We start from the raw sequence: 288,358 nt of genomic DNA on the forward strand, positions 1-288,358 counted from the left end.
GGTCAAGTTTTCTACTTGCGGGTGTTCCTGGTCCCTATGCCTTCTAGGATGTGTCACCTGCTTATGGGTCTCAAGACCCTGCACTGCTTGTCCAGACGTCTGGGGAGAGCGTACTCTGGATGTTGTGCAGGGGGGGCGCTTGCTGGCTGTTCTGGGCTGGGTTCTCAGAAGGCAGTATGTCTCGACTCACCTGTTGCTGAAGTTACGGGGCACGTGGCGTCTTGCATGTTTTCCAGTTCCTTGAGCCTGTCTTCGGTTACGTCTCCTGGTGTCTTATACTCTCTCCCACTGGCTCCCGACATCTCGGCTTTCGTAGTTTTGTTTTCAGTGTCCCCAGCGCTGCGAGTGTCCCTGCTATGGTGGCGGGGGGTTTCAGGTCTACAGGCTGAGGTGTGCATGGTCCTTCCTCCTGTGACCTCTCCTACTACCAACACCAGCAGAAAGGGTATACATTGGGGGTCCTCTCAGCTCAAGGGTTGTGAGATCTGGGGAGAGCCGGTGATCATCCAATTGGCAAGAGGTGTGCCATTGTGCAAGCTCTGGTGTACTTCGAGGAGTTGCTGGACGGTCGGCGGTTTTTGGTCCGATCGGACAATACGACGGCCTTGGCATATGTGAACTGCAAAAGGGGTTCCGGCTGTTCCTTGAATGCTCTGGCAGCGCTGATAGGCACCTGGGAGGAATCTCATCTGGTGTATCTGCTGGCCTCACGTATCAGAAGGGTGGACAATGTTCAAGCGGATCTTCTCAGACGCCGGTTGTCACTCCTCTGCAGAACTGGTCCTGTTGGCCCAGGTCTTTGCGGTGACCTGTGTCAGATTAGGGTCCTTGGTTCTAGACCTGTTTGCATCCCCGGCCTCAGCAGAAGTTCCCCTCTTCTGCTCTCGGTCTCAGGTTGAGGGGATTGGGGGATGGACGCCCTCTCTGTACAGTGGCCTTGGGGTTTTCCTTTATGCCTTTCCGCCTATTCCCCTTCTGCCCCGGGTGGTTTGGCGCATCTGAGTGTCCAGGGTGACTGTGTTGTTGTTAGCTCTTTTCTGGTGCCGCCGGGGTTGGCTCCCCTCTCTGTTGGAGCTTCGTTCCTAGGAACCTTGGCTGGTTCCGAGGTGGCCGTGTCCCCTTCAAGGGGATCTGCGGTTAGAATTCCACCGGATGCAATGGGCGGTGTGGCTATTGCTCAGTCTAGGTTGATATCTCAGGGGTTCTCAGATCCTGTAGTTGAGTCCAAATGGATGCTCTTAGACCCTCCACTCTGAAGGTGTTAGGCAGACATTGGGGCCATTTCCGAGGCTGGTATGGGCAGTCTGGGATCCCTCCCCTGCGTTCTGGCCTCTGCTATCCTTCGGTTCCTCCAGGAGGGGTTTTGACAGGGGCCTGGCAGTTTTTCCAGGCTTCGCTCTCAGCGGGCCTCCATGAAATTCCTTTTGGGGGACTCTGACGGTCACTTGGATGGGGAGGTGTTGGTGGGGAAGTTGATCCAGGGTTTTTCTTCTTCCCTTCCTTGTGCTGATAAAGGGTTTTCCTTTTGGGATCTCCCTCTTGTATTACGGTTCCTTCACGGGCCTCCTTTTGAGCCCGTTTCCGAGATTGATATCAAACATCTTACACTGAAATCTGCTTTTCTTATTGCCCTCACTTCTGCCCGTAGGCTTGGGGAGATTGGGGCTCTCTTATGTCACGCTCCTTTCCTGAGGGTGCTGCCAGACTCGGTGGTGCCGGGGTGTGGTCCGAAGTTTCTCCCTTCAGTTGTCTCTCGGGTTTCACACCTCTCAAGGTCTGGTTCTCCCTGACTTCTTTCATGATCCAAGAACGCCTGAGGAGGTGGCTCGGCTTAACATTGATGTCCGGCGGGACGCGTTGGAGTATTTGGCTTGGTTTGTCTTTTCCACCAATCTGATAGTCTTCTGATTGCTTGTGGTCTGGCTGGGGCTGGGCATAACGCATCTGTGGTTTCCATTTTCCGGTGGTTCCGGGTTGTGATCTCTAGGGCCTATGTGGCTTCTGGCCTGCCTGTGCCTGCGCACAATCAGGGGCGGTCTACCAGGGGTTTCGCGGCTTCCTGGCCCGATGTAAGGAGGGTTTTTCTCTGCAAGAGATTTGTATGGCTGCCGCCTTGGCTGGTCTAGACATTTTCATCAACCGCTATGGGTTGAGTTTCTCCCACTCGGGGGTTGGTTCCTTCGTGGTTGGAGTTTTTGTCTGTGGGGATGTGATTTAAGAGTTATTGTGGGTGTGTTTTGCTGCACTGTTTTTGGCTCTGTCTCATTGGGACCTTTTCCCCTTTGATGCTTTGGTATACCTCATGAAGTAAGTACTGGGACGAGGAAGAGTGGACGTGGAGGTAATGCTCTGATTACTAACCGGTAATCTTCATTACTCCTAGTCCTCCTCTTCCTCGTCACAGTACTGACGACCCTCCTCACCCTCCCTGCGGGGAAGGTGCCATGCTCCGGCTTGGTAATATGAAACTGAGTGACATGGATGTGGGGGAGGAGTTATAGGGATTTAAAGAAATAGAAGAAGGTCCTGTGTCGGAGGCGGGTGCCTCATGAAGTAAGTACTGTGACGAGGAAGAGTAGGACTAGGAGTAATGAAGATTACCAGTAAGTAATCAGAGCATTTCTGAGGTCGCAGTAACGGAAACATTTTAAAAGCATGATCTGAAAAGCATGACTGTGTTATCATGTTATGGCTTCAAACCTTAGCGTTGCTTCTAATTCAGATTTTCAACACATTCGTTACTGAAAGTCATAATTCTATTAAATACACGGAGGCGAAGGATTATTCTTTCTCCACATCTTTACTGTTCAGCAGCAAAGAAAACAAATACCAATGAGTATACATACAAAACTAGTAAAAAAAACTACAATAACCATGGTTTTTCGAGTTTTGTAGTCCATTTCTATTGGTCTTCGAACTGACCATGTGATGCTCTTATAACCAATAAAACAAGTCCTCAATGGATAAAACCTTCTGTCCTCTTTCCATTCCTCCTCTTTCTTTGTCCTTGCGAGGTTGCGTCCAGTATGTCTTTGAAATTCCATCCATTCCATCCGCATCCTAAATCAGATCCCCGATTGCTTGCTGTCTGTCGCCATCCCTATAGAAACATAAAATTAGAGAGGTGACTATAGACCGAACAAAGGGTGGGACAATGTAGTCTCAAATACACAGTAATTAATATCTCCAATAAACAATTACAAAATATTGCATAATATACATCATATATGTCTCATTAAACATAATAAATTATCAACTTTACATAATTTATAATATTTTACATTCATACGATTGATTGGGTGGGATAATCCTTCGCCTCCGTGTCTTTAATAGAATTATGAATTTCATTAACGAATGTGTTGAAAATCTGAATTCTATGTCAAAACCGGAGGCTCGGATTATGCTTGTTCAAAGCTTACTCACCACTAACGATGTCGCACTTTTCATAGGTTTTAAATAAAACATTTTAAAAGTCGATTCATTCGACCGATCTGCAGCCCTCATAATGTCTTCTACTCTGGCTCCTATGTTATACGCTTTAGTGGCCATCGCTCCTCTAGTGGAGTGGGCGCCATATCTGTCAATATCTATGCCCGCTTGTACCATCACCCATCTAAGCCATCTAGCTGTGGTGGCCGGTGTGACCCCTTTAAATGGTTTACAAATCGCTATTAATATTTGTGACACTCCCGGGGGCCTTACTTCCCTCCTCATCTCTTCATATGCTGCCAAGCATCTGACTGGACACAATTTAGGTTGAGTTGGGAAAGCCTCATAGGAAATAGATCTCAAACCTGTTTTGGTCCTCCTTGCTATGAGGAAAGTCACTCCGTTCGGAGATATACTTGTCCTGTTAATCTCCAGTGCTCTAACATCAGAGGATCTTTTACATGCTAAGAGACATAAGAGCATAGATAACTTGCCTGAAATCGTTTTCCGTGTCAACTCTAGATTATCCGGCCATGATAAAAATAATCTCAAAACTTTATCTACATCCCATAATTGATTATACTTTTCACTAGAAGGTCTGAGCATCTTTACTCCCCTCAGCAGTCTACAGATTAAAGGATGTCCACCAATCGCTAAGCCCTCTACACTAGGGCGCCCCAAAGATTTCACAGACCTGGCTGTGTTGATAGTCCTGTAAGCCTTCCCCTGAGCTGCCATCTGAGCTAAAAAATTGGCCACATGAACTACATCCGTTCCATCGGGATGAATATTCCTTTCCAAACACCAGCTACTCCATCTATCCCATGCTGATCTATAAACCTTGTGTGTCCCTGGGGCCCAGGATTCGTTAATGATGTTCTCAGCCTCATTCGATAATCCTGGCCTAGCCCAAGATCTCCTGAAATCGCCCATGCTATAAGATTGAGTCCTCCTGACCTCACTAGTGGATGACTGCGATCTCTGGGGTCTCGAATGATGAATTCTGTATTGGGTAGAGCCACTGCTTTATGATGCGTCAATTCCAGCAGACTGCAAAACCATGCCTGCCCCTTCCAGTCCGGCGTAATTAGAATTATGGCTGCTCTTTGGCGTCTTACCTGAGCTAGCATCCTCGCTATCATGGAGAAAGAAGGGAACGCGTAGTTCATCTGGTGACCCCATGATTGCAGGAAGGCATCTGTCGCCTCTGCTTCCGGGTCCGGTCTCCAGCTGAAGAACCGGGGTAGTTGTTTGTTTAGTCTCGATGCAAATAGGTCGATCTGGCAAGGACCCCATCGTGACATCAGTTCCCGGAACACTACCTCGTCCACTTTCCAATCGCTGGCGTCTCTGAGGTATCTGGAGTTCCAATCGGCCACTTCGTTCTGCAGGCCCGGCAGATATTTCGCCATCACTGAGACCCTTCTCTCCAGACAAAGTTCCCAGAAATCCTTTGCCAGTTCTGCTAATAATCTGGATCTTGTCCCTCCCAGTCTGTTGATACACCTGCCTGAAGAGACATTGTCCATCTTTAGCAGAACGCAGCATTGCGCTCTATCCTGGGTCCAGCATCTCACTGCAAAAGACTCTGCTAACAACTCCAGGCAGTTGATGTGGAGACTCGTCTCTTGGTCCGACCACTTGCCCCCTGTCGACAGGTTCCCGCATCGGGCTCCCCAGCCCCATCTGCTGGCGTCGGATTCCATGATTAGGTCCGGGGATTAACCAAATATCGCTCTCCCGTTCCATGCATCCATATGAATGAGCCACCATTCAAACTCTTCTCTCACCTCTTGTGAAATATTCACCTTTGATTCGTACGAAGCGCCCCTCCTGAGGTGATAGATCTTCAGCCTCTGGAGTGCCCTGTAATGAAGAGGTCCTGGGAATATTGCTTGAATTGATGCCACTAGGTGGCCCACTAATCTCGCGATGTCCGTCAAAGACAGTTCTCCTTTCGCTAGTGTATGTCTCAGCTGTTTTTTGATATCGTTCACCTTGTGAATGGGTAAACTGAGTGTTCCCTGCGTCGAGTCCACTATGAAACCCAGGAATTCCATTGATTGAACTGGTACTATACTGGATTTCTCCCAATTTATTAGGAACCACAGACTCTCTAACAAATCTATTGTTATCTGTACCTGCTCTATCAACATCTCCTTCTCTTGACACATCAGACATATGTCGTCTAGATAAATTATAAGTCTTATCCCTTGAGCTCTGAGATGTGATACCACTGGTTTCATCATCTTGGTGAAACACCATGGTGCCAATGCCAGGCCGAAGGGCAGACAACGAAATTCCCATGTTGTTTCCTCCCAGATGAATCTCAGAAATCTGCAGTGTTCTTCTTCTATGGGGATAGTCAGGTAGGCATCTTTCAAATCTATCCTGGCTAGCCAGTCTCCCTGAATTAGGGTATCTCTTAACAGATGTATACCCTCCATCTTGAAGTGTCTGTACACCACGTATCTGTTTAGGCCTCTCAGATTTATGATTGGTCTTGTCTTGTGCCTCCCTTTTACTAGGAACATATTGCTTATGTAACCTCCTACCTGACTTGATGCGGGTCGTATAGCTCTTTTGCTTTCCAGACCTCGCAATTCTCTTTCCAGTAAGACTTTGTCTTCCCTGTTAATTTCTAAACTTTTTGGCGGTTTTCCCTGGTGTGGTGTTTCTAGAAAATCTATATAAAAACCTTGAGCGGTCTGTATTACCCAGGGATCCCCTGATATGTTCAACCAATTTTGCAAAAATTGAGCAGTCCTCCCCCCTACTTCTGGGGTATTTAAAAGTGGGTATGTTATTCTCACCTGGGTTGTTCTGCTGACGTTCCCCTCGCCAGATTCTGCCTCTTCCTCTACTCCTCGATGGGAAGAAAGGCGTTTGTCTACGCTCCTCTTGCTCTCTCCATTGTGCTCTGTCCTGATAGGATCGATTGTAATGGAACCGGCCAGCCGAGCGACCCCTGCGTCTGCTGGGCCATTAAAAAATTTGCCTCCCGAACACTCTCTTAAGAGAGGCTTGAGCCTTATCCAAGGCTGCATATGAGTTGACAAATTTGGTTAGCTCCTTGATAAAGGAGACCCCAAATAATTTTCCTTTCGCCGATGTGGCTGATTCTGAGGAGGCCAACTCGCCCAATTTAGGCTCGATCTTCACTAACAAAGATCTCCTCCTTTCCGTGCTTATGGCATGATTTGCGTTCCCCAACATGCATATCGCCCTTTGGGCCCACCCGATTAGAATTGACGGTTCTATCGGCTCTCCTTTGACTTTGGCTTCTTCTCCCATCTGGAGAATCTTTGTGAGGGGTCCCGTCATATCTAGCATCTTATCCTGGCATGAGCGCCAGGATCTATCCAGACCCTTCCTCACATCTTTTGTGAATTTGCTCATGAAGGTTATCATTTTCTCATCTATAATGGGTGTATCGGCAGCACCCTCTGGAGGTGTGGTCTGGGGCATTCCGCCCTCATCTTTCTCCTAGCTTCTATGGCTAGTTGCGCTCTCAGGCGTTTCTTTAAATATGCCGCTATTCTTTTGGGCGGCTCCCATTCAGATGATCTGGGATGAATTAGTCCTTCCGGATCGAAATCATCGTCCTCTGCATCATCCTCTGTTTCCTCACTCTTCCTTTTCTTCGGTGCCTCGTGGCCTTCTCCCTCTGAGGAGGATATAGATAGGACTTCCTCTTCCTCAAAGTATTCCTCCTCCCAGTCATCCTCCCCCTCATCTGAGGTATTAGAGTATCCTTCCTGTCCCCTCCTAGGCCCCGCTTTTCCTTTCCTCTTCCTTTTACCACCCTTCTTCTTCGGTGGTGTGCCTGGGGGGGGTGTGGGCTTCTTCCGCCCTGAGGGCTGTTTTTCTGCCCCCTTTAGATTTTTTCTGTGCCTTAAGGCCCTTGATTTCCTCCAGGCCCTGCGAGAATCGGAGCCAGTCCTCCATCAGCGCTATTTGCTGAGGATTATGTTCCAGCAAAGCCCCCAGGGCTTTATGGAGGACATCAGTCATTTCCGAGTGGCTCCTCTTTTGGCTAACACTAGCCATCCCCTCATCACTGCAGGAGCTCATGACTCGCAGACCCTGGGGAATGCAAGTGTCTGTATAATATATATATACCAGGGATTTGGCTCTTTATACTCTCTCTGTAAAGAGAGCTAATTTATCTGTATAAATATTTATATATTGTAATATATCACCTGGTTCGTTATTATATATAAATATATAATGCCAATTGACAGGTTTTACATGGGACTGTGCCTGTATATCGTGCGGTACCTTGTGGTGGCCTGCAGGGGCGCTGCTGGGTTCCTGACAGGACGCTACGCTCGATAGAACTATGCATGCTGAATCGGAACGAAAAATAAATAAAGGATCTTTCGATCGAAATAAGGATCAGCCTCTCAAAGAGCGTATCACTCGTTCTCCATGAAATTCAAATGCAGCTATGGGAGATAGAGCGCCGGAACTACGCGGTCCCGTCGTGCTCTCTCTTCCGTGTCGTAGTGCCCTCTGTGTTGGGTCTGTCGAGCTGCGGCCGCCGGTGCACCAGCCCCGTCGCGGCCGCAACTCCTGAGAGCCGACTAATCCGGTGCTGATATGCTCCGCCTGCTACAGTGTGCTTCCGCGTGTTACAAAGGAAAAATATTAAGCCTGTTAAACACTAGCGCGAACATTCACACAATAAAGAAGGAAAAAAGTACTTAACTTGCTGCCGAGCAGCAAAGAAAGAGGAGGAATGGAAAGAGGACAGGAGGTTTTATCCATTGAGGACTTGTTTTATTGGTTATAAGAGCATCACATGGTCAGTTCGAAGACCAATGGAAATGGACTACAAAACTTGAAAAACCATGGTTATTGTAGTTTTTTTTACTAGTTTTGTATGTATACTCATTGGTATTTCTTTTCTTTTCTGCTGAACAGTAAAGATGTGGAGAAAGCATAATCCGAGCCTCCGGTCTTGACATAGAATATGTGCTATTAGTGGCATACTAGCTACATTCCATTCGGGACCCAACTCATCTTTTCATGGAAAGCTGTACATGCATTCGTAATATGGCTTTCACCACCACAGCGAGGGCTGGGGACCATTACGGGCCATGTCCACCCCACGTCGCAGGGGTGAAAGCCATTGACACCCAGGGATTTATCTGGGGAGCGAATGGTTTCTTTTCTTCACTCTGAGTGAAAAAAAGATGGCCGCCACCATAGGGAAAAGGGACCAAGTCCCTTTTCCATTTCTGTGACAGTGGCCGGGAGCAGGAGTTGCACTGGGACCAGAGCACAAAGCTCCAGTCCAGCAAGTAAGAGGGAAGGGAGGGGTAGGCAAGCGGCTTGAATTGGTGTCCTCCCCTCATTTAAAAAAGTGTCTGTTTTCTTCACGTGCACATTTTATATCAAGATAAGTGTCAAGTGTATACATTGTTGATGGGACAATGCTCTGTTTGTTTATCTTCAACCAACTTTCTAATGAAAAACCACCAGATTCCCAGGTGTATGTTTTACTGAGAGAGAACTTAAAAAGGACATTTTTCATGATATTATCAAACGGGTTGATTATTTCATCTGCTCCTAAACTGCATACCTAAATATGTGAAGTCCTTTTCTTCTTGTATACACGATGGAGGAAAGTGCAAAGTGCTGAGCTGTTAATACTTTTTAAAGTTACAACTCGAGATCTTTGTCTTCTCAAAATCTGATCTTGAGATGATTGTGAGGAGAAAAGGCTGCCGAAGCCTAAAGTGATGATATAACCAAATCTCCTGTGATGAAACCTCTTTATCCAAAAATTCAAGTTGGTATACTCCAATTCATACTTTTGTGCCACCGCAAATGACCTTGCACACCATCAAAGGCTGCCCTGTAATCAATAAACACAGCAGGAAGTGGAGGATTTTCCTCCAGGAAATTCCGGGAGGTAAATCCTGCAACTGACTGGCGAGGAATCGGCAGAATCGCTGGAATTACCGCAGTGAAAATTCTGCTGTGGTAATTCCGTCAAAAAAGCCCCATTGAGTCCAATGGACTCATATTAAATGGGGGTTTACACCACCACCACCACTTGTAATCCAGCAGAAATTCCACTGGACCAAGTGGCGTTAATGGTAATTCGTTTGGGCAGTAGTCCAGTGGATTTACCGCCGGAATACCACCAAACTCGTAACTCACACAGATGCTTCTGTTTTGTTGATCTTGCAGGTGCGTGCATTCAGAGCAGCAGAAGTTTCACAAAAAAGCTTTTGGTGTGCTCCTATAGGGTGCAAATCACAAAGATTTGCACTGGGGCAAATCAGGTGATGCTCTGAGCATCTGAGGTATTCTCCTGCCAAATCGTTGCTGATTCACACAGCGTGAAGAAATGCCCGACAACCTGGAGCGTCTTTGAGATGCTCTTGTGCACATTTGAGGAAGTGCCTTTTAGTAAGTGCTGAAAGTGCTGATCGCTGACTGAAGCCTGGAGCCTGGAGTGCCTTTGCCTGCTGAGTCCACAGGTTCTTTAAATTGTGGCCCGCCTTTTTTCCCCCGTCAACAGCACCTTCAAAAACAGCGTGCGTGCGCATTCTTGAGCGCCTTGGAGGAAGTGCCTTCCAGTAAGTGCTGATCGCATGGCACCTCAGCATTCAGGGTCCAGTCCGACTCTACTTGACCCTCAACAACCTCTACAACACCATCCAAGCCTGGATGGCAGACAATGGAATAGGCCATAGCCTCACTGATTGTTTTGACGCTCTCGCATGCAACCTGGTCTACGCGAAGATAAGTGAAATGAAGTCTATGGGTCTCATTACACGGTAGGCGGTGAGCCATGGCGCTATTAGCGCCATGGCTCATGCCGGTAAAATACCGGCACCGCCTTGGTGGAAAGGGGATTTACCGCCCCATTCCAAGGTTGGAGGGGCGGTAGATCCCCCTTCCACCATTGCCCTTCCCCATTCCCATTTCTGCCCCATAGGGCTCTATGGGAATGGGGAAGGCGCTAATTACGGCACCGCAATTTAGCGGTGCCGTAATTAGTTCCGAGGTCCCTTTGCGGGTTGGATTTTAATGCCTGCAAAAAGCAGGCTTTAAATCCCCCAACCCGCAAAGGGACCTCGTAGTAAGGCGGTAAGGATTTACCGGTACCGGTATTTTACTGGTACCGGTAAATCCTTACCGCCATCCGTGTAATGAGGCCCTATGTGTTAGCGGTTTAACATTTATGCATTTCAGTGTGTTGTAGCTCTGAGCTCTACTGGGCACGGATCACTGTATGCGCAAGCGGCATATAAAAATGTGCTGATTACTATTCATGCCGTGGGCCGTTATCCTGCTGCGGCCTGTCACGCTGTGCTTTACAGACGTTTATTTTCCTTGTTGACCGACTTGCTTTGAATGATTGCTTTTAATATCTTTAAACAACCGCGTAGTTACTTTTTGCCTAAATGGTGAATAACCAACGCGGTCTAGTAGCGTTGTGTTCAAATGAATTCAAACGTTTTTATGTTCATATCATTAGAGCACTAGAGCATGATTTGAAAGAAGTGTAATGTTGATATAATCTTCTGGGTGGGATAAAACACCAGTAAGACAGTTTTATGAGTTGAACGTATTTTTTTATTTGAAACTCTTAAAAAAAGTCCAAACTTAGTAAACAGTTTCCTTTAGTCAGATGGCGATGGAAAAAGACATTTGGGGATTTGGAGTCTCTTCACGTTCTGGCTCTGTTTAATAGTAGAGACTTTCTCGAAATCCCCTCTTCTTTTCTCAAGAACTACCTTTCTCTCCTCTCAACAGGTTCACTCTGTTTACTCTAGAGATTATGTTTTCCCAGTCTTAGAATAGTCCGGCTTCTTTTCCTTGTTTCACAGAACTTTAAGGCTTGACTTAACGGTATGATAAGAAAGTTAACAAAAATAAAGGATGCTCCTCTCTTTCTTTATCTTTTTAACGCCTTTTAAATTCATACTCTTGGGCGGGATATTTCAATTATGAGAGCTGGATCCCTCTGAAGTAGAATCGTATTTATAGTCTCTCCCCAACTATAGGCTAGCGTGGTTTCACCCCTTCGATATGTTGATCACTCACTTGCACTCCGATGTAGTAGGTTCGCTAGAAGCACGGAGTCAGCTGGACGATTCTTTCTTTGATCCTCCTCTCCCTCGATCGCAGCGTCCTTCGGTGGGCTGGTCCTTCAGCCCCACCTGCTAAGCCAATCACGTCCCTGTTAACTTCTCCCAGCTGTCTCATGACGCGTAACGACGCGTATGACAGTCTCCTTTCACCAAGACTTTTCGTCTAACTCCCGATGGAGAACTCCACCCACAGGTCGGTGGGAGCCAGAAAGAGGAGCGGCTGCTCGCTTTCTTCTCCCGACACAGTACCAGCTGTTTACTCGGCCGCTCGTACCTTATCGGGTGCGTAACAGACTTTTCTTCACTGTTCAGGCTTCCCGTTCTCAGCCGTGTGGCTTCTCATTCCACTCAGCACAACAGGTGCACACAAAACGTACAGGCACAACAGGTGCAACGACTTCGTCGTAAGCCTCATAAGATAGTTTTCCTTTCAATAGGCCCATTTGTATGTTGGTCCATCTTCCGCCGTCTGCTCCTGAAAACGAAAAAAACAAACATCCACATTCCAACGGTCAGTCTTAGAGAAACTGACCCTTCATTTCCATCTGCCATTCCATTGGCTCAACCTTGCTATCACTCAAGGGCCCACCCCCTTTATGACATCAACCTAATGCTCTAGGATTGCTGTGATGCTGGGTCAGCCCGGAGTTCCCTAGTGTCAGATCTCCCTACTGTCTTTTCACTTCATCACAGACCTCTCCTTCTGGGCTCTTACGTTCGGGAAGAGCTGGAATTCTGGATAAAAAATCCGCTTGTGCCATCTTCCGTCCAGGGAGATGAATAGTGTTAAACGAGTATGGCTGTAGGGACAAGAACCACCTTAACACTCTAGAATTAGTATCCTTATTCCTGGAGAGCCAGACCAGGGGTGCATGATCTGTAACTAAAGTAAAAGGTCTTCCTAGCAAATAGTATCTCAAAGCTTCTACTGCCCATTTCACCGCCAAACACTCCTTCTCAATAGTAGCATATCCCAATTCATGAGGCAACAGCTTACGACTTATGAATAAAATGGGTCTTTCCTTTTCACCCTTATTTTGGAAAAGTACAGCTCCTAATCCAAATCCCGAGGCATCGGTGTGTAAAAAAAAGGCATCTCGAAATCAGGACATTGTAAGACTGCCTCGCTCGAGAGAGCACTTTTAAGCCCATCAAATGCCTTCTCCGTCTCCTCAGTTCTCCAATTTTTTCCGTGGATATTAGATTTCTTCAGTAGATCAGTCAAGGGAGCAGCAATCGATGAGAAGTGCGGAATGAAACGTCTGTAGTAACCCACAAAACCCTGAAAAGCTCTCACTTGTCTAGGATTGGCAGGGAATTGTAAACGTTGTATCGCTTCGATTTTCTCCTGCTGTGGTTTAATTAGACCCTGTCCGACCACATAACCAAGATATTTAGTATGAAAATTTGCTATATGGGATTTCTTCGGATTAATGTGTAGTCCTGCTTTCTGTAGAGTATTCAGAACGGCCTCCAGATGACTAAGATGGCTCTGCCAATTTGGACTGTACACAATGATGTCATCCAAATATGCCCCTACGTAACCTTCATGTCCCTTGATTAGAAAGTTCATCAATCGCTGGAAAGTCGCAGGTGCTCCATGGAGGCCAAATGGTAATACTGTAAACTGGTATAGGCCGGTAGGCGCGGCAAAGGCTGTCTTCTCCTTATCTGCCGGATTCAGTGGGATTTGCCAATATCCTTTGGTTAAATCTATCGTCGTTAAAAATTTGGCTTTTCCTAACCTCTCTAATAGTTCCTCTATTCGCGGCATGGGGTACGCGTCAAATTCTGATATCTCATTCAACTTTCTAAAGTCCATACAAAATCTTGATGTTCCATCCGGCTTTGGTACAAGTACTAGAGGAGAGCACCATTCACTGTACGACGGTTCAATCACCCCCAACTTAAGCATTTCCTGAACTTCTTGATTTACAGCTTGTACTTTAGCTTCTGGAATTCTGTATGGCCGAAGACGTACCTTCTCTCCTGGGACTGTTTGTATATGATGACAGGTTAACTTTGTCCTCCCGGGCATGGATGAAAAAATCTCGCCATACTTTCCTATTAAGGCTGAAAGTTCATTCTTCTGACCTACACTCAATTCTGAATTGATATTCAATGCTTCTTTCCCAATCTTCTCTCCGGTGGGGGGGGACACTCTTCCGTCGTTCCCTCAACATTTATCATGGCAATCATTGGTATAGGTTCTATCCACTTCTTTAGCATGTTGATATGGTATGTCTGTAACGGAATCTTCCTTTCGGGCTGGCGTACCCTATATGTCACTGGGCCCAGGACCTCCTCAATGGTATATGGCCCTCTCCAGGCAGCGAGCATCTTGTTTTCCGAAGTAGGTAGAAGAACAAGAACCCGGTCTCCAACTTGAAAACTTCTCATACGGGTTTTCTGGTTGTAATAGTATTCTTGGTTAATCTGAGCTTGTTGGAGATGACTTTGGGCCACTGCTTGAAGCTTCTCAACTTTTTCCTTCAACTTCACGGCATACTCGGTAAGAGTGATTTCTGGGTGCGGTTGCTCCTCCCAACCTTCTCTCAAGATATCTAAAAGCGTTCTGACTGGTCTGCCAAACAAAGGTTCGAACGGGGCAAACCCGGTGGAAGACTGTGGGGTATTTCTCAAGGTCATCAGGATCCATGGAATTAGTCTATCCCAATTACGCTCTCCCGGTACCATGGTCTTTCTTAGTATTTGTTTTATGGTCTGGTTGTACCTTTCTACCAGCCCATCTGTTTGAGGATGATATACTGCTGTTTTAATCTGTTTTATGTGTAGAGTCTCACATACCTGTTTTAACACCATGGACATAAAATTGGTACCCCTGTCTGTTATGATTTCTTTGGGTATACCGACCCTTGCCATAAAGGGAACTAAAACGTCACATATTTGTTGTGCATTAGTAGTGCGTAGAGGAAAAGCCTCTGGATATCGGGTAGCATAGTCCACGATCACTAGTAAATATTTATGACCCCTGCTTGTGGGATCTAGTGGACCGACTATATCCATCCCAATCCGGTGAAAAGGCTCCAATATCAGCGGCATAGTCTGCAGCGGCACTTTCTTGATATTAACTTTGTTTTTCTTTTGACATTCGGGACACTGTTGACAGAAACGTGCTATTTGGCCGTACACTCCTGGCCAAAAGAACCTAGCAAGGATCTTCTGCGTAGTCTTTTCCACTCCTAGATGACCCTCCCCTATCTGTAGATGGGCAACTTCCAACACTGACCTAGTATACTTGCTGGGTACTAGGAGTTGTGGTACAAGTTCCTCATCTTGCCCGGTGACTACACGATAATATAGACCCTGATTTTTAATGAAGTATGGGCCTTTCCCACCTTGATTTTTTCCCACAGACGTTCTAGCATTTCTTAATAAGGGGTCCAGTTCTTGGGCTATTCGGAAGCTGTCACCTTGCTCCTCAATTTTCCAGTCTACCACAGTGGGACACATATTTCTGGCCAACCACTCATGTTTCTCCTTCTTTCTTTCTAAGCGGCTCTTCCGACTTCTAGTGGAGGTCGGTTCGAGATTTTGGTCGTAGAAGGGCGCCTCTTCTAACCACTGCTGTTCAAGCTTCTTTATGATGCGTGATAAGTTAGGAACATCAGATCCCACGAGTAGGGGCTCCGGGAGCACCGGCATCACAGCTGCGCGTATCCCAATCTCTTCCCCTGCAATCTTTAACTGGATATTTTTGACTGGGTACGTCTTAACATCACCATGCACACAGCAAATAGGTATGGTATCATTCGTTTCAGCCACACCACCTACCAGTTCCAGGTTGACGGCGGTCTGCAGGCTGCCGGAATCAATCAGAGCCCTGGTATGACGACCTTCTACTTCAGCGTCGCACACATATGGGTAAGTTGGCTTTGCTTCGGCGACCGCCTTGTAACGCTCACCTGATTCTCGCAGAGGCGCCGGTCTTGACTGGGCGACTACCGTATCTTCAAAGGTGATGTGTAGCACCCGGTTGGCTCTTTGGGCTGGGCCTCTGTGCACTGTATGCCTGACGTGTAGAGTAAGATGTCTGCAGATAGAAAATATGGGGTTAATGAACTGGGGTTATTGGGGTGTCCCTATCTCTTTCCTCTTCTCCTCTCCTGTAGACCCCCAAAGGTTAACGCTCTCACCTTAGGTAAGTGAATGCCGAGCTCTCCATCTGCCTCGGGGCAGGGTGCTGTAACCAGTTTCTTCACTGGATAGGTAGCGCAGGCCTCTTGACTTCAGAGGACTGCTGTCCGTCGTTTACTGCACGAACGGTAAGTTTCGAGTCATTCAAATGTCTTTAAAGTCTTTAGTAATGATGTCTCTTGTTTTGCAGGGTTCCGGCGATGGCGGATGACGGGCTGAAGTGATTTGAAGATGGAGCCCGTGTGATGAATAGAAGCGCCTGGAGCACGTAAGTAAGCGCTTGTTGCCTGCTTCACGATGCGCTCTAACTGTCTTTTTATTTTGCAGGTACGAGTTCGGAGCGGCTGCAGGGTGCCGGAATACCCACTGGATTAGATGTGGAAAGGAGTAATGGCACGTGAGTATTAAAGTTCCCCAATGTCTTTAAACGCACCTTGTTTTGTCTTTCAGATGCGGGATGCAGCGCCGAAGGCCTCCGGAGCGTGCGAAGAGATGGTAAGCTTTTGTCTTTCAGATGCCGGAATGCAGTGTGAAGACCTCCGGAGCGCACGAAGAGTAGGTAAGCCTTTGCCTTTCAGATGCCGGAATGCTAACCTGTTCTTTCTTGTCTTTGTAGGTGTTGCTGAAGACTGGATTCAGGATGGTAAGCCTTTTTCCTTAGGCCCAGGACCGGATGCAGAAGACACGATGAGCGTTCTGCTGCAGAGGTTGCAGAATAACGCAAAGCAAGATTCATCCACCGGGTGTGGTTTAAATAGCCTCCTGTAGTGCTTAGGTGTCTCCTTCCACAGCCACGCCTAAGTAAGAAAAGAGTTCCTGGTAAGAAAAGAGTTCCTGCCTTCCAGAAGAGTTCCAGTGTTCTGAATCTAGGGAGTGGCTCCAGCCCCACCCAACAGGAAAAGTAGCTCCAAACAGAAGAGGATCAGAGGCTCAACTGGCAGGCAAGTAAGCAGCATGGTCTGCTGCAGGTAAGTCCACCCAAGCATTATGAGCCCGGCGCTTCCAGCGCTGGGACTGGGCATATTTATGAGCCTGGTGCCACTGGCGCCAGGACTGAGACCAAAAGGTCCCAATTGGGACTGGTTGGCACTCGGAACCTGGGTTATGGATCTGCTTCCAAGGGAGTTGGGAAAACCCTGACCTTTTGGAAGCAGAGATCATGACACGCCTCAAGTTGATTGTTTTCCTTGGTTATCTCCAACAACCCCACATCCATTGGCTCGGTCTTGCCCCTCTTTGGACATAAGCGAGCCAGATGTCCCCATTCCGCACACTCAAAGCATTGTGGACCTCTGGAGCTAAGACTAGGGGGTCTGGAGACTGAAGTTGAAGGGAAGCTTTCGCTGGGAGGACGTAGCTTTTGACCCTCCCAGTCTGGTTTCCGGATCATTGAGTTTGGCCATCTTGAGTTATTAGGGGGTCTAGGGCCACTTGCTGGGACCCCGGATACACCCTTCTGGTTTACTGGATAACTTAACAGCTTCCCCTGGCCAGCCTTTTGATACGCGGAGGCGATATTCACTGCCTCTACCAGGGTGGGCCGATGATGTTGCCGGACCCATCGCTGTATTGGAAGGGGAAGTGCTTCGAGGAATTGCTCCAATACAATTTTCTCTGACATCTCATGAACTGTAGAAGTTGTCGTCTGCAACCATTTGTCCCCTATTTCTTTCACCCTATAATATAGTTGTCTGGGTGTCTCCTCAGGTAGAAGCCGGATCTCTCGGAACTTGATTCGGTAGGCCTCTTCGTCATGCCCAAGCCTTTCCAGGACAGCACGCTTCATATCTCCATACGGAGTATCCCCAGCTGGATTTGCTGCCTGGTAGGCGCTTTGCATCTCCGCCGTCATTAGAGGGGCAATGAAATGGCACCACCTTTCTGCCGGCCATTGGGCATTCCGAGCCACCCTCTCAAAGTTTACGAAGAAGTGTGCTGGATCTTCTCCTGGCGTGTACTTCTGTAGCACTGAAGTTGGTACCTGAGGATGACTTCTCATACTGGCAGTTTCCAACAATTGGGCCTGATGTAGTTGCATGGCTTGCTGGAGAGCTTGTCGATCCGCCTGAGCCTGTTGTGCCTGTAATTGGAGTGCCTGTTGGAGTAACTGTTGGCCTTCGGCAAGAGACTTTATTAGCTCCTCCATGGTGTTCTAGATTATCCCATCGCTGCCACCAAATGATATAATCTTCTGGGTGGGATAAAACACCAGTAAGACAGTTTTATGAGTTGAACGTATTTTTTTATTTGAAACTCTTAAAAAAAGTCCAAACTTAGTAAGCAGTTTCCTTTAGTCAGATGGCGATGGAAAAAGACATTTGGGGATTTGGAGTCTCTTCACGTTCTGGCTCTGTTTAATAGTAGAGACTTTCTCGAAATCCCCTCTTCTTTTCTCAAGAACTACCTTTCTCTCCTCTCAACAGGTTCACTCTGTTTACTCTAGAGATTATGTTTTCCCAGTCTTAGAATAGTCCGGCTTCTTTTCCTTGTTTCACAGAACTTTATGGCTAGACTTAACGGTATGATAAGAAAGTTAACAAAAATAAAGGATGCTCCTCTCTTTCTTTATCTTTTTAACGCCTTTTAAATTCATACTCTTGGGCGGGATATTTCAATTATGAGAGCTGGATCCCTCTGAAGTAGAATCGTATTTATAGTCTCTCCCCAACTATAGGCTAGCGTGGTTTCACCCCTTCGATATGTTGATCACTCACTTGCACTCCGATGTAGCAGGTTCGCTAGAAGCACGGAGTCAGCTGGACGATTCTTTCTTTGATCCTCCTCTCCCTCGATCGCAGCGTCCTTCGGTGGGCTGGTCCTTCAGCCCCACCTGCACAGCCAATCACGTCCCTGTTAACTTCTCCCAGCTGTCTCATGACGCGTAACGACGCGTATGACAGTCTCCTTTCACCAAGACTTTTCGTCTAACTCCCGATGGAGAACTCCACCCACAGGTCGGTGGGGGCCAGAAAGAGGAGCGGCTGCTCGCTTTCTTCTCCCGACACAGTACCAGCTGTTTACTCGGCCGCTCGTACCTTATCGGGTGCGTAACAGACTTTTCTTCACTGTTCAGGCTTCCCGTTCTCAGCCGTGCGGCTTCTCATTCCACTCAGCACAACAGGTGCAAACAAAACGTACAGGCACAACAGGTGCAACGACTTCGTCGTAAGCCTCATAAGATAGTTTTCCTTTCAATAGGCCCACTCGTATGTTGGTCCATCTTCCGCCGTCTGCTCCTGAAAACGAAAAAAACAAACATCCACATTCCAACGGTCAGTCTTAGAGAAACTGACCCTTCATTTCCATCTCCCATTCCATTGGCTCAACCTTGCTGTCACTCAAGGGCCCACCCCCTTTATGACATCAACCTAATGCTCTAGGATTGCTGTGATGCTGGGTCAGCCCGGAGTTCCCTAGTGTCAGATCTCCCTCCTGTCTTTTCACTTCATCACAAATGTGTTTTTGCTTTTCTGTGCATCTCGAGGGAACAATAAGAGATTACTGTTCACCTCTCGCGATTACGCTAAACACATCAGTCCTCTGTGCCTGATGTTGATATTTTTATTGTATGTTTTAAGTAATTTTCTTTAATTGAATCTATTTTATATATTGTGTATTATATGAACGGATGGTATATATGGGGCAGTTTTAATATATCTAAAATGTAATTACTAATTGATATTACGAGGGACCGAAAACAGTGCATGTCAAAATAATATAAGTAAAGATGCAATCGCTTGATATTGATATGAATAATGTACCTATAGGGGCGCGAACGGAAACCCTGTGTATAAAAAACATTATGCCCTCTGACGCTGATTGGACAGGTTCTACGAGGCACGCACGCCGAGTTTGTCCACCTAAAGTCATCTCTGGAGCAAAACAGACAGCACAGTTAAAAAAAGATGACAGCCTTCTTCCCAAAAAGAGATAGATTGAGTGTTATTGATGAAGAAATTGCTGCACAAGGGATGGAAAATGAGCTCAATCTCTCTCTAAATTGTTTGGGAACAAAATTGATTGGCGAGATAATTCAGAAGCAGCAAGTGGTTTAACTCCAACTATGCACCACGCCTCAGGAAGTAGTATTAAACTTGATATTGACTCTCCGATAATAGACCTACCTGGGAAAAAACCACATCATAACATGGCTATACCTACAGTACCCACAAATGAGTGTGTTAAAGCTATGATACATAACGCAGCAACTTCTACTTTATTTGTCCTTCAAGACAATATCGATCTACCGTCTTGGAACGATGACATTGAATACATGGGCGATATATCTGACCTTGGGCCTCATTATGAGTCAGGCGTTAAGGGGTTAACGGTGCCGTAAACGGCGCCGACCCTTAACGCCTGATTCCGTGGTCCCTTTGCGCCATGGTGAGTTTAACGCCTGCTTTTTGCAGGCGTTAAAATCCATGGCGCTAAGGGACCATGGTGCTAATTACGCCACCATAATTTACGGTGGCGTAATTAGCGCCTTCCCCACTCCCATTATGCACCTTGGAATGGGGCGGTAAATCCGCCATCCACCATGGTGTAAACATAGTTTACACCATGGTGGTAAGGGTACGACCCAGGCGGTAACTTACCGCCTGGGTCGTAATGAGGCCCCTTGCTCCGAGCACTACGATGTTCGATCCTAGCACTCTCTTTGATATCCCTAAAATGGATGTTCCTACAAATGAACATTCGAATGATGTAAGTCATTGTGCTATTAATACTAGCGCTAACTCACATACACAAGATGGAATACCTGTTATTTTTGCAGCTAACTCTTGTGTTGCCTCAACTAACTCGACAGCCCTTGATTCTAGCCAAGCAAGTATGTCCTCAGATGAAATGGTTCAGGCGTTGAGTGCTTGCTAACCACATTAGTAAGTATGTGTGGAAAATTCGAAAATAAACTTGACAGTCAGTCCCTGTTACTTCATAAATGCATAAATAAAAACAGGAAAATAACACACGATCAGGGTACTAATACTAATATTATAGGGAACGAGACAAATAACCTCTTTACATTTCAGGCTAAACCATCTGCTCTTGGTGCTCCAAATAATGTTTCTGCTAATTTGTGATGTATAAAATTACCAACTATATAAAAAAAAATACCAAAAAAGAAAAAGAACTGTGGTAAACCGGTGTCGCAGGCATTTATGTATGCAAGATGTATAACTCTTGCTGTGTACCTATGAAAAATGTTCCTGGCATTGAAATAAAATCTTTAAGTTTAAATCCATTGATTAGTGAAAAAAGAGTTACCTAAACCTGTAGTTCGTCCTAGCAAACAATGTTCAGCTGTACCCTCCCGGAAAGAGGTTTCTGCCCAAATGATCCCAATTAGTATTCCCTCCTTACTGAATGCACCATTGACTGATTCAAGCTTATTAAACGCCAGAATGATCGTCCCCTCCCTGTCTAATCCGAAGGGAAGTACCACATCATCAAATAAAATGTGGGAGATCAAAAAGGGCAAAGGTGCCTCTCTGATATATGGTCTGCAAAACGGCTGGAATCTGTGGAGGCCACAAAACCTGAGGCTGTATATAAATCTCGTCAGCTGACAACTCTTTAGTCTGATATAAATTATCCACCACTTAATAGGGCTGCCGTACTCCAAATCTTCCATTCTATTGCTGGATTTACGTGTTATATCTTCGGCTGATATTCGAATAGTGGACCAAGTCCATCACAGTAAAACAAGTATAGCAAACATTTGGTTTGTCTCTAATTCCATTCTGGAATACATTCTAAAGTATGAAACAGAAATATTCAGAATGGGTTTTTCTTGTGGTATAGTTGATATACACCCTGTGAAACTAAGATTACCCTACTTGAGTGTTTTGAATGGTAATACCCCAAACAATTGGTAAGCAATCAGGGAAGTCCTCTTCTGGTATTGATGTAGGAAACATTAGTAAGGGATCTCAACTACCCCCACCCCCTCCACACCCCGGTCAACCGACACAATGTACTAATGGTGATTTAAATGGTAGTACCACTGATGGTCTGAATAATGTAATTATTAATGTTAATAAAAAATGATGATCTATGTTATTGGCAGTGGTTACCTATCGCCTTTAAGTCCCACTTGTCGTAGCTGAGCCGATGACACTGATATATTAAATACATGGAATACTAGAGGTTTTAACCACTTATTTGGTAACAATGGGTTATGAAGTAACATGAACCTCTTTAAGATCATTGTGCTACAAGAAACTTGGTTGGCTGAGAATGTATTGTTTGATGGAAGGGTGATGATACAAAACCTGCTTCGAAAGGCTGCTTAGGCAGGCCTAAAGGTGGTTTGCTGATTACAGTTAGCCCACCTTGGTCTGTTGTTGAGATCCCGTGTGATTCTACATCTGTATTAGTAGGAAAACTTTCTAAACCTGGTATTACTATAGTTATTATTGATATATATGATCCACCATCTTGGGTTATGATGAAAGCTATTCTAAAGGCAATAAAAACTATGGTGATGAAGTTTGTATATAGGTTTCCCTTATATATGAAGGGGTACTTTAATGCAAACATCATTTTGCCAGACAAGGAATCAGAAGTAAGTTGGAGAGTAAACATAAGCCTTCCCATAGTGTTGGGAAGAAGCCTAGAACTTTCCTACATTTCCAAACTGTCTCAAGCGCTTTACAATTAGTCAAGACTTCCAAGCACCATAGTACTGGGAAAGCTTCTTTCATGCAAAAATAATCACACAGAGGCGTGGCCAGTCACTAAATAAAGATAGTTATTTGCATTTTATATTTCAATCCCAAGTATTAGTTGAATTAATTTGTAAAACTGTTTTACATTGTAAAATAGGTTTGTTCAAAACACATTGGCCCTCATTACGACCCTGGCGGAAAGGGGTTTACGCCAGCGTAATGCATGGCGTACCTTTCCGCCAGACTACGAGTTCCCGTAGCGCCATGGTGATTTTTACGCCTGCTTTTTGCAGGTGGAAAAATCCATGGCGCTACGGGACTTGTTGTTAATTACGCCACCGTAATTTACGGTGGCGTAATTAACGCCTTCCCCACTCCCATTATACCCTATGGGGCAAAAATGGGAATGGGGAAGGGTAAATGGGGATTGGGGACTTACCGCCCCGCCAAGGTCGGAATGGGGCGGTAAGTCCGCCAACCACCATGGCGGAGTTGGCAGCTTAGCGCCATGGACCATGGTGCAAATTGCACCATGGACCTCCGCCAGGGTCGTAATGAGGGCCATTGTAAAAAGCAGGTTCTCTGCCAAAGAGGAATGTGCTTGCACTAAGAATAGATCGCAGAGCTCGTGTGCGGTGTTGCATCACTGAGTCTAAAGGCTTGAACAGAGAACGTGGTTGACCAACTGGTCCTGTCAAGCACAGGCCAATGTGGACTAAAAAAGGATTCAGCCCGGCATAGTATTGGAAAAGTGTTTTTCTGTAGGAAATATTGGACCACATCAAATATAAGTTTATTGAGTTAAGTGCTGAGAGAATGGCATGAATATGTGTTTATGTATGAATGTTTATAACTTAGTAAATTATGCTAAACAAGAGTAACAAAGTATTCATGTTAATACAGCATTAATGTTAAGTAGGGAACATGACCATGCAACACAGGAGCCTCTGCAACATCCCTTGTATGGCAAGAGGGATACGTTTGGACGAGCTCTGCAGGTATCCAGTGACTAACTGAAGAGTATTTAAGCTGCCGGCCCAGGAGGAGTCTTCAGGAATTGCGAGCCAGCGATGACGACGACAGAATGCGGGCCTGAAATGGCAGAGACATCTGTCATTTCCCCAATCCTCATGATCTGTAAAGATTAAAGTCTTGTCATCATCTGCAAGGCAGCCTCATGACTTTTGATTCCCTAGAGGGGTGCATTTACTCTGGTGTATGGTGATTATGGGTCCACTGTATTTTAGGGGTGCGCCCCTGTAAAATGGGGCTCCCTTTCAATAGTCCTTGGACCAACATGCTGATTGAATATCAATTGAGGAGTCTGAATGGGTTGTGCCCTTGAGATATACAACACGGCTTCACACGTGTAAGTGGAAGAAGTGCCTCTACACTTGATTATGTGTTCACAAATGCTAGTGGGTTGGATAGGGTACTAGATATGGGGATCGTCTCACATGATGAAAGCGATCATCTGTCTCTATGTGTGTTGTTTAAAACGCATGATGTAATTTCAGGTGCGATGAATTATGATAGAAATGGCAATATTTTTGTTAACAACAGTGGTAATCGTATTTAATGGCATCCTACTAACCTAGCCAAAGACAAGATTGCTTGTGAGCAAGCAGAATATATGTGAGATATTTACACAAACTATTGACATATTAAGAATCAAGTGGCTTCCACTCGTGAGTATAAATCGGCCCAGGAACGTACAAACATGGAATTGATGAAAAAACGTAGCAATTTTGACACAAAAATGAATTATGAAAAGAAAAGGCTACGCTCCACTATTTCCTCATTGCTTCTGTCTTCATCTTGGCAAACTGATGCAGTAGCTATAAACATCAAAATTAAAAAAGCCAAAACTGAATATAGAAGATGGCTTAAACAATATAAGCGAATTTGTGAAAACGAACAATGGCTTACTATTGCACTTGTGTCCACTACTGATAACACAGATGCAAATTGGAGAGAACTGAGAGTAAAGAAAAAATGTGATTTACCTATTCCTGAAGTGGTATGGGCCACTAACATTGCAAAAACTTTGGGAGCAGTCGATGAAAAAAACACTAAGATTCAGATCCCTGATGTACCGTGGATATGCCAAGTCACTTGCTCAGATATACAGAGTATTATTGAACATCTAAATGCTTCTCAAGCATGTGGCCCTGATGGGATTAATAATGGTTTGAGGAAAATGAATCCCTGTTTATGGGCTGAAGCATTGTGGCACTTATTTTCAGATATCGGGAAGTCTGGAGTTTTGCCTATGTCCTGTATAGAGAGTCACATCCTCCCCATCTATAAGAAGGGGCAGCATTGTCACCCCCCACAATTATCGACTTCTAGCCATGATGGATATTCCTTTAAAGGTGTTTGCAAGGATTTTACTTGCTGACCTAAACACATGGATAAACAACCATGATATCTTAAGTAAATACTAGACTGGTTTTAGAGTTAAGTCCAGGACTAGTCACAATATACTTACCCTAATATCATCAATTGAATACTTCTGGACCTGTAGAAAAACTAAAGTATATGCCGCTTACATAGATTTTAGCACCGCCTTTGATACGGTGGTCAGGAACATCTTGTGGTATAACCTTAAGGCCTGGAATATTCCTATTGGCTTACTAAGGATGCTGACTCTTCTACACTCTGATACTAGTGTCAAGGATGTGTTTGGATGGTAAGGGACTGCTCTGAGCGTCCATTCCAACTGGAACTGGGGTTATACAAGGATGGATAGTTGCAGCCACTCTATTCAATTTATACTTGGCCGATTTAGCTGTGTATTTTAATCATCAGCTGCTAAATTCCATTAAGGTAGGCACTCAGTGCATCAGTTGGCTAAAATATACTGATGACGTCCTGTTACTTGACCACACACCAAAAGAACTACAATCCCGGCTTCATGGTCGAGGCTGTTTTGCTAATATAAATGGGCTACAGATAAACACAGAAAAAAAGTAAGATAATGAGATTTGCAGGTGATCGAAAAAAACAGGTCTCCTTGTGTTGGACTCTGGACTCTAAGAAACTAGAACATGTTCCCACCTATACTTATCTGGGTCTGTTCATAGATGATAAACTGAATTGGAAGACTCACTGGGAAAATACTAAAATGAAATGCTGGAAATTGGTTGGTATTGTGAGTGCTTTCATTGGCAGAAATGGTGTTACTCTGTCAAAACCGTTATGCTATTATATACAATGAAAATTCTACCGGTGTTATCATATGGAGATTTTTGGTCAATCGTTTAGTAAAGAGTTGAAAATATTTGAGGCAAGGATGCTAAGGAAATTGTTCCATATGCCACAAGCTCTTTCAGTAGAATTTTTCTATCTCGAATTTGAGCTCATAAGCATCGAGTCTATAATGATCAATAGATCTTTTATGTGTGCGGTTGACCTGATGACCCTATGATGACCCTATGTAACAATACTATCACTTGTGACTATGCAGTGACACTTCTTAGCCTTGATATTTTTTGTTCAATAGGAACTTTGGGGAAAATATTCATCATTTTTAATAAATGGAAAAATGGATGTGAACTCAATCTTCTCCCCAATATTATCCAGCGAATCAAATACTGGGTAAAAAAGAAGATTAAACGGTACGATTATGAAAATAATATGGTCACACTTGCCTGCAAGTCACATAGTGGTCCTTTTATTGAGTATATAACTGAGAGAACTTGTTCTCCTAAGTACATTGTGGCATTTCCTGAAGCATTGGTCATCCGTCAATACTTACTTTTCAAATTTAATAAAGCATCACTTGTGCTAGGATGTGTTGGAGCAATGAAGGGTCTACCTCTGAATATGAGTAATTGCAGGATATGTGGAGAAAATATGCTTGAATCACTTGAACACATAATGACAGTCTGTACAAGTCTAAATGGAATCATAAATCAATATATGAAAGCATATTGTAACAGTTTTTATTATGACGATTCAAAGGTATTGTGGCAAATGTTCATGGATGGGAATTATGCAAATTTTATTTTCCACATGGTTATATTTTATAGGAAACACATTGAAATATTTGCCATATTCGAAAACTGAGTTCCCAGTGTTTTACTCTTGGTATATTATGTCGTATGTTTACAAATTTGGAGTATGTAGTGTCTCCTCATTTTTAAAATGTAGATTTATGGTTTTAATCAATGAGTTATGTTTTATGTATGTGTTTTATTTTGTATATACAAAGCAAAAATGCTGTATGTATATTAACAAAATAAATAAATAAAATCTGTGGGAAGAGTGTTTTCACATGAGCATCTCAAAGAGGCTCCAGGCAGTTCCAAATGGTTCCATGTAATAATGTCAGCTGGAAAAAGTCTGGCCCCTAAAATACTTTCCCTAAATGAGTGGTATCATTATATATTATAAACTGCCATCGTAGAATATTTGGGGAAAGTGTTTGATTTTAATGAGGGTGTATTTCCCAGCCGATTTTATCATTGGACACCCTCCAGATTTGATCCAGTTTTGTGCTTTGCGAATAGGGTATATTTTAGCGGAGCAAATGCACATGTTCAGGAGATCCTGCGATTTGCCCCGATGCAACCCAAAAGAGGAGCATTGCATCAGAGGAGGTGCACATTTATTTCATCAGAGTGGAATTCGAAGTGGAGACCGATTATAAGTATATCAGGCGATACCTAACTAGGCGAGACTGTACCAATTGAACTTGTTTCTGATATAGGTTCAGAGTGCATGTGTAAATATCCCAGCTGTGTAACTGGTCTAATTAAGCCAGAGGCATTTTAGAGTTGTCTCAGTCTGTACGGAAAGATGCATGTCAGCGTTTTGGCTCGGGCTGTAATGGTGACAGGTGATGGTGAGAACCTGGTCTAATGGAGCAGGGAACATTAACCTTTTCACCGTTTCACACTTCATCAGTGACATGTGCGTTTCTGAACTGAGTGGTCAGGGACCTCAGAGTGACTGAGAGTGCATTAGACATCTCGATTTCAGAGCATGTTTCACACCATGCGTTATTTAATTTTTTTCCAGTTGAAGTTATATTTTTCACCAGGGAAAGGTTTGCCAAAGTGCCAATACACAATCATGTTACCACTAGAGCAAACTTACCCAGGTGCTGATTTTACCAGGCGTCCTTAGCGGGTCCCGCGAGCAGGCCAGGATGTTAACAACGGGCCCGTCATTAACGGGCCCATTGTTAGCATGCTCCCCATTCCCATTGAGGGTATTTCGCAGGTCCGAGTTCCCAGAATGGGGAAATGCCAGGCCCTCCAAGGTCGGAATGGCCCGGTATTTCCCCATTCAAGGAACCCGGACCTGGACCCGAGTTTGGGGGTAGCCATGCCCTTATTAAGGGCATGGCTATCTCCAAACTCGTGATGAGGCCCATTTTCATTTAAAAGGGACAATACAAGCCAGTGATAAAATCCAACTCATTTGAAAACATTTAATAAGCAAAAATGTACGTTTATTCTGAAGACTTCATCCTTTTAACCCATATATAGGGCCTGATTCTTGGAATTATTTGCGTTGGAAATAGGGACCTTGCGCGCCAAATAATACACAAACCCACATTCATCGATTCATGGGACCGACTGCACAGCTCTTTCTAGGAACTTGCGTGAAGCTTGCACAGACTCGGAACGCCTGTGCGAGCCATCGAACACATTGCCCCAGACACCATGCAGACCTTGGGTGTGGCTTGCGCAGAGGGCTGGGAAAGGTGCAGCAATCAGAAAATGGGGAAGAACATGCGAAAAAGTGTGCGTTACAAGGGACGGCCCGCAGGCAGTCCCTTGCATTCCCACATCTGCACCAAATGACACCTATTCAATTAAACACATGCGCAGCATCTTGGCATAGGAATGGCCAGGCAAATCCCTCGATCACTAATCCACCTGAAGGCAGGCGTAAGTATACTTGCACATAAGATTTGCAGCATGGAGGTGGGTTTGCATCAGATTTAGGGTGTGTGTACGTAACCGGAATTCTGATCTAACTTAGAGGTGCGCGTATGCATCAAAGCAGGGTGCAAGAACAGTTTACGGGGGTTCGCACACAGATTTTCCGAGTTTAGACCGAGTTACGATTTTCCATACACATGTTGTCGGGTGCCGGCAACAGTTACGGGTCCCTGGGCATAGTGGAGTAACTTTACTGAAATGTTGCGGGGGACATGACAACTGAAGGAAAGGGGCAGGGTGGAGGAAGGGTGGATGGTGGCTCTAAACTACGACACCACAAGAGTCCCTTAACGATCCTCCCTCATAACTTGCGTAAGACTGGTGGCGATCTTTAAAGACACACCAGTCTTCTGAAAGTTATAACACCACAGTACCTCTACCTCTCTCAAAGAATCTCAAGAGCACACACTGCCGAACCCACCAGAACCCCTTACACAAACCGAATCACAGTACCTAAAGTCTTGAGAACACGCGCCGGAGGCTCCAGCTTCCCCTTCATTGCTGCGCTATCATCTCACCTCAAAGGAATAACCTCCCACCTATCCTTCCGCAAAGCGATCAAGACCATGCTTTTCATATGAACCTGCCATCACCCTCTACGACCGGGTGCTCACTGTCTGTTCACAGTATCCATAAATAACTCATGTAACCAAATGAAAGTAGTGTACCTTCTGCTCTTAACTGCTACGCTTATTGTAACCATTAGCAATCTTCGTACCATGTAACTAAGACATTTCCTTGGACCAGCGCCTCAATGCCTCTGGGCTGCTAGTGCGCTTTACAAATTTAAAAAATAAACAAAATAAAATAAATAAATACAGTAGGATCATTACAACCCTGCCGGTCCGGTAACAACTGTACGGTAGGCTTACCGGCACCGTTGATACCAGACCAGCAGAGTACAAGTTTGAAGGCAGGATGCCCTCCTGTCCGCCAGCTCTGACCTGGTGGGCGGAACAGCATCCGCCCACAGACTTTGACGGTAGACCCGGCACCACTACAAGTGGTGCCGGTGCTACCATCCTCCCCATTCCCATTGAGTCCAATGCTACTCGATGGGAATGGGGATTTTCTTTTTTCCGGCACAGGTACCGCCTGACTAATAATGAAGCCCAGTGTGTCTTTAGAATTCACTGCATTGACAACAGTAAAAAATGCCAGTCTAGCCAATTAATAACACATACCATTCTTGCTTTATCAAGTTGCCCAGAATAAAGTCATGTCACAGTAAGAAAGGGCTAGACTGGCTGCCCCAAAATGCCAGTCTGAGTGTAGCCATGTAACATTTCATATTTGCCTTCTCGATACCCATAAACAAATGCTGCACCTGCCAAGTGCCTCTCGTGCACACATATACATACATATATACATACATAAACACACAATAAAAATTCATACCCATTCACCACGGACAGCATCAGGGCCTTTTAACCTTTTCAAATAAAAGAGGCCTCGAGCCTCAAGGATGGCCCCCAGCACCTGCCCCCATTTTTCCAGTCAGCACTCATCAGTCTTGTAACACAGCAATATATTAATTTCTCTCTATTTTCGTTCTGGGGCTAAAAATGTGCACTTTGCAGCGCTCGCATTACAAACTGCATTTTCTCTTCTCACGGGATACACTGAAGTGTTATCACCTCATTGCCTTCTAACACTGGTTCCTCCACATCAGCCACTTGCTGACAAAGAAGAGTTTAGAGCTCTTCGGTGGGCATTTAGTGTTTAGACTCTGTGCTGGCTGGCTGCCTCGAGACAATTGGCGGCTATTAACCCTATCTTGGTCAACATTGTAATATATGCACCCCACGGGTGCCTCAGACTGTTTTTGCTCTAAGCAGGGGACCCTCCATCCATCATGCTGAAAATGGGCACGCCCACATCTTCATTCCTGCCTGCCACCCACCCAGTGACACAACAACATAACATTCACAAACTTCATTCCACCCAGAACATACAAACAATGCATTACTTATCATTCATTCAGACACAAAAGTCAACACACATGCTTGCACACACTCACACACGCATGCACCCAGCACCTCCATTGCAATGCACTACATACACACAACATTCATATGTATATTACATACACAACATAAGAAAACAGTGGTGCAACAGCCATTAAGCAGACCATGCTTTATCCTCCCTGGCCCTGACACCCGAAATGTTGGGCTACGTTGACGAGACCTTGCTGAAGTACATTGCCATGGCAGGACTGGACCTGACAAACAGTGCTTGGGGAGGGTGAACTTTTAACAAAGGCCTGGCAATTAGTAATAATTTAACGCATTTAATTGTTAGCACTTGAGTTTGTATGCATACATTTTTAGGCAAATTAAATCATGATGGGTGACTTGGTACTTGCATGTCAGGGGAGTGAGCAGGGCATGCGTGACAGAAGGCAGCTCATTCTCACAGTTCTTAAGTGTGTGTTTCTGACACACAGGGTCAACAGCTTTTAACATTTGAGCTGACAAGAATAGTCTCATTAGAATATGCAGATGCACCCACAAAGATTGCCCCTCTCATGGCAACTCCTGAAGTCTTTAAAAGTTAGCCCCTCACTACAGTGTTAGCCCACAGTCAGGGCCGGTCCTAGGATTTGCGGGGACCTGGGCGGCAAAAGATGTGTGGGGTCCCTTGCAGAAAATGATGTAAACAAATGAGTCATTAATATCCTTAGGGATCAAATAAACTGACGTTCAATATCTGAATTTTAACTGTTAAAATTACGTTCGGAGCAATATCAGGAGTGAGACTTATTTTGGAGCAGCCGACCGAGTGAGCTGAATCACTTGTAGAGATGGGGGCTTCAAAAGATAATACTGTGGTGAGGAAGAGCAGGGCAAAGAGAAATGAAGATTGCCGGTAAGTAATCCAAACATACCTAATGTTCCAAAGATGTATGTAAGGGCAGGGATTGGCTGTGGGCCAGACAGGGCAAAGTGCTTTTGCTGCAGGATAGTGCAATCATAACAAAGCCTGTTTACCGGATAGGTACTGAGGCAGTCGGAGCAAGCAATTCTGCAGGTCTTCAAATGTCATCAAAAGAGGAAAAGTGTGGGTATAATTAAGATACGCACAGGGACTGAAGTGAAATACAAAATGTAATTCAACTGGCCTTTCCTAATAGAAGAAAACTCAGAATAGAAATGAGCATTGCCGTTCACAAACTGAATCAATAACCGAAAAGAGGAGATTTTCCTAGAACACTGCTGCAAAGTATAAAATGTGCACCCTTTTAACCCAAAAATCTATATTGAAATATTGTATGGAAAGCAAAATACCAATTCAAGACATGTGCTTTGAAGAGACTTTCATGTGGTTTTTGGTGGTTCAAATCCTGGTGGGCGAAAACTTGAGCAAACAAGCTTTTTTTTCATGCTGGCCTCAAAAACACCCAAGGGGGATAAAGTCGGCACTGCACTTGAGCGGACGCTGTCAACCCACATGTAATTCTAACTTGTACCCTGAAAATCAACACAGGACCAGGGAGAACATCTTCAGGTCAGCAACCTCTCTTCCCACATCCATTGACCTGGTAAATTATCACAACAAATGTGCCCGCTGATCCTTTCCCTTTCTCACCATGACGTTTGGCTTTCAACAATACTTTGTTTTTTAAATCGGACCTGAAAAGTACACACATCAGAATTAAAGTACTCCAGCAATATAGGAATCCTTATTGAAATATGTCAAACAATAAGAGTACAAATGCTGTGTTATTTTCACTGCATCTTGAAGACTACAAATAACACAATGCAATTCCACACAATTATAAAGAATGTCTTGTAGACTGTCTTTGAAGACTTAATCATAACAAAAAATAAGTCGATATGATAACCTTTTTTCCATCTTTTGACAAAGGCATGCTTTATATGATGCGAGTAAAAATTGACATCTCCTCCCACATTTCATTTTTCATTTAACACACTAAATGTGAATATATGAATACTATTGATGAATACTATGAATACCACCCAGTCCAGCGCCCTGACAGTGGCTGCTGACTTCGAGTCAGGCCACCAGCCAGAGTGAGGGACTGAGCCACGCAGGGTATCCCTACTGCCTGCTTTTTGTAATGGACAGCGCGAGACTGGCTGGGCACCCCAGCCAGGCTCAAACTGTTCAATTACATAATTGATGCAGCAGCTGCAGTGGCCCCCCCTACGTATGCCAAAAGATGGGGGGGACAATTTGGCATGCAACAAAAGTGGGGTCCCTGAGATGCATGCCTGCTCGTGGGGGACCCCACACATTGTTTGAATGGTGTGTGTATTCATGCCTGGGGAGCGTGCAAAGGTAGCTGTTCTGGTTGTTTATGCTTTGGCTGTGGGTGTGTCGGGGGCGATCCGGGCGCGACTTGCGAATATGGATACTTTGGGCCTGATTCACGGAAGCATTTTATAATGCCATAATTGCATTGAAAACGCTCTGTGAATCGGGCGCTTTGTGTAGTAAATTCCACGAATACGCGGGGCGCACATTTATTATTCTGCACAGGCTCACGCAGCGTCCCTTTCAGCGAGCAACCCATGCAGGATTTCTGTACACATTTCCACGTATCGGGCCCATAGTGTTCAAAATTAATTCTGATTCTAATATAGGTTTGACAAATTAGACCTGATTTACAAAAGCGTTTTACAATGTGTAAAGACTGGAGGGGGGTTATTTATACTCCTGCTCTCTATATGGCAGAGTAGAGGCATAGAGCAGCCCAGCTAATATTCTCTATTTGGTAAACGTGGATGATTTGAACAATCAAAGCTTAAGCTCTCAGGAAGTGATGCAGGCTGGTTCCTAGTACAGTGTAGTCCCCAAGCACCCACAAAGGAATGTCCACACACTATGTTAGTGAAAACACAGTTATGTACACAATCACAATAACACACTTTGTGCTCAAGTTAATCTAAAATGAAATATATATACAGTTTCTATGTGGTACCACACTAGGGCCCCATCAGCCCTACACCCAAACACCCTGGCGCAATTAACGCCGGATCACGTGTTTGGCGGAATGGTTATTGCCCATTCCCCATTGTGCCCATTTGAGAATTCCTCATTCTCCATTGGGCCCAATGGGGAAAGTGTGCGCCGAAAATCGGCAAATTTGCCGCGGATTTCCCCCAGCTCAGAACTGGGGGGAAATCTGCCAAGGTCATGATCTGGCGGACCCTTAAATGCGGCGGTAATAGCGCTACCGCCGCATTTAAGGGTTACCGCCAAACTCATGATGAGGCTTGATTCCATTAAAATGCATCAACTGTACTCAGTTCAAATGTCATACAAATCCGTTAATAGAGTGAACCAACAATAGACAAAGGAGGAAAGCAGGTTGGTTAAAACAATATGCAGGATACTGGGCCTCTACCACTAGGCACAGTTCTGTATGAGGATCCCCCACCTGGGTAACCTGAAAATAAAGATATAATACAAGGCCAGTCCATATACTGTTCAATATGAGTCTTATTTCCTTCTCAATAGTTCTATCACACCAATGTACCTGGAATAGCAGAGTTCGATATCGGGTCATCGACAGATCCTTCTTGAGCGGCTCCTTTTAAGACAAGAGCCACGGATCGTTGAGATACCTCGAAGAAATGGTGAACAACGGCGTTGAGGCAGCAGCTTCGGTCCTGGCGGTGCTCGCCGACGATCGGTCGTGGACGTCCTGTGAAGATGAGGCCTGCGGTGCACCTCGACAACGGTAGTTCGTTCCCGCAAATAGTCACTGAAGAACTTTGGCCCAGCAAGGACGTCGAGTCATCAGCATCTCTGCGGTCATCGGCTGGCGGGAAACCCACTGGCGGATATTCCTCGGCGCGCCAGCGGCCTCGACTTTCTCCGGCGGGACAAATCGGTCGGCAGTGCTGGCGAGAGCGTCCTTGAATTCAAAGTGTCTTTATCAATGGAGCATTGCGGCTCCGGTCGTCAGCGGCTCGGTGTCAAGCGGTTCCCGCTTCTTTGCAACACAGCTTCGATGGGCGTCCAGTGGTTATAGCAAACCTGTGAACCCTGGTCGATGACAGTGGACGGTTGTCCGGTGCTTCTCTTCGTTCTCCTCGGCGGTCCCCGTCTCCAGCTGACAGTCTTTCGAAGGCTGAGTTCCAGGGTGCTTCGGCAAAGGTTAGTGGTGCACGATGGTCCCTCGTAGCTCAGGAAGAGGTCTCCTAGTCAGGTCCTCTCTTGGATCAGTGTCGATGTCACAGCGGCTTTCAGATTGCCGTGAAGGTAACAGGGGTCAACCTTCTTCTTCGAGCTTGGCAGTCGAGATCAAGCATCAGTTTTGACTTCAGCTTCTGAACGATTTCTAGCAGTGAGAGGCCCCCAGATATACTGTTGATCTTCCATTCACTCTTCTGGGTCACACTCAGGCAACCAACCACTCAGAAGGGCATTCAGGCAGTCAGGCAGCCAATCAGGCTCACAGTGCAATCAGGCCATTCTTCTCCATCCAGACACTCACAACACGGAATCTGGATTCGGACAAGCACTCTGCCATTCAGCACTCCACACTGCATTCATCCCAGTTTCAGGCAGGGCGGTCTCAGTCATTGTGTCAAACACCAGATACTACACACCCATAACACGGAATACGTATTCGTCACACACACCATTCACCCAGGTCCCACCCCACAGGCGTACCTACAACATTGAGTCATTGGGAAGACTCCAGCTGGTCTGGCCTGGTCTTCCCCACAACACCATATATGGAACTCCCACCCAACAGGCTGCTATAGTCAGCAGTGTTTCTTCCCTGCTAGTCAACCTCCAGAATAGTTTGACACTGTTGACGAAATCTAAATTCTAAAGAATTCTTTTAACTCAGTTCCTCCTCTGTGCCTGTAGCCCCTCACAACCTACCAAAATGAGCTCTCGGGTCTGCAAAATATTTGAAGTCTTACACATTGAACAGTTTCCCAAACCCTCCACCTCACTGTCTTCCCCACCAGACCTAACCCGCGTACTCTCCCCAGTTGGCAGTAAATTAATTTGTAGTCTAAGGAATTCTTCCTGTAAAAATCTGCATCCTCACAATCACCATCTGCTGCTTCCGGGCAGTCTGCAACCAGATTCGCCCTCCAACCAGATGATATTTGGCGGGGGCGCTGTCACTCCACTTCCTGTTCCTTTGCTGGTGCCTGGGCAGGCACAGTGACCACCTCATGTGGGGTTCTTGGGACTTCCACCTGGCGCAGAGACTAAGGCACAACCAGACTGGGCGATGGTGGTGGGTCTGGTGCACATGGGGCCGTGGTGGTAAGTGGCACAGAAGGATTACTGGAGGGCGGCTGGGCAACAGAGGAGGGAGTAGAGGAGGGGGCAATAGCCTGGGCCAGCGCACAGAGACCACCCAAGAGCAGTGCATTTGCCAGCTGGACCATGAAATGTCTCATCTGCTCGTGACACTGAACAAGATCCTCACAACAAACTCTAACAGTATCACAAATAGATGAGGTCGGCCTCGCGATACCAGCCAGCAGGGGCTGCATCACATCTCGGATGGCCACCTCAGCTTCAATCAGGGCCTCTGTCTGGGTGGAGGCATCTAGGAAGGCGGTCACTGGCGCAGCAGATGGACAATGCACAGGAGGTTGTGCAGACCCCTCCATGCTAGACGGCACAGTTTCTTGTCTCTTGGCCAGGGGTATAGCCTGAACACCATTCTCGATGCCCTCAGCTGACCCCTGAGCTGGACTCCATCAACCCAGATGTATCCAGATAATCCTCCATCCTTGATGGCCCTGTGTGGCAGCACCCTGTCCCACAGCTGCTGAGGGTTTCCTCACCACAATCCCCTCCAGGGACTTACCCTCAGCACCCTTGCCTGATGGTACTGGCACTCCCCCAGCTACTCCACTCTCATAAGAGGAGGTGTCAACAGTAATTTGCTGGGGTCTGCGCTGGGCTCTGGATGTCCTGGCCCTTCTTTTCCGCTCCACAGCACCGCTTCCTCCCTCTTTGCCAACTGCTGCAACTGTGGAAAAGTGGACAAAGAACATTGGCATCAGTCAACAGTGACATTGCATGTGACACATAAACAAAATAAACAGTACCATTAAGTCAGCATGGCTCAACATGCAACTGCCACACACACAGGCCCATGCAATCAGCATAAAAACTGACGCACAAGTGTTGGGACAACGATGAGTTGCAATCATGACACTGGCAAACCAGCAAATTGACGTGTGGCCACAAACACATTGCAAGAAATCATGACATTGCACAATACCATTGCCAAAGTGACCCAAGTCCTGCCCACAGCCAGGGCCATTGGAAGTGCACCTGGGCACATGTCTCACCAACACCATTGCATGTCTTGCATAATCAGCTTTTCTGCTCGCATAGACATGTAGCGTGGGAAAACCTACAAACACGATGGCTATGAGGAGTGACACATGGGACAGGGAAAGTTGACAGCCATGGCCTACACAGTGGCACACAAGTGTGTGGCCACAATGTACACAACTGGGTCCATGCCTTTGATGCACTACAACCCCAAATCCCTTGTGGAGCCTCACTAGTAGTTCCCTAAGACACCTACTGGGGCCCGTGTCCAGCCTGGACATTCAGCTGCTGGCCTTGCTCAGCCACTCCCACAGCATCCAGGCCTGACGTCACACACCAGCACTGAAGAGCCCTTCAAGCTCCCATGCCACATGTCCATCACACAGGGAGACACCAACCACAGAATACAATGCATTTGCAAAGTGGGGTCCATGGAGCATGGCTGCAGACAAATGTTGGACACAGCTGGGCCAGCTGCGACTCAAGCCATCTGGAGGGCCTGGGCCGTCCACATTGGCAGTTGGGCCTGGCCGAAGGTAATGGCTAAAAGAACAGATGGACGTGTGGCCATGAGGCAGCGCTAGATGTAAGGCCACTATCTGGGGTGTGCCCTTCAGCCACCAACACTGTGCTATGGTCTGCTAGTGATATACCCCATTTGTGGGTTGAGCCCCATCAAAATGGCTTGTGACCCCTGAGCAGTGCTGGTATGATGGTCACTTAATGTCACATGCCCCATGTCTGCTGTCGGATGATGAAAAGGCACTGTGGACTTCCCACATCACTAGACTGAGGGAATTCTGGACGTGTAACGAAGATCCACACAAGTAACATACCCTAATGTAGCAATCGGTCACGCTGATATGAGTACATAGCCAGGTGACAGGAGCCTAGGTGGCTGGAATGAGCATCACACCCTCTGACCTGTCTGTGTGACCTCAGTGTCAATGGATGGCCCATGTTGCAGGGTGGTGGGCCCTGTTGGTCAGCCATGCATCAATGGATGGCTGGGAGGAATAGCCTGGGCCAAGGCACAAATCATTTGAGAAGGGTGCGTCTGCTACCCATGCACGCACCACTGGTGTGGGGAAGGGTGGGCTAGCACCATTGGAACTGTTGTCAACCTGGACTGCAGTTGGAAACCAAGCTCCATAGAGAAGTGCATTGGCATGGCTCACGTGGGCCCACACCCACTGTGTGTTGAACAGGCCCTGGGGTCAGCCCACCATCCCTCTACTCTCACATGAACACTGGGAAACAGCTGGCCTGCTCTGCCTCTGCACTCCTTGGAGGGAGAGACATCCATGTAAGGGCGCACTCCCAGAGCGGGCATGTCCTTGAGTCAACACTGTCCCTATGTAGGTGGTATGTAAATACCTGTCTCAATGGCCATGGTCGGACAAGCAGTCCAGACTGAGATGAACCAAGTGCACAAGATTAACCTGTGGAATGCAGGGAGCGAGATGGACAGGCTGCCCTGCTGTTCCGATGCAAGTCATCAAAAGTCATTTAACGACCAGGCACCCGTCTGGGCCGCAAACGTACTCGTCCATTCATAAGAGCATCCCCAGCAGGCAAAGCTCTGTGAGAACATTGTGCGGTGCATTGCCCTTGCCCGTCCTGGGGATGTGCAGGGCATGGGTGTGTCAACGAGTTTGCTTACACAAGGTCAACACAGGGTCAGAGGAAGGCTACTATGCTTATTTGTAAACTGTCTACCCTAGTTGACAGAGAAGAAGGAGTGTCCAAAAGTGGCATTCCTCCTCATGGACACAAAAGGAGTAATTCCAGATTGTGACCCATCCGGACCTCCAGAGCCAACCAGCCTTATGGAAGTAACATGCATTCCCAAGGTCCACCATCAGAGGACCGGCCATTCCAAAGTATCACGATGGGCACATGTGGCACATGGATGTGGCCTCCTGGCAAAGACCACATCTGAACGCTGCATGGCCCTGGGAGGCACAACACAGCGGTAGAGGGGTGGTCAGTGGGTCCTTTGGTAGGGTGAACCAACACTGAATGCATAGGGGCATAGCTGGTCTGCAGGACTCCCCGGGCATGCATGGTGCACTGTTGGGAACACCATAGCTCTCAAGTCACTCTGCTCTATGCAGGACCACACAAGCCTGTCAAGATTTGATTACACACAATATGGCCATGAGAGTGGGTGGAGAGGTCTCACAACACCTGCTTGTGCCTGTGCACACAATAACATGTACCAACATGCGCCACTGACAGTTTGACCTGTAAGCATGCAACACGTAAAGGCACACAGTACTGAGATACACCCATGCTGTTGCTCCCAGCCCAAACAAATGGAATGATCACACATCATCTTTGGCTCCCCATATAGTGGGTGACAGATCACACTCCCGTCCCTGAGAGGTCAATGCACCAACATGACATTTCCAGACATCCATACACATGTGTCAGTCTCAGCTGCTGAGTGTGTATGATGCAATCTTCATTTGCAAATGTGCACCTCATAGAGGTGTAATTCATGCAAGTCCCTCACATGCCCCAACATCGTAATCTGTCATCTGTACATGTCAGAGCACTTGTTGTCACCAACTCAGATTGCACATGTACGAGTGCACCAACTCACCAAGAAGTGACAGTGCACATACCTACTTTTGTTCACTTCACAGATGCCTGCCATCACATTTGCCGAGCATCGGCAGGAGTCTGCATGCTGGTGTAGATCAGTGCCATAAACATGCTGTGTAGAAGGGAAAGCCTGCAATTGTGCATATCCATACACGACACACATACACTGTACAGCAGCGCACTACATAGTGTAAGGGAGGCATGGTACCACAGGTATGACACTGACACAATAGATTAAATTTCAAAACCTTTATTTAGTTTTCGGGCTTTGGAAAAACTATGCTTTGGCCTATAGCGAGGATGGGAGTAGCCTCTACCATCAAATAATAAAGAAATACAGTCCTAGTCAGTCTCTGTCAAAACAAGAATGGTCTATACTAAAAAAAAGCGAATACCTGCCCTATCTCTATTACGAAAAAGTGTGTAAAGAGGAATATGTATGTAAAAAAAAGTCAGTGTCAAAACATAACAAAACAATGTGGCTGAGTCACCTCTCCTTCCCATGTTAGACAGCAAGGAGTAAGGCAGTTCCCGTGAACAGGACGACACACTCTGGCTCAGGTGCTTAAACAAAGGCAGTTCATAAAAGTGGATCGAGGCCTGCTTAGCCTGCCATGTTAAATTCACATGTTCTAGCTTTCACCAGCCCTTTCACAGTTCAACAAAAAGTTCACAGTTCAACAAAAAGTTCACATAGGTCTCCCTCGGTGGAGCTCAGACATTTCAAAGCAAATAGTTCACAGCACGTGTAGGGGTTACCTTCCCCAAGCTTAATTCTCATTCTTTAGGGGTTTCCTCCCCTAATTTATCACACTTTCTCCCGCAGTCAGGCTCATACCTTTTTTGATGTCAAAGACTTTCGAATGTGCAAGGTTTTTATTATGAACCTCCGCAGTACCACTTCAACTTTCCCTTAAGCTCAGACTCTTGTATTATTTGCCACAGTGTCTCTTGGTCTGGGTAGTTCAGCATCACAAGCACAAAGGTTCAACATTCACCTTTTCACTTCCCTTTCTGTCGGGGTTACTCTTGGTCATTACGCATTTTAGAGTTCATTCACCTTGTCGTTTTATACAAGCTCTTTCACCTTTTGCAGAGATTTTTGAGTGGGCTACTTCCTTTTGCCGGACCAATCCACTACTCTGTATCACAGACTTTTACAGTTATCGGTAATTAAAAGTTCCACACAGATCTGCCATCCTTTGCATCTCATCCAAACGCGTGCAGCCTTCAATTGTGAGATACACCATTGCAACTTCAATCCTTAACACACATTGGCCTTTAATGTCGCTCGCCCACTGACCTGCTGTGTGCATTCCTTTTTGCTTTTTTCTGGTTTAATTCACAAGTCAAGGTTAATACCACAGGCTTGGCCTTACCTCCCCAACTCTGTCATTCACCCAAGAGGGTTGCTGCTTCCTTGAAACACAATGCAGTCTTCTTGTCTGGATTTGGCCTTTTCTGCATATCTTTCACAGCTCTTTGGAGGCAATAACCTCCTGCAGAGATCTCTTGGGTTTCTCCACCCTTTACTCTAATTTCTCTCTCGGTCGCTCTGCTCCAGTAGGTTCGCCTTTGCCCCAGAAGTTCTGCTCCTTCTCGTGTTCCACCTTGCTCAGAGTGTGTCTCTATGTGCTGCCTTTTATCTGTGTGGGGAGAGTTAATGGGTATCAGATGTATGTAATTAAAGTCGAGTGCCTGATTTTGCCTGATTTTGCCTGACCCAATTAGCGGGACATGCCCAATGAGATATGTAAGGGTTAGCCTCTTTACTCTCAGTCACCCTCTTCCTCTGTCCAGTGTTTGTGTGGAAAGGAGGGGGAGTTGGGATGTTGAAGGATCCTAAAAAATAGGATGGGTCATGGGTAGGGGAAAGGGAGGAATACTGTGTCTCACCATAGGTTGTCTCACCCCCACTCCCCAAAGACCCCTGACCCAGGTGATCCTCCCACACTGGTCCACCCCCAGGGTCTGGATCTAAAGGTTTTGCCCATGCCCTCGCCACCTGAGAGAGAGATCCCAGGTGACTATTAGGTGAGATACCCTTTGGTTTCTCACATACCCTTCCCCTTTGCAATGTAGCCACATCTGTTTCACAGCGAAAACTGGAAATGAAATCAACATTACCCTGTTCCTTACCTTTTTGGTGTTCCACAGTGAAATAGTAGGGTTGCAGGTCTAAGAACCATCGCATGACTCGAGGGTTAGAGTCCTTTAGTTGACTTATCCAATACAAAGGTGAGTGGTCAGTAATGAGTGTGATTTTTCTTCATAGAAGGTAGTACCTAGATGGACTACTGCCCATTTGATGGCAAGGGCTTCCAATTCTAACACAGAGTAGTTCTTCTCATGGGGAAAGAGTTTATGACTAGTGAATAGGAATGGGTGTTCTAATCCATCGTATATTTGTGATAATACTGCTCCTAACCATGGGAGAGAGGCATCAGTCTGTAGTACAAATTCCTTCGAATTGTGCAAGGTTTTTATTATGGACCTCCATAGGACCATTTCGAATTTCCCTTGAGCTTAGACTCTTGTATTATTTACCACAGTGTCTCTTGGTCTGGGTAGTTCAGCATCACAAGCACAAAAGTTCAACATTCACCTTTTCACTTCCCTTTCTGTCGGGGTTACTCTTGGTCATTACGCATTTTAGAGTTAATTCACTTTGTCGCTTTATAACAAGCCCTTTCACCTTTCGCAGAGACTTTTGAGGGGGCTACTTCCTTTCGCCAGACCAATCCGCTACTCTGTATCACATGCTTTCACAGTTATCAGTAATTAAATGTTCCTCACAGATCTGCCTTCCTTCGCGTCTCATCCACACGCATGCAGCCATCAATTGTGAGATATACCATTGCAACTTCAATATTTCCTTAACACACATCTGCCTTTCATGTAGCTCGCCCACTGACCGGCTGTTTGCATTCCTTTTTGTTTTGTTCTGATTTAATTCATGAGTCAAGGTTAATACCACATGCTTGGCCTTACCTCCCCAACTCTGTCATTCACCCGTGAGGGTTGCTGCATCCTTGAAACATAATGCAGTCTTCTTGTCTGGATTTGGCAGTGTCTGCATATCTTTCACAGCTCTTTGGAGGCAACAACCTCCTGCGGGGATCTCTTGGGTTTCCCGACCCTGTTAAGGATCACCTGTACTTGTAATAGGTGACTTGCTTCCGATCTTGAACAAGTCGTGTAGTTGACGAGTTCTTTCTGTCAATGTACCTCTCAGGAGTACAAAAGGACTGCCTGAGAAGTCTATTAAGCAAAAGATGGGTGGAAGCCACAGGATTCAGCTGGCTGCAAAAAGAAACACACAATCAACAACCACAAAGATAATAATCAATAACAATGTAAGACAGTAGACTGTGAATGCTACCTTCTTGGTTTGGCAAAGAAGTCTGGTAACCAAAAGATTTAGTTTGTCGACCAAGATAGAAAATCAACCTGCAATAGGGAAAACAAAATCTATCTATGCACTCTGGTAATCCAAGAGAATGCAAATGAATAAGTTGGAAGCACAAAATAGTCAATAAAAAGAAAGATGAGATGTTCTTACCAATAGAAAGTCATGGAATGTGATGAAAATGATGCAAGAAAAGTTCCTTTGTTCAGGGACAGTATCTTAAGTCCACCTAACCCCTCTGGCATGAGGACGCCTAGCCACAATCCAGGTGAGTACAATGAAATCCACCTAACCCCACCAGCAGGCGGTCGCCTAAGTGCTCAAAGGCAGTCTCAAGTCCGAGCACAGTGGGAAGGTGATCGTGGCGTAGAAAACACTTGGATGATGGATGAGTTTCCGGAGGAGTGCAGAGTGTTGGCAAGAAGGAACACTACACAAATCAAGTACATTCCATAGGAAGGAACACGTAAATTGAAAGAACGCAGATCGAAGGAGCAATCAATGGAAGTCAAGGACGGTCCGTGGTTCAGTAGAGGGAGCCGGCAGAACGTAGACAAATGGAGCAAAAAGAGCAGGTCAAGAATGGTCCGTGGTTCAGTGGCGGAGCAGGCAAGAAGGTAGATCAAAGGAGCATGCAAAGCAAGTCAGGGACATTCCGTAGGTCGGTAGCCAGAAAGGAAACAGAAATCAGGGCAAGACGAGAACACAATCCGTAGTCAAGGCGTAGCACTGGTCACAATAAGGCACAGGAATCCAAAATCGAAAGGCAAAGAAACGAAATTCAGAAGCACTGAGCCCCGAATGGGAGGGGCTAAAGTACCTGAATGCAAACCACATGATCGGCAGAAGCATCGCTGAACGTGCATGGATACGTGACGAACGCGAAAAAGGAACCCAATGTCGCCATGACAACCCCAATGCCTGCGGAATGAAACAACACGCGATGAGTTCCTGCCACATCTGTGCAATGCGGGATGTGGAGAATTCCGTCTCCTAACATGAGAGTAATAACAACGGGATGGGGTTAATGGTTGTAGTATTAGGCGTATGGTTTGTGGTCTGACCCCTGTGATATTGTGGTTTCTTGACATACCATTTACTCTAATCCCTCTCTCGGTCGCTCTGCTCCAGTAGGTTCACCTTCACCCCAGAAATTCTGCTCCTTTTCGTGTTCCACCTTGCTCAGAGTGTGTCTCTATGTTCCGCCTTTGATCCATGTGGGGAGATGTAATGGGTACCAGGTTTATGTAATTAAAGTCAAGTGCCTAACTTTGACTGACCCGATTAGTGGGACATGTCCAATGAGATATGTTAGGGTTATCCTCTTTACTCTCAGTCTCCCTCTTCCTCGCCGCAGTGTTTGTGTAGAAAGGGGGGATTGGGATGTTGGAGGAGCCTAAAAAATAGGATGGGTCATGGGTACGGAAAAAGGAGGAATACCGTGTCTCACCATTGGCTGTCTCACCCCCAGACCCCGAAGACCCCTCACCCAGGTGATCCTCATGCAGTAGTCAACCCCCAGCATCTGGATCCAAAGCCGATGGCCATGCCCTGGACACCAGAGAGAGAGATCTCCGGGGACTAGTAGGTGAGACACCCTTTGGTTTCTCACAATAGGTCCTCACCAGCAGTTTCCAAATGTGCTTGCCAGTCAAAGATCTGGGTGTGGAGCTCTGGGTAGAACCTCTCAAGGACCCGGAGCTGAAGGGATGAGATCTGATAGCAGCCTGCACAGTACAGCTCCATGGTAGCACCTGCCTCGAGGGCTGCCCTCGCCTTATTATGGCTCCAGTGCTGAAGGTCCTCCCAGCACTTCCTCACAGTCCTCATGGAACGGACTGCAACCCCCTCCAGGTTGTTGACAGCCGTGATGTTTTCCCAGATCCAAAGACATCCAACTGTCCCGAGCTCTGTTGCTAGATTGAACAGAGAATCATAATTTGTCAGGACCCGATCTACCAGGATGCAACTTCGGTGCAGGTGAATTTGGCAGACCTCTGCCTCGCTGCCATTGGGATGCCGCTCGACTGAGAGGATGAGGATGGAGCCAACATGGCAACCCCCCAGGTAGGTGTGGTCTAGCTGAGTCCTGCACATTTGCTGTGGAGCTGTGGTGGTGGAACAGAGAGGTGGAAGTCCAAAGATGGCAGATGAGGTGCTCACCATCTTTCCACTAATGGGAATCATTCTGATTCATGTACGTGCATATGCCTGTACTCTTGATTCCACAAACCATGCCATGTTGCACAGCCTGATATGCCCTGCTATGATTGCACAGGTCACTAAATGTCATTCATCTGCGCCGTACAGGTCACAGTGTGCTCAATTACAATATGTAATGTATGTGTGTCTGGCCATTTTGTTTCTGTATGCAATGTAATGCATATATGCATGTTCTGCCAGGCACTCATTCGTCAGAATGTTGTTATCTGTCCCATGTTCTTTATTGAGTTGGATTTTGTGGGAGTGGGGTCTGGGGAGCAGAGCCAAAGGTGGGTTGGTGGAAAAGTGCTGTATTACCACAAATCAGGATTCCAGCTCCACCAGGTTTTAGGAGGAGGTGGTTTGCTGTCAGGCAGTGCTTGGAAATCTGTGTAGACCAAGGAGAGGTCAGGATGGGGCATAGCTGGGACTTGTGGATCTTGGAATGGATCTGGATATCATCTGTGTAGTTGTAGCAGGACAGGTCATGTGAGCGGATACGAGAGAGTAGCGGCTCAAGCACATGTCAAGTATTAGGGTGGATAAAGAGTCCCCCTGTAGGATCCCGTTAGAGACAGGGCAGGGGTCGAGGAGAAGGGTGGTAGGAAGAAGATTTGTAAATGGTCAGTGAGGTAAGAGGTGAACCATCTCAATGCAGAGTCCATGATGACTAGAGAGTGGAGTCTGTTGATGAGGATACTGTTGTTGGTAGTGTCTAACGCTGCTGATGGGTCAGGGAGGATAAGTGCAGCACAGCCTTCTTAGTCTGCTATCCGCTGTGAAAGAGCAATCAGAAACCCAAAGCACATGCATGGATGATGAAGGGGAAATGCACACACACAGACATGTGGCCAAACGCACATCTTTAGTGACAGTTATGTTATGTTATTTGGCATTTATATAGCGGTCTATATATCATTGGTATGACCTCAAAGCGCTGGTAGGTTGAACTCCCTCGGGAACCGTAGTTCTGGTCAGTAGAGAGAGGTAGAGTCGCAGGGTGCGTGGGAGCACCAGGTATGTGTGCAGCTATTGTAAATGCAGGATAGTAGCTGCATCCTAGCGTTAGGTGTGGTGCTGAAGATATCAGTTGGATGTGTGCAGTTTGCTGGGTGGACACCCAGACTGGGCTCTGGCTGCGTTAGGCCTGGAGGACGCATATGTGAGCAACAAGACCCGAATGTGCTTGGCTAGCTGCATTTTATTAGAGTGATGAGGTGTTCATGGGGTCGTATTCGTATGTGAACAGCTAGGCCGAATTAATCAGGGGTATAGCTGCGTTCTAGTTGTATGATGGTGTATAGTAGAGAGTAATCGTAGTGGTGTGATATGATGGTTAACTTTAAAGCGCCCGAGACCAGGTACCTGAACAGGATGGCAGGGAATGTAGCGACACACAGACACAGAGACAGGGGGCGGGGCTTACAGAGACAGGAAGGGGGATGCGGGTATATAGCAACAGCCTGGGGAATAGGAAAGCAGGGTACACAGTGATACACGTGTGGGGCATTTTAACATTTACATTTCTATCTAGATGCAGTTCAGGATAATGTTTGCAACTCCACCCATGTGTGGGACACGCTAACATTTGCAATTCCATCTAGAATCGATTTAGGCTAATGTTCGCGATTTCATCCATGTGAAGCACCTGCTTCAATCCACAAGTCCATCAGGTGTGGGACATGTTAACTTTTGCAATTCTGTCTAGAAACGACTCAGGCTAATGTTTGCGATTTTCTCTAGGTGTGACGCATGCTGTCATTCAGAATTCCATCCAAGTGTGGGACATGCCGACATTCACAGTTCAGTCTAGGTGTGGGACATGCTGGGGCATGTTTATGTTCACATTTCTATCTAGATGCGACTCAGGCAAATGCTCATGATTTCATCTAAGTGTGAATGAAGTGCAATGGGTCGAGCACCTGGAGGGAAGATATTAGCTCAGATGTGGACTATGTCCCACATGAGTCAGGAGGCTAATCTCGGTATTGATCTTGATGACATAATATTTAATGAATGTTTATCCTGTCTGGGACTGTGGCAGGCTAATGTCTACAATTCTAACCGAGTGCAGAATTGCCAACATTCACAATCCTCTCAGGGTGTGGCGCAGTTTAATATTCATAATTCTATCCAAGGGTGGCATTGCTAACATTCAAAATCCTGTCTGGTCCTGCGCAGGCTACTGTTTACAATTCTAACCAAGTGTGGCATTGCTAACATTCACAATCCTGTCAGGGTCTGACACAGGTTGATGTTCACAATTCTAAGCAAGTGTGGCATTGCTAACATTCACAATCGTGTCAGGGTCTGGCGCAGGCTAATGTTCACAATTCTAACTAAGTGTGGCATTGCTAACATTCACAATCCTGTCATGTCTGGCGCAGTTTAATGTTCATAATTCCAACTGAGTGCGGCATTGCTAACATTAATAAAGATATAAAATCCTTAGTTACAAAAATGTTTCATCCACGAGAGTACATGATGATCAAGAAAATCTGCTGGTCCAACATAACTCTGCACCAAACTACTTAGGTGGAGATGAAATCAGAATTATGGACTAAACCCCTCACCCCCATCCCCAAGAATTCTAGATGCAGGCTTTTAGCGCACTATCTAGATGCTACACAGTGTTTACGGGTAGAGTATAACACAATAATCAAGAAGTGACACAGTCTTAAGAGGCATTTTCTATCATTGATGAATCTGTCCGGGTACGGCGCAGGCCAAACTTCACATTTCTATCTAAATGTGGCTGAGAAGCAGACTAATGTTCTCGATTACATCCAGGTGTGGTGCATGCTAACATTTATAGTTCTGTCTAAGTATGGCATAAGCAAGCATTCACAGTTCAGAGGTAGGTTTATGTAGAGTGGCATCTTAGACCTGGTCAAGGAGTGGGAAGATTACCGCACATCACCCACCCGGTGTTCCCAAGTACTGAGCCCCTTGCAAGAGGTGCTCAGTGTACTGCATTTTTTGGGCACTGGGTCATTTCAGCGGACCAAGTTTTAGGGCGAATTCTCAAGAATGTGCTCATTTCCCTTACCTTTTCAGACCCCCAGCAACTTTGCTGTATTTCTAGGATATTAATTTTTACCTCAAAAGTGTGTGAGCCTTTTTTCCCACTCTTTCATGTATTTTGTTGTGTGTTTTACTTTTGTGTTCTCAGGCTATAGAGTTTTAAAACAACTCCATAGGCATCATCTTTTTCTTTTGTGTCACACAGCACTTTCAGTGCAGTGGCACAGGGGTGTCTTTCAGACTCCCCAAGGTTTAAATACCTTCTCTGGGACTGACTACTGTCTCTCAGAGCATGTGAAGTTAAATTGACTTTGCTAGTCTTTTTAAATTCATAGACCCAGCACACACTATCTTCCTATAGCATGCTGGAGGGGTTGCCTAGCATCCCTTGTGTTTAAACACTCATGTAACAGTCAAGTGTTACCCTTTCCTCTTGAAATGGCTGGTGGCAGTGGTTTTAGAATGAACTACCATGATTTTTCCTGACCCCGAACAATGGTAGCTAAAAATCGGGTCAGCCATGTTTTTCAATATGGCGCCCAAGACCTATCTGTAGAAATAGGCTCCTGTCAACTTTTTTCACCGTTTCTTTTAGGAATGGTCCTTCTTGTGTTTGTCTCTATGCGCCAAACCAGGTTTGGTCCCTTTGTTCGTTGGCCTTTGGCGGGCTTCAGTGCTGAAGCCCTCCTCTGGCGCCTGAGTGTCTGGGGTGGACAGGATGTAAGGGAGTTGCCCAAAACTCCCTGTGCCTAGTCTCATAGGAGACATGAATGCACTCTGGTGTGATTGGCTGGCTGACTGTCTAGCAAGGACAGCCACCCTGCTGGGTGAGTGACAGCTAGGTTGTAATGAATGGGGGAAAACTGTTTAAAAGCAGGTCTCTGGGACTTGGAAAGCAGAGTCGACCACTGGAACGAAAGAACCGAAGATGAGCTGAAGGAAGACGACTGCTGCAACTCCTGGTCCACTAGTGAAGCCCTGCTGCAGGTCAGAATTGCCTGAAACTCCATCGACAGAGAAGCACTTCAAGGCTAACTTCTTCCCTTGAGTTTGGTGGGAACAACCATCTCCCAAGCCACCTGGACACTGTCTCCATACTGGTCGAATTTACTTCAGAGTGCTGTTAAAAACTGTATAGCCAGTGAAAAGGAAACCAATTAGTGGACTTTAAGGCACTCGCACCTTAAACCGACGTTTTGCCAAGCTTGGGGCCTCTTCCCTGGGCAGTGCAGGAACCTCCTGACATCCTCCTTCTTGTCCCGACGACTGAAGCTCAGAAACTGCGAGATCTGCAAGAACTGCCAGGAACAACTGCCTCAGCTACAGTTTATCTTCACTTAAAAGGTACTGTGAAAGTGTGGTCAGGAAATCCTTTCTGCCGCAGTGAAAGTTTGTGAAACTTTCCCAACTTTGAAGGCTTGTCCTTACCTAAACCGATGTATAACTTTTCTTCTGGTAAACTACTTCTAAGAACAGTGGCAAAGACCGTTTATTATCAGAACTGTGCTATCCTATCCAGGACACTGAACCATTGACTTTGGCCCAGGCCTATTGAATTGAATTACCTGTTGTAGTGAACTCTATCTATTTGCCCTGCCTATGAAAGTAACTGTGTGTTGATTCTTATAACGTTTGTCTTTCTATCCCTTTTGAAAGTAACTGAAGTGCCATTTTGCTCCCACTTCAGGGGAGCTTAACTTGTTCAGAAACATATTGGTTTAGTATTGCAGTATATTATAGTATGATATTGAGCTGCTCTTGCTAGTGGAATGTTTTCTAACCAAATGTGTCAATAAATGTCCTTTGTGTAAAATCTTGTACTGCTCACTTCCCTCTTGAGATAAGTGTGGCTGCTCAGCCACTGCTACCACATAACTGTGTAGTACAGATACAAAGGTAAAATTGTACTTAAACATGTAGTCTAAATTGTATGTAGTGTTCCCAAACGGTACTGCATGTGATTCTGCCTAACACTACCGCCATAGTTGTTGGCATTTCACAGGCCATGCCGTCATGCTGCCTACACCAGGTGTTGGCAATAATGACTGCACACCCCTAAGTCCACTGGCACATTTATATGCCTAGAACATCTGCATAAAGGCAGGCCGTGACCAAGGATGTGTATGGGGTGGTGCACTTCCCAAGATTGCTTGGTGCCATTGATGCACCCATGTTGCTCTATGTCCAGCTAGAGCAACATAGCATATATATCGCAATCTGAAGCCATCACCAAATCACAGGATCCATGGCAACTGTACGTGTTCAACTGTATGCCACTATTGGGGAACAAACGTCACCTCACATGAACATGATTGACAGTGCACAACCTTACCTACTGGCTGAACTGTTCTGCTATGATTCCCTAACCACCTCCACCTAGCACTGTGCCTCTGCATTGGGGCATGCAGGACCAGTGTCCGGCAGAGTGTAAGGGGACTAGGGTGGAGTAAGGGTGCTGGGTGGTCCTCTCAGGGAGTGCAGGTACTGGATGAGGCAAGATACCTGTAGCAACATACAACGTTGGATTGGACCAGCATTCATGCAGACTGCACATGTGTAAATCAATGTAGATTGTAATCTGCACCTGTATGTGTGAGGTTGCTGCAGTCTACTTAACCATGGCAGTTGACTCCACTGCACATAGTTGTATGTCTAGTTCTCTACTCAGGAAGGGCAATGGCACATCACTCAAGGTGACAAAGAGATACATTAAAAAGTGTTCATCTTGGAAGGGTAAAAAATAAGATGTTCACTCCGTCCAGGTTCCAAAACCTCCTCCCATTCAGCATCTGCCAAATGGAGGACCACCTTTCCTTCCAGAAGGCACTCAATACCTGGTCCTTTCCTTCACGAAGCCAGACAAAGGCCACACCTCATGAAATGTTCCAGCAAAGATTGCCCTGCTGTACTGCATGTCATGCCTGTGTTGGTTTTCAGGACTCCAGCTTTTTTCAGCCAGCAGGGTGCCTGGCTAAAAGGAGTGCATCAGCTGTCTTGCTCATAGTTGGAAGGGCAGTCTGCTCATATACCTCCCTGCACTCCACAGGACTGTTTTAGCACACTTGGAGCATCTAGATTTGGACTGCTTGGTAAATGTGGACCCCGGACAGCCTTTACCTGTGGTCCACATACACATCACTTGTTATTTACTGTTGTTTTTTTGTATTGTATGTTTTCTCATCTTCAAAGTATTGTATGACTTTTCCTTTCAAAATTGCTGATCAAATCTTGCACTGTAAGTGACTGCACTGTATGTGACTGTATATTATGTGTGCATGTCTGTGAAACGTCATCCCCTCCCCACAGTATCTGTTCATCTGTTATCCCTGCAAGTGTTTCCACTTCAACCTATGATCCACACCTCCTTCCTGGAAACAGTTGATCCTGAGGGTGGGCTCTGATAGGATAGGTGGGTAGGTTGAGTTTGGAGTCAGGGGTGCCACAGCCTTATATGTGTGGGGGTTGAGGACCTAGTTCTCTTGCTGGGTTGCCTGCTGTGATGTGTTGACCATGTGGGTTGGGGGCTGAGAAGCTGAGAGTCCCATTTAGCAGGGACCCTTTTTCCCTGTCTGCCCTTCACTTTCTCCCCTATTGTCCTCCTTCAACCCCAACCTGTTCTATTTTTCCATCAGTGTGCATCCCAGCCTCCCTGCCCCTGCTTCCTTCTTTTCTTCTCCTTCTCTCTCTGTCTTCCCCCTTCTCTCAGCCCTCACCCACTCTAGCAGCCCCCTTCTACCTCTTTATCTCTCCACTGGCAAATCTCCTCCTTGTTCCCCACTTCCTCTCTGAGCTCCCCAGCTGCCCATTCTTCCCTCTGTCTCCTCTATTCCAAGTCCCTCTTCTCCTTATTCCCCCTCCTCACCAGCTCGCCACTTGAACTTTCTTTCTCCAGCCCTTCCCCATCTCCCTTGGTGTCCGTTTCCCTCCCCTGCATCCGAGGGTAGCCCACAGGACGCTGGGCAACCTGACAGTGGGTGTGCCAGACGTGTATGCCTCCCATCAATGCCCTGCCTTGTGCCCACATCCCAGGGCAGACTAACCCCTGTGCCCAGAGTGCCTAGCATACTCTGCTATCAATGTTTTTACTTCATTGCCAGGGATTACTCTGTTATTGAGTACCGATTTTGTTGTATTATTGGGTGCTAGCCTGCCTGTTGTTGCCAGAGGGGGATCCATTCCATCTGTGCATACAACACACCCTCTTTGGATTGGTTGATCCCTCGTCCTGAACTGTGGCTCTGCCTTGCATCCCCCACACAGCCTCCCCTATTCTGGTGTGCCTCCCACATTCATGGCTGCAGTGTTAGAAAATGGATTCCACCCACCTTTGGACTGTTTCAAGGGTATTCCCCCTTTGGTGGTTCCCTATACATGGGTATCTTCCCCCCTACAGGCAGAGAAGAGCCTGAGCATCTGCATCTTGGAAGCTCACTGGTGGCCAGTTCAGAGTGTACCAGGTTGGGTGATGTTTGCCCCAGTGTGATATGATGTAATATGATAGGTTATTTATAACGTGCTTAATACCCAGAGGTTTCTAAGCGCAGACCCGGGGATTGTACCTGTGGTGCATCGTGTCGTCTTGCTTCCAAGGAGCGCATGCTGCCCCTGAGCTATCCTCCCGGGCCATCTCTGTTCACCTTTTGCCACTGAGCATGTATGTGTAGCACATTAGAACTACTGTTCTGTGGGGTGCAAACCCCCTTGTCCCCATACTGGTGGTAGCGCATGACATGACCCCTCCCACTTTCAGTTGTGCCTGAGGCCAGTCTCTCCCCTTCCACCACCATCCCTGGTATAGGATTTCCTGCCAGTACCTATGTGGTTGACCTGTCCACCCCCCCCCAAGTTTTAGGGGCTTGCATGCTCTGTTGATTCTGTCCCACAACATTCCCTGAGGGTGTGAAGACCAGCCTGAGGCACATGCAAGGTACCCCATTGCTATGCTCAAGCAGGTGCAGCTACTGTGAGGATCCACCAGGTGGCATATGCTTGTCTCAATGATATTGCAAATGGATCTTTGGATTAGTGACGTACCCTTTGATGGCTGTCTCTGTTACGTTTATTTTTATGGTGGATGTACATCTAATGCATGCCAGCAAACGCTGACCTCCTGGGATGCATGCATTAATTATACCTAGACCAATAGGGAATATCATGGCCGCTTCAATGACTGTTGCTAAACCTGGACAGTTCGCACCATCTCATGATGGCAAAAATGTATAGTGATGTCTGGCCTGTCAACTTCCTATGCCTACCATGGTTTTCACAGGTAAGTGTGAATCATGTTTCAATTCCAGTGAGTGAGACTAACAAAAAGCCACCATATCCCAGGAAGGCAGGAGCCATGCTAATTGGCCACTCCCAATTTGGGAAGGAAGTGGCTTGAATCAATGTCGCAGGATTCTTTTGAGTCCTGTGGGTTCAGGTCAACTCGGTTAGTAGTTATCCTCTGAGACACAGTTTCATCAATGACGCTGCTGTAGTGCTGGTGCCTCAAAGATCTGTATCCTTACTCCTCCGGCACCCTGGATGCACCTGTAGGGATGTGGGATGAGCGTTGATTACTGTACTCCCTTTCTGGTAAGCCCAGCAGATCAGATGTGCTTGACTCAGCCAGCGGCGGAGTGGAAGGAACCAACTCATGGGAATTAGGCAAGAGAGGGTGGGTCTTGGTTGTAAATGGCAGCTTCAGCTGCAGACCCTGGATGGTGTCCTTAAGGCAGGCACAAGCTCATGGCCACACAGCCATGTGGTAGTGGATGACTGTCCCAGGCCATCCGGTCCTAAGACTGGGCCTAATTTGCCAGATGGCCACAGCGGTCAGACCAGATAGCCTGAGTTACGCGTGGCACAGCGGTGTCCTACATTTGTCTGCATCCGGGCTCTATGATAGTAGGTGTGAATGTCTCCCCGTGGAACAGACATGTGTCATTGGGGCTGCACAGTGCAGGTGGGGACAAACAGCCATGGCCACAGAAGGAAAGGCTAAGTGGGCACAGCAGCTGGAGGCCCAGATGGGAGCCACGCTCCAGAAGGTGTACCAGGGGAATTACTACTAGGGCTCGGCCAGGTGGCCTGGGGCATCAGTAGGGCTCGCATAATCTCTGTGTCCACTCACATAGACATGCAGTGTGGGGAATCAAAAAAAAGCAGGACTGCTGTCCGGGGTCCGGTCCTCAACAACTTGGAGCTTGACCCTCCCAAGTGGACTGGGTCCCCCAGCTGGCTTCTCTGGGATCATTTGCATTACCGCACTGTACGGTACAGGGGCACCCATCCATGCCAGTCCTAGTCCAGGTATCCAAACCAAACACCCTTTCAATCGGCTGAGGGTGACAGAGGCCTTCGGCCTGTCCCTTTCGAACAGTGCTCAACCACCACTTGGGACCACTTTCCAATATTCAACTGCTACTCACATCGAACCCTTTCACCACTTCAGCCTTCAAAGTTCTCTTTTTGAATGTTACTACTCCCATCAAGATCTGCACCGATGGTGTCTCCACCCAGGCCTTTGCCCCAGGTATCTGTGTGCACCATAGTGGCCATTGGGGCATGCAGGACCAGTGTCTGGCAGAGTGTAAGGGGACTAGGGTGGAGTAAGGGTGCTGGGTGGTCCTCTCAGGGAGTGCAGGTACTGGATGAGGCAAGATACCTGTAGCAACATACAACGTTGGATTGGACCAGCATTCATGCAGACTGCACATGTGTAAATCAATGTAGATTGTAATCTGCACCTGTATGTGTGAGGTTGCTGCAGTCTACTTAACCATGGCAGTTGACTCCACTGCACATAGTTGTATGTCTAGTTCTCTACTCAGGAAGGGCAATGGCACATCACTCAAGGTGACAAAGAGATACATTAAAAAGTGTTCATCTTGGAAGGGTAAAAAATAAGATGTTCACTCCGTCCAGGTTCCAAAACCTCCTCCCATTCAGCATCTGCCAAATGGAGGACCACCTTTCCTTCCAGAAGGCACTCAATACCTGGTCCTTTCCTTCACGAAGCCAGACAAAGGCCACACCTCATGAAATGTTCCAGCAAAGATTGCCCTGCTGTACTGCATGTCATGCCTGTGTTGGTTTTCAGGACTCCAGCTTTTTTCAGCCAGCAGGGTGCCTGGCTAAAAGGAGTGCATCAGTTCCCAGTTTACATCCTTTAACTGGGAACCATTGGTGGGCAAGTCTGGTGGCACTAGCCATGTCGAGTCTGGATCCACATGTGCATCTCTAGTTGTTGCACTTGTAACTGTGCTAGTTGAATTTTGTGATCAGGCTGGTGGTCTTGCATGAGCCACACTTATGCCTGTCCCAGCCCTGGCCACCGTCACCATGTGAAGGGTTGTCATACTGCCACAGAGGAAAGCAGGAAGATTTAGAGGCCTGCGCTCCGGGAACATATTTGTTATGTTCCCCGTTGGTCTTGCCAGAGGACTACAAAGTGGGGATGCTGAAAAGGGCATGGGTCAGTCTCGCCATGAGGGCAGGATAGCTGGCACTGCCTCCCCACAGCCTCTCCTACACCAGCAGGTTCTGGCCGCCATTTCGATAGATGAAAGTTGTCTTTTATTCTTGTTGGTGGATCACTCAGCTCATGTATCATTGAAGAATGCGGCCAGCTGCAATTTGAATGTGTGATTTCTAGAACACATTGATCATCCTCACTTCAATCAAACCTTGCATCTCCAGGCTCATCCTGAGGCTATGCCTGTCTAAGGGACACTTTAACGTCAAATTGCGCCAGGACCATGACGGCTGTCACAGGTTCCCTGTTACTTTTGTCCCCCTGAGCTCAGACCGCAATCAGTACCGTCACTGGATCCATGGACCAGGTGCAGTTACGTTTTTGTTGGGCATCCTGTCTTCCCAGTTTCACACCTTGTGGGGTTGGGTGAGGCATGCCCACAGCATTCACCTGTAGTAGGCTGAACCCCCAACACACATTCCCCTACCCAAAGGCAGCTAGATATGCCACTGTCTGTGGTGTTCTACAGTTGCAAGCATGAGACAGGTCTGGGGCACAGGCCTCGCAACCACATCCATCATGCAGGCACTCCCCAGGTGGTATTTGTTGCAGAACAGTACACACTTGACAAAGCAAGAGGTACCATGCTGGATCAACACCCAAGCCCAGCCACCTGAGTTTCTGCTCACCCAGTATGGCCTCAGAACTGATGCAGAGAGACGCTTAATGTGACCTTCTAACTAAGCAGGGACTACATAACTGACCAGGATTCCCTCAGTAACAGGATGTGGAGAGGGAAGAGCCCAGCACTGTATACACATCCAGCGGTGGGTGCAGGAAATGTGGCGTACAGAAGACTGACTCCCCAGCATTACTCAGGGGGCCCATGTCCTACTGTTCAGAGAACACCACATGGATGGTGTTAGGCTGGTAGCATCCACCAGTCCTGTGGGTTCAGGTCAACTCTGAATCGGGTACTTGGAAATGCAACACCAAGTCCAAAGACGAGAATGGGTAGACTTTTCAGAGTGGAGTCTGGCGATGAGGATACTGTTGTTGACAGTGCACATGCATGGATGATGTGGCCAAACGCACATCTTTAGTGACAGTTACCACCACCAAATCATTGACCATCCTCACAGGGGGACTGTTTAGGGGTAAGACTGCAAATATATTTGAAAATGCATTTCATTTTTTTTTTTAAAGTGTTTCGCTACTCCCCCAGTGTGCCTGACTGCCCTTGTCGGTATGAAAAGCAAATTGTGCCCATTGGAAGAGGAGCTTGACATATAACCAGCGTTGTATTAGTTCAGAATATGAGGGAACCCTGCATTTGGTACATTTTGAGATGCTCTTATGCAGGTAATGCATTTGGAAGGTGGGAGGTCTCTCCCGTGGCTTGTTCATGTTAAGAACTCCTTGACAGCTCTAGATCTCTCATGTTATTGGCTGACCCCAAGTTTGATTACCAAATCTACGAAACTAGAGATGAAAGAGGCCTGGATAACTTTGAGGGTCCATATCATGGAAGGAGCATGTTTGACTTTGTCTCAGGGCATGGATTAGCTGTTCTTTAAACATACTCCTGGGTATGAACCCTATCTGGCTATGATTCCTCCGAATTATGCCTGTGCCCTGTATATAGAATTTAGAACTGGACATTTGAGGGTACGGAATACATGAATACGTGGAACAACTCATCAGGTGGTAACTGTCTAAGGACCTAAATACCTAAGGATTAAATACCTTAAACAGCTGCTTCTACTGCACAATGTTCACACTTTAAGAGAGGCCAACCAATATGTTTGAAAATCGTATGATTTGGTAGAAGTCCATTATATGTCAAAGTAGATCCATCAAGCTTGGTTAAGAAAACGTTTATTGTTGGCACTTTATATCCAACTATGCTACACTCAATGTCGACCAATATTATGTTTGACAGCCAAAAGAAGCTTCAAGTTGATTATGTTTTATGTCGCTCTATGTAAAGCACCTGAGGATTTATGTTTTCCCGTGTATATGATATGGCATTTGTAACGCGCCTAAACACAAGTGTTTCAAGGCACGTGTATAGCTAGGAAAGCTTCCAGTTATGTGGAAATGGAAAGATGCTTCTTAACTTTTGTACTTTATTGGATTAATGGAACCAAGAATGATATGAATGTATATGTGTATAGCTAGGAAAATTGTCAGTCATGCAGAATTGGAAAGGTGATTCTTAATTTTTGTATTTTATTGGATTAATGGAGCGATGAATTATATGTATTTCAGTATCTTTTAGGTAACTCTCCTGATGACTTTACAGTAGAATAAAGGATTAAAAAGAAAAAGAATATGCAACAAGTACCGTGAGTGACAGATGAAGTGTACTTTGAACAGTGTGTTGAAGAGGGCATGATTCCATCTAGAGATCAGCATGTGGGGAGTTGACACTTTGGGTAGTCTGGTCACCCGACACAGTGAATTCCCTTGCAGGACCACCACCCAGGGTACATCCAGCCAACACAGGGCCCATTTCTTCTGTTGTGATGCACCACAACTGGCTCAAGTTTGGTTGAGAAAGCCCTGGGGGGAAGGTGGCTATCCACTCTGATGTAGATTGTTACTGACCCCTGGCTGCAGTATGTTTCATCATGTCCACGTGTCCAAGGGTGACTGACCACCAGCACGCACTCCCCTGGCATCTTTCAGTGGTCATGAGGGCAGAGACAAGGGAAAGAGGCCCCGGCTCCCAGTGCGACTGTCAACTGGGGTAGACTATCCTCAGTGTAACCATGTAGCACCGCCAGCCGGGGAGGCCCACAAAGGGTGGCAGGGGTCTGCAGTGATGTTGGTTACTTACCCTACTCATCTTGTGACACAGTCAACATGTGCAATTTTGTAAGAAAAACCAAAGCCTGTGGCTCTATGAAGGTGAGGACCGGCGTACACGAGCTGAAGTGTGATTTCATTTCACTGTTCATGCCACCAGCATCTCTCGTCTACTCTTCTGTGGAGGTGTTGCATGTGCCTGTGCAACTTGACCTGAAGCAAGGTGCATATGGTGCTCTGATGCAGAGGGTACTGTGGTGGAGGTCCATAGCGGTCCTGACATGCTAATCATTTGTGTCACATGGGTATAGGGCCAGATGAACATTCAGACCATCCAGTGTCTGGTTCCCCCTGACGTTTCACTCAGGTTAGCTGGCATCCTGATACCCCTGTTTAAACTGGTGAGGCAAATGATTACAGTTTTTGGAGGCCAAACAACCTCATCCTATTATCATACACAATATGGCTGAGGGGGCAATGGGCAAAGCTGCCATCTGTGTGATTATGACTCAATGTCTCTAAGTCAGTGTCCTTTCGAAACAGTGATGGTAACCAGGCACTGTGGAGCCTCAGGTGGGCTGAGATAGGTAACCTGTGTGGCGGTGGTTACAGCCGCTTGCCTCTTTGTGGGGAATGGGGTCCATGATCATTTGTAGACAACCTGACTCTGGGTCGGGTGTTTGTGAGTAGCAGAGCAGCTACCTCTCTGCAATCGGTTAGTAGTTATCCTCTGAGACACAGTTTCATCAATGACGCTGCTGTAGTGCTGGTGCCTCAAAGATCTGTATCCTTACTCCTCCGGCACCCTGGATGCACCTGTAGGGATGTGGGATGAGCGTTGATTACTGTACTACCTTTCTGGTAAGCCCAGCAGATCAGATGTGCTTGACTCAGCCAGCGGCGGAGTGGAAGGAACTAACTCATGGGAATTAGGCAAGAGAGGGTGGGTCTTGGTTGTAAATGGCAGCTTCAGCTGCAGACCCTGGATGGTGTCCTTAAGGCAGGCACAAGCTCATGGCCACACAGCCATGTGGTAGTGGGTGACTGTCCTAGGCCATCCGGTCCTAAGACTGGGCCTAACTTGCCAGATAGCCACAGTGGTCAGACCAGATAGCCTGAGTTACGCCTGGCACAGCGGTGTCCTACATTTGTCTGCATCTGGGCTCTATGATAGTAGGTGTGAATGTCTCCCCGTGGAACAGACATGTGTCATTGGGGCTGCACAGTGCAGGTGGGGACAAACAGCCATGGCCACAGAAGGAAAGGCTAAGTGGGCACAGCAGCTGGAGGCCCAGATGGGAGCCACGCTCCAGAAGGTGTACCAGGGGAATTACTACTAGGGCTTGGCCAGGTGGCCTGGGGCATCAGTAGGGCTCGCATAATCTCTGTGTCCGCTCACATAGACATGCAGCGTGGGGAATCAAAAAAAAGCAGGACTGCTGTCCGGGGTCCGGTCCTCAACAACTTGGAGCTTGACCCTCCCAAGTGGACTGGGTCCCCCAGCTGGCTTCTCTGGGATCATTTGCATTACCGCACTGTACGGTACAGGGGCACCCATCCATGCCAGTCCTAGTCCAGGTATCCAAACCAAACACCCTTTCAATCGGCTGAGGGTGACAGAGGCCTTCGGCCTGTCCCTTTCGAACAGTGCTCAACCACCACTTGGGACCGACTTTCCAATATTCAACTGCTACTCACATCAAAACCTTTCACCACTTCAGCTTTCAAAGTTCTCTTTTTGAATGTTACTACTCCCATCAAGATCTGCACCGGTGGTGTCTCCACCCAGGCCTTTGCCCCAGGTATCTGTGTGCACCATAGTGGCCCTCCTACTCATCATGGCTTAGCCCCTGTGGCTCTCAGCACCGACCATGGCCTAGTATAGGCCCGACACTCCAGCTCTATCCATTTCATGGCCAGTATATTGAACCTGTGAGCTGTTATTCACTCCTTTGCGGATTCCAACTTCCCTGGCCACCGTCGTGCTGTCTGTATCAACAAACACCTTTTCTGGAGTCTGATGGGCGTTGGCATGGTTTGCCTTAACCCAGGGTAAGGTGCATCCTGCACTGCCAGTTCTGCTTCCCAAAAGTGGCCCACTGTGTCATTGCATTCAACGCCTGGCTCCACACCAGCAACCTGGGCGTCTTGCCCATTTTAAGTTTGACAATAGGTTCGGATACTATCACCTCCAAGACCGCTGATCATTTTCTTTACTAGGTGAAAGTAATGATAATGATGTGTTTAGTTATATAGCGCCTTAATCCAAAGTGCTTTACAGTGCACATATTTAAATACAATATCACCCAACCGAAAATGGTACTCATTTATCGACCTCGGTAGGATGAAAGGCTGAGTTGGCCTTGCCGGGATCCAAACCTACCATCTGCAGATCACGCTCAGATCCCAGCAGCAAGCGATAAACCCACTGAGCTATCTTACCAGAGTTGGGTTTAGGGTAAAGTAGGGTTTACGAGTGTCACTTCTTCTGAGGTTGACTTCAGAGGGAACCAGCTACTGGATGGTTTGATTAGTCCCTTTCCCTATATCCAGGTCAGACAACCAATTTGCATGTCAGGAACACTACAGACCTTCACCTGTGTTTCCTTTGTCTTTACCCTCAACAAGCATTGTTCACCATCTTTTGGGTCCTATCACACGTGCTCATGCTCCACTTCCCCAACAGTGCAGCGTAGAGGGGCTGCCACCACAACCCCACAATGGGATCCCACCACAGCTGGTGCATGCCAGCCATCAATTGTATTGCACCAACTGTTTGGTACAGGCCTGTGACTCGGACACATGTTTGACTCCTTGATCTGTTTTTAAAGACAGGTCGGGTGGGTAACTGACATCACTGCAGACCACTGGCACCCTTCGTGGTCCTCCCTGCCCAGCTGCACAATGTGGTTGTGGTGCACTGAAGACAGTCCAGCCCAGTCGACAGTCTCACTTTGACCATGGTACCCCATCCCCCATCACTAACCCAGTGACCCGCCCTGACAGGGGCGGGATGGCGGAGGAGGGCACAGCAGCCATCATTCACCCTCGGCCCCGTGGACAAGACAACACTGCTGCCAGGGGGCTGTGTCACTCTCCGTTAGAGCAGAGAGCCACCTGCACCCCAGGGCCTTACCAGCTGACCCAGAGCCAGTCGCAGTAAACCACCATAGAGGGAATGCAACCTGCAGGAGCTATGTAGTCCCAGGTGGCAGTCCCACGAGGGGATCCACCATTCTGGCCAACCGACCTGACCACTGTGTAGAATCTTCCAGCAGGCTGCACGGACCACACCCATTTACCTCTCAACGGTTTCAATCCCTCCTCTAATCTGTCTTCAGAGCTCTCTTCAACTTTCACTTATGGTACTTGTTGGCTATCGGTCTTGTGTCCATATTTTGCCATACGTAGAGTTCTCCACATGCTTTGGCCTTCATTCCCAAGCAACCCAACTCCAAGATGGCCCAATCCCAGCATGCCAGGGGCACTACCAGCCTCACCCTACCGCCGGACATGGAATCTGCACTGGGCTCTTCCCTTTTCACTTCCCATTTGTGATGGAAGCCTGGTTAGTCTCCATTCCTCAGTTAAGCACTATGCTTCAATTCAGTGTGTTGTCACATCTGATCTGAGGTCATGGTTGGGGAGCCAAAGCTAAGGCAGCCGACAGGAGGGCTGGGGCAGTTTTCCCCAGCCCCGTTCCTCACGCAAAGCTGTATGTGCACTGTCCTGATCAGCACCAATGAATGCCTGGACAGGGGTTGGCTATCGGACACAGTCGCAGGGCCTGCACTCAATGTATGTCCCACGCAGGCAGATGTGGGACACCACAGACAGCGACACATGGCATGTTCAGCTGCCCCATTGTAGGGAAGCTGCGTCAGATTTCATGCTGCCACCACACCACCCCCACCCCACCAGGGCATACTGGGCACCTAGCCCTCCCAACCCCATGGGGTGAGGAAATGGTGAGGGCAAGAAGCTCCTGCATCAAGCTTCTGTGCCGGGTCCAGGTATCCAGCGACAGTGCTTATCAGGGTCTGACTTTTGGGGGACTAAGGGAACGGGGTCCCTGCAACAACTCCAGCCACACAACCATGGATTGTCCCGTGGCTATTGATATTCAAGTGACCCTCGGACAAGCAGAACCCCAGGGGGATACAGGAACGCAAGGTGCATAAAGGGTGTTGATCAATGTGTCCTGCAATTAACACTGATTCTGACAGCTATCTGAGTTCTTCATTGACTTGTGAGTCAAGTGATTCACCACTAGGAGTCACAGGTAACTTTTTTGTCCAGACATCAGCCCAAACCTGTAAGGGCAGGAAGGCTGGGGGACACAGCGCCACATGTAGTGCCCGCCCGCACAGCGAGACAGCCTGGTGCCCTGTCTAGCTTCTCCACTTGGGAGTTGGCCATGACCATTGCGGTTTTCAAAAGAACAGATACCGGGTGCTCATACCGGGAAGCCCACCCACCATCTTCTGCTGCAGCACAACAGGGGCTTTCCACAGTAAAGGATGAAAGCAACTACACCGCCAGCCAAATAGACCAATCTACTCATTTTCCCACACACATGTCCTCCTGCTCTCATTTTACGGAGGAGGAGAAGAGGGCCAGACGCAGTCAGCATGGTGGTTGGGTGAGACCGCTGGGGTCATCGAACCCCAGCGCAGCCACACAGGGCCAAGCTCCAGGTAACTGGTCAGAAGGGTATGTCTCCCGCTGCACTGGCAAGTATGGCCATCGCTCACCCATGGTGGTGGGCAGCCAGAACCTCAATGCCCACTCATGGAGGAGGCCTGGCTGCGCCATGGCTCTGAGCTCGGGCGGCATGGCAGGCCCATGTCCAAGTGGGGAGAACAGCCAGGTTTCCCTCAGCACCCAGATGCCCACATTGGGGACTTCCCTTCTGACTGTGGTGCCCCCACCAATACCTGCCCTCTAGCTGGTCAGAGAGAGGAGTGCTCCCAGCAAGCATGGCAGCTCTAGTGCCACCTCAGAGAGGAGGGGGTCCACTCAGGGATCCATTGCTAGTGCGTGAATGGTGTACTTTTAATCAATATTCATTATTGACAATGAATGTTTGTCGGTCATTATTACAACATTTGTAAGCAAATGATAATTCCATATTCATTTAATCCATGCTGTCCTTAAAAATGTGTTTATGTACAAAATCACATTCTACGTGTAACAAAGAGGCATAGCCAAGGGGGCCAGGTTTGCCTACAAGCTGCAAACAGTGTGTTGCGGGGTCATTAAGAAATAATATTATCCTATGTAAGCGTTCATAAATGTACCAGAAACATCTGACTATAGCAATAATATATAGACACTTTTAAAGAAATTGAGATACTGTTTTAATATTCCATGTGAGCCGAATGATCTATGGGATCACTGCGAAAAAACACTGCGAATGACGAAAATGATGATTTTTCTTTCTTGGTTTTGTATACTTTTTTGCAAATAAATGCTGGTGAGTGCCCCTGCAGCCCCTCCCAACCCCTATTTCTAATTAATATCCCTACCCCACAACACATCTATATTTGCGACTAAAAGTGTATAAATCGGTTTTAAAAACAGTCAACATTTTTGACCTCGCAGTGATGGTGATTCGACATTTTGCTATGATACCCAATAGGGATCTATGACAGCATTATTTTCCTTTGTTTCAGATTAGTAATAAAGGGTAATATAGTCGAGACAAAGACAAATGCATTACTCTATCCTTACTCTATGTGCTTTCCCAAAATGAATAGTTGAAAACATACCACTTGGTGAGATTCTACAAGCCAAAGTAAACTCTTCAAAAACAATCACCTACGTGCCTTCAAATGAGAGGCATCCCACATGAATGATACTTTCAGAGCAAGAGTGTACAATGCCAGGTCAGATATTTAGGCCAAACCTGCAAGTAGTAAGTTTTCCAAACTAGATCTTCTTACAAACAAAAATATAGCAAGCACAGGGCCGAGTAAAAGGCCATTGACATTCTTTAAGATTTACAAAAAACAAACGCTTCTCAGGATTGCATTGTGTTGAAGGTGTCACAGAAACACTGACACTTAGTTCGACTTTACAGTGATCTCCAATCGTCAAAGAATCCACCGTCCACTTTTCAGAGCCCTCTCCATCCAACTCTGGCACTGATACTATAAATCCAACATCCCTACCGGATCATTGCTGTTGAAGTTGTGAAAGTGGTCTTTTTCTAGATATCAGAATGGCTGGTCTGACTTAGCTCCTGTTTATAAGTAAGTAGTAGACATTCATTATTATTATTTTTTTTTTTTTGAATTAGTTGATAAATCAAGTTTTCAATATAAATTTACATTTATAAATCAGCATTAGTAAAAAGAAAATAAAAGAAAGTAGAGAAAAGTACATTTGAAAGAAGAAAAAGAAGCAAGGAGAAACAAAAAAAAAAAAAAAATCAACAAATTTTCATAAAATACTAAAAGTTAGTTCATCATTCAAAAAAAGAAAAAAAAAATCGAAAAAATACTTATCATACACACGCAATTGTCCATTAGGGTGTAGCGTAAAATAAAATTACATTTTCTTTTCACCGTCTTCCAAGACATAAAATCCGTAGTGTAAATATAAAAACATATAAAAACAGATAGAACAAGACAGAACAAAGGTAGCTGCACATATTCAATCACTGATTTGTTACGTTGTTGAAAAATATTCCCTTAATTTTAGTGCTTTTAGAAAATTCACAACAGCCAATCTTATCGTAGTTATCTGTGTGTTGTAGATACGATACCAAAAATGTTCAATTGTAAGTGGTGTGTATGTTTCGAAATGCTTTTTAAAGTAATCAATTCTCATGGGTAATAGCACCTGGCATTCTGCCATCAGATGAAATATAGTTTCTGCTTTGTATGATTTTTTACAAAATCTGCAGAAATTCTCCTTTTTACTAATGACATTCCACTTGGCTAGATTATTTCTGGTGTACCACCAGTTCATTCTGAACCTCAGAAATGCATTTTTTGGTTCCGCACCTGGAAATTTTAGTAAGTAGCTTTCAGTAGTTCACACTTTTTTCATGGTGATTTTATGGAGGGTGGCATGCGCAGTCTTTTGACAATCCTCGTATGTCTTTACCCAATCCCATATAATACTTTTTTCTTTCGCTCTTTCAGGATTCATAACTAATAGCTCTTCTGAAACCTCTGTTTTCACCATAATGACTGCGGAGGGCGGATGACTGCGGAGGGCGGATGACTGCGGAGGGCGGACGACTGCGGAGGGCGGACGACTGCGGAGGGCGGACGACTGCGGAAGGCGGATGACTGCGGAGGGCGGATGACTGCGGAGGGCGGATGACTGCAGAGGGCGGATGACTGTGGAGGGCGGATGCCTTTGGAAGATGAGTGTGGATGGCGGATGACCGTGGAAGGCGGATGACTGTGGAGGGCGGATGACTGTGGAGGGCGGTGAGCGTACAAAGCGAATGAATATGAAGAGCCAATAAATGTGGTGGACAGACAAATGTGGAGAACACATGAATGTAGAATGCGGCTGAATGAATATGGAGAACACATGAATGTAGAAAACGGTTGAGTGTAATGAATTTAGAAGTATTCCCAATAGCCTCGCTGGAAAATTGATTTTATAGTGCGCCCAGTAGCCTCTCTGTAGAAAATTGAATTTAGATACGAGTCCAATATCTTCTGTGAAAGCTGCATTTAGAAGTGCTGATGAAATGAATTTAGAAGTGTTCCCAATAGACTCTGTATGGAAAATTGTACTTAGAAGTTCGCCCAGTTCCCTCTCTGGGAAAGTTGCATTTAGAAGTTTGCACACTGAAAGAGCATATAACCCATCACACCACACCCCACGCTTACTCTCTCCTTACATCACCACTCAACTAGAACACAGAGATACTATGACACCATTCGGTATAACTGTTCTCATACGAACATCCACCGCTTACTCCACATCATTCTATGTAAACACTGCTGGTCCCACACCCCCAGCCAGGCGTTTTCCTCAGGCCTAACGCAGCCACATCCGTTCCGGATAAATCCTGCCAGAACGAACACATTCTCCTGATCTCTCAACCACCACACCTACCGATAAGAAGCAGCTATTACACGTGTACCGCACAAGCTGCACACATATCCGGTGCTCACACGCACCTTTTGACTCTCCCTACTCTCTCTACTGATCTGAACTTCGGTTCCCAAGGGCGTTCAACCTACCAGCGCCTTCAGACCATACCAATGGTATATAAGGCGCTATATAAGTGCAAAATAACAATAACAATAACAATAAAGTTTTTGATCTGTTGTCGCCACACGCTCACTGCTTTATGCTCACTCGTTCTTGTATAACTAGACAAGATTTGCAGTAAAGAATCATCCTGTTTTGCCATAATGCATTTCCTGTACAGGCTACATAATCTCCACATATACATACAGTTTAGAGAAGAGATACCCAATTCATATCTCAATAAACACATCTGAGCAGCTTTTGGTATATGTAGGACCTTTTTCCAGAATTGGCCTTTTAATCTTTGCCAGACCATCTGGTCTCTCCAAGCCTTGGTTTCTGCACCATAAAGAACAATTGGGCAACCCTTTGACAATAAAAGGTGATTATAGGTTTCAAAGAAAAAGTGCAAAATCTATGATTAATAATAGAAGCCTGAGAAATAGAGGTTCCAATTTTTATTTTTAGTTTGTCAATATACGGTGTATCAGCTCTAGAGGTGTTTACATTTATTCCTAGATACTTATAGTGGGTAACATTTTCCAATATTTTCGTTCCTAGAGATAACGAGAGACGAGATGCCCTGGCTTTTTTATTGGGTACAATCTTAAGAATTTTTGTTTTCGAGATGTTTATTACTAGCTCATTATCTTGTACATATTTCTCTAGTTGATCCAGTAGGTTTTGAAGCCCTTTAATAGTTTTCGCTAGTAGGACTAAGTCATCCACATAAAACATCCATGGTATAAGATATTTACCTAGGCGCGGGGCATCTGCCAGAATTGAGCTAAATTTCTTTACCACATCAGAGATGAAATAATTAAAAAGAGTCGATGCCAGCAGTCACCCCTGCTTCAGACCCCTGTATGTTTTGATTGATTTGGAAAGTGTACCGTCCATTGACAGACGTACTTGAATAGATGTACCCGTGTGAAATTGCATTATCCAATGTATCAGGTACTTTGGGCATGCATTTTTCTTTAATTTATCACACAAAAGGGTTCTCGACACAGAATCAAATGCGGTCTCAAAGTCCACAAAGGCCATGTAGAGAGGCTGGTTTACTTGTAATTCATGTTGTTTTATGACTTCCAGAGTACGCAAGTTTACCGAGGTTCCTACACCCACAATAAAGCCTGTTTGGTAAGGATCATTCAAATTCGCTTCTCTGGTCCATTTATTAAAGTCTCTCAATACTAGACGGGCAAAGATTTTCCCAGGCGCATCAAGAAGTGCAATCGGTCTGTAATTTTTGGGATTCAATCTGTCGCCTTTTTTATAAATGGGGACAATAATAGATTTTTGCCACGATGCAGGAATTCTTTTGCTCGTTATAACTTGATTGAATATCACTCCCAAAATGACAGCCCATGTCTCGGGATTAGCCCTCAGCATTGCATTAGACAGACCATCAGGGCCGGGGGCTTTTGACTTGCTCAGTTTTTTTATATACATTTCGATGTCCAGATTGTCAAAGCTGATGTCTTGTAGCCTATCATGCCTCTGCTCATATGGCTTGTCAGCATAATGGGTTTCGGCATATGGAGAGTTATAATATTGGATCCATATTTCTTCTGATACTGCATTTATTTGTCTTATAGATTGTTTGGGGCTATACACAGTTTTAATTAAGCCCCATACTAAAGCAGAGTTCTTAGAGGAGATAGAATGGAGCATGGACTGAGCATCTTTTAGCATCATTTTAGCTTTCCTCTGTTTCATCCAGTTTCTATAACGATTTTTACACTTGGATATCATAGAGATCCTATCACTAGGGTTCTGTTGAGTGATTTGTCGAATTTCCCTCCTAAGCTCAGTTTTCCTACTGCTGATTTCTTCATCATAGGAATGAGAATGGTATTTCTGGGGCTTATAACCTGTCCCGTACGATTTCTTAAATAGCTCAAGGGTACTGACATAATCTTCGCATATATATTGTAAGTCTGGCTTTAAAATATCTTTAGGATATGCTATTGCCACAAGCAGTTCATTCAGGTTATTAGACGTCCATTTAAATCTATGACCTTTGGTGGACACTTCTAGATTGGTCATATATTTTGAGCTAGTTTTGGTAGCAATTTCACTCAATCTGGGCCATGTCATATGAAGTATACTATGATCGCTCTTAGTCTGTTTTACTACTTCAAAGGAGGAAATGGTGGAAAATAGTTCAGAGTTGGTGTACACATAGTCAATGGTGGACGTTAATTTGCCCTGCTGCCATGTGGTTTTGGAAGGGATATCACCCTGCACCGCACCATTTACCATAACAAATCCTCTCTCATACATCAAATTTCTCCACTTTTCCTTAGTTTCTTTCTTTTTGCTCCCACTGTCATTCATGCAATCCATGTTTAAGTCTCATGCAATGATTATAGATTTGATCAAGTGATCTTTATCGATTTTATCCAAACACTTAATCAGATCTTTGAAAAATCGTTTTTCAGTGATATCTAAATGGTTCCAATAAATATTGATACATGCAATAGCGTGGCTTTCATGAGAGATGCGAACCAGCTGTATATAGCAATTATAGGACGCCCATGGTTCTACAATTAGTCCACTAGTGGATTTAACAGCAGTGAGAAGTCCAGCTTTCAGGCGACCTCTCGCAGATTTAATAGCTGGTTCAAGGATGATATGTTTTTTTTCCCACACTGGGGGGGAAGTAAGCCATGTCTCTTGTAACACGATTATGTCATATGTGCCTAAAACAGAACTAGAGGAGTTTACAAGATGCAAATGTCCTCTTGTATTCCAGGATGCCAGCTGAAAAGATGTTTCATTTCTCTTATTAGATAGCTAACATTTACTATATAATTTGTTCTGTGGATAAGTTGTTATAGTTTTCGTTTGATTATCACCTGCTGTAGAGTATTTAATCGTCATGGGTTCAATAAATGTGCCGGCTAACTGTACCTTGCTCTTCATATTGTTCGTATAAGCGCTATCTTGTAATGAGGGATAGATGTTGGCAACATTTGAAGGAAGGGTACCATTTATGTTATTTTCAGCCGTGGGGTTGTCTAGCAAGAAACCTAGATTATATATTTCATTACGTGCTTGCCAAATCGAATATTTTACAATTGCAGACCTCATCCAAATTTTAACTACAGAATTGTCATGATCTTTGATAAATTCTATTTTTTCAATGTCTTCAGACTTAATTTCCTGCAGTAATTGAACACTCCGCAAGATGTTTAATACGGAGGAACGATTTAGATCATATAGACCAAATTCGCCACCGCGGCATTTCAAAATAAGACTTACATGAGTAGAGTCATTACACTTCTTCTGATTATTTCTGAAAGGTGTTCTATTTTCATGCAGTTTATTCAACGACAATTGTTTTGTCTGCTCAGTCCCTGCTTTAACTCTAAGGCTGACATCGCCTTGGTAAGCCCTTGTCTCATAAATTCTTGGCGTATGGTCTCCCATCGGGTTATTATCATTTTCCTTCCTTCTTAACAACCCATTTTCGGAGTTATGACAGTCTCTCGAGAAGAATATACCCATTGACTTCATGATTTCTTCTCGTCTTTCCTCCAATGTTCTAAATGAAGTGTCTCCATGTCTTATTTCATTTTCATCATTTAGTTCTTTTGCTTGAACTATTTGAGAGGGAGGAAAAGTTTTTAAAGGGTCTTCCATTTGCTCTTGTTTGGAAAACTCATTTACCAATTCATGAAGCGGTTCGTATCTCATGTCATTAACCACTACGTTTTTGACTCCTTTAGGGACCAATCGTATAGGTGGTAAGTTAATTTTGCTTTTGCTAATAGCAATGTATTTTCTTACGATTTCTGCACTTTTATCTTGTATTCTTTTATCAGGTGTAGTTAGTGATTTAATACATTGTTGCGAGTTCCTGTTCTTCTGTGTTTTAGTCAGTTTCTGATTTTTGGTTTTTTTGGACTCAACTTGCGTATCTGACATGAGTTTTTTTCCTTTTTTCATCACACTAAATATGTTATATGTTCCATTATCAGGGAGCAACGCAATAGGGGTTCCCTTAGCTTTCACAGTGGTGTCCGCTCCTATTACATTTACATCATTAACTTTTGTGTCTTGTTGCTCAATTATTTCTATTGAGGTCACATCATGATTGACACATCCAGAGCTAGTCTTTTTTACATTCGTCAACATGGAACTTACATTTGTTTCATGTTGGACTATCTCGCTAGTTGGTGTGTTATCGATCATATCATCACTATCACATCCAGGGCTGATTTTTTCTTTATTCTCGGCCAAAGGCCTTACAATTGTTCTCTGCTGTACTCTCTCACTATCATTCATGTTAATAATCACTTCTTTTACTATCGTGGACAACATGGTATGCATTTTATGTGGATCAGAGCTTTTAAGCAGTACACTTTCTGTATGATGACACTTATCACTTTTCTTTTCCAACATTTCTTTGAGTAAAAAGTTTTGATCCAATAATCTAGCATCCAATGTTTCATATAATTTAGCTGAAGAGAATAAAGCAGCGTTCATGGCTTGCAGAGTTAACTCCGTAGGAGCCAAAGCAGTAGCTGCTTGTGGTTGTTGTGATGCAGATTTACTACGTTCACAACGTTTAGGGGAATGTTGGGTAAAGGAGATGGAAAGGATAGAAGAATCGTTTGTACATTCTGGAAACATTACAGGAGACTGGGACAAGTGATCTTCATTATCATCAGCACCAGAGTGATTCTCTGGGAGCTCAATATTTAAGGGTTCTATCTCAATTTGGGTTGTTTGTAAGGCTCCTTCGTTGTCGTTATTACAGTCAGTGTCCTTATCTTCAGGGATTGTGGCACTACACAATTGCACTAGCTCAGTATGAATCTGAATCTCAGTTACTATTTTATTGGTAGTTGGAAGGGCTAAATCACCTAACAGACTTTGTTCAGAAAAGGCTGCCAGCAATGAATCAGAAGGAGTACACAAATCTATTGCTGCAGGAGTTGCATGAGCTACCGTCTCACCACAAAAGTCTATTGCGGGAGGAGTTACATGAGCTATTGTTATAGGATTCACCCTTTTCTCGGGAAGACCTTCCGTTACATTTGAGCCGCTTATTGCACTTTCTTTAACAATGATATCAGACAACCCTGGTGCGCAATCAGCATAGAATTTCCTTATGTCGCTTGTGTGAGACATGGAGCGACCTCTTATAGACCCACGACTTAACGGTGCGTTTGTGTTCCGCTTTGGGGTGGTATGAAAATCATAGGATTGATCAGTAAGGGGTTCAATGTTCGGCATATTCGTCCGAAGGGAGTATATTTTGACCATTTTCACACGTATTAGTTCTCCCTCTCAATACTCTCTTACCTCTGTCTATGAATCAAGGCGAAAGCAAGGGCCAAACACAGCTCACTGTTCACAGTGAACAGTAAACAGTTTACTTTCGCTTACTTCCGGGTGCGCGCGCGGTGCGCTGTTCACTCGGGTTAAGAAGCAGAGGGAGGGCGGGGACAAGTGGGTGTCACAAACGCTAGCTCCAATCACAGGGGAGCTGCATAAATCAAAAATAGAAAAGAAAAAAAAAAGCAGGGTGTTAGCGGGTCACAGGACACAAACGCTTCTCAGCAAAGCTGATAGGAATAGTATATAAATGTTCACCAAGTTCGTGGAGTATTACTTGCAGGTCAGGCAAGATGTGTGCAGCCTGAAAAGACTTCCTCCTGTCGTCAGGCCGTGATAAAGGATTCAGCAACACACGGGATAATCCTCAGGAAGCGCAGCGAAAAACACTGAAGTCCAAACAGGTCCAAACAGTAAACAGTTTACTTTCGCTTACTTCCGGGTGCGTGCGCGGTGCGCTGTTCACTCGGGTTAAGAAGCAGAGGGAGGGCGGGGACAAGTGGGTGTCACAAACGCTAGCTCCAATCACAGGGGAGTTGCAGGTCAGGCAAGATGTGTGCAGCCTGAAAAGACTTCCTCCTGTCGTCAGGCCGTGATAAAGGATTCAGCAACACACGGGATAATCCTCAGCAAGCGCAGCGAAAAACACCGAAGTTCAAACAGGTCCAAACAGTAAACAGTTTACTTTCGCTTACTTCCGGGTGCTTACTTCATTATTGAGTATTTCATTACACGCTCCTGTGACAATGTCATCTATGTGGCTATGTGGCCATGCAACACACAGTATGTGGATTAAACTATAGTAGCTTGGAAGGCCTGCATCCAACAACAGGTTAGGAAACGGAAATGTAAAAACAGCATATGTAAGAGATGTTCATTTTGCCAAAATGCATGAGAGCTCCAAAGCATTATTCTCTTTTTTGGTATAAACAGACCAGAAGCACACTTGGGGGGTGTCAATGAGCAAGAATATTGATAGAGGAGTAAATGGATTGTGGGAAATTTCAGTAGACATCTGGTTGGCCTGAATATAAATCAATAACAATACAATTATTCGGAAGCCCAGTTTTTACAGACATGAGCATCACAATAGATATACCAGCACTGGTTGACTCTAGACATATGTATGTGTTGGCTGCTGGTGAAATGCCGAAGTATATTTGGAGACACAACTTTGTGTACTTGCATTGGTACTTGCATTTGTAGTTGAAGATAGAGTACACCCACTAGCCACCCACTGGTGTGCCATCTTAGACTCAGCTGCAATTCATGGAATGCATGTTTGCATGTTCAAAATTCTCTGAGCCCTCATTCACTTATGTACACCAACATTCTAACAACATGCATGAACGGCGAGCAGGACCAATGAGGTAAGACAACGATATCATGCACATAAGCCAAAGGTAGGTAGGTTTCAACACACCTCTCTCCTTGTGCAATGCAACGAGGAGTCAGTATCACCCCCCACAGACCTGCACAAGTAAAGCAAACTGAAAAGCAGGAAAATCATTACACAGCAAGAAAGAAAAAAACATTGGGTAGGAGTTGGCAGGTACAAACACACACACACACAAACACACCAGTTACCAAGCAAACCAAATTCCATTGCTCAGCAGGGGATATAAGAATAATTCGGAGATCATGACAACATGGCCTCCAAAATAAGGATGGACCTTCGATCCATCGGACACGGCATGGAACTATGCCCACAACTCACAAACACCAAAAAAGTATAGGCCAGGTAAGTACAGCAGAAGAGATGGAAGGGGTGCAAGAATAATTAAGGAGAGATTGTGCCAATATCCACCTCAAATGCAGTTGGGTCCTTGCCCTGTCTGAAAGGGAAGAAAACTCCCATATACTAAATGAGTGAATGGCAAGTAACCTGAAAAGAATGGGGGGGGGGGGGCGGCACACACCCATATTTACCAGCTGCCAGCAAGAACATACACACACGACGTGCCGGTGGCCTCAGAAAACAAAACTAGAGAAGTTGACTCATACATGTACCATGCAAGGAGTACCAAATGCAAGACAAAAAGAATGTTCACTCTGCACTAGTCTTTGGCTAGTAATAACTAACTTTTAACAAGTAAGGACATCATGTGGTGTACTGTGCAGCCAATTGGCATGTTATGCCTGCAACTTGTAATAGTATCCCTTTACCCATAACTTAACCAGCGCCAACCAGAGGACAAGTGTTGGAGTATCAAGGGACGTGCAGCCACACAATGCCAAGGACAAAGATCCGTCCAACTCGCACACATTACATCACAACAGACTTACAATACAATAAACACAGCAAAGTAAATACTGCAGAATTAGTACACTTTAAATATACTAAATCAGACAGAAGCATTGAAATTAACTTTCTCACATCACATTAAAATTAGAGGAAGCAAAAATAATAGGTTTACTTGCATAAACAAACTACCCTGTAATACACAGTAGTGAGACTTGCACAACCATCAGTATTATAAAATATGTACAGAGAAAGTTGTGCTCCTACAGGGAACAAATAAAATAAAAGCTTCAGGCATCCAGTACAACGGCCCAGACAAACCATTTCTAATTTCATAACTCTAACCATAATCCCAAAACCGAAGCCGCGGCACCTCATTCACACAACGCTTACACACTCAAACTCGAAAGGCTCCATATACCCAAACGTTAGGGATGCTAAAACAATTCTAGAGTCATTATACGAGCCTATTCAAAAACCCAACTGCATTCCTTAGAAAGACACTCTGGGCACAAATTGCGGTCTCAACTATGCGATGCGGATCCACAGGGGCGGTCTCTGGAAGCTCCTAGTTCAACACATTCACACTCACAGGCAAGTGGTAGCTTAGACAGACACCACATCAAAGATCCCGTCCAGTCCAGTGAATCTCTGAATGTAATGCAGCAGACCAGATGCATAAGAGCATCGTCGGGATCCAGTCAAGACACCACGAACACTGCCTGTAGGGATCCATGTCGGGATCCAGTCAGGAACCATGGACACTGCATCTATAGGCATGCAATCCTACGGTCAGACATCTTCATGAAGCGTATCATCACTGCGCAGAGGAAGCATCATGAACCATGTCAAAGTGACACCAGAACTTGAGTTCTACAACATAGCCTTTCCATCTCATTGATTCCCCTAGGAGCAGGCAAAGCAATCTGAAAGAGCCCACAATTCCATGGAATATGGTTAATGTCCTAGGGCTTCAGATGCTCCATGATATCTCTAGAGGTACTTCATCTGCCAGGGAAGCTGGTACTCCAAGCAAGCCCAAGGATGCTGGGGCTTCAGATGTTCCATGATATCTCCAGAGGTACTTCATCTGTCAGGGAAGGTGGTACTCCAAGCAACCCCAAGGATCCTGGGGCTTCAGATGTTCCATGATATCGCCAGAGGTACTTCATCTGTCAGGGAAGGTGGTACTCCAAGCAACCCCAAGGATCCTGGGGCTTCAGATGTTCCATGATATCGCCAGAGGTTCTTCATCTGTCAGGGAAGCTGGTACTCCAAGCAACCCCTAAGGATCCTGGGGCTTCAGATGTTCCATAATATTTCCAGAGGTGCTTCATCTGTCAGGGAAGCTGATACTCCAAGCAACCCCAAGTATCCTGGGGCTTCAGATGTTCCATGATGTCGCCAGAGGTACTTCATCTGCCAGGGAAGCTGGCACTCCAAGCAGCGCCAAGGATGTGTCTTGCAAATGGAACCAAAACGCCCCCAACACGCCAAGCAGCAACACAGGAACTGAGCCCACAAAGGTCAGTGAAGCACTGACAGGGTCAGGTTCACAATACTGCCAGCCCAGAGATGCCGAGAGAGTAATAAGGGGGGCAGTGAACACAGGTAACACCATGGGCAGTGTGCATGTTTTGATTAATTAGTTGCTGTATGCAGAACATGGGCCAAGAAAATAGCCAATCATAACCTTTAAAAGGTCCATATAATTGTCCAAAGCTGGGCTTCTATACAGGCAAAGCGGCATCCGCAGTCTTTATACATCATGTTTCTTTTCATAGGCATTTCTTCTTGAGCCCAAACAGTGCAGCAGCTTGCATACAGATAGACAGTTTGTGAGTGATGGTCGGAGTGCAACTTTGTTGTACCCCCTCCAGAATATGCTTCAAGTTCTCCAAGACTAACCCAGCGTTATAATGAAGGTGGCTCGTTTAGTGAGGAAAAATGCTGCATGTGAGTTAAGCACTGGTCTCTTTTATAGAGTACGGTCGTGTGCAAGCACTCTGTATTCAATTCAAATCTTTGTCTTGTCTCATTTTCACACATTTGCTGCTCAACACAAACCTTTTGTTTTCACACATTGTCTTTCATTTCACACTCTTCTCTGTATCCACGAACCTACTTGAGTATATAGAACAGACCGGAATGTGGAGTATTGCCATAATATTTGTAAAAATGACAATGCACATATCTATCTATTTAAAAAGTGATAGCACTGTTCTTTGTACTTTTCTAGTCTCAAAAATTGAATCACATTTTAATATAATCGACTTGAAACAAGTGCAAGAAAATTAAAACAGCACATATATGCTGTGTTGGCCTGGGATGACATCTGATTAACAGAGCGTTTTGCAATAAGATTTTCCCATTGAATAAAGCTTTTGTAAATCAGACCCAAATGTGCTAAAATAAAAGAAAACTGGTTTTGAGAAGCAAATGTGGGAACATATAGCAAGGCAAAGGTATGAATGTACTGCCAAGTGCTTGTACACATACTGCAATTTAGCAAAGAGAGCAGTTAACCCAACAAACGAGTGAGGAGTTTTCAGCGAAGCCTTTTGTTTTCTTTTTCCTAATAAATCCCACTTTCCCAATTAAAAAAACAGTTGTGCCATGCAACCGTTCTTGGACCACCAACACTGAAGTGAGAAAGCAGAGGGGGAGGAAGCAGAACAGACATAGGGCCTCATTACAAGTCCGTCGGTAACGTGCCGGTGCTACCAGCGAGTTGCCGTCAGACTCATAACACTGTTGCGTGAGTTCCCGGTGCCAATGGAACATTACAAGTCCCGGGGACCCAGGGGGGTCATCAGGCGATGGAAAGTGTCAGTCCCCGTTCCCATAGAATCCCATAGGACCCCATGGTAATGGGGACACGGAAGCACTGGCACCGTTGGTAACGGTGCTTCTATGAAAACTCTGCGGGCGGGTGCCGTTACACCCGGCAGGTCAGACCTGTCAGGTGCAACGGCCCACGTCCTCAGAGCTGTAGTGTGGCGGTCCGGAAAGGGTGCCAGTACGGTGCGACCGGCACCCTTATTTCCAGACAGCCACACTTGTAATGAGGCCAATACTCCTAAAAGGGGCATAGATTGGTGAACAGTAAACGCGCTCTACATCAATGACCTTTTGATAGTTTGTGAGCTGTGCCATTTCCTCAAACAATAGCATCTCCATTGTAATGTGTGTAACTGGCAATAGTTTGCACACTGTTTACATTACTGATGGCTTTCTTCATTAGTTTGCAGATTTCAGTTGGCCTGTTGGAGATGACACATATGTAATGTGGATAACATGTCCTGTTATCTGCAAATGTCTCTTTTGTAGAAAATGACAGTGATACTCCAGTCAAATAGCACCTGCCCCTGTATGAAAATTGGTCATATGTGGGATTTTGCAAATAACCATGCTTGGAATATTAGCAGCACTTGGCTCTGGTGTATGCCACAAATTCCATTTAGCCATACATCTAATTGTTGAAATGTAAGGTTCTGTGAAGCTCCAAGTCTCTTATCATGCACAATTAAGTAATGCACCAAAAAACCACTAATAATCCCTGGCAGTTTATGTACTATTTACTTAGAGTTCAGTTCCTTCTCTGTAAACAAATGCCCTCAGTATTCATCACTTACAGCAACTCTACCATGTGGTCTGTGTTCGCTGTCCTCAGAGCCATTGTAGTACGTGTGAGGTGTTTAGGGTTAGCACAACACAGGATATGGTTCTGCAGGTCTGTGAACAACACTCACAAAGCACATAATATTTCCATTCGTACCATACCAAATCAGTCCACTTTCCTAACCTTGACTTTATTCAAACAATCACCAAAGCATCTACCACAAAAATTAAAAAGCATTGTTGTACTTTCAGAGGGCATGGCCCCTGTGATTCAGAGACTCTTCTGTAACAGAGTGCATTCCAAAGGATTTGGGAGTTTCTGTGTTCAGCAACTGCAACCATCAAAATCTAAAAATCTACGAAAGTTCTGAAAAGGTAGAGCCTGGAAAAGGCCGCCTAGCTCCAGAGTTCTGTGCTAGGCCAACGTATATCTGTCCACATCAGCGGTTTCTACCAATTTCTGCCCTCTGCTCTAACCGTGGTGTGCAGTGGAAATCTGCAGGAGTGACCACCTCCAACCTGGACTGAAATCGGACAACGTGAGCCTTGCTGCGGCTGTTCGAATCTTCCCGCGCGTGTGAGCCTTGCTGTCAGCCAGCGCTGAATCCCCAACTCGGTGGCGCTGCGGGCGGACTTGGAGACGCTGGGTCCCTATACCTGCTGATGCTCCCTACTCAACTCACCATCTCCCTGTGCGACCGCTGGAGTGGTCGCCGGCAGCAAATCTTGAATCTGCAAACCTTGCTCCTCTACTCAATCCCGTTGTGCTCCGGAGCCCTGGAGTGAGACTCTCAGGCGCTTGCCAACCACATCCTCCTATAACTTCACTTTGAGTGCGGCAAACTGGTCACATACATATCTTCCCTCTGTCACCGCTGCCTGCTTCCCTCCCATTCCCTCAGCCTTTACACATTTGGTGCTGGAGCCTGTGCGGGCCGCTCCATCATAGTGGGGCTCCTGCCTCCTTTTCAGCTGCGGACCCCCACGGCCACGCTGCGGCTCCCCCTCTGCACCTCCACCCTGATAACTCACTGGCCCCTGACATACCCAGTGTGCAATATCGGCTTGAAACTGAGTTGCAGCTCTCATACCATCCTTGGGCGGTCTGTCCTGACAGACCATTTCTAATCGATCTTGTGGCACTGCCAAAATGGGAGCAATGGATAGGTTTGCTAAGGCAGCATCCAGGCCTGAGCCTGGTCATGTATCATCCAATATGGAGGAACCAGGCTCACGCTCTGGTACGCCCACCCCTTATCTTACAACAATGATGGAGTCCATGGCCAAAAACTTTGCCTCCTTTCACGAAAAACTAGATGACATTAATGCAAACGTTGCTTCACTCAAATCTAGAATCGACCAGGCGGGGACCAGGATCACGGAGGCAGAGACCAGAATTGTCACCAACGAGGACGGAATACATGTCCTCCAGGACACTGTGGCATCCTTGACCCTTGACATGAAGGTTGTGAAGGCAAAATGTGATGACTTAGAATCTCGATCTCGTAGCAGTAACGTTCGAATCATCAGGGTCCCTGAGAACGCTCTCAAGGGCCGTATGGAGCTTGCAGTGGAAAACCTGCTTAAGGAGTGACTTAACAACCCCGAATTGTCCCCCTTTTTCACTGTTGAGAGAGCCCATCGAGCCCTGTCCCCACGGCCCAAGCTTGGAGACTATCCTAGGCCTGTCATTGCCAGGATACTCAATTATAGAGACGGAGATCTGATTCTCCACCTGTCACGGGAAAAGGGTGAACTATGCCTTGGCCCACACACGATCAGGATTTCCCCTGATTTTTCTGTGGGAGTGCAACAGGAGAGGCGCCAGTTCCTCGGGGTTAAGAAATTATTCAGAGAGTGCAACATTCCCTACGCAATACTATTCCCGGCGTGACTCAAGTTTACTTATAATGGGAAATTGTACTTTTTCACTGTCCCAGAGGAGGCAGTGATATTCATAGAGGCACAGATACCACTTCATGCCCCAGCAGAGGACCTCATGGATAATGACTGATTAATGACTCGCTCAGTCGCCGTATCATCTACACTGGTTTATTGAAGCTTGTTCATTAATGGGATGATGGTATTGCTTGCCGCACTGGCACATCAATGTCAAATTGTTTGGTTCCAGAAGTTGTGGTGCATTTGCTGACAACTTCTTCTCTGACACTTCCTAACTACTGCCCCGTGGGGCTCCATGAGTTGTAGACCTATGTTTATGCCTAGGACTTGATCGCTTGCTCTTACACTGTCTAAATCTGCTTTACTAAATAGTTTTGCTGTCCTTACTTCTTTCCTGTTGCACACAAAGGCAGACTCAAAGTGTTTGACTGTTATATATACCGCTGGTTTGTGTACCACCTTGGTGCTTAATTGGTCCTAATCTGTTGGCCGCGCATCAACAGCGCGCCCCACTGCAGTTGCAACCATTAATTTATAAGGGTTATTGGCCCTCATTACGACCCTGGCGGAAAGTAACTGACCTGACCGCCATAGCGTAAATAGTGTTTCCGCCATTGCACGACGGAGTAAAGTGCGGCTAATTCTGACCCATCGGGCACGAGCACTACGCCATGGCGGAAGTGCAAAGTCCGCGATGGCGGAAATGTCCCCAAAACGCCCCTCACCGCCGTCGTACGGCGCCCTAGGTGCAATTCCGCCACCCATCATAGCGGTCACCGTAATGAGCGGCAATTGGAAAATACGGTGACCGTAAATATACGGAAACGGAAGTAAAAACATGGTCCCGGAACGGGAAACAGCACGCCGTACACCTATAAAATCAGAATCCCAACACAACCATTAAAAATCCTACCCTGAGACACATCCCAACCCGTTATCCACCCTAGTGAAAACAATAAAAATGGGAAAAGTAGCGAAAAAAGCGTGCGACCGCAAGCGGCAGGTCAACTTCTCCCATGAGGAACTCACCGTGCTCACAGAGACCCTCCAGGAGAATGCTGCCATCGTCTTCTCGACGCAAATGACCAGGACGGCACTTGCGAACAAGAAGGCCATATGGGCCCTGGTGGCACAGCGGGTAAGTGCGGTGGGGACCGCACCCCGCAACCCACAGCAATGCAGAAAGTGATGGGACGACTTGCGGATACGCGTACGGAGCATACTATCAGCCAACCGTAACATTGCCACAGCTACCGGGGGAGGATCGGAATCACCCATCAAGTTGACCCCCTGGGAAGAAATCTGTGCCTCCACCATTGGAATGGAGAGTATAGAGGGAGTCGGAGGGATGGAGAAAGGAGTGCAGACATCCGAAGAATCAGGTAGGTGGGCCAAATAAAACAATGCTAAATCCACAATGTCCAATCATGTGAAGTACCATGTGTCCACATAGTGCAACAGAAACACATGTCCAGGAGAACGTCCACATACATTGGCCTGATAGCGCACTTTAAAAGTCACAATAAATACATAAATAATTTAAAATCCTAAAAACACCCTCTACACGTGCAGCATGCACACCCTAACTGCAGGCTGCAAAACAACTGCATCCTCAATCCACACAAAAATGAAACCACCTCCAAGGCCCTGACCCAAATCACCCTCAGGTACCACCCCAATGCATGTGATACATTGCCATTCCAATTTCCACAGACCCATTAATAACGCTCGCCCTCCTTTACTCCACCACAGGGTCCGATTCAAACGACGAGCTCCAGGACACCCCTACCAGCACACCTGCAAAGAGGGCCAAGACCAACGGCCAAAGACCCTCCACCTCAGCTGCACGGATCAAGACACGGCAGCAGCACAAATCAAGTGGCAGCACACAGGAGGGGACTTCAACAGGCACCCCAGCAGCCAGCATGCCCACAACAGCAGCACCACAGGTCCCCCCAATGGATGCCACAGAAGGCACTGCTTCTGGTGGCAGCAGCACCATAGGTGACACTGCATTAATGGCAGCATGCTCCGACACAGAAAACGGTGCTGTCGATGTAGGATCCATCCATGACCTGTCTCAATCCCCCTGTTTGTTTCATCCCGTACACCATGAGGATACCACACAGGGGCACCCACAAGACGACGACTGGCCATCCCCCACAAGCCCTGTGGCAAGGCAACATGAGGTGATCAGCCCCTCTGTGACACCACCGCAAATGGGCATGGCCCAGCAGAGGCAACAGTCCCTCGACCAGGTGATCGTGCAACAGCAGCAACTGGCCACGCTCCTCAAGGAGCATGCTGATGAATGTGGGGGTACTAAGGCAGCCATAGAAACATCTACTGAGACACTTAGGGCAGAAATGGAGAGAAGTACAGAGACACTAAGGGCACAAATGGAGAGAAGCACTGAGAGCCTGAGGGTACAAATGGAGAGAAGCACCGAGAGCCTGAGGGGGGAACTGCATGCGACGTCCAAAGACGTATGTGCTGAACTTCCCGCTGTGCGCCGTGTGCTCACTGAGCTCTCACAAACCCTTAGGGACATGCATGGACGTGAGCAGGCAGAGACATCATCCGTTGCAAGTTCCGTCCAGGGCAGCCCCCAACGTAGATCTGGGAGGAACCTGCGCTCCACAGGCAGGGGTGCCCCTGATACCTGGAGAGGGGGCTTGCAATAGCGTCTGCCCACTGACAATGAGCATCTTTGGACACTGGTGTTCGGGGGGGAGGTAGGAGGGTGGAGGGGGTGTGTTGGGCTTACTTGGGTGGCGGGTCGATGGGGTGTGTAACATAATTTCACATATGCTATAAACATTTCACAATCATCCAATGAGATGTGTGGACATTGATCTTTGTGTACGAGGCCTTTATAGGCGTACAGTCCATATTGTGCATGTTCCAGACACACACAGTGCCACAAGTCCCGTGTCCATGTATCAGCCACCAGGCGTGAGTGCTAGAAGCATGAATCTATGATAATCTGACGAATTTCACGGCCCTCCTGTGCCTTGCGGACTCCTTGAGGTGCTGCCACATCCCCACCCTCATCATGACCATCTTCAGGTGCTTGCAGTTCTGCGTCAGGGGGCATGGGCACATTTCTACGTACGCACATGTTGTGTAGCATGACACATGCCATGACCATCTTTGCAACCTTCTCATGGCGGTACAGGAGTGCCCCGCCAGACCTGCTGAGGCAGCGGAAACGACCCTTCAGTAGGCCGAATGCCTGTTCTATGACTACACGGGTACGTGAGTGGGCATGGTTGTAGTCCTCCTCATGCTGGTTCTGTGGGTTCCGGAGTGGTGTAAGGAGCCATCTCTTCAGTGGATACCCGGCATCACCTGTATGTGGACAATAAAGGATGTTTGTGGAATTACATTGCTACGTACGCACCCCCCCCTTCCTGCCAGGTCATTGCCGCATCACATACCCCACATTATCATGCATGAAATGAGACTCACCGAGTAGCCAGGATCTGTTCCCTGCGTGTCGCTCCATGTAGCGTGGTATTGTAGAGTTCCTCAAGACCATAGAATCATGGGTTGATCCAGGAAATCGGGCACAACAATGTGTAATGATCCTGTTGGAGTCACACACCATTTGTACATTAAGAGAATGATATTGTTTTCGGTTGCGGTACTGGGCCTCCATGGCATGTGGGACAACCAATTCCACATGGGTGCAGTCGATGGCACCAATGCAACCCGGTATGCCGGCAAGTGCATGGAATCCCACTTTTGTGTTCGTAATTTCCTGCTCCGAGCGTGGTAGAGAGATGTAGTCGTCTGCGTGCTTCAGGAGGGCATCGAGCACTTGCAATAGTGTCCGTGACAACAGTGGCTGTGAAATGCCATGCAACTGTCCGACTGTGTGCTGGTAGGTGCCTGTGGCCAGGAAGTGTAGTACAGACACCACCTTCAGTAGGGGTGGGATGGCTATCATGCTGACAAGGTCAGCGTGTGTCATGTCCACAATGGCGGTTATGGTGTCCCGGTCCAAACGGTAGAGGGTGTGGATCTGCTCATCAGTGAGGTTGAACGGATGAGCTCGGAGGCGTGGGATTGCGGGCTGCCTGCGTGGTGGTAGGGGCTGTGCTGGTGGGCCTTGCTGGCCCTGCCTTGCCCTCCTCCTCCTCCTGCGTCTCCTCTGTGCGGCCGGTTGTTGTAGTAGTTGGTGTTCGTCTTCTTCTTGAAGTTGGAGTACTTGCAGTGCTATCAGGTCCCCCAGGGCCAACATCGCTAGTCCTGCCGGTAGCATTTTGGAGTTGGTGTGGTTGTGGGAGGGGGTTGGGTGTGCAATTTATGTGTTTTCAGGCAGTATAGCCTCCACCTGTGGTGATTCATTCCACCTGTGCAAGCTGCAATCCCCTTTGGGCGAGCACGTCCCGCACACAACGCTGCAATTTGACGCATGGCATCTTGCTATTACAATCATGTATTTAATCCCGATGGCAGTGAAATATTGGTTCATATGTTAATTCTGCTATGGTCCCATTGTTTCACATACTATCTTTACAGTCGCAAACAAACTTGTGAAGGGTCAGTGGAATGTAGTGCTCGATTAACGGTGGACCCTCATGCAGCACTGTACCGAGGTTCACCGACGGGCGGGGCGTCCCATTTGTGAGTGAAGCCAGTTGCCATTTTCACACACTGCCGCACTACATGGATGAATTTGTGATTTCGAGCGGTCACAGATGCCTTTTCGACGTGATGTTGCAAATGAGGAATTCGAAGGACAGCGCTTTCGGTTTTCAGCTAGCGGCGAGGAGACGCCCACAGGTCTGACTGCAGATATAAAGTTCTATTGTTTAATGTCCTTCGGACAGGGGCCATGGCGAGAATGCAATGATTGATATGAATAGTATGGGATGCGCAATAGCGTAGTGGACGATAAGGCCGGACGTTCCCAAATACATGTTACTTCACAACACTGGAATTCCGGGCTGGAGCACAGTGGATTTTGCAGACTGCATTACGCACAGACTCAATGGAAATTTCACATGTTATGTGAGTAAATAATCAGGCATTTTCATACCGGGATGAGGGAATGATGTATGGATGCATGGACAGATGATTTAATAGAGAATTTGCCATGTACATGGCTTTTTGGAATCTATCCACTTCCCCTGCGCTATGTGATGCAGGGCTGCCATAGTGGGACCATCGTCTATCTGCCCTTGTTGAACCCTCCCTGTCTCGACGCGCCTTCAAACACTTGTGTCTATGCACGTTACTAATCCCATCTAATGGATTCTGTTTTAACAGACGCATGCACACAAACACTTGTTTGTAATAGTGTTTTCACCTCGATTTATATAGTTATGATTCGCAAGTGATTTTTGGGTGGGAATAATCCTTTTGAGTGGGCTAGCATGCATATGGCTGTGGATTTAGTGTGATCATTGAAGTGAGTAATTCAAATGAAGTTCTGATGCCCATACTATTCTTTTTCATTTCATTTGGGTGACAGGTATCTCCTCCCCTTTTGCCGCTGCCATCTGTATGCCACTCCTGCAGATGGCTTTTATTCCCGACACCTGCTGCTTCGTGTTAATCAGTGGAGCACCATTACGATCTTATGGGACGATCGCCAATGGGCCACATGCCCTTACGCAGTACTAGTGGCTAGGAGCAACATATCGACCTTTCAGCTGGACTAGTGCCTACCTAATGGGACGGCCCTGCGGTTCTAGGCGCTTCCATGTTGCCTTTTTGAACGTGAATGTAGCCCCTGTGTACCATGAAGGTACAGGGCGTCACTCAAGAAGAAGCTGGTCATTTATTGCGGATGCAGCCCACAATAATGAAATATATTTTGGAGTTCATGACCTAATAGCTGTATGGGCTTGGTGATTTTGTTGTGCATTAAATTTCTATTCTGATATTAACCGTGTAGCGTTATTCTTTGCAAGTAATGTAGCATATTCCTATTTGTGGAGCGATGTATTGTGAGAAGATCTGCATTGGGTTCCGGCTTCTGAGTATAGTTGTGTGGTACTGTACTGGGCGCGTTTGCCTACGAAGCCCAGTGAGGTCAGGGATAGGGGCTGCCATTATGACTGTTTTAATGATGTCATGCTCAGGGGCGGGGGATTAGCTTTTGTGTAACAGATGCCGGTCAGCCAGGTGGATTGGTGGAATGATGTGATTATCAGAATATGGCTGGTCACAGGTGCCTGTGTTTGCGTGCGTTTCTTGGAGGAAGACTGAGGTCATGTCCATTGGAATAGCTTCTGTATTCGTGCCATCTGTGCCCTGCAGCTCCCATTGGCCCCTCTTGAGATGAGCCTGGCTGCTCAGTCACTCTGCCAACTTGTGTGGTACATGCTTATGCTGATGGTTGGTTTGTTTACTGGCAAGAGTACAGGGCTGGTGCAGTCTCCCTCAGGACACTGCTTTGAATGTTGCCTTACACTGGTGTCAGGCGATGGGGGGCCTGTTGTTGTTTTGTCTAATATTTCAGTTCATGTTGCTGTACTTGGACCTTCACATGCCTGTGCTGCATCAGTACGGCAATGGTGACATGGCAAATATGGATGGCCACTCACAAGGCACTTGGAGCCCCTACATTCATTTGTTCGTTGGCATGCATGGGTGACTTGTACATTTCACTGGTTGCATTGTGTGACTTCATTGCACCTACGAGGAGTTGTGCAATGTGGCCAGGGAGTGGTGTACAGGCACTCAGTAGGGCCATTTACGGTTGGTTCGCGATGCCGTACTTCTCACCATGGCGGAATGGTACTTTCCGCCATGCTTGATGGCGTTAGGTAAATGTCCGCTAGGGTCAGAATTCGCGTACCGTTGCGCCATGGTGGTAATTACGGTTTCGCATGGCGCGCGTGCGCGTACTTGGTGCAGTTAGCGTTGGCGTTCACTACGGTGTCGCTAATGGCATCGTACTTTACGGTGACGGGTCATAATCGCACCGAGCGCTATTCGATGGCGGTATTGCATTTCCGCCATCGTTTTTCGATTTCCGCCAGGGTCGTAATGAGGGCCATTGAGTGTTGGCCCCTGTTGGGCCCAAAGAGTGGCTGGACCATGTTGGGGTGGGTCCACAGACGGTGGGAAGGGGGCAGGCATGGGTGCTGCCGGCAGTGGCTGGGTGGCGAGGGAGGGGGGAGGTATTGTACTGGGGAGTTATTTTGGACATTGCAGGGGCTGACGAACTTACCACGTTACGTCACAACATCTCAAGAATAACTGCATAAAAAGGGTACTAACACTACCCAACGACCAGCCACCGAATACCAGCTACGCTGGTCCCCTGGTGGGATCAGATACTTGGGAGTCCAGGTGTCCCTTACCAAGACCACCCTGCCGGCAGACAACTACCTGGCCGCGGCACAACTGGCTGAGTCGAAAATGGCACGATGGCACTCTGTCCCTTTGTCACTCACCGGGAAGCTCTCCCTCATCAAGATGGTCTTACTTCCCAAGTTGCTATACATCTTTAGTAACGTACCGATCTGGTCCGGGGAGAAATATTTCACGAGACTACACAAATCATGCACGCAGTTCCTATGGCACTCCGGCGTGGTACGCAAGAAATGGACAGATATGTCACTCCCTTATGAAAACGGGGGACTCACCGCCCCCAACCTAACACTATACTGGATGGCGGCACAGGCCCAACATGCCACTCACTGGTACCCTGGTTCCCGACCCGTCCACACGTTAAGCTGGAAACCCTGGCAGCAGCCGGAGTTAATATAATGACCCTCATCTTACATCAGAATTATGTACCCGACTCACTCATCGACCCAGTTGGAACTACTTTACGTGCCTGGGATCGACTATTGAGTGCAACACCGGAACCCCTCCCTTACTAAAAATGGCTTCCTGTGTGGGATTTCCCTGGGCTGGAACCCACACACGATACAGCCCTGGCTTGGCACTGGGGGTCCTTAGGCTACCAGGCCCTGATGGACTTCTATCCCGATCGGAGGTTCATAGACCCACAGACATGGAAGCCAGGCCACTCTAGGTCCACTCTGGAGACCCTGCAATACTATAAGCTTCGTTCTGCATTCCACACTGCATGGCCCACCTTCCCTAATGAGCCCCCGGACACTCCAGGGATCGCGTACATTGCCAATTCGGGCGGCGCTTGTGGCGTTGTCTCCTCATTATATAAGATGCTGTTGGCAGATGCCTCTGTCCAGCCTTCCAGTGCACGCAACAAGTGTGCAGTGGAATTGGGCCTTGTGGTCTCTGACCAATTATGGGGAAAGATGTGCTCACACACTAACAAAGTCTCTTTCAATTTCCGCCATCGAGCAATACAGTATAAATTACTGAACAGACTGTACTACACCCCTCTCAGGATCTCTAACTTTGCCCACACCACCATACACTCCTGCCCCCACTGCAGGGCGGAGAAGGCGGACCATCTGCATATGTTTTGGACATGCCATAAACTGGGGGAATTCTGGGGAAGAATCCTAGAGACACTTTCTGAGATCACTGGAACTGTAGTCGATCCCGACCCACTGGGGGTCTTGTTTGGGGTGTGGAAAACCATTGACACTAAACATATGGCTACATTTCTAAACATAAGCTGCATATTGTCCCTCTCCCCCTACATTCCAGAAGTGGCTAGACTCACTTACATGGTCCCGAAACTGCGAAGAGGAGTACCTTACTATGCTCCCCTCTCACTCTCGTCCCAAGAACATATGGACAGAATTCAACAGTTACCTTAACAGTCAAGATGAGAGCGCATCCGAGAGTGGCTCGTCCCTTGTTCCACAACAGAGCAGGTGAATGTCGTGGTGTATTGTGTTTTGCTACTGTCCAACGTGCTTCATATTATCATTGCAGTTGTTGTATCTTTTTCTGTGTACATAATAATGTATTATCTAATTCTGTCATGTGTGTTTGCTCTAAACCTCTGCCTACAAAAATAAAAGTAAAAAAAAAAAATATCTGAAAAGGCATTTATGCCAAAGTAAACTTGAAAGATTGCATGTGCCTTTTGCAACTATATAAATGCAATGCATAGAATTGTCACGTGTTCGTTTTATGTCAAACATGTACTTAACTCTATGGGCCTCATTACGACCCTGGCGCTAATGGGTTAACAGCGTCGTAAAAGGCTGCGGCGCCATTAACCCATTAGCACCTTACTACGAGGTCCCTTTGCGGGACCCAACCTGAACGGCTGGTCTGGACCAGCTGTTAAAGTAGGGACCCGCAAAGGGACCTCGCAGGCAATTATGGTACCGCAATTGCCGCCTTCCCCATTCCCATTGAGCCCTATAGGGCAAAAATGGGAATGGGGAAGGGCCATGGGGAAATGGGGAAATACCGCCCCGCCAACCTTGGAATGGGGCGGTATTTCCCCATTTCACCATGGCGGACTCCTTACATCACCGGCACCAACCATGGTGCTATTAGCGCCATGGTTTAGCGCCGGTGTTGTAATGAGGGCCTATGTACTTAACACATCAAAGACTCCAAAACAGAGTTGCTTATTATGGCATCCAGTCCTCGACTAAAGAATCTCCCTCAAAAGTACGAATCATTTGAGGTAGCGGGTTATGTTATACCAGTGAGCAAAACAGTGAAAACCTTAGGAGTGATGCTGGATGAATATCGCTCAATGAAAAAACAGGTCTCCCAGAATCGTTCATCCAGTGGATATGTAATTAAGTTATTACATCAGCTCAGACCATATCTTAATCTCTCAAACATATCTCTCCTGGCTTCCTCAATAATAAATTCAAGATTGGATTAATGTAACAGTTTAATGATTGGGACATCTCAAGGGAATCTGAAACGGCTTCAAACTGTTCAGAATGGAGCCTCGAGGGCGGTCTTTGGTTTGGTCAGACAGGACCATGTCACTGCCTTTAGGAAGAAACTTCACTGGCTTCCGGTGAGGCAGAGAATTAGGCACAAAATTCGGTCTCTCACCTATAAATGCCAGAATGGCAAGGCATCACTCGTTCTAATAGAATGGTGAAGAAAGCATCATGCAGAATGTTACGTTCATCTGATACTCTTCAGCTTAACCAGCCAAGTACCTGCCTACAAAAGTTTGGTGATTGCAGTTTTGAACTTAATGCTCCACTTGAATGGAACAACTTGTCTATGAACACCAAAACATCTCAATCAATATCTATCTTTAAGACTTTGTTATTCAATCTGCCCGAGTAGATTTTAACTCATTTTCTACAGCATCTCTGTCATTCTTCTCTTGGAGCGGGCTGAGGCCTACGGGCATGCAGCTCCGTATAAGAATTTAAATAAATTAATACATATATATAAATATAACTTCACACTGCCTAGAATATAGTTAGGAGCCGATTCATGGAATTTCGTGCAGAAATCGCTCAAGGGCCACGCACCAAGATGGACACTGCGCCAGCCTGTGCGCAAAAAGAAAAATGCGTGCAATGCAAATACATGGAATTGTAGCGCAAAGTAACCGTATTCGTAAGTCACGACTGGAACGGCCCGACACGCCCACAAGCAAAGTAGGAAACTGCCAGATCAGCTACATTTGCGTGGTCCCCCAGTCCCAAATACACGCAACCTTTAAACAGTGTGTGGGGTCCCTCATAAGCAGGCCTGTGACTCAGGAAGCATACATGGGGTCCCCATTAACTGTATCCGGCACCCTGACAACATGCGTATGAAAAATCGTAACTCAGCAATAACTAGGGAAATGTGCGTGCAAAGCCATGTAAAACATTTCTGTATCCCGCTACACAGTGTGCGTGCACCTCTACGTTACATTGGAACCCTGATTAAGTACACGCACCCCGAAACACGACATGCAATACCACCTGCACGCTGAAAATCCTACATGCAAGTGTACTTAAGCCAGCCTTTGGGTGGCGGATCCTATGTAGGGCTTGCATGGGCATTTCCCAGCCGAGATGTTGCACGATCGATTCCATGTATGCGTCTCTTGCAGCACAATAGTGGGTGTGAGAGGGATGGCCTGCAATTTAGTCCCCATTTCTGGTGTTCTTCCCCCTTCCCAGTCCTCTGCGCAGGCCACACCCACCCTCTGCTTGGAGCTTCGTGCAAGGTCATCGACAGCTTGCACATGCATGCCAGCCCAGTTCGAAATCCTCGCAGTCCTGGAAAAGTGCAGCGCATTTGATTCCATGAATCGACAAACATGGTTGCGCATGCAGATCGGGCACAAGTACCCTATTTTCAGCGCAATAAATTCCATGAATCGGCCCCTTAGAGTCTAAGTAAAATACATGTTTTATCTGCATAAACCTCAAGAGCAATACAAAACTTCAAATCAGTGTCCCTAAATGCATATTACCATTTGTTCTGAGTACTCTTCCACTCACTGTCAAAAAACCAATGCGCTGAGAGACATGCAGTGCAATGTTTTTATCATTCTAAACACCCAAATTATTTGTTATTTCTATCAGCAATCCGTGATGTTCAATCTACTGTGTCCCTTTTGTCCCTGGATGAAAACTGTTTTGTTCAAGAACATCTTTTTTTATCAATTCGAAAAGGCATTCTCTTGCACGTTGATGATCATTTACTCACATGCATCATCACACTGAAGTATATAAAACACATGAGTGATAAAAGTCCAACAAAGCCCATAAAATCAAGGAAAATCCCAAAGAATATTCCATTGTGCATAAACTATTTACACAACGTTTTATTATTCTATAAATTACAAAAATAAAATGGGTATGCATTCACATTGCTTAAACTATTCTCTTGCAAAAAAAGTACACACATCCATGACCACCTCAACCCAAAAATAAGTGTTCTGTTTTTACCATAGTTGTTGTGGTCATGCTAATTTTCTCACAAATAGCACTCATAATTCACACCTCACACTGGCTCTTTCTACACACATGACTTATTGTTGCTGTTTTGCTAGTTTTCGATCAATTTAAATACAAATTGCACTTGTTTATTTGGTTGCTCCACAACTGCACGCTGAGCTTTCGCTGCCATTGTGTCGCAAATCGAAATCTTCCATGTTGCACACATGACTTGTTCCATTGAAAGCTCCCTATAAAATGATGTGTGTGTGTCATTTCCTTTTAGCATTGGGCAATATTTTCCACTTGCATAACCAAAGCCAATGTTGTTTCTCTTTTCAATAATGCATCTGTTGTATTGTTTCCTTAGGAATATTTGAAAACGATTGACCCACACCCCCAGAGGAAAGTAAGTAAGGTACTTAATATATTAATATCTAAAACACATTGTTGTCGTTCATGTTCTTGGCTTGAATATAATACATTGGTCCCTCTCTCCCAAATCTTGTCTTGCTTGAAGAATTGTGTTAATACATATCTATATGTAATTCAACCCTTTAGTATACTACACTTTAAACCAGTGACGGCATGCCCCTAAAAGCTCACACCACAGAGAATACAACCCACTAGGGAAGAAAGGCCCAAGTCGATCTTGTAAGGATAACAAGTTTTAATCTCAGACGCAGATGAGAGCAACGAACGTTCTGCTGGAAAGGTAGTACAGGCAGAATCTTATAAAGGAAAACATTGTCATAGATGACACAATACATGCAGTAAAAACCTGCGTGGCTGTTTGGTGTGCGTCTATACATGATCTGCCTGTTCCATTAGAGCTGCCAGGTCATTGTTTCCAGCCCAGTCCATCTGTCTTCCATTATGTGGGTGCTGCGGTGAACATCTTCTTCTCACGTCAAAGGTCAAAGAACAAATTCACTATACTCCTAACATGCAGCTACTTTATCACATTACTGTGCGCCTGGAAGGCCTAAAGATGGGCTCAAAGGAGGTTCTGGGGCACTTGAACCTTGACACACACATTTTAACCACTCCCTTCCATGCCACTAATATCTGTGTGAAATAGCAATGCCCTACACTATGTGGGTTGATTATATTTGATTCAAATGAAGTGGGGGCCTTTGTGTTGGGACGTGGTCCTTTCTCCGTCCTCCCTCCCTCCCTGGCCCATCACAGTGCTTCAAATGCATCTCGCCTCACTCCAAAGCATTTAGGGGTATGGGACGAGGCTGCACCCTTCCCAACTTCCCCCCCTTTTGTTACTTCTACAGTAACACACTCTGTTATACCTCTGCGCTCCCACTCCCGCCTCTCTGCTTCCACATATGGCTGGGTTCCCTTTATTGGCATCCAGGCCCTACACACTGACCGCAAACTCTGCCCCGAGGCGCATACTCTTAAGGTGAGCAAGTCAAATACATGCATCTCCCCTCCCCCACCAGGTCCACCCAAACCTCTGTGTAATTTTCTAGATTAGGGGTGAAATGATAGTATGGTATAGATGGTCAACTTCATCTCCATATTGGATGGGGGCATTTCACACTTAAAGGCATGGTCCAGTAAAAAATGTTATTGTCCCTACGGGTCGGCCATGTTTTTTTAAGCCTAAGTGGCTCGATTTTAGAAAACTTTCCTATGGACCTTACCCGAGTTTTCGTCCATTAAACGCACGCGAAAACAGGCACCAGGGAGCGGCCATTTTGTGATAATCCTATCACTTGCCGCATCGCCCTGTCTGACCTGCTTCTGCGACACTAAATCAAATCCCCCGCACCTGAGCCTGACATTATCAAAACATTCATATTCCCCGCCTCTCTCTGTGACGTTACTGTGCTGCGTAGGCAAACGCGCCCAGTCGTCTTCTACGCGACTCCACACAGAACCCGGAAACCAACACAGACCATCTCACAACACAGCGCGCCACAATTCGGAATATGAAACTGTAATTTAAAATCAAACAGCAACACGGTACATTTGGTAAAGTACATTTATTTGACATTAAATGTTTAGAGAATATTCAGCAATTGCCATATGAACTCCGAAAGCCATTTATTTTCTTTTATCTGTATCCGCAAATCCGGATAAGTTTATATTGAGTCACGCGCTGTTCCTTTATGGTACACAGGGTGTTGCTTTTCGTTAAAAGAAGCACTTTGGAAGCACGTTGAACCGCAAGGCTGTTCCATCAACTAGGCACTAGTCCATCGTAAAGGTTGATATGTTGCTTCTTGCCACTAGTACAGCGTAAGGGCATGTGGGCCCTTGGCGATCGTCCCATAATATGGTTAACGTGCTCCAGTTGTTCACACGAAGCTGCAGGTGTCTATTGAAGAATCCGCCTGCCGGTGTCTCAAACCGATGACAGTAGCAGAACGGGATCAAATACCTGTTATGAAAACAAAAAAATTATATCATTTATTACGGCCGATCAGAAACTATTTGCTTGCAATTATAGTTCAATGGAGTATGTTCGGCTCTAAAATCAATACAAAAAGTAACAAAATAAATCGAGGCCAACACACAATGAGAAACGACAGTTAGTCTACATGCGTGTGGAATGATATGATATATGATATGACATTTGTAACGCGCCTATACACAAGTGTTTCAAGGCGCGACGAGGCAGGGGGGGAACAAGGGCAGACAGACAACGATCCTACTAGGCCAGGTGTCTTTCAGATCGCGGAAGGGGAGAGGGGGGTAAAGTGCTCTACATGGTTAGTAGAATACAAGATAAATAATAGGGCCAGCTGGTGGAAAGTGCAAGGTAAATGCCGGGAGAAGGGGCTGAAGGATACAGAGACAGTCCCGTAGTGCAGGTAGGCAGTGCAGGGAAAAGTGGTTGGGCCAAGGACCGAGATCGGTGAGACCTGTGGACCTGCATGCCCATGTGCCCACTACGAACACGTTTTCCTTGCTTTTCCTAGCTCTTCATTATTCATTTATTCATGCATCCATTCATTAATTCTTCATTCCGGTATTAAAGTGTCTAGAGATTTACTCACATTATATTTGAAATTTCCATTGTGTCTCTGCGTAATGCAGTCTGTAAATCCGACCGTGCTCTTGACAATGATTTTTCGTATACTGAACTGAAACTCAGTCTAGTTTCTGAATTTTCTGCCTTATTGTCTCTTATGTTATTGTGCACCCCCTTCAAATGAAGTTCTTTCGGCATGGTCCCTGTCTCAAGGTCAAAAAACAATAGACCCTTGTACTTCCAGTGCGACTTGTGGGCCTCATCTGGGCGCGAGCTGAAAATCAAAGCCGCTGTCCTTCGCATTCTTTATTTGCAACATCCCTTAGTAAAGGCATCTGTGAGAACTTGAAGTTTAGAATCCCTCTATGTAGTGCGCCACAATGTGCAAATGCGAACTGGCTTCTCTCCCAAATGCCACGGCCCGCTTGGCGCGTTCTAAGGCCCCCAATTTTGTCCCCGTTGTCTGCGAGCTTTGCAGCCCCAAAGAATCAGACATTTAATTTTTGGCGGAAGGTCAGGGAAAGTATAAAGTACCACAGGAGTTGAGTTAAAAGTGAGATTTATTGTTTGTTTGTTTGTTTTATTATTTTCAATACGCAAGCCTCCCCTCCGTTAACAGTGCGCAACAGTGCGCAGCATTTACATTTACATGAGATGAGACATGAGAAAAATATGTACATACACATATATGAGGTGAATAGAGAGAATTCAAAGATGACACCCAGCTTGTTCGCCACCCATGATGGTGAAGGTAGGGGTTAGGGTTACAGGTACACTGATCAATAACATTTATTTACAAAAAGACAATCGTATTGCAATTATTTAAACCAGGATTTGTACTTCACAACCAGCTGTGCTTCTGGTGGACATGGCACAGTTGTAATGTTCGGTGGCAATGGATCACTGCTCAGCACAGAAAAGTCCAAAATTCCATATCTGTGCTTCTCTAACACAGCAACAATAAGGCCTTTCACAAAGTTGAACTGCATTTCATCATAGACTGGTTTGATCACCCATTGCTTACTTCGTTTTGAAAACACCTTAGTGTAGCGAGGCATCCTTACTTTACCCCTAGTCCTAGATTGTTGACGTCCGACATTGCTGTTATGGGCCAAGACCGCTAGTAGAGTGCGATGTTTCATGCCCCGAAAGCTAAAATGCAAGCGCTTTGGCCTGTACTTTAGGCACATATTGTGGAACACCTCCAAATCTCCTGTGTGACAGAATTCTGTCAGTCCTCTCAAATCTCTTGATAGAGTTTTGTCGAAAACAATCTTCTCAATGGCTTTGTGTGTCGGTGAAGATGGAATCAACCACTTCTTCTTCCGTGCCTCCACTGGGGATAAAGGGCCATGTTCACATTGGTGGAAATGTAGGTTTTCTGACCAGCGGTGAACATTGGTACGTACAGTGGTGCATCAGTGACCGCCATTTTTTAAGTAGTATTTCCACTGACCCTTCACAAGTTTTTGAGCTCCACCAAAGATGGTTGTGATAGACTGGGACCACTGCAAAATACTTTCAAAACCTTTTTTTTCCTGCAGCCGAGATTTTCTTACTGATTGATTTAGCAAGATGCCATGCGTCAAATTGATGATTAATAAGCGGGAACTGCCCTCTCATTGTCTTGGCAATTGAAACGTGTCTGTCCGTGGCTATGAGGTCAATGTGCATTCCCCTTGATTGTAGATATTCCACTGGTTTTATAAATCCTAGTTTCTCCATGGCCACTGAGGATGTACATTGTGTTACCTGCACGACCACCGAACTCACAATGTTCTTACTATCCATGTCCTGAAAGTGGTAGGTGCAGTACTTGGTAGAAAATCCAGGGCTGTCACACTGTCCATCGCCGACTAGCCTGAAACGTTTCCCTTCGAATGTACTTGCTAGAGACAATTGTTCAATTTTCCAAGCATCACTAATGGCCAGAAACAGATAATCACGTTGGTATATGTAGTACAGCGATTTAGAAATGAAATGGAGTCCCACAAACTGAAAGAAAGCCTCTAACTTTCTAAAACTGGAGCCACTAAAAAGTGATGCAGCTGCACACAGTAGATTGCCTGCTGGCATTTTCCCCAGCATCGTTTGTGCAGACCATGAGAACCTATGATTTAATCGACAGGCGGCATTTATTTTGACGTTACTGGCTTTTATTTGACGAGTTACATTAATCAATGGCTTCCCACATACTTTCCCTCTAAATGAATGCCCACATTTCAGCATACTTATAATTTCCATCAAACAACTGTCGAATACAATGTATTAGCTCTCTTTCATTAGACTGTCATCCTGCGTCAACGTTGTTTCGGCCTGTGACGTTGCGGAGATTTCATCACATTGGAAACTAATATCGCTGCTATCAATTTCTGATGCGTCTAGGGATGCTGCGGCTGGTTCATTCTCTGTCATTTCGACATCTGTTACTTCAACATTGATGGGAGAACACAACAATGTCGACATGTTTTTGGGTGGCAATTTTTTGGCGGGTGTAGATTGTGTGAATTGATCTGCAACTACTTCAGAGCTATCTTCAATACATTCAATATCATCTTCTTGTGGTGGTGCGGTCACACTGTAGCAATGGTCCAATCAATGCAACTTTGCTGTATTCTCCAAACACAGTTAATTCATGTTCTGGCCATTGGACATGAGCATCTCGAGCCTGAACACGCCTCGCCTCAATTAATAGTTCCTCCATAGTGTACATGGTCTGGCAAGCAACATCTCTCATTCGCTTCACTGTCTGTGTATGTGTAGTTCTGACACCCACGGGTAACTAGAGGAGAGATTGGAAAAGGGATGTTCAGTTTAAACACAAGATAAAGTGTAGTCCAATTGACTGGAAAAAAACATAAAATAGTCCCCAGCACAAACATTTTTTTAAAGTTCTGAACTGTTTGTAACTAACCTTTTTTTGGTTTTTTTTCTTTGCAACTTTTTTGACTCGACCTTCAACATCTGCACGCTGTAGCTCCGATTCGTTTCCGCATGTCCTCCCTTCCTCTTGCGCTGCAACAACTATATTTTCTGTATCCGCATAGACAGCACGGAATGAGGCTCCATCGTCTCCCTGAAACATAGTACTTTCATTACTATGTATCAAAATATTGTTAGCATAAAACACACGTGAGGATGAACACACAGGTACATCTCAATAGCCAAACACGATTTAAACATTGTGTGCAACAATCAAACGACAAGTATTCGACCAGTGATGATCTATTTCGATGGAACTGTCAGTATCCATACCTCTGGCTCTGCATGGACTGCCATGAATGGTTGTATTGGAGAGGAGGGATCAGCATCTCCTTGAAACACAGTACTTGCATTAGTATGGTTTTCAATATTGGAAACATAACACACACTTGGGGTCAACGGCACAGGTACATATAAAGAGATAACCACAAATGATGCATTGTCTAAAAAAATCAAGGAAAATATAAATATGCAGATTTCATCGACTTATTTCTCCGATTCCTTTACATCTGCATCATCAAAATGGGATGTTGTGATTGTAGTGGAAGCTCTGTCGTCTCCCTGAAACACAGTACTTGCATTAGCATGGTTTTCAATATTGGAAACATAACACACACTTGGGGTCGAACGCACAGGTACATATAAAGAGATAACCACAAATGATGCATTGTCTAAAAGAATCAAGGAAAATCTAAATATGATCACATTTCATTGAGTTATTTCTCCGATTTATTTACATCTGCATCATCTAAATGGGATGTTGTGATTGTAGTGGAAGCTCCGTCGTCTCCCTGAAACACAGCACTTGCGTTAATAGGGAAGAAAGTATAGCAAATGGAATCACGTTATATGATCACGCATGATGGAGCTGTCAGTATCCATACCTCGTGCTGCTGAAGAATATCTATGGATGTTGCAAATGTAGTGCGCACTTCCGAAAGCTGTTGTGCTGATTCGTATATGCATGGTCCCGCTTCCACTTCCCCTGGAATTACTTGAATGTCAGGCTCCGCATCAAGTGCAGGGGTTGACGCTCCATCAACTGCCTGAAACATAGTACTTGCATTAGTGAGGATTACAATAGTGAAAACATAACACACACCTGGGGTTGACAGCACAGGTACATATCAACGGCTAACCACGAATGAAACATTGTGTAGGACAATCAAACGACAAGAATTCCAGCTCTGATGATGACGCTCAATGGAGCTGTCAGTATCCATAACTCCTGCTGGTGAAGAACATCTAGAAATGTAGATGTGGCAGACGCTTCAGCATCTCCCTGAAAGACAGTACTTGCATTAGTATGAATAACACTAATTATAACTGAAAACAAACACCAGTGGACGATAACTAAGGTGTATATCAATTGGAAAGCACTAAGCAAACATTTGGTAAAATAATTACACGATAGAATAAAACTATTACTTGACATGCATAAAACAAGTCTGTAGCGGATTAGCCTAGTAAGATTACCTGATACGCACTAGAAGTGGTTGATAACTGCGACCACGTCAAGGATGTAGAATGTTCTTGCTTCAGATTCAAGGGATAGTCAAGAAGTTGTAAAGGTAAATTAGTGATTGATAATGAAATGCCAATATTAAAAATAGCCATGTAAGGTGACAGAATACTTGAAAAATGCTCAGTACAGCACAGTTCCCTGTTGTCATATATATACATTTCGTTTGTGGGTTATGAAATCGAAAAAGAATATATTGATAAATGTCATTATTCAAAAAGCTATACACTCATATCAATATCGAAATTATTACAAGGGATAGAACACCTACAATATCAATTAATCCATTCGGCTACCTACACACTACCGCAAGGCTTAAAGCTAAATCCGGACACTTGACTCACCAGTGGCGGAATGTGGACGAATAGAGTGGGAATAGCGTTTTCGAGCAATTTCCGTGTTGTTTGCCGTTTATTCTTCTTTGTTACCCAAGATGTTGTGTACATGTCCAAGGAAAAGTGCCGGCTGCAGATGTGGTATCGATCCCCCTCTTGTCCTGTAAGACTTGTTGGACTCTACTTTCCAGCTCATCCAGTGGATATCCGCAATGTCTGACCCATTCTCTTATTCGATCAACAGTTTTCGAGAATACATGCATTGTAGTGCCTTCAGATTTCGCATGGGTCTTCGAAGGGCAACCGCTAATCGAACAGGCAGGCATTGTTGATAAATCTGAAAAGTAAATATCGACATTATTATACAATCTTCATGAATAAAGATTTGATACAAAAGTAAATGAATCATACAATGATCAATCCAAGGTTTGTTTTGGTCGCCGGAACTTTACCAGTTCATTATGTGCGGCTTAGTATTTGCATAAGTTGCAGAAATGTATAAATGATGTGACTAAAATCTGAACATGTGACTCGTCCCTTGGATGTTCTGTCTTGCACGAGAAGGAAACATGTTTACATTATAGACTGGACCCCCGAAGGATGCAATTCGATGACAAAAGACAAAGATGAAAATAAATAGATCTATTCATAGCATAGCAATGGAAACTCAAGTCAATAGCAATGAGACCAATGAACATAGCACTATTGTGTACTCTACTCGCAAATAGATAGAAATTTTAAAATCTGCGACATATGACTAGGATACATGGCCTTACCTTGACCAACAAACAGTTGGATTCAGCAAGCAGAGCAGTATGTTGCAGGAGATGGGTTTGCTCTAAGCGGTCACAGAAGTTCACGGATGGCACGACGACGAGCAGATTAGTGTAGATCTCAGTGGTTGCCAGGTAGCACGTTCAGGAGTTGACTTGCAAAGCACAAAGATGTTCTCATGAGACATATCAAGTGGTTTATAAAGTATTAGAAACAGGGGTGTGTTTGTGAATGAATGACGTATGTATGTCGTGGTTTTAGGGGGGCGGCCTGCTTGAAGGGAAGGCCTGGCTGGAGACACGGGGTCTGAGGAGGCCATGTGAGCGATGGCCCCTGGGCGTGGGATACCTTTTGAAGTGTACATGCTGTTTGGCACCTTGGCCGTTGACGCCCGTAACAGCCCTCCATGCCAGCGCTCATCCCCGGGTGCGAACCGCCTTTGATAGAGGGGGTGGGATGGAGGGGCCTGGGGCGTGCAGATAAGGCACAGGAAGACTGCTGAATGGAGACACACTTATGTGGATTGCAGGGGGGCGGCCTGCTTCAAGGGGAGGCCTGGCTGGAGACACAGGGTCTGAGGAGGCCATGTGAGCGATGGCCCCTGGGCTTGGGATACCTTTTCAAGTGTACATGTAGTTTGGCACCTAGGCCGTTCGCGCCCCAGACAGCCCCACATGCCAGCGCTCATCCACGGGTGCGAACTGCCTTTGATAGTATATCGTTGCTTATCAATAACAAATGCCACATACCGGAGATTCTTGTGAGCACAGACCCACACTTCAACCGGTGTATTATAGTGGTCAAGACCCTTAACCTAAGGCCTGTATAATCCAATGGTAATTGTTAGTATAGATATATGTGTGACTTTTATAGAGACATAACCTACTGAAAGACTTTGAACAAGTGTTATTTAGTGCATGCATTATCGAGAATATGTTATGTTAGCTTAGATAGATAGTGACCACCCTGCTTCACAGCGACCAGACCTTCACCCATTCGGAGCACAGATGTCTGACGTCCATCCTTAAATGGAGACACACTTGATTCATTTAAAAAATCGAAACAACCGTTGTTAAAATATATGTGGTGTTTTATTTTGTATCTTATTTTCATGACACAAAAATACAACACTTTAAAGATTATACAGGTCAGGTTGCAGCACAGCGAGAGAAAATCCCCTGTACTGACCGCTGTCACTCGGGAACGTTTCTCTTATGGCACAAACGGCACAGGCGGGTATCACTCTTCGAACGCGGTGTCCAAGCCTCCCGTGGAGCCACCATGTAAAGGAACGATAGGCCACCAGCCTGTACCACCTGTGAAAAGGAATGCAACAAACTGTTTTTAAATGACCAAGATAAGTTTAACAAACGTTTGTTGTCAATGACAATTCTTGTAACTAATGGCATTCTGCACGGACAAATGCTATCTAGACAATGCACACTATTGAAAGACTTTCATGTGTTACTATGATATGAATGTATAATTTAGGATATAGTAGAAGAACATGAAATAGGAGTGGCATGACAAGCAGAGTATACTTACTAGTTACTCGGATTATGAGGACGAACAGTTGCGCGAAGTTACGCATAAGCACCATCATTATTCTCAACACGGCCCGTGTGAGGCAGGCTGCCCTGAAGTCTGGCAGCTCAGTGATGCATTGCGGTCGTGGCTCGCCTTCCGAAATGTAGGCCAGGCATCCCGAGTTTTCTCGGCAGCAGCAGTTCTCGTCCTCAGTTGGCATTAGCTCGCACCGATTGCATGTGCACCAGGTGGAGACGCCGTCCATGTGACTAGGCCCAGGCTCTTCATCTGTTGAATCGTCCTCCCAACTGTCGTCCGAATCCCCATCGTTTTCGCGTGCTGCCCTTTCCAGTAGTTCCTCCTCGGTATACTCGGGCTCGTACATGTAGGGCATTATTGTAGCCATTGTGTGGTAAACAAAGTAAAATAATTTACAGAGATGGTACAGGTGTTCGCACGGGCTACAAGCGGCGAAGGTAGCTGACCAGAGCACAGAAACGAGTCACAGAATACTCAAAGTAACACAGAGAGGAATGGAATTGAAAATCTGCTGCTGTGTGTTGTGAAACGGTCTGTTTATACTTATTGAGGAAAGAGGCGTCCTGCCATTTCCATGGCAGCACGTCATTAGCTGAGGCGCAGCGATTGTTGACACGAGACGTGCTTTGGCATTGGGAAATGGGCGGTACGAGTCTGTTGATGACAGTCTCAGGGGCGGGGGCTTTGATTTAGTGCCGCAGAAGCAGGTCAGCCAGGGCGATGCGGCAAGTGATAGGATTATCACAAAATGGCGGCTCCCTGGTGCCTGTTTTCGCGTGCGTTTAATGGACGAAAACTCGGGTAAGGTCCATAGGAAAGTTTTCTAAAATCGAGCCCCTTAGGCTTAAAAAAACATGGCCAACCCGTAGGGACAATAAACATTTTTACTGGACCATGCCTTTAAGGCCACTTTGTCAGATATCAGTCTGTACTTCAATATTTTTTGTTTCGTGAGGTGCTTTTGAAACCCCAATTGATACCATCATTCTTGCGCTATTAGGTGCCACATTGGCACAACATTGAAGGCACAGTTCACAGGTGCAGAAAATAACAAGAAAGAACACGATGATGGGCATCAACATCTTTATGATCGCTCCAATCCACGACGGGGCCCAAATAAATGCCAAAGTAAATCAATCACTGTCCTGTACTCATCCCCCCTTCCTAATGCGAACACCCATGCCATGGACAGCTGTGATGATGTGGGATAATGATGTGTTCTGCGCATCCTCTGATGTGGGATAGTGATGTGTTCTGCGCATCCTCTGGAGTCAAAATTGTGCAGCAGGAATCGCCAAATACAACCCCCCCCTTCCATTACTGTTAACATGTCCAACACATATCTCTTGCCTCAGGACTGGTTCCCGCATGCCTTTAGGAAGCCTGGGTTCGGCCACTCCTAAAAAAACCTTCACTCGACCCGTCCTCCCCCAACAACTACAGACCCATAACAATAGTTCCCTTCGTCCTAAAAATACAGAGGTTCAACACTTCCTTGAAATCAATCACATCCTTGGTCTACGTCAATCCGGCTTTCGGACCGGTCGTAGCATGGAATCGTCTCTGCTTGATTTAAAAAATCAATTGGATGAGATTAAGGATGCAGGCAAGCCAGCACTACTCCTCCTCCTGGACCTATCAGCCGCGTTTGACTTAGTGGATCACAATACCCCTTGTCATCACTTCACCTCCTCTGCTCATTTCTCTCCCAAAGCCCCATCTTGGGTCACTTCATTACTGGAAGGAAGAGCCATGAGAGTGTTCTCAGTTCAGGCCAGCGCGGCTCCCGCCACCATCTACTGTGGCGTTTCACAAGGATCATGTATCTCTCCCACTCTCTATAACATTTTTACCAGGTCACTATTTGACATCTGGGACACCATCAGCATAGCTTACACCAACTGTGCTGATGATACCCAAGTCCTGCTTCCTCTCGTCGGTAGCTACTAACCAGACATCAAGGTCCTCAACTCAGTCGACTCCATCATTCAGGCCTGGGTGGCAGCTAACTGGCTCTGCCTCAATGGGGATACAACTGAAATCCTTCTGGTAGGGCCACAGGAAACACGAAAAAAAACTCAATAGGCAATACATGACATTCACAATTGGCAACATACAAATCCCTGTCTCTTCCTCAGTCAAGACCTAAGGAGTCCACCTAGATGGCACCCTCTCTATGTCATGTCAAGTCAGCGCCATCGCTTCCTCAGCAGCTTACCACACTAAGTTGATTAACGCAGCCAAACCATTCCTTTTAACACTTTTTTTTTATTAGTGGTCCAGAAGATACATAACACAATTGCAGCTTTACCTTAAAGCTAGAAATAAACATGACAGAATAGAAAAGCAGTACAGATATCATACTTCTCACCAAGGTGGTACATCTACATAGCTTCATCTTCATCGGAGATCATATCACACAAAAACATTCTGAAGGGCCCCCAAATATCTTTAGGTCTACTAGCCGATGGGCGGGTGAGGACAAATTGTTCTTCAGCTTTGTTTACATATGTCAATTCCCGGAGGAACGGTTTTACAGTGGGTGGCGCAGCATTCTTCCATTGTTGTAGTATACATTTTTTGGCAACTACACACGAGACATTGAATAATCTTCTGTTTTTTTCGGAGCACTTACCTATGTCTCCGAATAGATATTTCTGTGGGGTCAATGTCAGGGGGATTTGTGTAACCTCCTCAAGGAACTCCGCCACCTCCCTCCAAAAGCCAGCCACCAACGGACAGCCCCAGTACATATGAAATGAACCAGCCTGATCCGCCCTACATTTGGGACATTCGCCTGGACTATCTGGAACAAACTTTGCTATCTTGGCCGGAGTGTAGTGTAATCTGTTTATAATTTTAAATTGTATAAGGCGTAGCCCAGCATTCAGGGAAACTCTCTTGGTAAGGGAACAGTACCTTTCCCAGGTCTTATCATCTATAGGGATTTGGAGATCGCTCTCCCATTTACCTTTGATCAGGTTAGTCGAGGGTGTGTGGGCCTGTATGACAGTGTATAGACTGGACACCCCCAGTTGGTCACCCGCTGTTATCATCTGCACGCATGGGTGCGTAGGGGGTTCATCAGGGAAAGACGCCCAGCACTTCTGGAAGGCCGATCTCATACGATAGTACTGCAGTGTCCTAAGAGGGCCCCTGCCAAGAGCCCCCATGAACAGTTGAAGGGTAGCAAATTTCCCATCTATAAACATATCCCCCAGTCTCATCTCTCCGCTGGGATCCCAGGCCTCTCGTAGGCTAGCGTCGTGTGTTGGTATCATATTAGGGTAGTTCCAGAGGGAAACCTCGGGGTTATACTGGGCCAGTACTCCCAGTCTTTTAAATATAGCCTTCCATGCGGCAATAGTACAGCTCACCGGGTTGAAGTCGCATGAGTCCCTGTAGTGTGCATCGAAGATTACGGACTGTATGTTCGTGGGGGAAGTGGTGAGCTCTTCTACCTCCACATGTGGGGGACCCTCGTCCTTGGAATATCAATATTTGGAGAACTGGGCCTGGGAAACATAATAGTAAAATTCAAAGTTAGGCGCTGCCAAGACGCCCGCAGAGTACGGTTCAGTTAACTTTTCCCACCCTATTCTTGGAGTCTTCCCATTCCAAAGAAAGGGCGTCGCCATGGATCTAAGTTTATTAAAGAAGGGGCTTCCCGGCCATATCAGAATGTTCAAGAATAGGTATAATAATTTGGGCAGGACTATCATTTTTAGGACTGCTACCCTACCATGCAAAGACATCGGCAGGTGGTCCCATAACAGCAATTTAGTCTTCAAGGTCTGTAGTGTGGTATCGTAGTTGTCTGTGTACAGCGTGTGTTTCCCACGTGAGACAAGTATCCCCAGATATCTGATGGACTCCCCAGACCACTTCAAACCACACATGGAGCCGGGACGGCCGGTTGACGGGGTGAGGGGGAAAACCTCCGACTTGTCTCTGTTTATGGAGTACCCCGAGTGTGCAGTGAACTCTTGAATCTCAGCCATAATAGGTACTAGGTTGTTTTCAGGTTCACGAATATATAAAAGTGTGTCGTCCGCGTATAGCGAGATAAGCTGAGTAGCCCCCTTAAGGTTAATGCCGCAGTCGGATCGCTATAGCCATTGGCTCTATTATCAAGGCAAATAATATGGGCGAGAATGGGCAGCCTTGCCTTGTGCCCCTTCCCCATAAAAACAAATCAGAAATTGACTGGTTGGTCAGTACCCGCGCCCCAGGTTCCGTGTAGAGTAATTCCACGTATCTAATGAAGTTAGGGCCAACACCAAATGCCTCCAGCACTGCCAGCAAGTAGGCCCAGGACACAGAATCAAAGGCCTTCTCCGCGTCTAATGATACGGCTACTGCGTTTCTGCCCGGGTCTATTTGGGCCATAATACCAAAGAGCCTACGAAGGTTGAGAGCCGTAGATCTAGTGGGGATAAACCCATTCTGGTCAGGATGTACAAGTGTAGGAACTGCCAGCAGAAGCCTACTGGCTGTCATTATGCATACCCCCGGGCATCCAGACGATGTCCATCAGCCCCGGGGGCAGGCATCATGTCGCCTTGAGAAAACCCAGCAACCCCTGCTAGGGGCTGTCTGGGTTCAGTCCTGGCGCCTATGGCGCTAGGCTCATATGGGACATCAGTCCTGGCGCATAGGCAGCAGCATCCAGCCTTCTGCCACGGCCACCTCAAACATGGAGCACCTAGAAAGAAGGAAAGAAGCAAAGGTTAGAACAAGAGTATTACCTGATTTCTTACCTGATTTCGGATTCATCGCATCTTCAAACCAGAGGAAAGACTTTGTTTTAAATGCGTCGCATCGCCAGCAGCAGCGCTGCGCCATACTCACCATTCCACGCAGCATCTCTTTGATCCGGCACTGTCTCCATCTTTACATCGCCGAATCCCGGCACCTAAGGGGGAACAAGAAACAACAAGGTGAGCAGAGAGAACAGACAGAGACAATCTCTTTAGCTGCCATATGCTTTCCTGATTTTACCGCCGGAGGTATAATTCTTCAGCACGCCACATCTTCTAATGCCGCACCGTAAGATAAGGAGAAAGCAGCAAGTTTAACCCTGGGCATTATTTACCGGACAGGTTAGGGTAACACAGACTTTTACCGGAGCGCTTTCAGCTGTCAATCTTCTTATTGGGTCAAAGCTGCAAGATAAAAGAGGAATTGGACAGGAGTGAATTCCAGACATTTTGAACTCTTACGAACTATATACTTACGGCTCTTCGCCAGCACCTTTTGGAGTCAGGATTCGTCTACAACCCTTGCAATATCTTCAGGCCAGTGAAGTAACTGGTCATCAACGCGACCCTGCGTGCTTCGCAAGATGGAGGGCTCATCCTTCAAGGATATAAGGTGAGATTGCTGAGAGGGCGCTTCAGAGGTGATTAGTGGGGAGGACAGTGGGGGTGCTATCACTTGAATCCACAAGTGGCTAAATCTATCTCTCTACTTGTAAGAGAATATTTCTACGGGCGAAGCAGACAAGATTAGGAGGGCAGATCCAGTCAGTCATACGCATCACATGGGTGGAGGCCGCAGCAGTCCGGGTCCGACCAACGCCCCTGTTGAAGCCAGGTGAGCGTAACAGAACGCGAAGCCTATGTACAAATCCCCACCCGGGCGTTATGGAAACCTCAGAAACCGACCAACTGGCACAACTATTGGGGGAACTTAGGGCGGAAGTGCACTCCGCTCGCCAAGAGACTAATGCCCTCAGAAGAGAACTAATTGTATCGAAGGAGCGCACAGATGATCTCGCTAGACAACTGCTGCAAACTCAAGCTGGACAAGCACCCCTACCTGGTTCTGGGGGAAACCCAGCTCCTGTGTTATCGAGTAACCCTGTGCAAATAAACCTACCAGGAAATATTCCATTAGCTCCACCCGAACGCTTTGCCGGAGATCCCAAAAGGTTTGCCGTGTTTATGAACCAATGCCGCTTGCACTTTTTATGCAGACCAGGAGCCTTCCCAAACGATCAAGCCAAGGTAGCCTTTGTATTATCATATCTCAGCGGCAGTGCAGCTGATTGGTCAATTCCACTAGTTACTCAGGATGACCCAATTCTTCGGGGTTTTCAGGGCTTTCAAACGAGCATGGAAAGACTATTTGCTCGGCAATCCCAAGGACAGGCCCTGGATAACAAACTTTTGTCCCTACGACAGGGTAACCAGAATCTGCTAACCTATATTGCAACCTTCAATAGATTGATAGTGGAAACCGGATGGCCTGAGGAAAAACGAATTACATTGTTTCATCGTGGACTTCGGGGAGAACTTAAAGACGTCTTGGCTCAAGTTGTGAACCCACCTCAGGATTGCGCAGAGTTTATAGACTTAGTGGTCCAGCTGGATCATCGACTCCAGAATAGAAAGGCTGATCGAGCTAAGTTCGAAAATCGGGTATTGGTTAAATCCAACGTTGCCCCCAAAGGAACAGATGCATCAGAACCTATGCAAATCGGGGGGGTCAAAGGACCCTTAACTCAAAAGGAAAGGGAAAGAAGAAGACAGATGCAATTGTGTCTGTACTGTGGAACCTCAGGACATTTTCTACGGGATTGCCCTATAAAACCGCGAAGAAGGTGGTAGGAGTTGCTGATAAAAGTCCAAAAGAGCCTGATTCGGAAAACGACCACGCCCGACAAGCGTAGATGTCCGCTTGCCGAGCTTAAAGAAGGACACTCAGACCTTGCATCTGATCATCGCAATGGTCCTAATTGATCCTAGATAACCTGCACGTATGCACGCAGTAAGGTCATACATTGATAGCGGGGCCGTAGGGAACTATATGGACCATGAATTGGCTTCCAGGATGAATCTACCTCTCTATCGAAAAACCACCTCAGATGTCATCACCACAGTCGATGGAAATGAAATAGCCTCTGGGCCTGTAACTCATTCCACCGCAGAGATGACACTATTGGGTCAGGATGGGCATCAAGAGACTATTGTGTTTGATCTAATCAAAGCCCCACAGTTCCAAATAATACTGGGGATACCTTGGTTGGAAACACATAATCCTTGTATTGATTGGCGAGAGAAGAGAGTAACCTTCCCGGATTGTGCACAAACCTGTTACCCAAAGAAAAATCAGAATGCAGATCGTACGATTATCAAATCGATCTCATACCCGATGCACAACCCCCTTGTAGCAGTATCTATGCACTTACGGAAACTGAGAACCTGCACCTACGACAATACTTAGACCAGTACCTTGCCAGTGGCTTTATTCGCCCTTCCAGGTCTCCTGTATCCTCAGCTTTGTTCTTCGTGCCAAAAAAGGAAGGTGACCTTAGAACGTGCATAGACTACCGCGCACTAAATCAGATTACGGTAAAAAACCGGTACCCATTGCCTCTGATCCCCGAACTACAAGATCAAGTAAAGGATGCTTGTATCTAGACTAAGTTAGATCTCCGAGGGGCATATCATCTGGTACCTGTAAAGAAAGGCGACGAATGGAAGACGGCCTTTCGCACCAAGTACGGTTTATTCGAGTATCAGGTGATGCCCTTCGGGTTGTGCAATGCACCAGCAGCCTTCCAGTATTTTATGAACAATGTCTTTCGTGAACTCATTGACGTCTGTGTTGTGGTATACATAGACGATATCCTTGCGTACTCCTCCTCAGAATCAGACCATGTTAAGCACGTACGTGCAGTCCTTGAGAAACTACGCCAGCACAAGTTATATGCAAAATTGGAAAAATGTGTTTTTCATGTTACGGAAGTTGAATTCCTTGGATTTATCTTGACTCCAAAAGGAGTCCGAATGGACTCATGAAAGGTGGACGCAATTCTCAAGTGGCCATCATCTAGTTCAGTTAAAGGGGTGCAAAGCATGCTCGGATTTGCCAATTTCTACCGCAGATTCATTCCGGACTTCTCACATGTTGCACACCCCATCACAGCACTTTTGCGAAAGAACAAACGTTTCTTGTGGACAGAAGAGGTTGAAAAGGCCTTCCAAGAGCTGAAAGCGAAATTCAAGTCTGCACCTGTCTTAAAGCATCCACGCCCGAGCTTCCATACATAGTGGAAACTGATGCATCCAGTTTAGCCATGGGAGCTGTCCTGTCCCAGAAGGATCCTGAAACTGGTCAACTTCACCCAGTGGCATTTTGATCCAGAAAGTTCTCGGCACCCGAATTAAACTATGCGACTACCGATAAAGAGTTATTAGCCATCAAATCCGCCTTTAAGGCTTGGCGACACGATCTTCGCGGTGCCAGGCATACCATTACTGTAATCACCGATCACTGGAACTTGCAGTATCTAAAAACAGCCAAAGCCCAATCATCGCGCCAACTTCGATGGGCATTATTCTTTGCCGAATTCGATTTTGTGATTACTTATCGACCAGGCTGTAAAAATGGAAAGGCAGATGCCTTATCCCGAATAGGAATGGAAGAAGCATATGTGAACCCGGAGCCGGTGCCTATAATTTCTGAACAAAGAATTCTTGGCATAACTACTTTACAGACACTAGAAGAAATTCATTTAAAAATCCAACAACTCTTCAATCCAGCAGCTCTGCAGGACTGGGTAAAGAAAGGCCCGGATTACTCAGTCATCAATGACATACCCTACTATCAAGGACGACTATTTCTACCACACAAGGAATTACAGGAACTCGTCATCTCCAATTGTCATGATTTCCTAATGGAAGGTCACCCAGGTATCGCAAAAACCGAAGCCAAAATTAAGAGACAATTCTGGTGGCCCACCTGGCGAAAAGATATAAAGTCATTTGTGATGTCTTGCGGCATTTGCGCCCAAAACAAGAGTCAGAAGAAAAAACCAGCTGGCCTTTTACAACCTTTGGATATTCCACCTAAACCATGGCACACCTTATCTTTAGACTTTATTACTGATCTACCTTCATGTAATGGATTTAACACCATTCTAGTTATCGTGGATCTTTTTTCCAAGATGGCCCTCTTTATACCTTTGAAGGGATTACCTTCTGCTTCAGTCCTGGCCCAGGAGTTCCTCGAAAACATCGTTCGAATACACGGGTTTCCTTCTGTATTGGTCTCTGACCGAGGTAGTCAATTCATTTCACATTTTTGGAAGAAATGTTGCCAATTGGCACAAATCGACGTAAGGTTATCAACCAGTCACCATCCCCAGACCGATGGTCAGACTAAGAGGACCAACCAGACCATTGAACAGTACCTTCGTTGCATGCTTCACCAGACCGAAAGTAATTGGAAAGATATTTTATGGATTTCCAAATATGCATACAATAAATCTGTACATTCAGGAACCGGACAAAGCCCCTTTTATACCATAGATGGACACCACCCTCGAACCTCAGAACTCGATTCGCCTCAGCACTTAGAAATGCCTGCAGTTAGTCATTTACATTCTACTATTACACAAGCCTTCAAAGAAGCGACAGAACATTTGAAGCAAGCAAAAGAGAAATACAAGAAAAATGCTGATCTACATAGAAGTGAAACTCCACAGTACCAAATTGGACATCAGTTTTGGCTAGCTACAAAACACATACCTCTGAAAGGAACTCAGACTTTTAATCCTAGATATTTGGGACCTTACACCATTAAGGCAATTATCAACCCGGTGGCCGTCAAACTGGAATTACCCTCCAATATGCGAATTCATCCTGTCTTTCATGTTTCACTTTTAAAACCAGTTCAACAAGGAACAAGATTAACCAAACCACCAGATCCTATCTTGCTAGATGGAGAACCTGAATTCGAGGTGAAAAACATCCTGGACTCCAAGGTGGTTAAATCAAAACTTTTTTACTTAATCAATTGGAAAGGTTACGGGCCACAGGAAAGGTCATGGGAGCCTAGTGACCACGTTCATGCACCGCGATTAGTGAAGAGATTCCATCGGGACTTCCCAGACAAACCAGGACCAAGGGGAGGAGCGACTTTAGGAGGGGCCTTGAGGAGGAGTGCTGTCATGATGCATACCCCCGGGCATCCAGACCACGTCCATCAGCCCCGTGAGCAGGCATCATGTCGCCTTGAGAAAACCCAGCAACCCCTGCTAGGGGCTGTCTGGGTTCAGTCCTGGCGCCTATGGCGCCAGGCTCATATGGGACATCAGTCTTGGCACCATAGGCGCCAGGCTCATAAGTGCACACTTACCTGATGCATACCATGCTACAAGAAGATCCAATCCCATGTGAGGCCTGGAAGGGACTACTTTACCTTAGGGACTATTTGTTACTCGGGTGTGGTCGCGGAGGTATACCTACCTGGGACTACTTTGGAGGCTATTTAAACCACGCCCGAAGAGCAGCACACGCTTCGCGTTATTCTGCATCCAGCAGCGTAACACTCACCGTGTCAGCAGCAGCATCCAGCCTTCTGCCACAGCCGCCTCAAGCCAGGAGCACCTAGAAAGAAGGTAAGAAGCAAAGGTTAGAACAAGAGTATTACCTGATTTCTTACCTGATTCCGGATTCATCGCATCTTCAAACCAGAGGAAAGACTTTGTTTTAAACACGTCGCATCGCCAGCAGCAGCGCTGCGCCATACTCACCGTTCCACGCAGCATCTCTTCGATCCGGCGCTGTCTCCATCTTTACATCGCCGAATCCCGGCACCTAAGGGGGAACAAGAAACAACAAGGTGAGCAGAGAGAACAGACAGAGACAATCTCTTTAGCTGCCATATGTTTACCAGATTTTACCGCCGGAGGTATAATACTTCAGCACGCCACATCTTCTAATGCCGCACCTGTAAGATAAGGAGAAAGCAGCAAGTTTAACCCTTGGCATTATTTACCGGACAGTTAAGAGTAACACAGACTTTTACCGGAGCGCTTTCAGCTGTCAATCTTCTTATTGGGTCAAAGCTGCAAGATAAAAGAGGAATTGGACAGGAGTGAATTCCAGACATTTTGAACTCTTACGAACTATATACTTACGGCTCTTCGCCAGGACCTTTTGGAGTCAGGATTCATCTACAACCCTTGCAATATCTTCAGGCCAGTGAAGTAACCGGTCATCAATGCGCCCCTGCGTGCATCGCAGGATGGAGGGCTCATCCTTCAAGAATATAAGGTGAGATTGCTGAGAGGGCGCTTCAGAGGTGATAAGTGGGGAGGACAGTGGGGGTGCCATCACTTGAATCCACAAGTGGCTAAATCTATCTCTCTACTTGTAGGAGAATATTTCTATGGGCGAAGCAGACAAGATTAGGAGGGCAGATCCAGTCAGTCATCGCTGCACTACGCATCACGTGGGTAGAGTCCGCAGCAGTCCGGGTCCGACCGATGCCCCTGTGGGAGCCAGGTGAGCGTAACACTGGCCAGCACTTTGGGAAATATCTTAGCATCTGTGTTGATCAGAGATAGTGGCCTATATGACGACATGTCCCGGGGCGGGCGGCGCGGTTTGGGGAGAACAGTTATCAGGGCCTCTCTCATGGACAGGGGCAGTATTGTGGATTGGAGGGATTCTTCCCAAACCTGCAATAACAATGGTGCGAGTTCCGCACTAAACTCCTTGTAAAACTGAGCACCCAGGCCGTCTAGCCCTGGGGCTTTATTGGATGGCAAGTCCTTAATCGCCTCAACAATCTTGTCAGTAGTGAGGGGTTGGTCCATTGCCAGGCGTGTCTCTTCAGGGAGTTTCGGTATTGTCAGCGTCTCCAAGTACGCCCTGATTTCCGTGATTGTCTTAGTGTCTCTATTGCTATAGAGTTGTTGGTAAAATGTAGCAAACTCAGCATTAATCCCACTCTCATTCAGCACAACCTCTCCGCCAGACGTTTGTATACTAGTAATTCGATTAGGGTGTCTATCCTGTTTCAGTAATTTAGACAGTGTCCTACCCGCTTTGTTACCTTCACCATACCTACGGGCTTGGACCAGGGCCGCCATGTATTGTACTTCCCTAGCCGCTAGTCTGCCAAATTCCTGGAGGTGTTGTATTCCAGCCAGTATAGTCTTATCATGAGTACGAGCGTACTCGTCCTCAAGTTTCCCCAGTTCGCCCTCAGTTTGGGTCAGGTCAGCCCTAACCCCCTTCAGGAGACCCACGGATTTGGATAGAAGTGTCCCCCCAGCCCAGACCTTAAAGGATTCCCATACCGTGGAACATCTATCAACCGAGCCCATGTTGATTTCGAGGAACTCTGCAATTTCGGTGTGTAGCCCCTCCACCACCCCAGGGTCACTCAGCAACCCCCCGTGCATCCTCCATCTTCTGGGAGATAGAGGGCAGTTCTGAATTGCAACGTCAAGTGTTATCGGGGAGTGGTCAGAGAGTGTACGGGGAAGTATTTCACATGACTTTGTCACAGCAAGCATAGTGGGGGAAACAAACCAATAATCAATTCTGGACTCGGAATCGTGAACCGTAGAGTAGTATGTGTAGGCCTGTCCTTTCAGATGCATCACTCGCCAGGCGTCATCGAGGGAGAGCTGGTAAAGGACATGTCGCAAAGTTAGCAGAGCCCTACTAGGTGCTCTAACAACCGTGCTGGATCTGTCCAGTTTGGGGTCCATAGCGATGTTGAAATCCCCACCCCAGACTATAATGGGAATATCAATGGCAGATAGCAGTTGGTATATATTAGTATAAAAGGCGGGGTCATCAATGTTCGGGCCATATGTGTTTACCAGTAGCATCCGCTGTCCTGCAATCGAGCCCCACACCAAAGCATATCTACCAAGGGGATCTAACTTATGGCCATCGGGGCAAAATCCCAGATTTGGATGTATGAGCGTGGCGACACCCCTGGACTGAGACAAGTAATTTGTACAAAACCTGGATTTGCCCCAGCTGGGAAGTATGCACTCGTTGCCAGTATCAACAGTATGCGTTTCTTGCAACATAACAATTTGAGCGCTATGTCTGACAATATAATTTCCAACCTTCTTAGTCTTTAACCGATTGTTCAGCCCCCTTACATTCCATGACAACAGTTTAACACTTAATGCGTGGTCCAAGTCTTACGTAGAAATGTTCAAGTAGCATCCCCAACCTCTTGGATGTATCTTTCAAATAACCTTTATTGCGTCAGAATCTCACAGACCACTAGTTCAACCAATAAACTATAGCCAGCTCCCCGGATAGTCCTCCCAGTGCAAGGTACCATACTGCGGGGGGCCTTTCCCAATTCAAACCATGGGACATAGCATTGAAAACAACCCAATTTAAACTCTCCAACCCGCCCCCCACCCTCATCGTCTCCCCCAACTTGACGATGTCCGTCCTCTCAACTTGTGGAATATTCCCGGGATAGTCATGTTGCCTCACATGACCACCACCCCTGGCTCACATCCAACACCAAACATAGAAGATGGCCATCTTTTGTATCAATTTACCAAGGACCCTGCAGTAGGGATCATATCAGCTGCAACCATATCAGTAGAGTGCTCAAATCTCAGTCTGCCGGCCGGGGTCTATTGTTTGGTGCAGGTCGTTCCCCCTTGGAGGGAGGGGAATAGAGGACTCGATGTAAGACTGAGCTTCAGACGGGTTTTCAAAAAAGCGTGCTCTTCCTGCATGTTGAATTCTCATTTTGGCTGGGAACATCAAGGCGTACGGGATCTGTCGTGCTCTGAGGAGTTTCTTAACCGGTTCATAAGAGCGTCTATTTGCCTGGACAGAGGCGGAGAAATCTGGGTATACATGTGTACGGTTCCCCTCATATTGCAATGTACCGGCCTCCCGTGCCAACCGAAGGATTGTATCCCTGTCTCTGTAATTCAGAAGGCGGGCAATTATTGTACGTGACGGGGGTCCTGGTTTGGGTACCGGTGCTAGAGTACGGTGAGCCCTCTCCACCAGGAAATGTTCAGAGAGCGATTCGGGCCCGAACAGGGTTTTGAAAAGTTCCTCCACGTGCTTCTCCATTTGGCCTCTGCCGAAGGATTCCGCCACTCCGACCACGCGGACATTGTTCCTCCTCGACCTGGATTCGAGGTCCTCACATTTGCTCTGTAGTTTGCTCATCGTGTCTTTGATACAGGATATATCTAGACTGTGGTGGGCAATAGTATCCTCGTTCACACTTATCCTGCTCTCAGACTCCGTGACACACGCACTTTCCTTGTCTATTCTGGCTCTCAAGGAGCCAAAGGAGGCAACTATTTCGTCCAGTTTAGTGTTCACTGCAAGGAATCTGTTCTGTACTAGTACGGTCAATTTATCTTCTCGGTCCACCACGTCTAGCTCACCCTGAGCACCCTTGTCCGGATGTGTGTCCCCGGGCACAGCATGACTAGTCGTGTTGGTAAACGTGTCCATAGGGCCCTTCTTCCTGCCGGCGGGGGTTTTGGATGCCCTGTTTGACTTACTTGGTTCCCCCATGCACACAGCGAGTCGCGCGTGTAAAGTGAGTTTGTCCAAGGAGCTCAGGAGGGTCAAAACCTCGGACCGCGGGCGAGGGCCAGCGCACCCCCAAGCAACAGGGTCCGTAAAGGAGAATCAAGAGGCACCACCTCAATCAAATCGCCGAGCCGCCCAGCACGTTCCAATCAGCCTAACGGAGAGTTTACAGGCCTAAAGAGGCGGTGGGGATCAGGAGGACAGCAGCCCCAGATTAGCGGATCTCGATGAAATGTTTGCACTGCGACACCCCACCAACCTCTCGCTGGCCGCTTACCTGTTTGTCCAGCTCAGCCACCTGCGGGTCTATGCGTGGGCGAAAGCCACGAAACTCCGGGATCAAGGGGAGGTAAGTGTCAAGCAGGCTGGTGTAGGGGCAGGCCAGAGCTGGGGCTTCCAAGGATCGACAGGCGTCTGCAACCACCACCACGTGAAGAAAGCAGGCCGGACAGCAGGACAGGGCGAGGGCCTCCAGCATAGACTCCGCCCACTCGCAGCCCGCAGCACTCAGCAACCACGGCCTCTGGGTAGCTTCCCCTGGTGCCGCGCGTCAGCACGGCACCGATGATCGCGTCAGCGGATTTGTTGACAGCCAGATCTCAGGAGTCGGTATCGCAGCAGGTCCGGATTTTCACAAGTCGTGGACAAGTACACCGGCAATCGCTACAGCAGGTTTCAGCCCTCTAGACGGCCTATGGACGGATCTTCAAGTGCAGGATCTTGGGGTGATGGAGGAGCAACGGGTTTAGGTGGCCATTTTCTACGTGCGCAACAGCGCCCCCCGCAGCCAAACCATTCCTCTCACTGAGAATTCACTCTCTATTGCCAGAGCAATAATAGGCTCAAGATTGGACTACTGCAATGCCCTCCTTACCGGTACCCCAGCAAAAAACCTACTGAAACTGCAAATAATCCAAAATAATGCATTTCGAGCAGCCCTCAGCATTCCCAAAAGAGGACACATCTCGGCAGCAAGACGGGAAGCCCACTCGCCATCATTCACAAGTGCCTCACTCATACAGCCCCCCTACCTCTCCAAGACAGTAGCCAGAGTGAGTTCCTCCAGACCCACCAGGAACCCTTTACTCCCACCGACTCGTTATCCCCAGACTCAACCGCGCCAAAGCAGGTGGTGCCAGCTTCCCCATCATTGCTGCCTCTTAACCTTAGAGTTGAACCATCCCACCTTGCACTCTGCAAAGCCCTCAAATCCTGGCTGTTTGACTAACTGATGCACACCTGTTTTTTGCACCACTTCATTGCTCATGCTTATGTATGTACCTTTGCAATTAGCAAATTATGTACACCTTTTTCTGCTTATCTATGTACGTCTGTAACTAAGGAAATGTACTTACCGCTGTAACTGTGCTGCAATGCGATGCGTAAGGGCTGTTGTGCGCTATACAAACGATAAATTAAAATAAATAAATAAATAAAATAAAATAAATATCGGTTTAGCATTGTCATAAGTCTTAATGCACGCAACAAAACCTTGATCACATTGAACCCGTTCTCTTTATCGTTCACAAGATGGACCAGCTCATATCTCACGATCTGCAACCATTTGGCATTTACTGCGGACTGTACTCTCTGCAAAAGTAAAGTAAAAAAGGATTCTAATGAGCTGAAGAGCCTCTATTCTTCTGGTATTTCAGCAAGCAATGCAGAAGAGTCTTTGAATATGTAATTCAATCTTTTAGTTCTTTTTGGTTGTTGGAACTGCCCTTTTCCTGGCAGGATGTGGAGCTCTTTTGTGAACAATGATCCCTTATATTAATTTTCAAAAGTGTGGAGACTAGCTGGCCCCTCAACATGCAGTGCTCCCTCTTCAGGTGTTCTTCTGGGATCACTAATAGCACAAGAAAGCAATGTGGCCAACGAACAACAGCCCCTCCATGATGGTCAGAGGGGCAAGTAAGCTTGTTGGCTACAAACCCAGTAGTAATCCATCATCAGTGTTGTTCCTTTCTTCATGTCTGTGATCAAGAGAGTATTATTGCAACATTCATTCAAGCCGACAAACACTGTACCCTTGCTGCAGAAACAGAGTCTATATTTTTCTTTCTTGTGCACTTGCACCAGCTTTTCCATTGTTGCAATGCATGCCAGCTTTGTGATATGCTCTGTCCAGATTTGTGCACAGAAATTGTCCACCCGTTCTATCCTTTCCTTGCTGCATGTCACCAGTCCTTCTGCCAAGCAAGGTAGTGTGGTGTCCTGCCAGTTGTTTGGGCCTCATTACGACCCAGGCGGTAAGTTACCGCCTGGGCCGTGACTTTACCACCATGGCGTAAACTACGTTTACGCCATGGTGGTTGGCGGACTTACCGCCCCATTCCGACCTTGGCGGGGCGGTAAGTCCCCAATCCCCATTTACCCTTCCCCATTCCCATTTTTGCCCCATAGGGCATAATGGGAGTGGGGAAGGCGTTAATTACGCCACCGTAAATTACGGTGGCGTAATTAACTCCAAGGTCCCTTAGCGCCATGGATTTTAACACCTGCTAAAAGCAGTAGTTAAAAGCACCATGGCGCTAGGGGACCTCGTAATCAGGCGGTAAGGGTCGGCGCTGTTAACGCTGCCGTAAACCCCTTACTGCCTGAGTTGTAATGAGGCCCATTGACATGTTTACGCCCTTTCACCATCAGATATGGTAGCTTCACACACTTCATGTTTTTTGAATGGCCGTTGCACTGTACAAGATATGGACCCACCATTTGCAGTTGCACACTATGTGCCTGGAACATTCCTTTTATTGTGCATAGTGCAAGATGAACTAGGGATTGTGCCTCTTTAATTGGGACTGCTTGCGGTACTAACACCTTGGGAACCTCTGACGTGTGCGAAATGAGTGAACACACATAACAGCTTCCATTTACAGAGTTTCTTCCCACACCACTCATGTCAGAATACATCACAATCCAAACCCAGCCCCTGATATGTATCATACTTTCTTCGTACTTCTCTTTTCATTATTCTGTACACTCTCTCAGGGATGGCAGCTTTAATAGTGCTGTCGAAAATAACATTATATTGTTTCAAATTGGTAGACAATCTGCTACTTGCTGAGAACAACCTTTTCACTCTTTCCCCTACTATCATGTTGTACCTGTTATAATCATCACTAACACTTCTATCAGCACTATTGCTACTCCTATATTAATTTCCATTATTATTGTTAGTATTCACGCTATTACTAATATATGTAACTCTGTTAATATTATTAACTGTCCCATTTGGATGATATACAATCCCATTCCCCACTACAATCCTCCCCCCGATACAGTCCCAGCAGTACCATCAATGTCACACAGAGATCTGTGATAATGGTCAACCCACAATAATAAACATAGGTCCATATTTTCTTATTTGTGCATCTACACCTCAGGTCCGTACTTAACAAATGATTTACATTAGTTACATTCATCTTCTTCTTTCCTGAAATGAAAACACAGATGTTTGTTTGTTTTTGTTTGTTTGTTTGTTTGTTTATTTATTTATATTGCGCAACCAGACCCAAGGGTATACGGGCGCAAAGGCAGAAAGAGGGTTGTTCAACTTAGGTTACATGGTGCATATAATCATGGAGTACAGCTTATTGTTACAATGCTGTAGACATGCAGTGTCAGAGAATCATGAACGTATGAACAGTAAATTTACAAAAAATGCAGCAATGACAGATAAATAGAAACGAACGAATATACAGAATATACATAAGATCCCAAATGTTGCGAGCTTGGGTTACACATCAATGCACAAGACAACGAAAAGGAGAGATGTACAAGATGTACTTTTACACAAAGAAAGAGAAAAAGAGAGCGAGAGAGAAAGGGAGAGTGCAAGAGAGAAAGAGAGAGAGCGAAAGAGAAAGAGAGAAAGAAAAAGAGGGAGAAAGAAAGAAAGAGCTTCTGAAAAAGAAAGGTATGGTGCTAGCAGCTGAGCTTTGCCCCAACAATGGAGTGTGCCACTGCACACGTATTGCACTTGGACAGGCTGGTGAGGTAGATGGGGTACAGGTATTGCTACCCCTCCTTTTTAAGATAATTGGTATGCCAACATACTATCTGGAGGTGCCCTATGGACATCAGAGAGGTGAACCCAATAGCGCATCCCTTTCACTTTTACTACAAGGGGAGTGCAAAACAACCCAGGGTTGTTTCACCTGCGCGCAAAATTACAAATGTATATGAAATTACCAGGCAGCAGCGGTTGTGTGGTCATATGCTCAGGATGGTATCTGGTCTTTCAATCGAAAATTATTAATTGAATTGCCTTTCTATCGAAAAGCATATTCATTGAATCATTTTCGATGGTTAATTTTGATGGATAGGGTTAGGGTTAGGGTTAGGGGTTAGGGTTGGAGCTAGGGTTAGATTTAGGTTTAGATTTAGGGTTAGATTAAGGGTTAGATGAAGGGTTAGGTTAGGTTTAGGGTTGCAGTTAGGGCTAGGGTTAGGGTTGGGGCTAGGGTTAGATTAAGGGTTAGATTAAGGGTTAGATTAGGGTTAGGGTTAGGGCTAGGGTTAGATTAAGGGTTAGATTAAGGTTAGGGTTAGGGGTTAGGGTTACGGGTTAGGGCTAGGGTTAAATTTAGGGTTAGATTAAGGGTTAGATTAGGGTTAAGGGGGTGGGTGTGGGGGTTGGGAGGCTGCAGGGGGAATCCCCCAATATACAAAAATAATTAAAACATTACAAGGGGCTGGCCAGTGCCGAAATTTCAGCAGTGGACAGCTCCAAGTAACGTTTTAATGTAGAAAATAAACGCATGGAAATGGTATCTTTTACATTTAAAAGTACATGTCCATTCGATTGAAAAGTTTCAATGGATATGAACTTTTAATGTAAAACATAGAATGTCGATGCTTTTATTTTCGATGCATCTTTTTTAATGCATTGTCATTTCGATGCATCTTTTTCGATGCAATGACCATAAACCTCTCAGGATCTGTCGCCTTAGTAGTCGCTACATCCGTTGTCTATTTCGTCTATCTCCTGGGAAGTGCAATCTTTCTGTAGACACATTTAATTGCCCCAGTTAGTGTGGTCAAATAATCTTTGAACTCAGTGCCCAGCACCACGACTGCCCTAAGTGCGTCTGAAGCTCTTCGTATAGGGGATTTGGGGGTGTGCATACGCCGACAAGTGACCACTTCATGAGGTGACAAATGGTGGTCTTTACTGGGCTGTGTGTGTAAACTGAAGAGGGCCAGGGGCAAACAGTGCCCCCAGTTCTTCTTCAACATGGTACACAGTTTGGATAACTTGCTTTTGAGGAGCCCATTTATTCTCTCCACAACGATGTTGTCCTGTGGGTGGAAAAATCAAACACATCCAGTACTTGATGCCAGGTAGTGCTGTGACGTGCTGAAACAATGCTTTGAAAAAATGTGTGTCCTGTCTGACCGTAAAACCTCGCGCACACCCCATCGAGGGAAAACCTCACGTACAAAAAATCTAGCAGAACACTTGGCATACGGGTCTGCACACAGCCTTGCTTCCACCAACATTGAAAAAGGGCAAACCTCTACTATGAGGTACCTAGAGCCATTACAATGCTCACCCATGTCAGCACAATATATGTGTAATTCATGGAACGGTCCAGAACTCTTTCTCCCTGTCCGGTGCCCTTCCTTGTAACTCAATAATCTGTGAGATAGGCAATGCTGTGCAATGTGCTGGATGTTTGCTTGCTGGTGGGGCAGTCACAACATATTCAGCATGTATTTCATTTGGCAGATATGCTGCCACTTTGGCTGCTGCATCAGCGACTGCTTTCCCCATCGATATTTCATCTGTCCCGTTATTGTGGGCGTTGCACTTGACGACCGCTACAACAGAGGGCTGGGATAATGCTTCTATCAATATTTCTAGCAGTGCTGCATGGGGATCCATCATCACCTCCGAAACTCCCTCCAGGATAGACCGGCATGCACAGTTGGTGTGACATACTCTGAGTCTGAATATATTGTGACATAATACCCTTTGGACACTCTCAATGCTTCAATTTGTGTTATGAGTTCTGCCGCCTGTGCAGAATAATACATGGGCAACCTTTCATGACCACTGTATTGTACTCCCCTTCCTCAAGTTGTACCACCATTGCCCCTGTACACCTTTGCCCACCCTCCTTGTCGATTGTGGAAGACAAGTGAATGAAAAAAAAAATATCTCACCCTCTGACAATGCGCAGTGCCTTGCTTTGGTGATGTCGTCCTCCTCCCCCTCGTATGTGGCACTGTCATGCACCATTATGTCCTCTGTAGTAGGCAAGTCTGTTAGGACGGTGTCAGGGTTCACCATTTTTCATCTAACCACATGAATATTGGGTCTATAAATGATAATCTCATATGCTGAAGATCTTTGCATAAACAGAGTAGATGTTGACCTTTCTAGAATGGCAAGCAAAGAGTTTTCCACATATAAATTAACTGAGCACCTCATTACAATTGGAGAACTTTTCTCTATTGCAAAAAAAGCAACTGCTAAAGCTTGTTTGCATGCAAACTGCCCTTTCATCACTGCATCCAGAATGCCGCTATAATAGGCTAATGACTTTTGGACCATAGTGCTCTTCTGTGTCAGTACTGCTGTCATAAGCTGGCCATCTGAATATGAGAATAAGTAAAATTCCTCTGTGTAGTCTGGGGTGGCCAGTAAGGGTGCCGAACTAATCATCTTTTAAATCAGCAAATTGTTTGATCATGTCTGCCATCCACCATAACTTAAGGTCCTTTGTTTTTTGTGCTTCCCTAAGGGCCTGAAAAAGTGGCCTTGTGTATGTTGCGTAATCTAAGGTCCATGCCCTACAGTAGTAACACAGGCCCAGAAACGTCTGCATTTCTTTAACTGAGCTGCGTCTCGGGGTGGTGCATACTGACGTTGATCTATCTGGTCGTACTCTTTTACCATTCACTGATATAAACTGCCCCAGATAGAGCACCTCCTGCTGGCAGTATTACAACTTAGCCTTGTCAACCTTATACCCCTCATAGGACAGCAATTGTTGGAGTGTAATGGAATCCCTCCGGCAGTGCTGCTCACTAGCACTACATACTAGCAGATCATCCACATACTGGATAATCGTTCTGGGTACCTGAATGTTCCCTAAATCAGCATGCAGTATTCTGTTAAAGAAATCAGGCTCTCACAGTACCCCTTAGGTAACCTAGTATGTTCAAACCACATCTGGCCCTGTGTAAATGCTGCGAGGTACCTCGACTCAGGAGGAAGTAGGATCGAGAAGAATGCATTTTTCATGTCCACTACAGTGAAGTATGTGGTTCTTAGGGGATGATGCATGAAATAGTTTCAGGATTCGGGATACTGGAAATTCTCTCTTTGCCACATCATTGAAGAGGCGCAAATCCTGGATTATTCTCCAACTACCCCCTGTTGATTTATTGCTGTGTTACACAGAGATATTGATGGCACAATGATTCCTTGGTCCAGTAGGACATGTATTGTCTTTCTAATTCCCTCCTCTGCATCCCTCGATAATGGATCTTGTCTTACCCTGGGCAGCACTGCACCTGGCTGCAGTGTTATACGCACAGAGGTCACACCTTTCAGTAATCCTACATCATGTGGATTTGTAGTCCACAACTGAGAAGGTACACAGCACAGCAATACCATAAATGAACATGTCAGGGAGATCCACGGACCACTACCTCAATTTATGTATTATCAACATCGCTCTTATCGCGCACATTCCAGGCATGGAGCAAACTTTACCACGATCTGTAAACAATATTGTCATGTTTAATTTGCTGATCAGGTCCCTGCCCAGCTAATTAATAGGAGAACTTTCAGAATATAGTAAGGGGGCCCACACTACCTTGCCTCCCATCTTTACATCCAGTTCCTCAGTGTATGTAACCTTGGAAACAGCCCCATGGAATCTGTGGGTGTCAGGATATTGTCGTAATGAGGTAAAATGTCCCTCCATGATACATTATTTAGTTGCACCTGAGTCCACCATAAATATGAACTGTTTGTTTCCTATCTCCACCCCCACCAAAGGATGCTATTCAGGGTGGATGGTTGTTGACAAGAGCGGACACGAGAGTGCTCTCTGTGGGCTGTCCTAATCGGGATATGTGTTAATTCCAGGGAACGAGGAGAGGTTACCATCATCACTGCTGCTCCTCCAAAGGGAGCCGTATCCCCACTCGGCACCCTGCTGTTGCTGTGGCGGATGCCGCACTTATATGTCAGCTGCTTGAGGCTGCTGATTATATGTTTGGTGTTGCCCCTGTGGATAGCCTTGGTGCTGATATGCTTGACCCTGTTGTAGATACCCCAATCCTTGGGGCCCTTGGGGCCCTTGGCCCTGCTGCTGTGACCCGTAATTATACCCCATTGAAGACCTGCTCCAGTATTCCCTTGCGAAAAGCCCCCACCTTAAACAATTCCAACTTTGGGATGGTCCAAACACACCCCCTTCTGGGTCCAAAACCTCCCCCTGTAGCTCCTTGAAATCCCCATCTTCCTTTCTGTGGTCCTCCGTGTTACCACTGTGGGCTGGGAAACTGTTGAACCCTGCCCTACTTTGTCCTCCTTCAGCCCACAGCGCAGCAAAAGTGGCACTTACAACTCATTGGGTACTCTCTGTCCCCTCCACCCGTACAGGCTTCGACACAGGTACCTGAACATCAACCTTTACCAATTTCTTTTCTACCAATTTCGCTTCCTCCACCAGACACTTTTTAGCTGTTTCCCTCTCCCGTTCCTTAATCCTTTTGCAATGATGCACTATTATACTCTGTATCTCTGGCCACCCTTTTGCCTCAATACCCACAATTTTATCTAAACCTTCTGCACTTCCTTTGCCAATCCTCTTTTCACAATAAAATAGAAGACCGATATTCAACGATTCCACAGTTCTCTCGTTTCAGCTCTGCCACATCTCTTGTAATTTAAGAATACATTTAGCTGGATCCTCATCATCACCCATTGTACACTGCGTCATGGACTGTAAATCAGAGGTATCCGGGAAAGTCCTCTGTAAGGCATCCCACACTTGTGCTATAATTCCATTAAATTATTATCCATCATGTTCATCGTCCCCCAGTGTTATTCCCGGATACCCAGCTTTAACCCACACCTCCCCAGCATGGCCCCCTATTGCAAGGGGCACCCCTGCTGTTTGCTTTTCAAATTCATATATCCACTTGCTCGCCCCTGTTGTGAGCTGCGGGAGGGCCTTAATTAAATGATTCTTATCCTTCTGGGGCCAGGGCACATACTGTGGTCTCCACGCCCCCTTATGTGACAGCAGCATCTTCATCTTTACCCCACTTCTAATTACCCGTCTTCACACTACCCCCTTTTCTTACTAACATCATTGGGCGGTGCTACTCCTCAACCTGCCCCTTCCCCACATGCCTACTGCTTGAGGGGTACTCTCAGCCACCTCTTCACCTCTTCCTTCTTCTTCACCCAGTTCCTCAGTGAACGAGTCAATATGGTCTTCCATCACAACATCTCCCACCGCCGTATCTGAACTGAAGTACGTTCACTTACCCCTCCTCCTTCCTTTCCAACACAATCATTTTTTTCTTATTTCTCCCTGATTCATTCTAAGCAAAAGATCTCTTGATCTCCATTCTCCTGATCTATCTTCCAGTGACCCTACATCCCTCACCTCTCTTGAGGATGATTGTATCCTATTAATTTCTGATAACAACTCTGATAACCTGTCTTCATAGCTCTCTTGACCTGACACACACGGATACTGATACTTCAGGTGGGTTTGCGTATGGGGTTGGGAGCGGTAGCCTTTGGTGTTACTGCTGCTGAAGGGGTCTCTACTACAACAGAAGGGGTCCCTATCAAGATGGGTATATAAGTTGGATTTGTGTATCCTTCTGCGGGACACAGTGTCAAGGGATATACTCCCCTGTGGCCCATTGGCACCCTGCCCTCTCCTTCTCCCTTCGTGCACTTTCCATCTTTCTGTCTCTGTGCCCCTACTCCATCCCCTTGGTCTTCTGTAATGGCTTGGCAGGCGAAGAACGATGGTTTGGAGGGTTGCCCAGAGCAATGCCAGAGGTTAAGATTCATTCTTAACCTTTCAGCCATCACCTCTTTGTTTTTGCTTCTGTATCTTCAAACATGCGCCAGATGTCTAAAATGTATTTTCTCTTCTGTAGCTTCTTCCCTTTATACTTAGCTACTAAAAATGTGGCCATGTGTCCCAAGACACTATTAGTCTGTGAGCCCTGCTCTGGCCATGGGTAGGGCATCCCTCCTCCTCCTGTCTTCGCGATTCACTGCTTGCGGTATTTCACCGTCCTGTCACCACAGTGGCAGGGCCTTGTACATGTACTCTTTTGGTGTTCTTCCCCCCATGCAAGTGATGTCTATCTCTTACTAAGCCCGCAAAGTCCCGCTAATGCGCCACGCATGCTGCTGCTTGCTTGTGACCAGAAAAGAAAATCAACCCTCACCCTTTTCTGTCCCCCTTACTTGCATACATACACCACTCCACAAAGCCATCCAATGCCACACCACACAGTGACACACAAAATTACTGCCGCTCCTAGTGCCTGTTCTTTATCCAATAGAACATGATTACAATACACTAAAATAACAAGCTAACATAACAACCACTACTTATTCCAGGCCTATTATTTGACCAATATTTTCATTTCTGTATTCCTCCTTTAAATAATGTACTGTACTGTGGTACCACCTTCGCTCCCCTTCCGAGAAGGGGCTCCCTACCTTACCTTTTCCTTACCTTTATCTTACCTTATAATGCCTTACCGAAATAATCTCTTCACAGTACAAACACCAACAAGAAATAACACAAACCTCACCCACGTCACATCAACAACCTCGCTCTCCACGTGTTCACACCTCTCACACTGCCTCATGCATCTTTTCCCTACTTGTTATCACTTACAAGAGACTACTCACATGTGTGTGCTCACCCTGTCATGGGGTTCCAAACCGGCCTGCACTCTCCTCAGATCCGCGGCCCGCTTCAAGGAGCAGAGAGTACTTCTGTTAAAATGGCTCTGGCTAGATCACTCGGAACACATGTTTTTTCAGGACCGGTTGCTGTAGGTGGGCGCAGCTCCTTCTGAGAATCGGCCTGGAAGCCTCTGAAAAATACTAGGGAAGAAAGGCCCAAGTCGATCTTGTAAGGATAACACGCTTAAATCTCACACGCAGATGACAGCAACAGCACAGCAAAGAACTCTACTGCTAAAAACATTCTGCCAAAAAGTAGCACAAGCAGAATCTCATAAAGGAAAACATTTTCATAGATGATGAAATACATGCAGGAAAAACCTGTGCGGCTGGTTGGTGTGAACCTATACATGATCTGCCTGCTCCATAAGAGATTCCAGGTCATTGGTTCCAGCCCAGTCCGTCTATCCTCCATCACGTGGATGCTGCAGAGAACATCTTCTTTTTACTGACGAAGGTCAAACAACAAACTAACTACACTCCTAACACAATGCTATTTTATCATCATACTGGCCCTCATTCCGAGCTAGGAAGTAAGTACAGGTACTTTCCGTCATGGCGGAAAGTACGACACCGGCCTGGTGACAGACCGCTAATTGCGGCCCATTCCGACCTCGCAGACACGCGCTTTTCGCCATACCGGAAAAGTACCTAGCGGCATGCCGCTAAATGACCCGCAAAAGCCCCTACCGGCATGCTCCGACAAGTACGTAACAACACCGCCTTGCAAGCAGCAGAGTCTGTAAATAACGGTGACCGTAAATTACGGATCCCGTAATTTACGGTCACCGATAAAGAACGGAACCGGAAAGTCCGTCATCGCACAGGAACGGGAAGGGGTGTGGCGGCCATCTTTAAAAACACAATCCATTGCCATCCTCATCCGGCAGCACCCTTGGGAGCAATCAGAAGTCATGGAAAGGACCAGACAACCAGGAACTATTCCAAATGCCCCAAAGAAGTCTGCGGACCGGCTCCACAAGAGGAGATTCAGCCCTGAAGAGCTGCAGGCCATGGTGGACTACCTGGCAGAGCACGCAGACGTTGTGTTCAGCCCCGACATGCGGAGAGTCCATCATCCATAAACAAAACATCTGGCCACAAATCGGCCAGAGGGTGAGCGCAGTCGGCACCACCCCCCGCACCCCCAAGGACTGCCGCAAGCGGTGGGATGATTTGAGGGTGCCGGAGTGGGGCCTCCTCTCCGTCTACCGGAGAAAGGCAATGCAGACCGGAGGGGGCCCAAGTTCCCCAGTGAGACTTGAGCCATGGGAGGAGACATGTGCGGAGTTGATCAGGACCGAATCGATTGAGGGCGTCTGCGAGATAGAGTGTGGGGCAACGTCGTCTGTCGAAGGAGGTGAGTGTCCAAAGTCAACACTGCCAATGGCAATTGCATGATGTATACACCTCCAAGGCCATCAAAGGCACCTTGTCATGTTGCCTTCCCCCTCCAACTAATGCAGAGCCAACTGCCACGCAATCAAGGGCCAAGTGCAAGTACATAATGCACATCAACCATAGTGCACTAACCTGTACATCCCATCATGCACACTGTGCAGCAGTTTCGGCAGTGTGCCAGTCGACTGCACATTACCAGGCCAGGATGAGTCACTCCGAAACCTGCGTACATATCAAACTCATGCACATGTACCACAGCTGTTGCTACACCCAAAAGGCCACAAACCCCAAATGACTGAAATGTGAATTCAGCCATGTATGCCATTAGGACATCATACAATCACTCATGTTGGCCCTCTCTTCTATCCCCACAGGCACTGATCATGACAGCGGTGAGCCACAGACAAGCCGTCTGACCACCTCCATGGCCAGTGGCAGGGTCCGGTGCATTCCTGCACCCAAAAAAACACCCACCCTGGCTCCTGAAAGGAGAGTGGAGGCTGCACCACCCCAAACCCTCCCAGCATCGGCGCCTGCCACAATGGCCACCCCAACGTCGGCAGAGTCCAGCATTGCTGTGGAGGTTGCAGCTACATGCCCCGAGGAGAATATGGACAGCCCTACATCCATCTGTGGTGCGTCCAGGGATGAGTCCCATCCCACAGTCCACACCCCGGGGCACAGCAATGTCCCCCTGGCATCATGCAGTGACTCTGGGGATCCAGAAACACCTGCCCGTAGTGCTCCTACATACACACAGGGGTACGATGATAGTGGGCCAAGTTCGCCAGTTGATTCTATGCCAGAGCACGTAGGGCCAAGTCACTTCAGTGATCAATTACCATCATTTGGCACACAGCGTGCAAATCAGCTCACTGACCTAATCACTGAGTTCATGGAGGACAACCGCCAGGCCAGGGTTGAATGGCAAAATGAACTCTGTGAATTGCGTCAGTCAGTCATTGACAGCACGAACAGGTTATGTGACCTCCTCGGCCGCATAACCAATGCCCTTGAGGCTGCACATTCAAATCCGCAGCATCAGCAGGAGGACACGGCCACATCCAGATGTGACACACTGTCAAGTCCACCGCGACCCATTCGGCGTTCAATGCGGCGCCGGGACATGCCTCCCCCAGCCCCCGGGAGCCTGGAATAATCCTCATTGCTGCCACATGTGGCCTAAATGTACTTCATTGGAGTACTGTTGTGGAGTTGGAGAGAGGGGGGAGGGTGGTGGGGGTATGTTGTGGAGTTGGGGGGGGTGGGGGTTTGTTGTGGAGTTGGTGTCGGGAATGTTCACAATCGTCCATTTAAATATCTAATACACCCTTGGAGTTGCAAAGTTTAACCTGTCTGGACATTCATCATTCAGCATGTGTATCATGACGTCTGACAGTGCATGGTCTACAAGTATGCACACACCCAGGGACCTGTGGGCCCATATGATGCTGGCCTCAGCTGTAGTGTGTTTCGGTTGTTATGTCTAAACGGTGTTACCCACACAACATGTCCCTCCCATGCACCGACTCCATGATGCTGTCTCTCCCCTTCCACCTCCTCCCTCACTCAAACTTCATCTGGTGCTAGCAGTCCCATGTCAGGGTACAGAGCCACATTCCAAGGGATGCACAATTTGCTCTGCTGTACACATGACATGGGGTTGTTGGACAACAAATTGCAGTAGATGGTTACCCCACCAGTTCAACTTCGGCTACTCATATGTGCCTTATACAAGCCAGGTGGATGCTTCATCTCCGCGCATGCACGGGTATGGCCATTCATATAGGGCTCCCTGGGCCTGGTCTGTGGGTTTCTGAGAGGGGTCCGGTACCATGGTGTCAAGGGACAGGTGCCGACACCTGCATGTGCATCCAATTTAGGTAAGTGCCTGGACTGTCATGTAGGAGAACTGCACTACTATGACATGCCAGCAGGTCATTGATGCCCATACGCACATGTCGATGGATGCATTTAGCCCATTCATGGCCCCAATATATGTCCAGTGAAAGTGAATGCTGCAGGGGCAGCGTCTACGAGATGGTCCATGAACATCGTCACACACTTCTCGTGGTAGGCACTTCATAGATGCATGCAGCAGTTTAGATGGTAGATACATGAAGTGCTGTGTACTGTGTGAATCCGTTGTTGGGTGTGTTGGCTCTAGTCAGTGGCTCATATTCATCATACTGCTCTGATCTATACTATGGTGACTTCCACCACTCCTATAGGTGTGCCAAAACGGTGATGTAGTGTGGTATCCCTGCTGAACCTCAGTTCAATCCACTCCCAGCGATGACTCTCCGGTGTGGTGACATGCTGGAGGCAGGCATATTCTGCATATGCAGTGCATCTTCATATATGGCCTTATGGTTGTGTGTTACGCAAATGAGTGGTGCATGTGCTATGGGATTTGGCCTTGTCAAATTTTGTTAATGTTGTGAATGTGGTGTGCCTTTCACCATCGGTCTGGGTATCTGGACTAATGTGCCGTTACACTGGGTCTGTGGCACGGTGTTTGGTGGGGTGCACTTCTGCAGTGGCTTCATCGTTTTGATCGAGTTTGTTCATGCAGGCACCCTCCTCATGGCACAAATAGACTGGCATGGCACAGTCAGACGACTCACCTAGCAGACATGAACGTCATCCTGCATGTCGGCCCATGCGGAACGGTAGTGTGGAGGTCAGCTGGCCAATCGAGTCATGAGTTTTTCCGGGATGTCAGGACCACCCCTGTGTGATGTTCAGCCTTGCCTTGCTTTCCGTCTGCACCTTGGGGGACTTGTATTACTTGCGGTTGTGATCCGCCACATGCATGCCATGCAGGTCAACCTAATCCAGGTGGGTGCTGTCAGGGGCACCCATATCATTTGGCATGGCTGCCATTGCATGGGGGCCAACTGTGTGCTGATGGGTGCCTATGGCATGAGTGTGGAGCACAGGCACCACCTTCAATTGTGCCAGGATAGCGGTGTGTATTTGTATGCTGCTCACTTATCTGGTAATTTCGCAACAATAATTTATGGTGGTGAGGCTGTCACATTCTGGCGGGTAGGGGGGGTGTCTGCTCAGGGGTTTCCATGGGGGACAGGACCTGCTGCGTGGGAATGGGGGCTGCTGGGGTGGTGGTGTAGCTGCAGTGGTACTGCATGCTGGGCCTGTCTCCCCCTCGTTCTCCCACTATGTCTCCTCAGTTGGGAGGCCTGGCGTTTTTGGTGTACTTTTGGTGGTTTTGTCCTTGCTGACAGGGCCTCCTGCCTCATGTGCTGCTACCACTGTTTTCTGGGAGTGGGAGGGGGTGTGGTGTGTGGGTGTGATCCTTTTCTGCTGTGGCACACTCCATTGCCTCCACCTGTGCTGATTGTGTGCACCTGTGGCTCTGTGGACCACAGCTCAGGGTTCTTTACTCCTTCTCTGAAATGCCTGTGTGTACTCCATGCCGGTAAAGTACTTTACGGCCTTGATGAGCCCGTTATTTACGTGTGCTCTGTACTTGTGATCAGCTCAAGTTTACGCCATGCCGCTAATTACGGCATGGTGGGGGCGCGCGTGACCCGATACCGCTATTTACAGAATTGTAGTTTACGGTGCAGTAAATACCGGTCTGACAGGTCGGAATGGCCCGTAGCGGTAAGCGATGCCGGTAATCCTTTACCGGCATGGTTTTTAGCTTACCTCCAAGCTCGGAATGATCCTGACAGTGTACCTTGCAGGCCTTAAGGCGGGTACAAAGGAGGTTCTGGGCCACTCTAACCATCACACACACATTTCACGCTCTCCATTTCGCGCCATCAGGCTCCAAGGTCTCCACCCTCATTTTGAACTATAAGTTATCCCTTCTTGCAATAGAAATCTTACGATTGTCGCTCAATGATGTGCCCTGTCCGTCCTCTTTGGACATTTCAGGACTTGTAAGTTTGGGGTTGGTGGTCAAAGGGCACCTGGCGCCATGGTATTCAGGGATTTTAAGGTTTAGTCAGTTATATATGCCATAACTCGTGGTCACCTGGGGATGGGCCGGGTCATCCTTTGGTCAGTGTGAGATAACATGCACTCCAGGCACCGGTCTGTGTTCACGGTCTTGTAGGGCACATTCCTCTCGAGTAAAAAACACATCCTTGCAACACTGTTAAAACAATGAATAGGTGTTGTGGCAGTTGAGGGTGTGGACTGTACTCATGGGAGATCGGGCATTGCTGGAGATATCCCTCGTCTCACAATTTGTGTCTAGTGCAGGCAATGCTGCATTCGTCATGCAGGACTTCCCTTCTACCTATGGTTACTAATATCTATGCAAAATAGCAATGCTGCTCGCACCCTGTGCTACACTATGTGGGTTGATTATATTCCATTATATTGAGGGGGGGTCCTTTGTGTTGGGAGGTCGTCATTTCCCCACTGGCCCATCATAGTGGTTCGAATACATCTCGCCTAACTCTAAAGCATTAAAGGAGGTTGGACGGGGCTGCCCCCTTCCCAACACCAGCTGTACAGTAAACGATTTTATTACACAAGCATTTACTGTACCTTTAAACATTTTCCAAAGTTTAAAACATGCACGTTTTGCTGCATGCATTCCTTTAGATTGTACCACAATCCAATACATAACATTCCTCACACACAAGAACATGTCTCTTCTTCATGTTCCATGGTTTCCTCTTTGCCACACTTCTATGCAGCATAGTGCAGTACAATGCCTTCACTACCCTTGTAAATGGTCCTGTCACTCACACGCCTCTGCTACATCGTTCTCTATCGTATTGCACAACTAGTTATTCTGAGATCTCCATCAAAACTCATAATATCTTACAAATTCACTAATAAGAAATGTGTGCCATATGTTAACGATGGTCATTGATACCAACTGATCCATATTTCTCAAATAGGACAAAACATGCCAGCCAAAGCAAAGACCAGAAGAAAGCAACAAAAGGGAAAATGTGCAGGTAAAAGAACTCTGTATGATTTGCACATCACACTTTTAAAGTCTATTGTTGAAAATGGTGTAGCAAGAGACACATTTAGGTCATTTTATATACAATTGAGATATGCCCCACAAATGTCTCCCTAATCCAAAAGATGTACCCAAGAACTGTCTTCAAACACAGTTCCGCCAACAAAAGAAAACCCAACCTAAATCACAAACAAGCAGGACATATTTGCCACTGACAAAGCAATTATAGTGCACCAATCCAAGATGCAACTTGCACAAAAAGGTCATGTCACTGTGTCCTAAATAACTTGTTGAAAACAGTAATAAAGCGTAGATATGTTATTTTATGTTATGTTATTATGCATTTCTATAGCTCCTTTTTACCATTGTTATGATTTCCAAAGCGCTGTGTGTGGGCTGGGTATGTGTACTGCCAGTGTGCAATAGGTCGTGTGTAGGTGCATACTAGTGCTAGGTGCGATGCAGTGGTTGTTTAAAATGAGGAGAATGTGTGCAGCAAGACCAATGGACTATGGTATCTGCATTCTGGCACCGCTGGTGTTATGTCTGCAGCTAGGCCGCATTATTCGAGGGGTGTAGCTGCATACTACTGTTTGTTGGTGCAGAGGTAAGAGTTAGCATAGTGGTGTGTTTGAGTGTCTGTGTGTTTTCCAGGGGGACCTTGTTCCTGTGGAGCTTCCAGTGCCTGTCGACGGCCTGGTATCTGCCTGTTTATTGATCGGTCAGATTGTTTTGGTGAAGTCTGATGGATGGTGACAGGTAGGTATGTCCCAAAACTCATGTTGTTATTGTATAGGTGCTAGCGATGTCCTCGGTCAGCAGTTCTGCTAAATTGATTACTGGGAGGTAGTTCGGCTATATACATTCATTGGGAGCTGTGATTAGCAGAATAACTCCTAGAAGCCCCCCTGTATCTAGTTCTGCTCTTGGACTTCCAGGTGCGTAGAATTAGCAGGCATGTGCATTCTTGGACTGATTGCGTAGTGCATAATTGCATAGCCTTAATCAAGCTCATGAGTGTTATTGGTGCTTGGGTTATGAGTCTAGCACAATCGCCCCTGATTAATGGCCTCCGAGTGTATGGAATTCCTGCGGATGAGGTAATGAATACATTCTGTCAGGTACATGGGTGCCGCTACGATTCAGGCTTCAAGTCTGGGCAGAGGCTCTAGGTAGTGGAGTTAGATATCGTCAGGCCTGACGGTCTATGACAGGGTCCGTAATCAGCGTGGTACCATGCCAGGCGTCCATCGTGGTGGTAGGTTGGGTTCCATTATGTGTTTTAGGAGAAGAGCCAGGTTTTGAGTGCCTTCCAGAAAGCCATGTAGTCTTTGCAGTGTATAATGCGCAGAGGCAGTGAGTTCCACAAAGCTGGCCCCAGGGTTCAGTAGGCTGACCCTCCGATCCTGGCCGAATTGGAGGTGGGGACCACTAGGAGGAGGGTAGTGCTTGACCTTAGTGTGCGAGATGGGCGGTAAGGCATAATCTTTTCTTGTAGACATTTGTAGCCTGCTTTGTGCACCGCTCTGTGGGTAATACATGGGAATTTGAAGGTGGCCCTGCGTCCAAGCGAGCCAGTGTAGGGTGCGGACAGCCAGTGAGATGTGGACCCTTCATGCCAATGCGAGAAGCAGTCTGGCAGAAGAGTTTTGTACTCTTTGGTGTTTGTTTAGCTGGTAGGCTGGTACACCCAGGTAGAGGGAGATGGCATAGTCAAGTCTGGACATGACAAAGGACATAATTGCGGCCAGTCTGTTCCGGTAGGTAAGGGAAGATACGTTTCAGGACCCTAAGGTGGAAATGACAGGCTTTGAATGAATTGCTGATGTGGTGAGACAGAGTTAGGTTTGAGTCGAATGTGCAGCCAAGGTTTTTGTCAGTGGTGGTGGTCGCGGGGGGAGGCTGAGTGAGGGTGGCCAGGGAGTCAGAAGGGGGAATAGAGCAGATTTTCCACATACCATGATGACTGTTTTCCCTGGGTTCAGAAGGAGACAGTTAGTCGTCATCCAGCGGTCAATGTCTGAGAGACATGCTGCTAGGTCAGGGCTGGGGTAGGTGGTTAATTTAGGAATTCTCCGGATGATTTGTGTGTCATCCGCATTGTTTAGGCAAGTCAGGTTGTGTGAGCGTATGATACTGGGCAGGGGGTCAAGTAAATGCTGAAGAGAAGGGGAGAGAGGCCGGCGCTTTGGGGTCTCCAGTATTTACATGTTTTATCTTATGTGTGTAAATAGTTGGCCATGCTAATAGATGTGATAAACAGGGGTAAAGAAGTATGTATGCATACATTATAAGTGCTGTGTGAGGACAAAGGGAGGTTAATAGGGAGATTGTGGAAGGGAATCTAGAGTGTGGATCCTGGAATGCAATGATCTGAAGGAAGGGGAGGAACAGAATGGGGACAGCCAGGACTCTGGAGATGTGGCTGCTTTACATTTCTACTTATGCTTATGAAACTGAATACAGGATTTCAAGATACGTGTGGTGAGCCAATTAAACAATACATGTACCGTCTAACTATTAGTAATTGATCTTGGATGCAGTAATAAACAGTGATTTTAAAATAAAGTGAAAATGTTTCCTATCCTTATCAGAATGAAACCGTTAGCAAAATTAGTTAAAGTGCTTGAAAAGAGATTTATGTGGAACTTTACATTAACGTACATAGTTCCTGCATCTTTTAGGAGGGCAATTGTTTTCACACTGTCATTGTAGAAATGTACTTTAATAAAGAAACGTATCTTCAATAACAACAATACACTATGTGCCTCATTATTTGTTTGGAAGTATTCCGGCAGTTATTCTGCCGGAATACCACCAAACGGATTTACCGTTACCACCACTTGGTCTAGCCGAATAACAGCAGAATTGCAAGTGGCGGCATGGCTGTGTTAGTCGAGTCCCCATTTATGGAGCCCATAGGACTCCATGGGGATTTCAGCAGAATTACCTCTGAGTCAATGGTCGTGTGCTGTCACTTCCGCTACCCCTGGCATTTTGGTGAAATGACGTATCTGGCGGAGTGGAATTGAAAAAGAACGGGCGACTTGGGAGGGAAAATGGAAATGATGGGGAAAGATATTAGAGGCAAAATTGCCACTTCTTGACTGTGGGAATTGATTGAAGGATGCATGTAGCAATAGATGACACTTCTTTCATTTGTTCAAGTGTTTAAGCGGCACGCTCCCTGATGCTACTCTACATTGCAGGCCTGGAGAAATAGCTCTGCCTCTGAGCACTCACTGCAGGATTTGCCAACCAGTTACACAGTTGGAAATCAGACAATAGCAAGCTATGCAAATGTACAAAATGCAAAGTTGAGAAATATGTGAAATGCGTCAATTTGCATGAAAAGGGGCGAACGCAAGGGCCTGTGATATTGAAGCAATGGTAGCCAATCTGGATTCAGGATGTACTGTCATTGCAAATTTTCCATATGAACATTACCCTCACAACTGCCTGTATTCTGTACAATCTGCAGTGCACACAGGAATCTGGTCAGACCCTAATGTGCATTGCCGTTTTCGTCAACACATCATTTGTATATTTCATTTCCCCTTCCCAAAAAATGTTTACAGTCACTACATTGCAATTGTAGCCATTGTCATATAAGTGTTTTCCGTGTCTACTAAATGGGAATATGCGCCAAAGTGGGCTTCGTGTTTGCTGTACATTATTTATAATAACCTTTTCCATATGTTTTTTAAAGGTGCTGATTTAACCCTTCACATCTTCATGGCTTCCCAAAACAGCACGCCAATAGCTGTCTCTGAGTTTGAACTGGTCTGCTTTCCAGGGATCCAGAGCTGGCAGCACTGGCTCTCCGTCCCTCTGTCCCTCCTGTTCATGGTCACGATATCAGCCAACATCACCCTAGTAACCACTATCTACCTGTCACCAAGCCTCCACAAGCCAATGTACTTCTTTCTGTGTCTGCTTGCCGCGGTGGATCTGCTCCTCGTCTTCTCGATTTCTCCAAAATCCCTGGAAATACTCTGGTTTAAGCAGAGGACCATCGGTTCAACTTCCTGCTTCAGTCAAACCTTCTTTGCATTTTTCTGCCAGGGCATGGAGGCATCCGTCTTGATGTTCCTGGCTTATGATCGCTACATTGCCATTTGCAATCCTCTCCGGTACGCCACCATCATCACCAACAAGTGGACTGCGCAAGCCATAACCCTCCTATTCATAGTGTCTATCGTTATCTACTTACCGTTTCCTTTTCTAGCTGCAAGGTTGCAATACTGCATGGGAAACACTGTGTCACACTGCCTCTGTGAGAGCCAGGCTTTAGCAGAGATTGGGTGCGGGGACACCAGACTCAACTATTCGTATGCCCTGTCGGTGGTGAGCGTTGCTATGGTCATCCTTACGCTTGTTTTGGCCTTCTCCTACACAATGATTATCCGGGCCGTGCTGCGGCTCAGTAGTACTGAGTCGGCACTCAAGACCTTCAGCACCTGCAGCGCTCACCTGATTGTCACCGGCATTGTGTACTGCTTCATCATTGTTGCCACCGTAGCAGCAAGGGTTAAGGAGTTTCTACCCCGCTATGTCCATATCATGCTTACCATGCTGAGGTACTTGACCTTCCCAGCTCTGAACCCACTGGTCTATGGCATCAGGACACATGATCTGCGCCAGGCGATTCAAAAGCTGGCATGGAAAGCTAGACACCTGTACGGGGGCACATAGGGACTCATTACGGGTTTGGAGGCAGCCATGGAGCTGTTAGCTCCATGGCTGCCTCCAAACCGGGCTCCTTTTCCGGTTTCCTGCAATGGGGACTTAACGGGTCATTCCAACATAGGAGGACCCGGTAAGTCCTCCTTGCAGGAATTGAGGCTCAATGGGAATGGGGATGGAGGTAACAACGGGCACATTATAAGTGTCCCGTTGTTACCTCCTTCCCCTCGAGGGCCCCGGAAAGGAAGCCTGGTTTTACCAGGCGTCCGATCCAGGTCCCGCGATGGGCAGCTCGTAATCAGCCCTGACGGAATGAAGGGGGCCGGTCCCGTACCGGCCCCCTTCATTCCATCAGCGCCTGCCTCGTAATGAGGCCCATAGTGTGCCTAAGTCAAATGAAACCGAGGAGTGAGATGTTATGGTCTGAGGATGGTGTATTTTAAGCAAAACACATGATTGTTTTACAGAGGTGCAGATACAGGCAATAGAGGCAGGCGAATGCTGTGTATTAATAAGAACATGGTCTGCTACACATGTCCAAGCCATTATATGTTGTATGTTGTTGCTGTGCAGCAGTGATGGAGTGGGGGCTATGCCTGCTATTTCTGAATGTTGGCCTGAGGAGCTGTCTGGCATGGTATCCAGGCATTGCATCGAATACATGGCCCTCATTACAAGTCAGGCGTTAAGGGGTTAACGGCGCCGTAAAGAGCGTTGGCGCCGTTAAACCCTTAACGCCTGATTACAAGTGTCCCTTTGCGGGTTGGTGTTTAACGCCTGCTTTTAGCAGGCGTTAAATATCCAACCCGCAAAGGGACTTTGGAGCTAATTACGGCACCGTAATTTACGGTGCCGTAATTAGCGCCTTCCCCATTCCCATTATGCCCTATGGGGGCAAAAATGGGAATGGGGAAGAGGCCATGGTGAATGGGGAATTACCGCCCCACCAACCTTGAAATGGGGCGGTAATTCCGCCATCCACCATGGCGGAGTCGGTGAGTTACCGCCATGGACCATGGTGCTATTAGCACCATGGTCCAGCGCCTGGGTCGTAGTATCATCGAATGCAAAAGTTTCGAAAAAACGTTTTTTTTTACTATAATGGGTTTTAAGGGGTCAAAAAACAGGGGTTGGGGGGCACTGCCGCATTAAAAAAAATGTTTTTTAAATGCATTTTTTCGAAGCATTTTTTTCAAAACTTTTGCATTCAATGCTTTTGCATTCGATGCAATCACGAGGAACTGTCTGGCGTTGGTTGGGAGGGCTTCTTGACCGCCACAGCGGTGGGTGCAATCCTAAACGCCATCCACTCTTGCTGATGCTCCTAAGCCCTGTTTCAACAAATGGGTGTGAGCTGTACAGAGAAACGTTCCATGAATACAACTGTGGCCTGACTCTAGAAGGGTGGGGGTTCAACCGAAAACCGACTCCCTCCACGGTCAATGTAGTCAGGAGCATACATGAGATACTCACTGCTGCCTCTTAAAATCCCCCTTGGTTCACTGTTTCCACCCCAGGCCCCCTCGGCGAGATTCCCAGGAAGCGGAATGTTAAAGGATTCTCATCTCATATTTCCGCTCCCCCCTCCATGACCAGGTTCTTGCAGTATAAACAGAGCTGCACCATTGCTAATATGCAAGCCACGTGTTGGCCTGCACCACTTTTATTCCAAAATAGGTATCACTGTTTATTGTAATATTTTCCCTCGACTAAGCCTTGCTGTGACCACCGAACTGGCATCATAACATTCTGCTTCAAATGTTATTTGGGTGATGTGGGCCCCGGCTGTCCTAAAACATGATGCAGAGACTACTCTCTACAAGTGCATGGACTAAGCAGGACATTACTGGGCCCCTGAGTCCAAATGAATATAGAAAATATTCATATTGGGTGGTTTAGGTTCAGCTATATGATATGATATATGATATGATATGGTATTTATAATGCGCTTATACACAAGCTTTTTACGGCGCGACGAGAAAAGGGAGGGGGACAGGCGGAAGACAGACAGCGATCCTACTAGGCCAGGTGCCATTCGGATCGCGCAAGTGCAGGGGAAGGGGAGGGAGGAGAAGTGCATGGGGAAGGGGAAGAGGACAGTGCAGTACAAGGAATAAGAATAAATAAGAATAGTAAAAGTACGGCCAGTCGGTGGCAAGTGCAGGGTAAGTGCAGCCATCAGTGTTAAGTGCTGGAAGTGGGACTGCAGGGATACAGAAATAGCCCCCAAGTACTACTGCAATTCTACAACTAAGAAACGAGACTTTCATAGATCGGACTTGTCTAGAAACCTCCTCTGAGGAGAACAGGGGAAAGGCAGAGAAGGAGGGAGGAGATGTATCCTTAATGTATCCTTAACAAACAATTTGCTTTGATTTTAATTAAATGTGGCCAAACCATTTTCTTTTATTTAACAAGAATCCCTTCACCCCTTTCCTGGCTCTCCCTCAAGAACTTTAAAGTGTGTCAGAATTAAGCAGAAGGCCGAGTCATTAGGAAACATGATTCCTTGCAGAAGCAGGAGAAGCTGCGCATTGGGAGTGGGCTTGGAGTGACGGAAGTCAAAGGTCAAACGTAGGGCCATAGAGAGTAAGTTGTGGATTCCCCTGAGATCATCACATTCCAGCACCCGCACATGGTGCTGTGGAGTTGAGGTCTTTGCTCTTTCGGCTTGCAGGGTGGTGAGAATGTGTAGGAGAAGGAGGACGCAGAGGAGAAGGGAAAGGTGCGCTTCAGGGGCACAGGCATTCCTATGAAGTGTTGCTTGGTATCCCCTCTGATCCTGTCTGGGTGAACAGAGTAGGAGTGCCATCATCCTTTCCACAAATGTTACTTTTATATATGTTTCCATACTTTGAGCAAGTGTTTCTTGGTTACAGTTTAGATTCACAAGCATAAGCTTCCTGAGTGAATATATGTAATTCTCTTCAGAGCTGCACTTCAAAGTAATTTTGATCTTGAGCATCCTAAAATGTGTGTCTTAAGTACCTTCACTTTTTTCACATTCTCTTTAACAATGGAAAAATAAAACATCGAAAGTAAGCCTGGTGTTAAATTCCTGAGCCACACACACACACACAGAAACACACAGAAACACACAAACACACACACACACACACACGCACACACATACACATATACACACAGAAACACACACACACAAATGCACACATACACACACACAAATGCACACACACACATCTACACACAAGCACTCTGAGGGAATTTTTACCATCAGGGCATAAAATCTCTTTAAGACCTTATGCATTATTTTAACATTCATCCCTATTAACAGAACTGAAAGACATGATTGGCATGCACATCATGTGGTAAGAAAGATACTATCACTACTACTAGTCCTAGTACTACTATGCATACTACTACGTCTGCTACTAACAATTCATCTATTGCTGTTAATATTAATAATTCCTCCATTACTACTAGCACTACTATTATTACTAATACTACAATTCCACTGAAACTATCAATACTACCTCTCTTGCGATCCCTACTGCAATCACTACTACTACAATTCTACAACTACATATTTTACAATAAGTACTGCTACTAGAATCACTGCTACTATTCTACTGCTACTGCTACTAATACTAATAATAGTGGTATCCAGTGGAGACCACAGGGGTGGTGCAAATAAAAGTTGGAACCTTCTGGCTCCACTTCCTCCGCTGATCCAACAATTACTGTGTGGCCCATTCAGAGGCCTTCTTCCCCACAGAAGACTGGAGGGATGGATAATAGAGCCGGGTTCCCTGGGGACAGGGATGAAGTGGACGCGTGTTGCTGCCGCCCTATGGAGGTTGCCTTTTCTTCTGATACAACCAGGAAGGCCTGGAGTATTCCGAACCGTCGCCCAGTCCTGATAAGTCCAACTGGAAGAAAGAGTCCTCTTATGTGACCACCACAGAGACACCTTCCGACCAAAGGGGCAGATAAAGGGTTATATGCCAATAATAATTTCCCTCACAAAAACCCTTTACCATCGGGTCAGGACGTTGAAAGAAATTGGGGAACAGAGACAGATCTAACTGACGCAGAACTATTGGAGGAGCTGGTGGATCTTGAAGAGCCGAGGACCCCTCTGAGTGATAGAGGCTCACTTGGCCTGGCCTTGGGTAGAGAGTGAAAGCTCCTGCCCAGAAGAGACAGAGATTGTTATCTACATCACCTTTAGCTGGTGGCCGGGAGTGGGAGTCCAACGAATTGGGGAGATCTCAGTACAGGGAACCCATGGTGCAGCAAAAAAAGGCCACCAGCTTTTGTGGATTATCAGATGTCCTCATCATTACCACGAGGGGCCGACTAATGATCGGGCCACAATCTAAATAAACGCCCCTCCTCTGCTAGAAACATGAAAGTAGGGTCAAATAGTGGTGGTGAACAGCTTAGAACGACAACAATATACGTTATGGACAGATCTGTTGAACAGAAGGAACCATACCTGCTGTACAATCCTGTTTCTCCCAGAAACAGGAATAAACATGACAAGGAATTCTTCAAGAGACCGGCTCGGAGAGAGCAGGGATGATGAGGAAAACAGAGCAACTTCGATGGTCATGCCTAGTTCTCCCGACACACGACCAAACATCATAAAGGCTCCCACGTGTGATCGGCTGCATACACAGCCATCAGGGGTAGAAAAAAACAAGCGGACTATGGACAAAGGGAATAGCGATATCCTAGTGCAAATGTCGATGTTAACTATAGCTGTGGCCCCTTTCACCAAACTTTACGAGGCTCTAAAGGAAACTCTAAGAGACCAAACAACATTGTTGGCAATGGTCCACTCGAAGCTGATTGTCGCCGAGGGCTTTTTGGTAGCAGGTTCCAAACAAAATGGAGCAGCAACTCAAGGTAAAAGTCTGGACGCTGCTACCAATGTCCGCTCCCGATTTACATCGACTTCGAATGGGGACTGAAATGGTAAGGTGAGCAAGCAGACGACTCAGAGGCTGCCAGGAATGGGGTTTGACACGCAGGCCCGGCCTCTGTAATAAACGCTACTGAGCCGAGTAATCAACCATTTGATGATAAGGGACATCCCTCTCAAAAGAAGAGAACCGGGAAACCAGCCATTTGGAGCATGCTATGGTTCAGCATAAACCCAACGGGATCCAGAAATCAGACACATCCCTGGTGTCAGGATAAAAACACAGAGTCGGCCAAATAACTTCCCACTATTCGCTAAACCGAATACTGGTCCGCAGGAGCAAGGACAAAAGACAAAATGTTGCACCTCGCCGGGGAAGCCTAGGAAACCTGGGCACAAAAGGCCAGGAGCGAATTAGTAAAACAAAAGGGGCTTCAGAAGAAAATTCGACCTACACAAACTGATCCTGCAGGGCCAGTTAAAGAAATGATATTACATATGACCTGGCGAACGAGAGCTCGGGAGAGAGCCCAGAACATAACAGTGTTATTGAGAACACAGTGCAGGAAGTCTGGGGAGAGGAAGAGCAGGTCTCACTTACTAATATCTCCTCCTATTCACCGATGAGGATATGGAAGCCCTGACTGAAGTTCAAATGACTCCTCAACGGATCAGGGAGTCAAATCTAGAAGACCTCATCTTGGCAATACAGCCTGTTCCAAAGAGGAACAGCCCTTTTCACACGCTTGCAGAAAGAAAGGAACGTGTAACGCTGACCCAGCTTACTGAAGCAGGACCTGAACTATACACAGGTAACTCTGAGAGAGAAGTTAGGTCAGCCCAGACTCCATCGGTGACACTAATCCAGAAACAACAGAGTGGGCATGGTGGAATGGGCTTGTTAAGAGAATTGAAGGAGGTTACTTGCCTTAAACCGGCAAGCTTTGTAAAATCGTAATCTGCCGTCAGAACGGACAGAAATCAACATCAAAAGTCGGACGCCCGGGGCAGGAGACAAGCACAACATCAGAAGCCGCTGAGAGATTGGGCCTGCATTATTAGATTAGAAAGGGTACTGGACAAAGGACAGGAGTGTATCCTGAACAGGTACAATGTTATAAAATGATGTCAGTGGATTCCAAACTTTCAACAAATTGTGCCAGATGACGTCCGTATTGTGGAATTCCCTAATGAAAGCCCACGGACGAGGTATTACTACATCTATGTTCCATAATCATTAAAGAAGTGCTTCTGGAAGACTTTGCTACCTTTTTATCTCTTGGCTTCGACTCAACTAACTTGACTGAGCCTACTTAGCGAGAGACAGCTGAAGCGACCAATAGCCCCCAAACTAGAGCATCAAAGAAGCAGCAGTCAATTTCTGGAGAAAATCTACAGGACGCTATGGAGGGACGAAGTACTTCTCCCTCTTTGTGGGAAGAAAAGCCATTAAAAAGTCCTGGTTTTGGATTACTCCTACCCCTAAGATAGAGACAAACCTTGATCCTCAGAATCAAAAAGACTGGAGAGATCCGTAACTGCAGAATGCAATTAAAAGAGGACAGTAATGTGCCAATGGGAGTCCTGAAGGTGACAGGAAATAACTGTTAGAAGCGAGCAGAAGAGCTGGGAGAACACCCTGCTCAATCATTGGTGTCTTGGAACATGAGAGGGTTCTCCCATCTGCTAAAAGTAAGTGATACTAATTGGACCAATGCAGACTTCATATGTCTTCAGGAAACTTGGCTCTTAAGAAATCCTGTCTTGGACGGATTAATTTCCTTTATAAACCCAGCTATTAAATCAACAAGGGGCTGCCCGGCAGCGGGCCTGCTGACATTGGTAAAAATCAGATCCGTGTTTGAACCTCTTAGCTCAGTAAGCCATGGACCGTACCTGCAGTTGACGACATTAAAACATTGGGCCCTGTATAGCAACTGCTACCAGAAAGACCCAAGATTCCTAGTTCTAATTAATATATATTGGAACCCGAAAACATCTGAGGAGAGTCAAATGCTGCAAAGAGTTGCAACTGCGATTTATGAAGCCTACAACTATGATAATGCCCAGATAATTGTATGCAGGGATTTAAATTCGACCTGTGCAGAGGGGTGGATGGACATAGATCAAAGATGTAAACACGCAACATCCAAACAAAATAAAAGAGGGGGGCACTGGATGGCCCTGATGAAATCAAGAGATATGCATATGTTAAATGGAGCATTCGGAAAGGGGAAGTTATGTAAGTCCATATGGCATTTGGGCACCTGGTCCTCAGTTATTGATTAGATCTTTGTCTCCAGAAATATGGTAATGAAAACTGAATCACTGGAGATAATCCATACAGTACCTAGTGACAAAGATCTCTTGAGATCTCAGTGGTCTGAGGAGGCCACCTAGCATCCAAAGAAATAACCTTGTGAATTGGAGGCAGAGATGAATTGGACAAGGCTTAGACTTTGTAAACAAGATGTTTGCATGGTGGTCAAAAACCTGCTTGGTCAATTAAAAGAACACACCCAACAACAAGGTGTGAAAGTCATTGACTACCTTCCTCTACTGGTACCCTATCAAAATCTAAGGTGCCCCGGCAAGTTACAACAAACGATACGCAGACATGTTTATAGCGAGGAGGTGGCAATAACAAAAACGTGCATTGAGTCGGGACTTAAAAAGTTTAGGGGCGGTGCAGACGGTTGGATACAAAGAGGGCTGGTTCGTTGAAAAACACCTACAAAAACTGGGTCAAACTCAAGAACCAGGAACTGACCATAAAGGATTCCCAGATGATGTTGGAGGCCCTGAAGAAGAAAAATAATGCAAGAGAGATGTGGGCATATATAAATTCGACGGCTGTCAACCAACTTAACGCTCTAATAAATGGGGTCTCAGGAAAAAACTGGGCATCGTTCTTTGAGGGCCTGTATGCAACACCTGAAGGAGAATCAACAACCTCATACAGACAGGTGCCTTGGTCATTAAATTACAAACAGGATGACATCATTGCCCTTATTATGAAAGCGAAAGCCTCCTGTGCTCCCGTCCCAGACGGTCTGTCCAATGAAATGCTAATAGAAAATCCAAAAGTATGGGCATCCATACCGGGCACAATTTTGAAATCATTTCTTAAATCCGGACAGATACCGGAGTGCTGGATGGAAACGATAGCAGTGCCGATAGTGTACGAAAGTGTACTGTTGGACTGGCTGCTGTGTCAGCGTGCTCTGCTTTGAAGCGCTGCATTTTTGGACTTTCTAGCGGTGGACTCGTGGACTTGCTGACAATCACTAGTCTGCAAGAGGAAGGGTTGTGTCCCTCTAAACATGCTGCCAGCACCGTTAGCTCCCGAGGAAAAAACAAAAACACTGCCCCACACCGTCATCAGTCCCTCCTCCCTCCTGGATTTTGATTGGCTGTGACCACTACAAACACTCCGGTCACGCGCACCGCGCGCGCACCGGAAGTGTACGAAAGTGTACTGTTGGACTGGCTGCTGTGTCGGCGTGCTCTGCTTTCAAGCGCTGCATTTTTGGACTTTCTAGCGGTGGACTCGTGGACTTGCTGACAATCACTAGTCTGCAAGAGGAAGGGTTGTGTCCGTCTAAACACGCTGCCAGCGCCGTTAGCTCCCGAGGAAAAAAAAAAAGTAATTATTCTTTGTTAAAATAAGTACTTGCTAATAGTACTTACTAGTGGTACTAGTGGTACTTGCAGGCAGTACCTTTGAGAGTTGTTCCCCTTGCGAGAACTTGTGTTCACTAAAATACTTTTTTCGCTTTTGTCCCCTCCCTAGACACTGCCCCACACCGTCATCAGTCCCTCCTCCTTCCTGGATTTTGATTGGCTGTGACCACTACAAACACTCCGGTCACGCGCACCGCGCGCGCACCGGAAGTGTACGAAAGTGTACTGTTGGACTGTTTGACGGTGTGGCGAGTGTCGGGTGGACCTATATATAAGAACGTTGTTTTTTTTTTTTTTCCACATTATTGCAACTCGCACGTTGTGCCTTTGGGCTAACACTAATCCTGTTGTTTGACCATGGTTGGGAGCTTGCGTAATGGAAAGAGTGTCTCTAGAGATAAAACAGATACTGCACTCGATGGTAATGCACCTATTCAATTACATGACTCTATACTAAACGAATCTGTTCCAATATTGTTTAAGGTAAATGGAAGGAAAAGGGTGATGGATGTTAATACGGTACCCTATAGCCTCCAGTCTTTGTCTGTCGAACCTAATGATGACACGGAGACAAGACTGGATGCAACCTCAGCAACCGCTTTTGGAACTGCACAAAAAGGGACTGCTCTTAAAATGCCCATATATGCGACTCCTTTTAAGGGGAAAAATCCCCCATCCTCATCTTTTAAGATCGCTAAAAATGAGCTGTCAGATGTTTCTATTATGGCGCCAGCTTTAATAAACGAATGGGAAAAACGCTGTCGCATCTCCCTAGGGCCTTCTTCACCTGCATTACTGCATCCTGGGGACATTGAAAGCATCTATTTGCACAATGAGGAAAATATGTCACATGTTGCGTTTTCCTGTGAGCATGATATTCTGCTGATACCACCGCTTATAGGCCCCTCCACTAGTTCACCAACAAACCAAACTATGGGGGAAATTTCTCGAATTGGGGTTTCGGGGGCTCATGCGCCCAGAACCCCACATGTGAATAGTGGAGGGGGCGTTGATGAAATCGGTCAACTAGCCGAAGACACAATGAATAATCAGTCTGACACAGTTCCAAACAGTACTATTAATCCACCAATTACGGGTAATGAAAATGCAGCATTTCCGGTGATCACCTCTATTTTGAACTTATTAGATAAGGGTCATGACCTTACACATGCTCATTTAAACACGATCAAGAGTAATTTGGCAGATTTGTCGGGAAAAATATGTAAAATTGAGGGATTTATGTTGGCCTATGTTACGTGTCAAAACGAAAAAAACTATGCTGATTGACTCTCAGCTAACAAATATGGCCCAACCCATACAGACACGAAAACAGGATACCTCCTCCCAGACTGAGGAAGCATCATATGCAGAGGTTTTGACTTTAGGGGCAAATGTTCAAAATCTAGCACCTACAACATCTACTAATGTGCTTTTAAAGCTAACCCAGGCAAACTCTGTAAAAATAGACGAAGTGTTATATCGTTTAACAGTACAACAATGTCTTGCGCGACAGGCCTGTGAAATGGACATTGGTGAGATATCCCCACCGATTACAGCTGAGGCAAATCACGATGTGGACATTAATAGTCCTACGCCTCTTGTCGACCTGATAATGGGTGATGACTCAGATCATAGAGAGCTAGTGGGTGACAAATTGAGCACTGACAGAATTGTATCTCGAGAAAATGATTCAATTAACCCGGAAAGCAAAACTAAATTCAGTGAAGAAAATCCAACAACTTTTATATCTCGAAAGATGAAACGTGCACAATTAAAAGCCCTAAAAAAAGTAAATAAAAAAATTAAAAAAATTCTTGCCCAGACTACTCAAGAGTCCTTTAAAGTGCAAAAAAAAAATAATTAAAAAAAAGAAAGCAATCAAGGACAACAGAATATTCCTAATGATGGCCAAGATGAAATTCATGTGATGAATGAGAACGAGTCAGTCAACGAGTTAGTGATTGATCTATTACAACTGAACGATGAATCAAAAGCACTGCTAAATCTGGCGCTTCCAAATGAACAGAAATTAAAAGGTATGGGAAGGAAGAGTATAGAAAAAGATACGTATGGCCATACAGTGATGGTTTCTGACGAATCTAATGCTCAGAAGCAAGGGCGTCTCTCAGCTTTCTACCCTGTTATTAAAATAAAGGCGAGCAGAACAGATTCTAATCATGATGTAGTAACCAACATCCAACATAAAGAAACCTCATACTCGACTGTGAGTGAACTTGTTGCTAAGGAGCTGCAGAAAACTAGAGAGGATACTCGGATAATTACACAAAAGAATGATGCGGATAATGAAATTAAGCAAAGTGATGAAAGAACTGAATTGGTTAATGCGATAACTAAAAATATTCTGGAAAGCATTGAAAACGCTCCCTCTCACCAAGAACAAATTACCCATAAATTGAGTAACATATTAACGAACAATATACAAGAAGAAACTGAGTTGGAAAACCAGGCACACCAGGCACACATAAAGTTAGAGGTAGCTAGGGAACAGTGTTCCTTTTCAAGGGACACACGCTACATATTGGGTTGGCAGAGCGATCCCCAGATGAATGGTCAGCAAAGATTAAACAGATCATTCATGTTTCATAACATATTCAAAGGGAGTCCGCAACTAAGAACCCTAAACTCTAACGACATTGAATGGATTAGGCTTGCAAATCAGAACAATTTGCGTATGATATGTGCTCCTCAGTCACAAATTATTACGAAGCTATTATGGGAACACAGGCAGGACTTTGAGTTGCGTGGTTTGGAACTATCTCTATTCCGATCTATTGAAGAAGCAGAGGTTTTTTTGGATGCGCCATCTGCATTGGATGTGAGCAAATCTTGTAGGTGTGGCATCCAATATAACCTGGCTGGGGCCCCTAATGACAACTATCATCGACATGGCGACAGATAAAAAACAATCCTAAAGAGGCTGAACTAAGATTCACCTCTTGGAATTGCTGTGGGATGAAAAACCTTGGCGATTGGCTTAAAGTGTCTGTGGGTATACAATCGCCTATGGTCATATTCCTACAGGAAACAATGTGTTTAGATTCATTTTTTATTGATGGATTCAATATGATTAGTGTACCTGCTCGCAAAGGACTAGCTGGTCGTCCTTCGGGAGGCGTGGCAATCATGATTGGTAACTCTATTGATCATAATGCGAAAACCCTATACGCAACAGATAACCTACAAGTAATTGAATTTTTTGTGTGTGAACACCCCAAGCATATGTATCTTTTGGTCTGTGTTCACTGCAATCCTGCTGATTGTCTCTTAGAAACATTTTTGGAACTAATAGATGGGATCTTTTTGGCTGCTATGGAACGAAACCCGAATTATTCGATACTGATTGGTGGGGATCTTAATTCTATTTGCATTGATTCAGGGTTACTTGAGAGACAAATTTGCAGTTCTAAGCATAAAACCAACCTAATTAATAGGGGTGATAAATTGTTGCAGTATTTTAAAGCGTGGAACATTGTCCCAGTGGATTTTGAAACCGGGGTATTAAATGGTACCTGGAGGAGGAGTGGAGCTGAATCTTATCTTGACTACTTTCTTGTCTCAGTCAACCTTATGGGGAGCGTGAGTAGGGTCACTATAACGGATACACCATATAGTGACCATGCGCCTATAATCTTGACTATTAAGATAGCTTTTACAACTCTGGAAACTAGTTCTATTCTTAAAATGATTAACATCAAGAGAGTCCAACACTCAGTCAGGTGGCATCCCTCCTTATGTAGAAGTTTGAACTTCCTCGTCCATAGGGACCTATGGAGAAGTCCCAAAGGAGAGGATGCAAAACAGAATGCCAGTCTTCGTGAGGCATGGAACAATTTGATCATAAAAAAACACCTTCAATCAATTATAAACGATGCAGGGACGCATAATCTTTGTAATCCATACACGTTTAATGTTGAAATTGCTTCTTTGAAACGTGAAAAAAACTGGTGTTTGAGAAAATTGCGTAAACTGAATTTAACTATCGATCTTCATTTACTATGCAAAAAAAAAATCTGTCTAAAATACACAAATAAGAACAAAAGTATTAAATTTAGAACTAAGCTATTGGAGAATCAGCAAATCATGAAAGCCATTATTCGAAATGACAACCGTAGGCTCTGGTAGATTATTAATGATACCAATGGACGAGAGCAGCATGATTTAAGTTCCTCGGTTTCTTCTGAAACTTGGAAATCATTCATGATTGAGAAATTCAAATTACCATTAAAATTTCATAAAATCATCTCAAACATTCATACTGAAAAGTGCACTGATAATTTAGTACTAACTATGGATGAGATCTTGGATGCTATTAATTTACTTAAATCTTCAAAAGCTGCAGGTCCTGATGGGCTGCCTGCATGTGTTTTAAAGGATGATCCGACTTTTTGGGCTACAATCCTTTATACCAAATTCTCAAATATTTTGGAATCAAATTGCATTCCCAATTCTTGGCGGAATGCGATAATTATTCCTATCTATAAAAAGGGTGATCCGACCGACCCTGCAAATTTTAGACCGATTGCCCTTATGGATGCTTCCGCAAAGGTCTTCGCCATTTGTTTACTAAAAAGGCTACAATCTTATATTGACAACAATGATATTTACTCAAAGTTCCAATCTGGATTTAGAAAGAACATCGGAACATCCCTTAACGCTATTATTCCTGCACACTTTATTTCTAAATCTAGATTACCTGAGTCTGGATCAATATACCTTGCATCGCTTGACTTAACTAGTGCATTTGACTGTGTAATTCGCGAAGTGCTTTGGAAAAAACTGTTGAACTTAGGTTTTCCTCATGGACTTGTGCAACTTTTGGAAATGCTACATACTAACATGTCTTTCCAAATCAGAATAAACAGGGAAGGTGCTCTTACGTCCCCCATTAATACCGAGACTGGGGTAAAACAGGGCTGCAATTTAGCTGCAATCTTGTTTAACTTATACCTCTCCGATATGGATAGATTGTGGACAGGTAATGGCATATATCCAATAAAACTTGGTAGTCTTAAATTAGATTGGCTTTGTTTTGCCGATGATATTATTTTGTTTGACAGGACTCCCTCGGGACTACAGCAAAAATTAAATCTCTTTTATGTCAATGCTGTTGAACACAATCTCATGGCAAATTCTAAAAAAACTCAGATCATCATTTGCCATAATAAGAAAAGAATAAGATCATATTATTGGACAATTGCTGGTGGCAGGCTTGAAATGGCAAATTCGATTAAATATTTAGGATATCCTCTGACTAACAGCTATACCCTGAATTCATGGAAGGAGTTCTTAACTTTAAAATCTCGCTCTCTCCTATCAATGATGAAGATAATCTATGCTAAGTACTGTATGTTTTCAATCCTGCCCTTGTTGGATTTCTACTTGTTAAAGGTCGAACCTATCATTCTCTATAGTTTAGATATCTGTCTAATGAATATCGAACAGATTCTAAATTGGATTCAAGGGTTTCTTTGGAAAAAAACTTTGTGCTTGTCACCATCGATACCAAACTCGATAATTTGCCATGAACTGGGGCTATCTACATTAGCGGCAAAATGGAGATGGCGTCAATTAATGAGTTATACAAAAATGCGAGTGCCACCCAGAAACTCATTATATGTAGATCTGCACATTTTATTAAACAATGGTGGTGTTAAATCATTTGATTTGTTTAAAAAACAAATAAATACCCTTTTGGACACCATTGAAGTAACAATTGAGGATTTAGAAATGGTTTAGCTAAAAATAAACGCAAAATGTATGAATGGGACTGGAGGATGATAATTGAAAAAAATCAGCAATATGTCTCATTTATGGAGTGTGCAAGTAGACTCCGGAAGAGGGGCACTTGTCCCCTATATCTTTCTTAATGTCCTGATCACAGAATACGTAATATCTATCTAAGATTCAGATTAAATCAATTCCCTACTCTGGAACGTATTCATAAATGGAATCATGGTAGTGAATTGATTACGCATCCAAATTGTCGGTTTTGTAATCCGACTTCTCAAACTGAATCAATAAGACATCTGGTGGTATATTGCACATATTTTGAGGAAAAGAGATGCTTGTTATTAGGCAAATTTAATCCAGGCCTAACATATATTGCACGGGCCGCCTTTTGGGAACGTAGCATGCAAGGGGATAGTATTCGTTTTATTCTTGCTTTATCAAGGTTATTATTCAACATTGATGAGGATTTGAAAATTAAAAATCTGGATTAAAATATGCTGTAGTTGATGAATGACAGAAAAGTAATTGAAAGTAGGATGCAACTGATGTAATATATACTCTACTTATTCAACTGCATTATAATGCTACTTCAATCATTGTGTCTGAATGTTCTACCGACAAGAGTGACATGGGAGTGACATGGGTGTTTTCTTTGGTCATGCATTAGGAAAAGGTTACCTGCAAGACATATAGTCATGGAAAGAAACCATGTAAACCTCAAAACGTTACCTTGCATGAACGATGAAAAACCGCAAAATAGAAGTGAAATATGTTAATTTTATTATGAAGTGAACAAAGAAAGAAAATGACTTTTGTATGTTGTTTTTAAGTAATCAAGTGTTTTAAAGTTGATGAAATAATTGTAAAAGTTTATAAATCTGATGTAAACTATAAACAATTTAAAAAAAAAAATTAAAAAAAATTGCGGTGCCGATATTTAGGAGTGGAGACTGTGTCGATCCAGGTAATTACAGGCCCATTGCACTATTTGATGCCTTGGGAAAGATGCATTAATCTCTTCTTTTGCAGAGATTGAAAACATGGGCTAAAGACACGGGCCACCAAGATCCATTCCAATTCAGCTTCACCAAAGGCCTTGGGACCTCTCAGCCACTGTTCCTCCTAGCCCACTTGAAAAATAAAATGCGAAAATTTAAGAGCAAGTGTTACTTGGCATTCATTGACTTTGCAAAAGCCTTTGACAGCATAAGCCGAGAATTGCTATGGGCAAAGCTCACAAAATGGAACTGCCCTTCAGGACAGATAAGAGCACTGCAAACAGATACTGCTGTCAGAATAAAGCTAAAAATGGAAGGAACCCTAACAGAGAGAATCAAAACTGGTAGGGGAGTAAAACAGGGTTTCCCTCTTGCACCCTATGTTTACAACTTGTACATATCAGACTTTGCAGCATTCATGAAGGATTGCAGATGCTTTCAACTGAAAATAGGAGATTTCGAGATAACGCACCTGCTTTATGCTAATGATCTTGTTTTGATTGATAGAACTGAAATTGGGCTACAGAGGCCATTGAATCGCTCAGAAGAATATACATCACTGAACAAACTCTCCATCAACAGAGGAAAAACTAAGGTGATGCAAATTCAAGCTCATAGCAAAGGAAGGAGTTTGTTCAGCTGGCAAATAGGAGGGGCAACATTGGAATGTGTGCAACACCTTAAATGTCTGGGTTTGCCTATCTCAGGGAATACAGGAAAGACAGAAATTGTAGTTGCCTTGGAAAGAAAAGTAGATATACTGGCGAATCAAGCAAGGATTTTGAAGAAAAGATTGTTTGCCTTTTCTCTTCAACCAGTAATTGACTTTTACAAAGTCAAAAGTGGTACCAATACTATTGTACGGAGAGACCTTGGTGACTGTCCACCCCCCTCCTACTACTAGAGGGGACATTTTGGAAACCAGTTCTGGGCCTGCCAAAATCGATCCCTGTACAAATCATAAGAAGAGAAGTGGGCTAATATCAATGAAGGCAGCAGTGGTTTGGAAATCGTTAAGCTTTTAAGGGAAAATAATATTACTGAACCCGGTTGTTTGCTGTCAGTCAATACTAGTGGAAATAGAAAAAAGTGAAAACATCTTAGGATCATCATGGCGGGCATTCCTCAGAAACCTTCTAACCTCAACTGAGTCATCAGAAGGAGAACTATTGTCCAAACCTGATAAAACCAAGAACAAACTTTGGGAATTTGCTTGGATAAGGACTGGGGAGGAAGGGAATAACTACAAACCTTTCAAGCTGTTAAGCCATGAGGAGAAACCCTACGGCCAGCCTCAGAGCCACCTAAAGAGATTCCCGGACCAGGCCTACAGAGCCCAGCTAATCAGAATCAGATTTAATCTCTTGCCAACCATGGAGAATCTGGTGGCCAGGTCAAAGGCTGCTTAGCTGCTTCACCATGTAGATTCTGTGGGCACGTGGGAACGCGGGAACCCTTACAACATCTGGTGATGGTCTGTGAGGCACAAACAGAACTGAGAACAAAATACCTGGCAAACACTATCAAAAATGACAAATCTTTATCTGCAGACAACTGGTGGTCATTGGCTTTAAGAGGCGAACGGGTAAGCGGCACTATAGCCATGATTGATTTCATTGAAGACAGTATAAATCCAATAAATGTAGTTGGGCCATAAACTCTAAGTCATGAAGGCCCACCTCGTTGGAGAAAAATGGAAAAGGGAGTAAGAGCCCATGAGATTCCAGGACTGGAATGACTCCAGGAATTAAATGGGCAAACATTGTTGACTTAGGAGCACAGGATTGGAACAGCACAAGGAAAGGGCTCCCCTTTCTTCTTGTGTAATTTGTAAACAGTTTTGTAATAAACTATGTTGCAATAAAAAAATAAATATAATAATCCTCTTGCCCCATAGATGGACATGTAGATACTCAATGGGCTTATAGTCACTTGTTCCCTTTAGAACTCAATCAATGTTAAGGTTATGCTGTGTTGAGCTGGTCAGTTATTCCATGCAGAGACAATGCACTGACATTGTAGTATTTGTCTCAATAATGGTTATGTCCTGTCATTCCCCAGTAGTTTCCTGTTATTCCCATGACAGGGTCACACAATTGTTTAGGGTGAGTTCCAGGACTTTCATGATATCCAATTCAATACATTGTCCCTGAAAATGTGTGATTTCTTTTTCTTTTTATTAGTACACTTTCAGCGCATGTGAACCTTTTGTGACAAACACATCATTTAAACAATTTCGTATGCAAATAACAATCAAATATCAATCAGCTAAAACATCAGGTATGGCATCAAATACAATTGCATACCTAAAAGATAGAATTCAAGACACAATGTATCCATAACACTTAATAAAGCTGTGGGCTGCCTTTGAGAGATAGACAGGGCTTTATGACTGAGTACATGAGTAACAGGTCTAATACATGCCCTGGCCTAATCATGTCAGTAGCTCCCTCTATGGTAGAGGAAGTGGGGATGGGTGAAATGGATGCAAGTGGGTGCCTGAACCACACCACAAGTTGAGTAAACCCCGAAGCAAGTGTTTCCTCAGTGATTCTTCTGCTCCAGCCCCAGAGGAACCAACTGTGCAGCCTCTTCAAGTGAAGCTAAAGGATGAACTGCCAGAAGAGCCGTTGGTTCCAGCTGGTACACCACCTGGCACACCACCTGGCAAGTCAATATCCGTAACTAAGGTGATGCACGGAAGTGTGGGGACTGGGGAATCTGCAGCTATGCAGATAATTGAGAATCCTCTGCACCCTGTATCTGCAAATTCCTCCCATTTATCCCTGGGTTTTAATTCTTTCAATCATTCTATTTTCAATGAATGCTTCTTCAGCTTTGGAACACCAAGGGCCCCGGAGAGAAACCATGATCTGTCTTCACCCTCTAATTTATGTAAAATCCAGAGTCCAGTAAGAAAGCAGGACCTTTGGACAGGTGGGTACATCTGTACAATGTACCAACCATGAGGTGGGTTCTGGGGGTACTTGTGAAGAAACTAAGGTGCCCAAATAATATGTTTTTTATGAAAAATAAGATATATTGTACAGAGAAATGGGGAGGGTTTTTCCCTAAGCCATAAACATGACACAGAATGACATACTGCTCCTTTCTCCAATCAGGGGACATGGAATCCTATGACCTATCAGATCCTTAGAGGGTTGGGCATTGAGAATCAGACTTGTGAAGAAACTAAGGTGCCCAAAGATGAAAAGTGGCAGTCCTCTTTGGTGCTTGAAAAGGACCACTTTCAAAGCGGCGATGGCTAAAAGTGAATGCAGGATGTGATGCCCCCACTACTATATAAACCATGTAAAGTGTAGCTCAACTCTCAACCCTACATCCTGTGCTGATGGGCACCCTTTATCACTGTGGGATGTCTTAACGCACTGGTCCAAGCCCTGCAACATCACTGTACATTGCTGGCAGCAGAAACCTCAGAAACGGCCGCTGAAAAGCATGCTGCTCGCTAGAAATCACCAGAAAGTGCGCAGTGAAAATCTGAAAAAAAGGCCACCATCTACTTTTGCCTATGTCAGTGATAACACAGGAGACCACTGCCAAAACCCATCATTTGGCTGCCCACAGAGCAAAATCATTGCAAAAGAAACAGAGTTGTTTGAAAAATCTGTTTTTATTTGGTGTCAAATTTGCAAAAATCATGGCTCACAAACCACCCAAAAAGATCCAACCTCCTTGTTGGGTGGTCAACATCATTCCACTTCAAGAATCTACATAAATATAAGGTCCACAGAAGTATGTGTTATCTGAACAAAGTCCACTTTTGAGGCTTGCTTGCTGGAAGAAATCTGTCAAAAATGGGTGTAATACCGTTACTCACCTCTATCAGAAGCTGGCGATTTAAAACCATTTTGTGTAAAGTTGTACATTGAACCCAAACTATGCCAAAGAAAGAATTGCTATCAGACGCCTAAGAGGTGGATACAATTCAAAACTATATTCTGAAAAGGCTTGAAGGAAGAAATGGTTTGATGTATTTGTGAAAAATGCGAGTTATATTATAAGATAAGACAGTTTTTAGACATTGGGTTTCAGTGTTAAAAGTTTCCCACACTGTGCTTCAAACAGATTCCACACCTTCCCCCTGAACAAAGGAAACTTCCCCCTGCCCTTGGCTAAGAGATTGTCAGGCTGTTGTGAAAGAGAACTAGGAGGGGCACCCTGGCCTGTTGCTCTGAGTGAAGACAAAGGAGTCCTTGGGCTGAATAGAAATGCTAATTCGGATGTGACTGACAACAAACTGCTGGCAGGAAGAAGGCCATGTGACTTCTGAGTCAGCCCAGCTCTGGGGGCGGACCAGGCTGAAATGTGGATTTAGCATTGGATTATATATATGTTTTAGAAAAATGCTTATAACAAATTGCACTGAACTGACAAAAATGTGAAACTTTGAGATTGTTAAAATGAAAAATTCGCTCGCAGTTTAAGACTAAGCTGGAATCTGTATGATGTTCTGAAGCTGAAACCCAAATGTTTTTAATATTGTAGCTACTGGGTTTATGCTAGGAACGTGAAAAATTACAGAAATGTGCGCAGATTGGGTGTGCATGCATGTATAAAAATTGGTGCAGAACTAATATTGAAAAACCCACCAAAAGCGCAAAAAAGTTGTAATTTCTGAACCAAAGCTCTTAGGAAGTTGAGAGTTGAATAGAAATGGACCTTAGGAAATCTATCATGTAATTTAGGCAGTATCAACAAGTTGTGCATATAGTAAATATGTTTTTATGAAAAATAAGATATATTGTACAGAGAAATGGGGAGGGTTTTTCCCTAAGCCATAAACATGACACAGAATGACACACTGCTCCTTTCTCCAATCATGGGACAGGGAATCCTATGATCTATCAGATCCTTAGAGGGTTGGGCATTGAGAATCAGCCTCCCCACCCACTTTGGAAATACATAAATAGGGACTGCTGAGGACAGACAACACACACTTTCCACTTCTCAACTGATTTCTTGGCGAAGCACCCTGCAGGAAGGTCCAGACATAGACCCAGAAACCAGACTCCAGAACCAAGCTCTAGAACCAAACTCTAGAACCTTGAAGCAGAGAGGCCTAACCCACAAACAGAACCTTTTTCAGCTGGCCTTTAGAACCTTTTGCAACCTGATCCTAACCCCTAAACTTCCAAGGGGCATCTCAAAATCCAACAGCCTGGCTGAGCTGTTTTGCCATTTTAGCTAAGAACCCTGTGCTAGAACCCAGATCCAGGCCCAGAGAGCAGAGCTGTATCCAGAACCTGTCAGATCCAGTCCAAGAGGCCGCACAGACCGCAGTTCCGTGCTGAGAGCAGAACCCTGTGCCTGAGACCTGTCCGGTGGTGAGAGAATCCCAGCCAAACCCTTGACCAGATCTTTGACGGGGCCACTCCATTCCAAAGCCATAGGAGTGAGTATCTAGTCTAGAACTGTCCATAGTCATCTCTTAATTTAAAGTAACCTAATCCAACCACTCTAACCTATTCATAACTGCATTATTGAATCTAGTTTGTCTATCCTAAGTTCTTCTCTCCTCCACATAATCCTTGATAGTTGTAGCATCAATCATCTATGCGCTGATATTTTTCTGAAGAGGGACAAGTGTTTTGACGAACAGAGGTCAGAGCGGAGGCACCGCTGTTTTGGTGGCTGCCCGTTGAGTGTCTTGCTTCTTCATAGCTCCTTGGTATAAGTCCATATTGATTCCAAATCTTTAAAGTGCATCTTTCATTTTATAATCTTGACTCCGTTTCTGAAAAATCTACCTTCACAAAAACCTCTGTAACTTTTGAACCGCACGTCCTAGAACCGAGTCAGTCATTTTGAAGCTAAGATCCTAAGCTTTCTAACGAATTCCAAATCCTTATAGTTTTGCTGTAATCGCATTTCCCGCACGTGGAAAAATTGCTGCGAATTGCCACATGTCAGAATAGCTGTTTCTTGTTTGCAAGTGCTGAATTTCGTTTTCAATCTGATAATCATTCATGAATCATTGCTAGTGTTGACCTGAACCAATCCAAAGTAACTCTCAGTAATCCTGAATCTCCATTTAGTGAATTAAAGTCATTTTTAGCATTTCTCCCATTCATTGCAAAACCACATTTAAAAGTGATTGACCTGTTTTAAAATCATACCTGTTCTCTCTAAGCTTGCTGGGGGGAACTGGGATTGAACTGCATTATTGATTGTATTCCTGAAACCTGTGTGCCCTCGTTGCCATCTCTTCATATTGCATAGTGAGGGGAGTGAGTAGTCACGGGGGAAAGAGTGATCATATTGTCTTTTGTGGAAATCATATCAAGTTTTATTTCTGTGCTGCCTTCTTTACTATTATTGCATTTGCTTGAATCCATATAAAGTATTCTCTGCTACAGTATCCTTCCTATTCCTACTCCTAAATGATTAAAGAGATTGTTGATATTGTAATATTACCCATTGCTGATCACTGTTCATATTCATAAGTGTGCTATTCAGATATTATTCTATTCATAAAAGTGTGATATATATATTGTTCAATTCTTCAAATGAACTTTTTAATTTGCAAAACAAACCTACTTCTTGGCTCAGTGAGGTCGGGGAGATCCAAAGAGAGGGGCGTTATATAAGGGTTCATCATCCAGATTTAAAGAACTTTTGACATAAAAATATATAAATAAGGGCTTCCATTGGGCATCCCAGACTAGGCATTGACTTAGGTGGAATGCTGGATTGAAGTCACTTACAGATTGGGGGCTCGTAGCGGGACTTCTGGATTAGATCTACCACTTGTGCAGCTTAATACAGTCTGCTAACTAATATGATACATAAATCCTGTTGGGCTACCATGCTGTAAAAGCACCCTTCACAAGGGAACGCTCTAAGGAAACGGTCTGTTTTGCAAAATAAAATATAATCAGGAAGGAAATCAATTTCCAGAATGGCGATATTGGTAGACATCAAGATAGCTAGAGAGCACCTCTTGCATAAGTTGTTTGTGAGAGGTGAATGGACTGGGCACAACCAGAATGTGTGGTCCAGGCAATCACACAACAGATCACTGCAACTGGGTTAGATATCTGGAGAGATCAGGGTCCCTTACAGGTGGCCCTGAGTGAACTATATATGGCCCCTAAGGCCAAGGATGAGCACAACAAGATTGCCAAGGTAGCGGCATATTTATATTTTTCTATGGGAGCCATACAGGACAAATGTGCTGAAAGCGAAGATCAGGCAAGTAGGCAACTGATGGCATTAGAGAATGCCCAATCTGATCTGGACTCTTCTGAGCAGAGGCTGCAGAGGAGCCATGAGTCAGAAAACGAAAGTAGGCAGTATCTAGTTAAAATCAAAGAGGATATGGGTATCCTGCAACAGGAAAGGGCAGACCAGGATACCAGAATTCTGGCCTTGCAGAAGGAGTACCAAGAAGGTTTGGACTCCCTACTGCAGAGCCAGAAAAGGCTGGAGCAACAACTGGATTTTAATAGGGCATGCGCAGAGCAGGTAGTCAACCTGCAAAGCCACCTAGATAGAGAGAAGGCAGAGAGCAATACATTATTTCTGAAAGACCTGGACACCCAGGCAGAATTTGAGGAAGAGCGCCAGAAAGCTGGTGCCCTTCAAAGGCAGAGGGACGACCTGGTGGCACAGAGGCAGGCTCCTGCTCAGGAAAGGGATACCTTAGGCCAGGAAGTCTGTCACTTAGAAGGGAAGCTGGAAGAAAATCACCTGGCCCTCCAGGGACTGGGTGACCTCCAAAAAGAGCATCAAATCTTATTAGAGCACACCAGGAGGGTGGAAGATGCTCTGGCAAGAAAGGAGCAGGCCAGTAGGGACGGGACTCAGGAGGTAACCCTCCTGCAGCAAAGACTGGCCCAGTACTCTAAGACAAACCAGGAAGCACAGAGAGAAAATGAGGCTCTCTGTCAGCACAATGATAGGCTCCAGCGACAGGTAGCCATGCAAGAGAGACTGATAGAGTCTAGTAAGGCCTTGATTGAGGAACAGAAAGCGCAGGCTCTTGCATGGCAATAAGGAGCAGGGGCTGATAGAGATGAGGTTCGCTGGGAAAGGGAAACACCTGAGCATAACCTCAGGAGGCCTAGTACCAGAGGCCTTCATCTCTCCGAGTCCCTGGACTCTGCCACCCCTATGTCTCCTGGCGCACATGAGCCCAGGGCCACGGGGATGGCAGATTACTATCGAGTCAGAAGTATGGGGCTCATAGAACAGTACCTCCCAGGAATGGATGGGCGGGCAACTGGGTATGGGCACCCAAGTACTGTGAAGTTTAATGGGGAACCCCAGGAGAGTAGGCCCACTAAGGGCATCCTGAAAACCTCCACCCAGTTAGTACAGTGGGGGGGGTACCCATCAAATCCTGGGAGCAAGGAGGAATCAGAAGACTCCTCTGAGCGCCCCAGGACACAGGAGACTAGGTTCCCACATTCTGCCAGCCATTCCCAGGCTCGCAGAATCTGGGAAAACCTGGAAGATCAGACAGGCACCTCTGAGAGCAGTGCCTGTGAGTCAGAGGATGAATGGACCAGGGTTACCCGAACCAAGAAGGCCAAAAAGGGCCTTGCTTAAGGACCCCTTAAAACAGATTAAGGCAATAAGGGGTGTCATCACGCCTTATCACAAGAACGCCACGTATTCTGTGTGGGAACACTTAGAGCTCTTTGAGCAAATGATGGAGACTTTCCATTTGAAAGACAGCAGTAGCTGCATTCAGTACGTAAAATGGACATTCAAATGGATTGTGTCCTCCCACGTATTCCTCATCCTGTGATAATTCGTTATCTCCAGCTTCGCTGCTTCGGAAAAAAAAAATCTCGGCAGAGTGCGCTGTGCTCGACGTACTCCATACTCTGTCGACGTTACCGTTGCTTCAGTTCCGTTTTTCCGATCGATTCGCTATCGAGAACGGCGCGCTTCTATTTTCTGTGAAGAAAATGTCGTCATCTTCGACACCCAGAACTGGGTTTAAGAAGTGTGCAGATTGTGGATCTAAGATGTCGGTCACCGATCCCCACCGGATTTGTCTCTGGTGTCTCGGTTCCATTCACCGAACCGACAACTGCGGGTCCTGCCAAGCTATGACCGAAAAAGCCCTTCGTGAGAGGAGAGGTAAACTGTCGGTGGGGAGGGAGGCCTAAAAAAAGGTTTTATCAAAAAGACACAAGAAAGCGACTGATTCTAAGGAATCGGATCGCCAAAGGCACTCAAAGAGATCTCGATCTAGGAGTAGATCGAGACACTCTTCGTCGTCATCGAAAAAAATGAAGAGGAGACATAGATCTCCCTCATCATCATCTTCTTCTTCAGAGTCGACCGAAGAAATTTGTTGTCCGACTAAATCGGATTCTCCCAGTAAGTGGGAAGAATTCTGCAAAAAGATGATGGAGGCTTTCGAGAATGCGGCCCGACCCCCTCGAAAGACCCTCGAAAAAGCCATACCCCTAAAGTCGCTCCATTGGACGACAAAGGGAAGTCCAAGGCTACCATGGCTAAAACCGGTAGTGTTGAGGAATCCAAAAAACCTTGAGTCGCCGTAAAACCGTCAAAGACTCTTCGAGAGTCAAGCACCTCTCCAGTGCCATGCAAGAAACACAAGTCGAAGGCTTCGACGTCGACACTTTGGATGCCAAAGCCAAATGCGTCATCAACGCCATTATCAAAGTCATCTTCGAAGACTTCGAAGACTTCGAAGACACCTTCGAAAACTTCGAGGGATTTGCCAATTCCTTCGAAGCAGATGGAAGAGGAAGAAAGGAGATTCACTCCTTTGCCCAGGTCAGACTTTTTCAAATCTATGTCAGCAATCTATGAAGAGTCTGCTTCAGAAGAAGACAAGGTTACTCCTTTGGGAGTTACTTATGGTACAAGACAAGTTCCTGAGGAACTTATTGACCAGGAATCTAGAATGAGAGACCTGAGTGATACTCTACATTCTGCCAGTGGAGTTGACACATCCCCAGAATTAGAGTTCGCCAAACCTGATCCTGCAGAGCATACAGATGCTGGGTACAGGAGTCTTATGACCAGGGTAGTTGAATATATGGGTTGGGGTAATACTTCACCCATTTTTGAACAAGATGACATGACAGATATAATCGTCAAGGGACCTCAGAAAGATCCTGTTCTCCCTTTTCACAGGGCCCTTCAAAGGACTGTGGAGAAAAACTGGGAGAAACCAGAAACTATTGCTGCTGCAGATAGCACTTTTCCAAGAAAATATAGACCAGCTGGAACGGATCCTGAATATTTGAATAAACATCTGACTCCAGAGTTTAGTCACTCAGGCAGCATCTACTTCAAAACAAACTGCTTATCCAACTATCCCTCCAGATAGAGAGGATAAAAAAATGGATGCCTTGTCACGTAAAGTTTTCACGTCAGGCAGTATGGCACTTAAGTTGGCAAATGTCACCTGACCCTAGCCAGGTTTACCTGTACCCTGTGGGACTGTATTTCGGCGGCGGCTGATCATATTCCGGAAGGCGAGGAAAGGGAAGGCTTCCTGAATATAGTCAAAGACGGGAAGGAGGCAATGGGGGAATGTCTCCAGTCTGGACTGGATACTGCTGATAGTATCAGCAGATCCATGGCTGCAAGTGTTGTGCTACGCAGATTTGCGTGGTTGAGGAAGTCGGGGTTTGCAGCAGACGTGCAAGTTAGACTACTCAAAATGCCCTTTGATGGCTCGAGGCTCTTTGGCAGAAAGGCTGATGAAAGCCTAGAAAAACTTCAGACCTCGAAAGCGGCAGCTAAATCACTTAGCGCCTCTTTGCGCCAGCCTCTAAAACCCTATTCCGGCTCATCTTCCTGGAGGGGTCGTTCTTTTCTATACTACTCCTCTTTTGGTAGAGGAAGAGGACAAGCTTCTCAAAGGGGAAAAAGAAACTTCGTGGAGCACGAGGAAGAGGTGCACAATCAGCCTCAGGAGCGGCATCTGTACCCTCAGCTACTCCTGCAGCCACCTCCAAATCCCTCTGAGACCTTGTTGCACAAAACACCAGTGGGAGGCAGGATCTCTCAGCATCTGAAGGAATGGCAGGGCATTACCTCAGATGCTTGGGCACTGGAAACAGTAGCCCAAGGTTACTGTCTCCCCTTTCTAAAAAGGCCTCAGACTCATCCACCGGGAGCCAACTCTGCCAAAATTCCGGATCCGCTCCTGTTGCAGGAAATTTTAACCCTGCTAGAGAAAGGTGCCATAGAACTGGTACCTGTAGCGGAGAGGAACAGGGGTTGGTACTCCCCCTATTTTCTCATCCCAAAAAAGGACAGAGGACTGAGACCCATCTTGGATTTGAGAAACTTGAACAAGTTCCTCAGGAAGGACAAGTTCAAGATGGTGACTCTTTCTCAGATCCTTCAGGCTCTCCAACTCCAAGATTAGTTGGTATCATTGGACCTTCAGGATGCTTACGTTCATGTGCCAATCCATCCAAAGCACAGAAAGTACCTGAGGCTCGCGATTGGCAATTCTCATTATCAGTTTTGAGTTCTGCCATTTGGGTTGACCTCCAACCCGAGGGTTTTCACCAAACTGTTGGCGGCTGTGGCAGCAAGTCTCAGGAGAGGAGGTGTTCACATATATCCCTACCTGGATGACTGGTTGATCAGAGCAAGTTCTCCAGAACAAGCTCAGGAACATCTTTCGATCACCTGCCACTTCCTCCACAAATGGGGCTTCTCCCTCAATTTCAAGAAGTCCCACATGATACCATCCCAGAAACTCCAGTTTATCGGAGCAGTCTTGGACACTTCATCGGGAAAAGCCTCACCTCCCGAAGTGAGAGCTCTCCACATCCAGCAGATGGTAACAAAGTTTCAGAATGCCCAACATCTACCGGCCTTCGATTTTCTCAGGTTGCTCGGCCTCATGGCATCCTGCATTTTCCTAGTACCAGAGGCCAGGTTGAGAATGAGATCCCTTCAAGGGGCACTCAGAACTCAGTAGTCCCAGTTCTCAGGGAATATGTCGGATCTTCTGCAAGTCCCGAGCGCAGTTGCTCAGGATCTTCTATGGTGGGCTTGCAACAACAACATTCTCAAGGGAGAATCTTTTTGGCAACCATGGCCGGAGATAACGGTAGTGACGGACGCCTCACTCACGGGGTGGGGAGCACACACCAACGATCTGACAATCAGCGGTCATTGGTCTCCATCGAAGTCCAAACTACACATCAACCTGTTGGAGCTGAGGGCAATCAGACTAGCTCTGAAGGCCTTTCTGCCCTCTGTACAGGGAAAGAATGTCCTGATAATGACGGACAACACGGTGGCCGTGTACTACCTCAACAAAAGAGGAGGAGTAGGGTCACTGCCACTGTGCAGAGAGGCAATGCAGCTCTGGTTCTGGGCAATACGAGAAGGAATCTCTCTGTCGGCAATTCACCTAGCTGGAGAGAAGAACACGGCGGCAGACGCTCTGAGCAGGCAGAGCACGGTCTCTCACAAATGGGAGCTGGCTCAGGAAGTCCTTCTGGAGATCTTCGCCCTTTGGGGAACCCCTCAAGTGGATCTGTTTGCCACCGTGATCAACCCAAAGTGCGATCAGTATTGCTCAAGGGAATTTCCTCAAAGAGGAGCTCTGGGAGACGCATTCGTAGTGGAGTGGAAGTTTCCACTGCTGTACGCGTTTCCCCCAGTCCCAGTGATTCCTCAAGTATTCAGGAGGTTGAGAAAGTTCAGGAAAACCACGATCCTAATTGCCACGGATTGGGCCAGGAGGACGTGGTACCCGGACCTTCTAGACATGTCCATCTGCCCTCCAATACGTCTTCCGCAAAGAGAGGATCTTCTCTCGCAAGAGGAAGGTCGGGTTCTACATCCAGAGGTCAAGACACTCAACCTTCATGCATGGTTTCTGAGAGGTTGAGATACAAGGATTGGGATCTTCCGGATGACGTAATGGAAATCTTGCTTTCGGCCAGAAGACCAGCAACAAAGTCTTTGTACCGATGTCGCTGGAACAGGTTTAGTAACTGGTGCAAAGACAAGGATGTGGACCCTTTTCAGTGTGGCACCCCAATGGTGCTTTCTTTTCTACTACATCTAGCTAATCTGGGGCTCCAGATAGGAGCAATCAAAGGATACCTTGCTGCGCTGTCCATTTTCAAGCGCTCCTCAGAAGAGGTTTCATATTTCAAAATACCGTTAATAATTCAATTCTTAAAGGGGCTTACTAATGTATACCCTCCAGTAACTTTTCATGTACCAACTTGGGACTTAAATTTAGTATTAACATTCTTGACTTGCATACCTTTTGAGCCTTTGCACTCATGTCCATTGAGGATTTTGACTCTAAAAACTGCCCTCCTTGTGGCCCTATCATCAGCCCACAGGGTTAGCGAACTTCAGGCTCTCTCATGCAAACCACCATATACTATTTTTTATAAAGATAAGGTAGTCCTTAAAGTTAAACCTTCGTTCTTGCCAAAAGTAGTCTCGGACTTCCATTTATCACAAAAAATAGTACTACCAACCTTTTATTCTCCTCCTCATCTGGACAAAGAAGAGGAGAGATTACACAGATTAGATCCCAAGAGGGCTCTTAGTTTTTACATCTCAAGGATGGCTAAATTGAGACAAAATGACCAACTGTTTGTGGGTTATACTGGTCAACAACTAGGCTTATCTGTAACAAAACAGACCGTTTCCCGCTGGATCATATTAGCCATAGTTGAATGCTACAGATTAGCAGGAAAAGAACCACCAGATGGGCTTTGTGCCCATTCTACAGGGGAATTGCTACTTCTGTGGCTCTAAAGAGGGGAGTCCCAGCAGCAGATATTTGTGCAGCTGCAACCTGGAAAACAATGCATACTTTTGTTAAACATTATTGTTTGGACACTGCCTCCTCTAACAAGGGTGTATTTGCAAAGGCAGTTCTGCATTCTGTCCACAAAAACTGAAATTAGTACTCCCGCCTCCAAAAATTGATACTGCTATGGGAGCCTATCACAAGATGAGGAATAAGTGGGAGGACACAATCCATTCGAAGAACAAGTTACTTACCAACTGTAACGTTCTTTCGTCTGGATGTTCCTCCCACGTATTCCTCATCGACCCTCCCATTCTACCCCACAGTACAGTTCATGTTTCTTACACTTTCCTCTCACGAAGAATGTATCGGTCATGGGACACGCCTGAGTGTTCTTCCTATATATATATATTTCATCGAAAAAACAGAACTGAAGCAACGGGCGCAGCTCGAGCTATTTATACCATTGGTGATGCGACAGAGTACGGAGTACGTCGAGGGACAATCGATGCCACGACCCCGAGCACAGCGCCCTCTGCCGAGAATTTTCTTTTCCGAAGCAGTGAAGCTGGAGATAACGAATTATCACAAGATGAGGAATACATGGGAGGAACATCCAGTCGAAAGAACGTTACAGTTTGTAAGTAACTTGTTCGTCTCCCCAGAATACTCCAGTTTCTTTGCTGGGCTGGAGGACCAAAATCATTCAAGATGGTCCACATATAGGGCGGCCATCCTAAAGCACTTTTCTGTTCACAGAAATCCCCAAGAAGCTCGCAAGGCAGCCTACAATTTACAATGTGGGGAGGATCAGGCCCCACAAGAATTTGTGCAGGAGTTGAAGCGTGCCTTTGCGCAGACAACCAAAAGGGTGTGCACGGACAGCAAAGAATTTGTTAATACATTTTTCCATGCCTTACCCAAATGCATCATGACCCAGCTAGTCAGAGATTTTCATGAGACAAGATCACTAGACTGGGTCATTGAACAGGCCACCCAAATCTATGAGGTGCAGAAGTCCATAGAAAGAAAAAATAATGCCAAAAGCCCCAAACCGACCAGCACCCCTGCTGCTGCTAAGGTGGCAGAGGTAAAGGTTGCCCCATTTTAGATTTGGAGATGGGGTGGCCTAAAAACCTGCCTGCACAGAATAATTCCAAGCCCAGAAGGCCCTCGGGCCAGTCACAGGCAGGGAGTCAAGGAGGTAGTCCCACAAATGGGGTCCCTCACTCCCCTGACTTTGTAAGTTCCCGCTACAAGGGAAACAAACCCATCCTGGGTTATGTGTGGACCCCTCCAGCCCAAGAGGGAGATCCAACCAAGCACCTAACCCAGGGAACTTCCCTCCTAACTTTCCCCAGGAGGGCAGAAATTCCCCAAATCCTGGGCAGAACTTTTTCCCCAGGTACCCACAGAACTTCCAACCCCAAAATCATCCATCCTTCTTTCCCAACTTTCCTGAGCCCAGACAACCTAATCCGGGAGAGGGGAGTCCCAGGGTGGAGGGGTACCCCAATCTTCCCAACCCAGTGTACTACCCGAGAAGGGATAGCTACCCTTCCCGGGATCAGCTCAGGGGAGAAAACAGAACCCCGTATCAGCCTGAGCGGGTTTCACAGTTAGAGCGCCAGGTCCAAAATATGGCACAGGATCTGGGTCGCATGCTGAGGGCTCAGCAGAACCCTCAGATGAGCATGCTGGCACAGAATGCCCCAAACTCTGAACCTGGTGCTCCAGAACAATGATGGGGGCAGCACCCCGACAACTCACCAGTTCCCAGGGAGGAGGCACAAGGGGAAGGGGGGTGTAAAGCCTTGGAGGAAGCTTCCTTCCCCACTTGTAAACAGACCCTGGAAACCCAGGAACCGGAAACAAAATCTCCTGCCCCTAAAAGTCTGCCAGCCAAGGAGCAGAGAAGGGGTAGGAGAAACAAAGGACCCAAACAGACCCATTTTGAGGAAGAGGTACAAATCTTCCAATTTGAAGGAGAGGGATCCTCAGAGGATCCTGGGAAAAGGATCTTCTCCTTCAGAGATGGGGGAACTCCTCCCAAAGAAAAATGGGTCCCAAGGGAGTCAAATCCAGACAGGGTAGAGGTGGGGACTGAGCTAGCGCCGCCCATCATCCCATCATCCCATCCCAGAACCAACAACATCAAAATCCCCTGGTTCAAACCCATCCTGGTGACTGCCTCCAAAAAGGGGGGCGGCCCAGAACCAGGGGAACTCAAAACTTCTCCCATCTCTAGTTGCCATCGTTTTCTTGCAGATTCCCAATATTCCCCACAGAATTCTGCCAAACTCTCTTCCCTCTCAATGCCCAAAGCTAAATAACTAGCCAGCCAGTTGTCCAGAAATGTGCATTATCTGTGCCCCCTTGCGGAGAAGGAGGGAAGATACTATGCCCCGGTTCAAGTACAGGGGTAGGGTACAATTTTGGCACTGGTGGACACTGGATCCCAAGCTACCCTTCTGTCCAAAAAGGCCTTTGATGAACTAAATTCAGGAAGGGGGGAGAATTACCAAATTCCTTTCACCTCTCTTCCTGGACATTAAAATTGGGCATACAAGGTGAAACACCCGGTCATAGTAGTGACTCCAGAGGGCACCCCTTGTTTACTAGGGAATGACCTCCTGAGAAGGTTGTCACCCCTAATAAACTGTGTACCCAGACTAGCCGACCAATAAAATTGAGACAGAGTGTCAACCATGTTAGTTTAAACGGCACATGCCACATGGTTGAACAAAAATCTGACCAAGTAGAATTTCACTTCCAGAACAACCAAATTCCAGACGTGACAGTAATAGCAGTAGGACAACAGACTGGTGATGGGGGGTCCTCTATATTTCTGAAAATCAACCTTCCTTCCAGTTTAAGGTGATATTCCACACTGGAAGGTAACACTCTGAAATTCTTTACCAATCCACAATCAGACATTCCCACTCCTATAGTCCAGAAAGATGAGGAATCAGCTCAGACCCTGGCTGATATCCAGCAAGTTGGAGAGCAGTTGTTCATCCCTGTTCAGTTAAATGAAGGGAAGGACTCTGTTCTCGTCTGAGTGTGTGTGAACAACGGTAAGAGCTTCATCAGCGAAGCCATGTTCCGCCAACTCCCAAAAGATCCAGCCATTCCCACATTTAGACTCATAGACAAATGGGAAATGGATCTGGAAGCACCCAATTCCAAACATCTCATGCCAAGCAGGTGTTTGCTCAAAATCTCCATAGGCAACAAGAGCATAGTCCATAATTGTTGGGTCGTGAGAGACGTCACTGCCGCCTTTTACTTAGGCAGTGATATTCTCAATCGATTTGCCATTAGTTTGGACCTAATAAACTTCAAAGCTTGGTCCAGATTAGTGGATAATCCCATGGGCTTTGATGATCCAGAAAAAGCATTTAGGTCAGCTCAATTGCTACCTTATGCAGTTGAAATTCAGATTGGAGAGGAAGTCACCATCCCAGAAAGGACCCGACAATTCTCACTGTAAGTGAAAGTTAAAAGAAGACAGAAATTCAAAAACCTTGATGCTTATATTCATATAAATGCTTCTCTCCAACAGCAAGGGTTGGGGGTAAACCCAACAGCATTAGTCAATATAGAACATGACACCATTCCAATAGAGGTGGGTAACATCGACTTAAAGTGTATCACTCTAGCCGCAGGCACCGTTATTGGAATGGCGGTCGATGACTGACATTTTTTCATTGATTTAGGAAATGAACTGTTAGGACCAATCCCCAAGGACAGTTTTGACAGTGACAGTGATGACAACACAACACCAGACAGGATCTTTACCCGGCATGGGGGGAACTTCCTGGTGTACACTTCCTGCCCTTATAGTAAGGAAGATGTGACTTGTGACTTCAGGAGGGTTGAGGTGATTTGTCAGGTCCATGAGTGCTGCCTTTCCCACCTGAAGCCACCGGTCCAAATCAGCACTCTGACCAGAGACTTCTCCACCCAGCTGGAGGAGGCCGCTGAGATAGCGAAACCAGAAGTCTTTCCAGGCTTCAGGCAGATGGTTGAAGGGAGAGTCAACCTAGCTGATGGCTGTGAGACTCTGGAGCAGAAGCAAAAGTTAAAACAAGTTTTCTTGGATTTTCAAGATCTCTTTGCGGTGGACTCATATGACTGTGGTCGCACCGACATCCACGCTACAACAATTCCCACGGACCATGGCATGACTCCAGTGTTTGTGAAGCAATATCGCTTGCCTCTCGCATCAATGGAGTCCCTTACTGAAATAATTAAGAACCTTGAGTCCCGTGGGATAATCCGTCCAGTCCACAGCACTTTCAATAATCCGGTGCTGGGGATATTGAAGCCAAACGACCAGTGGAGACACTGCACCGACCTTAGGGAGCTCAACAAACGGGTCCATACTTCCCGATGGCCTCTTCCCTACATTGACCAAGGGCTGTCCCAGATCCAGGGGTCACAGGTATTCACTGCAATAGACCTGACCAATGGATACTGGACTGTACCTGTCAGTAGGGAGGACCAATACAAGCTGGCTTTTACCTTTGGGGGCCAGCAGTACACATGGACCCGGACTCCCTTTGGATACCTCAACTCTGGCAATGAGTTCAACATTTTTCTGCATAAGGCCATGCCCGACCTGGGTGAGAGGGGTAACCTGCCTTATGTAGATGATGTCCTCATCAAAAGCTCAACGGTGGAGGAACACATAGCAGAAATCCGTTATGTTCTGACACAGTTGAGGGCAGCTGGAGCAAAACTTTCCTTTCAGAAAGCACACTGGTGTAGAACCCATGTAAATTTCTTGGGGCATGAGATTACTCCTCCGGGTCTCTGTCCCCAGGAAAAGAAAGTGGAAGCACTCCAGAAATTGAAAGACCCCACAACTCTGCGGGAACTAAGGAGCCTCCTTGGACTGACTAATTATAACAGAAAGTTCATTGAGGGCTACGTAGAGATCACCAGACCCCTGATTCATTTTTTGAAGGGGGGGGGTCAAGTGGGAATGGGGTCCAGAACACACCGAGGCAGTAAGACAACTCAAAAGAAGCCTCTCACAAGTGCCTTGCCTAGCTTACCCTGTCTTCTTGGAGACAGGGTTCTCTGATACATGCTTGACTGCAGTATTATACCAAAAGCATGACAAGGTCAATAAAGTAATCTCCTATGAGAGCAAAACTTTATCCTCTGTGTAGGAAAAATTCAACGATTGTGAGAAGGCACTCCTGGCAACGGTGTGGGCATTGAAGAATTACCGCCCGTTTATCCAGGGGGAACACATCATAGTTGAGACTCCACACCAGCCTCTGCAATATCTCCAAAGTGACAGAATCCGGCCCGGAAATGTGAGTAATTCCCAAATTACTTCCTGGCTTCTGTCAATGCAAGTCTTTCCTGTGGAGGTCAGATATGGCCAAAACAAGAAGAGGCCCCTCGCGCAAGGTCTGGCTGACTTGCATGATTGTGCCAGAGAAAACTGTCTCGAGGACGAAAGTCTAAAAATCAAGGACAACATGGAGGCATACCTTAATTCCCCACACAAAGTCTTTGAAGAAGACAAGTGTGAGTGAATGCCCACTGTCTATGTGGATGGATGCTCTTACCATGTTGACAACAACGGGGAAAAGGAACTTGTGGCCGGCGTAGGGAATGCATGGGTGAAGGAGAACCCAGAACCCTCCGCTGGGTACAAGATTGGTCCCCGAAGTAGTCAAGTGGCAGAGTTGATGGCTGTGCATCAAGCCATCCTCACTGCTTCTCCAACACCAACTCCGCAAACTGGTCATAATCACAGATTTGGATTATGTACGGAACGGGTTCGTGGAGCACCTGGTTAACTGGAAAACCAGAGGCATGTTATGTGCTAATAACAAACCCTTGAAACATGGGAAGTTAATTCAAAATATTAATGATCTGGTCACCTTGAATGGGATGACCATCTACTGGAAAAAGATCAAGGGTCATTCCAAAGTAGAGGGACCAGACAAAACTGGAAATGACTTAGCTGATCAGCTGGCCAAAACCGGGGCCATCCAAGGGGATCTAATAGAGATTGAGTCCCTGTTGGGGGAAATCCAGGTCACTGCTATCACTAGGTCCCAGACAAATGCTCACAATGATCTTTCAACTGCACAATGGAGTAAGGAGACCCCAGATGCTGATTTGATTACGGCTCAGAAGGGGGATCCAATAGTTGGTAAGTTTTATCAACACATTGAGGACCCTGAGAACTTTCCCCTGACGGATACCGATTACATAGGGAAAGAGGACTTCAGAGTGTTGATGAAATGTCCAAAACTGTTCCGAATCCAAGACGGTTTGTTGGTAAGGAAATCCAAAGCTGGCCACGATCAGTGGGTGGTTCCTACCTCATTCCGAAGCCTGATGTTAAGTCACACCCATGATGCGGCCACAGCCAGTCATAGGGGGTTTCATACAACACTTGAAATCTTAAAAGAGGTTGCATACTTGCCACACATGGGGCAGGACCTCGACCAATACTTGAAAGGGTGTCTTGTGTGTGCACAATTTCAGCCAACATCCCTCACACACAGTGCGCCTCTCCAAAAGAGGGGGATGACACTGCCATGGTCAGATTTGCAAGTAGATTTCATTGGGCCCATGATTCGCTCCTCTAGGGCAAATAAGTACATGTTGACGTGACATGCTTATTTACTAAATGGGTGGAATGTCTCCCGGCCCCAAACTGCAAGGCAGAAACAGCAGCTGCCCTGATGATCAAACACATCTTTTCACGTTTTGGAGTACCCCAAAGGATTGAGTCAGACAGAGGTAGCCATTTCACCAGCGAAGTAATGACAAAGATGTGGGTGATACTGGGGGTTAAAAGGAAGCTACACATTGCTTACCGGCCAGCTTCTTCTGGTGCAGTAGAACGTTACAACTGAACCATTGTGACCATCTTAAAAAAGTTTGCGGCAGATTCTGGGCCAAGTTGGGATATCCGATTACCTCTTGTCCTAATGGCCATCAGATCTACCCCTTCATCTGCAACAAAAATGTCACCGTTTGAGCTGATGACTGGACGCAGGATGGTGCTTCCCCAGAATCTGCTCTATAGAACCCAAGAGCAGACATTGATCAATGCCTCCACAACTCATGAGTATGTTGAAAACCTAAGAAAACACCTTCAACATGCTTTTGCCTATGTGCAGCGAAATCTAGAAAGATCAGCCGACAGCATGAAGACCCACTATGACTTGAAGACTACCAGACAGGAATACAATGTAGGAGACCAGGTCTACTTATACAATTTCCAAAGGAACCAGGCCAAACAGTGAAAATTTCTGCCTACCTGGAGGGGACCTTTTGAAATTGTAGACTAAATCTCACCAGTCGCCTACAAGATCCGCATCCCCAAAGGCAGTTTGGCAGAAGGGGAAGATAAGTGGGTCCATATTAATCAACTAAAGTGTTGCCATCCTAGGCACACTCTGTAGCAACTGGAGGAGTCTTCTGGAACCCCAGAGGGGGCCACTCCAGATCCATAAAATTCCAGCTCTAAGATATTCCACATATAGTCTATAAAATACAATAATAAAAATGTCCTGATTTATCGAATGTATATGTCCGCCCCACTACATTAATAGTGGTGGGGAAATGTCTACAAATATGTTTCTGCTTTGTCATCCTAGGAGAGAGAAAGATCCGAGGGGCCTGGAGTATCGCTCAATACTCCCATCAGGAAGGGTGAGGAGAACCTATCGATCCACCCTGATGGAGGAAAAGATGCTGAACTTTGCCATTGGTGGAATCAGAAGAGATGAGGCTGACATCCCAGTCTTGCGAATTTCCATTGATGTAAGATCAATGCCCATCACAAAAGGAGGGGCTTGTGGGATGTCTTAACCCATTGGTCCAAGCCCTGCAACATCACTGTACATTGCTGGCAGCAGAAACCTCGGAAATGGCCGCTGGAAAGCATGCTGCTCACTAGAAATCACCAGAAAGTGCGCAGTGAAAATCTGAAAAATAGGCCACCATCTACTTTTGCCTATGTCAGTGGTAACACAGGAGACCACTGCTAAAACCCAACATTTGGCTGCCCACAGAGCAAAATTGTTGCAAAAGAAAGAGTTGTTTGAAAAATCCGTTTTTATTTGGTGTCAAATTTGCAAAAATCATGGCTCACAAACCACCCAAAAAGTTCCAACCTCCTTGTTGGGTGGTCAACATCATTCCACTTCAAGAATCTACATAAATATAAGGTCCACAGACGTATGTGTTATCTGAACAAAGTCCACTTTTGAGGCTTGCTTGCTGGAAGAAATCTGTCAAAAATGGGTGTAATACCGTTACTCACCTCTATCAGAAGCTGGCGATTTAAAACCATTTTGTGTAAAGTTGTACATTGAACCCAAACTATGCCAAAGAAAGACTTGCTATCAGACGCCTAAGAGGTGGATACAATTCAAAACTATATTCTGAAAAGGCTTGAAGGTAGAAATGGTTTGATGTATTTGTGAAAAATGCGAGTTATATTATAAGATAAGACAGTTTTTAGACATTGGGTTTCAGAGTTAAAACTTTCCCACACTGTGCTTCAAACAAATTCCACACCTTCCCCCTGAACAAAGGAAACTTCCCCCTGCCCTTGGCTAAGAGATTGTCAGGCTGTTGTGAAAGAGAACTAGGAGGGGCACCCTGGTCTGTTGCTCTGAGTGAAGACAAAGGAGGCCTTGGGCTGAATAGAAATGCTAATTTGGGTGTGACTGACAACAGACTGCTGGCAGGAAGAAGCCCAAGTGACCTCTGAGTCAGCCCAGTTCTGGTGGTGGACCATACTGAAATGTGGATTTAGCATTGGATTATATATATGTTTTAGAAAAATGCGTATAACAAATTGCACTGAACTGACAAAAATGTGAAACTTTGAGATTGTTAAAATGAAACATTTGCTCACATTTTAAGACTAATCTGGAATCTGTATGATGTTCTGAGGCTGAACCCCAAAAGTGTTTAATATTGAAGCTACTGGGTTTATGCTAGGAACGTGAAAAATTACAGAAATGTGCCCAGATGGGGTGTGCATGCATGTATAAAAATTGGTGCAGAACTAATATTGAGAAACCCATCAAAAGCGCGAAAAAGTTGTCATTTCTGATCCAAAGCTCTTGGGAAGATGAGAGTTGAACAGAAATGTACCCTAGGCAATCTGTCATGTAATTTATGTAGTATTAACAAGTTGTGCATATTGTAAATATGTTTTTTTTATGAAAAATAAGATATACTGTACAGAGAAAAGGGGAGGGTTTTTCCCTAAACCATAAACATGACACAGAATGACACACTGCTCCTTTCTCCAATCAGGGGACAGGGAATCCTATGACCTATCAGATCCTTTGAGGGTTGGGCATAGAGAATCAGCCTCCCCACCCACTTTGGAAATACATAAATAGGGACTGCTGAGGACAGACAACACACACTTTCCACTTCTCAACTGATTTCTTGGCGAAGCACCCTGCAGGAAGATACAGACATAGATCCAGAAACCAGACTCCAGAACCAAGCTCTAGAACCAAACTCTAGAACCATGAAGCAGAGAGGCCTAACCCATAAACTGAACCTTGTTCAGCTGGCCTTCAGAACCTTTTGCAACCTGATCCTAACCCCTAATCTTCCAAGGGGCATCTCAAAATCCAACAGCCTGGCTGAGCTGTTTTGCTATTCTAGCTAGAACCCTGTGCTAGAACCCAGATCCAGACCCAGAGAGCAGAGCTGTATCCAGAACCCATCAGATCCAGTCCAAGAGGTCACGCAGACCGCAGTGCCATGCTGAGAGCAGAACCCTGTTCCTGAGACCTGTCCGGTGGCGAGAGAATCCCAGCCAAACCCTTGATCAGATCTTTGACGGGGCCACTCCTTTCCAAAGCCACAGGAGTGAGTATCTAGTCTAGAACTGTCCATAGTCATCTCTTAATTTAAAGTAACCTAATCCAACCACTCTAACCTATCCATAACTGCATTATTGAATCTCTTTTGTCTATCCTAAGTTCTTCTCTCCTCCACATAATCCTTGATAGTTGTAGCATCAATCATCTATGCGCTGATATTTTTCTGAAGAGGGACAAGTGTTTTGATGGACAGAGGTCAGAGCGGAAGCGCCGCTGTTCTGGTGGCTGCCCGTTCAGTGTCCTGCTTCTTCATAGCTCCTTAGTATAAGTGCATATTGATTCTGAATCTTTAAAGCGCATCTTTCAATTTGAAATCTTGACTCTGTTTCTGAAAAATCTGCCTTCACAAAAACCTCTGTAACTTTTGGAACGCACGTCCTAGAACCGAAATGTAACTGTCATTTTGAAGCTAAGATCCTAAGTTTTCCAATGAATGCCTTATAGTTTTGCTATAATCGCGTTTTCCGCACGCAGAAAAGTTGCCACGAATTGCAATTTGGCTCAATTTTGCCAAATGTCAGAATAGCTGTTTCTTGTTTGCAACTGCTGAATTTCGTTTTCAATCTGATAATCATTCATGAATCATTGCTAGTGTTGACCTGAACCAATCCAAAGTAACTCTCACTAATCCTGAATCTCCTTTAGTGAATTAGAAAGTCATTTTTAGCATTTCTCCCATTCATTGCAAAACCACATCTAAAAGTGATTGACCTGTTTTAAAATCATACCTGTTCTTTCTAAGCTTGCTGGGGGGAACTGGGATTGAACTGCATTATTGATTGTATTCCTGAAACCTGTGTGCCCTCATTTCCATCTCTTCATATTGCATAGTGGGGGGAGTGAGTAGTCACAGGGGAAAGAGTGATCATATTGTCTTTTGTGGAAATCATATCAAGTTTTATTTCTGTGCTGCCTTGTTTCCTATTATTGCATTGCCTTGAATCCATATAAAGTATTCTCTGCTACAGTATCCTTTCTATTCCCACTCCTAACTGATTAAAGAGATTGTTGATATTGTAATATTACCCATTGCTGATCATTGTTTATATTCATAAGTGTGCTATTCAGATATTATTCTGTTCATAAAAGTGTGATATATATATTGTTCAATTCTTCAAATAAACCTTTTAATTTGCAAAACAAACCTACTTCTTGGCTCAGGGAGGTCGGGGAGATCCAAAGAGAGGGGCGTTATATAAGGGTTCATCATCCAGATTTAAAGAACTTTTGACATAAAAATATATAAATAAGGGCTTCCATTGGGCATCCCAGACTAGGCATTGACTTAGTTGGAATGCTGGATTTAAGTCACTTACATCACCCAAAATGGGGAGATTGCCAAAGACCCCGAATGTGTAAAGATGCAGCAATGCCAGGTCAATGCTATTTTATTTCTCTATTTGTTTGTGTTTAGTTCAAATGCACTTTTACAAAATCAATAAATACACAAATTCATATGCACAACTTTAAACTTATTAATCAACATTGTTCACAACTATAAAAACCAATAATAAAATCCAATACTAAAAATCAGTAGTTATCAACAATGACCAACAATTCCTATTGTAAAACACCACATAAAATAACACAGTGTCATGTTAGTGCTGATATCATATACTACATTTCCCAATTCACACATTCTTTCCTTTGTATCTATGTACACGCTAACATCATGATTGTCAGTTAGTGTAATGAAAGAATGAGATTATCTTGATCAATCTGGAGTAAGTGGATTTCTATCGTAGTCTGTAGTGATCTTTCTTCAATTAGTATTATCCAGTAAATTCTTAACTATATACCAGACTCTATATAGGGCGATATGAACAGCTTCACACTCCGTATTCAAACAGTATGTCCAAAATTCGGTTGTTTTTGTCGAACTGTATTCGTAAATCCTCCAAAAGGGTCATATAAATGCTATTTCAACTTGGCTGTGCCAGCATCCGCATCAGTGTGTATGATGGGAGCCATTGTCGCCTTTTAATGAGTGTAGGGCTATCCAGACTGGAGCTGTGGATTTGGGTTCAGAGTTGGATTGGGCAGTTGCAGAAGTGCCTCTAGAACTCTCGGAGTGCCACACAAGTTCTTTCCGCGTCCAGTCAGAGCATGTGACTATGGGTCATTTAAACACTTTAACACTAGCCCTAAAATTGGTCTTGGAGGTATGGGTGAAAAGGTGCTCGGATAGCTAGTCGTGACATCAGCAGTGCCATCAGCAGGAGCCTAAGAGCGCCCTTGATCTAAAATGCATGTTGCAGGATAACATTAAAACTATGAGGAGATGCCAGGTCAGCGGCCTGGAGAAGATTGAAACCTTGCGTGCGACTTTAGCAAGGCCTTAGTCACTTCAGTCAAGTCGTTGTTCAAGCATCAAATGATGTAAAAGAGCATGTTCGGGGAAACACTATTGATGAATGCACCGACGGTATGAGTGGGCCTCTGATTGGAATGAGGACATAATGAGCCTGAAAATAACCAAAGTGACCGAAATAACCAATGTGATCAATCAAAGTACCAAGGAGTTGGGGACAATCCCCTGGCTTGGTGGCTTTGGTCAGACAAGGAACAGAACAGCGTAATCCTGTACTGAGCCAATCGAGGAGGTGAAACAACTGTCTCATGTTGACAGGATGAACATGGCACACATACAAATAACTCTGATGCTAAGGCAGACTGTGAACCAATGTCTGTTGGTGTTGCTTCAGACAAAGGGAAGTTGTGTGATCTCTATTTTAGGGACTATGGAGGTGGTTTAATAGATTTTTCTCTAGGATAAAAGGAATATGATGTTATGATATGATATGATGATTTATTTGTATTTTTCTCATATGCAAGTGTTTCAGAGCACAACAAGGCAAAGGAAGGGAACAAGTGAAGGACAAAACAACGATCTTACTAGGCCCAGTGACATTGAGAATGCGCAAGTTCAGGGGAGAGGGAAGGGGGAAACTGCAAGGGGGAGGGGAGGAGTCAAAAGTGCTGAAAACTGGTAGTGCAGCCAGCAGGTGGCAAGTGCAAGGTTAAAGCGCAGACAGAGGGTGTCTAAAAAGGGCAAGTAAGGGAACTGTGGGGTTGCAGATACAGACCCAAGTGCAAGGGTTGCCAGGAGGTAGTGCGGGCGTGTGGCTGGGTAGACAAGGACCTGGGCCTGAAAATCATAGGGTAACCAGGTGTCTGGTGCCAAAGCAGAAAGATCAACAAGGGGAGAGGAAGAGCGAAGGCAGAAGCAAAGAGGAAGGTCTTGAGGTACTTCCGGAACCAAAGATGGTTCTCCTCAAGTTTCATAGAGGCAGGGAGGCTGTTCCAGAGGGAGGCCACAGCCAAGGAAAGAGATCTACCACCAACCTGTTGCTTGAAGAAGCGACTAACCATGAGGGAGTAGGAGGTGTAGGAGCAAAGAGCTCCAGTATGAAGGTATTTAAGGAGGGAGAGTTGAAGGTATTGTGGTCCCAGGCCCCAGAACGCCTAGTGGACAATGCAAAGGGTTTTCAATTCAATCCTTGTAGCCACTGGGAGCCAATGAAGAGATTTCAGGGCTGGGGAGATACAATCCCAGGGTTTGAGGCCAAGGACAAGTCTTGTAGCCCTGTTCTGGATGAGTTGCAGAGGGCGGAGAGTAGAAGCAGGCAGATTCAGAAAGAGGCTGTTGCAGTAGTCCAGCCTAGAGAGAACTAGCGCTCTACAGTGAGCTTCTGGGGGAAGGACAAGAAAGGAAGTATACCTCTGAGGATGTGCATTTGGTAGTTTGACTTCTTAGAGACGTCAGAGATGTGAGGAGAAAAGGAGAATGTGGAGTTGAAGATGACCCTGAGGTTCTTAGCCTCACAGGCGGGAGCAGGAAGAGGGCCAAGGGAGGCCAGCCAGAGAGTGACAGGAAAGGAGGAATATTCCAAAACCTCAAGAACCTGAAAAGCGTACAGTTCTGGTAAATAAGGTCTACAGATGGTTAATCAGTAAGCTTGGCAAGTCTAACCCTTTGGTGAAGCCATTTTTCATAAATCAGGCTAACTTTACCGGATGCTCCCAACAAATCTCACACAAGAAATCTACCGAGCTTTCCAACATAGGTGACTCTAGGGCAGCCATCTAGTCCAGCAGAATCAGTATCCCAAGGTCCAATGATGCAGCGAATGCTGGTGGGTGCCTGCCTAGAATACATAGCTCGTTGAAAGTTAAGCAAAAGGTCAGAAGTAACTCATACCCCTGGCTCGAACTATATCACACGTGGCGGAACCTAAACACAAGGCAACAAGGAATTTACGAAACAAACATAACAAGTGACTAGCTGCTGAGGCAATGCAAGGCAGGTCGAAAACCAACAATTATTTTTTTCAATGGTTGGACACTAAAGTCATATCAAGGAACATTGCCAGTGCTGCCCAAACATCAGGTGATCCCGACTTCAAGGATTTAGTCGCAAACTTTGATATAAACATCCTGCAATAAACGTTGTCGTTGGAAGCCTGGGAGCTTGGCGGTTCTTTAAATATCTACAAAAGTGCAGGTAAAGGAATGCAGGTAAGAAATATGGGAGGGCTTCATATTTCACAGAGGTCTGGGTTGTGCTGAAAACCTGTGCAGTGTCAACTAAAACATGCAGTGGCCGTGGACATTGTTTTCTTAAAGGGAGAGCTTTTCAGAATCATAATTGTGTACGCCAAGTCCACTTTCTGAGGAGGCTATTGCCTTCTTTGAGAGTAAATGGGAGTGTATCATATGCTGAGACTGAATGCAAGGATGGGACTTTAGGATAGGAGGTATGCTGAGACTGAATGCAAGGATGGGTCTTTAGGATAGGAGGTATGCTGAGACTGAATGCAAGGATGGGTCTTTAGGATAGGAGGTATGCTGAGACTGAATGCAAGGATGGGTCTTTAGGATAGGAGGTATGCTGACACTGAATGCAAGTATGGGTCTTTAGGATAGGAGGTATGCTGACACTGAATGCAAGGATGGGTCTTTAGGATAGGAGGTATGCTGAGACTGAATGCAAGGATGGGACTTTGGCATAGGAGGTATGCTGAGACTGAATGCAAGGATGGGTCTTTAGGATAGGAGGTATGCTGAGACTGAATGCAAGGATGGGTCTTTAGGATAGGAGGTATGCTGAGACTGAATGCAAGGATGGGTCTTTAGGATAGGAGGTATGCTGAGACTGAATGCAAGGATGGGTCTTTAGGATAGGAGGTATGCTGAGACTGAATGCAAGGATGGGTCTTTAGGATAGGAGGTATGCTGACAATGAATGCAAGGATGGGTCTTTAGGATAGGAGGTATGCTGAGACTGAATGCAAGGATGGGTCTTTAGGATAGGAGGTATGCTGAGACTGAATGCAAGGATGGGTCTTTAGGATAGGAGAGGCTCATGAGGCCCCACAGTAGAGGTAGCTTAATCATGCATAACAAACAAAACCGAGGGAAACAATGCTTCAATGCCATTTTATATTGTTAAACAGATTAAAGGATTTAATAGTTCATGACTAGGCATGAACAAAAATCCCAAAATTATTTTACCCCCTAAGGCGCAATTAAAAAACATGATCAAAAGATTATGCCGAAAAAGAAATAATGAAAAAATCAATTTTGATCAAACTTATTCACAAAAACATTTTGTAGCGATATAACACTTGGCTATTCAATGTCCGGATGAATAGCCTAAATGATCAATTATCTGGCCAAGTTTATATTCTAAGGATACCATGTCCATTTTATTATAAGTAACATTGTTTTTTCCCATTATTTATTTTGTTTTGATACGATCCTTTGATCATGTTTTTGATTTGTGCTTTTGAGAGCAAATTAATGGGGATACTGTTTCATGTGCCGTCATCAGTTGAGCACTGAGCTATCACTTTTGTTTGTGGTGTGTGATTAGGCTGCTTCCGCTGAGCTGAAGCTGTCGCCTTGCCTGGGCATCCGCAATTCACCCCTGCTACAACCTTTCATATGTTAACGAAGGGGGACGGCAAATTACAAGGAACCCACAAGTAACTTTGGGGCTGAGTCATGGAATTATTTGCGCCGAAAAACTGAGTTTTGCGCGCCATTCAGCCCGTAAATCCCTGTTTAACAAATGGGGATTCGCAGCCCGAATGGCGCAAAAATGCCATGAATCAGCCTCACACATGTTTTCTGAAAGTGGCCCATTTGCTCCGCAGCTTCACATCAACATTGCATTCTTCGTTTTGCACTTTCCCATGATTACTGTGTACATTTTCCTCCCTGGGACTGGCCTTGGATTTTGGGAATTGTGTGTGTGAATCAGGCCCATTGGAGCATGCAAAGTGTAGCAGGCGCACATTGCGCCTGCCAGATGTGGGAATGATTGTGAATCATTATGTGAATGCAACATGCTCATGGTTACAGTTGCAGGATGTGCCTTGAGCACGCACCGAAGTGAATTGCTTTGTTCTTCTGCTCACCAGTACCTAAAATAATTCACTTTGAGTAATTCATGTTGCAGATAACAGTGGCTTATCTAAGGGATTTGAGCTTGTTGCCTGACTATTCTTTTGAGGGTTGTAGTTTTATTAAAATACAAAAGATGCTAGTTTTCATTTGGAGAAGACATAAACTATATTCACAATAACAACAACAAAAATACCACTACTAATAATAATGATACCAATAATAATAATAACAAAAATAATAATAATAATAAAAGTTGGTAGGCAGGTTTATAGGAGTTTGAATCTGCTTTTGAAAAGATAGTTTAAATTGTGCATTTATTTATTTATTTATTTATTTTATTTATTTGACATTTGTAGGGAGCTTATACAGTTAAGAATTGTGTTTCAAAGCACCCACAAGGCAAAAAAGGGCAGGGTACAAGGGAACAAAACAAGATAATGGAATAAAAAAATGACAGTGAAAAGCAAATGGCAACAGGGGTTCCTAAGCCTCTACTAGGCCTCGTGAACATTTGAAGAGTGCAAGTGCAGAGAGAGAGAGGGGACTGGGGTAAGTGCTAGCGGGTCCCACAGAGGGGAAAGTGCCAGAGAGCCAGTTGCAGGGCAACAGGTTATTGCGAGGAAGTGACCATCTGGTAAGAGTGGGGTCACCCGCCAATCCAAATAAATGCAGACCTGAGAAACACCACAGGCCAGTCACAGCCCGAAGGCAAGTGCAAGGGGAGGGCGGGTGCTGTAGGCATTTGGACAGAAGGTCAGGACCCAGTGGGACTTTCAAGGGCCGAGGCTGCCAATCTCAGTGACTGAGGGGTTCAGCATATGAGGGAAAGAGAGAAGGAGGAGAAGAAAAGGTAAGTCTTGAGATGCTTGCGGAACTTGAGGAAATCCGCCTCAAGACATAGAGAAAGAGGGAGGCTGTTCCAGAGGAGGGAGCCCACCGAGGAAAGAGAATGGCTACCCACTCTCTGCTTAGAGAAGTGCTTGACAAGCAGAGAGTTGGAGCCAGAGGATCGGAGGGATCTGGAAGGAGAGTATTTGGTGAGAGCGAGTTGCAGATACCATGGTCCCCGACCCCAGACAGTCTTATGGATGATGCAGAGGGATTTAAGTTTGATCCTTGCAGCAACCGGGCGCCAGTGGAGAGATTTTAGGGCTGCAGAGATACGGTCCCTGGGCTTGAGGCCAAGAATAAGTCTTGCAGCCTTATTCTGGATTAGAAGAGGGGCAGAGAGAAGAGTGATAGTGATAGATAATTCAATTTACAGACGGTCCTTTTGACTGGGTAGGATTTTCCTGAAATCTGTGGAGTCGGGAGATAATTGGGGAAAGACAAGACAGGACAAACAGACTAGGGAAAACTACAAAAAGAGTAACCAGGCAGGGCAGGAAAGGGGGAAATTGAAGGAATAGAAAAGAAAAAGAAAGCAGTAAATGGCCAGGAAATGAGAACAAAAGTATAAAAATCAATCCGTCAACAAACAAAAAACAAAAAAAGTCACAATATGGAGAGAGAATGGAAATGCGGAAGGGCAGGAAAATAATGGAAAGATGAAAAGAAACTGGCAAATGGAGTTTAGGATGGAAAGGGGAAGACCTGTCTATTGTAAGGAATTAAATATCACAACTGTATTTGAGCAGATATTACAAGTTATCTCAGGCCTACCTGACCAAGTATATTCCCAATTGCTTTCAACACTCCACATCCTTTTGTTGTTTTTTGTTGTTGTTTCAATCCTCCCTTAAAAAAGGAAACTCTGCCGCAATTCCTTGTTCTCTGTATACACTCAACAGTGCAATCCTCCTTTCTGGTGCCTTCGAGCTCCATCATTCTTTCCCTCCACATAACCATGGAGACCAGCATGTTCTCACACTGGCAGGCTTTCTACTCTCCACCACTCACCACTTCGTTGCCATGGGGCCCTAGAAGTGTCTAAAACAAATAAACACATGGAATAACATTGTTTTGATAGTTGATTGAGTGCTATTGCATCCATAAGGAATCTCCATATTAATAGAAACAGTTCAGTGCCATATTTAGTTTGATTTATTTTAGGATGTTAATGGAAAGTGTATATTCCTTAGAAGATCCGGAGTTTATTCCGGACCAACCGTCGAAAACCCATCGAAAAAAACGCAGAAACAATTGCACAATATATGTCCTTCTGCATAGCGAAATGTGTCAAATATGTTCCCATAAAATACATTTAATTGATGGAAAAACTAAACTCTTGTATTGGTAGTCATCAATATTTTGAAGGAAGTGCAAAAAGTATAAAGTGCACATATAAATAAACCATGAGTCCTGGGATACTAAATACAGCATCAGGTTTTTATCAACATAATTTCCTATGATATACACGTCATTGGTAGAAAAAGGGTACTTTTGTGTTAAGAGTCCTTAGTAATTTGAATAAACTCCGATCAAAGTGCAACAACAGGGTCTTCCAACTTCACATACATTTCATCATCTCCAAAATTACCAAACTTCCTTTCCTGCATTAAGGACACATCCTCCTCCTTCGCAACCCCAAATATCACTGGGAAGAAGAAGAAGTGGCCCCTATCTTCCAAAAGGCCCATCCTCATGGGCACCGCTTCTACGGGGGTCTGGTTCATTAAGCAGCAGGACATTCTACTTCTTAGAATTAGTTGGTTCAAATTTAACTTAGTGAATAAAACCCGTTTATGTCTGAATTCAACTGTAGTGTTATTTGTCCCAAGAAGAGACCTGAGTTTGGTGGACGACAATCTCTTGTTAGTTCCCAAGTTGCATCTGAAATGAGCAGGTGGACGAATATTTGCAGCTGAACTTGCACTCACTTGACATCCGCTTTCCCTTGCATTGAGAATGTTATCAGACTTCCATTTTAAGAAACAGATATAAATACATGACTCAACAGTGATTTTTGTAACATAAAATGGAGCGGAAAATCCTGCCGTGGAAAATTTGCTCTGGTAAGCAGACACCACTTTCAAAAGGCTCTATGCTAAAGATGGATAGTGCAAACAACTCGGCTGGAACTGTCTGCTGACACACTCAAGAGCTGCATTGTAGTTTGGCAAAATGGCAGTTACAGAGTAAAATGTGCACTCCTGGACAAATCTCTGCTGGAACTCAAAAAGGGGCTGCCCTTAACAACAGGCAACCCTGTTGGAAATGATATTTAACTGCACATTTTAAGGCCTGGTGGCAGATTCATTGGTAAATTATAAATGTAAAGCTAGCAAAACTGCCTGCAAGGAGAACGCGCTTACCTTACTTTACTGAACCGGCATAGCGAACCGGTAACCAACGACAGCAGACTTGTCGCGCTTCCTGGAGGAGGCGGGGCTCCCCGGCTACACACGACACGTGACTCCATCACATGATCTCGGGCGCCCTCAAAGCCCGGAGGCTACCACCCTTGTGGCGTTAAGCCCGAGAGGAGTAAAGCCCAGGGACTGTTAAGCAATTGTTTGGCGCACTGTGGCAGCACAAGAAAGGCAAAGAACACGCGTAGTCCCTATTCCATCGTCTTAACCCCGCAGTCACCCTCTCACCACACTCATCACACATATGCCTCCTCCATCACCCATGGAGGGCGACATTAGCCGCCGGCTGCGCAGCAGCAGCAAAACAGACCAAGAGAACCTGCAAGATCGCCCTGCCAGTATTAAAACAACTGACAGGCAATGGAAGGGCGAGGCACGTCCGTCAACAACATCTACGACTCCTAAAAAACGTGATTTCAACCCCGGTCATGGAAACTCGAAGCCCACCACACAAGCAGGAGGGCGGGAAAGTCTCTCCACTACAACTGGAAATTCGCACTGTCACTCCAGCCAAACAGCAAGAACGGAGCAACTCCAGCCGCTCAGTCTGACTACCGTCTCGACGAGCGACTCCCTGCCGGTGACCATCGGAGGGTGGGCACGGCAGGGTACTGCAGAGCATGCCTTGACAAACACGATCCAACTGCAATCCACTCAACCCACTAACGGAAAAAGTGACCTGGCGGTCTCACACACCTCGCCATGTCAGCTTCAATCAGCACCCCAGAAACTCGGGGAAAACCCAGATCGGGCAACCATGCCGGTCAGCAGCGCGATGCGCGCTGAGGCGGCCGCAGCGCAAGATTACTATCGCGAGACGGCTGTCATGGTTCAGGCTCAGGTCCATCAAAGTCGAGCCTATCAGACGAACCCTGAAAAGAGATTTCACTTTAGAAATGCCCAGCTAACCACGAGGCGAGGTACCCCAACTTCCTCATGGGACACGGAATCCGAAGACGATGTATTCACGAACAAAGGGCTGGAGGGGTACTCACCATCAGAAACAACCAGCACCACGGTCCCTGAGCAGGCCCGAAATCAGTCAGTAGTAACTCAGTCCGTGGGGTCCACAGGGTCCCCAGAAGGGAACGAATCCCCAGTCCAGGACCTAGACCAACATCTGAGACCTCAACCATTAAAATCAGCAGAAGGCACGCCTTTGGTACTGGCTGAAACACAGCTGAGCGACACCGATCAACACGGCACAGTCTCAACAAACTCACCCCAGAGAGAAAAGACCGCACGCAAAAATGAAAACCCTAATCTGAATGTAATAAGGGAGAAAAAAACGATATCAAAGACCCTGAAAAAAAAGTCACCTCTAAACCATTAGGAGGGTACAAAGGTAACCCGACCCTGACAAACCTAAGCAACCCAAAGGACTACTTTTTAAAGCAACATAAACGAAAGATTAGCCAAGAGTCTGAGCTATCAGACACCGAAATCCTACAGGCTATCCAAGACAAATCTCCACTGAGCAAGGCCAGAAAAACTGATACAAATCTCCAAGGACGGATTCAGACGGCACACGCTCTCACCGACCATGAGTCCGCGAAATCGGAAGACTTGAATCAAAGGAGACCAGTGCCGCCTGAACTGTCTCAGCAAGAAGAAAGAGAAGAAGACCCGAACAAAAAGAAGTCAGACTAAACAAACAAGCTCCCCGAAGTCTCCCTTAGTGTCCCAAAGCTGCCACACGCAAACTTGCAAACTCCTGTGCCCACCTCAGAGGGACCAAAGCAGACCCATAATTTCCGCCCCAACCAACAACAAGAAAATCATGTGTGGAACAACCCGCATACTTCGGGGAACCTGACCCAATCGTCGGAAAATCCATCTCAGCCTCCCCAAATGAATGTATCAACTGCAGAAAGAAGACTCTCAGAAAGATTTGCGCCACTCAACGCCGTCAAAGACTCAAATACCCCGCATAAAAGCAGACGCCCTGGAAACACATCAAACATGTCAGAAAACGACTCTCCCTCGACAAAGAAAAAAGATCTTCTGTCAGTGATGTCTGCATTTTCAATAGTGCTAAACCCTTTCACAAAGCTGTACGAATCAATACACGAGGCCTTGAAAGATAATACAGCAATGATTAGTGAACTAAAGGACAAGCTAATTTACGTGGAAGGATATCTCACAGCAATGGAAAGAACGTCGAACTCCACACATTCTAAGTGGGAGGAAAAAATAGACACTGTGATGTCAGAATTACTAAAGAAAGAGGGCACTAAGCATAAAAATGTGGAATCACCAACCAAAACCACACAGTCCACACAGACCGAGAAGAATAAAGAAGTCGCCCCAATCTTCACAAAAATTCCTCCAAAACATAAAACCGACGAGATTACACTAGCACTATTGTCCCCCCCAAAATCCACAGCCAGGGGTAAAGTCAAAGAAAAGACCAAAAACGGCAGCAAACCCTCTGTGTGGCTGCGCCATAAGGAATCCCCTCAAAAAATCCTTCAAAATCGAAATTGCACTGAGGAAATAGAGACGGGAGTTAACTAAGGGGAAGTGACAACGAACTCCACACTCACAAACTCGAAGCAGTCGACCGCAACAGACACAACCAGAATAAGGGTAGACTCAACTTCATCCTCAGACTTGTCAAACATATTGTTGTACCCTGACGAAAGGGAACTAGACTCCCCACCACCGTCAAACTTCGACGACGCTTCAAAACAAACGCAAACAAACCCCTCAACTAAAGATGAACCTATCCGAGAACATAAGAAAAAAAAACACCCCGAGGTATCAAGGGAGCCGCCTAGACAACGATCTCGCTCAAACTCTCCATCTACTGCCTTAGAAGCCCTGAAAAACTTAAAGGAGACTTACGTATACGTTGGACATGAGCCTCACAGAGACCGAGATCAGAAACACTACAAACCGAACTATCCTGCCAGAGTTCAGTCATCGAAGGATCAAAGAGCAAAAAAGGACACTGCTTCAGACAAAGACAAGACCTCTGAAGGGGGTAAAATCTTCAAGCTAGAACAAATATCATCTTAAGATTCTTACCTGGTCCTAAACCGCAGAACAGTCTTAAAAAGACTGGGGAAAATAGGAACACTCTGCCACCTAAGAACGGAAGACTTCACACTGGTCGAACCCTACCACCGGGAACATAAAGCAAAAGCTTATCTCCATTTAAGAAGAAAAACATCATTGGAGTTAACTCCCGACGTGCACAAGGACCTCCAAAAAATGGGCCTAAAAATCCACTGCCTTCAGAAACAATCGAAGGAAAACATCAAGGCGACAAAAGAAAAAACTGAAGATCTAAATCGAGACAGGGAGCGACACAGAGAAAATTACGCACAGAGGCTTCCGAGAAAACAAAATGCGGCACACGGCGACGAAAGGTGGTGGCGGAGAAACCAAACTACCCTTCAAACTACGACTCGAATTAACAACTACGACGCTTCAAAAACACAAAGTCACCACGAGAAAAGAGAAACCAGACCATCTAGAACGGAACTCACAAAGGAGAGCAGACCACTAAGAGAAACAAACGTACCACCAGCACGCAACCCATGGAAATGGATTTCGGAAACCTTTGCGCAAACTCACAAGAAATAGCAACAAAACCAAGGACCACATTCGACGGAGAAACAATGCACCGGTCCTTTAAACCCTCTACAAAAATGCTCCCTAAACATGGCTTAGTGGAATACGAGAGGACATCAACATCTTACAACGCCTAGCGACACAAATTTAGGTATTTTCGAACTGATCTGCCTTCAAGAAACATGGTTGGTCCACAAACCAGCCATGGAAGGATACGTAACAGAGGCCTCACCCGCCTGCAAATCCATCCTAGGACGCCCCTCCGGAGGCATACTAACAGCTATCCGGATTGGCTCAGGGATTATTCCAAAAACGGAAAATAGCAGAGCGCTACGGAATGCTGACGACGTTGGCTACATGGTGCCATCAAGACTTAACCAGTGATGCTTGGACAAACTCGGAGTTAGGCATAATAAACCTCTACTGGAACCCGGCAAAAACCAGCACTATAGAATTCTGCACCATGGTCGTCAATTTGGTTGGTGGAGCGGAAAGTACCCAACATCATCATCTGCGGTGATCTGAACTCCAAATGTGAGTGGAGAGCAAAAAACAAACAAAGCCCAAACTCAACGATGGACGAAAGAGGTCGAGCCTGGTCCCTCCTAATGAAATCAAGGAACTTCCACAATGTATCATCACTCCAAGATCGAAAATCACAAATCCCTACGTGGGAAAGACTGAGCTCGACCGCTACTCTGGATTACATATTCATCACGGAAGGGCTGATAGCCTATTTCACTGACTTCCCGGTGGTAAAAACGCAGGAAAGTGACCACAACCTTCTAAAAATGTCATGGAACGGAACAGCTCCATCAAGACCCTTCTACCCTGCAGTAGTGGAAGCTAACCCACAACAAAACAGGCTTCGCTTAACCCCCGAAAATGTAAAAGAAATTTTTTCTAACATTGCAAGGAAAACCGTCCAAATAACAAAGAGCAAAAGCGACAGACGACCAGAATACGTGTCACTTTTGGCCGCACACAAAACGAAATTTGCGGGAATAAAAACAGGGAAACCGATCCATATGCATTCTTTCGACACTGAAGTGGCAACAAAAAGAAAAAATCTTAACAAACTGAAAAAAACGGCCATAAGAGCTGACTCGCCGGAAACATGGCTTAATTACCAAGCAGAACAAAAGTCTTACAAATCATGGTTAAAACAGCACCGGTTGCTCATGTACCAAAACGACGCTGAAGAAATGCTCCACACTTGTGCCACAAGGAACACTCGAGACTTTTGGTCACTACTGAAATCAATCAATGGGCAGAAGGCAAACGTGCTGGCAAACTGTGTCCCAGAGTCAAAGTGGATTCAGCACTTCACGGAGTTATACCGCTGCCCTACCTCCCCGTCACTACATCTTCCCGCCCTCTCAGACTCCCCATGGATCACTCTCTCATCGGTCGAGGACATCACAGAAGCGATCAACAAACTCAAATCTTCAAGGGCTCCAGGGCCAGATGGCTTGACTAACACTGACCTTAAGGCACACCCACCACTATGAGCGCAAGCAATTGGCGAAATATTTACTCAAATTCAGAAAACAAAAGAAATTCCCAAAACCTGGACAGAGGCTGTACTGGTGCCCATCTACAAGAAAGGAAACAGAGACACCCCCGCCAATTACAGACCTATTGTCTTACTGGATGTCATAGGGAAGATTTTCGCAGCACTACTCCTCCGCCACTTCAAAGTCTGGGCCAGCACCTCCCCGGCAGCCGACATGTTTCAAACAGGATTCCAGAAGGGAGCAGGAACGTCAATCAACCTACTGTTTCTGAACATACTTAAAGCAAATACAAAGAGGGGCACGGGAAAGGTCCACATGGCAATGGTGGACTTTTCCCAGGCCTTTGATCTGGTAGATCGAGAAAGACTGTGGACCAAGTTAGCCACCTGGAAATGTCCAGACTCGATTCTCGCACCAGTAATGGCACTCCATGAAACCACCTCACTCAGAGTCCGCCTAAACCAACAAGGCACACTCTCAGAGCAAATCTTTACAAAACGGGGAGTAAAACAGGGCTGCCCGTTAGCCCCAGCTCTGTTCATCTCGTTTATTGGAGACTTTCAAGACTCAGCGAAATCAGTAAGATCCTTCCCACCGCGAGTGGGTATCTCTAAAGTCTCAAGACTGTGGTACGCCGACGACTTAATTCTGATTGACCAGACGGCAGTGGGTCTTCAGAGACAGCTAACAAATCTGGCCAAATACATGGAAGAAAATAATCTGCAAATAAACAAAAGCAAAACTAAAATCCTGTCCTTTTCAAAAAGCAAAAAAAAGACAAAGAAGTGTCCGACATGGTTTCTCGACGAAGAAAAAATCGAAGTAGTAGACGAGTTTAAGTACCTGGGCATTCAACTAGACAACACTTTGAACGACACTTCACTCCAAGCCTCGTTATGGTCAAAAATCAAGAACCTGACAGCCCAATCTCGAGCTGTCGACAAAAAATTTGGCAAGTTCTCTTGGACCCCGGGACTGCAATTCTACAAAACAAAGGTAGTACCGGCCATAACATACGGCATGGCAGCCAACTTAACTCTACCTGCCGAATTTTGGCTGAGACTGGAAGGATTTCTATGGAAATCTGTTTTGGGGCTTCCTACGTCAGCCCCCATGCCAGCCATTCGGCGTGACCTTGGCCTTCCTTCACTAGCCTCAGTTGTCATGCAAAGCGCGATTCTACTCTACAGGAAAATACAAACCCCTGACTCTCTGCCGATTTTTCGGATATTAGAAAACGAACTGGAAAACGGGAAGTGCACACCATTCACCAACTGGGCGAAGAAAATTGGACAGAAACTAGAAGAAGTCCACTGCACGGACGATCTCCTCATCTCAAATCCTGGGCGTGTGAAGCAAAAACTTTTAGAACAAGACTGGATACGTACTAACGAGAAAATCCTAACATACACATCCCTAAAAGACTTGCCACCTACTTACAATCGCCCAAAGGTTCCGCTGAAATATTGCGAAAAATTTCCCGAAAAAAGGCTGAGAAAAACTCTTCTACGGGCCCGCTTGAATCTTCTGCACACGAGAGAAATTTTGGCCAAAAGAGCGCTGGCAAATTCTCCTCACTGCCGGGTCTGTGGTCTAGTTGACCAAATAGAATCTGTCCGTCATCTACTCACCTCATGTCCTGGATTGGCGCACGAAAGAAGGGCTTTCTTGACACCACTCATCACGTGCCCGTTCACACTCGACGAAGAGACAATATGGTTTCGGTTAATTGCAGGCGATTCCACTAGATGGTCCAGAGCGGCAGCTAAATTTCTTGAGGTAGCTCTAGCAAAAGCCAGTGACATTACTTCATCGCCTGCAACAGCAGCAAGAGACCTTCAAGGAAATTCGAGAGTGGTGTCTTAAGTTCTGGGTCAAATTTCTTAGAAGTAGCACAAACACAGTTCACCACAGCACAGATTTGTAAAAAACCTTAAACAGGTTAACAAAGAAAAAAAAAAAAAAATGTAAAGCTATGCCTGGTTTGCTATATTGGCTTATGGACTCATACAGTTATATGATATGATAGGTTATTTATAACTTGCTTAATACCCAGAGGTTTCTAAGCGTGGACGGGGATCGAACCTGTGTTGCTCTGTGTCGTCTTGCTTCCAGGGCGAGCACGTTGCGTGAGCTATACTGCCCAATACCATGGTGATGTAGTTTTAATATCAACCCGGTTTCTAATGACTCATTGGACTGTCAGATTTGTGTGTGCTACTGTCTTGGGCTGAGTTTCACTCAAAATAGTCTTTTAGGTGCCTTTGTTCTCTGCAGAGAAGCTGAGCCCCTATACCATTGGAACATGATATCTACCCCAGGAGATAAGCAGGAGCCAGTGTGGTAACTACTCAAGTCTCTTTCATGAAGGCAGACACAAGAAAAAGGAAGAGCTATAGTAGCGCAGGCGGGAAATTGCAAATCAGAGATAGGTTCCACCATCTTGAAGCTTCCAAGGCCTTCATATTTTCTGTGCACTCCACTTCATGCAGATAAAGAACTCGGGGACTGACATCATCAGCCAAAAACTGTTGCAACAGTAACACAGATGTAACTCTATAAAAGCTTGAAATGTACCTATCCTCTGTGGCAAAATTACTAAAAATGTGGGTGAGACAATTAGGATACCAGAATAAAACATTTTCAACTTGAATGTTATTGTGGGTACAATCTGCCAAAGGTTCTGTATAATAGAAGTGCAGATAAATAATCCCGGCGCTGTGGACAAAGCCTGGACTCTGCCTACTAGTGGCATCAGCCCTGCAAGTACTCCTCAGAAGGAGGACTCACCTTGCCCTGGAGACCCTGTACAGTGTCTGGCAGTAAACAAGAAGCAAAGGAACAGCACTGGGCTTTGTTTATCCCCTCAAGCCACTTTTGAGATGCTTCAATCACTTTCGAATCCATTACTGAGGTTCTACGAGAACCCCGAGTTGTCTTTGACACACGTCACTTTTCAAACTGCTTTAAGCCATCCACTCAAAAATGTCCTGCCTGCACTCCAGTTGTCTTCGAAGAGATTTCTGCCACCTAACTGCATTGCAATGTTAGACCTCATTGAACGGACTCACCCATTTCATGCCACCAACTCAACCATTGGCTGCCTGTTCATCCATCTATTTGTGTTCTTCCACCAAGCTGCGCCGATCGCTGCTACAGAACTGCTTTGGTTCACTGGACTGCATTGAACCGACTGGAGCAGCTCAATGCCAAATAAACCATTGGGAAGCACCTCATTCGACCATCTGCATGCCTGTTCATCCCATTGGAAATACTTTCTAAAGCTATATTAATAATCTTGAACAATGGTGCAGAGCTATTGCCTGTCAGTCCCTGTCCATGTCTTCAAACCAAGAGTGCCCATGTTACTGAAAGTCTACATATGCTATGTCTTCCTTTAAAGTGGTGGGCAATCTGGGTTTTTATCGCTGTGTTTGTATTAGAAGTGTCATTAAATACGTCTTTGTTTATGGAGCCTTGATTGGAAATGTATTTAATTTTTGATAACATAATACTATTGCTATTTGGATTCTCCCTTACTGGCTCACTTCCCTCTTGATGAGTACTGTCTGCAAAGAGGGAAAGGTGTGTGTACCATATATGCTGTGCCTGCTGCACCTTTATAATTGAGATCACTGCTTGTTTATTGTTTTGTGGGGCCGAGAAGGAGTTTAGAGACCACTTATCATCTCTGTACTCCAGCATAGACATAATACCTTCTTCATAAATCCCATCAGTACACCTTAATCTATCAGCTCTGCCACTGCCATCACCATGACCTACGCAGCAGCATTTGTCACATCACCACCCTTAGAAGATATTGTGGCTGTCCCCAAGTTTGCCCAGACCGATGGGAACAATGGTGACGAGGTAGACACCATTCTAACATAAACACAATAGTGTTTATGTTAGAAATTACTCTCTAGCATACCTACTACTGGTCTGGACATGTCATGGTCTGCTGGCCGGGGTGTTACATCTGCTTACATATAATCTATCTCAGCCCTCAAAGGCATTGAGGTGTTCTGGCAAGGCAGCAGGAGGTGTCTTTGCAGCAGAGGCAATGACAGATGGGGCATTACCTTTCAGAGAGATGGGTAAGAGGATGAGAGCAGAACTCACAGCCACAAAATTGGGTTCTCCTGACTTGCTGCACCTACCTGCAGACAGTGTTTGAGGGTGCCAGAGGCCAAGGGGGAGATGCGTTCTACTGTTATCATCATGCCTTACACGCTCAAGCACTTGGATCATACCCCACCCTAAAGTGATCTGCAGTTGGCAAGGAGCACTGTCTACTGGAAGATATGTTGACATCTCTCTAATGAACAGCTGTATAGTCTTGTGCTTGGGGGGTTGTTCTGTGAGGGCAGTTGGTATCCCCCTCCCAGTCCCAGAGGCCATGCCACATATCGACAATAGAAATCAACTTGGAGGGTATAATTGATTCTTGTTCGGGTGGGTGAGAAAGGTCAAGAGGATTAGTAAGAGGAGTGTTTTCAGGGAAGGGTTGGTGGATGGAAAATAGAAAGACCATTGAGGTGAGTGTCGTTAGGGCTGTAGACAACACTGGGTAAAGTAGGAGGCTGCTTTCACATCTCTGCTATTAGGGATCCTATAATACAGCATGGAACTCCAGCAAGGAGTGGATGCCCTTCTGTGACTACAGTGCACACTGATGCAGGAATCCCTCCATTCCACTCCACAAGTCAGTGAAAGCAGCCTGACAACAGGTTGTGCCTCTCCCTCGGGTAAGGTAAAAAAACAGATACCTGTCAGGAGAACGTTTGCCATAACAGGAAGGCCTGTTCACCCCAGAAGCACTGTTGATTCCTGCTGGACTTAGATCCTGATGCAGGAATCCCTCCATCCTGATGCACACTGATGCAGGAATCCCTCCATTCCACTCCACAAGTCAGTGAAAGCAGCCTGACAACAGGTGGTGCCTCTCCCTCGGGTAAGGTAAAAAAACAGATACCTGTCAGGAGAACGTTTGCCATAACAGGAAGGCCTGTTCACCCCAGAAGCACTGTTGATTCCTGCTGGACTTAAATCCTCAAGAGACACAAATTGACAGGAAGCAGACAAATAACAATGGTGTGTGCGCAAGCAAAAGGCTTGTTGTCAGACACGGGGTTCCTTCCCCTTGCATAGCTAGTCTCTATGGAGACGTGTACAGATTAGACTGTATTTCTCATCAGCAGTCTCGTCGCCAGACGCTTACTCGGCTGATGGTCCCGTCAAGGATTTATCTGTTCTGTGAATGGTGGGAAGCCACGTCGCAACTCTCCATTGTTACCTTGGGGCTCCGTGAACACCAGCTCAGTTCCTTCCAGTGTTTCCTCTCCACCCCCTATTTTATCCTTCTTCTTTCTGGTTACTATGCTTCCTGTTTTTCCCCCTTGCTTCAGTCCTGTTAACTCCAGCCATCTGGGGTTCTTCTGGTCGTGTTACATCCTGCATCCCGAGCCTGCCACTAGACTATGCCTTCCTGACCAAATAATCTGGAATTCCTTTAGGACCATGCAAGGTTTTCCACTAGTATTGGTTATACCACCAGGGGTCTCCACTGCATTAATTCCAGATGCCTTCATTGTGACTTCCTGGTGTCATAGACCTTTCCTTTTCTCCTCTTGTGGTGAGACCCAGAGACAGGTAAGGGAAAAGCAACACATTGCTAAACGTGACACTTGTTCAATGCGGCAAACAGGAGCTGACAACGGAATTTGCACACACTCTCAGAGTGTGATGGATAGAATTGTGCTTGTAGTTTGTAACTTTGTTGTAAGCATTTTATCATGAACACATTATCAGAAATGTATGATAAATGTATACGGAATGCCTGCAATGACTTCCTCTAATGCAGTAATCCTGTGATTGGCTTGTTTCAGTGATGGCTCTTAAAATGAAAGATTTTTACTCATGCAATTTGAAACTTATGTATAAATAAATTGACGTCATTTTTGTCATTCATTCTGCTTGCATGTTGTACAAAAAATAATATCTGTATACATTCACAGGTACACGCATGGTCTAATAGCTCTTGAGTTAGCAATGAAAAGTTGCCCAACTAATTACAATCTCTACATGAAAAATAACAGGGCAGTGATTCTGTGCTACATTTCCAAGCAATGTTGAAAGAAACTACTCAATGGTGTTGGTGCTCATTGCAGGAAAAAGGTAGTTTCATGATTAGAGAAGAACCCCACAAATGAGAGTCTCTTAAAAGCAGCAAGAAGAAGACGACAACAAGCGTGATAAGAGTCTGGTTCTGGCTAGTAAAGCACTGCCTGTTGGTGCAAGGATGGTTTGTGCTCGACCTGTGAGCTGCTCATCCTGTTCACCCCCCAAAACTGGGACCATCTCCCATTGAATATTTAGCAGACTAGGTAGAATTGGAATGGAGGTTTACAGTATTAGTACATTGACATGGCCCATGTTTCATTGTTTGAACTTTTTAGGAACACTAAGGTCCTCATGTTTTAAAGAATGTGACTAGCCTGCAGACAACCACTTGCATTTGCATGTACTTGCTGTAGGTTCCCCATCACACAGGATTTCACGGGGTACTCAGCAAAGTGTAAAACGAAAGTAGCAAACCAGGCTCATTTGCAGTACATGTAATTAATGTTGCCAGTTACGTTTGGCATGAAGCATTTACAATGGCTCCTGTAGGATCATTGCTAACGCTTTCCTTTTTGCCACAATGTTACACTATGCCACAAGATCGCAGCTAGCCATCGACAGACCTTGCACTGTTCACTTTATTGTGCATGCGCCTTTTACCTCTAGGTGCAACCCAAAGACAAAACAGACACAACAAGTAACCACCACACGCTTACCCAGTCTGACTTTTGTTGTATGTAAACATTCAGTTTCCATCGGTCAGAAAAACACACTCTGCATCAATAAACATTACATTGAATCAACATAGCATTTCAAATAAAAGTGATTTCCCTCTAACCTGCGACATAGTACTGACACTTTGGCTATGAAAGCAAATGCATTATGAATACAGTTCTAGTTCTGTTTAAATCCCCTACACTTTGCTATCGTTGGGTTAGTAGTACGATTATGAGATTGGGAAATTGGTGATTCTGAGACTCTGAGATTCTGACCCCCTCTGCACAAAGGAAACAACCGCCAACTAATACGTTTGATTCTGGCTACTTTGGATTCTGGCTACTTTGTTAACCCTTTGGTACCAGAAGTATTAAAAAGGTTCTGCTTTGTGTGTCCAGTATGACAATTTGCCAATTCTAACACCATGCAGAAGGGGGTCCTAATTGATTGATCGACTTATTTATACTAACACTGAGCTTTCTACTTGACAAGGGCCCTCTTTCAGCCAAGTGCGATCAGCCCCTTTCTGCCAGGACACTTCCCCCAATTTGAGTTGCGGCTTCAAAAAGCACTCTCTGCAGCTACCTTGGTCTCAGCCCTCACATGATGGCCCCCTCCTTTCAGTCAGCCGGGCGGCCCACAAGCAGTTCCTCTCCCTCTCCAGAGGCAGCTAGCAGACCCTAAAACCAGGACCCAAGGAGAATCAGCAGAAGAACAGCAGAAAAACCCCTCCATCCTCCTTTTACCTCCTTTGAAAACTTTCAGCAGAAACTTCCCCTTAAGCTATGTCCCCTTACTTGCCTTTATCTTATTCCAGCCTCTTTCGTGGCATCAGCTGTCAAACCATGTGTCAGAACTTTTGAGCACTTTCCAGAACCTTTCCTATCCACAGTCATGTAACATTCCAGCCCAGACGTAAATGATCTTGGGACAGTATTCGGCCTAACACCTCATGATGTTGCTTATTCTTCCTTCCTCTTCCTGCTCAGGACAGTGACTCGTCTATCCTCAAGGCCCATCACGCCACACTCCCTGCCTGGCAGAGCAATGCTGTTGGCTCTCAATTTTGCATTTTTTCTGAAACTGGCAAGAATCAGTCAATGATTTTCATGCGCCTGCCTGTGGCCTAACAGATCTGGCCCACTGCATTCACCCCAATGCCAGCTGTTAGTACCCAATGTCACCCCCCCCTTGTTGTACCCAATACTAAATGTTAGTACCCATGTACTGCACTACACACAGCATATGCTGCACACATCCTTTAGCTCACACTCGCTCCTAAATATTCAAAAGGGTCGAATGCAAAAGGGTCCAGTGCATTCGACTGAAAACCAAAGGATTGACATTTTTTTTTAAATATATATATATTTGTTTTGCTCTAGTGTAGCTTTAAAAGGGTGTTTTACCCCAAAGCGGAGGTTTGGGGGGATCCCCCCCAAAAAAAAACCCTCCTTTTTTTCAGTTGAATTGCCTCGACTCTTTTGTCATTCGACCCTTTTTGTCGATCCTTTGACCTATAACCCACTGATTAAACATGGGGACTCTGCTGCAGAACAAATAACTTGACTAGAAATCATGTGCCCTACTCAGGTGTATTTTCTTCTTTTTCATCACAGTCAACCCGGTTGAACAGATGCATAACTTTATTGTATGTCGCATAAACCATTTATCCCCTTGGTGTTATGCCTCACTTTTACAAAACTACCATATTTGCTCACTAACAGCCACGCTGAATGCTTTATCCTCAGCTGGTTCACACCACCCACTGATTCCCAAGCGAAAAGGAGAGCTTGTGGTGATGGATTACCAAGGCCTACTGCAGCAAGCTTCTTGGTATGTGCAGGGTGTTCCCTGAACATATACCTCTCCCTAACTGACATGTGATCACCATTTAGTACTTATGGGGGAAAGAGACATTTATGGAGCAGATCACTAGGCACAAGTGGAATCTAGTGGGCTGCATGGGAGCCTGCAGCCTTGCCATACCGGTTCTGGTGATGTGAGTGACCAGCTCAAAGAGGATGATAAGCCTACACATAATTGTCATTTCTTATATAGAACTTCATGTCTGATTCCACCCACTTCAAAATATTGTATTACCCTAGGTTATGGTACTCAATTCATCGGAAGGATGAGGAACTTATTCAGTCCTCTGAGCCTTTCAAAGAGTGTCGACTGGACCCATGCCTGCTGCAAGTATTTAACTTGTGAGCCAACCCTGGATATGCCGTGCCACTTTGTGCCGGTGAGCATACTTTGTAACGGCTCCGCTTATGTTGTGTGTACGGTAGCCCATTGGTCAGAGAAGCTTACGATGAATGGACATGATGTACCAGTACCTACAGGTGTGTGGATCTTGCCTGAGATCATTGCCCTTGCTCGGCCAACACTATACATTTGCCTAAGTGTGAGGAAAGCTGCCACTGGCCCTGCTCATGCGGTATTGCTTTCAGGGAATGATTGTACTAACCATGTCACTATGTTACCTGCTTCTGTGTGTGTCTATAGTTTGCACTGGCCATACCTTTGCTGTACCTTTAAAGGAGCAGAGCTTACACTAGCCCTGCTCATGCTGTACCTTACCCAAGCTTGCACCAGCTATGATGTCTTTAGCTGTTTGTGAGATCGGCTTGCTGTTGCCCTGGACCTGCTGTTCTAGTACCTTTTGGTAGGGAAGCATACAGGGGCCATCTCTATGCTGTACCTATTTACAAACGCGGAAAGAAAGAAAATGTGCACTAGGTGCGGCATGATGTGTTTGTTAGTGAAGAAGGTTGGACAGGGTTTATCTGTCTGATTTCTGAGGGATGCCTGCACATGCCTGACTGATGTTGCACGTTTAGTGAGGGGAGCGAGGATTGGTCCCTCCCATGCTGGACCTGTCTTTTATTTGAGAAGGGGCACTATACTGGCCATGCCCACGCTGTGTCTCTGTGCTGTTTCTGTGAGGATTTTGTGCTGACCATGTCCATGTAGGTCAGGCACCTATTGCATTCATATGATATGATAAGTCATTTATAACGCGCTGGCAGGGTGCAAAGCAAGAGGGAAGAGTAACACGCACGGTTCCTTTAGAGCCGAGAACGCTGATTCAAGAAAAGGACCCATTCATTCTGCCAGTAGGTGTGGGAAGTCCTGAGCAAGGCAGCACAGCTGTATCCTGTCATCCTGTCACAACTCTTCAATTGATAAGCAGTGACCCAGCAGGGTACCCTGAACACTCAGACTAACACACATGGAGTCTGCAGTCTCACTTCTTGTCTCTCTCTGAAGCAAACAGCTAGATATAAGATATAGAGAAATGCTGGGCTGCTGAGTTTAAGAAAAACATAGGATTGGCAGCAGGAGAAGGCTTCTTAAAAGCAGGATGAACTGTGCACGGGTCAGTATCATTCTAAATAAATGCCATGCAACTTAGCTAACCTCAGCACACTAGCCTTACAGGTTCAGGCTGGCAAGATCACTCTGATTTTGAATAGTCCAGAAAAAGTAAGCAAGAAAATGCATAAAACAGAAGACTTTCAGGAAGCCACAACATAACAGAAATATATGTTACATTGTGTCCTCGTTATAAATGGAAAGGGATGCCACAATGTGTGCCTGATGCATGTTATATATAGTATGTTGTGTTGCGTAACATGGCTGGTAACATAGCTTACTAGGTTTGTGTACCTGCTGAACACACCTTCATGGCAGCTGAAGCCGCCTAGCCACCGACTAGTGTGGTTACACAGGGCCTTAAAACATACCTTAAAAATCTGTAAAAATGGCCAAAAATAAAAGATGTTTTGCCTCCTGCAAGATTCAAAGGTTTGAACTGCATAGCTTTGGTGGTATGCCGGGGAATACCACTAGAGGTAAATACTAGTGTGGTGAAGAAGGCTCGGACACATCAGGTGAGACTTAACCAGCTTTATTAGTGCTGAAGCTGAGGCATAAGGTCCCCCAGATTCCAGCCTCAACCACCTCCCTCAGCCTTCCCCAACTGAATTCCCTGGAGCCCTGTTCAATCCCAAACATTCCACACCTACACGCTCCATCACCATGGAGCCACTATACAACACATCTCCCCTATTTCCCCATCAACCCTTCTTCCCTTCTCACACTTCTTCTTACCAGCACCACTCTTCCCAAATTCCACACTTGCCACCCCTGACTCTCACTGCACCCTTCAACACATCTTCCACTTGAATGAGATCCAAACACAGTGACTACCCTTTCTTTCTTACCAGCACTCGTCTGAGTCTCACCGTATCTTCCCTCCGAACATCTACAGCACCCCGCAAACTACTTTCATTCTCACTCTTCACCCACGCTTCCTTTTTCTGATCCATCTTTTTCCTCAACTCCTCCACCACACCATCTTTTTCTCTTGACCTCCTTAACCAGGGAGGTGATGTCCGGGTATTACCCTTCCTTCCCCTCATCAACTTGAAGGGACTTATTCCAGTGGCAACATGTGATATGATAGATATGATATGATAGTTTATTTGTATTGCGCTCGTACACAAGTGTTTCAGAGCGCGACAAGGCAAGGAAGGGGAACAGGGGAGAACACAACAAAACTTTGTGACATTGAGAACACGCAAGTACATGGTAAAAGGAAAGGGGGAAAGTGCATGGAAGGGGGAGAGTAGAAAGTGCGGAGCAGAGGAGAACAGATAAATAATAATAATAAATACAAATACATAGATAATGGAGGCAATTAACAGTGGTAGTGCAGCCAGCAAGTGGCAAGTGATGTGTTTACGGCAGCAGAACTGAGTAAGTAAGGGGGACGGGGAGACTGTATGGTTACAGATACAGTCCGCAGTGCAAGGGGTGGCCAGGAGGCAGTACAGGAGGGTGGCAGGGTGTGCAGGTACCTGGGCGCAGGGGACAGAGGGTGGCCAGGTGCACAGTGCCAAGAGAGAGCAGATCAGCAGGGGAGAGGGGGGGCAACGGCAGAAGCAAAGAGGAAGGTCTTGAGGTGCTTCTGGAACCAGAGATGGTTCTCTTCAAGTTTTAGAGTGGCAGGTAGGCTGTTTCAGAGTGAGGCCCCAGTCGAAGACAGATCTACCCCCAGCTCGTTTCTTTGAAAAACGACTGACCCTGAGGGAGTTAGAGGTAGAGGAGCGAAGAGCTCGAGAGGGGAGGTATTTGCAGAGGAAAAGCTGAAGGTATTTTGGGCCCAGGCTCCAGAAAGCCTTGTGTACAATGCAGAGGGTTTTGAATTTAATCCTTGCATCCACTGGGAGCCAATGGAGAGATTTCAGAGCTGGTGAGATACAATCCCATGGCTTGAGGCCAAGGACAAGTTCCGCAGTCCTGTTCTGGATCAGTTGCAGAGGGCGGAGAGTAGAGACAGGTAGATATAGAAAGAGGCTGTTACAGTAGTCCAACCTAGAGAGAATCAAAGCTTGGGGGAAGGAGAGGAAAGACAGAGTACCTCTGAGGAGGTGAAGTAGGAAGTTTGACTTTTTAGAGACCTCAGAGATGTGGGTGGAGAAGGAAAGTGTGGAGTCAGAGATGACCCCGAGGTGCTTAGCCTTGCAGGTGGGGGTAGGAGGAGGGCCAAGAGAGGCAGGCCACAGAGAGAGGGGAAAGGATACTGAAGGTGTGCCAATGAGGAGGATCTCCGTCTTGCTGGCATTCAGACAAAGATCATTGGCGGCACACCAATCTTGAATGGCAGTTAGGCAATCAGAGAAGAGAGAGGAGGTGGCCGAGGGCAGCCTGAAAATGAGTTGAGTGTCGTCAGCGTAGCACTGGGAATTTGAGCAGAAAATGACAATGCAGTGGGCGAGAGTTGCCAGGTATTGGTTGAAAAGCCAGGGCAAGAGGTTACACCCCTGGGGAATACCACATGTAGAGAGGAAGATAGATGATAGGAAAACCCCAGTTGGACCTGGGAGGGTGGATCGGAGAGGAAGGAGATCAGCCAGGCCAGAGCCTGATCATTGATACTCAGGTTATCATGGAGACCGTTGAGCAGGATGGTATGGTTGACCGTGTCGAAGGCAGAAGAGAGATCGAGTAGGATGAGGACAGAGGGAATGTTAGAGTCAAGATTGGAGAGCAGATCTTCAAGGATGTTCAGGAGAGCAGTTTCCATGCTTCTGGCTGCTCTGAAGCCAGACTGGTGATCATGGAGACAGCCAACAGAATCAGAATGAAGGTTAAGCTGAGAGATGGCCAGCTTTTTCAGGAGTTTGCCCAGAAAGGGAGTAATGGAGATTGGATTATAGTTAGCCAGACAGGAAGGATCAGCTGTGGGTTTCTTGAGAACAGGATGCACAAGGGAATGCTTCAGAGGGGAGGGGAAGGATCCTGAGGCAAAGGAATGGTTGCAAAAATCAGCAAGGGCTGGTGCGAGGGTGTCAATGTGGAGGCATCTGGAGAGCATGCAATCTCTCCCTGACACCCACTTTCCTATTACCACCACAAACACGTGCAATCCTTATAGCCTCCATAATATATGTATTCACTCTCTCAACCACCATTACACTTGGGATGATAAAGTGCAGTCCTCTTCTGTACAATGCCAAACCTCCTTAAATACTCCTCACAGCAAACTCCTACAAACTGCCTTCCATTGTGCATTACATTGCTATTGGGCAGTACCTCTCTCTCAAACACTTCCTGTAAAACTTTCACATGCACCACCCAGTAGCCTCCCGCACCACTTTAAACTCTGTCCACCTTGACACCAGACCTACTGGAACAAAGCACATTGCTCTCTTCCACCCCAATCTCCAGCGAACTTAGAACACCCCACACCTATTTGAGGGTGTCCACCTTGATCATAGGTTGTGGTCAGGCCGACACACCCTTAGAAGACCTTTCACACTCAATACATACAACCAAACTCCTTTCTACCTCCTTATCAAATCTGGGCCACCAGTACTCTCCACTCAACACCACCTTGGTTCTTGTTACTCCTAGGTGCCCTTCATCGGCAGTCCTTATCAATTTTCCATGCAAAGAAGTTGGCACCACAAAATGCCCCCACTGATACAGTAGACTGCCTTATAAATTCAGTCTTGACATCCCAATAACCCCTTACTCCTTGGTAAGGACATGCTTCTCTGGCCATTCAGACTCCATAAATTGCATAACACGAACCATTACCTCATCCGCTCTCATAGCCTCCATCCACTCATCTTTTTTCAGAATACCCTCATTTATTTATTTATTGTTTATTTATATAGCGATTATACACAGGTGGAGTGCTTCAAAGCGCTCATGAGTCAGTAACATCTACCTATGCCTCTCCTTCTTTTTCTCACCCTCCAAGTCTGAACAAATAATCAGCCAAACCTTTTGGCGACCTGGAATAACTTGCATCCTTGTATCCTGGCTACCCAATTCACAACTCGTCTTGCTAATTTGTCCAGTGCCTTCGACTTAAAAATCGCCTTCAACGGTCTGTGATCAGTCCGTATCATGAACTCTGCTCCCCACACAACGTTTTCCGATGCCATTGTGGTGAAGAAGGCTTGGACACGCCAGGGTCAGATTTAAACACCTTTATCAGTGCTCGAGCTGCCGCATGAGGACCCCCAGCTTCCACCATCAGCCTTCTCCAATGGACCTCCCTGGAGCCCTCATCAATCCCAAAGAACCCATCACTCCACGCGCCATCACTTATAGATTCTGCGCGGGCTAGAGCCAGTGGGAGCTGCGTGTGATAATATTGGGGAGGAATGAGGGGGAAAATTCGAGGAATGAGATGGTGGTCATTGCATGTGCATTTTCACGATTACGCATTCTGTTTTGTCTTGCAGGCTTTGAAATAGATATGAGTATGCAGAGGAATACAGGACACCCCGATGCACTAGATATGAGTATGCAGAGGAATACAGGACACCCCGATGCACTAGATATGAGTATGCAGAGGAATACAGGACACCCCGATGCACTAGATATGAGTATGCAGAGGAATACAGGACACCCCGATGCACTAGATATGAGTATGCAGAGGAATACAGGACACCCCGATGCACTAGATATGAGTATGCAGAGGAATACAGGACCCCCCGATGCACTAGATAAGAGTATGCAGAGGAATACAGGACCCCCCGATGCACTAGATATGAGTATGCAGAGGAATACAGGACCCCCCGATGCACTAGATATGAGTATGCAGAGGAATACAGGACACCCCGATGCACTAGATATGAGTATGCAGAGGAATACAGGACACCCCGATGCACTAGATATGAGTATGCAGAGGAATACAGGACACCCCGATGCACTAGATATGAGTATGCAGAGGAATACAGGACACCCCAATGCACATTGAAGAGTGCTTTTATACATTTCAATAACGTGTTTATCAGGTATGGGCCTTCATTTTTAGAAAAACAACACTAAGGTGGCTTCGTATTCCGCTTAAATGGATGAATATTTAAGCAGTCACACTTGTTGGTTTTTCTGTCATTAGGCAGCATATAGTAACTGTGTTATGTAGCTGACAATGTACAAATCAAAACTAAAGTATTTTAGGGAGATAAATCCATTCCAACTAACCATTCATGGATCAAGCATTATGTTATGTGATATTTGTATAGTGGCTTGAAGTGCGTCATGGAGGCCGCAAGATTGCCAGTCCACAGTCTGAACATGCTAAACAGTATGTTGCATTGCAGAAGAAGCACATGACATGGTACCATACATTTCAAATTGCATGAACATGGGTGGGTTAGGCGCAGACCTGTAGTGTTTTATCTAGCAGTTCTATGGGTTGGGTTTTAGTTGCTGTGATTCTCCAAGTCAGTGGATACGTGGACTCTGGCACGATGGCCGTATTTGGTGTGGGACGACCATGGTGGTGTTGGGCTGAAAGGATGAGCAGGCTGAATGGAAATGCACAAATATCTATCCCTAGAATAGATGATTAGAGTTAATGGTGCTGTAACGCTTGACATGCACATTGATAAACATTACATTTCAAATGTTACTATAGAAATAACATCCGATCCGGGAGGCTGGATCGGGTGGTCATGACCCAGGGCCCAAGGTGTAGGCCCAAGTCGAAAAATGGGCCTAACGATGACTTTACCATAGGATCCAGCCTGCCGGATCAAGTATTATTGCTATTAGAACACCAGCAGGGAAGTCATTTAGTGGCCGCCAGGGGTTGCAACTGCAACCCCTGAAATCTCTCTTGCTACCCCTAAAAAAAAAGAACAAAAATATATATACATTTTTCTTTTTTTTTTTTACTTGAGGTTCCTGGGCTGTGGCCAGCAGTATGTAGCTTTTTGTTTCTAGAGTGGCTTTTTTTCTGATAGCTGTAGCCAGTAAGGTAGCTCAATGGGTGGAGCGCTCGCTGCTGCAATGTGGGTGTGATCTGCAAGTTGCAGGTTCCACTCCCGGCAAAGGTCAACTCAGTCTGTTTTCCTGCTGAGGTTGATAAATGAGTACCAACGCAGGTTGGGTGATACTGTATGTATATTTGTTCTATACAAAGCGCTTAAGCATAAGTGCTATATAATAACACATCATTATCGTTTGGCCTTATACGTCTGTTTGCATCCACTGTAATTTGGTAATATGGGTATGGGCCTATGAATGAACCCCTGCAACAAACTGACAGAATACGTTATCTAGGAGTCATCTTTAATGCATCAATACGGGAAAGGAGCTGGAAACAAGACTTGCTGTCAAGAATCCAGATGTTTGCCTTACAAGGAGCCAAGCTGCATGCCACTGTCCTCGGTATTAACATTCTATCTGCAAAAAGTGGTCGCCGCAATAACCATTGGCAGTGAAGCAGGATGGAACATCAATGCACAATTCTGGGACCAACTTGAAGCAAGGTTATGGCGTAAAGTGTTGAAACTCCCTCAAAATTTATCAATTTGCCATGAGTTAGGTATAGATTCATTATATGACTCAGTCTTGTGGAAATCTATAACAACTTTGCGCAAGATGCGAATTGACCCCGCTGTGAAACCTTATGAGATTCTAAAAGTGAAACCAATGTAGATCTTGAATGATCTTCTTAGAATCTGGGAAGAGAAGCTATTAAAGATACTAAAGGAAGCAGAGATTCCTTTAGAACGGTTGTAGGTCAACTGGTCGAATCTAAATGGTCGACAGGACAAATGGTCGACACCAACAGGTCGACAGGTGAAATGATCAAAATTTTTTTTTTTTTCACTTTTTTTTTTGGGGGGGGGTCACCCGCAAACCCCTTTTTGTTTGCTAAAAACCCCTTTTTTCCCTTAACGAAAACCTAAAAAAATATATATAACTAAAATTTGATCATTTGTCCTGTCGACCAAATTGTGTCGACCATTTGTCTGTCGACCATTTGACTAGACACCCTTTAGAACAAGTGCTAAACATGCCAAAATTTGCAAAAAAGCAGATTTGTCGATGGAATTGGATTGTTAACGAAGAAGAACGTATGGAAATGACGACAGCTTGTGATTTTGGACTATCTTTACACAAAGTTGGTGTCTTTCCAAAATATCTGTCCAAATTTCCTTCACGCTACCATCGAGATCAATTCATCAGATTGCGATTGAACCTTTATAAAACTAAAGAGATATTGACTCTGAAGCGGTATAGTAAAACAACAAATAATCTATGCCGCTTTTGCAACCATGCTGTTGAGTCCGTGAAACATTTGGTGATTGGCTGCACAGCAATCTCTGCCTTACGCATGCTACATATTGGGAAATATGCGCACAAAAATGACAAAATGGTGGAGTGGTGGAGCAACTTGATTTCTGGTATAAATCAGCAATTCACTTGTGGAGTTATACATTTTATGGACAAAATTATGTGGGACTCTACAAAATCATAATTCCTTAGTTTATAATTTCATGGTGTATGTTGGGGCGCTAATTAGATGTGTAGGTAGAAATGTGTTATCTGTGTTAGTTGTGACAAAAAGTTTGTTTTTCTTCTCAAAACTAAGTTACAATAAAAAAATATATATATGGGCATATATGCACTAATATTAACGATACATATGGTGATCCATTCTTGTATGCAATGTGTATCACTTTACAGTGATATTGTAACCATATTTTTTATAGTGTACTTAGAAACAATGCTATGTGATGCCACTTCTTGTTTTGTCAAGGGGTGAAAGGTTGTGCTCCATCGCTTTCCGTGATGTCACTTCGGGGTAGGCTCAGATGACATCCCTTCCTGTGATGTCATCAGAAGTCAAGGGTCGTGTGATGACACTTCCGCTACCCTGGCATTTTGGTGAAATTACGTCCCTGCACACCAGGTTTTCAATCCGGAAAATCAGGGTGCTATGAGAAATGCATTTTCTTTCAATGAACGGGATGTCTCGGGTCATCCTGTTCATTGAAACAAAATACTTAAGATAACTGCCATGGATCTGAAAAGCGTGCTCCATACGGAACCCCTCTTCAATTTCCATGCCACCACCGAACGAATCAGGTAACTGGGGTTGGGGGCTGGGAAGGGACGAAAGATCTGGGGTAAAGGGAGGGGAATGTGGGGGGAAGATGGCAGGAGAATATTATGGGATTTAGCCTGTGATCCAGGTGCTAATTAAGCTTTATCGACCAAGCCCTAGGGCCATACTGGGAGTTATGGCACTTGAAGATTGAGCAAAAGGTCTGAGTGCAGCGTTTCATAAGGGTTACACGCTCATAAATTGCAATGCAGCCAGAGGGTGTGGTCTATAAAATTATCATGACCTGGTTTTGGGGAGAGGGGCGTATAAAAAGACTATGGCCCTCATTAGGACCCTGGCGCTAAGTGTTTGACAGCGCCGTAAAAGGCTGCGGCGCCATTAAACACTTAGCGCCTAATTACGAGGTCCCTTTGCGGGACCCGACCTTAACGGCCGGTCTAGACCAGCTGTTAAAGTAGGGGCCCACAAAGGGACCTTTGCGGTAAGTATGGTACCACAATTTGCGGTACCGTACTTAGCGCCTTCCCCATTCCCATTATGCCCTATGGGGAAAAAATGGGAATGGGGAAGAGCCATGGGGAAATGGGGAAATACCACCCCGCCAACCTTGGAATGGGGCGGTATTTCCCCATTTCACCATGGTGGACACGTTACGATACCGGCACCAACCATGGTACTAATAGCGCCATGGTTTAGCACTGGTATCGTAATGAGGGCCTATCTGTCTGGAGTGGCTATTTCTCAGTCACCAATATAACGTCATGAGGAGGGACCTTTGGAGCTTAGGTTACAACCATGCTGCAATGCAGGTGCTGGCTGGCTAGGCGAGTGAATGGTGGTCGGGAGGTCATGGTGAAAAAGCCGGGTCGCATCTGCCAGGTACAGCGGATGAAGGTTTTATTTCATACCTTAATAAGCTAAGGAGGATGGGTGGGGATGGAGGGGATTCCGCATGATTGGCCTACGTCTGCCAGGTGCCACCCAGGTGAGACTCAATAGTGGGGGCAGAAGGTGGTGCTCACACCATGACCCTTGCATGATCAGAACAAGCACAACACTGAGATACCTGCCGTTGGTGGCAACTGGGAGAATCATAAGCCTCCACCCCCACATTGGCCGATTTCCAGGGCATACGGAATGTATGAGTTATATTTGCTCATATGGCCCAGAGGTTGTCCAATGGGGGAGTGCCATATCGCGATCTGAATGACACCTGGCCTAGTATGATGGTTGTCTGTCTCCCGTCTGTACCCCCTCCCTTGCCTTGTCGCGACTTGAAACACTTGTGTATAGGCGCGTTATAAATGCCATATCATATCATATCATATCACGAAACTCCCCAGGGACATGATTTAAATGTAATGCATACATCACAGGATGCAGACTGTTCATCCAGTTGCTGTCAGGAACGTATGGCTACCTCCCACGTCTGTAACCCAACATTGCCAAGTGGGCATGATGGAAAGACACTTGATCTAGCACAGGGAACACAACACCTTAGTATGCAGTTTAGCCCTCATCCTCAAGGTAATAGACATTGGAAATGCCCAAAGGGGCTAAAAATGATGTTGTGAAAGATGCTTTCAAGAACACCCAGCTGGCAGCCACATTGACAGGGATTCTATTTCAGCCACACCCTGCTTGTGCTTTGTACTTATGACTGAGCTTCTAGAATAAGAGCATGTGTGGAAATGCAGTGGTTTCTCTGAGCGACACCACACCCCTGATTTAGTTAATCTATGGCCATACACCTCCTGCACATGGCCTTTGGTCTTCACTCTTCAGGCCACTGTGACTTTGGTCAGAAATAGCGCAAATAAGTTGTTGTCTACCTGTTTTAAAACCATGAAGGGCCAAACAATGGCAAGCAATTGATATGCCAGTATTGTCTAATATCATATGTGCTAGTGTCACATATCTTTTAGGAATGCTTCAGCTAAAAAGACAGTTTCACCAAAAGGAATGTTGCCTGCAGAGTTATGCATGTTGCTGTGTATATATATAGAAAATACTACCATTAACCTGTATTGTTGTTTACCTGACCACTATTGTGCAACTTTTCATGTAAAGGAGCATGTCCTAATCACCATAGATTCTGAGAAATATATGTTAGCAAAATATGCAGCAATAGATTAAGTGCATGAATGAAGAAGCAGTGAGGGAGAAAGGGATGAGGCAATAATTGTGTCAGATACATGTATAGAAGGGGAAATAATACTCAAGCTTAAAGTTAAGGGCATAGATAATCCTGAAGAGAAGGTGTTAGAAGATGGAAACAGACAGGAGGCAATGAAGGAGAAGAGGCTGCAAGAAGAGAAAACGAAGAAGGAACCGAGAGGAAGAGAGAGAGGGGGGGAGTGACGGCTAAAGGAAGTTGACGACATAATTAGCAGGCATATATTAACTGACACAGAAAATGAACACGTTACAAGAAGAAACAATGACAGCTTAAATAGAAGCAGAAAAGATAATACGAGTAGAAGAGAGGATTGGGGTAAAGATGTATTGGAGGAGATAGTAAGTGGGACGTATGTGAGAGAGCCTCTTACAAGACTAGAGTTTGAGGAAAAGGATGAGGATGAGGAGGAAGAGGAAGGAAAATCAGAATCAGATGATGACGGGGAGAGCGGAGAGGAGGAAGACACACAGGTGCCTCTTACCGGTGCACTTGAGGGAGAGAGAGATATTTGATAGACTTGGAGGGAACAGAGATAGAGCCAATTTGATATCCATTGCTCCCAGAAAGTTGCCCAATGAGTCCAGATAGGAACACACCATATGTAAACAGATTAAAAGATTTAGTAGGCCGTAAAAAGGTTTGCATGACAGCAGCACCAAAGAGGACAAAGGGTGCAGCCATACACGTGTGCCTAGAAGTGGATTGACACAGTTCCCTTTATTGTAGAAAGGCAGAGGACTAGCGCAATATATACCTTGATCACAATCCGACAAAACAATTTAACATACAAACTGCCTTCACGCACCGCAGGTGCAGGAAAATTGATCTATGAGTTGGAGAGAGAAACATCGGCATGACATTGGCAATAGGGTATATGAAGAGCTTGTTTGCTGCCATATTGGGAGTGCAAGCAGAAGACACTTGAAAAAGGGCAGAGTATCCTGGAGTGGCAGCACAAAATACCAGACATGACGGTGCACCTTTTAATAATTGTTGAGCAGATGTTTGGAAAGCACTCAGAATCCAATTCCCAGACACGTCAGATATAAGTGCAATAATGACAGAAAAGATTCGGCCAGATGAGGACCCAGCTGCATATATACAAGAAATAAGAGAGAAATGGCGATTAGAAATGCGTGATGGTTGGGACAAAAATATACAAGTTTTCTATCACATTCTATGTCACGGAAGAGGCACAAAGAGAATTAAGGACCATTGTGGGGATTGAGGAAAAACCATGTCCCGAATAACAAATGGACATTGTCCATCATTATCGGTTAAAACAAGAGAAAACAGAAAGAAAGTTGATGAAAGAAAAGTGAGGAAACAATGTTAGTACATAAGGAAATTGTCAAAATTGGCTGTAGAAGGAGCAGTCTAAGCAAGTACGGGGAAGGACAATAGTGCACAGGAACCACAACAAACACAGCAGGGGTTGAATGGACATGTTATGTTAAGAGGAGAATTTAACTATTACCCTTGGGTGAGAGTGTTTTCACCAAGAGGAAGAGGGTTTGGATGCCAAGCACCAGAGTCAGGGAAGTTTAGTGGAGGAGAACCACAATTTAGGTGATTTGGACTACAGTGTTGCACTTGTGGAAAACCCAGACATATTGCACTGGTTTGAAGAAGTAGGGGAGGTATACAACAACATTGGCCACAATTCGGTCCAAGAGGGGGCGTTTCAGATATCCAGCACCACCAGCTCCACAGAGCAGTGCACAGCAAGTGTACAATACCTAGGACTATACACAGTATCAACCAATTCAGATGCAGGCACAGCAAATAAATCAGACAACAGGCAGTATAACCTCAGATTCAACAAACACACATACCAACATTGGTACAACACCAGTACACCAAAATACAGTGGCACAATGGGACACAAACATATTGCTGCAGGCACAGATACCTAGAGTAGAGGGTGTGACAGTAGTGGGAGAGAATCCCTACACTGGAACAGGACTGAACATGTATCCAAAATAGGAAAGCCTAACCCAACTTGTGTTCCTCCCATGTCTGGTGTTGATTCACATTATTATTAGACATGTATGTCATTGCAAACTGTCAGGAGTTGGTGCATTTTAAAAGAGTCAAGAGTGAATTGTGGTTCCACATAGATATTGTACATATTTATCATTTTAGTATTGCCTGAGCACAAAGTGTGTTATTGTGAATGTATAATATTCTGAACTTTATTTATATAAAGAATTGTGTTATCACTAACATAGTGTGTGAACATTCCTTTGTGGGGGCTTGGGGACTACACTGTACTTAAGAACCAGCCCGCATCACCTCCTGAGAGCTAAGCCATAATTGCTCATCCATTGCTACCCTATAGAGAATCTTGCTACCCTATAGAGAATCTTGGCCGGGGTGCTCTGTGCTTCTACTCTGCCATATAGAGGGCAGGAGTACAGATAACTCCCCTCCAGTCTTTACATTACCCTAAAAACATATTGTTGGGAGAATCAATCGGCCCTGTCAGAGGTGGAGAAAAGTGATTTTAACAGTAAAAGCAGTGAAGTGGGACAGAAAAGTGGTTTGCCATGTGCAGGCAATTGAGACTTCCTACAACCTTCATCTGTAAGCAGTCCTCTATCAGCAACAGTCCCAGTGTGAGCGTGAAGTGGGATGGAAAGGTGGTTTGCCGGTAGAGCACAGGGGTCAGGAATATAGAAGTAAGACTTTTGTTTTGTATGCCTGCTCTGAATATCACTATTCATTGGGGCTGACCTTGCTTGGACTGGAAACTTCAGTATATCCCCTTTTATTGTTTGTTAACCAGACACCAAATCAGGAGTCTGCTTGTCTGCCCCCAGTAGCCTTTTGAAAAACGGAGTATTCTTTATTTTATTATGCCAGCTTGCGCAAAAGAATACCAGTTGCGCTGTATGGTTCGTGTAGCATGCAAACAGTAGCATGCAAACGTGTGCTTGCTCTTACCAAGCCAAGCACAAAATTTAACAAAAGTAAGTCCCAATCTAAAGTCACTGCAGTTGGGGTAATTGGCAGCATCTGTGAAGCAAGAGGAATATCTTAAACAGCTCAAGGAAAAATGACTGCTTTCCCTAGGCATCTCACGGCTACTAATATGGATACAACGCCTGCCGCAAACCATATGGAAGATATAATGTTGCAAGCTGACAACTCGGAGCTGGAAACTATTGCTAACAACTCATCACTCAATCTGTGCCACATTTGCAGAATGAGGCCCAGGAGGTTGCACAGGTGTGCACAGAAGTGCACAGCTCAAGCACAAGAAATGTGAACACTCATAAGGCCCCTTGCATGTCCTCGAATTTGGCAAAGTAACCGGACTTGGAACGCATTGCTGCAGCCTTAAATGCCTTTTCCCCTGCACCCAATGCATCTTTCTTCTCTTCTGACTCCTCTGTGGATGAGAAACTGAGGGATTATGGATATAATTTCATAACTATGGCACTTTTTACATTATCAAGTAATATGGCCAAGGAACAACAACTGATAAAAGATATTCTTACCAAACCTGTGGATGTGCTATTAAACAATTCTGCATCGGAAGAAAGACAAATACATGAAAAAACCACAATGGCAGACCCCCAGCTGTCACTATCAGTTATCAATATAGGGGATACTCCCCTGAATGTGGAAACAGATGAAGAGTGCCATGATAGACAGCAGATTTCAGATCAGACCATACAGGCAGGATGCAGGACGCCTTAAAAGAAGGCTCAGCAAAAAAAGTTTGGAGCACGCAGGAATGAGAAACAACATGAAAAGAAGAAATGCAATTTCTACAAGAAAGTACCTAATAGAAGGGCTTTGGTGGCTATACAGTCCTTAGTGTCAACTTTTCAAGCTGGTCTTGGTTCCACCACCAAGGGTCACTTGGAAGGATTCGGAGGACCACACGCAAGCTGGCCCTCTGGACGTATGGATAAACAAGCAACCTATCGGTCCCTCATGCCCAGAGAAATCAATGGCAGTGTATTAAAACATGTTTAGGATGAGTTTCTATCCCTACAAAGGTCTACCGTTCCCCTTATTTTAACATTCCCTCTCTCTCACGGTTAGGGGATAACCAACATTTTCATCATATAAAGGAGACAGAAAATACATTCCCCACTCAACACTGATCTTTACATATCGTGTGATGCTGAAAGACCCTCTTTATACCAATAGTCTTGAAAAAATAGACCTAGTACTTATTTGTTTTTTTATAATATCAAAAATAGTTTATTTTAATAGGTTGAATCACAACCCAACTTGTTCTTTTATAAAACTAGCTCTAAAACAGAATTTTCAGTAAAAAGGACCCCACAACACAACATACAGTGGATACATCTACAATACAAATTACTAGTTTCACTCACATCCATTCCTATGACATGACAATACAATACATCAACATATAAAATTTATATAATGATTTAAACATTTCCAATCACTGAGTGTTATTAACTCAGAATAAACAGTCACATTTTACACACCATTTATTGCGTCATGTATTAACACACAAACATCTGTTGTATTGATTTAACCAAAGTTTAATCGTGGCCATTGGATTTGGGTTGCTTAAATCATGGGTTAAATCCCTCCTAAAATGATTTTCTCCTCTAGAGACACACGGCGCTAGAGGAGACAATCATTTCAGGAGGGATTTAACCCATGATTTAAGAAACCCAAATCCATTTCCGACAGAGATTATGTAATACACAACTGTGCCCTGATTTGAAAAAGACACAGCAGTGTCGAAACACGTGTCATCACAAAGGGCCATGATTAAACCTTGGTTAAATCAATACAACAGATGTTTGTGTGTTAATACATGATCTATGGCACAATAAATGGTGTGTGAGAAACTCATCCTAACCATTAGTCTCCAACGGAGTCGAGGAACTCTATGGGCCTCATTGCGAGTAGTGCGGAATGGGTTTAACGTCGCCGGTAATGGTGCTGGTGCCGTAAAGCCCACTCCCCACTATTACAAGGTCCCCTCGCGGGACCCGCTCTGGACTTCTGGTTTTTCCAGGCGTCCATAGTGGGTTCCACGATGGAACCAGGGCGCTAACAATGGGCCCGTAATTGACAGGCCCGTTGTTAGCTCACTTCCCATTCCCATTGAGCCCTATGGGGACTCGAATGGGAATGCGGAAGGTCCGGGCCCGGGTTCCCTGAAGGAGGAATTACCTGGCCCTCCAAACTCGGAATGGCCCGGTAATTCCCCATTCAGGGAGCCCGGACACGATTTTGGAGGCAGCCATGGCGCTAATAGTGCTGCCTCCAAAGTCCTAATGAGGCCCTATGTCTCTGCAGCTTCCCACACCTATGCGACATTTTCCTAACAGGAACTAAATACTAACTTGGTTGCGAGGGTCTAAAGTTGATATCCCTAAAAAGTTCCTCATACTATAACCTTTTGTGTATTAAAACATTCTTTCATCACCATTTTACGTGTGTATTTATTTGGGGCAATTGTAATGTCTAATATCTTTAGTATGCTGTCCTTTTAGCTTCTGCATCTGTGACTTCGTTGCCACAGGAATTCATGTCTACACCTCTCATGTGCGCTGCACACTTCACTATTGTGACTACTGAGGGACATTCAAGTGCTTCTAGCAATCTCTCTAATAATGGTGCATGCTGTACTGCGTGCTGGAAGCCCCTCCTTCTCCATCATGACAGGTCTAAGTTTACTGTTTTCGTCACATAGGCAGAATCGGAATATACAGTTACTGCCTCATCCCCATTACACAGACGAGTGGGCTGGCTTCTGAGACTGGAAATGAAAATGTACTTCTTACACCATGGGTTCATGCTGAGGAATCTGGGGCAAAAGATACCATCTTAACCATGGACAACTTATAAGAGAATTTAAAATGTAATACGAACACATGCAGAAAATCAAGCCCATTTTTAAATAAAGCCAGTGCCCTTGAATTAATACACTCCCTCCCCCAACTGAAAATGATCACCACAACAGACATTTCCTTAGTGGAAATTCCTATAACATCTACAGAAACGGGCACTAGTGCATTTTGTTCCCACTGTTATCACTGGATTAATTATGATTAATTAATTATGATTTATGCCCCAAGGATTTTGGAACTTGGTTATGACCTAACTAGATCAGGGAGCCAAAACCAACTAAAGTGAAACAAAAGAAGTGCCTTAATGAAGGAAAAGAGTCTAAGTTTATGGACACTGAAATGGATGCATTGGTTTCAAGAATAGTAGCTACACTAAACACCAATGTTTCTATATTCAATGCTAATTCACAAGGTTGGGAAGGTTGCATTGTTGATAGTGCATGATTTTCTCCTGCTTATGATGACGCATTTGAGCATATTCTCCTTGAATACCAGAGGATTTAATTATTTTATGATGAACAAGGAGGGTATCGCCCACTTACTTTTTTTCATTCGGGAGATAGCCTTAGATGGCTATCACACTATATCACACTATATACATACCAGTGAAGCGTAATGTGCAGGGTAGACCCTATGGCAGGTTAATGATAGGTGCTAAGAATCATCATTCGCTTAAGGAGTACGTTACGACTTTTAGTTATTACATTTTAACGCAACTATATTGATTAGGGTCTGTCAGATCGTAATAATACATGTTTAAACACCCCATGGAGAATCACATAGAGTAGCCATAGTTGGGCTAGTTGATGAAATATTATGCGGATGGCTCTCAAATATTAGGGAAGGCTGCTACATTATTATGGGTGACCTCAACTAACATAGGCCTTTCGCTACTAGCAATTGTAACCTCATTGAGAACCCATATGGGGTGAAGGCCATAGAGTATGAAGGTGGATATACTCCTGGGAACTTGGGTCCCTGGGAGAGTTTTGTTGATACACACTTGCTTTACCAGCTTTGCGAGGTTTAAGAGAAAGGCTCCTTTCCTCCTTACATCTGGTCTAATGGCACTGCATTTTCATGGATAGATGATTTTCTTGTCCCAAACCCTTTGTTGAAAAGTGTATGGGATTTCACTTTGACCCCAACTAAAAGTAGTAACCACATGATTACTAAACTAGTCTGTTAGTATAATTAGAGGAACAAATATGGATTAAAGGGTAAATACAATGTGAATAAGGCGGGCAGTAGAATACGATGGTCAGAGCAAAATATTCCAACGTTTAACCAGCAGTTGGCTATCACTTTCATTGAAGGGTATTTAATCAAACATTTCGATATGAATGATTATGTCACTGCGATGGAATGTGTTTCGGTATACGCACTGTCTGATCAAAAGAACTATTATTTGAATAGAATTAATATCAAAACTAGATATAAAAACCTCATTAGAATGCATAAAGCTTCAACCATGACTCCACAATGGCATTTGATGTTTAAAGCACTCATTCGTTCGGATCCTTATAGATTTTGGACTATGTATAGACTCTGGTCTGAATCCACGACAGACAAAAAAAGAAGTCAATCGTATTGCAGAAAACATATGGATTTCATATATAACTAAGCTATATAATATTTCTGGTCTTGTGGATGATACCGTAGAACCCTATGCAGCACTGGTTGAGGGAGACTGTCTATGCCACTGAGCTGAGGACATCGAACTACTCACAACCAAACTCAAACCATCTACGATCACACCAGAAACATGGTGTTCTGTTTAAGGAAGGGGAATTGGTCACAGTCAAAGGGCCTCATTTCGACCCTGGCGGATGGACCATGGTGCTAATAGCACCATGGTCCATGCCGGTAACTCTCCGACTCCGCCATGGCGGAATGGGGAATTACCACCCCATTCCGAGGTTGGCGGAGTGGTAATTCCCCCTTCCACCATGGCCCTTCCCCATTCCCATTTTTGCCCCATAGGGCATAATGGGAATGGGGAAGGTGCTAAGTACGGTGCCGCAAATTGCGGCACCGTACTTAGCACCAAGGTCCCTTTACGGCATGGTTTTTAACGCCTGCAAAAAGCAGGCGTTAAAATCACCATCCCGCAAAGGGACCTTGTAATCAGGCGTTAAGGGTCGGCGCCGTTTACGGCGTAAAACCCTTAACGCCTGACTCGTAATGAGGCCCAAAAACTCTAGAAAGGTGCTTAAAGGTTTGTCCAAATACAGGAGCCCACAGAGAGTTGAAAGTGTAGGGAAGAAGAATGTGGCACTGGATGATGGAAAGAAGCGGTCTTTTGACGACCTTATTGATTGCTCCTCCAATGTGAGAGATGTTTCAAGTGGTGACCTGTTGTCTCATTGTGACCTGTCGTCTAATGAAGCTGCTGCAAATGAATCTGGTCTTGGTGCCAATTTCTTGGGTGTATCTGCCCGAGGAAGGAAGTTCATCCCGAATTTGAGAGACAATTTTTTTATTGATCCCAGTTGTATTTCTTTTATTCGGGTCTGTTGGTGTGTTGACCTTGCATTCCTATCCTCACCCTGTTCATTTTGAAGCTTTTCCATGCTTTCTCTTCTTCACTCCTTTTCGCTTACCCCCACCTGGTACCCTTTTTCTTTCTCCTGTTTGCTTCTTCCTTTCTTTTTTCTTTGTTATAGGGAAAAGGTGTTGTGGCTTAATCTCTCTTATCGTTCGAGAGCCGCCAGGGTTCGCGAATGATACAGGAGAACAGTTTGTAAACTGGCGTCTCCGGGAGCGGTGTGCAGCCGTGCCTAGAAGCCGCCTATAATTAAACATAGATCCAATCTTCTGTCCATGCCATTATCATTTAATGACTGTTAAGTGTCACAGAAACTATTTTACAAGAAAGGAAATTGCAAAATGTGTCATTGCTTTATTAAATGTATTGCATTGACAGCTGGAATTGTGCTCTGTGATGCTCAAGCAGCAGATACTATGATGTCACAATACAACTGCCTGCGATAACTGATTGCAGGGTAGTAGGGATGTCATGTATTTATTACAGGACAGTGAAGACGTCACAACTACACTGTAATAAGAAGCGTTTTTAAAGGATTGTATACAGTTGTTGAAGGCTACCCTGTATTAAACATATAGGACACCAAAATGTTTCATAAAGCATCATGTTCTACGTATTTATTCTGTTTGTCCTGATCAGTGATCCTTTTAAAAACCATGGGTTAAAGATGGCGCTATATCTCGCCACTCAATGACAGTGTCCCTTTGTTTGTTTAATAGAATACATCTTGTAATGGCACATTTGTGCATTGAGAACCACACTGCACATCCAGGGGAGGCCAGCTGTCAGAATGAGGATGATCACAGGAGAGTCCACAATACTCACTGCTCATGGGACCGCCTCCTAAGATATCCAGAGGTGATTGCCAGAAACAATAAATACTGACCACTTCTGCACTTTAGAGGAAACATAGACAAAGCAGATGCCAACATTTCGCCAGCAGATCCCGTAGGGTGTTTACAGATAAAACAGATGGAAAAATGATGGAATCGTGATGGGGGCATGTGTTTCATAACTATATATTCTAGTGCTTTCTCAACATTTTGCTGCACACAGTTGCTCACACTACATGGGCTGGACGGTGTAATTTGAGAAAGTAATCTAGCGTTCATATCTGTGTTATTTTACACCAGGGCTGCTCGGTTTTCTTGGTCAATAGTGCAGATGCTGTTTGGACAGTGCTCAGGTAAAATGTTCCACCAGTCATGTGTGTACGGTGACTTAATCACAAGTGAACGACTGATTACATTTGTAACACATTTAAAATTCCAAACATTTATTAAGAGTAAGCTATCAATATATGTGAACTACTGCTAGCAAGTGCAATATTACGTTATGCTATGTTGTTCTAGGCAAAACATTTATGGAATCAAGACCGAGCTTGTTAACGATTCCAGATGGCCTCATTACGAGGTCGGTGGTAATCCGCCGGTGCCACCAGCGTGCTGCCGCCGACCTCATAACACGGTTTCTGTCACCTGATATCCCGGTGCCACCGGGATATTACAAGTCCCAGCAGCCCAGGATGTCAGGCAGTGAGAACTGTAAGTTCCCGTTCCCGAGGAGACCCATAGGACTCCACGGGAATGGGGTCCCGGAAGCGGGAAAACCAGGGCTGCAGGGACCGGTGCTCCCGGCAGGTCAGACCTGCCTGGAGCACCTGCCACAGCAGGTATTCTCGTACTCTGGTGGTCCGGAAATGGTGCCAGTACGTTGCTACTGACACTCTTATTTCCAGACCACCAGACTTGTAATCAGGCCCACAGAGTGAAACTGGTGCATTGAAAAAGTACACTGATTAAGCAGTGCAATATTTCAGCCAAAGCACGGCTTAATCAGGGCATGATTTAAAACACAGCTTTATTCTAGCCTTACGATCCACAAATTCAAAATAGCTTATTCAAATTTCAACAGCACAGAATCCAGAGCACAACTTTATTCTCACTGTGCTGTGGACATACACAAAGCATTGATTTATTCTCACTCTGCCAGGGACATATATTCAAAGAAGAACTTTATTCTCACTGTGCTATGGACATATCAATAAGAGAGCTTTATTCTCACTGTGCTATGGACATATCCATAAGAGAGCTTTATTCTCTCTGTGCCACAGACATATCCATAAGAGAGCTTTATTCTCACTGTGCCACAGACATATCCATAAGAGAGCTTTATTCGCACTGTGGTATGGATCTAAAAGAGAGTTGTATTTTCACTGTGCTATGTTGATATCCATAAGACGTTTTCCTCAGAGATGTTTGTTCTCACTGTGCGATGGACATACCCATAAAATGGCTTTGTTCTCACTGTGCCAATGGACATATCCATATTAGAGCATTGTTCTCACTGTGCCATGTAAACACTGAAACATTGAAAGCAGAGTTGTATTCTCACTGTCCTGTGGACATATTCAAAGCAGAAAAATGTTCACTGCATCGTGGACACATCCAAGGCAAAGCTTTATTCTCAATGCACTGTGAACCTATCCAATGAGCTATGAACTTATTCAAAGAAGAACTTTATTCTCACTGCACCGTGGACATATCCAAAGCAAAGCTTTAGTGTCACTGCACAATGAAGGTATTAGAAGCAGATCTGCATTCTCACTGCACCATTAACATATCAGAAGCAAAGCTTTATTCTCACTGCACCATCTTTATATTCAAAGCAGAGCGTTGTTCTCACTGCACCATGGACATATTCATCAGAGAAGTGTGGTTTCAATGTGCTATGGACATATCCATAAGCAAACTTGTTCTCACTGTGTCATGGACATATCCAAAACAGAGCTTTGTTCTCACTGCAGCCTCAATATATCATGTGCTGGGCTTTGTTGTCACTGTGCCATAGACATATCCTTACGAAAGCTTTGTTGTCACTGTGCCATGGAAATATCCATAAGAAGGTTTAGCTCTAATTGTACCATGAACATATTCATAAGAGAGCTTTATCCGCACTGTGCCCTGGACATATCCATAGGAGAGATTTATTCGCACTGCACTTTTGGCATATCCAAAGCAAAGCTTTATTTTCACTACGCCATTAATATATCTGAAGCAGAGCTTTATTCGCACTCCACCATCAATCTTTCCAAAGCAGAGCTTTGATCTCACAGCACCATCAATATATCCTACGCAGAGCTTTGTTCTCACTGTGCCATGGATATATTCAAAAGAGAGCTTTGTTCTCACTGTGCTATGGACATATCCATATTAGAGCTTTGTGCTCACTGTGCCATGTAAACACTGAAACATCAAAAGCAGAGTTTTATTCTCACTGCCCTGTGGACATATTCAAAGCAGAAAAATGTTCACTGCATCGTGGACACATCCAAGGCAAAGCTTTCTTCTCAATGCACTGTGAACCTATCCAATGAGCTATGAACTTATTTAGAGAAGAACTTTATTCTCACTGCACTGTGGACATATCCAAAGCAAAGCTGTATTCTCACTGCACCACTAACATATTAGAAGCAGATTTGTATTCTCACTGCAACATCGAAATATCCAAAGTAGAGCTGTATTTATTTATTTACTTATTTATTTTAATTCTTAATAACGTGCCAACTCGCCTGAAGGCCTCAAGGCACACAGAAAACAGACAGGAGATCAACAACAGACAAAAAGAGGTCTATTTGGGCGTGCATTGAGGAGAAAGGTTTTCAACTTCCTCTTGAATTCAGAGAGAGACGGAGTCAATTTCAGTTCAAGCGGAATGGAGCTCCAGAAGTTGGGGGCAAAGACATCAAAGTTAGTCTTCCTGTATTTGGTTAAGGGAATCTGGGTTGGCTGAGTTTGGCCTGGTCAGATGACCTGAAGGTGCGCAAGGGCAGATAGCGCTTTAGTCGCTCAGAGAGGTAAACAGGTGCATCAAGAGCGAGGCACTTGAAGGTAAGGGTCCGGATTTTATAGGAGACACAGTGCCTGACGGGCAACCAGTACAGAGTTCTTCTTGCTTCTGTGATAGACTGCCACCTGGGAATGCCAAGCACTGCTCCGACAGCACCATTCAGTGTGACCTGGAGGGCAGTGAAGTTAGACTGGGCGGTGCCGGCCAGGAGACTATTGCAATAGTCCAATCGAGAATTGACCAGGGCAGAGAGCTTTGTTCTCACTATGCCATGGATATTTCCATAAGAAAGCTTTATTTCACTGCACCATCAATACTGAAACAGAGCTTTATTCTCACTGCACCATCAATATATCCAAAGCAGAGCTTTATTATCACTGTACCATCAGTATTTCCAAAACAGAGCTTTGTTCTCACTGCGCCATAGACATATCCATAAGAAAACATTGTTCTAGCTGCACCATGAACATATTCATAAGAGAGCTTTATCCGCACTGTGCCCTGGACATATCCACAGGAGAGATTTATTCTCACTGCACTTTTGGAATATGATATGAAAGTTTATTTGTTTCAAAGCGCTTCAAGGCAATGGAGGGAACAAGGGAAAATACAATTACATTATTACAGGCCATGAACAGTAGGGATGTGAAATTAACTATTGTACTCGGCCTGACGACATTTCAGATAGTGCAACAGCTAAGACATAGATAAGGAAGGGCAGGGGAGAGTGGGAAGGAAATGGAAACAGACTGGCGACTACCGTACTAGGCCTGACACCATTTCTGGTAGAGCCAGAGAAAAACAAGAGGTGAGGGAGAGGGGTGCAGAAAGGTAGGGGATGAACAAAAGAAGCGACTATCCTACAAGGCCTGATGACATTTCAGATAGTGCTGGAGAGGGGGTGGGGAGGAAAAAACCAGTAAGGGGAGTGGGGAGGAGACAGATGAGGTTGCTATCATACTAGGTTCAGGGACAATTCTGATAGAGTAAGTGCGTAGAAGAAAGTAAGGGGAGGAGATAGGAAAAGGGAGACGGGAAAGGAGGAGAGAACAGAGAGTTAGCAGTCAAAAGAGTGGAGAAGCAAGAGGGGAGAGTTAATACAATTGCAGAAATCAGTAGTAACACATAATGTTGCAAGCCAGGATACAAGATGAAGATGGGAACAGCATGATTCAGGGCCACCATGAGTACATGATGCAAAGGAAGTCCAGCATGAGAGTTGAGAAAGTGTGACGCACCGTGAATGAATGAAGTCCATGAAAGTCAAATCCAGCATTGGCCACAAGACGATGAAGGTAAAACCAGGATTTATCAGGGCAGACTCCTGCAGAAGTAGGCTTGAGGGGGGTTAGGGGAAAGCAGGGTAGAAGAATCAAGAAAAACAGGCAACACCTGTGTGCAAGAATGGGGGGGCACAAGAGAACATCACGGGGGGATTAGTGGGGTGAGGATGGCCTGTGGGGACAGAGGGAGTAAAACATGTTGGTGCATGTTTACTTGCTGTCTGAGCAGGGGGTCGGCCCTGGGTCCTCCTGGTCCAAACAGGTCCAAACAGGAATTGCCCTTTTCTTCGTCTGCCCTTCCCTTTGGATGCCCGGGCGAGAGACGCCCTTGATCTAATAGTTAAGAGCAGGAAGGAAGAGGCAGGGCTAAGAAGGTGGGTGGTGTTTAGGCCAGATGATCTAGATCTACTTGCACCTGCTCCCCATCTGCCTATTCAAAGCAAAGCTTTATTTTCACTGCACCGTCAATATATCAGAAGTAGATATGTATTCTCACTGCAGCATCGAAATATCCAAAGCAGAGCTTTATTGTCACTGCACCATTAATATAGCCAAAGCAAAGCTTTATTCTCACTGCACAATCATTATATCCAAAGCAGAGCTTTATTCTCACTGCAAACATCAATATATCCAAAGCAGAGCTTTATTCTCACTGCACCATCATTATATCCAAAGCAGAGCTTTATTCTCACTGCACCATCATTATATCCAAAGCAGAGTGTAGTGATGTGTGATCTTATTATTTTAATCACATCTGTTAATTATACATCTTGTTGATATTGTTTACATTATGTCCTTGTTTCTTGATGCATTTCTCGTTTCATCCTCATGAGCATGTTCCTATTTTGAATGAGCTTGTGAGGATGGAATGCATACAAGCGTTTGTTTTTATTCATATTGACGGTGGGCCCGTTGAATAAAACTCACCTGAATACTTCTCCAGTGTCATGCCCCATAATTTATACATTGGCGACGAGGATGGGACGAATGAGGTAAGACTTTGGCAATCTTCTGAAAGGGGAACTTGATGGTATGCCTGGGATAAGTCAATGACAGAAAAAACCTTTGCTTTGCTTAATGTTGCTAACTTCTCACTGATATTTGGCAGATGGTGATGGTCAACCAATATGTTATTATTAAGTTCTCTCAAATCCACACACAGTCTTATGTCGCCACTGGGTTTGGCAGCTATTACTACCAGTGATAGCCACTCGGAACCTTCCACTCTTTCAATCACTCCCCTTTGGAGTAAAGTTTCAATTTCTGCCTTTACCTTGCTTCTGACGTTCTGTGGGACTAACCTAACTTTATATACTTTTGGAACTGCATTTTTCTTTTAGTCTAATTTGGCGTTCGTAACCTTCCAGTTTTCCAAGGTCATCAGTGAACACTTTAGGAAAGTCCTTCTCCCATTGATCTCTCATCTCAGCAATCATAATTGGAGATTCTGCGTTAGCTTGTATTTTTATTCCCAACTTTTTCTGTTCACTCCAACCAAGTAGAGATGAACCCTCTCTGGATACATACATTTCGGCATCACAGCTTCTCCCTTTAAATTTGATGACTGCTGGGTACTTCCCTAATAGTTAAATGTTAACATTCCGATAGGTGTATGGTTCAATTGTAGCTTTACATAAGTCTCTCATGTCACCACTGACACACTTTTGAAATGTTTCTTTAGACATTATAGTCCACGGGGAACAACTGTCTACTTTCATTGTAACAACTCTGTTATTCGTCATGAAACATCTACCGGCCCTTTTTCTCCACCGGCAACATGCCCGATCTCCAGAATATGTTTAACTTTTACATGTTGCTGCTCTACAGTATTTTCTTCTTGTTCAGGACGCCTGACACTCAATTCAATGTTTTCTATAGCTGCATTTTCTCTGCAAAGTCTTGCAAAGTGTCCCTTCTTTTTGCATTTGAGACAACTAGCATTCCATGCGGGACTGAAAGGGTTCGAGGACACATGACGGTTGCTGACACACTTGAAGCATTTTATGCCTTTTCCCACATTGAATTTCTTTTCATTCTTTCTTTATAGTCGCTATCTCACTATTGTTTTTGTCAGATTTCATGCTGGCCATATATTTTGAAGTTTCCTCCATGCCTCTAGCGACCTCCACTGCTTGCTCTAGGGATAAGTCATTCGACAATAGTTTTTCTTGTAACCTGTTATTGTTAGCACACTGCACCGATTGATCATTAATGAGAGAATCAGTAACAGGTCCAAATTCACATATAAAGGGAGGAATCCAATTAGCTATGTGCTCAGGTCAAGATTGGAAGGAAACCCTAAATCACATGTTATGGAGTTATGTAACTACACCCCATTCTGTTACTAAAGTGTCCCCTTTCGTGTTGCTAAAGGGTAGGGAACCTGGGACAAAGCTTTGCTCGGGATGGTTAGGGTTGGCAGCTACCGTAGTGGTGGATAGGAAGGCTATCATGAACCTCATTAAACAAGCTCAAGCAACTAACAAAGAGACTTTCGACAGAAGGGAATGTGCAAAAAACAAAGAATGGAGAGTTGGAGACTGGGTATTAGTGAAAAATCACAGACACTCCCAGAAATGTGTAGAAAGCAAATACATTGGTCCGAAGAAAATTGTTGAAGTACGAGGAAATGTAGTAGTTTTGGACGGTGGAGAAGTATGGTCTCAAGGCAAATTAGCTAGTGTGAAGGCAAGGAAGATAAATGAGGGAAAGGAGGTAAATGATGAAAACAGTGAAGATCCTGATGAGTGGGAGGTATCTAAGGAAGGTTCTACTGATGGTGAACATGAAATAATTGGTAACAAACCTAATTTGAGGAGATCTATCCACAAACCAAGTTGGTTAAAGGATTTTGTAGAGTGATAATTATCTACAAATGAACAAAATGGACGAAATGAATAAAGAGAACAGGATGGAAAGATGAATACAGGAGACTGATGAGTACACAGACAGATAGCATGGAATGTATGAGTGCATGGCATAAATGGAAAGTACAGAATAGACAATTCAAGTACATGAGACGGATGTAGTGCTTGAAACAGATAGAGAGCACGGAACGGATCCAGTACATATGCCAAGTGAAATGGCCTGAACCGATAATGCATGATGAATGAACAAAGTGAGTGGAGCGGATGAAATCGGTAGAATGGATGAAACGCGTGGAACGGATGAGGGCGCTGAGCGGGTGAATGCGTTCAGCAGATGAGTGTATAGAGCGGATGAGTGTGTAGAGCGGATGGGTGTGTGGAGCGGATGAGTGTGTAGAGCGGATGAGTGTGTAGAGCAGATGAGTGTGTAGAACGGATGAGTGTGTAGTGCAGATGAGTGTGTAGAGCAGATAGGTGTGTAGAGCGGATGAGTGTGTAGAGCGGACGAATGCGTAGAGCGTACAGCAGAAGGGTGCTTAGAGCGGATGAATGCATAGAGCGGACGAGTGTGTTATGATTAATGGCACATATGAATAATTCCAGGCAAAGCACTCACCTGGGCAGACATCAGAGAATCAAGTGGAAAGACAAATGTGGCTGTGAAGATCCCCCAGAAAGCCTAGCCGACCTCCGCCTGGGTAAAGGAAACCAGAGAGAGAGAGGGCACTGCTCTCAGAAAAACCCTCTGGGGTAAAAAACCCTGTGTAGCAGCTGGATTGCAGGGACTTCGGAGCCAGGTCTTGTGGAAGGCTGCAGTAGGCTGGATAATGAATTATGTGCAGCCGAAGATCTTCTCTAAGGAGGAAAGCACAGTAACGTAAGTATAGCCTTCTATTGTGAAAACAAAGGAGTGAAAGGATAGAGGGAAACCAGTAGTGACCAGACATCACCTAAGGTTCGATCGACGACCTCGATGGATAGAAGGAAGGGACTTCAATTCCGCTATGTTCTGGATGCAAGAAACAAATTATGCCTGGGAATTCCGTGAATGAGAAAACAGTCCTAAAGATGAGAGAGAGCGTTAGTTCTAGATAAACCGCACTGGCATAAAAGTAGAAGAATGCCAACTACCTAATGAAAGGACGGTGAGGGCTTGTCTCCCAAGAGAGAGCAGGCAAATAAGGGAGCGGAGTTCCAGAGCGAGACGGAGAGAAGTCTCTGAGCCTAATGGCGGCGGAAGGAACTTGCCGCTGGGAAAGTCTGGATCTACGATCAATAAGAAGAGAAAGGTAAGAGAGGAAAACACAGCACATGAAAGGGAAATGTCAATAGAATCCTAGATTTGAAAAGTACGGAGCGCCGATTCTAGCAGTAGCGACGCATCGGATGACTAGTCTTCGGTCTGTATATGGGATCATGTGAGTAGCCGGCAACGTTAATCCAAGACGTGAAAAGACTGTACTGCTGCAATTCGCGGAACAGACAAGTTCGCCGGCCATATTGGAAGAATTCCTCACCACAGTACCACATAGCCGCCCGCGATGCTAAAGGGACCAGCGTCTGTAAGGTGTAACGGAGTGTGTAGAACGGACACATTTGTAGAGCGGATGACTGTATTGAGCGGATGAGCATGTAGAGCAGAGGAGTCCGTAAGAGCAGAAGAGTGGGTAGAGCGCAGGAGTGCACAGAGCATATGAATGTGTAGAACGGATGAGTGTATAGAGCGGCAAGTGTATAGAGCAGATGAGTGTATAGAGTGGATAAGTGTACAGAGCATATGAGTGTATAGAGCGAAGGACTGTGTAGAGCAGATGAGTGCATAAAGCAGATGAGTGCGTGGAAAGGACGAGTGCATAGAGCGGATGAGTACGTGGAGTGGATGAATGGGTGGAGTGCATAAGTGCATGGAACGGATGAGCGCGTTGAGCAGATGAATGCATTGAGCAGATGAGTGTGTAGCGCGGATGAGAGTGTGGAGTGGATGAGTATGTTGAACGGATGAGTGTGTAGAGCGGATGAGTGTGTAGAGCAAATGGGTGTGTTGAGCGGATAAGTGTGTAGAGCAGACGAATGCGTAGAGCATAGAGCGGAAGGGTGCTTAGAGTGGATGAATGCATAGAGCGGACGAGTGTGTAGAATGGACGAGTGTGTAGAGCGGATGACTGTATTGAGCGAATGACCGTGTAGAGCGGAGGAGTACGTAGAGCGCAAGAGTGCACAGAGCAGATGAATGCATAGAACAGATGAGTTTATAGAGCAGATGAGTGTATAGAGCAGATGAGTGTATAGAGCGGATGAGTGTATAGAGCGATGGACTGTGTAGAGCAGATGAGTGCATAAAGCAGATGAGTGCGTGGAAAGGACGAGTGCATAGAGCGGATGAGTGCATGGAGCGGATGAGTGCGTGGAGCAGATGAGTGCGTAGAGCGGATGAGTGCGTAGAGCGGATGGGTGCGTGGAGCGGATGGGTGCGTGGAGTGGATGGGTGCATGGATCGGATGGGTGCATAGAGCAGATGGCAGCATAGAGCTGAGGTGTGAGTAGAGCGGATGAGTGCGCTGAGTGGATGGGTGTGTAAAGCGGATAAGTATGTAGAGCAGATGAGTGTGCAGAGCGGAGGGTGCATAGAGCGGACGAATGTGCAGAGCGGACGACTGTGTAGAGCGGACGAGTATGTAGAGCGGACGAGTGTGTAAGAGCGGATGAGTGTATAAGAGCGGATGAGTGCATAAGAGCAGATGAATACGTAGAGCGGATGGGTGCGCAGAGCGGATGGGTACGCAGAGCGGAAGAGTGCGCAGAGTGGACGAGTGCGCAGAGCGGACGAGTTCGTGGAGCATATGAGTGCGTGGAGCGGATGAGTGCATGGAGCGGATGAGTGCGTAGAGCAGATGGGTGCGTAGAGTGGATGGGTGCGTGGAGCGGATGGGTGCATAGAGCAGATGGGTGCATAGAGCGGAGGTGTGAGTAGAGTGGATGAGTGCGTTGAGCCAATGGATGCGTTGAGCGGATGAGTGTGCAGAGCGGATGAGTGTGCAGAGCGGAAGGGTGCTTAGAGCGGATGAATGTGCAGAGTGGACGACTGTGTAGAGCGGACGAGTGTGTAGGGCGGACGAGTGTGTATGAGCGGATGAGTGTGTAAGAGCGGATGAGTGCATAAGAGCGGATGAATGCGTAGAGCGGATGGGTGCGCAGAGCGGATGGGTGCGCAGAGCGACAAGTGCACAGAGCGGACGAGTGGGCAGAGCAGCCAAGTGGGCAGAGCGGAGGAGTGCGCAGAGCAGACAAGTGTGTAGAGCGGATGGAACGGGTGAAGTATGTGGATGGAATGGGGGATGTATGTGGATGGAATGGGGACGTATGTGGATGGAATGGGGACGTATGTGGATGGAATGGATGAAGTATGTGGAAGGTACTGGTGTAATATGTGCAAGGTACAGGTGAATTATGTGGAGGGTACGGATGAAATATGTGGAGGTGTTGCATAAACAACTTAGAACACACAGAAATGATCGGAGTGCATGGAACGGATTGGAGTGCATGAAACGGACTGGAGTGCATCGAACGGATCGGAATGCGTGGAACGGATTGGAGTACATGGAACAGATTGGAGTGCGTGGAACAGATTGGAGTGCATGGAGCGGACTGGAGTGCATGGAGTGGACTGGAGTGCATGGAGCGGACTGGAATGCATGGAACTGATTGGAGTGCATAGAACAGACTGGAGTGCATAGAAGTGCGCGACATACATGGAATGGTTTGGAGTGCATGGAACGTTTGAAAGATCATGTAAACCATCATATAACATCACCACGCGTACTCTCTTCTTTACACGACCATTCAACTAGAACACAGAGATACTATGACACCATTCGGTGTAGCTGTTCTCATACCAACATCTGCCTTATACTCCACATCACTCTAACTAAACACTGCTGGTTTCACACTCTCCAGCCAGGCGATCTCCTCAGGCCTAACGCAGCCAGAAACGGTCTGGATAAAACCTGCCAGAATGAACACATACTCTTGATCTCCCAACCACCACACCTAGCGCTATGAAGCAGCTATAACACGAATGTCACACCAGCTGCACACATATCCGGTGCTCACACGCACCTTTGACTCTGTCTACTCTCTCTACTGACTTGAACTTCGGTTCCCAAGGGCGTTCAACCAACCAGCACCTTGAGACCATACCAATGGTACATAAGGCACTATATAAATGCAAAGTAACATAACATAACATAACAATATTTTTTCTCCATATTACAGTTATTTGCATTTATAGGGAGGGAGATATGTAGGGATCTGTGATCTTATTATTTTAATCACATCTGTTAATTATACATCTTGTTTATATTGTTTACATTATGTACTTGTTTCTTGATGCATTTCTCGTGAGGATGGAATGCGTACGAGCGTTTGTTTTTATTCATATTGGCGGGGGGCCCGTTGAATAAAACTCACCTGAATACTTCTCCAGTGTCGTACTCCATAATTTCTACACAGAGCTTTATTATCACTGCACCATCAATATACCCAAAGCAGAGCTTTACTCTCACTGCACCATCAATATACCCAAAACAGAGCTTTGTTCTCACTGTGCCATCAATATATCCTAAGCAGAGCTTTGTTCTCACTGCACCATCAATATATCCTAAGTAGAGCTTTGTTCTCACTGCACCATCAATATATCCTCAGCAGAGCTTTGTTCTCACTGCACCATCAATATATCCTAAGTAGAGCTTTGTTCTCACTGCACCATGGACATATTCAAAATAGAGGTTTGTTCTCACTGTGCCATTGGAATATCCATAATTGAGCTTTTTTCACACTGTGCCATGGACATATCCATATTAGAGCTTTGTTCTCACTGTGCCATGTAAACACTGAAACATTGAAAGCAGAGTTGTATTCTCACTGCCCTGTGGACATATTCAAAGCAGAAAAATGTTCACTGCATCGTGGACACATCCAAGGCAAAGCTTTCTTCTCAATGCACTGTGAACCTATCCAATGAGCTATGAACTTATTTAGAGAAGAACTTTATTCTCACTGCACTGTGGACATATCCAAAGCAAAGCTGTATTCTCACTGCACCACTAACATATTAGAAGCAGATTTGTATTCTCACTGCAACATCGAAATATCCAAAGTAGAGCTGTATTTATTTATTTACTTATTTATTTTAATTCTTAATAACGTGCCAACTCGCCTGAAGGCCTCAAGGCACACAGAAAACAGACAGGAGATCAACAACAGACAAAAAGAGGTCTATGTGGGCGTGGATTGAGGAGAAAGGTTTTCAACTTCCTCTTGAATTCAGAGAGAGACGGAGTCAATTTCAATTCAAGCGGGATGGCGTTCCAGAGGTCGGGGGCCAAGACCTCAAAGTTAGTCTCCCCGTATTTGGCCAAACGGACCCTGGACTGGCTGAGTTTGACCTGTTCAGATGACCTGAGGGTACGCGAGGGCAGATAGCCCTTTAGTCGCTCAGAGAGGTAAACAGGTGCATCGAGAGCGAGGCACTTGAAGGTAAGGGTCCGGATTCTATAGGAGACACAGTGCCTGACGGGCAACCAGTGCAGAGTTCTTCTTGCTTCTGTGATAGACTGCCACCTGGGAATGCCAAGCACTGCTCTGACTGCACAATTCTGTGTGACCTGGAGGGCGCTGAAGTTGGACTGGGCGGTGCCGGCCAGGAGATTATTGCAATAGTCAAGTCGAGAATTGACCTGGGCAGAGAGCTTTGTTCTCACTATGCCATGGATATTTCCATAAGAAAGCTTTATTCTCACTGCACCATTAATACCGAAGCAGAGCTTTATTCTCACTGCACCATCAATATATCCAAAGCAGAGCTTTATTCTCACTGCACCATCAATATATCCTAAACAGAGCTTTGTTCTCACTGCGCTATAGACATTTTCATAAGAGAGCTTTGCTCTTACTGTGCCATGAAAATATTCATAAAAACGCTTTGTTCTAACTGCACCATAAACATATTCATAAGAGATGTATCCGTTTATCCGCACTGTGCCCTGGACATATCCACAGGAGAGATTTATTCTCACTGCACTTTTGGCATATCCAAAGCAAAGCTTTATTTTCACTGCACCGTCAATATATCAAAAGCAGATCTTTATTCTCTCACTGCACCATTAACAGATCAGAAGCAGATCTTTATTCTCACTGCAGCATCGAAATATCCAAAGTAGAGCTTTATTCTCACTGCACCATTAATATAGCCGAAGCAGAGCTTTATTCTCATTGCACCATCATTATATCCAAAGCAGAGAGTTATTCTCACTGCACCATCAATATATCCAAAGCAAAGCTTTATATTCTCACTGCACCATCAATATATCCTAAGCAGAGCTTTGTTCTCATAGCACCATCAATATATCCAAAGAAGAGCTTTATTATCACTGCACCATCAATATATCCAAAGCAGAGCTTTATTCTCACTGGGCTATGGGCAGTTGCAAGGCAGAGCTTTATTCTCACTCCACTGTGGACATATCCAAAGCAGAGCTTTATTCTCACTCCACTGTGGACATATCCAAAGCAGAGCTTTATTCTCACTGGGCTATGGGCAGATGCAAGGCAGAGCTTTATTCTCACTCCACTGTGGACATATCCAAAGAAGAGCTTTCTGTTCCCTCTTCTATGAACATTTCTGAAGCAGCACTGTTTTCTTACTTTGCTGTGGTCAAATCGAAAGCAGAGCTTTGTTTTCACTGGGTCATTGACATCCAAAGCTAAGTGTTGTTCTCACTGTGTCGTGAGCTTATCCAATGCCCTGTGAACATATTTTAAGTAGAGCTATATTCTCACTGCGTCATGGACACATAGAAAACAGAGCTTTATCACCCATGCCGCGGGGCATATTCAAAGCCCCTCATTAGTCTCAGTATAATGCGGGCATACACAGAGCACCTCTAAAGTGGAGCTTTATTCTCACTATGCCATGACCATATACGAAGAAAATACTTTTTTTACATCATGATTTGGGCATTTCCAAAGCAGAACTTCATTCTCTCTACACTGTGAACATATCCAAAACAGAGATGTATTGAAACCTCATCAGCAAATTCCAAAGCAGTGCTTTATTCTAACTGCACCAGGAGCATAACCAAAGTAAAGCTTTTTTCTCACTGTGATGGAAAGATAGCCAACATATCCAAAGTAGAGATTTAATTTCACTGCACCTTGAACATGACCAAAGCAGAAATGTATTCTAATTGTTAAATGTACAGATCCAAAGCACATTGTTATTGCTTTTTTGTGTAAAATGTGATTATTATGTGAACAACATGTGTACAACATTGGAATCAAGCGCTATCATGCACAAATCATTGGTGTAGTGTTGGCATAGTATATGAAATTGTGGTCAGTGACGGCATGCATACATCATTGGCAGTATTACTGACAAATTAAATCACCACAGGGGCCTCATTACAAGTCCGGCGCTACCGACGGGTTGCCGCTGGACTTGTACATTTTACCGGCGCCCGGCTTGTCAATAACACTGGGGGATTACAACCTCGGTGGTCTGGAAAGTCAGGCGCTGGTAAATTGTAATTCCCCATTCCCATAATAGGACTCTATGGGAATGGGGAACACGGAAGCACTGGCACCATTAATAATGGTTTCGGCTTCTCTGACCGTCTACCTTCAGTGGCCGTCGTGCCCAGCAGGGTCTGACCTGTTGAGTACAGCAGCTCTGGCAGGCAGACCTGTAGTATGCCGATCTGGAAACAATGGTGGCGGTAAGCTTACCGGCACTGTTGTGTCCGGACCGGCATACTTGTAATGAGACCCAGTGACTACAACCACATCTCTCAAGAAATGAATGCATCGCATCCTTCTAGCAGCTAGAAACCCTTTGTTTTCTATTGTTTCTGGAGTGTTAACACCTCTGGAAAGGCACACTTATAGGGTGTTCAGTGGATGGCCTTGGAGGTGCCTGGCCCCCCGTCCCACCTACTGCACCAGGCCTGGCTCCAGCTAGGACAGCTCGTAAAAATGTGGTCTGTAAAATCAGGATGATGTCAGTACCTGTGTTACTATGCTGTTACACTATCCTTATGGTAATACAGCAAATGACTGTGTGGTAATACTAGTCACAATTTACTGAACTGTGCCATGAGAAGCCCATTTGTGTATACATTAATTAGAAGTACAAAGAAATAATAAATATAATGTTCGAATCAATCAGTATAGTGTTAATCAATCAACAAATCTGTCCTATAGAGAAATGAATGAAAGATTAAATCCATGCATTAAATAGTAGATAAATATTTGTACCGAAATGGCAGACATGCAACCTATGCAGCTGATGTAATGTAGTAAAAGTGGTGCTGTATAGCACCTTTCTTGCAGGCTAGCTGCAATACAAAAAGGAGGAGGGGTTCATTAGAGGGACAGTGGGAAAGGCAGACATGAAACCTGTGGTGTTGATGGGTGCAGGTCCGAAGTGCCTCGTTCCTGAGTTTCAATCTGCTGTCTATGGGTTGTTTTTTCAGAGAAACCTGGGAGTAGGTTATCCATAGGGAAAAACCCAAAATCGGATAGACTACATCTCTTTTGGTCTGGTTAGCCACTGATGTGGGAGAGTGAGATAGGGCTAAAGCGAAGACCTTAGCCATTCTTTAGTTAGTGTTGATGTGCTAATTGCTAGGCCCGTGGTGGTGGATTATGTGAATGGTGTCCTCCTTAGGGTGTCTGGCAAGAACAGGTCTTCGAGAGTTACTATTGGAAGGAGAGGGGGGGTGTGTGTGTGTGGTGTGTGTGTGTGTGTGTGTGTGTGTGTGTGTGTGTGTGTGTGTGTGTGTGTGTGTGTGTGTGTGTGTGTGTTGGAAGAAGATATATTATAGATGTGATTCAGATAGCTGGGGTAAGAGGCGAAGGATGCCTTGCAAGACAAAACAACCTGCAATCTGCACTCCTACCCCAAGCCATTTCCAGACAGGCCCCATTAAACTAGCTCACAATCCCACCTGTCAATCCCACTATCTCTCTCTCTCTCTCTCTTTCTCTCTCTCTCTCTCTCTCTCTCTCTCAAACAGATGAACTCTATCCCATGAGGATATGGGAGATTGAATTGATCTTATATTTTCCTCTAAGTCGAAGCAGAGGGACGCATGGCCACCAAACGCAGAGTAAACACGGGAGAACAATGGTTGTATTGGGTTATATTGGGTGGAGGGTAGGAGGTTTGCGAGCGGTGAGTTCTGAAATGCCACTAATGTAAAACGGAGAGGCTCTGTAATACTAAGCTTTGTAACACATTTATAGAGAAGGACCATAAGGTTATGCCACAATCCAACCCATCATCACATTTCATGGATGCTGCTCGACTTCATCATTGATTGATACACATAGACAAGCAGCATCTCAATTAAAGAGGTAGACCTCAAGTAAGGCTGGGTCATGTCATGTGTGCACATCCTGTCTAAACATCCCCATAATTTGAGGCTCTCGGGACAATTGAAAGGCTACCTTCATAATCCTGCCAGAAGATATTGGGCTTAGAGCATTCATTAACCTCAGGCCTCTAGGTGCCCCTGGATTCATTAACTTGGCACTGTATCTCAGTGAGGCCTGCAGCAAGCAGAGCTTTGTTCTAACTGCATCATGGACCAATCAAACCTAGTCTTCATTCTCACCCAAAAGGAGAAAAGCCCAATGCAGAGAGTTGTTCTTACTTTTCCAAAGAAAGATTAGGAACATAGATATAATCCAATGTTTGGTTAGGGCCTACATAATATAAGATTATTCTAAATATTTACTTAAAGCAAAGATTTGAGACAGCCCGTTCCATTGGAAATGATATTGTTTATATTCAACTGGTGATTACTGTTACTAATTGTTGAACATCTGGGGGTCACCACACCATTATAGCTTTACCACTAGATGTGGGATATGAGAGGGGTCAGAAATGAGAGATGGACAGAAAGTTGTAATATTTTCAAAATTAGATATTTTATTAAAATAAAAGTGTTTTGATAAAGGCCTTCCTTGCTTTATCCTAATGAGGGTTTCTCTGCCTATGAAATCAACCGGAGGCAGCAGTCTGTGTCTCGTCATCCAACTTAGGCAAACTATCCTTGTGCCCAAAACATATCTGACCTTTACACTAAAAATGAACAACAAAATGTGCAAGGTAAATGTCTGTTCAATTATTTATTAACTTACATCATCGTAATCTGAACAAAAACATTTCTCTGCTTTAAACTCAGACAAATAAGTGCAAAAACTAAGTATATAAATCCAACAAAACAATCCTTGTTTCCAGGGGATGATACCCATCCCCTGAACTGTTTCAGGTACAATATTGGAAATGTTCACTTCAACCAATAGTACTTGAAGAGTGTTAGAAATGTCTCTTTCACACAACACTTCTTTAAAGATGAAAAGTGTTTCTTCCAAACAATGGTGTTCGAAGGATGGCAAATGTATCTCTTGGCAACTTAAGTAATGGTGTTTTAACACTTTTTTAGGGATGAGAACATTGGTTTTTCCAACAGTAGAAATGTCTCTCTTACACAACATTTTCTTAAGAATGAAAGAGAGTCTCTTTTCAAAGCAATTGCGTATAATGTAAGGATAGCAGAACATGTCTGTTCCACTCAGAAATGCATTAAAGATGGTCTCTTGCCAGGAACCCTTTTCACAATGTCTTTTCACTTTCACATACTCTAGATGGGTTACCTGGTGTGCTCCCCTGCCAGAAATCCCCCTTTTGGGCTTGACAGATTCCCTGGTATACTTGCCTCCCAGGTATCTTTCCCCCAAAGGCTCACTGCCGGAAGTAACACTTTTACCAGGTCTTCTTACAATCATTTAGTTCTCTCTCATGTTGAGTATAACACAGTTTTGCTCCTTCACTGTTCATTCTCTTTTGGCTTCGGGCATTGCTTGTTCCAACTTCCCCCCTATTGGCATATCAAACAGGGGGACTTGCACAAGTTTTGTTTGTTAACTACATTAGTAGCGTTATTTGGCTCATGGCAATGCTTGTTCCAATCTTCCACATATTGACTTCTCATATATGAAGAGGTGTCCATATCTAGTCTTTCAATTGCTTCATTAAAGTTAATTTGCTTATGACAACATTTATTTCAACTTTCCCCATATCGACATTTCATATATGGAGATTTGTGTAAATTCATTCTTTCTATTTCACTTGTGTGATATTCCGAACATTTTGCCAATTGTGTGTACACCTGTCGATATGCCCAGGGCTCCCAATGCTCCAAGGCAGACTCACCGGTGTTTGTTGGCATTTGTGCCCTGTGTCATATGGCTGCTGCAATGTTTGTGCTGTATGAAAGCGTTCCCCGCTCTGCAGGCACTTTCCCAGTTTTCCCCCTGGCTTCTCTTTCACACGCCACTGTAATGCTTGCTCTTCCCGACAGCTTTTCCCTTGTTGCCGGCTCCTCAGTGGTTCCCCTTCTGTACCTGCGGTGCCGTTCCTGGTCTCTCTCGTCTCCGGTAAGAAGCTCCTGCCTCCTTCAGCGTAGCTTGCCCACGTGTGTCTGCCTTTAGTTCTGCTTCCCACTGCCCCAGCTTTGCATCTCTCTTTTCCGTCTGCTCTTTCCTCCATTTGTAAAGGCACACCATTTTAAATGTGTCACACAGCTGATTGGTATTCATTTATTAACAAACAGAAAGAGAAAAGCAGTACAGGATCAGAGAATCAGTAATATTGAGCAGGAGAAAGCAAAATGTTTTCTATGGAGGGTAGTTGAATAGCAGTGTCTTCAATCCTTTTTTAAAATCAGTACTCGTAGTGACAGTTCTCAGAGGCAGTGGCCAGTCTGAAGCAGGGCTGTACCAGTCTAAGTTGGTTCTCAGATCTTAAAGTTCACGAGGGAATATAATGCTTGAGTCAAGCAGAAAGATATGTAGGTGCTGTGTCCAAAATGCACTTGTGTTGTCAGAGTGAGAATCTTATGGGTCACTCTGTGCTTGACAGGAAGCCAGTAATAGCACAAAGTGTGCCATTCTGTGTGCCCTGAAGGGAGGACAGGATAGCCTGAGAACAGCCACTCAGAAGACTATTGCAGTAATCTAAGCGCAAGTTTATAAGAGCAGTCGCAAGAATGTCAGCATTATCCTGGGACACAAAAGGTCAGATGTTACCAAGCAGCTTGTTGACAAAGCCGACAGAACTCCGGACCTGAGCCGCATGTTGCTTCATGGTAAACTCTGAATCAAAAGTAACACCAAGGATTTTCACTTTTGTGCCACAGGAATTACAGCATTAAGAATAGTACATCTTGCATACTCCGGGGCTAGTGTTGTTAGTTTTGGAGCAGTAACCATAATGAGGAGTTTGTTTTTGGTTGCGTTAAATGCCAATGAATTAATGGCCATCCATTCATGGATGGCGGTATAGATCTTATTGAGATTGGCTAGGTCCGTGGCATATTCTCTGGAGAGTTTCATGATGACCTGAGTATCATCAGCATAATTAGTGTACTGGACACCCAGGTCATGCAACAATCGCAGAAGAGGAATAATATAGACATTAAACCAAGCTGATAAGATGCATGACCCCTGTGTTACTCCACAAGTAACAGACGTAGGCCCGGAATGAGCATCCCCACTAACAACTCTAGCAATTCATGGCCCCACAAAGAAGGAGATCCATGAAGATGCTAAACTGGAACAGCAAACTAACAATTTCAGTTCCACAAGTATAGCATGATCGACAAGATCAAAGGCAGAAGAGAGATCCAAAAGCATTAAAACTGCAGTTTGACCTTGATCTATGATGTTAAGCAAATTAGCCTTGAGGTCAAGTAAGGCTGTCTCTGTACCATGACCGGCTCTAGAACCAGACTGAGGTCCCCAAGATGTTATTTTGCTCCAAAAATAACCTGGAGTTGTGTATATGCCACCTTATCCAGGATCTTAAGGAGGAATGGCACATTCGTGTTAGAGTGATAGATATCTGTCACAGAAGGGTAAAGATTCTACTTCTTCAGTAGGGGAGTAATCCAAGCCTCCTTAAGGAGAGAAGGAACTGAGCCTTCTGAGAAAGAGAGGTTGACAAATTTGGTGACCCAGGGACAGAGTACATGAATGCACTTAACAAATAGCTTGGATGGACAGACATCAACCCGGCAGGAAGTCGACTTCACACGAGAGACCATCTGAAAGATGTAGGACTCAATGCATGGGGAAATTATAAATTAGGTGACTCAGGTGTGACGGGGGTAGGTTTGCCGGAGTCAACATGAAGTTCTTTAGTATGGTCAACGGAGCTCCTTAACAATTGAATGGCCTTCTGATGTAGTGAAACCTTATTAATAAAGTCATTGTGAACAGATTGACACCAGTCATCATTTTTAACTGGACCCGGCGCTAGACAGGGTTTGCTCTTACATTCCTTAAGGATGGCCAAATGTTGTTACAACAACTAGTCTGCACATCAAGCTTACTGTTTTTCTGCTCCACATTAACTCCTCTCTCCTCTTCCTCGTCCCAGTACTGTAGCAGATCTATGGGATTTGGAGTCCATAACAGTTTTATACTATTTAACACTGAATTGTTCTGAATATTTAAAAACTGTCAAAAACAGGAGCTGTTAAATGAGCATTATGTGCATATGAAGTGTGAATGGTATCCTGCCTAGGGTGTTTTGCAAGAAGAGGTCTTCGAGTTTTACTATTGGAAACAACAACATACCATCAGAAATGTAGGGATTATACATTCACATGGAAGAGAAGAATACTGCCTCCCTCCTGATGGGGTCATCAAATCTCCCAGACAGCCATCTCGTCCCATGCAATCGTCCTTCATAATACTACCCCAAGGGTCAGGATAAGGTAGCGGCTGCCACCCCCTGGCCACATTGTAGGAAACATTAGGCTGGGGACCAGTGATGACTCCATTGGATTCATCACAGATAGTAATTATTTCGTAATGTGCAACATTACCAAATGGAGGTCATTTTAGGGCGAATGCATTCCGAATCCAAGACTCCCAAAAGCCATCTATCCAACATGATGCTGTTTTGAAATAGTTGGGCTAAAGCACAAAAGAACATTCAGTGACCAATAGCTCCAGGTACAGGTCAAGTTGTGAAAGTTGTGCCAAGGAAATTTGGCACTCCACCATTCATACACAATTCCTAATCATACATCTTGGCAACTGGTTTCATAATATATATGACCTTATAAACATAAATTCTTGAGACAATATATTTTTTACACCCCTTTCTTGTAAAGATGTGTCTATCTGTTAAACAACAAATGATGCTAGTCGACACGTGTTTCAGTTGGTTTCTCTTTGCTTCAGTGTATAGCCATCTATTATCCCAACCTTCTTCAGGACAGAAGCTGAGCGCACACTATGCCTCACTTTGGGTTACATGGAGTAAGGGACATCATCTCCAACTGTTATCTTGGAGGTCGTCCAAAACTATGGGCCGAATCCTTAATGCTCAAGCGATTAGATCACTTCTAAGCCAAGCTACTATGCAGAGTCTTGACACTCTTGTGTCGCTTAGTGTTCTGGTTGGAAGTGCCTACGTGTACCACAGCACTACCCCTAGGGATGGCTTCTAGTCCACACCACAATCACTGACACACCAGAGTGGCAGCTTCCTGACAATCGTGGTCTGTTATTCAGAGTCTTATCAGTCATATGTTGTTAAATATCCTGGTCAGACGTCAAAATCTCTATGTGTGCTTCTGGTCCGCACTGTGATCACTTTGCACAGTGGAGTTGCGATTTTCTCGCATTCGTGGTTCTCTGCGTGTCCTGATGCTCTGCATAGAGTCTGGAACACAGCGCACATCAGACTGTACCCTTTAGGAATAACACATGATCACTTGGCCAAAAACCAGTGTTGTCCACATAGGCAATGGTTACCTTTACATACCCTAAATTTGAGAGGCCAAGGTTACTCCAGGGGCACAGAATTATTCACATTTCTGATGAGGCCTTTTTATGAGTTTTCATCTCGGCAGAAACTCTAGTAAATCAGTCTGAATCAATGCAACCATTCATGGGCCCAGCGCATGTGGGCCAGTTTAGGACCCTCACACTTGCATTCTCTCACTTGTTAAGCATTCCACCATTTTGGTAGTCACAGTAAAATGGAATGGAGTAAGTGAAGATGACATCTTGCCAAATGGAATATGCAGTGAGAAAAAAATCCGAATTTTCTTCATCAAAACATGTGCTCCAAACATGTGTTGAAGGACTTAGCCTCAATGGTTTTAATTGGCATATCTGGACTGTGGAAGGGCTGTAATGTTTAAACGAATTCGACATCTATAAATAAAATGTCTTTTTACAGCACTGAGAGACTAGGGACTTTGGGCTAATTATCCTTGTCAGTAGGTCCCAGGAGAGTCCCTGATGCTCATTGTGCATGGGACCTAAGAAATAAAGGATGCACGACTCAGAAGCAGCAGGTGAGGAAATGTCCCGGCATCAGAGAAGGAGTCTTTGCTGTGCTGGATAGGACACAAGGGGTAAGCAAAATATAGTTTGCCTTGAATTTAAGGCAAGCCAGATAGATGCTTTAAGATGCAGAGTGATATTAATCTTTTCATTCTGACCAAAATGAGCACTCTGCCTGCAGAAAAATCACACACACGTATATAGAAGTACACAAACAGATCCAAACAAAGGATCCAAGGTGTAAATCATGTCATATTATTGACACGTTTTCAAGGGAGAGTCTTTGCAGCGGGGCAAAGGACTAACAGAAGGGAATCACTGCCCGGGTGCAACAATGCATTGGGAAATGTGTTTTTTGCAATAGTGCAGTATTTCCCTAAGCTTTTGTAATACTACAGTTATTCTAGCAGAAAAAGACCTGATTCAGGGAGGTATCACAGAAAATATACACTTAAATGTAATAAGCACTAAAGCAAACTTTGCCCTATTGCAAAAGAAAACACATTTCACATTTTTATTGTTGCAAAGGGGCGAAGGGCCAAGACTAGGGCATACCTTTCCCTGGTGAAAAAATATATTGAACGTTTTTTTGCACTGGGGTAATTGTTGCTCTAGTGCTAATTGCAATTGCTCCTGTGCCAGTAGGTTGGTTTCCTTTAGTGAACTACAAGAATGTAAGAGGCTCCCTTTTTTTGGAGAACTGACTCTTTGGATGGCCAGCAAGCCTTGCCGCTCTGCTGGGTTGCCAAGGGGCAAACTATATCTGGCTGTTAAGAAGGAAGTCATTGATATTGACTCGGAACACTTGTGTACTGGCCTAACTAGGAAGGCCAGTTCAGCTGACTTTGTCCATCGCTGGCAGTATAACACTGTAGACCTAACTATTTGGTGGTCTAGCCCTACAATCAAATCATAGCAACCAACTTTAACTTAAAATATGTTTTATTTAGTAAAGTGTGGATTTGTGGAAGTCACAATAATTGTCGGCTGTGCTGGGATAACTCTGCTGAAAGTCTGAGACGTGTTCTATTGGAGTGTCAGGCTGAGGAGATTTTTGGCATCTGGTTTTGATACGTGGACTGTGATATTGTGTGCCGCTTTTATTTTGGTGGCGATAACGTGGGCCTTATCGATCACATGACTCATTTGTGGAACAGGGTGGGTAATATTTTATTGTTTTTGCACTGCTGAATGATTATTGTGGTGTTCTTTTTATGAGCCTGATGTTTGATTGGGAACATTATCGACTGTAATTTAAGAACGTAATGCTTATTGATTAAATGTTGTTGTATTCGTTTGTGTATGCATTGGACTGTATAAAAAGCCTAATAGGCGATATTATACGTTAAATGTATAGTAACTGCCCCTATGCAAAATGTCTGTAATACAATCACAGATATTTGCTGAGATGGTACTCAGGAGAGAGGCATTTAAGAGCACACTGGCATAGCAGAGGAGCCCACAGTCCTTGCTCTGTGGGGGGCCTCAACGCCTCAGCTCTCACTCTGACTAAAGTTAGGGTTAGAGCTAGGCTGGGGCTGACTGCAGTGGCAGCCTGGCACGGGGCTTTCAACCTCCGGCTCCCCTGCACATGTCAAAAAGGATCCAGGAAGCTCTCCCTGCTACCTGGTTCCTGACTGCGTGGAGCATGGGAGCTAGAGGCCTGGAGTGAAAATGAAGTATTGAATCTGGAAGAACAAAGCTCGGTGGTAAACAGGTAAGAAAGGCTTTTTAAAATGTGTGTATGTCTGTATGTTTGTATTAGTCATGTGTGCATGTCGAATGTGTATGTATCTAATGAATGTATGTATATATGTATGCATGCGTGCATGTGAATAGTGTGTGTGTATGTATATATGGGCATGAGTGCACATGTTACGAGAATGAAAATGCAATGTGTGTGCAAATATTTTGGGATTGCATGTGGAGAATTCAGTGTGAATGCTCTGGGTGCGTGTCTAAGTGAATGTGAGAGAAGTTCTATGTGGGAGTGACTGCTGGTTGGATGGGTATGAATGTGATTAAATGTGCGTGCAAGGTGTTGGGGAGGTCAGGGAGCAGGTTTGTCATTTTTTACTAAATATCTATGATACATCAAACATAAGTGTTATTACATGACTAGTCTGGCATCTTCGTGCACGCAGTCTAGCCATTTCTTACTGTGGCATGACAATTTTCTACTGTGCTTATATGATAAGGCAAGCATGATAAGTGGTATTCCATGGCTAGTGTCACATTTTGGTGCAGCCACTCTATCCATGTCTTACTGTATCATGACAATTTGTGCTGTGTGTCTATGATAAATCAAGCATGGAATGTGTTATTACATAGATGGACACATTTTGATGCAACCAGTCTAGGCATTTCTTACTGTGGCATGACATTTATTACTATGCCTCTATAATAAAGCAAGCATGATGAGCGTTATTATGTGGCTAGACTGGCCTTTTTGTTCAGCCAGCATAGCTATTTCTTAATGGCAAAGCCAACTTGTGTATGTTATTACACTGGTGTTCTGACATGTATTGGAAGAGCCAGCTTAGATGTATTTTCTTATGGTATCAGTATGGCGCAAAGCAAAAATGAGTGTGTTCTTTATGGGAATACTGACATATATTGGTGCAACCACCATGGAAATATATGGGCACAGCCAGCATGAACATGGTTTATAAAATAGCATATATTGAGGGGGAAATGCATCATGAAAATGCTCTGGGAAATGGTGCCTGGGCACTTTTGATTACTTGCATATATTGAATTCCTTTCATGTGCAACCCTTCAAAAATGATTCTAAATGCCACTGGTGTTATTTGGTGGTGACTCACCTGTGACTCTAGCCACTGCCTCCACAACCCCTGCTCAAGGACTGCAGAGTTAGGGCTCCTGCGCGCAAGTGCTGGTTTTGTGCGTTGCAACTGAGGGGACCTCAGAAGCAGCATCTGGACCAGTGCAGACTCAGAGGTAAATGAAAGGAAAAAGTAATTTTGTATGTGTATGTATGTATGCATGTGTGAATGAGGGAGTATGTGTTGTGTTAATGCTGTTTGAATGCGTGAATATGTCTTTAAATAACTCAGTAAATGCTGTGTGAATGCAATTTGAATGCATGAATGTGTATTTGAATGAGCAAATAAATGCTACGTGAACACTGTTTGAATGCATGAATGTGTGTTTAAATAAGCAAGTAAATGCTGTGTGAGTGCTTTTTCAGTGATTGCTGCTCGATTCTGTGTTTGAATTAGTGAATTCAAGTGGGTGAGCTTGTGTTGCATTTGTACCAGTACTGGAGGCCTGGCAGGCCTGAGAGGCTGGGAGGCTGATTTGGGTAGGGTGAGCAGCCGGAGTAGGAGAGGATGAGAGATTTTTTACTGGACATCTATGGTGCTCTATCATAGATGCCCACTAAAAAAATGTCATTCCACAGTAAGACTGATTGCATGAAAATGTATTGTAGCTACGTAAGAACACTTACCATGCTTGCTTTAAAAGCATGATAAAGCAAGCATGATAGGTGTTATTATGTGGCTAGCATACATTTTCATGCAATTAGTCTAGCTATTTCTTACTGTTGCATTACATGTTTTACTGGGCATAGATCGCCAGTAAAAAATGCCATGCAACAGTAAGAAATGGCTAGACTTCCTACACAAAAATGCCAGTCTAGCCACATAATAACACTTACCATGCTTGCTTTGAAAGTATAATAAAGCATGCATGAAAGGTGTTATTAAGTGGCTAGACTAGCCTTTTGATGCAATCAGTCTTGCCATTTCTTATTGCGGCAAGATTTTCTTTACTGGGCATCTATGATAAAGATGGCATAATAAGTATTAGTACATGACTAGACTGGCATGTTGGTGCAGCCAGCCTAGCATATAATATCTTGCAATGAAATTACATGTCTTACTGATCATCTATGATGAAACGAACATGGTAAGTGATGTTATTGTTCTGGACTGGCCTGCAGTGGGGAAGCCAGTTGAAAATGTTTTCTTATTGTGGCATGGCATCTTTAAAGGCAAAGCAAACAGGAGTATGCTCCTATGTGCAGGTACTGGCATATATTGGCACAGCCAGTCTAGACATGTGTTCTTATCGTATCATTACTGCAATTTAGCGCAACATGAATATGTTCCTATATGGAAATACTGTCATTTATAAGTGCAATCAGTATGAACATGTATGTGGACAGGCAGTGTGAAAATGTCTTTCATACTGGCATATATTTTTGGGGAAAGCATCATAAAAATGTGTTGAAAAAAGCTCCTGTGCACTGGTGGTGACTTGCATCTTTTGGATTTGTTCATGCATTACCCTACAAAACTGAGTACAATAAGTCTGGCATTTTAACACATGTTTTACAGACAGTGTGTTGTATAATAAATAATTTTAACCTACTATTACAAACATTTCTCTGGGGGGAACCCTCCCAAACCATCCTTGTTTGGTTCAGGCTCCCTCGCCACCCTCGTCATTTATTTGTGTTCAGCAGGTCAGAGGTGGGAATCATAGCAAGGCCTAATCAACGATATATATCCCACTCACCATATAGATGAGGAAAGTATTGTCAACAGCATTCAAGTTCAGCACTGTATAAGAGTACAATGCTGTGGGGTCAGCCTCTTGGTCCTCCTGATGATGAATCATGTATGGATCGAAACACGTTGAGGTGTCATGGGTTCCCTTTCAGTTTGTTATGAACTTTTGGATTAAAACTTGATTGATAGATATTGCCTCTATAAACTTGACATTTTGATGAAAGTCTTTCTCTGGTAAAAATAAGAAATAAAGGGTTCTTGGTTACATATTAGAGTGTTTGGGGGTTTTGTGTTAGTTGACTATTCCTCAGACTTTGTCCCATAACTAGTACGCGGCATTAACTCACATTGGGTGGCATTATTGGACATTTGTGGATGCTCTTGGCATATGAAAGAAGCCACTGGACATATAAAGCTGTAAATTACATATGTTGAACATACCTAGGCTGTAAGGCCATAACACACATGAGATGGCTGTATTCTCAGTGGCTACATCAGCTGCACTGTATTATGGCAGCACCGTGAAACATTTGTGTATAGGCACGTTATAAATGCCAAATCATATCATATCACTTGTAAATGTGGGCCTTTACTTGGCATATGATTACTGGACATGGCATGTGCAGCAATAATTGGCATACGTCCTCAGTAAATGGCCATATGAGACTATAGTGGCATATGCTTGGCATTGGCCCTGGCCTATGTTGGTTCTACTTGGTTTACCTTTGTCATAACATGACCCACTCCATGGCATGTCAAGGAAGCACCCGTGTTGTTGCACTTTGCAGCGTTCTCTATGCCCTGGATGAAATTACCAATAAACATCTCAGACCAAATAATCGGACTGACCCAAGAAGGATGGTATAATACTTCTTTAATCTCAATGAAAGCAAGCAGGGAGTTGTACAGCTATCAAAATAGATGCTTGCATAATCACACTTCCTCTTGTGTATACAGAGTTTATGTATCTTTTTTATGTCATCTATGATGTCATCCTACATGGCATTTTACAAAACCTATTAATGGGATAGAATGTATACAGGTTAATATCTCATTATCTGCCCCTTGTCTGTAGGGAACGCCCTGAGCTACTTCTACATACGTAGTATGCTGATTATAGCAGAGAATATGGCAGCAGATCGGTAACTGCAACATTGTATGTGAAAGTGCGTGGCAGGCCCTATGATTGTTTGGCAACCCCATCCAATCTTGGACTTTTGGCTTGTTTAGCAGCACGTGAGTAGAATCAAAACCTACGTACTCGATATGCATCAATTCATTTCCTGTTTTCCCAATTAGTCCATCATATGTCATTGTCCTGATTCTTAACCAAGTCCTTCTGTTTGTAGTTGGCCTCATAGTCTGCTCACTGTTCTGGAACATTGAGGGGGTATGAACAGACCGCTGTCTCCATCTGGGTTTCAATGAATAGCCCTTGTTTTTGACTTCTGAGTCACGTGTTAGAAAACCACAATGTTGTCCATTTCTGCCTTTCATTTAGGACTATTTGATTATATTAAGCAGGGTGTCATTACACTCTCTGGCCTTTAGAGACTTGCTCACTCCAGCTCACATAGGCCTTTGCCCTTGTGATTATTCAGTGCTTGGTACTTGCAAATGTCCTTGTCTCTCCTAATCTTAGCAGAAATACATCTTATGCACATGGTCCATTCCTTCCACTCCCTTTGTGCCTTGCACCCATCTCTCAAAATCGTCTTCTTGATCCTTGGCCAAGGTACTCCCTTATTCTGCATGCAAAAGCAGCGTCTTCATTAGTTCTTTAATTTGCAATCCTAGGCTCGTCTTTTTGAGGTAACAAGGTTAATTCTTAACAGAGGCCATCGTCCAGTTTCTTCCAATGGCCGTCCTAAATGTTATATGTATACCTCTTTTCAACAAGCTTTTATGTATCTTTTCTACCTTGCGTTACAGTGTATTCACAATTATTGGTCAGCACTTTATATCATCTTCTTTCATTCATGATTACATTTTCTTTGGGTACATGTTTCTCTTTGTGCTTCAGTTACATTGTCCATTTTAAGTATTTTCATATTGTTTCAGCCTAGGTTCATGGAACTCCCTTATGACATCATTTTGTCATCTTCAGACTACATTTATAGTTCATCCATAATTCCCATAGCCGCATTCTGGCACTTTGGCAGTGAGCATCCTTCTTGGTAACTTCCTTCCACTCTCTCAACATGAGGGTATCTTCTGAATGGCTGTCTGAGTGTATATCATCTTTCATACAATTGACATGGTATGGACATGTGCCATAAACTCATGCATAGGTTCCCAATTGTAGCTCTTTGTCTGCTACTCCAATAAGATGGTGGTGAGGGGGCAGGTACTGGAGTAGAGGTATCCACCTGCTCCTCTACATTCCCTCCTCTGATAAAATATTCAACCATACTCTTCTTTTCCTCTTCTCCTGTAATTCCTGCTTCATCTTCTATCATCTTCTCATATTTTCTTTTCTTTGGGACCCATATTTCTGTCCCCCTCAGGTGGCCTGAATTTGTATGTATTCATCCGCACTCCAAGTCATATACCGACAATCCCCAGCTGATGAACAGAATACCCATCGTTCGACATACTTATTCCGATCTTGGGGACACTAAAACCTTGTTCCTGGGGGTTCAAGAAAACTCTTCTTAATATTTTCTCGAGTGCTTTCTTCTGTTTGCATCTTTTCTCCAGTGCCATTATTAATGTCAATCATTATCTTCATTCCAATAGCTTTCTTTGCTGTCTTCTGGCATTGTCCCAAGATGATCAGTATGAGACAGAATCCTAGCAGCACCAACACTAATATGGCTCCATGTAATTTGAAAGCATTCACCAATTCATGAAAACAGAGACGAGAACCAATCATCTCCTGCCATCTCATCAGCTTCCTCTTCCATCTTTGTGTGCAGGGTTGTTAACATCATCATTGCCTCTGTCAGGGTTCAATTTTCTCCATCATGAACTGGTATGAATTTGCAGCAGGACAAAAACGCCTCCTTCCATTGCTGTTATTAGGTCCAGAACATACCTGTTCTGGAAGGTATTTAGCCTGATGGCTCTAAATTCTTCTTTGATTGCATTAAATCCTTTTATTGTTGCATTGATCATTTGCAGCAATTCCCACCTGGTGATTTGTAACCACTTGGCATTTAATGCTGTTTGAAGTCCTGGTGTCATTATGATGGCAGACTTACTGAATAATTTGAATTGATCAGGAATATCTTCATAGGAATTTATTGATTTTGATGAGAAATAGTTCTCTTTTCAGTCGACGAAGATGAAGCGATCTCTTCTTCCTTAGATACCAGTGGTCGAAGTGGGCGGGAGCGGTCAGGAGCGGTGCTCCTCTACTTCTTTTAATTCAGTGTTAACGTTCCTATACTTTTATTTTAAAAAGAAACCATTCCGGAACGGTTTCGTTTTAAAATAAAAGTGTAGGAAGAAGTTGAAACTTGCACTTTCAGTGCACTGTACAGGACGTTTCCTTAAAGAGCAGGCACTTGTGTTTTGGGGTTTTTATTGTGCATGGGTGGGGCGCGGCGCTGGGGTCTGTGGGGAGCGGGTGCAGGCCAGTAGGGAACATAGTTCCACTACTTCTTTTCGTACACTTCGACCACTGTTAGATACTCATACATTTTTGGAGACTCCTCAATATGGAGGTCATTTTGGGGAATCGCTAATGCCGGGACGTGTACCATTACAATGGAGCACATTTCTTCCCAGTATTTAGGCAATTGCATGTACGCCCTGGATCCGCAAGCCCAATATTGATCCATTAGTACTGCAGTTGCTCCATTCATTCCTGGTACTTAGATTATTTCTCCACAACCATTATTCATTCCAACGTAGACCTTGCCATCATTCTTGAAGCAGATTGTCACATTCTTCACTTGCAAAATATGCACTGGGCCTGCTTCGTTCTCAACCGAGGTGAGTAGTCTTGCATGCTTGGCCCATGATTCGAGGCATTCATTATTCACCTTGCGCCTCGCAGATTGCTCCTTTCTCCAATAAGTGTGCAGGGCATGATATTAGGTTGTCTTTCCATCCAGTGCTGGATGCTACACACCCATACCAACAGCTGTGTCCTTTCCCAGCATCTTGTTCTCCTGATTTTTCAGTCATGTCTGAGCAGTTCATTCTCTTCATGTTGACAGTTTTTATTGAGTCTCTATACTTGGCTGGATACATTCGTTTTTTACTTGTCCATCCCAATCCAGTCTCTATTCTCTTTGTTTTCACATATGAGTCTTCGCATGGAAAGGTCTGCCTTGATCGCCATCTTAAAGTTGCCCATTTTCCTTCGAGTTGTCCTCTGGTGGTACATGCTACTAGGTGACTGAGACACTTTGCATCGTGTGGAATCATTTCCCTTGCAATAAGTGTTCTTGCCGCATTCATGGCATACGGTATTAAGAAACAAACATAACAACCTTCTTCTGATGTTCTCTCGCCCATCCCACTTCCCCCATGTGCTGCTACGCTATGTTCTTAGCTAAATGAGCCAATCTGTCTAAATATGTATTTATACTCTCATTGTCTTCTTCAAGGCCTCTCTTATTTTGAGGAAAATGTTCTTTAATATCAGAAATCAGTGGGATTTTGGACTCTTAATGGGGAAATAGTAGATGTCTTATTCTCTTGTTCATTACTGCCTATAATATGTGTGAATGCCAATGTAATAAGGATAGTAGTTAAAATCAAAATACCACAAAAAGCCCCAATAATGATTCTTTGTACAGTGGATTTCTTTTCGTGGAGCAACATTTCTTACTTCTTGATACCTTTACATGCTTTCCAAATACCTTTCAATACACCAAAGTTCATCAATTGTTGGTCATTAAAAAATGTATTACAAGAATTGCAAAATTATCACCAATATTATTCTTAAACAATGGTGTTTGCTTTTGGGTTCCCGAGAAATGTCACGATATCTGTGTGTCTTCTGATTAGAGCTGGATGAGATTGGGGGATATAAGAAAAAACTGCAAGCAAGAATGTGTGCACAATTGGTAGCATAGACAATAAATTCTTCTTCTTTTCTTCTGGCTTTTACTGCTTCTGTCCCATTGTCTTGAATCCATCAGTCCTTAAGAAACCCTACTGTAAAAGCTTTACTACTTCTTTCTTTTCCTTGTCTTGACTTTTGGTAATTGATCGTGTCTGCATCTGCTGAAATTCTTCACTTGCTTCAGTAGGGGTAGCTGTAGGAGAGGTCATGGGTTCTCCTTTGTATGGTTTAATATTGTGTAGTTAGATCCACACCCTCCTTCCACACAACTTCACAGCAGTAGGGCTTACTTCCTTCACCTTGTGGGGACCCTCAAAATGGGGGGTGGTCCAGGTATGTATGAATTTGCATACCAGCACCTAGTGCCCAGGGTACAAGCTGAGAGGCTTGAGTGTTTCTTTCAAATCATTGAGCTGATTATCCTTTTTATTTTCCCTTGACCCCTCCCACTGATCCTGTAGCTGTTGAGACATAAAAGAAACACTTTCAGTCATTTTTTCAAATAATCATGCATTTCACCGCCTACACTATGGGCGTCTGTATTTTCCCTTTTGGGGGAGTTTAAAAGTTCTCATATGGTGCCCAGTCACCAACTAATGAGGAGTCAAATGGTGATCCTAGCCAGGTTGATTCTGCAGCGCATACAGCACAAGGGGTAGACATTGAAGACATTCCTTTTTTAAAGTAACTTTCAGCTTTGCTATTAATTCCTTCAAAAGCCCATTTAATTTGTTGAAAATACCGTTTGCTTGCAGGTGATAGGCTGAAGCAAACTTGTGCCTAATGCCTAATAGCAGAACTATATGTTTTCGAATAGCTCATTTACGAAGTGCGGTCCATTGTCAGATTGCAAAACGTTGCATACATCCCATCTTGGAAATGCTTCATGCACAAGGAACTTGGCGGCACATGCAGCATCAGGGTGCATGCATGGACACGACCCAATCCATCTGGAAAAGGGACAGACTACAACTAACATATATCTATACCCATTCGAAGTCTGCAGCATATCTATGTAATCTATATGTAGATACTGAAATGGTGTGACCTGAGGATTACTCCTCTCACTGTTCACAAAGTGTGTCCTGCAGTGAACTTATGGCACACAATACAGTTTCTAATGAACTGTGCCACATGTTCAGCTAGGTTCAGTACGAACCATTCTTTTGCTATAGTAGCAGCTAGACTCTCTCGAGTCCTATGCTTTGGGTACTGAAGCTGCTCCAATGCTACCCTCAACAATGTTAGAGCCATAACTGGCTTTGCAGTGCTATTCTTTCTCCATATTACCTCAGTAAGGGATAGAGAAGATCCCTGTTTTTTTCCATAACTCTTTTTCTTCCTGCAATACTCGTCCTTGTATTTCAATTAACTGTACAATGGACATCATATTAAATCCTTCCCTGACCACCATGCATTGCCCTGTTGTCTGCCTTATATTTTTCATTTTGCTTTCAAATGTGGTTGGGTAATAGGCTGCTTTCTTGTTCTCTGAATCTGTGACTTCGTTTCTGTGAGAAATGAAATCTGTTCTCTTTGAATGAGCTACGCATTTTACAATAGCTATGGTCTCTGGGAAACTCAAGGCTTCAATAAGCTTTTCTAATAACCCTGCAAGTTGCATAGTAGTGCTGTCTGCATGGCGGAAGCCCCTCCTTTTCCAATGTTACAGGCCTGCATGTACAGTTGACGTCACATAGGCAGAGGCAGAATACACCATCACTTCCTCATCCTCAAAGCCCTTTAGTGCATCAATAAGCGCTGCTAATTCTGAAGCTTGTGCTGGATACGTTGAGGACAATCTTCTGCTCATCATTGCCTAAAATGTACCCTCTCAGTTCAGTTTTAGCACTGCCAGTCCAGTATGTCTCACCCCTGTCTTTTGATCGATTCTTGATGATCCATCAATAAAGGCCACTTCCCCCCTTCTTAGAGCATTCTAACTAAGGGAATAGCATCATTACACTCTGTATACATAATACAGCCATGCACATCATTATCCTCTCCCACTGGTTCATTTATAAACATTGCTGGATTCACTGTGCTATACCTAATGATTTTAATTGCAGGGTTTGAGATAATTACCTCATAGCCTGACGCTCTGTGTGTGGTCAATGTACTTTTGGGCTTCTCTAGAATGACAAATAATTCATGTTCTACAAATAACATTACAGAACCCCCTGTGGTTATATTTGAGGCCTTTTCAATTGCAAATGCAGCAGCGGCTAAAGATTGCTTGCAAGGATAATGTCCTTTCATGACTGGATCTAAGATCCCACTATAATATGCCAATGGTTTATGACCATGTCATAATGTTGTTTTCTGTGTAGGCACTGTTGTCATGACTTCTCAATTAGAATGAGAGAATAAGTACAACTCTTTACTATAGTTTGGAATCCCTAACATAGGAGCTGTGCAGATTGCATTTTTTAATTCATTAAATCCCTCAGTCATTTCTTCTGTCCATATTATTTTATTTGTAGCCACCTGTGTCTCTTTACATCCTTTTAAAAGTGGATGAATACACAGACTGTAACCAAAGACCCAGGCCCTGCATTAATTGCATAGGCCTAGAAATGGTTGCATTTGTGTCACTGTTTTTGGCTATTCTGTCCTTATGATAGCCTCCGCCCTTTCAGGTGTCACTTTTCTTCCATCGTGACAGATCAACTGTCCTATATACATCTTCTTGACAATGTTGTAATTTCTCCTTATCTACTTTGTACCCTCTCTCTGCCATTATAGGCATATGTAGACAGAGTCTTCTCTGCAATGTTCTTCTGTCTTAGTGCACACTAGAATGTCATCAACATATTGGCCCTCATTCCAACCCAGGCGTTAAGGGTTTAACGGCGCCGTCGGCGCCATTAACCCTTAACGCCTGATTTCCACCTTAACGCCTGCTTTTAGCAGGCGTTAAGTACCAAGGCGCTAAGCGTCCTTGGCGCTAATTACGGCACCGTAATTTACGGTGCCGTAATTAGCGCCTTCCCCACTCCCATTATGCCATATGGGGCAAAAATGGGAATGGGGAAGGGTAAATGGGGATTGGGGATTTACCGCCCCACTCACCTTGGAATGGGGCGGTAAATCCGCCATCCACCATGGTGTAAACAGAGTTTACACCATGGTGGTAAAGTAGGGAACTTACCACCTGGGGTGGAATGAGGGCCATTGAATGATGGTACCCAAGTCCATCTGAAAGACTCTATTAGAAATTGATGGGGACTCGCAGTACCGTTGGGGCAAACAAGTGTGTTTTAGGTGAATCGTTCCATACGAAAAGGAAGTCAAATCTTGTGAATCTTCATGAAGGGGAATTGAGAAAAAGGCATTTTAAAATCTACAACAATTAAATATTTTGCTTTTGACGGGATATTGCACAATATCGTTGCAGGGTTTGGAACTAAAGGAAACTCTGCTTCAACCATACGGTTCAAAGGGCGAAGGTCCTGGATAAATCCCCATGAACCGCTTTTGATTTTTTGACAGGGTACACGGCCGTGTTACACAGGGAATCAGCTGGTACCAAGATGCCTTGCTTCGCTAGAGCAGATATGGTTTCGAATATACTTTCATCTGCTTCTCTGGACATTGGATACTGTTTTGCACAAGGCAGAATTGCTCCTGGTTTAAGCTTCATTTTAACTTCTCCTACTCCTTTCAAAACACTCACGTCGTATGGACTTGTAGTCCATAAGGTACTTGGTACCTTTTCCCAAACTTCCTGAAAAAATGGCAGTTTCTTTTTTACCAATGCCATTCTCTACAGTATTTCTTTATTCTCTATTTTGATCCAATAAGTGAGATATATAAAAAATACTGACTCATCATCTGAATAGTCATTCCTAAATAACTTCTTATCTGTCAAGTCTGTCAATCGATATCCTTCATTAAGGGCTATCACCGTTCTCCATCCCCTCATTTTCTGTCCCATGAAGCATCATCTTTTCTTCTCTAACTATTTCTACTTCTAATTCTAAAGGGATAATTTGCCCTTCCTCATCGTTCACAGGAATCTCTGGCCTGAATAAAATGTCTGATGGGCAGGACAAAGACTGATATGTTTGGGATATTTCTTCTCTGTGAAAGATAGTGAGCTAAAGACTCTGGGTAAGTCTCTCATAACCAGGACTAATGTCTAGCAGAGGGACTCCCAGGACCCCCCCCCTTGTTAATTTGCATATTTAAGTAACTTTGGGTCTCACCCTAAGTTACTAGGGGAATCCAGACGTGGACCCCTTGCTCACTATTCTTAGAGAGGCACAGATCCACCCTACTGATGAGGTCCAACCAGTCCGAAACACGTGCCTGGGGTTTCTGTTGGTACTCTTGTTCAGTGGAGAATTGCCTAGCATTTCGGTGATGGACTGCCCCAGGGCAGGACAAAGACTGATATGTTTGGGATATTTCTTCTCTGTGAAAGATAGTGAGCTAAAGACTTTGGGTAAGTCTCTCATAACCAGGACTAATGTCTGGCAGAGGGACTCCCAGGACCCCCCTTGTTAATTTGCATATTTAAGTAACTTTGGGTCTCACCCTAAGTTACTAGGGGAATCCAGACGTGGACCCATTGCTCACTGTTCTTAGAGAGGCACAGATCCACCCTACTGATGAGGTCCAACCAGTCCGAAGCACGTGTCTGGGGTTTCTGTTGGTACTCTTGTTCAGTGGAGAATTGCCTAGCATTTCGGTGATGGACTGCCCCAGGGCAGGACAAAGACTGATATGTTTGGGATATATCTTCTCTGTGAAAGATAGTGAGCTAAAGACTCTGGGTAAGTCTCTCATAACCAGGACTAATGTCTGGCAGAGGGACTCCCAGGACCCCCCCCTTGTTAATTTGCATATTTAAGTAACTTTGGGTCTCACCCTAAGTTACTAGGGGAATCCAGACGTGGACCCCTTGCTCACTATTCTTAGAGAGGCACAGATCCACCCTATAGATGAGGTCCAACCAGTCCGAAACACGTGCCTGGGGTTTCTGTTGGTACTCTTGTTCAGTGGAGAATTGCCTAGCATTTCGGTGATGGACTGCCCCAGGGCAGGACAAAGACTGATATGTTTTGGATATTTCTTCTCTGTGAAAGATAGTGAGCTAAAGACTCTGGGTAAGTCTCTCATAACCAGGACTAATGTCTGGCAGAGGGACTCCCAGGACCCCCCTTGTTAATTTGCATATTTAAGTAACTTTGGGTCTCACCCTAAGTTACTAGGGGAATCCAGACGTGGACCCCTTGCTCACTATTCTTAGAGAGGCACAGATCCACCCTACTGATGAGGTCCAAACAGTCCGAAACACGTGTCTGGGGTCTCTGTTGGTACTCTTGTTCAGTGGAGAATTGCCTAGCATTTCGGTAATGGACTGCCCCAGGGCAGGACAAAGACTGATATGTTTGGGATATTTCTTCTCTGTGAAAGATAGTGAGCTAAAGACTCTGGGTAAGTCTCTCATAACCAGGACTAATGTCTGGCAGAGGGACTCCCAGGACCCCCCTTGTTAATTTGCATATTTAAGTAACTTTGGGTCTCACCCTAAGTTACTAGGGGAATCCAGACGTGGACCCCTTGCTCACTATTCTTAGAGAGGCACAGATCCACCCTACTGATGAGGTCCAAACAGTCCGAAACACGTGTCTGGGGTCTCTGTTGGTACTCTTGTTCAGTGGAGAATTGCCTAGCATTTCGGTAATGGACTGCCCCAGGGCAGGACAAAGACTGATATGTTTGGGATATTTCTTCTCTGTGAAAGATAGTGAGCTAAAGACTCTGGGTAAGTCTCTCATAACCAGGACTAATGTCTGGCAGAGGGACTCCCAGGACCCCCCTTGTTAATTTGCATATTTAAGTAACTTTGGGTCTCACCCTAAGTTACTAGGGGAATCCAGACGTGGACCCCTTGCTCACTATTCTTAGAGAGGCACAGATCCACCCTACTGATGAGGTCCAACCAGTCCGAAACACGTGTCTGGGGTTTCTGTTGGTACTCTTGTTCAGTGGAGAATTGTCTAGCATTTCGGTGATGGACTGCCCCAGGGCAGGACAAAGACTGCTATGTTTGGGATATTTCTTCTTTGTGAAAGATAGTGAGCTAAAGACTCTGGGTAAGTCTGTCATAACCAGGACTAATGTCTGGCAGAGGGACTCCCAGGACCCCCCTTGTTAATTTGCTGAATAAAAACATAACAGGTTTTCTCAATAACTTACCAATCAGTTTAGGCAACTACGATAATAAGATAGTCATTCCATCAAAAATACTTCCTCGTCTAGATGTATTCCTCGTAAAGTTTTCTTTCCTGTAAATGCTAATATGAGCTCTCTCACATCTATAAAATGTATCCCTGGAGTTGAACACACTATTCTCTGATCATTTAAAGATATTGTCATGTTAAGTTTTGTATCAAATCAAACCCAAGTATATTTGCCGGCATTTGTCTAGAGTATAATAATAGCATAGACATGATGTATTTTACCTCACGGACGCGCAACAAGTGGCTCCAGTGTCTTCTAGAAATGAAAACGTCTTGCCTCCTATCATCACCTTGACCCTTGGTTCCTCTTGGGGGTCTGGTATCACAGATAGTACTGAACACGACAGGTCGCTCTGTGGACTGCCCTATTGTGGATATAAATCCATCCACGTACCTGTGAAAGGATTTCCTTCTACCACAGTCATACATCCTGATTTGAGTGAGGCTACCTGCGTGGCTCCCGTATCCATGTGCGATGGTGATGCACCTGCCTGTTGCATTGTAATATATTGTTCTTGTTGTGTCGTTTCCTTCTGTTGTTGCCCATGCAGTGATTGCATCTGAATTGGGACTTCTTGTATTTGCTTTGATTGCGGCGCATATGCCTGAGGTTGTGTGTGATCTTGGGTGTAATATCCTTGTGAATCAGTTTTATACTGTGGAGCATATCCCATACCCCCCTCTTGGAGCTTGCCAATTCTGTTGTTGCATGCCTCCCCTGCTTCTACATACTCTAGCTAAATGTCCTAAGTTACTGCAACTCCAACAAACCGGTGGCTGTCCGCCATTAAATCATCCTCTTTTTTGAGGGTTTTGAAATCCATATCATCCTTCTCGAGGCCCATGCCCTCTGCCTTTTGGTATAAAGTTATACCTATTCTGATCAATGACATATGTCACATTATCCTGCTGAGGTAACAGCACTATTTATGCCTTTTCTCCCTCATTATGTGTCAGTACCGCTCCTTCTATAGTGTACTTTGATAATGTTTTCTGCACCAACTTTGCCTCTTCCTGTTTTCTACTCTCAGCTTTCTTTTTATCCTTCTCCCTTAATATTCTACAGTAATGCACAATTGCCAATTATATCTCTGGCCATGGTTTTGCTTCCATTCCCACCTTTTTCTCTAGCTGCCGCTGCACCGGCTCTGGTAGCCCTTGACACAAAATATGATAAAATAATGCTACCATTTTATCCCATTATTCATGCGTCTCCAAATTCCATCTATATTGAATCTCCTGAATAAAGGTAATAGGGTCTTCAGTCTCTCCCATTTTCCTAGTCATTATTACCCCTAATATCTGATGTATATCCGATGTATCAAGATATTGTACTTGGAGTAATCGCCATACATCTGCTCTACAATTATTAAATGGTGCTCCATCGTGCACCGTGTTTTGCGGGGTGACTTTTGAATATCATGCTCTTTTCCAAATGTTGTCAGCTCTCTTGCCTAGAATAGCTGATAATAGTCCTTTAATATCACCTTTGGCTAGAGTCACTCCTAACGCTCTTTTCTCTAATTCAGAAATCAGCCTCCTCGCACCGGGAGTTAAACTTGGTAGATTGCACTTGAAATTCTCCTTATACATTTAGGGCCATGGTTTATATTGTGGTCGACCCCCTTCTTTCTGTAATAATGGGAATAGTGACAGTCCTGGTTCATAATCATACCCACCTAGACTCCTTGTGTTCCATGCAGATTTGTCTATGCCTGTTCATTTCCATCCTGGCAATGCCCTTGATCTGCTTGCATAAGCCAGTGATATATTTCCTGCACTGTGCGGTCATACCTGTGGTCGTTCAGTATATGGTGTTGGTTCTGGTATTTTACCCCTTTATCTATGACCATTTTACCCCATTATACATGATTCTCTTGAAAATCCATATGCGCCTTTTCTTTGTGCTTTCTCGTCTTTCCTTCCTTTCTTCGTTTGACATTATTATGCCCCAACTCGTATGATCGTTATCTTCTTCCATGCCATCAACATCTAACCTTGTTAAAGACATTGTTCTGTGATCATCTGTTATGACGTCTCCTGATCTACCTTCAGTTCCCTTTAATGGTGAACTTTGAGTATTTTCTTGAGTTCCATACCTTCCTCTATCCCTTATTTTTTAATTGAATTGGATTGATATTTTACTTCTATCGCGCTCATACACAAGAGTTTCAGAACGCGACAAGGCAAGGGAGGGGAACAGGGGAGAACAAAAACAACAATCTTACTAGGCCCAGTGACATTGAGAACGCACAAGTGCATGAGAGAGGGGGAGGGGAAAAGTGCAAGGAAGGGGGAGAAGTGGAAAGTGCGGAGCAAAAAGAGAACCGAATAAATAATTATAAATAAATAGATAATAAATAAAAGCAACAGAAATGGTAGTGCAGCCAGCAAGTGGCAAGTGCTGAGTTTAAGGCAGCAGAACAGGGTAGGTCAGATAAGTGCAGGAAGAAAGAGGGGGGTTCTGTATGGGTACAGATACAGACCCCAGTGGAAGGGGTGGCCCGGAGGCAGTGCGGGAGGGTGGCAAGGTGAGCAGGGACCTGGGCCCTGAGGACAGAGGGTGGCCAGGTGCACAGTGCCAGTAGAGACCAGATCAGCAGGGGAAAGGGGGGGCAAAGGCAAAAGCAAAGAGGAAGGTCTTGAGGTGCTGAACCAGACATGGTTCTCCTCAAGTTTCAGAGTGCCAGGGAGTCTGTTCCAGAGGGAGACCGCAGCCGAAGACAGAGATCTACCTCCAGCTTGTTTCTTTGAAAAACAACTGACCCTGATGGAGTTAGAGGTAGAGGAGCTCAAGAGGGGAGGTAGTTGCGGAGGGATAGCTGAAGGTATTTTGGACTTAGGCCCCAGAAAGCTATTGTGGACAATGCAGAGGGTTTTGAATTTAATCCTTGCATCCACTGGGAGCCAATGGAGAGATTTCAGAGCTGGAGAGATATGATCCCAGGGCTTGAGGCCAAGGACAAGTCTCGCAGTCCTGTTTTGGATTAGGTGCAGAGGGCAGAGAGTAGAGTCAGGTAGATTTAGAAAGAGGCTGGTACAATAGTCCAACCTAGAGAGAACCAGAGCTTGGGAGACCATGAGCTTCTGGGGTAAGGAGAGGAAAGGCAGAGTACCTCTGAGGAGGTGCAGTAGGAAGTTTGACTTTTTAGAGACATCGGAGATGTGGGCAGAGAAGGACAGTGTGGAATCAAAGATGACCCTGAGGTTCTTAGCCTCGCAGGTGGGGGCAGGGGAAGGGGCAAGGGAGGCCAGCCAGAGAGTGAGGAGAAAGGGTGGAGAAGGTGTGCCGATGAGGAGGATCTCAGTCTTGCTGGCATTCAGACAAAGATCATTGGCTGAACACCCATCTTGAATGTTGCAGTAAGGCAATCAGAGAACATTGAGAGAGAGGAGATGGCCGAGGGCAGCCTGAAAATGAGTTCCCAACGAGTTGCGTATATAGGTTCCCAAGACTCTGCTCTATATCTTCTGTATTCTGCCCACCAGCCCATGCTGATTGCAGCATTCCTTGCAGCTCCCTTGGGGCTGTTGTGACCCTCTTTCTTCTTCCAATCGTTCTTGTGCTTCTATGGGCACTATGTTCCTATGGCATAAATATTAAATCTCATCATCTTTTAATGCCCTACTTTGATTCATTTCTTCCTCTCGTCTCCCCATTTCCCTTAACTCATCTTCCTCTCGCCTTCTCTGTAACCTCCGTACTTTCAATATTTGTGCTTCTGTCTGTTTTTGTTGTTCTTCTAATCTTTCCTTCTCTATTCTCATTTCCCATTTTTTCCATTTCTCCCTTCACTTATACTCGTCCCTTTCTTCTTTATATAATCTCTCTTCATTTTTCTCTTTCGCTCTCTATTCTCGCTATTCTCTTTCCTCTCTTTCTCGAACTCCATCAATGCCTTTATCATCTAGTTTAAACAATATTTGTCCTCCGATCCATTTGTTCGGTACTATTGCCACACCCTTAGCTGTAGCCTTTGTTCCCTGTCTCTCTACCTTTACCTCTCTCTCTGTCTGTCCTATCTGTCCTTTCTCTCATCACGCTGTTTGTCTTCATTGCGTGTTAATATATATGTGCATTCTCGATTCCCACTCTCTTCCTGAGTATCGTCACTGCTATAGACATGGGCTCATAGGTTGGATTAACATACCCTGCTGCTCCCTTTAATTCCTTCAAGGGATAAAATCCCTTCCCTTGTGTGTTTACATCTTGTTTTTTAGTGGTTGGGATAGGAGCCAAAAGTGTTCAACTTCTCCTTTATGCAGATTAAGCACGCACTTCCCCTCAGCTGGATCGTATTTCTCACTCTGGTACATTTTCCAGCGTTCTAAAACTGCCAACCTTTTCTCAAACTTGTTTCCTTTATGAGTAGTAGGTAAGTATGCCGTCATGTGACACAAAATTGATTTCGATAATGATCCCTCTGGGGGCCACGACATGAGTGTTTTATTAATCCTGCCCTTGACACACTCAGAATGGTACTTCCTGATTTTGAATGTATATCTCAGCAATGTTCTGCATAGGTGTAAAAGAGGTGTGTCCTTCATAGTGGCAAGTCAATTTGGACTGCCAATACTTACCCAGTTTATTCTTCTTCTTCCTAGGTGTATTAAATATTTTTTTTCAATCTTTTTGAGCAAGGACCATCAATCACTGCTTATAATTCATAAATTAAAATATTTTGAAAAAATTGTTGCACCACTGTTCTTCTCCCTCCTCCGTTTACACTCACAATTTTGTTTTATTAGTATCTTAAGGTTCTCTTATTTATTTGTATATTAACTGAATCTAATTTTAGCCTTATGATAGACATCAATCCTTTATTTACAAAATATACAAAATCACTTTTATTTATTTATTTTTGCTATTGTTTCATATCTATCAGTTTCAACATGCAAAAGCTTTATAAAAAAACATATTTTATCCCCTACACATGCACTTTTAAATGTGTTGCCCTATGTACATCTTCCTTTACTCTATTTAGTAAATGTATCTCTTTTCTTTTATTTACTCTGTCTCAGAGTTTAATGCACATCCTTCTTATTGGCCTATGTGCCTAAGGAATCCTTTAACAGTCCTATATGGAGCTATGGCGTCTATTCTTTCCATCCCTCACGAGCCTGTGAAATCGCAATATCCTTCTCTCTTCTTTAAAATCCCCAAAAATTCACTTACTCTTTCTATATAAACACATGTATAAAAAAAAAACGTATCTTTTACCACATTCGCTGGTCTACTTACATCCGATTATTCAGCTTGAGTCTGTTGGCATCGACTCTCCCATAATCAACCAGTTCGCCTTCAGTCCATAGGGCACCTGCAGGGACCGGACAGGAATTATCATAAAAATGGGACCTGCCAACCCGTTTTCGAACACGTGCTCTTTTACGAGCCATTCTCCGCAGAAAACTCTGCAATCGTCTGGCTAATGGTAGGAGCAGGCGATCGTCGGGGGTCTGGACCTAGTCCTAGATTTAGGTCGTTAGACCAGAACCATCTGCAAATGCTACCAAATGTGCTGTAGCACTTTCAAGCATCCTCTATGCGCTAGAAGGAATTACCAATAAGCATCTCAGACCAAATAATCGGACTGACCCAAGAAAGATGGTAAAATACTGCTTTAATCTCAGTGAAAGAAAGCAGGGTGTTGTAAAGCTATCAAAATAGATGCTTGCATAATCAGACTTCCCCTTGTCTAAACAGAGTTTTTATATCTTTTTGTACCTCATCTATGATGTCATCCTATGTGGCATTTTACAAAACCTATTAACGGGAGGGATTGGTTAAGGGGGATATATATCTACTTATATAATGTATACAGGTTAACATCTCATTGGCTGCCCCTTGTCTGCAGGACATGGCCTGAGCTACTTCTACATACGTAATATGCTGATTATAGCAGAGAATATGGCAGCAGATTGGTAACTACAACATTGTATGTGAACGTGCGTGGCAGGCCCTATGACTGGTTGGCAACCGCACCCAATCTTGGACTTTTAGCTTGTTTAGCAGCACGTGAGTAGAAACGAAAGCTAGGTGCTCGAGATGCATCAATTAATTTCCTGTTTTCCCAATTATTCCATCGTAAGTCATCGGCATGATACTTAGCCAAGGCATTCTGTTTGTAGTTGACCTCATATTCTGCTCACTGTTCTGGAACATTGAGGGGTATGAACAGTCTGCTGTCTCCATCTGGGTTTCAATGAATAGCCTTTGTTTTCGACTTCTGAGTCACGTGTTAGAAGACCATGATTTTGTCAATTTCAGCCTTTCATTTAGGACTATAGAGACTGCTCACTCCACCTCACATAGGCTTTGGTCCTCTTGATTATTCAGTACTTGGCACTTGCAAATGTCCTTGTCTCTCCTAATCTTAGCAGAAACATGGCTTACGCATGTGGTCCATTTCTCCGACTCCCTTTGTGCCTTGCACCCATCTCTTGAAATAGCCTTCTTGATCCTTGGCCAAGGTACTCTCTTATTCTGCACACGAAAGAAGCTTCTTCATTAGTTCTTCAATTTGCAAACCTAGGCTCGTCTTTTTGAGGTAACAAGGTTAATTCTTAACACAGGCTGTCGTCCATTTTCTTCCAATGGCCGTCCTAAATGTTATATGTATACCTCTTTTCAACAAGCTTCTAAGTATCTTTTCTACCTTGCGTTACAGCGTATTTACAGTTGTCAGCACATTATTTCATCTTCTTTCTTTCACGATTACTCTGTCTTTAGTTATATGTTTTTCTTTGTGCTTCAGTTACATTTTCCATTTTAAGTATGTACATATCGTTTCAGCATAGGTTCATACATCTCCTTTATGACATCATTCTGTCATCTTCAGATTTTTTTTAGAGTTAATCTGCAATTCCCATAGCCGCATTCCAGCACTTTGGCAGTTAGCATCCTTCTTGGTAACTTCCTTCCACTGTCTCAACATGAGGGTTTTTTCTGAATGGCTGTCTGATTCAAAACTGCCAAAGAACGCTTAATCAAAGCAGACAATGTTAAGAAGTCACCGAAGAGACGGACCCAAGGCAGATGTGTCATTAATAAAATCAGATAACATTCTGGAACACAGATTTCAGAGATTAAACACTTGGGAAAGAATTAAGCGGCCCTTGTTAGGGAGAATTCTCAGTTCTGTGTTAATTCCCTTCTACCTTAGAGACACCAGCTTTTTTGCTGGACTTCAGGACTTTTAATTTTTATCCTGGAGTAAGTGAGACCTTTTTCTCACTCTCTCATGCATTTTTCTTTGATTTGAACCCTGTGTTTCTTTTGCTTTTGGAGTCTGACAAACTCCTTAGGCATCATCTTTTTGTATGGTGACACCCAGCACCCTCCATGCATTGTCACAGAAAAGTCCTTTTGGATTTCTCTAAAGGTTTAAATACCTTCTCTTGGATAAACTACTGTTTCCAAGAGTAGTAAAGTGAAATTGACTTCACTTACCTTTTTCTCTTTGCAGACCCAGCACACACTATCTTATGAGGAGTGCTGTGGGGGATACTTAGTATCCCCTTTTGTCGTCTACTTTCTCATGTAACATTTTTATGTTACTCTTACTACAATTAATGGCTGGTTCAAGTGGTTTATTTTTCCTATTATACGTTTTTACCACAGGCTGTATTCACAGCTGCAGTATTGCACCCATGGGTGCCCATGTTGTCAAAATGGCCCGGTCTTCTTTATCGGCCATTTCTTGTTTGTACGGTGCTGCTTGAGATTTACTCTGTGAGCCAACCCAGGTTTGGCCCATTTGTTAATTTTGTCTTTGACAGTATTCACTGGTGAAGCCTGCCTCTGGCTCCAGCGTGTCTGGCAGGGCAGGCAGCAAGGGCAGATCCCGAAACTCCCTGTGCTTAGTCTCCTTGCTTACAGGAATGCTCCCAAAGGTGATTGGACAGCTTGGAGGACAGCCACCCTGCTGTGGGAGTGACAGCTAGGCTGAGAATTAATGGGAGAAACGTGCATAAAAGGCGAACTCTTTTGCAAGGAAGTCGACCACTGGACGAAGGAACCGAAGAAGAAACTGGAAGAGAAGCTTGCTGCAACCTCCTGGACCGTTGGTTTGCCCGGTGAAGCCCTGCTGCAGTGCTGAAGCTCAGAATTTCTAATCGACTGGAGAAGCACAGAAAGGACGAATTCTCCCCTTGGTTTGGTAGGAACAACTGACCCCAAGACGAACTTGACTGGAACCCCTTTCCCTGCTGGCTGTACTTCTTCATTGCGGCTGGAACCAACTGCCAGGGGACAGGAACACCATAATCAAGTGCATCATTTTTAAGCTGGACCCGAGCTCCAGGAAGATCCTCCGGACTCCCTCAGAGCAGGATGACCCAAACCTGAGCCACCTCAACAGTGTGCTGGACTCCAGAAGCAAAGGGAGCCCACAAGGTGTCCTAGAACTGCAATGGTGCTATTTGCCGGTAGCTGAAACCGCAAAGTGCCGCTGATCTGGAGTAAGCCCATTGCTGCTGCCGACCTTCAAACCGTAGTGCAGGACTCCCCAGACGTCATCCCACTTGTCCCCACGACTGAGGCCCAGGAGCAACAGGATCTGCAGGACTACAACAGGAATAGAAGCCAACTAGAACCTCTTCTTCAGACTCAAGGTACTGTGCAACTAGGGGGACTTACCTCAGCTCATGTGTAGCTTGCTTGCTCTCACTGGAGACTTGCATTTGCTGCCTTTGCAGAGTTCTTGCATCTTTGCTTTTCACAAGCCTCTCAGCTTGTGGCCCAACAGTGATTTCTTTTGCAAACAAAAACTCTCTTTAATTTTGTGCAAGACGTTTGCCCTATCTTCAAGAAGGGCCTCAGCTCCCCTAGACTTTGCTCAATTGGCATTGGCTGTCCTGGCTCCCTGCAGCCTTTTCTTACCCTCTGGGCCTCATTACATGCTGGGAGGAATGGGTTTACCGGCACCAGTAGTGGTGCCGGTAAACCCATTCCTCCCTATTACGAGGTTCCCTCACGGGACCCGCTCTGGATGTCTGGTTGTTAGCTCCCTCCCCATTCCCATTGAGCCCTATGGGGGCTCGAATGGGAATGGGGAAGGACCGGGCCGGGGTTCCCTGAAGGAGGAAATACCGGGCCCTCCAAACTCAAAATGGCCCGGTATTTCCCCATTCAGGGAACCCGGACACGATTTTGGAGGCAGCCATGGTGCTAATAGCACCATGGCTACCTCCAAAGTCGTAATGAGGCCCTCTGTCTTTGTGTTTATCTGTCCCTTAAAAAGTCATACATAATTTATTTGTATAGCTGGGAAAGGCTTAACCTATATTCCATTGGGGGATTGAAAAGTTTGGAGAAACATTTGAAGAAACTTGTTATCCATTGTTTCCTTGCCTACCCTTTCCCTTTTTCCATAACTTCACTACTACATTTAAGTGTAAAAAGTGATATATCAATGTCCATCCACAGTGTCCTCGAAATTGAAGTCCCCTGAGTGTGTAGGAAGTGTGTGTGTGACGTGCCAAAAGTGTTTTTACTTACTTAACTGAACTGAAGGAATGTCTTTTTGAAGTGTATTTTATTGTTGCATAGTGCTCCTTCTAAAGAAGGCTTATTTTAAAACTGACTGTTAAATTAATAAATAATTAATGTAATTAGGGAACCTTGAGTAAAAGTGTTATTTGAATACCTGTCACTGTGAATATCTATGTTACATCTCTACAGCGCACATTGACCCCTCTTGAGATAAGCCTGGCTGCTCAGTCACCCTACCAACTTGTGTAGTTCAGGCCTATACCAAAGGTTGAGTTATCTGTTGCCGAGAGGCCAAGGCTGGCGTAGTCTCCTGCAGAGTTGCTTCATGCAATTTTGCCTAACACAGGCAGTGAGGATTTGTGTACAGTTGTTACATTGAGTATTTTGCTTTTCTTGGGTTCAACTAAACCCCCACAAGGCTAAGCTCCATCAGAAAAAGTATTTGTAACATTCCAAATATGGATAACTTCAGTCAGGATGCCCTGATCATTTTTACAGTAGATCAGCTGAAATAAATGTGTAAAGTCAGGAATCTTATTGTAAAAGGAAAGGAAAATGATTTGATTACAAGGTTGTTGAATCACTAAAGTTTGGGTAGTAGGCCTGTAACACCTACTAATCCAAGAAATGTGGAAAATGTTGATGTGGATGATAGTTCAGACTCTAAGGCCCTCATTACACGGTGTGAGCTAAAAATCGTAATTTACCAGCATGGCGCTATTAACGTGTCCGCCTTGGCAAGAGGCCGCTAATAGCGTACCATTACGAGTACGCGGACACGAGCATAGCGCCATGCCAGAAAAGACCCTACCACCATGCCGCTAAAGACCCCAAAAAGACCCTTAGCAGCACCGATGAAAGCGCTGATAGCACTTCCGACCTCCCGCAACATGCAAACAGCGGTCACCGCTAATAGCGGCCATCGCAATTAGCGGTCACCGCAATTAGCAGTCACTGTTAAATAGCGGAACCGGAAATAGCGTCATCGCACAGGAACGGGAAGGAGCACGGCGGCCATCTTTAAAAACGCCATCCTCTGCCCCCTGGACCTGTTTTGAGAACTTTGCTATTCGAAAGCCACAAGGATACCCTCGCCATGCTTAAGGCTATTATAAAAACAACCGACCACCAGCGCAAGGAGAAGTTCACCAACGAGGAGCTAACAATGCTTACTGAGACCCTTGCAGCGAATGCCGACGTGGTATTTGCGAACGACATGTGTCGGGAGACCCTGATCCGCAAGAAGGCAATCTGGGCAGAGGTTGCCCTAAAAGTGAATGCAGTGGGCACCACCACCCGCACTGTCCGGGAGTGCAGAAAGTGGTGGGATGAACTCCGCCTCCGGGTCTGAAGCATCCTGTCTGCGAACTGCAACATGGCCACAGGAGGTGGAGCCGATTCGCCGATAAAATTAAAAGAGTGGGAGGAGACCTGCGCCAACACGATTGGTGTTGAATTGATTGAGGGAGTCGGGAGCATGGAGCATGGTGTGGCAACTACATCAGATGGAAGTGAGTGTACACATGAAAGTATGCACTGTGAATGTTGAGGTCCCCCCCAAATGTGAGCCCAGATTCACCTCATGGATGCACAAACATCCATACATGCATACAACAACCCTGGCCATGTCAGTGTCAAACCCAAACACACACACATGCACGCACCACCAGAGACAAGTGCCACACACAACTATGCATGGATGACCCACTCAACAGACACATCACCTGCATCCCTACCAATGAAGTCCCAATGCTCACAACAGCATGATTAACGTATTCTGCATGAAGTACATTGAACCGTCACCAATGCCATCCCCCTCTTTGTCCCCGACAGGCTCACATACAGACAGTGAAGAACCTGGCACTGCAACTCAGGCACCCCCTGCCATGAAAAAACCAAGGCCACAGGACACAGGGGACACCCCCACTACATCAAGGGGCAAAGGGAGAAGAGTTCTCATGCAGAGTGACAAACATTGCGAAGCGCCACTGCTACCATACCACTGTCCACACCAGCAACAACTGCCCCACCTTCAGAAGTGAACCCCCCACCACAGATTCCAGCCACAGAGGGCCCACCCTCTGCTGCCACAAGTTCCACAGGTGAGGCGGCAGCCACAGCGCCGCTCTCAGATGTGGAGGACCCGATAGAGTTCCCAATGGAAATGCACACCACAACCCCCCCAGGAACCCCAGAGGCAGCTCCACAGCAAACCCCTGGGTCCAGTGTCCATGGCCAGTCTGTCGAGGACAACATGGGAGGGTCCAGTAGCCCACTGGTGGCTTCACCAGATGTCCTGGTTGCAGAGGAAGGCTCAGCAGCCACACCACGAGAATGCCACAATGCCCTTGACCTGGCCAGCATCAGGCAGCGCCAAGAGGACATAACTGTGCTGGTTGGGCAGCATGTTGAAGAGGCTGCCCGTCTCAGGGGGGAGATAACAGAGACTGCCAGGCACTCAAGGGAGGTGATTGAAGCCTGTACAAACAGGCTGTGTGGGGAGATTGGCCAACTCAGGCAGGTCCTCACGCGGATAGTGGACGCGATGGACCGCCAGTTCCCACCACCGGGACAGACAGCCACATCATCATCCGCTAGTTCGTGGCAGACAAGCCCCTTCCGCTGCTCCACGCGCACCACCAGGCACACGTCAACCCAGCCTCCTAATGCTGGTGGTGGCAATGGGCAATAGGGACTGCAGGTTCAACCTTCCACGTGTGCAGCTGGACAACAACATTGTGCCAGACACATAAGGGACTCTTGTGGGGGGACGGGGGAAGGGTGTTTCGGGACTGTTGTGGGGGGAGGGGGGAAGGGTGTTTCGTGACTGTTGTGGGGGCAGGGGGGAAGGGTGTTTCGGGACTGTTGTGGGGGGAGGGGGAAGGGTGTTTCAGGACTGTTGTGGGGGGAGGGGGGAAGGGTGTTTCGGGACTGTTGTGGGGGGAGGAGTGAAGGGTGTTTCGGGACTGTTTTGGGGGGAGCGGGGAAGGGTGGTGGGATGGTTGGGGACATGCACTTATACATCTTGAAATTCCTTAATACACTGGTGATTAATCAAAACACAGGCTTGGACTTCTTCATTATGTATGTGTACTTTATTGGTGCCAGGGTCCATTGTGCGCTTCAACACAGACACCAGTGCATTACTACCCATATCCATCGTACAGAGTGAAACCATGTTACTCAGAAAATTTGGTTGATCAGATGCTGTCTCACATCACGTCCCTCCTGGCCATCGCCTCTTGCATGACCTGCATCCCCATCACCTCCATCCTCATCACCATCATCATCCTCATCAGGTGGTTGCATTTGAACATCAGGGGGCATGTGGCACATTCCGTCTGATACACATATTGTGCAGCATGACACATGCCATGGTGATCTTGGCCACCTTCTCATGGCCGTACAGGAGAGCGCCACCCGACCTGCTTATGCACCTAAACCGTGTCTTCAAAAGGCCAAATGTCTGCTCAATCACGCCACGGGTACGGGTATGTGTACGATTGTAGTCCTCTTCGTGCCGGTTCTGTGGGTTCCGTACAGGGGTAAGGAGCCACCTCTTCAGGGGATAGCCGGCATCGCCTGCATGGGGGGAAGAATGGGGATCTGTTACTGTTCACCTCTGGAGCGGCATGTACATGTCACACAAATCAACTTTGCATTCTGATTGAGATCCACGACTACCAGCATGCATGCAGACGATCTGTGTGACTGCAATGTGCAAAGGTGTGCTTGACCCTGCAAGTGGACATGCCCGATTCATGCCTCTGACAGCAATTGACATGTCCTGGGTGAGGCCAGGTCTTAGGTGTCCCTGAGCCCAGGCATATTTGGTACCACACTACTAGAGTACTACCATTCCAACATTGATGTTGCCATGCTGTGTAACACCACTTCACTGGTGCTATAGGTGTGTGTTTCAATGCTATGGCTAGGGGTGATCCCTTTTCATGCATTCAAGGGCACATTTCTGTAATGATGTTGTGCTGCGCTAATACTGTATTACCATCTCGATGCCATGTTGCTGATTTGTGTATTATGTGGTGTGGCATGATGTGCAATGTGGATGTGAATGGATGTGTAATATTCGTAGACCTGGATTGTTCTCTATGTTGTGTAGCTTATAATTGCATGCGGGTTCTTCTCAAGTACATTGTGGCCTTCCCTGATGGACATTGGCGTACATCTGTATGTCCATTTGTCCTACGGACGATAGGCTACACCCAGTTGGAGTATGTATCTCGCCCCCCCCCCATCACACCCAGTTGGAGTATGTATCTCTCCCCCCCAATCACACCCAGTTGGAGTATGAATCTCTCCCCCCAATCACACCCAGTTGGAGTATGTATCTCTCCCCCCCAAACACACCCAGTTGGAGTATGTATCTCCCCCCCAATCACACCCAGTTGGAGTATGTATCTCTCCCCCCCAAACACACCCAGTTGGAGTATGTATCTCCCCCCCAATCACACCCAGTTGGAGTATGTATCTCTCCCCCCCAATCACACCCAGTTGGAGTATGTATCTCCCCCCCCAATCACACCCAGTTGGAGTATGTATCTCTCCCCCCCAGACACACCCAGTTGGAGTATGAATCCCCCCCAATCACACCCAGTTGGAGTACGTATCTCTCCCCCCCAATCACACTGCCATGTGTTTGCCCTGCTACTCACCAAGTAGCCACGAACGTTGTCCCGCTTGTCACTCCATGTAGCGTGGTATGGTTGAGTTCTGCAGGACCATGGAATCATGGGTTGATCCGGGAAATCGGGCACAACAATGTGTGATTATCTTGTTAGCATCACATACCATTTGGACATTGATAGAGTGGAATTGCTTCCTGTTTCGGTAGACTACTTCGTTGTGGTGTGGGACCACCAGTTCCACATGGGTACAGTTGATGGCCCCAATGCAACTTGGGATGCCTGCCAGTGAATAGAAGCCAGCTTTGGTGTTTGCAATCTCCTGGGCAGTCCGTGGCATGAATATGTGTTCAGGTGCATGCTTCAGGAGGGCATTGAGTACCTGGTTCAGCGTGCGTGAGAATACTGGTTGTGAGATGTCATGCATCTGCCCCACTGTATGCTGGTAGGTGCCTGTGGCCAGGAAGTGGAGCACAATCACCACCTTCAGTAGAGGGGGGATGGCAGTTCTGATGTCTATGAGGCTCACACTGTCATCATGTATCATGTCCACGATGCTGGTGATGGTATCCCGGTTCAGACGGTACAGGGTGTGTATCTGCTCAGGGGTTAGGTTAAATGGACTGGCTCGGATCCTGGGGATTGGTGGCTGCCTCTGTGGTATGACTAGGCGCCCGGGTGGTGCTTGCTGCGCCTGTCTTGCCCTCCTCCTCCTCCTCCTCCTCCTCCTGGGTCTCCTCTGTGCTGCCTGTTGTTGTTGGTGCTGCACTGCAATCATGTCCTCCAGCCCATGTAATGCTGCTAGTATTGGAACCATCTTGGTGTGGGAAGGGGTGTGTGAAGGGGTGTGGTGTGCTCCTTTTGTGCTGCCACAGTCTCCATTGCCTTCACCTGTGCTGATTGTGTCCACCTGTGGCAGGTGGGAACACTGCTCAGTTCTATTAACGGGTGGTTTGCGATGCCGGTATTAGCGCCATGCCAGTAAGGGGTTTTTGGGGCTTTACCATGCCGCTATTTGCATGTCTGCATGGCTTGTGATGGTGTGCTATTAGCGGCATGGCGTTATTTACGGGATGAAGGGTCGCGCGCCCGCGAACTAGCCGATATTAGTGGCACCGTACTTAGCGGTGCCGCTAATAGCGGTAATCCGGGTCGTAATTGGCATGGGGATTTAACGATACCGGTATTCCCTTACCGGTAACTTTAATCCCTTACCGCACAACGTGTAATGAGGCCCTAACTGTACAAGAGGAATTAGGGGAGGTAGAGGAGTCCCAGGATGGGAGCCCCTCTTTGCCACAGCCTTCCCTTTTGCCTCAAGCCATGTCCACTGGGACCTCACAAGGTCCAACATTGAGCCCAGAATATGTGTCTCTTGAAACAATGAGATTAGAATTGGAGTTCAAAAGGTTGAAAGCTCCAACTGAAGCCAAATATCAGGACATCACACTCAGGGAAATGGAAATGCAGCATGCACTTGATATGAAAAGATTGTCTCTTGGACCTGCTTCCCTTGTAGGGTCCTCTAGGTCTTCCAGTCCCAAGACGCCTCGCCTGCCTAAAGAAGCAGCGAGTATGTATGATGTGAAACTTGATATTTTGAATTGGTTGGGTCTTTTCGAATCCAATCACGGGATTCAGGGTCTCAAAGGGAATGATGTAATTCCCTGGCTTTTGTCTAGGCTCCCCCAAAATGCAACTTATGCTGTAATGGAGTTGGGTGAACTTGAGAGACAAGAGTATGAAAATGTGAATCTGGCCTTAATAGCCAGATTTGGGAAAACTCCTTCCCAGTACCTTAAGAGGTTTAGGACCCTCAAAAAGACTTGTGGTACTCCTTGGGCTACCAGGGTATGTGAATGTTTGAAAAACTTAGATGGTTGGGTTAAGGGTTACAGAGTGAACTCCTTTGAAAGAATGAGAAATCTGTTTTTGTTAGAATCTATTTTGATGCCTGCTCTCCTGAGCTGAGACAGCACTTGGCTGACTCAAAAGAGATTGATCCCAAAATGTTAGCGAAGGCTGCTGATTTTTGAGTCGCCAACAGGACTACTCACAAGGACTCTGGGGCCAGTCACAAAAAGGATGAGAGGAAGAAGAACAAGAAAGAGGGAAAAAGAATTCTAATTCCAACCATCCAAAAGAGGGCCGCAGCCATAATAAGGATTAGCCACATGGCAAACCTGGTCAGGCTAGTGAAACCTCTGGTGCTAAACCAGAGGGCGATCAACAGAAGCCCCCCCCCATTCCAAAGAACATCCTGAGGGAGATGTTAATATGGCAAGTGGTAACTTTCAACTATTGGCTGAAGAGCCCATTGGAGTCTCAGCCAGTGGTTCTTTAGTGTCTGTGGGAACAGCAGAATGTGGATGTGTACGACTCCCTTCCATAGAGCACAAAAGAATATTACAAGGACAGTGTACTTGTAAATGGTCAGGAGACTCCTGCCATTAGAGACACTGGGGTAAGCATTACAGTGGTTGATGAATGTTTTTTCAAACCTGAAGATGTTGCTAAGGCACCCAAAGGTCCCACTAAACTTGCAGGAGGCCTCATCCAATACTGCCACCTCTCACCCAGTGCAATAATATGACTGTCAGAATACCTGTCAGTGTACAAAATGAGGTGCGTGGGAGAGTCCTGTTGGGGAATGACTTAAAAACTATTGGAGTTGTATCAAGCGCCCCCAGGCCTCCCAGTGAAAGGAAGCAGGTGCAAACAAGATTGGCCAGAGAGGCAACTTTGGATGACTCTCAGTGGGAGGTTACAGAAGTACCTATAACACCCAGTCCACAGGAAGGACACCCTTCTGATTCCAGGCCAAAGGAGGAGACAAAGGGGAAACCCAACACATGTTCAAAGGACAAGGAAATCTCTGAGAGGATAGTCCAAGGTCACCCCAGTGACCCCTCCCCAGCTGAGGCTGAGTGGGAAGACCAACCAGAAAGTGGTGAAACAGCTACTGGTGAAACAGAGCTGGAAGAAGCCCTTCCCTATTTTATTTATGTATTTATTGTATTTGGTTATAAACCCAAACCTTGGGGTGTCACAGCGTAGATTACAAGATTACTTCATAGTTTAGTCATTACATGTTAGAGATATACAGGCATACAAAGTTGTTACTTGTGAGCAGGTACAGAGAGTTGCACAAGAGAGTAGTTACACAAGGGAATGGTTAAAAATGAAGAAAAATGAGTGGTTACACAGTAATACAACTTTTCAGTCTAATTATCTTATATTTACATACACAATTATGTTATGGTGTGAAGGTCTAGTGGCTTTAGAATTTATTAAAGTGCCAGGATTTAAGGGTTTTCTTGAATGTTGGGAGGGAGGGTTCATTGCATGATGATGGAGATCTGGATTCTAAAGACCATCCTGAGCTGCAAACTTTACTTGCAGAAGGTGGAACCTCTAGGCAGACTTCAGCAGAGGTCAAAGAGAGTGCCCTACTCTTGAAGGTCTTCGGTAACAGGCATCTTCCCAGTTGGAAGTGCAAGAGCCATGGACGCATAGGTTGTACTGGGAGGATGGCCTCCTCTACAGTGAGCCTATTGAGCCTACCCCAGGGGACTACAGAAGACTTGTAGTGCCCCAGGTGGTGAGGCCCCAGTTTTTACAGTTCTCCCATGAGATTACACTGGCTGGTCACTTAAGCTTTAAGAAGACCAAGGATAGGATTTCTGTGTATTTCTACTGGCCCAAGATGGGGTCTGATGTAGATACATTCTGTAGAATCTGTCACACTTGTCAGACTTCTGGAAAGAGTGGAGCCAAGAATTTGGCACCTTTAGTGCCTCTCCCAGTGGTTGCAGTTCTTTTGAAGAGGGTGGGGATTGACATTTTTGGTCCCCTAGACCCTCCCACTTCTTCAGGCAACCAATTTATATTGGTTGTGGTAGACCATGCTACCAGGTATCCTGAAGCCATACCTGTGAGGACTGTTACTGCTCAGGCAGTGGCTAAGGCCCTCCTTGGTATCTTTACCAGGTTTGGTTTTCCTAAGGAGGTCATCTCTGACAGGGGTCAGATTTTGTGTCCCACTACATGCAGACCATGTGGAATAACTGTGGAGTGACCTACAATTTCTCAACAGCCTACCATCCCCAAACCAATGAGTTGGTGGAGAGGTTTAACAGAACTATGAAGAGCATGATAGGTGCTTTAGAAGAACCCCTTAGAAGAAAGTGGGGCCGTCTACTGCCATGCCTTCTCTTTGCTTATAGAGAAGTCCCTCAAGAAGGGGTTGGTTTTAGCCCCTTTGAGCTGCTCTATGGTCATCCGGTTAGAGGCCCTTCGACCCTAATCAAGGAAGGGTTGGAGAGTGATCCTTCCCTCAAGCCAGTGGGAGTCACTGACTATGTGCTAGGTCTCCAAAGGAGAATGGCACAAATGATGACAGAAGCTTCTGATAACTTGAAAGCTCGTCAGGCTCTGGTTAAGCATTTGGCATGACCAGAAGGCCACCATCGTGAAGTTCACTCCAGACCAGCTAGCTCTAGTTATGGTACCTACAATGCAGAGGGCCTTACGGGACAAATGGATTGGACCCTTCAAGGTTGTGGGCAAAGTTGGAGAGGTCAATTATTTAGAGAACTTGGGCAATCCCAAGTAGGCCCCTGGGTCTATCACACTAACCGACTAAGGCTTATGTTTCCAGACCAGAACTAGGAGCTTTGCTTTTAGCCTCTGATCAAGAGGAGGAGGAAAGTGAACCTCTACCTGCCTCCTCAGGGGACAACCTTTAGATGGCAAGATTGAAGGTGTACATTTCTCTTCAGATCTGACTCTGCAGCACCAGGAGGAGTGCAAAGCTATGTTAAATCGGTCTGCCTGCCTGTTTTCACGAACACCAGGCTTGACCCCTTGGGGCCAGCATGATATTCTCACTGGTGATTGTTACAGAATGTCAGATCATGTAAGATCACACATAAAGGAAGAGGTCAAGAAGATGCTTGATCTTAGGGTAATAGAGCCATCTACAAGTCCATGGGAAAGTCCAGGTGTACTAGTACCAACGGCAGGATCCAAGGAGTTGAGATTCTGTGTGGATTATAGAGTTCTTACTGGAGTCACCACACCTGATGCCCATCCTTAACCTAGGACAGATGAGCTGGTGGACAAACTTGGTTCAGCCAAGCTCTTCAGCACATTTGACCTACCATCAGGCTATTGGCAAATAGCTCTGACAGACCATGCCAAGGGGAAAACTGCAGTTTTTACCCAAGGAGGCCTCTACCAGTTTAAGGTTATGCCTTTTGGATTAAAGAAGGCACCTGCTACATTCCAAAGGATGGTGAATCGTGTTTTCAATGGGATGGAGAACTTCTGCATGGCATACTTGGATGACATGGCAGTGTTCAGCCCTACTTGGAAAGAAAATCTTGAGCACCTTGGATATGTTTTGCAGACTCTTGAACAGACCCATCTGACCATAACGGCTAGTAAATGTAAAATTGGTCAGAGCACAGTGCTCTACCTTGGACATGAGGTAGGAGGAGGTGAAATAAGGCCATTACCTAGCAAAGTACAAGCTGTACAAGACTGGGCCACCCCTACTACTCAAACCCAGGTGAGGGCCTTTCTAGGTCTTACTGTTTACTATAGGAACTTCATTGAGAACTATGGGAACATAGCTTCTCCCTTGAATGTGATCTTCTTACCCAAATTCCCCAAGAAGGTCAGGTGGAATGAGGAATGCACTAAGGCTTTTGAATGACAAGTTAAACATCACAATGGCATCTGACAAGTCACTGGTAGCTCAACATTTCAACCAATAAAGGCATACTATAGCTCAAATTAGGTTTATTATCTCAGAGCAAGTATGCATACCAATATGAGGGGGTAACCTCAACAGACTTCTACTGCAACGAGAAAGTTATTGGATTGATCGCCTAAACTCCATGTCTCCCCACTGAATGAACATGGAGTGGGATCTAAGCTGATTCTTGTAATGTCCAATATATTTCTTTGATATTCACATCATTGATGTTATTCAAGAATAATCAAGGTTTTTGTGATTCTCACTATACTACAACATCCAGGACTTGACACTTTAACACTTGAAAAACTGCTGTGCTTTTCAGCACAACGGAGAGTATCCACTTTGCAAGTTCAGGAAATGATCACATGTTTACTGGACACAGAAATATTTGCTTTAAAGCATTGTAAACAGAATTGCCAATAACGTGCACACAAGGGCTTTAGCCATAAACCAAGCAATGAAGGTGTCCAACCCCCATCCAACATGGCGCTCTTCATTTGGACTAACGCCGGACCAGTTCATTTTTAAAGGTCTGTGCGCATACACGCCGGTTACTACAGCAACCGGGACAATATTCGCACTAGGACAGATGAGTGATTGCAGCATCGCGGCTCTCTGCCACTGTGCACAATATGGTACAAAACTTAATCTATACAACAGTTAACCTGCCCTATATCAATTAAGTTGCCATAAATACACTAAACAATGATCCTATAAAGCCACGGCTAACTTCAGAATCTAAAGTCCGCAAATCAACTTGGACTAGTTGACGCATAGCTCTGGAGAGTAAAAGAACCCGGTAAGAATGTATTTCCATGTACCACATTTAGTCTAACAAAACCTAATATCTAACAACTCTTAAAAACGCTGTTTATTAATCGTGCGATATAATTTTTATCACCATGCAGGACCAGCAGTGAAATCTCAGTGATATGCACACAATTGGTTTTACCCCCAAGTTAATGACTCTGCTTAACTTCACATTGAGGTGACCTTTAGTTATGTTTTCAACAACAGTGCATTAAAATTATTTTAACCAAGGGTCATGATGTGGGACCTAGCACTATACTAAAGCGACTGGTCCAATATCTGGCCCGCCACCCACAATACTCACGTTAAGCTCATTTGATTTACCTTCAGAGCTTACCAACCTGGTTACAGGGAAGACAGAGAAAGACACAGATCTCTATATTAAAGCATTCTCACAGACAAGAAACATCTCTTGGATACACAGGTCAGTGATCCAATATCCCTTAAGGTCCAATAGGCTGGTACAAGTTTCTAAAAAAACATGTAGTGACGAGATTATTTGTATTTTTTTATTTTACAGAATGCATGAATTGATATACCTGATGAAGGGCAGGAAGCCCGAAAAACACGTTGTATTGACAGTGAAAGACACACTTAGAGCTTACCACCTAATTGAAGTGTTTGTCTTTCCTTTTTGAAACAAGGAGTGAATTTATTGTTTTTTTTCAATTTCATTTGTTTGAGAAATTGCAATGCACAACATTCTGTTAGAATGTAACTGTGATCGTTGTTGTTGAATTCTAAATCTCCATGTAAATTGTGAATTGTATGAAGATGTCTTATTTTATTTATTAAATATTTTCGATTGATGTTTTCACATGAAATATATGAGTGTAGTGATGTTAGGGAGAATTCTCTGTAAGGCTAATTTCCCAAACCTAGTGAGTCCCGCAGCAGCTTTGCTGGATTTTTGGGGTTTATTTTTTTCTCTCCTGCTAAGAGTGAGATTTTTTTGCTCCCACTCTTAGACATGCTTTGAGGTGTTCCTTTAACTTTCCATGTGTTTTATGGGCTATGGGGTCTTTTACTCCATAGGGTCTCATGTGTTTTTTTGATGTGGGTTACACAGCACCCTCCGTGCCGTAACCCAGGGGTGTCGTAGCGACCCCCCAACATAGACTCCATACCCTGGGACTGACTACTGTCTCCCAGGACATGTAAAGTCACCATTGGCTTTGCTAGTCCCAAATTATGAACAGAAACCAGTACAAACCACCATATTGTGGACATACTGGTCGGGGCAATTCGATTGCCCCGGGGTCTGTTGTTCGAGGGGGCACGTCTCCGTCCCCCCTGATCGAGTTTTGGCTGGTGGCAGTGGATACTACTTTTTATATTCGACCGCAAATATATCTCTATGGGATTTTCCCATTGTTCGAGGCTACCAAATTTAATTATTTAATTCTTATAGCCTCGAACATACCGCTGGTTTATTTATTTAATATTAATTCACCGGTCGGTATTTTCTGCCAGAACTCGATTCTAAAATGGCGTTTGTGTTCTCTTCTGTGACTCCAACCCAAGTCGAGCCCTTTGTTCCACTTTTTGGTGGGCTTCTCCACAGAAGCCTCCAAAAGTGGTGCCACTCTGCCTGGGTACCACAGGGGATGTGGGAGGGGGTTTAGGCACCCTGGACTGAGTTACCTTGGTAACTCAAGTCGCACTAATGTTTGATTGACAGCTAGGCTGAGTGAATGGGGGTGTGCTGCATAAAAGCAGGGCATTGGGGACTGGAACTTGAGAAGTCGCCATAGGACCTAAGAATCCGAGGAAGGAGAAGCTGAGCCGACCTTCAACCACGACACCACCGGTGGAGCCTTGCTGAACCATCTCAACACTTTTCCCGACGACAGAGGAGATCTCCAGTCCGGAGAGTCTTCTTCCTTTGACTGGTGGGGATAACCAGTTTTGCCTTCTTTTCACCTTCCTGGAGCATCTCGTGGCCGCTTGCCCGTGCCAAGCACCCTAGCAACCCGAATACCACGGTTTACCACTACCGCGAAGAGAAGGGTAGTACCTTTTAACAGGAGGACTCTGCGGCTGGTTTCTTCCCTGGCAGTGCAATGACCTTCATCTTTCCTCCACGGCGAGACCTCTTCTTCCTCTGGACGAAACACCGACTTGCACCTGCTGCCAGGAAAAACTGCCCCCGCTGGAGCTCCTTTCACACTTAAGGTACTGTGTCCCGCCTGGCTTCCCTTGCGACAGATCGTTCGGTGTGACAGTAAAGCCTCGACTTTCTAGCCTGGGACAACCTAGCTAACTTTTCCTGACTTGAATTTCATCCGTTTTGTGCGAACTATCTACAAGACTCTTTGGGCATAACCCCACTGTGTGAACCTGGACCCCTTCTGCTTGCTCTCTCCAAGAGTGGGCCTTGCAATTGACTTCCTTGCTCTCCAGTAGAACTCTGCCTATCCTGCCTTACTGTGGTTCTTGGTGTAAGTATTGAAACTTGTGTGCTTCCTTAACTCTGCCTTTTTCCCTCACTTTCTTTACAACTTATTAGAGTGTCATCTTATGTTAAGCGCTCACATCTGTCTGAAAATAAGTGGTGTTTCTCACTAAGACTTGTCTAATAAGTGAATAGGGTTGTATATATATGATAGTAACTGTGTGTTGAATTTACTTACCTCGTTTTTTTGCTAGTGTAAACTACAAGTGTGCTTTTAAATAAAAAATTATATACTTTTACACCAAAGCTCTGGTCAGTGTTTGTTTGTACTACTGTGTCCCTGTACCTATTGTGTATACTCTGCATACTGCCTAACTCTTCTTGAGGGAAGTCTGACTGCTCAGCCACAGCTACCAAGTGAATCTGTGTGGTACAGACTGCTACCAAGTGGGTTTACTGCCAAACACCTGTAGTCTTAAATCTTTTGCAGTGGTCCCTAAGGGAACTGCACAGGTTTCTGCCTAACAAGTGATTAAAAATGGATTCACTCATTTGAATCTCATTGGTGATTTTTTGCCATAAAGTGTGTCCAGGTTTTAGTCTCACTTTCAATAGCGTGACTCATTTGTTCCTTAATTATTATTTTACCCACGCTTTCACTTTAAAATAAACACAGGGTGATTTAGCGGTTTGTATTTCAGACCACCCCCCTCCCTACTTGGGTCTGGTTTGGGGAAGTCTGACCAAAAAATTAGGATGATTGAAGAATTTTGTGTGTCAGACCACCCTACTTAAAGAAGTCGGGGTCAACAGGACAAAATGGATTACCCAATTAAATTATAGGCTGTAGTTTTTCAGCGCACACTGGGAAGTGAGCTTTGTTAATATCAGATTTTAACAAAAATACCATCGTAGCGTTCTGCCACAGGGAATTAATTATATTTATATTGTTGTTAATTAGGCTAATAATCTACTGTCATGACCACTGCTTTCAAGGAGTCAGGACCTACCCAACACCCTTGGAAACAGGCTCATAACATGCCTTATCGGCACCAGCAAGTCCCAATAGGGACCTTTTGGACCTTGTCCTGGCACCGGTGGTGCCAGGCTCATAGTAAGGACCCGTCCCGGCACAGGAAGCGCCGGGCTCATATCAAGTGTAAAAGTGCTTGGGTGAACCTACCTGAAGCAGACCATGCTGCTTACTTACCAGCCAGATGATGCTTTACTCTCTTCTAACAGGGACTACTTTTCTTTCTGGGTGGGGCAGGCACCACTCCCTGGATCACTGATGCTGGAACTCTTCTGGAAGCAGGAACTCTTTTACCTGGGCGCGGCTGCGGTGGAAGAAGACACCTAAGTACTCCTATGGGCTATTTAAACCACACCCGATTGGTACCACATGCTTCGCGTTATTCTGCATCTGCAGCAGGACGCTCACCGCGTCAGCTCCAGCGAATCTTCAGCTCCGGATCCTGTAGTTACGAAAATTACCTGCTGGGAACCAATCTTCAATCTTCAGCAGCTCCTGCAAAACAAAAGGCACAGGTTAGACAAAGGCAAAGTTAGCGCTTCAACTCACCCGAGCCATCGGCAGCATCCAAGTCGTTTTCTTTTCTGCATTCCGCGTCCGGCATCGGGCCTGCAAAGACAAAGAACATTGGTTAGTAACGTTCAGTTACAATACTGCTTACCTGTGTTGCGCTTGCTCCAACTTTGTTCGCGCTGCATTCCGGCACCTGTAAAAACAAAAGGGGACATTAAGGTGCATTCTACGGCCCTAAAGCAGTCTTCCTACTTACGTGCCTTCGAATTCACCATCTTCTTGTTACGCTCTCTGCCACAAATCTGGGAGAGCATCTTCTTTGGCATCGACAGCATCCTAAAAGCAAAAGACATAGACATGAGGAAAAAGACATTTAAAGAGAGCAACCCAAGGAGAACTTTAATACTTACAAGTCACGCTCGTGCAGCAAAACGGCGGCATCGCTCTCACCTTCCCTCTGCAATCAAGAGGCGGAACTCACATCCAGTGAAGTAACTGGACCCAGCGCCCCTGCACAAGACGCAGGATGGAGAGCTCAACATTCACTTACTTAAGGTGAGCACAACAATCATCTGAGTACCCCGGGGAGAAAGGGAGAGAAGGGCTAGAACTTCTCCCATCCTTCCAGCCTCTAATACCTTGATTTTCCACTTGCAGACACCTCACTCTGCAGGTCAAGCTTTCGGTGAGCAAGGGGCCAAATCCGGGAGCCAAACGAACCCTACGCCTAACTTTGAAGACGTTTGCAGCGCCCAGCCCAAGACCAGCGCCTCCGAGGGAACCAGGTGAGCGTTACAGAACGCGAAGCCTCCCAAACATTTCCCGCCCAGGCGCAATGGAGACTTCAGACACAGACCAATTGGCCCAGTTGCTCGGGGAGTTGAGAGCAGAAGTACACGCAGCACGCCAGGAAACAAATGCCCTAAGGAGAGAGCTAGTGATTTCTAAGGAGCGAACAGACGACTTGGCTAGACAATTGTTACAAGCCCAAGCGGGACAGACTCCTCTGCCTACCCCTGGTGGAAGCCATGCCCCAACGGCTTCCTCTAATCCGGTGCAAATTAATCTACCAGGAAATGTACCTTTGGCTCCGCCCGAACGCTTTTCAGGTGATCCGAAAAGGTTTGCTGTGTTCATCAATCAGTGTCGTTTGCACTTTCTGTGTAGACCTGCCGCTTTTCCAACAGACCAGGCTAAGGTAGCCTTTGTGCTCTCATATCTTAGTGGCAGCGCCGCAGATTGGTCTATTCCTTTAGTGACTCAGGATAACCCTATCCTTTATAATTTCCAGGATTTCCAAGTTAGTATGGAAAGATTGTTCGCAAGGCATTCTCAGGGACAGGCTCTGGACAATGAACTTCTTTCACTACGACAGGGCAATCAAGATCTTCTGGCCTACATTGCATCATTTAACAGACTAGTGGTTGAAACCGGATGGCCTGAGGATAAGAGAATCACCCTTTTCTATAGAGGCCTTCGTGGAGAACTTAAAGACGTTCTGGCCCAGGTGGTGAATCCACCACAAGACTGTTCCGAATACATTGATCTGGTGGTGCAATTAGATCATATGATACAAAATCGAAAAGCCGATCGTTCCAGGTTTGAAAATCGAGTTTTTTCAAGACCACAGAGCTCCGTTAAAGGAAATGATACCGTGGAACCCATGCAGATTGGGGTGGTGAAAGGACCTCTAACCCAAAAGGAAAGAGAAAGGAGAAGACAACTACAATTGTGCCTCTATTGCGGGAACTCAGGGCACTTCCTCCAAGATTGCCCAGTGAAACCAAAGAAGAAGACAGTAGGAGCTTCCGATAAGGGTGCCAAAGGTTCAGAGTCGGAAAACGACCTCGCCCGACAAGTGTAGAGGTCCGCTTGCCGAGCGTAAAAACCAGTTCTTTGACCTCGCATTTTACCATGCCCATGGTCCTCGTGAGTCCGGAACAACCCAATCGTATGCATGCCATTAAAGCATACATTGATAGTGGCGCAATCGGCAATTACGTGGACTGTGAATTGGCCGCCAGGATGAATCTGTCTCTTTGTCCTAAGTCGGTGAAAGACGTCATCACCACCGTGGATGGTACGGAAATAGCTTCCGGACCAGTTACTCACACCACCATGGAAGTGACGTTGGTAAGCCAAGATGGACATCAAGAGAAAATCGTGTTTGACGTGATCAAGGCTCCACAGTTTCAAGTTATCCTGGGAATCCCTTGGCTGGAAAAACACAATCCTCAAATTGATTGGCGAGCAAAGACAATCCGGTTTCCAGAATGCGCACCTACCTGCTATCCGCAGCCCCCCACGAAACTAGCTGCAACTGCTTCTGAGAGTCCTCACCTGCCTCCTGAATACCGGGAATTTCAGGATGTCTTTCGAAAAGATCAAGCTAATTCACTGCCTCCTCACAGATCATACGACTGCCAAATAGACTTGGTTCCAGGATCCACTCCTCCATGCAGTCGAATTTATGCCCTCACAGAACCTGAAAATCTTCACCTAAGGCAGTATTTGGATCAGTACCTGGCTAATGGATTTATCCGTCCCTCGAAGTCCCCAGCCTCTTCAGCTTTGTTCTTCGTGCCAAAAAAAGAGGGAGACCTAAGAACATGCATAGATTACCGTGCCTTGAACCAGATTACGATTAAGAACCGATATCCGTTACCATTGATCCCTGAACTTCTTGACCAAGTTAAAAGTGCCTGTATCTACACAAAGCTGGACCTCAGAGGAGCTTACCATTTAGTACGAATAAAGGAGGGCGATGAATGGAAGACGGCCTTTCGTACTAAATATGGTCTGTTCGAGTATCAAGTAATGCCCTTTGGGCTTTGCAACGCTCCGGCAGCCTTTCAGTATTTTATGAATGACGTCCTCAGAGAGCTCATTGATGTATGTGTAGTTGTCTATATTGATGACATTCTGGTCTACTCGTCCTCTGAGGCGGAACATCGAAAACATGTCACCGCAGTACTGGAGCGGCTCCGAAAACACAGACTCTTTGCAAAATTGGAAAAATGCGTTTTTCACGACACGGAGGTCGAATTTTTGGGATTCATTTTGTCACCAAATGGAGTCCACATGGACTCAAGAAAAGTGGACGCTATCATTAAGTGGCCCTCACCAACGTCAGTGAAAGGAGTTCAAAGCATGTTGGGCTTTGCTAACTTTTATCGAAGATTTATCCCAGATTTTTCTCGAGTTGTCCAACCCATTACAGCCCTCCTCAGAAAGAATAAACGTTTCGAGTGGTCTACAGAGGCTGAACAAGCCTTTCTGGAACTAAAAACAAAATTCACCTCGGCTCCAGTTCTATAACATCCTCGCCCGGAACTTCCCTATATCGTAGAGACTGATGCTTCCAGTCTCGCAATGGGAGCAGTGCTTTCGCAAAGAGACCCGGAAACAAATCAGTTACACCCAGTGGCATTTTGGTCCCGCAAATTTTCAGCTCCTGAAATCAACTATACCATTACAGATAAGGAACTTTTGGCGATTAAGTCCGCCTTTAAAGCTTGGCGGCATTATCTCTTGGGAGCCCGACACACAGTCACCGTCATCACGGATCATCGTAATTTACAGTACCTTAAATCAGCCAAAGCTCAATCCTCTAGACAACTTCGCTGGGCATTGTTTTTCGCCGAATTCGACTTTGCGATAACTTACCGACCAGGCAACAAGAATGGTAAAGCAGACGCTCTCTCCCGAATTGGAGTAGATGAACTCACGACCAATCTTGAACCCGTACCTATAATTCCGGAACAGAGAATCCTGGGTTTAATAGATGCACAATCCATTGAAGACATTGAAACTAAAGTTAAAGATCTTCTGACTCCAGCAGAAGTGCAAGACTGGCAGCTCAAGGGAAATGATTTCACAATGGATAAGAACCTATTATACTTTCGAGGAAGATTATATCTACCATGTACCGATTTACAAAGACAGGTGATCTCTTGTTACCATGACTCCTTAATGGAAGGACATCCCGGCATAACCAAAACGTTGGAAAAGATAAAGAGACATTTTTGGTGGCCATCTTGGAGAAAGGACATTAAGGACTTCATTAATTCTTGTGGCGTGTGCGCT

Source organism: Ambystoma mexicanum, chromosome 7q, assembly GCF_040938575.1.
Source record: "Ambystoma mexicanum isolate Mex_15411 chromosome 7q, UKY_AmexF1_1, whole genome shotgun sequence".
NCBI classification, from domain to species: Eukaryota; Metazoa; Chordata; class Amphibia; order Caudata; family Ambystomatidae; genus Ambystoma; species Ambystoma mexicanum.